The 246,672-nt window shown below is 37.0% G+C and overlaps 2 protein-coding genes and 1 long non-coding RNA gene across 7 annotated transcripts; 1 reads left to right on the top strand and 2 right to left on the bottom strand.

The window, feature by feature from the left end:
* Positions 1-49,057: 49,057 nt before the first annotated feature.
* Positions 49,058-51,508, bottom strand: LOC141282981 (uncharacterized). The gene is made up of 6 exons (XR_012337916.1): positions 51,254-51,508; positions 50,396-50,541; positions 49,976-50,073; positions 49,750-49,835; positions 49,555-49,669; positions 49,058-49,415 (listed from the first exon to the last, which is right to left on the bottom strand). It is a non-coding gene; the product is annotated as an uncharacterized lncRNA (long non-coding RNA).
* A 42,523-nt stretch (positions 51,509-94,031) lies between these two features.
* ptprea (protein tyrosine phosphatase receptor type Ea) lies at positions 94,032-206,170 on the bottom strand. 5 transcript variants are annotated; one of them, XM_065262466.2, is made up of 22 exons: positions 205,970-206,170; positions 165,407-165,670; positions 142,094-142,171; positions 139,934-140,030; positions 139,477-139,550; positions 135,020-135,073; positions 130,142-130,278; positions 111,543-111,633; positions 110,950-111,026; positions 110,721-110,757; positions 110,495-110,592; positions 107,665-107,784; positions 107,415-107,578; positions 104,148-104,283; positions 102,748-102,897; positions 102,537-102,630; positions 100,152-100,228; positions 99,929-100,063; positions 99,718-99,843; positions 99,278-99,429; positions 96,461-96,596; positions 94,032-94,961 (listed from the first exon to the last, which is right to left on the bottom strand). In XM_065262466.2, exons 3-22 carry the CDS (start codon positions 142,164-142,166, stop codon positions 94,887-94,889), a joined length of 2,103 nt encoding a protein of 700 aa, XP_065118538.2. In that variant the 5' UTR covers positions 142,167-142,171; positions 165,407-165,670; positions 205,970-206,170; the 3' UTR covers positions 94,032-94,886. The 5 variants fall into 5 exon arrangements, with proteins under 5 accessions (XP_065118538.2, XP_065118539.2, XP_073671110.1 ...); XM_065262467.2 differs by lacking the exons at positions 165,407-165,670; positions 205,970-206,170 and adding an exon at positions 158,879-158,975; XM_073815009.1 differs by lacking the exons at positions 135,020-135,073; positions 165,407-165,670; positions 205,970-206,170 and adding an exon at positions 158,879-158,975.
* A 1,831-nt stretch (positions 206,171-208,001) lies between these two features.
* Positions 208,002-211,056, top strand: clrn3 (clarin 3). Its single transcript, XM_065262806.2, has 3 exons — positions 208,002-208,454; positions 209,154-209,339; positions 210,473-211,056. The coding sequence occupies exons 1-3, from the start codon at positions 208,220-208,222 to the stop codon at positions 210,742-210,744; spliced, it is 693 nt and encodes a 230-aa protein (XP_065118878.2). The 5' UTR covers positions 208,002-208,219; the 3' UTR covers positions 210,745-211,056.
* The last annotated feature ends 35,616 nt before the right edge of the window (positions 211,057-246,672 follow it).

Here is a 246,672-nt window from a genome sequence, read left to right as displayed (position 1 = left end):
AGAGAGAGACAGTGAAAAGAGGGGTTCCCACTAACATGTTCATCAAAGGCTTTTCTGTTCCCTCTTTTTTATTTGGTGTCAGCACTTCACAGTGAGACTCGTATGGAAATGTGTTTTGCTGCCTGGAAAGCTGTCAGGAAACACACACAACTCAGGAGCACCGAGGTAATTTGACTGGGCTGATGTCTTTTCTGCTTTCTGGACCCCTCATTATACAGAGAGAGAGCAAAATGGCAGCGCTCAGTGTTTTATCTGTCAGCATATCTCAGTAATGCGTTTTCATACCACGTGTATTAGTCGCTAACATCAAAGGTACCCGTGTAAGGGCCGTGGAGAGCGACGCGGGTGCCGGAGAACCAGACATCCTGAAAGGTGACAATTGAATCTCTTTGCTTGCGTGGCGTGTCAACGCGCCGTGAGAATAGACTTCATTTGACTCGCCTGCTCTTGGGTAAATAGCAGCATGAAAAGAAGGCCGTAATGTGACAGTTGCGTGTGATAGTGAGAATCTGAGATGAGGGTTTTTCTTCATAAACAACGCCGCCTTGCAAACACTTCCCAAGCAGACGTCAAATCCAAAGGAGAATTGAAGTTATACAGTAAAACGTGTTTGTAAAAGAAGCTCGATAATGATGTGAATACAAATCATCTCACAGCGACCAATACTGACAGCAAACCTGGAGACGATATTCAGCTCCTTGGATGAAGGCAGATATTTACCTGGGGATAAAAAGTAACAAATGGGTCAATCTTTAAAACAAGAAAAAAAGTTTGAAGATTTTAAACAAGTTTTAATATATTGTAACAGGGCAACAGTGTACACGTGTAACTGTCACGGCTAGGGGCTGGCTACTAAACCTAACGCCACGCCCCTTCTCAACTTCCACCTCGAGGAGGTCCCCAAAGCCAACCCAATGACCAAACAACACGAGAGCAGGTAAGTATTAAAACAAACTTTATTTAAATATTTAAAATAACTGGGGGAATGGGGAAAAGGGCAATTAAAACTAGCGGCCTCTCTGCCTTCCAGGCAGACCACAGCACGGAAAAGTGGCAGAAGGGGGAAGAGAGCAACGGGGGTTCCAGGGGCTGGTGACCAAGATATAGGGGGAGAGGGGACAGGGAACACAGGCTCCTGCCAACTCCGCTAACCGTGGCGCCCTCCTCTTCTCTCCTGGAGGCAAAGGCAAAATAGTGTGAACTTGGGGTGTTATCTCTCCCTCTAACTGCGGTACCTGTGTCACGTTGGCCGATACTTCACTTCTCACTCCACTTTATGTTTCTTTCCACAGGTTTCAACTGGGACGTGGAGGCTCGTGTAACCTGGACTAGGATCGTCCTCACCGGTCGGTTTGCTGGTAGCTCTTGGTAAGTATGGTTCTTTCCCACAGGTCACTCTCCGGACATTCACTCCCGTCTCTTTCCTCCCTTTACAGGCAGCTTGGACACGACAACACAGTTAGTGCAACTTGGATACTTCTCACCTCTCTGCTGCTTCCAGCTCGGGGCGTGTAGGACTGTCCACAGTTTGTTCTACTGACGTTCACTCTCGTTCTCTCTTCCTTTACAGGCAGCTTGGACACAATAACACAGTTAGTGCAACTTGGATGCTTCTCACCTTTCTGCTGTTTACAGCTCGGGGCATGTATGACTGTTCACAGTTCGTTCTGCTGACGTTCACTCTCGTTCTCTCTTCCTTTACAGGCAGCTTGGGCACAATAACACAGTTAGTGCAGCTTGGATACTTCTCACCTCTCTGCTGTTTACAGCTCGGGGCATGTATGACTGTTCACAGTACGTTCTACTGACGTTCACTCTCGTTCTCTCTTCCTTTACAGGCAGCTTGGACACAATAACACAGTTAGTGCAGCTTGGATACTTCTCACCTCTCTGCTGTTTACAGCTCGGGGCATGTATGACTGTTCACAGTACGTTCTACTGACGTTCACTCTCGTTCTCTCTTCCTTTACAGGCAGCTTGGACACAATAACACAGTTAGTGCAACTTGGATGCCTCTCACCTCTCTGCTGTTTACAGCTCGGGGCAGGTATGACTGTTCACAGTTCGTTCTACTGACGTTCACTCTCGTTCTCTCTTCCTTTACAGGCAGCTTGGACACAATAACACAGTTAGTGCAACTTGGATACTTCTCACCTCTCTGCTGTTTACAGCTCGGGGCAGGTATGACTGTTCACAGTTCGTTGTACGGCGTTCTGTTCGACAATATACGAGGGCGGGCTTACGACAGCTGGCCTGCACAGAAAGGCAAACGACGATTGTTTTCCTAGGGGTCGCCGGGGGCAAAACCCTCTCGGCGGATGCACTGATCAGCAGGGGGCGAACCGTCACACCGTCTCACCGGGCCGAGCGCTGCCCTATCCTCAATGCCCGTAGGCCGATCGAATACCGGACAGGGGCGCCCCTTTGTAGAGGCCACGGGGCAGCGGAACTGCTTCGCCTCTCACTCTGCCACAAGATAGAACACACAGATAAAATAGCAATACACAGGTTCGAGGTGGTACTCACACATGCACTGCCAGCTTCCAAGTCTTCACCGCCACACTCTGTAACTGTCGACACACAGACGGGGCGCCTTCCAAAACCCACGCCGTCACTTTACACTTGAATCGCACCCAGCACACAATAATTAAGGTTACTCACAACCGTCAGCCTCTCCGTCTTCTCCTCAGTAGAAGGATGATGCGGGGTACGTCTGACAAGACACACAGCACTAGCACAGCAACCCACAGCAAATACACAGCACCACTTCAACGTGAAAGGTTTTTCAAAATGACATAGCCTCACCCACCACACTACAAGTGTACACACAAAACGTCCGACGTCCTCCACTTCACTAAGGTCGGATGGGGGCGATGGTACTACGGTCGGAGCTTTTGGTTCTGCTGCTACGGCTGCTCAATCCACTTATTCCTGCGGCTCACCCACCACGCTAGATCAGGGGTAGGGCCGCCTTCCTGGAGGCGTTCGATAATACACAGGTTAGTAGTTATGTTTCAGTTAAATCCAGAGCCAATACTCACAGCGGTCCTCTTGGAAAATAGTTTACAAACTGCTTCGTTTCCTTCCTCCTTGGTTACTCCAAGCGTGTCACAATCTCGTGTTTTCTTCCACCCACAGGGCTTCCTCTTACGGTAGCATCCACTGAGAACTACGAGAGAGAAAGAGAGAAAGTGCAACCAACTGCCAACGTGTACCGGACGAGCCCAGCTCCGTACCTCAACTCACACACTAGACACAAACTGTGATTTACACTGGTCTAAAATACTCCTCTGTGTGCTGTAATCCTCCAATCAACCGGCGTTTCTCTTAAACGCCCACAGCTGCACTCTATTTCGCTGATTACAGCCCTCGTGATGCTACCGGATGTCCGGTGTTTCCTCTTCCCGGTCTGGGCGGAAACATCCGGGCGGAACCAAAGTTTCCCGACTTTCGGTTCCGCCCAAAAGATCGTCACCATGTGACATCCTCCCCCGCCAATGCATTCTAGTCCCTAGAATGCCTCGGGGTGGTCCACTCACCGTAGCGGGCAGGGGGGTGGCCTCGGTTCTCCCGTTGGGAGCGTCTCACGGGTGAATCAGGTTCAGCTGGTTCGTGTGCCGGTTCTGGTTGTCCCGGGGGTTCGGCCGGCTCGGGTGCTAACTCTCGCTGCCTCTGGGCGGCCGGGGGTTCAGCTGGCTCAAGTGCCAACTCTTGCCCTCTCGGGGCAGCCGGGGGCAACGCCAACACGGGTCGGCCTGGTACCACAGCCCATCCTCCCATCCAGGGGGCCGCCGGCACCGGCTCCACAGCCCTTTCCTCTGCGGCTTCGGGATAGTTGGGGCAGGGGCGAATCATGTTCCGGTGTACCACCCGCTCAGGGCCGGCCTTTCCTTCCGGCCGGATGGTGTACACCGGCTGTCCCGGTCTCTGCTGCCTGCAAACTACATACGGGATGGTCTCCCAGCGGTCACTTAACTTTCCCTTGCCTTGGCGCCTGTTGTCCCTCGCCAAGACCCTCTCTCCTGGTAGCAGGGGGGCGTCCCGGGCCGTCCGGTCATACAACCGTTTGTTCTTCTCTCCTGTTGTCCGTATTCTCTGCGATACCTGTTCATAGGCAAAGTGTAGCCGCTGGTGATGGCGTCCCACCCACTCGGTCACGCTTACTTCCTCCTGGCCGGCTGCCACTCCTAAGACCAGGTCCGTGGGCATCCGCACATGTCTGCCGAACATCAGGTAAGTAGGGGCATACCCCGTCGTACTATGTACACTATTATTATATGCCTGTAGTAGATTCGGTAAGGCACTCACCCAGTCGCTCTGCTGCCGTTGATCCAGGGTCCCCAGTAACCCCAACAGGGTCTGATTGAACCTCTCGCAGCTGCCGTTTCCCTGGGGGTGGTACGACGTCGTATGGGTCTTAGTACACCCATACAACTGGCACAACTCTCGGATTACCTTTGACTCAAAGTTGGCCCCTTGATCCGAGTGCAAGAACTCCGGGCATCCAAACGTCTGAAAGACGTTCCTCCAGAGGGCCATCGCGGTAGTATTAGCTGTCTGGTCGAGGGTGGGGACTGCCCATGCGTATTTGGTGAATAGGTCGGTGATTACCAAGATGTTTTGGTAGCGGTCTTGCGGCCGGCCCAGAGTCAGGAAGTCCATGGCCATAATGTGGAGGGGGGCTTTAGCCTGGATGGGCACCATCGGCGCTCGAGCCTCTCGCCGAGATTTGAACAGCATACACCTGGGACACGCCTGGATCAAGCTACGAACCGTGGCTTCCAGCCCTGGCCAATAGAAAAATCTGCGCAGCAGTGATATGGTCCTCTCTTGTCCCTGATGCCCCAGCTGATCATGGTAGGCCGAGACTAATGCTGTCGTCTGATCGGCGGGCACCACAATCTGGCGCACCTCCTCGCCCAATTTCGGGTCACCGACCTTTCTGCACAGCACTCCTTCCTGCAGTTCTAGCTTGTCCCACTGCCCCAGCAGTTTTCTCCCCGTCTCCGTTTGGGCTAGTCTTTCTGGCGACGTCGGTCGTCGCCCCTGCTCCACCCACGTCTTCACCTGACTCACATCCTGATCTCGGGCTTGCCTCTCCATCCATCGACGGGGGTCCCACCCCCAGTTCCCAGGGACGGCCTCTTGCTGTCCTCCTGGGGCATCCACAGCCCCTATCATATAATCCTCCCTCGGGCTGTTCTCCTCTCCTCTTCCCCGGCTCCCGGGGTCGTCCATCTCCGGCAGCCTCGAAAGGACATCAGCGTTTGTGTGCTCGCGCCCCGGTCGGTACTGCAAGTGGTAGTCGAAGTTGGCCAGCTGGGCTACCCACCGCTGCTCTACGGCCCCCAACTTCGCCGTCTGCAAATGCACCAGAGGGTTATTATCCGTAATTACCGTCACCTTGGCACCCCAAAGGTAGTCTTTAAACTTTTCACTTAGGGCCCACTTCAAGGCCAGCAACTCCAGTTTAAACGAGCTGTAATTTGCATCGTTTCTCTCCGCTGGGTGGAGGCTTCGGCTCGCATAGGCGATCACCCGCTCCCTTCCTTCGTGTTGTTGGGCCAATACGGCCCCCAGCCCCAGGTTGCTTGCGTCTGTGTACAGAACAAAGGGTTTAGTAAAGTCTGCGTATGCCAAAATAGGTGCCTGTAACAGTTCCTGCTTTAGTTTCTGGAACGCAGCCTCACAAGGGTCGTCCCAGTTGATTGAGGGCGACCCACGTCCCCGGTTTCGCCCTGTACCAACCAACAGCTGGTTAAGAGGTTTAGCAATCTTTGAAAAGCCTTTGATGAATCGTCTGTAATACCCCACAAATCCCAGAAATGATCGTACCTGCCTTACGGTTTTGGGTGCAATCCAGTCTTTCACAACAGAGACCTTCCCGGGGTCCACGGACACCCCTGCGGCACTGACCACGTGACCCAGGAAATGAACTTCCCGCCTCAGCAGATGGCATTTATCAGGTTGCAGCTTTAGCCCGTACCTTTCCATAGCCTGAAAGACCTCTTCGAGGTGCTGAAGGTGGGAATCAAAATCTGGGGAATACACAATCACATCATCCAAATATACTAAAACTGACTTCATCAACTGACCTCCAAGACAGCGCTGCATCAGTCGCTGGAACGTGGCTGGAGCGTTACAAAGCCCGAAGGGCATCCGTTCCCACTCAAATAATCCAAACGGGGTCGTGAAGGCGGTCTTCTCTTGATCTGCCTTGGCCACCTGCACCTGCCAATACCCGCTGGCCAGATCCAGAGTGGAATACCATGCGGACTGCGTGAGGCTGGTAAGGGAGTCTTCGATCCGCGGTAGGGGAAAGGCGTCTTTCTTGGTTACCAGGTTGAGCTTACGGTAATCCACACAGAACCTCCAGGCCCCTGACTTCTTCTGTACAAGCACGATGGGGGCCGCCCACGGGCTACTGCTCTCCCGAACAATGCCCCGCTCCAACAGGCCCTGCAAGAGTGTGCGTACCTCTGTGTATAGGGTAGGTGGAATCGGCCGATATCTCTCTCTGCTCGGCCCGGCGTCCCCAGTCGGGATATGATGTTCCACCACTCTGGTGCACCCATAATCTTCCTCATGACTTGCAAACACATGCTGCCATTTTCGAAGAAGCGCCTGGAGCTTCTGCGTCTGTACTGGTTCCAAATTTTTCCCTCGTAGCGACTCACCCTCAAGATGTTCCGGCACCTCACTCTGGCTGTTGCTCATGGGGGCATCCATCTGTGTCAGGGCCACCTCAATCACGGAGGGGCACACCTGACGGAAACTGACGTCTCTCTCCTCCCTCACCTGATGGGGCGCGACCGCCGTTAGTCGGGCCAGCCGTTGGTGCCGATGTAAGTGGACTGCATAGGGGTGTTCGTTTCGTACTTTCACGGGGACTCTCCCCTGGCGGACCGCCACTAGGCCCCGTGCTACCTCCACTTGAGGGCAGTCTGCATGAGGCTCGACCAATACCCACTCCTCCGGGTCGACTTCTCGAGGGGGCACTCTCGCCCACACAATAGCCTCACTTCTAGGGGGGATAGACAAAGCAAAACGACACATCACTCTTCCTACCTCTTCTCGGTCTCTACGGACCTGGGCCATCTGGACTCGACGACAGTCGGCAACTACACGCTCCCATTTGGGCCTCTCGGCAGGTGGAATCCTGGGGCCAGGCCTAGCCTGAAATAATTCTTCCCAACATTCAGAGAGGACATTCATGCCTAGTAGGGCTCGATGGGCACCCAAACACCTGTCTTCGACAATGATCACACCTTTTTGGGGGACTAACACCCCATGGACTTCCAAGTCCGTTAGTCGGTAACCGACGTAAGGGATCTCCAGGCCATTTGCACCCCGCAACGTCAACCAGGGGGCCTCTGCCCCTTGTGCTCCTTTCTTCCCAAATATTTCTTGTGAAAGGCTTTCTGCAAACAACGTTACCTGAGAGCCCGTATCTACCAGGCATTGTACTGTCTCGCCACACACTTTTACCTCCGCTATTGGGCTATGCCCAATCATCTGGTGCCTGGGATTACTTCTTCTGGGGTCTTCCCGAGGGTTCCCGGCCACACGACCCACTGTGGCCGGCCGATCTAAAAACCCCCTTCCGATGCCCTACGAGGCCCACACTGGCGACTGATATGTCCTGGTTTACCACAGTGATTGCAAATAGGCCGCCCTTGGTCATCCCATTCAAAACGGGGCCGGTTAAAGCGGTCTGGACGTCCGGGCGGCTCTCGGCCTCGCTCCGAGTATGTTCGTTCTCGGGGGGCCGGCCTCGGTTCCTCCCGCGCCCTTCCTTGGCGCAACTCTCCCAGGAGAGCTTTAGACAGCTCCGATATCTGTTCCTGGACGTCTTTCAGCAATTCTGCCTTCAAGGCCTGCTTCCAATCCGCCCGCTCAGGTGGTGTGGGTGCCAGTTCGCTTACCGCTGCGCATACTGGAGCCTCGCTGACTTCGACCTCGTCACCTTCCAAGGCCAATGCCTCTTTCCTAAGGTCTTCGAAGGTGAGCCCGGGGTCCCTCCGAAACTGGACCCGCAGGCTCTGTCTCACGGGGCCCTCCTTCATCCCCAGGAGGAACTGGTCACGTAGCAGGTTCTCCCCGTCTCCCAGCCCATGGTCGCGTCGGGCATGTAATCGGGTAAACTGCTCTCGCAGCCTCAGGGCAAATGCTCTAATGGTTTGTCGGGGGCCTTGCTTAACGTTAAAAAATTGGGACCGAAGGACAGCTACAGGGGTGTGGTCACCATATTGTTCGGTGAGAAACTGGAATACGGTCTGGGCGGTGGCTCTAACTGCTTCAGGGGCGGCTTGCACTTCTCGCCGGGCTTCTCCCTCTAAGGAGTTTAACACAAACTGGAGCCGCTGGGCGGCGCTGAGGCCCTGCAGGTCAGCCAAATATTCTAGTTGGGCCTTCCACTCTGTCAGTCGGACCTCTGACTCCGCTCCTCCATACTTCTGCATCCATGGGCTACCCATGATGATGGACGTGGCACGGGGTGGGGCTGCGGGCCCCGCGTTGTCGGTCATTGGGCGACCCTGGTTACTCAACTCGAGGTGGAATCCTGCCGACTACGCCAAAATCTGTCACGGCTAGGGGCTGGCTACTAAACCTAACGCCACGCCCCTTCTCAACTTCCACCTCGAGGAGGTCCCCAAAGCCAACCCAATGACCAAACAACACGAGAGCAGGTAAGTATTAAAACAAACTTTATTTAAATATTTAAAATAACTGGGGGAATGGGGAAAAGGGCAATTAAAACTAGCGGCCTCTCTGCCTTCCAGGCAGACCACAGCACGGAAAAGTGGCAGAAGGGGGAAGAGAGCAACGGGGGTTCCAGGGGCTGGTGACCAAGATATAGGGGGAGAGGGGACAGGGAACACAGGCTCCTGCCAACTCCGCTAACCGTGGCGCCCTCCTCTTCTCTCCTGGAGGCAAAGGCAAAATAGTGTGAACTTGGGGTGTTATCTCTCCCTCTAACTGCGGTACCTGTGTCACGTTGGCCGATACTTCACTTCTCACTCCACTTTATGTTTCTTTCCACAGGTTTCAACTGGGACGTGGAGGCTCGTGTAACCTGGACTAGGATCGTCCTCACCGGTCGGTTTGCTGGTAGCTCTTGGTAAGTATGGTTCTTTCCCACAGGTCACTCTCCGGACATTCACTCCCGTCTCTTTCCTCCCTTTACAGGCAGCTTGGACACGACAACACAGTTAGTGCAACTTGGATACTTCTCACCTCTCTGCTGCTTCCAGCTCGGGGCGTGTAGGACTGTCCACAGTTTGTTCTACTGACGTTCACTCTCGTTCTCTCTTCCTTTACAGGCAGCTTGGACACAATAACACAGTTAGTGCAACTTGGATGCTTCTCACCTTTCTGCTGTTTACAGCTCGGGGCATGTATGACTGTTCACAGTTCGTTCTGCTGACGTTCACTCTCGTTCTCTCTTCCTTTACAGGCAGCTTGGGCACAATAACACAGTTAGTGCAGCTTGGATACTTCTCACCTCTCTGCTGTTTACAGCTCGGGGCATGTATGACTGTTCACAGTACGTTCTACTGACGTTCACTCTCGTTCTCTCTTCCTTTACAGGCAGCTTGGACACAATAACACAGTTAGTGCAGCTTGGATACTTCTCACCTCTCTGCTGTTTACAGCTCGGGGCATGTATGACTGTTCACAGTACGTTCTACTGACGTTCACTCTCGTTCTCTCTTCCTTTACAGGCAGCTTGGACACAATAACACAGTTAGTGCAACTTGGATGCCTCTCACCTCTCTGCTGTTTACAGCTCGGGGCAGGTATGACTGTTCACAGTTCGTTCTACTGACGTTCACTCTCGTTCTCTCTTCCTTTACAGGCAGCTTGGACACAATAACACAGTTAGTGCAACTTGGATACTTCTCACCTCTCTGCTGTTTACAGCTCGGGGCAGGTATGACTGTTCACAGTTCGTTGTACGGCGTTCTGTTCGACAATATACGAGGGCGGGCTTACGACAGCTGGCCTGCACAGAAAGGCAAACGACGATTGTTTTCCTAGGGGTCGCCGGGGGCAAAACCCTCTCGGCGGATGCACTGATCAGCAGGGGGCGAACCGTCACACCGTCTCACCGGGCCGAGCGCTGCCCTATCCTCAATGCCCGTAGGCCGATCGAATACCGGACAGGGGCGCCCCTTTGTAGAGGCCACGGGGCAGCGGAACTGCTTCGCCTCTCACTCTGCCACAAGATAGAACACACAGATAAAATAGCAATACACAGGTTCGAGGTGGTACTCACACATGCACTGCCAGCTTCCAAGTCTTCACCGCCACACTCTGTAACTGTCGACACACAGACGGGGCGCCTTCCAAAACCCACGCCGTCACTTTACACTTGAATCGCACCCAGCACACAATAATTAAGGTTACTCACAACCGTCAGCCTCTCCGTCTTCTCCTCAGTAGAAGGATGATGCGGGGTACGTCTGACAAGACACACAGCACTAGCACAGCAACCCACAGCAAATACACAGCACCACTTCAACGTGAAAGGTTTTTCAAAATGACATAGCCTCACCCACCACACTACAAGTGTACACACAAAACGTCCGACGTCCTCCACTTCACTAAGGTCGGATGGGGGCGATGGTACTACGGTCGGAGCTTTTGGTTCTGCTGCTACGGCTGCTCAATCCACTTATTCCTGCGGCTCACCCACCACGCTAGATCAGGGGTAGGGCCGCCTTCCTGGAGGCGTTCGATAATACACAGGTTAGTAGTTATGTTTCAGTTAAATCCAGAGCCAATACTCACAGCGGTCCTCTTGGAAAATAGTTTACAAACTGCTTCGTTTCCTTCCTCCTTGGTTACTCCAAGCGTGTCACAATCTCGTGTTTTCTTCCACCCACAGGGCTTCCTCTTACGGTAGCATCCACTGAGAACTACGAGAGAGAAAGAGAGAAAGTGCAACCAACTGCCAACGTGTACCGGACGAGCCCAGCTCCGTACCTCAACTCACACACTAGACACAAACTGTGATTTACACTGGTCTAAAATACTCCTCTGTGTGCTGTAATCCTCCAATCAACCGGCGTTTCTCTTAAACGCCCACAGCTGCACTCTATTTCGCTGATTACAGCCCTCGTGATGCTACCGGATGTCCGGTGTTTCCTCTTCCCGGTCTGGGCGGAAACATCCGGGCGGAACCAAAGTTTCCCGACTTTCGGTTCCGCCCAAAAGATCGTCACCTTGTGACATAACCATACGGCAAACTTTCTTTAATAAAAACATGTTTTATCAAACCCTAAATATCAAAATACTATTTTTTAAATGCATTCAAAAATAGCTTCTAAAAAGATTTCTGAAAAGGTTTTCTTAATCGATGTCTTGATATTTCTAATTCTACATGTACCACTTGTTTCCATCCAAGTTTTGACATAATCATCTGGATTATTTTGGCAATATCCCACTATCCCGTATCTGTTTTGTTAGTTGATCGAAACTCAGTTCAACAATTATGCATTTGGCAGACACTTTTATAAAATTTACAGAATAGTGCAATGTATACTCTTTTTGGTTACTTTTTATTTAAAGGTGTAACTGTTTAAATGTTAATATACCGGCGCTATTTTATGAGAATATGCATGCATTTTTACATAAAGTGTGGAAGCCATGACACACAAAAATGCATTTTCTCCTATGCAATAATAATAACACCAAAACACAACATAAATTAACAAAAGATGCTAATTGTATTAATTTGCTGTAATCCATATCTTTTAAATTCATACGATTGTGAGGTTTCATAAAGATTCAGCCCTTTATTCAGCTATCTAAATCCCAGTTCTCATCAGCGACCATAAACGTCAAATCTCGCATTTGTTATTAATTCAAATATTGAATATTTGCTTTACAGCATGTAATATCAAAGCTCATTGGCTCTTGCATGCCACGTCACAGATGTGCGACATTGCAATCTTTCAGTCGATGTACTTTGGAAATGCCTTGACAGAGAGAAGCTGGATTAATGTTCTCGTGGATTAATAACTTTTATATTTCTCTGTACTTCATATACTCCAAAGAGCACATCATCATTTTAATTACTTTTGGTACTGCTTTTGAGATTTCGCAATAAATACATTATTGTGATTACACTTGTCTGTCTGTTATGCTTTTTATTTCTAACAGTACATGATTTTAATACTGTAAACTGTTTTGGGTTGGTTTAGGGGTAGGACTGCATTAGCGTCTTAAAATATCATTTAAATGCTATATTGTTACTAAAATTTCCTACACATTTCTGTCCACTAAATAATATAAAAAGAATACATTATGAATTTTAAAAAAATTATATTTTATAAAAAGGGTTTGAGTTTAGGGTAAGGTTTGGGGTAGGGTAACATTATCGATAAAATTGTTAAAGGGAAATTAGACAGCAATCTTTATGATATGAAAAATGTGTTAATGTTTTACTTTTTGTAGCTGTAAAAAATAATAATGCTATGATTAAATGTTGCAAATATGTCTACATTGTACCCTTCAGCATCTATTTAAACGTACAAAAAAATATGTTTTGTGTTTTTGAAAGTTATACTATGTACAGTATTAACAATGAGACCAGGGTGAATATACATAGTGAAGACTTACAAATAACAAGATACTACAAGGCCAGGGTTTGATTTAGTTGCATGTAATTATGCATAATTGTTACTGTAGTGATTATATGTAACATTTGTAACAAAGTCACTATAAAATAAAGTGTTAACCTCTTTTTAATCTGTAGGGTTCTGCAATGCAATAACCAATTGAGGTATAGGAACCCCCACAGAATAATAGTTGAAAGTCGTTGCTTCTGTCCAGATGAATATACTGTATGCTTGGCATAATTGGAGTGTGTGTGTCTGCATCCAAAACATTTCCCGCTGTTAAGCATCAGCACACACAGGCATTCCCGCCGCACGCTGGGATCACAACAAAAGCTATTGATCGGCTAAAAGGAAGACATCTCCACAAAAGAGCCTCCTGTTGAGACTTTCCATAGAAGTACAGCACAAAATATACCACCTTTCTTGCTTTATTAAATGCTCCCCAGTAACAGGGCAAACACCAGCATCTGTCTAACGATGTGAAAAATGTCTTTATGAATGAAGGAAAACTTTATACGATTGCAATGATGAAAATACATTCTTTCTCAATAACCTATTTATCATTTATTACCCCTTAAAAACCAACTTTCTATATACTTGTGTACTGTATATCCATGTGAAATATTATAACTGAACCAATCACATGATCACCTCCTGTAATTGTTAATTTGTATCCAAAACTGATTGACATTGGAGATGCTGCATTTCCATGGGAACCGGTGATGGTGCCCCCTGTAGCACACGTATGCACAAACAATCGCTTACGCACACAATAACAAACACACACACACACAGTGCCGTGGGCGAGGACCCATCTGGGTGAGGGTGTTGGGCCCTCCGCATCTGTAGCCGCCCGATGAAGGTGAGAGCGGGGCGACGCAAAGCAAGAGCAAATTAAAGCTCACTGTGGGAAGCTCGTGCCCCTGGCACTTTTCTTATGCAACAGCTGCACCTTCAGCAGCCTTCATCTCACATCCTGACATATACGTCCAGCGGGGCGGGTCCACTCGCCAGAGCCGGGCCGGGAGAGCGCGAGAGCGGGAGGGTGGGGGCCCGGAGTCCCTGCCTTAAGCAAAACAGGTGTATGACATCCTGTTGCTAGTCTGCAGGGGGAACCAGGCTACGAGTCACACGTCCTACTGAGAGAACAGCCGAAAATAACAAAAGAAGGTTAGAGCCAAAGCTGACAGGCTCATTGATAATATTTTAGATAAAGCAGGTCTGAGAGTTGACTACAAATTGCCTCTAATGTCTAATGGTGTGGGCTGTGGGCCACAGTCGAGAACAAAATGGAGTCATTATTTATTATTTCTCCGGGTGGGTGAGGGATCTGGCCCTTGCCAAAAATTTCGGCCCAGCGTGCCAGCTAGCGGCCAGGTCCCCTCTGTGCGGCATGTCTACTACTAAAGGTTTGTGTCAATGTTTCAACCTCTTTTATATATATTTTGGGGTGTCAGATTATACAAAAGGGTCAAATTAACCTTGTAGTTGTTAACAATTTCTTTAAATAAACTGCTAATAAAACTGCACAGAAACATCTTAACATTTCACCCTAATATCAAAGACAAAATGAATAAGATAGATATGCAAAATAGATATAGAGTATGCAAAAAGTCAAGTAAAAATGTTTTATGTTTTTAGTACTAACACCTTTTTAATCAAGTTATTCAGTACACCACATTAAAATGCATATGATTAAGTACACCTTTATTTTGGTATTGCAGAAAAAAATATGGCACTATATATAATATAATATGATAATATAATGCAATTAATTCATGATGATTTAAGTTAAAAAATTCAATGTATTATAATGTCTATCTATCTAGTTTAATCTGAAGCCTACCTTTAAAAAAATTTAACGATGCTTGGCAAAAAATACACGCAACACATGTGCAAAGTTTATCTTTATTAATTTTATTTTTAAATGCAATTTTGTATCTATAAAAGAACCTCATATTTCCTAATATTATACTGTGGGATAAATTTTTGCCAATTTATTATGTCCAATAAATATCTTTGTGTTTTATCCATTTTGTATAATGCAACTCATGGTTTAACGTTACTTGAGGGGAATAAAATAAAAACTTTTTCATTTTCTATAAAAATTTTAAAGTATTACCTGTTACTTGTTGCGTTACCTGTGTATTACCATCTTTTTATTGATTCGGTTTGGTTTACTTTTACATCCAAACTGTGTCACAATTAGGCATGGGTGGGTGTAAGATGTTGGCGGTATGATAAACGTAAGCAAAAATACCACGGTTTCACGGTGTTGCGGTATTGCCGTTGCAACACTAAAATGTGTTATTTTCAAATGCCAGGTAAAAATAAAGCCTTTAAATTATAACATTTAAAAAATATATATATAATATTTTCGTAATGTATATTAAATGTAAACATCAAATCAATCACATGACTTAATGATTTAATTAATTTTGTATAAGCTCATACCTTACAGATGGTATCACAGAACATTTTAGTGGCTTTGAAACCTTGGTATACCTTGAAACCGGCCCATGCCTAGTCACAATACATATATTTTTCTGCAATGCCATACTTAGCATTAAAATAAAAGTTATATGATGCAAACTGTTCAGATCACAGTAAAAGCAGCGATGTTTATGATTAAAGGACGTCTGGCTATGTCTTCAGAGGATGATGGGATGTGTGTGTGTGTGGCAGGATCTAGTTTTTCATCATTAGGCAGATGCCGCCTGCCGCTCAGGTTAGGACACGTCCAGAGCGCATGCTGTCTGAGTCAAATGAGCCAGTTCAAGGCCCACCTGATGCACACATACACACACTCTCAGATCAGAGTCCCAAAGGCCGGACCGCCACACAGGCATGCACCTGGCCCTCCATTAGCACCTAAACTTCACTTATTAGATTAATACCAGAAGTGACGATAACCCCGAACCTTTGGGAACTCAGAAGAACGGCTGCACGGTTTCACCTGAATGCTGACAAAGTCTCACTTTGCCACAGTACACTTACGGTTTGATTTAACCCTCGGCATTTTTGCAAGCAGTATAATTATATTTCAATCATAATTAGTTTATAAGTAGATTAAGTCTGGGATAAACTTTGTACTTTGTAAATGCACTTTTATTTTTAATCTGCCGTGGCATACTTCTGAAATCTCTGTTTCGTATTTATATTTATACTGTAATGAATGTTAGTATGTTTATTATGCAAACCCACTATTAATATAATTTAATATATAATAATAATATATATTTTAATGAATATAAATAGCAAAATAGCTACATTTTCAGACTTTTGGATCTATTCCTCTAAAAGACATCATGCTTAAACATGCTTGTCATCCTCAACACCGTGCATCCTCATTAACTTTCATTTTTAATGTGTTGTCTTCATACTTATGTGCTTGGAGATCATTATACACACCTAATGAAAGTCGAGTCATTTGAATGAGTTGGTTGAAGAAACTCTCACAACATTACAACTCTCGCTTCACTTCTGCGGTCTGCTCCGAATAACTCCCTCCTCGCTAATGTCCTAAACAGAACAGAAGACACATTAACCACTGATAAACACCTCTAGATGAAACATCAGGGGCTTCACTTCAGGGGACCGTATTACCGAGCATATAAAGAGGTCGGCAGAAAGCCGATGTGTCTCCTGTGGAGCAGTCGGAGCTTCGAAAATGCAAACAAGTAAAACAAAAGTCATCCACTTTGAAAACCCAAATCACCTTTTTGGACACGAAAAGCTCTGGAATGCTTAATATCCCGTTGCCTTCGAAGCTGTGGATGTTCACACGAGCGGGTAACCTTTCAACGCGCCGTTTGTTTACTGCAGGGACACGGAGAATGCGGTCGCCGGTTGCTATCAAGTGCCAGAAATGAGCACCAGGCCGAACAGTTTGTATAAGTCAGCCATGAATGATTACAGATTAGCCGGACTGGCGGAGGTTCAGCGGGGACCCCTGATGGAACTCGAAAGCCGTTGGCATGATGGTCCGTCACACTGGAAGAAAACATCATTTGGGCCCGAGTGTGCCCCACTCGAAATAATCACTTTAATCAGCTAAAGTTAATGGCTGTAAATCATACATTAGTTAGCTGAGCAATTGCAGAAAAAGTCTTTGAAGTGCTGATGACGTAATAGCGTAAAAAAAAACATATTTAAAATATTTAGTCAAGTGTAATTTATGTTAGGATAAAGTGAGTAATTTCTAGACTGCTTGCATCAAACTAAAATTGTGTATATATTTTCTTTAACACTTTACAATAAGGTTGCATTTGTTATCATTACACTGTCAGTAATGGCCAAAAAAATGTGCCAAGCTGTCTGTTAGGCTGTACCCGTTAAAAGGCATAATATGTACCATTTAAGTACACATAGGTATACATTAGGTACCAGTATGTACCTTTGAGATACTAATATGCACTCCCAAAATGTTCACAAAAGTCTGAATGTTTTTCCTTAGATCAAAAGTGAATATTTATGAGGCTATCGGTCCCATTTTCTTATTTAAAACTAAATGTTTTAGAGAAAGTGTGCAAATATTTCCTAGGGCCATTTTGCATGCGTAATAGCCACAAATGAACTGATAAATGCACACATATTTGTAACTACATGTAAACAGATCATAGAAATAGTGAATTAGAGACACAAGGTGGCAAATGCATCTCTCCCAAACTTGTTTGTCCTTTTACTCTCTCTCTTTTACACACATCTGCTGTGCAGCATCTCAGAACAGTAGGTGTACAGACAGGGAACGCCGTGCGGTCTCGACTAAATTATCACATTGGTAACTTGTCAGTAAACAGGTAAATTGGAACAGGAACAGGTGTTGGTGTAGGAATGAGCCCTTCGCAATAATCGCCTCGCAGGAAGGCATCCGTCTGCGTGCCCGTGCGATAAAGACCACAGCGTAAAAATATTAAAGATGAAACTCATCAAACAAAACTCACGCGCTCAATGGCACACCGCAGTCCTACACGTGTCCTCTTAAGAGGCACGGGCCGTCAAACAAAAGAGAGATATGACACCATTAAAAGCTCTGAAAACCATCAGACCCACGTGCAGATGAAGAGATAATGACAGGGACTCGTATTAAGTTCTTAATGAACATCTCAAGTACCATCCAGAGGACCGGACACGGCACTGAATGCAAAAAATATAATACAATTTAAACAAAAACAGGTTAAATAAGTGTCTTGGTTAATGTGAGCCATGATACTACCGTACATATGTAAGTGACACGTATTGTAGGAGTTGTGTTGCTCCTATGGGGTTGAAGGTTTAAGATGTCAGTTTTCAAACCCAACAAAAAAGGCATTAAAAATGTATAAAGAAAACATCACGATTAAATCTCCAGAATGGATTTAAACAACATCAAAAGTGTTAAATGGTCTTATCGGTAGCTAGAAGCATAATCAAATATTGAAAATATGAAGATCGGGAAGATCATATGGAGATGTAAATTCTAGTGTTGCCTGCTAAACAGCAATGTATAATAATATTGATTTGACAAAAGCTCAGCATAGGTAATAAGAAACATGCTGTCGTATAAACAAAACAGTGCAATGTGAAGCAAGCGGCCCTATATACTTTAGAAAAAACTTCTTATAAACTCACTTCTTAAAAAAAACTTCCCAATGTTTCTGATAAATATTTAGTTGTGCAAACTGTCTCTCTGTTCATTTTAATCTCCATCATGTTCAGGTAACTCATGGGATCGGGTTTAAAGCACAGGTGCTCGCTCTCTCCACTGTGTGTGTGCGTGCGCGCGTGTGTGTGTGCGTGCACGTGTGTGTGTGTGTGTGCACGTGTGTGTGTGTGTGTGTAAGAAAGAGAGAGAGAGAGAGAGAGACAGAGAGTGTCCAGGTGCATGTTTGTGTTTATGTGTGCGTCCTTTGGCCCATCCATATGGTCACCGGGGGGTGATGAAGCTGTCCAGGTGCACCTTACACACAGAGCCACGGTGATCGGAGGGGGTGACGTCTGTTTGTACAGTACACTCTATGACCTTGTTGTTTTCACAATCATTCATCTGCAGTGTTGTGTTGTGTGTGTTATGTTTCGCAAAAAAAAAATTAACGATGGAGTAAATTTCAGCAGTAGTGGACATACTGTGTAGGATATTTTTATGTACCTGTGTATATGAGGCATGTTCAGGTCACACAGGTCATTTCTAAAAAGAACAATATCTGTACATAGAATATAAAATGTAGCCTGTTATTTTATATATTTAATATTTTTACAGCATTGCATTACAGTACATTAAAACTGTAAATACTGTATTGGACAGATTTCCTTTATATTGCTATTTTACTTTGATATCTTTAATTTATTTGGGTAACACTTTACTTAAAGGGGTGTTCATAATCATGACATGACAGGTGGTCATGAACATGAAGGAGATTTTATGCACCTTTATGACAGTCATTAAGTGTCATTTGTTCAGTCATTTTTAATGCAAAGATGACATTGTTTGAGATGTCTTGCTTATGACAACTTGACATAAACCAATACATCATAACTTGTCATAAATATGTCATAAACATGACATAGCAGAATAATAATCAAACTTAAGAAACTACCCAACTTTATGGGTTAACATATCATTAAACTGTCATTAAAATGTCATTAAGTGTTACTACTATGTCAAATAATTTTAAATACCTTAACAAAATGCAACAGACACGTAAAAATATTATACTTAAATTTATGTATGCGCACAATGCATAAAAAGACAACTAACAGAACTTGTTTTTCCTCACACAGAGGGTTCGGAAATTTTCTGACATAGAAGAAAAAATGAACAAAATATTAAATCAATTTATTTTAATTAACTGTTTTTGTAGCAATATGGACCCAATGCTGCATGAATTAACCCACTATTGTACTTTTTTAAATTTAATTTTAGGCGAATCAGTCTCCGAATGCAATAAAATATAATTTTATCAATTTTAATTATTATTATTAATGATTGATTTTATTTGTTAAACACATGGAGAAAACTTTAAAAAAAAAACATTGTGAACTGAATATTCAGTTATTTATGTTGTTATAAAACTATAGTTGAGGTCAAGAAAGATATTCATGATGCTGTTATAAAACTATTTGACAAAGTATTAAAACTTAAAGACATTTAAATGACAAATTCAATTTCACTGGTAAAAAGTGGTCAGTTATGTTGTCTTGGTTTGTCAAGTTGTCATGACAAGTTATGATGTATTGGTTAATGTCATTAATAAAGACTCTCAAAGATCTCAAATAATGTCATATTTGCATTAAAATGACATAATTGAACAAATGACACTTAATGACAAATTTCATAAACGTGCATAAAATCTTCTTCATTTTCATAGCATGTGCCATATCAGTTTTATAAGGGGTAACATCCCTTAAAGTGTTACTATATATAAATATATATGAAGAGTTTGGTTCCAAAATGAGATATTGCCAAAAATGTATTATTATGTTATCATGTTTTTGTTGTGTTTTACTGTGCTATTTAGCTGTATTTTTTTGTAAAATGAAGACTCAGAACTCGAAAAAAAAGGTGATTTTTGAAAATGAAAAAAAACTTAGTTATCTTGTTTTGAAACCAAACTCTTCATGTCCGTGCGCGCGCGCGTGCGTGTGTGTGTCTATATATATGTATCGACTTATATAGAGAGTTTAATGCCATATTATACTGTAGGTAGCTCATTACAAGATGCTTGGATGCTCAATAACCAGAAATTATTACAATACATTTGTTATTTAAAGACTTCAGGTTATTTTAAACAATATCTCTATCATTTTATAACCGAAGACCTAATAAACTTCATGAAATGTTGCTTTTGCTTTCTATCTTTCTTTAAAATGAAAGGCATCTCGTTTGATATTCTGTAAATCCTGCAATCACAGTTATATTTATTAAATGTTTTTTGAGTCTGGTGCAACCATAGATACAGAGAATGATCAAAGCAAGTTATCCAAAGAAACATGAGACGAAGAGCTCTGCGTTCAGTGACTGGACTTACAAACAAAAGATTGTCAACCAAAGCTTTCCATATAAATAAGAAAATTAACCACCCATATACCTCACCAGTCTGTGACTCAAAGTCGCATGGATTTTTTTGTCATGCCACGGATCTTTATTCTCTCTGAATTCCTGTATATAAAGTCACTTCCTTTAATTGTGCATTAAAATTTCTCTATTCTTCAGGATTTATACAGTCAAGCATGAATATTTGAGTTTATCGTAAGCTCTTCCGCCAAGCCAGACAGAGAAACACGATCCGTTCACACCAGCTTGCTGTCCACAAAACTGTCTGCTTTGGACAGGGGGTTCTGGGTCCATTGGCATCTCTACCTCTCAGAATTGGGGTTCAGAGGTCAATGGCACTCATTGCCCCAGGTCAGGAGCAGGAAGGGGAGGATCTAGAACGCGTAAGAGGTTAACGCTAGTCTAGAAAGGTCACCACCAAGACCCAGACGGCTTTTCCTGGGGAAAAGGTTTTGATGTGAGGGTGTTGACAAGGGTACAGAGGGAGAAAGGTTCGAGGGTGTGGGTAAGAGCTGACACTTATACCTCAGACTCGAGTTTGGTGGATACTCAATATTCCACAGAGGCCTCGTCTACATTTTAGCCCTAAAATGTGCAAAGTCATTTTCCGGTTTAAGGTTGCATATTAACAGCCAGTTTCCAATGTGTGGCAAATATTGTGCTGATAGACATCTGAATGAAAAAAGGGAATAATAAATAATGAAAAGACGGAGAGGTATTTCAACAGGAATGTTTTGATACGTCCAGCTCATGAATTTTTTATCCGAAGCGATTCGCTCACTGGAAGTTTATATCATTGGGGTACGTGTGAGTGTTTTATATGGATACGAGATTGTTGTCCGCACAGGGAAGAGAAGATGCCCCAGATGTTGATATGGATGTTGTTTCTTAAGGTTTAAAGCGAGTGGCTCCCATGGGTTTCCCTCAGGCTAAGAAATAGCTTTTTTTCTACCAGCTCTTCAATTTAGCCAATTCTGACCGATACGGTTTTGAAGAGTAAGACCGCGACTCCATGACCATTTCGACGGACTTACATGGCAGGAAAAATATCACAAAGATTGATTTTTATATCTCTCAGCCGTCTCACGCTAACATCGTTACAAGCGGACGAAAAAGACGAGCGCACTCAAGAGCCAATTAAGGTGTGAAGGATGTTTAGTTGGTACGAAGTTTGAAAATGTGTCGTTTGAGTTTGAAGGCCGCCTGTAATGAGCAGATGTCGAGAGACGCTGAAGCATGAACGGTTCGAGTTTGGCTGTACTGTATGTGAACCTGTCATCTCTCTTCAAGCTCAATGGCCTGATCGCTTCATGATGTGAACTGAAACAGACTCAGTACGAACCGCACCGCCAAAACCAACGAGCTCCGGCAAGCGGTCTGGAGAGAATTATGGGATTTCCTGTAGAAGGCACAAGCGTCCTTAAAAAGCAGATCGAGGTGCTCATGTTAAAAGGGTTAAGGGGGGGTTGATATTACAGGTAATAAGGAGAAAAGTCCACTGACAGAAGTCTGACAGGCCGATGGGAAATTCCCAGCGCTCTTGACTGTTGTAATCAGTGATGTGGAAATACAGGAAGCAGATATATATCACCAGACAGATGCCTAAACCACTTCATTACATACATGCTTTAACATAATCATCTGACCTTTTAACCAGGCAAATTTGCAAAGCAGAACAAGCTTTGTTCATTATGGAAAGTATCAATGTTTTAACTGAACCAATTATATATAAAGATTTTTGAAGAAATAAGTTTAGGGTACTTACTGATTCGTTATTAATATTTTCCACATTTCTGAGTAATATCAAACTTATCAATACTAATACTATGGAATAACTTAAAAATATGAATTATGGACTCGACTCACATTTTTTAATATGTTTTTGTTTAGTAATGTAAAAAACGTTTATGTTGCAACAATTATATTTTTATCCAAATAAATAATATGAAACTTTGAGTGACATATGTACGGAGCTCCTAAGGGGACATGGAGCAAAATTAAATAAAGTTTAGTTTCGCATGCGCACGTGCAACTATCGCGTGAGCACGTGAAACTATCGCGTGCGCACGTAAAACTATCGCGTGCGCACGTAAAACTATCGCGTGCACACGTGAAACTACCGCGTTTAGTTTCGACTGCTCACGTGAAACGATCGTGCGTGCACGTGAAACTATCGCGTGGGTACGTGAAACTTTTGCTTTGACGTTTCACGTGAGTATGCGAAACTAAACTTAAAAAGTTTAACTATAACAGGGGTCTCAAACCTTTTTGTGAGCAAGGGCCACCACAATGGATAAAACTGGAGGGCTACTTTTTGATATAGTCTACTCAAAACTTTTTTGTTTTACTTGTTGACTTTATTTTATTTGTACTTGTTTAAAATGTTAACATACTTAAACCAAGCCAAGCTAATATAAAAAATATGTAATAAATAAATATGACAATTGATACTATTAACTCATTCCCCTCCAGACTTTTTTTTAAAGTTGCCAGCCAGCAACACAAAAGTTTCGCAAAATGCCTTCCAGGAAAATTATCTTCAAAAAAGATATAAACATACAAATATACCAAATAAAAGAACAGACCATTCAAACAAACAAAAACAAACAAGAAAACAAAATGAGAAAAACAACGTTTCATCCTATCTATATTTTTTCCCTGTTTATAAACTCTAAATATAATATAATATAATATAATATTTTATAATATAGTATATTACCAAATCTTTAAAAAATGTAGCAAAAAGCTGAAATAGTTCCATTATTGTAAAGGAATTTACAAAATTGTGAACGATTTTCAAAAAATACAAAAAGTTTAAAATTAGTGCATAATTGTTTGCTTCAGTTTTTTTTTTTTGCCATCTAGTGGATAATCGCGGTATTAAAGATTAACATAAAAACTCACCAGGAACACATTTTTTTCATGCAAACGTTTTCTCTTAATAGACGAGATAAATGGGCACCACGTTGGAGACCCCTGTCCTACAGGTATAAGCATTGAACCCCTATAAAGCACAAAAATATAAATTAGGGGGATCCCCTGGTTTGAATTAAAATTAAAATACCACATGAATTTGAAATTCTCGTGCTGAGCTGCCACAAAGTGATACTGTCCATTATTCGTCCCAATTTCGCAATAAACCAATCCAAATTTTCTGTCTAAAATACATTTATTGTAAGTGTATATAAGACTCTCAAGTGCGCCTTACATTGTTTTCTGGAGGAATTGACAGATTGTTAGGTTTAGGATTAGGTTAGGGTTGAGTTAAGTGTATTTTTTTTTATTAAAACGTTGATCTAGGACCAACAAAAAATGTTGATCCAGGATCACATCTTACTTTGTGATTTTATGACGAGGAGCTTACAGTAGGTAGAGAACCCCCCATAATCTTTGACATAATTCGAACACTGGTCAAGTAATACTGAACTCTTGAATGTTAGTCTATGTACATAATATATGAACTTCAGATACAGTAGTTACTGTATATGTCAGCGTATATAAGAAATTTTATATGTCTTAAAGTTCTTATAGTCAGAACAAAAAAATTCAGCCTGGTCTCACGGGAATTCTTACATGTTTTATGAGTTGGCTAATTTGAATGGAATCGTGCAAAACATACGATTACAACAAATAAAATAATATAAAACTCCCCCCAACCTTGTTCCAATGCCACAGGGGCGAAACCAAATTGTACAAAAACGTACCAATGTGTTCGTATGAAGTAATAAGAATTAGCCACCTCGTAAAATACGTATAAATTGCCACAAGACTGTGTTGCGAAATTACAAATAATTAAAAAACCAGCAGTGTACAACAAAGCAATCGTCCAATAAAATCCTTCATAATCAGTTTCCAGTACATCTCTGCACATCATCTTCTTCATCTTCATCATCGACAGCACATGTGGGGACACAAGCAGCCGGCGTGTGTAGGAGATACGAGACAAACATTTATAACCTCAGCATCTCTCATAGGAACCTTCTTCTATTCTTTGGTTTCTCTCTCTGTGTCTGAATCATAAAGATCTTGCCGGATGATCAGAGTCCCTTCATGAGGTTATAAAGTCTTGATATCCTGAGGGTAAAGCGTTGCCACTGTTGTTGTTGTGGTGGTGGTTGGGGTCGTTTTTTCTGCAGATCTTACTGGCTGCTTATAGAGGCCCATAAAAACGAGTGTGTTCTGCGTTTCATCTCTACGGCTGGCTTACAGGCTGATAGACAGATGAAGAGAGAAAAAAGAGGGAGAACCTCAGGCCACCTTCTCTTTAATGTGGGTCTAAGGGGACGGAGGAGCCATCATATCTCTGATCAGCAAAGGAAACAGATCAAGAGGACATTAGCCCAACCATTGGTCCATAGAGAATATAACACGCTCTACTAAACCGTTTAAAAATCGATTATAAATTGGTAACGTAAAACTGTGTGACTGCTGTTTATTTATTAACATAGGCATTTTACACGTTTTGTGACTCACAGTGCATTCAAGGAATGCATTTGATCAGTATGTGAAGAGTTTAGATGCAAAACCCGCTAACTCCGTCTAGGATGATTTCTTGTTCATTAGCATTTTTATCAGGCTCTTGATGGATTCTGCCTAAAAAAACTGTATTTCTGAATAACCTGAGGGCGTGATTAAGCGAAATTTGACTCAAAATATTTAATAAGCATATAGTACGTGTCGAGAGCATTTGGTTAATATCATTATCTCATTTTTGACGTTTGCCAGCTTTTGCTTTTGAACTCTTCATGTGTTCCCTGGGGATCAAACCCATGACCTTTGCACTGCCAATGCAAAATCTACCAATTGAGCTATAGGAACGCTTAACATATACAATCATTACTATTTATATTGTTCATTAATATTAAACTTGTACGTAAGTCAGTGTCAGTGAATTCTTTCCCAAATGTGGCTCTGTTAAAAGAGGTGTGCTGTTACTTTTCTAAGTCAGCAGACTCCCATGGCTTTGAAATCAAGGAGAGACCACCTCAGTCAAATTTAGGGATCACAATATCACAGAGACTTGAGGTTGGACTTGAGGTTTTGTATCCATCTAAAAACTACCAGGATCTGAAATGAAACATTGCTGATGCCAAAACTGCCACTGGAAATTACATAAATACCTAGATATTAAAACACGAAGGGTAAAAATGTGCATGTCTGGAAAATGTCACTGTTTCATTCAACCTGTTATCAAACTTGATAAATTTCATGGACCATTTAATTTAATCGACAACTCTCTATTTATATTCTCTTTAAGGTAATAATAAAGTATACTTGAATGTATTACATGTTTTGGTTTAATCAATTGTAAATATAATGTCATATATATCATTATACCACGGGTCTGTTGAATGCCGTATTCTGATTGGCTGAGAAATGTTCCATGGGTATGCATTAATTTCTGATAACCACACACCTAACTTGTCGTGCCGCATTGCACCTTGGGTGTTCATTATTTTCTTATAATTCAATGGCCTGTTATTCCTATATTCAATTCCAATTATTCCTTACTTAACTCATTCCCCACCTTTTTTTTTTAAATGTGGCCCACCAGCATTTTTTGTGATTTTCACAAAAGTTTTACAAAATTTTCTTCTATAAATATATAAACATACAATATATTTAAAATTAAAGAACAGACCCTCTGCCTTTAAACAAACAAACAAAATGGGAAAAAATATGTGTAGTTAAAAAAAAAATTTTATAAATTGGGTAAAAGCGCCACCTGGTGGATAATAGTGGAATTATAGATTAGCATAAAAACTTTGTCAGGGAAGCGTCATTGGCAGGGAAATGTTTTCTCTTAATTGACGAGATAACTCATCAATGGCAGGGAAAGAGTTAAAATACATATTAATATTTATTTTTGTGTTATATTAAACTGCATGTTTCAAAATGATATGCAGTATCCGCGTTATTGTGTGGTGTTAGTTTTGAGCGGTTGTTATCTGGGTATAACAAACCTGCAAATTGGCCAATCAGAATCAAGCATTCCAACAGACGTGTAATAAATATACATAAATACCAGAAAGTACATTTGTAGTACATTTTTAGTTATACACTACAAACATACTAATTAAAAGATATTAAGTGCACTTGAAAAAGAAGTATGAAATACTAGTAATAGTTATAAATTGATTTTTAGTTTATTGAAGTAAATTATGTCTCAAAATAGCACAGTTAAGATGTTCCTATAAGTACAATATACATCATCTTTTGTATATTAAGTACAAAATTAGTTCATGAAAATAGTACATTTAAATGTATAAAGTGTGCAAGTAAGTGCACTTTTCATCTGGGATGTTTAAATTATAAATAAATGTCCTTATTTACTTTAATCTATGATGATTTGTTTTTTTTTATGATGGCTTCTTAACATTCTGTTTAGTAAAGATGAAAAACGGCCTATTTGCCAATTTTGGACAAAATTTTAGTCATGTTTATTATTGCACTGAAAAAAATTATTCATTCAATTTACTACATTTTTTAAGGTAAGTGGTTGCAATCAATTTATTTAAAGGTATAGCGGAAGATTTTCGTTTTCCGGGTGGATCACCACTGTTATTGGTCATCCCATATGTCAATCATTCTGATTATATGTTGACGTATAACCGTCGCACGTGCTCGCCTCTACGTTCGCTTTCTGCACATGCGCACTTTCACGTGTATGTGTGTTGTGCTACGGTTTCAACCATTCATTGAAGGTCGCGTTCTCACTCTGTTTTTTTTTCAAAATGTCTGAAGGTCGCAAGAGAAAAAGTGTCTACGAATTGTATGACAAGAAGAGAAAGGACTATAAATAAAGAAACAAGACCAGAATGTTTATGGGAGACTATTTCACACGCTGGCGTGAGCTAAAAGGACAGGTTGGGCTTCCCACGCGAAGTTTCTACTGGAAAGGTACATTTTGTCATGCTATTTGGAGAAATCCATTTAAAATCACTGCTGGTAAAAGTTGATGTAAGCTATGATTTGCGATGTTAGCCCTGGCACAAGTCACGAACCGCACAGACACGGTAAACATGCCGACAGAAACTTGTAAACAGAGCGAAGAGAAGAACTGAGCTCCTGCACGCTCTCTCTCTGTCTCGTACACGCGTTTAACAGGGTTCCCTCTCGGGAGCATTTTTTAAAAAATATCGAGGGGCGGTTCTTTTAAATAATTCGGGAAAATCTTCCGCTATACCTTTAAGCTACATTTAAACAAAAAAAATTGTAAAATAAAATAAAATAAAATAACTAAACGCGGTAGTTTCACGTGAGCATGCGATAGTTTCCGTGAGCATGTGAAACTAAACTTTATTTAATTTTTGCTCCCTGTCCTCTTAGGGGCTCCATATGATTGCAACCACTTAAAAATGAGGTTAAATTGAATGAATATTTTTTCAGTGTGCCCACTGTCCCTGTAAATAAATAAATAAAAAACACACACAAAAGAAGATGGAAATATAAAAAAGTGTAATTTCTCACACTAGGGACCTCAGAGAAAGTCAAAAACTCTTCTTTCTTTATGCTAACACTTGAAAACTCTTTCATCATTTATTTAGAGCACACTCAAAAGGTCAGAAATCCATAGCAGTTTTCTATAATCTTGCACTTCAAATCCGAATTGTAAGTCTCTTTCCAGCTTTGGCGGACAGACAGCTGCTGAAGACCAGAACGCGATGAGGACATCGAAAGCGATTGGGTAAGATCGTTACTAAAACCGCATAACTAATGTGCAGAACATTGAGCATGTGATAAGAAGAACCGAACGTTTGTGCGTTTCAGTCGCCGCCCCCTGTACGCGCTGCTGGCAGTCGCCTGCAGTCGCCGCATGCCAAACTCTGTTAGCACCCAAAGAAATAAATAAACAAATCAAGTCGCCATCCTCAGTAATCCCCTAAATTCAAGCCTATTCATGTTAAATCTGGACAAGAAAAGCTCAAGGCCCGTTTTTGTTTCACCCCCTCTCTTCCTCTTACCACTTCCAGCGTCAGCAGTTGTTGTTTTGCAAACGGGCATCTTATGGCACACGCAGATATGCTGGTACATGAACAGCTTGTCCTGTTAAAGCCTGTTTTGTCTTGCTCCGCTCCTCCTCGTCCTCCAGTTTTATGGCGTGTCAGAGCCAGCTGGCTTGAGCAGAAAGAAGAGGAGAAATAAGCTCCTTATTGCACAGTCGAGGTATGTGCTTAGAGGCTACGAGCGCTAATTGGTCTTCCGCTGAACATAGAAAGGACTCACGAAAAATGTGACCGCGGGCGATATAACCTAATTAGGAAATTTGCCACTGTACGACGGCCAGATCGGGCCCTGCTATTGTTCTAAGAAGATAAACAGGCATATTTTCAGCACCGTACTTTATTTTAACTTCAATTATCTGCTAACGGAAAAAAGGTAGATGAGAAACTCTACTCCTCGTTTTAATGAGTCAACGTTTTTTATGGAGGTGGCAAAGCCTCTCCCCAATTTACCTCTCGGCAGAACTGAGCCAATAAATTCGATAAAGGTCAGTGAAAAATCCTTTAAGACTTTCATTGCAGTTATTATAATTGGCTGATTCAGTATTAGTCGCAAAACCTTTAGGCATTTCAACTTATTTTTCAAGTAGTGTAATTATTTGCAAAAGTATTAAAAGCATGTAGAAAATGATAATGTGTCTGAAAATCTTTCTTATGTAGGCCAAAATAATTAGGAAAAGAATAGAAAATTAATAATAGGAGACACTGTCGAAATAGGAAGTTAACGTGTGTTAATTCTCAAAATTTTCCGAAGTACACAGAGTAAATTTTTTATAAATACGAAAATACTTTTATAAAATCTCGTAGTGCTTTTCACCTTTTACCATTTTATAAACACAGTAAGGAATGATTACAGTTATGTAACCGTCCCATCCCGAATCAGGCTCAACTGGAAACGTATCCATTCCTTTCCACTTTTAGAAAGGTAACACAAAAATGGAAAAGCGAAATCAGTCTTCATTATTCATTTGATCTTGCACTTTAAAAAAAGTAAAAAACTGTGCCTTTTCTGTCACTGGGTGGTACTATGGGATGGGTCTGTTTTGTACCTAATTCAGGTAATAACAGTAATAAAACAATAAATACCTGCAGACAATTCAGTTTTTTTTTTAGCTGCACTGCAAAAAAAAAATGATTTTCAAGAAAAAATTTCTGCATATTTTTGTCATGTTTTAAGGAGCCCCTAAGGGGACATGGAGCAAACAACATGATCTCACAAAGTTCCGTGGGATAGTCACGGAATTTTTTGCTCAAATTTCCGCGGCATTCTCACGGATCTCCGCCACGGACTTTCTTTTCTGTGGCATTCTCACGGATTGGTTACTCAACTGCTTTTTCCTATTTTCAAACCATTGTCGCTTCGGTTTAGGGTTAGATTTGGTGTTTGGGTTAGTATGTCACTTTAACTATTTGTTTATACTACTTTATCTGAGGTAATCTTTTATATTTTCTAAACTTTAATCGATTGTCGCCTGGCGTTCGGGTTAAAGTTGGGTTTGGGTAGGGATGTCATTTTATGTAAATCTAACCCTAAACCGAAGTGACAATGGTAAGAAAATAGGACAAAACAGTTGAGTAACCAATCTGTGAAAATGCCACGGAAAAGAAAGTCCGTGGCAGGGCCGCGGAAATATGCGGAGATCCGTGAGAATGCCACGAAAAAATGAGCAAAAAATTCCGTGACTATGCCACGGAAAATTGTGAGATCAGGTTGGAGCAAAAATTAAATAAAGTTTAGTTTCGCGTCCGCACGTGAAACTGTCTTGTGCTCAAGTGAAACTATTCTAAGCGCACGTGAAACTATCGAGTTTAGTTTCGCGTGCGCATGGGAAATTAAACTTTTCAAATTCTGCATGTGAAGGTTTCGCGTGAGCACATGAAACTAAACATTCGATTTTTTACTCCAATGTCACCTTATGGGGCTCTGTATTGTTTTCAGTAAAAATATCTAAAAATTCTTAAATTAAGATAATTTTTCTTTTTGAGCAAAACGACCTAAGAAAATACATCTAGTTTTATTCCAAAAATATCAAATTTAAAGTGATTTTGTGCATAAAACAAGCAAAAAATCTGCCAATGGGGTAAGAAATGTTTTTTTTTTAATTCAATGTTTAAGAAAAATGTTCAAGATTTTTTATTTTTAACCCCATTAGCAGATTTTTTGCTTGTTTTATGCACAAAATCACTTAAATTTGATATTTTTGGTCTAAAAACTAGACTTATGTTCTTGGGTCGTTTTGCTCATAAAGAAAAACATCTTAATTTAAGAATGTTTTGATATTTTTACTGAAAACAAGAAAGAAAAATACTAAGAACATTTTTTTCTTGAAAATCGTTTTTTTGCAGTGTGGAGCTCAACACAGGGGTCACGAGCGATGATTTGGATCTTGGCTCTGGTCCGGTGTCCTATTTTGGCTGGGATTGCTTCTCTGTTGTCCTATCAGCAGGGCAGCCCTGAACCATCCAACAGACATTTGGACCAGAACCTTTCAAAGAGTTTTATTTAATGTTTACAAAATAAAGCTTTTCCTTTTGCATTTTACAAATCCAAAAAGACAGAAATACATAATCAAAATATGATGGTTAAATGTGCAAATGTACTGTACAAGTAATATCCAATGGCCACCTGCAAATAATCACACACATTACCTGAATGCCTTTGCATGTCAACATGTTAATGAGAGTTTAACATCCTCTATCCCGACCAACAGCTGAAAGCGTCCCTGTGTGCATGCGTGTTCTGATCTATTAGAATCTGGCTGCCTGTTCACCCCATATCCATTATCATTAGTGTATGTGTGTGTGTGTGTGAGCTGTCCTGGCCCGGCCGTTTGGCTGCGGTGCTCTTATGCACAAGGGTCTTCGCTCCAGTGCAGTCGCCGATGAGCAACACCTGCTCCTGGCTCTCTGAGACACCTCTGGGCATCTCATGCAACACTTGTTCTGTCAGAATGCGATGCAGACTGCAGCGCGTGCCAGCCGCTCCGGATTCGGAGGCAGACTTTCACACTTGTCCCCTTCGCACGCACACACACCGTCCATCCTTTCCTTGTCTCCCCCCATCAGCTTTGGTACGGGCGGCCGACACCCTCCCCGTCCCTCGAGATCTCGGGGATCCCAGGGGCCTGCAGCGGAGGGGACAGAAAGTGAAGTGGACGAAGGACAAGGCCTAAAGAATCAGTCAAGCATGGCCAAGAAGACCCTGGCCGCTCAATGTCACTCTCTCTATGATATTCTTCACCGCTTCTGGACCTGCATTATAAATGAGAGGGCTTTTTATTTCCATCACAGACACGCATGTGTTCACAACAGACACAAAATTATTTCCTTTCTTAATGTGACAGCCAAACACATGCTATTCTACAGATAAATACTAAATTGGATAAACAATGGGGATGTTGATTGTATGTCAATCCTGCACAATAGTCACTGCCCTGGTTCATATACTGACGCTTGGGGAAATACTGTGTATGAGCCTAGTGAGACTTCATCTCTGTTGTGAAACTTGTTTTGTATTCGCAAGTGGGAGAAATCTAGGCAGTTTTAGTTTAGCTGGTGATGATGTCAGCGTCATTAATATTACAAGATTATGTAATACTACTGTAACTTTCTACTTCTTAATAATAATAATAATAATAACAATAAAATAATAATAGTAATAATAACAATAATAATGAAAATAATGAAAATTATAACAATAATAATAACAATAGAATAATGATAATAATAATAATAATAATAAAATAATAATACTAATAATAACAAAAATGAAAATTATAATAATAATCACAATAACAATAATAATAACAATATAATAATAGTAGTAGTAGTAGTAGTAATAATAATAATAATAATAATCATAATCATAATAATCATAATAATAATGTTCAACAATTTTTTTCTTCTATAATTGCTGAATAAAGACTTTAAAAAAGGTTAAAATATTAGCTGATAAAGGTTTTACACTGATTTGCGAACAGGTTAGACTGATTCATTTACATGAATTGAAAACTGAAAACAATATTTTACAAAAAAAAACACAATAATTAATATTAATACACTTTAACATATAAATAAAATTATAGTAATACATTAATAATAACAATCCAGACCTCCATGATTACATCACAGACCAAAACAAAAACTGGATGTGTTTAATGGCAGTAATCTGTAGAAAAATATTAGAAAGTGATATATGGGATTTATAGTCTCTCTCTCTCTCTCTCTCTCTCTCTCTCTCTCTCTCTCTCTCTCTCTCTCTCTCTCTCTCTCTCTCTCTCTCTCTCTCTCTCTCTCTCTCTCTCTCTCTCTCTCTCTCTCTCTCTCTCTCTCTCTCTCTCTCTCTCTCCCCCGTCTGAGCCCAACCTTCCAGGCCATTACTGCTCATTGTAGGACAGAAGAGGAATAATTGTATGGCTGAATGACAGACCATCTATCCACGGAGACTCGCGGCTCCTGCAGGAGTGTGGCCCACTAATAGGAACATGCCGAAACTAAAGTTGGATAACACACCTCATTCCTGGCTGGATGTTTTTTGTCATCAATATGAACCAGAGTCTGTAAGGATTTTCCTTATTTTTTCCGGTTCTGTAAGTGCAGCGACCTGATGGATCTCTGGCATCAGATGTGAATGATGTTTGTCTTTCATTTCTATTCCTCAGTTTCTCTCTCTCCGCTTGCTGCTCCGAGTAGTGTCCTGATAGGAGAGAAAGACATCTTTGAAATTGTCCATGGAAATGAGCAGTTTTAGGGGTCACTCATCTGCAGATGAGATAGCTATATTACAACAGTCATGCTGTCAGATTCACATGCTCTACTGTGAATCAGATGAATCAGTGAACTGATATACATGTTTTTACCACATCAGTACTGCTTTGACAGATTCATCCAGGATTTAGATGTTTTAGAAAGGGAGTTCTTAATCCAACAGGGCAGCACAATATATTGAAATTACTGAAATATCGCACACGTGCAGATGGCAATATGCATATCTGAATAGTTTGCAATAACTGAATACTTTTAATACTTCAACACTGCAAAAAATACTCTTGTTGTCAGTACAAACATTTCTTAGTATTTTCTCTTGTTTTCAGGAAAAATATAAAAAAATTGTTAAATTAAGATCCTTTTCTTGATGAGCAAAATGACCCAGGAAAATAAGTCTAGTTTTTAGAACAAAAATATCAAATTTAAGTGATTATGTGCATAAACAAGCAAAAAAAAATCTGCCAATGGGGTAAGCAAATTTTCTTGAATTTTTCTTGAATTTTTTCTTTTACATTTTTTGCTTGATTTATGCACAAAATCACTGAAATTTGATATTGGTCTAAAAACTAGCCTTATTTTCTTGGGTCGTTTTGCTCATCAAGAAAAAGCATCTTAATTTAACAATTTTTTTGATATTTTAACTGAAGACAAAAACACTAAGAATTGTTTTTCTTGAAAATCATTTTTGCAGTCTTAAGTCATTTTGCTCATTAGGAAAATGCATCTTAATTAAAACATTTGTAGATATTTGTATAAAAAAAAAAAAAATTAAGTAAGAAGGTCATTTTTTTGCAGTGCAGATGTTGTGTAAGTTTTAGCAATGAGACTGGCAAAATAATGAGTTCAACGATCAGAAAAAAATGTTAAATGTTTGTCATTTAATTTTTGTTTGAAATATATTTTAATAAGTTCTATTAAATTTGCACTGTCCTACAGTTTAACACAGTTTAAAAAAGCTCAAAAGGCTTTTGTGGATACGTGGGATCTCTTATTCAATGGCAAACCAAACACGGTATCATGATTAACCCTTGTGTGGTGTTCGGGTCTGTGGGACCCGTTTTGAATGTTTACTGAAAGAAAAATAATGCAATTAATTGTTGTTTCAACCTCAGATTCATTGGCCTTGGCTCATTTTCTATGAAGAACATAAAAATAAACAACTTTATAATTAATGTACACTGTACACCCCCCCTACACATTTATATTACATATGTGGTGTTCGGGTCCACTGGACCCGGGGTTAATAAAAGTGTAAAAATTGAATGTGCTATGTAACTTCACTCTGTTTTTCTCCTACCTGGGACTCATGTGAGTGCATGAGTGTGTTTGTATATATGTCTGTACATTATGTGATGGATGCATGTCAGAGTTTTCTCCTTCTGCTTTTGCTGTAATGCCGCAAGGATACAACATGTTATATGCCGTGCATGAACATTTGTCTGTACCTACTGTCCCAAACACTTTACCTTCTGTCTAACAGGAACCATTCTACATTTTACCATTATAAAAAATCCATAGTTTTATTGTAGTAAAAGAGTAGTAATCATGGTTATTTGGTATATTGATTACCATTTGTAAAACCATGGGTTTACCACAAAACCTATGGTGTGTGTACCTGCTATTTATCACGTTGTGGGGACCAAATGTCCCACAAAGATGTGTGAGAGAGAGAGAGAGAGAGAGAGAGAGAGAGAGAGAGAGAGAGAGAGAGAGAGAGAGAGAGAGAGAGAGAGAGAGAGAGAGTGAATAATAGAGAAAGTAAAATATTATCCATGTATTTTCATCATTCTAAGTTGTGGCCAATAGCAACACATTGTCCTGTAATGTGTGTGGACCAGATGGACACAGTATATGTGTATAAAATGCAAGAAATGCATACATAACATAGCTACACATTAAAAATTTGCTTCTTATGTGTTGTGTTGGCTGGCATGAACAGGTTATGTGTTTAGTGTGGATGATGTCTTATGATACGGCATCTGTTCAGTTTGGGGCCTGTGCTGTGTAGACTGACACAAATGTGTACAATTTCAAAAAGTTCAAATAATTAAACATCAACAGTGATGAAAAACTTTGTTTCATTTATACTTATTTAAGATAAATATGATTTTTCCCCCAATATCTGGATCAGAATAGAATTTTCTTCTTTTATTCCATATTACCACAAAAACGAATGGCACTTTAGTTTATAAATAGTCCTCTACCAGTGGTAAATGACCAATATTAACCATAAATTCTGTCTATATTACTTGCAATAAGGCTAAAGTTAACATCTGTAAACAATATTACATAAATTTGTATGAATGCATTGGTTTAATATACTAATAATGCTCTGGGTCCACCAGACCCACAAACATCGTCTAAGTAACAAAAATACGAACACCACACAAGGGTTAAACACGATGCACGATCACGACTAATCTATCACAATTTGTGTCTGCGATATCCAATCCTACACTTTTTAGTCCATCACAATCCAGCCAATCATAGCACAGAATGTACACACTGCAAAAAATGATTTTCAAGAAAAAAAATCTTTGTATTTTTGTCTTGTTTTCAGTAAAAATATCATTTTTTTTTTTTTTAAATTAAGATGCCTTTTCTTGATCAGCAAAACGACCCAAGAAAATAAGTCTAGTTTTTAGACCAAAATAATCAAATTTAAGTGATTTTGTGTATAAAACAAGCAAAAATATCTGCCAATGGGGTAAGCAAAAATCTTTTGTTTTATGCACCAAATCACTTAAATTTGATATTTTTGGTCTATAAACTAGACGTATTTTCTCGGGTCATTTTGATCATCAAGAAAAGCATCTTAATTTAAGAATTTTCTGATATTTTTACTGAAAACAAGACAAAAATAGTAAGACATTATTTTCTTAAATAATTTTTTGCAAGTGCAGGAAATGAGAATAATGAACTCTGCAATAAAATTTTAAATGCAAATCTGCAATACTTAAATAATAAAACCATTTTTACCAAGTGTGTCACTTCTGCAACACTATAGCATCACCAAATCGCAAACACACTCCATCCCAATCCCAAAGTAAACTATTAGCAGTTCAGTACGCAATGCTTTTTTCTGCAGTATTGTCAGTACTACACAATGAACCACGATGAACTGTTAGTAACTGTTGTAATAGAGAGTGTAAAGATAAATAAAAATAACGGTTAGAGACATCGTTTGTACAGTTGCATTTGTCTGTAGTTACAGGAACTTCCACACTTACTGTACAGTCCAAGGATTAATTTATCTGTAAAGACAGCAACAAACACAAACATTTCTCTTCTTCAAAAGACTGGGCTCATGGAGAAGGATGAGGAGGAAAGAGGAGAAATAATAACGCGGTAGCCGCAGGTGGAGAGAGCGCAATCCCGCGGGAATCTCCGCAGTGACAAGCGACGTTGCCGGGAATGGCTGGCTTGCTGGAACTTTTCTCTCTAATAGACACAAATGGGCTCACTTCTCGGCGCTTTTATGAGGCGTTTTATCTTGCATTGGGACGGCCAGGTCCTCCGTGACAGACTCTATTGGAATCTTCGGGAACACTTAGGTTGGTAACAGTAAGAGAAAAATAGTTTTTCATAGTCCCTGGCCAAACCTTCTGACACTGACGGTGTGCAAATTTCCCCCCGCATGACGCTTTCTAACACAGACATGCTCATGTCTGCATTTCTGATCGGATGTGAATGAAGATAAATCTGAACGATGATTCGGTCCAACGGGAGTCTGTATTCAGGACTGGATTTCCACTCCAAAGCCATCCATAGCAACCTGGGACTTTCTTTCAGAAAACTCTCGAAACATTTGAGCATTGTTGTCTATCCTGACGTCCATGTCACCTTTAAGAAGAGCTTGATGTCATATCTGGATTGGTGCATTAGCTTGTGTACAAACTCAGCTCAGAGACCATCGCCCCAAATGTCACATTTGTCAAGTAAAGATCTTTTGATTTATTTCGAGAACTGCTGATTAATGGTGAAGAAAAAATATTTTGCAGGTCCAGGATAGATTTAGGATAGATGATTCCCTACAGCAACTATTAAAGTTTATTTTTGGTCCTTGTGTCACTTTCTATTGGACACTACAGATCTATTTCTAGTAGCATTGCTAATGAAAAGATGAAATCGGACTGAAACCAGACATGGCTTAACTTATCTGGACCACTAAGCAAAAGCTCTAAGGGGCCATACAAGTGCAAGACTTAAAGGGACACTCGACTTTTTTTGAAAATATACTCATTTTCCAACTCCCCTAGAGTCAAACATTTGATTTTTACCGTTTTGGAATCTATTTAGCCAATCTCCGGGTCTGGCGGTACCACTTTTAGCATAGCTTAGCATAATTCATTGAATTTGATTAGACCGTTTAGCATCACGTCTGAAAATAACCAAACAGTTTGGATATTTTTCCTATTTAAAACTTGACTCTTCTTTAGTTTCATCATGTACTACACTACAAAAAAATTATTTTCAAGAAAAAAAATCTTAGTATTTTTTTCTTGTTTTCAGTAAAAATATCTAAAAATTCTTAAATGAAGATGTTTTTTCTTGATGAGCAAAATGACCCAAGAAAATAAGTCTAGTTTTTAGACCAAAAATATAAAATGTAAGTGATTTTGTGCATAAAACAAGCAAAAAAATCTGCCAATGGGGTAAAAAAAATTCTTGAATTTTTCTTGAATTTAGTGTTTAAGAAAAATTGTAAAGATTTTTTTGCTTACCCCATTGGCAGATTTTTTTGCTTGTGTTATGCACAAAATCAATTAAACTTGATATTTTTGGTGTAAGAACTAGACTTTTTTTCTTGCTTATCAAGAATTTTTTGATATTTTTACTGAAAGCAAGACAAAAATACTAATATTTTTTTTCTTGATTTTTTTTTTGCAGTGTAGGACCGACAGAAAAAAGTGGAATGTCTCTTTAAGAAAAAATCTAGAAAAAATGCTGGTGTTTTAATACACATTTTTATAATGACATCTGTGTCAAGTAAAGACACTAAATAAATATTGCATGAAAATCAAGATATGTTATAACAAACATTTTTAAAAACAGCACATACAAAATGTGTGAGCCCCTACCGTCTCTCCAGTCCAGTTTCATTCTAGAAAGAGAAAACAAACCATACTGCTACTGGTTCTTTAACATCAAATCTATCAGCATCAATGCTCGGGCTCAGTGGTTACAGCATTGCATTAGTAACACAAAGCTCATTGGACCGGATCCCAACAAACACACATACTGATAAATAAATGGTTTAATTGAATGCACTGTGTTGAAGTCACTTTGAATAAATGTTTTTCATAGGTGAACGAAAATTTTAATGCACACAGTTAGCTGCACTCAATTCATTGTTTTAGGTTTTTCATGACACGTTTTGTACTGTAACTAAATTACAAGTCTGTGCTTTTGAATTGCAGTGAATTGTGTATGTGTTTTGTGTGTATGGGGGGTTCGGACAGGCCTGTGGTCCTGCTGTCACTGACTCTTAGCCATAAGCAAGGCCAGCCGTCAGCCAAACTAACAGAGGTAAACAATCAGACTTTACCATGTGGAACCACAGTGTTTGTGTGCGTTTGTGTGTGTGTGTAGGCAGGGTGATCTTATTGGATTTTATGGCCTTGTCGCCTTTACTTCAATAAGGGCAGAGCAATTTTTAACCTGGTCACACTCTCACCATCTATTTTAATTGACCTCTCAACACTCTGATATTACTGGACGACCTCCGTAACATCGAGAGCTCAGCCGAATCTCTGCTACATTGCATGGAAACTGATGAAAAAAACTTTCACGTCAATCCGAGAAAATCTTTCATGTCAATCCGACAATAGATGTTTCAGAGATTAGACACAGTAAAAAACTAGATTATCCAGCGGTATCTGCCCAGAACATTACTAATATAATAATACATCAATGATATGCATGTTATAACATTAAATACATTTTGTGGTAAACCTTCCCCAGAATATTATACATTAATATTTTTATGACACGTTTTAACCCTTTACCTTACAATTATCAGTAGTCTTTACTATAATGTAAAAAGCTAAAATGTTCACTGGAGTGTTTAAAAATATATTAAAAATGTATTATTCAGGGCTATCAAAAGATTAATCGCATACAAAATAAAAGTTTGTTTTTGCATAATATATGAATGCATGCACATGCATGTACATTGCAAAAAATTATTTTCAAAAAAAAGTTGCTCAGTATTTTTGTCTTGTTTTAAGTAAAACTATCTAAAAAAATCTTAAATTAAGATACTTTTTCTTGATGAGCAAAACAACCCAAGAAAATAAGTCTAGTTTTTAGACCAACAATATCAAATTTAAGTGATTTTGTGCATAAACAAGCAAAAAAATCTGCCAATGGCGTAAGCAAATTTTTCTTGCATTTTTCTTGAATTTAGTGTTTAAGAAAAATTTTCAAGATTTTTTTTGCTTACCACATTGGCAGATTTTTCATCCATGGTCATATTGAAAGCACTTCACAAAACAAAATCCCTCTGGGCATGTTTGGAGAAATATTAATACATTTTATATGTTTAGTTTAGTTTGTTTTAAGCACAAATTCACTTAAATTTAATATTTTTTGTCCAAAAACTAAACTTATTTTCTTAGGGCATTTTGCTCACCAAGAAAATACATCCTGATTTAAGACTTTTTAGATATTTGTACTGAAAACAAGACAAAAATACTAAGTAAGTAATACTAAGTTTTTAGCAGTGCTTAAATTGATGTTACACTGCAAAAAAAAAAAAAAGATTTTCAAGAAAAAAAATCTTAGCATTTTTATCTCGTTTTCAGTTAAAATATCTAAAAATTCTTAAATTAAGATGCTTTTTTCTTGATGAGCAAAACGACCCAAGAAAATAACTCTAGACCAAGAATTTCCAATTTAAGTGATTTTGTGCATAAAACAAGCAAAAAAATCTGCCAATGGTGTAAGCAAAACAATCTTGAACATTTTGCTTAACCACTAAAGTCAAGAAAAATTCAAGAAAAATGTGCTTACCCCACTGGCTTTGCATGAGGCTGTTATTTTATAGTTTTTTTTTTCTGTAAAGACAAAGACTTGTTAATGTTTAATGTTCATTTAACGTTGAATAAACTGTCCCCCCTACATAACATCAAGTTAAATCTACAGTAAGTTACTGGCAAACAGCAAACATTTTTTACAGAATTTTTTAACAATGTATGATCATCACTTTGTTATTTCAATTCCATAAACCCATCATGTTCATTAAAACTGATGGTTCATGATGTAATAATCAGGATCCAGATGTGTTTATGAATTTCTGAGCAGTGTGACAGACAGACTGCAGAGGTCATGAAGGACTGAGGTCAAGAGCTCTATCAGTCTGAGTGACAAAGACCGCAGACAAGACAGACAGAGACAGAGAGAGAGAGAGAGAGAGAGAGAGAGAGAGAGAGAGAGAAGAGAGAGAGAGAGAGAGAGAGAGAGAAAGAGAGAGAGAGAGAGAGACTATCAGTCAGGCAGCCACTGAAGCATCTCTTCAATCAACCTCCATTTACCAGGCCAGACCAAGTTTTCTGCTCTGCCTCCATCCTCACAGCCTGACAGTACAGCTGCCATTTATCCAGCACCAACAGACCACACACACAGGATCACACACACACACATGATCACACACACGCAGACCAGAAACACACACACACACACAGGATCACACACACGCAAACACACAGTCAAAGACACACACAGACACATATCGTCGCAAACACATACGCTCCAAAAAAAACTTTTTACTTCAACTTAATACCACACGTTCATGATCTCTGTTCTGCACTTCTGTCAGGAAAGTTTTTCCAACTTTCAAAAGTCGCATCAAAGGAAGACTGACAAAAGAATAACAAACACACATAAAGACACCTGAGTTCCACCCCCAGACAATGAATTCACAGTTTTCTCCTTCGTTCTCGGGGAGAAAAGAGAAAAACCGACATCAAATATTCATTCTGAGGGCATAAGAAACTGTAAATTATACATCATTCTTCTGTGTATTTAAAAATACGCCACCTTATGATTAGCATTGATATTTGGGTACAAACGACAAGCGTGTCCCACGCTCACGTGGCGTCTGGTCCTGAGACTTCGTTCTTTTGCGTTCCCCCTCCAGCACGCTGTCAATGGCGCGTCTCATTAATGTTTAAAGCCGAGCCTCTTTTAATTGTCAGGCTCCTGACAGGTTGATGGGAATTATAGTGGAAATTAACTTTCCGCTGTCATGCATAATGTAATTTGGGAGGCCGTTGTTGGTGCGCCTGAAGATTGAGGCGACCCTGGACGTCAGTGTTGAAGATATTATTGCAACTTTATTTTAAGTCCTTGTGAACTGAGGATCTGGGTCGTGAGTGACAGGTAGATCTCAGATGTGTTGTACAAAGACTTTTGGATTACTACAGAGGGATGTGCTTAAAAACATACAACAACATTTTTATAAAGGTCTAATTAGAAACTTGATTTAAGTGGTCTGAAGGAAAAAAAGTGGCAAAAAAGTGAATACGTTTGAGCTAAGTTTAGGTCTGAGGTTTACAGTTGGCTGTGTGTGAGAATGAAAATATAATGCAATGTGTTTGCTAGGTTCAGCTGCTTATGCGGTTGGACAGATGCATGAAATCTCAATCACAAATCAGTTAACTCTTAAAAAGATTTAGAGTATATCATTCAATTATCTTCAAAAATAGCTTCAAGTTCAATATAAACTGTTTAAATGATTGCATAAGTTCAATGTTTAGGGTGTTTAGCAAACCAAAGGTTTAGGAAATATTCATACAAAACTGCCTTGCAAACACTGCATAAAGCCTTGTGCTAACAGTGCAAAGATTTTGGATTCAATCCCAGGGAATGCACATACTGATAAAATGTATATCTTGAATCAGTGTTGTAGTCGAGTCCAACTCAAGTCTAAGTCAAGACCAAAACCAGAGATAGAGTGTCAAGTCTGAATCAAGTCCACATCCAGCTTTATCTTGATTCGGACTCAACATTTGATCTCTCGTTTTTGTCTTGACTCAGATTCGACGTTTGATCTCTGGTCTTGGTCTTGACTCGGACTCGACACTTGATCTCGGGTCTTGACTCTGACCTGACACTTGATCTCTGGTCTTTGTTTTGACTAAGACTCGACACTTGATCTCTGGTCTTGGTCTTGACTCGGACTCGACGCTTGATCTCTGGTCTTGGTCTTGAGTCTGACTCGACACTTGATCTCTGGTCTTGGTCTAGAGTCGGACTCGACACTTGATCCCTGGTCTTGACTCGGACTCGACACTTGATCTCGGGTCTTGACTCTGACCTGACACTTGATCTCTGGTCTTGACTCGGACTCTACACAAGCTCTCTGGTCTTGACTCGGACTCGAAACTTGATCTCTGGTCTTCGTCTGGACTTGGACTCAACACTTGATCTCTGGTCTTTGTCTTGAATCGGACTCGACACTTGATCTCTGGTCTTGGTCTTGACTTGGACTCGACGCTTAATCTCTGGTCTTGGTCTTGACTCGGACTCGACACTTGATCTCTGGTCTTGGTCTTGACTTGGACTCGACACTTGATCTCTGGTCTTCACTCTGACTTGACACTTGATCTGTGGTCTTGACTCTGACTTGACACTTGATCTCTGGTCTTCACTCTGACTTGACACTTGATCTCTGGTCTTGACTCTGACTTGACACTTGATCTCTGGTCTTGGTCTTGACTCGGACTCGACACTTGATCTCTGGTCTTCACTCTGACTTGACACTTGATCTCTGGTCTTGACTCTGACTTGACACTTGATCTCTGGTCTTGGTCTTGACTCGGACTCGACACTTGATCTCTGGTCTTCACTCTGACCTGACACTTGATCTCTGGTCTTCACTCTGACTCTACACAAGCTCTCTGGTCTTGACTCGGACTCGACACTTGATCTCTTGTCTTTGTCTTGACTCGGACTCGACACTTGATCTCTGGTCTTTGTCTTGACTCGGACTCGACACTTGATCTCTGGTCTTTGTCTTGACTCGGACTCAACACTTGATCTCTGTTCTTGGCTCGGATTTCACACTCGATCTTTGTCTTGACTTGGTCCCAACACTTCGTCTCTGGCCTTTGTCTTGACTCAGACTCGACGCTTGATCTCTGCCCTGCAAAAAAATGATTTTCTTACTATTTTTGTCTTATTTTTAGTGCAAATATCTAAAAATTCTTAAATCAAGATGCATTTTCTTGATGAGCAAAATGACTTAAAATAGTCTAGTTTTTAGACAAATCATATAAAATTCAAGTGAATTTGTGCATAAATCAAGCAAAACATTTTGCCAAAGAGGTAAGCATTTTTTATATTTCTCTTGAATTGTTTAAGAACAAAGTTTTTTGCCTACCCCATTTTCTTTAGTACATCTTGTTTTATGCACAAATTCACTTAAATTTCATAGTTTTTGTCTAAAAACTAGACTTATTTTCTTAGGTCAATTTGCTCATCAAGAAAATGCATCTTGATAAAAAAAATAGATATTTGTATTTAAAACAAGACAAAAAAACTAAGTAAGAAAGTCATTTTTTGCAGTGTGATCTAGATCTCTGGTCTTGGTCTTGACTTGGACTCAACACTTGATCACTGGTCTTGGTCTTGACTGAGACTCGACACTTGATCTCTGGGTTTGGTCGTGACTCGGACTCGACACTTGATCTCTGGTCTTGACTTGGACTCGACACTTGATCTCTGGTCTTGACTTAAACTCGACACTTGATCTCTGGTCTTGACTTGGACTCGACACTTGATCTCTGGTCTTCAATTAATCTCGACACTTGATCTCTGGTCTTGACTCGGACTCGACACTTGATCTCTGGTCTTGACTTGGACTCCACACTTGATCTCTGGTCTTTGTCTTGACTTAGACTTGATACTTGATCTCAGGTCTTGGTCTTGGCTCTGCCTCGACACTTGATATCTGGTCTTCACTCAGACTAGACACTTGATCTCTGGTTTTGGTCTTGGACTCGACGCTTGATCTCGGCTACAACACTGCCATGAATGTACTGGAATTTGAATAAAAGCATCTCCAAATGCATTAATGTAAATGTTTTTTAGTTCAAAGAACAAACTAGGTCAATTAAACTATAACGCCTACAAGCACACAAACAAGAAACCAAGGAACTGTTGTGTATAAAACATAAAAAAATCAAAAGCTCCCACATGAAGCCACTCCTGGCCAAAGGTACTAATAGATATTTGGTCAAGGTACAAGGGTTTGGAATACAACCTTAAGACTTAATTTCCCACTGAGGGTCTCTCAGAGTTGGTGTGAAGGCCTTAGAATCGTTACCCTTCGTCGTGTTCATTTTAGCATCAAAGTCGTACCCCACATGCATGCCCGCGGCACGCCATGTCGTCCCTCCCCCCATCGATGCCGTCTGACTCCTCTGCATTCTCTTGTTTATGAATGATTAATAGATGACAGATCTGTTTTAGAGACACATCATGGGCTGAGCTTTCCCGGTGTCACATTTGACATCGATGCCACAGGGAGGAGAATCAACCTCACTCTCTCTTTTTTTTTTTGCCTTTTCTGGGTGACAGTTTAAAGATAAATCATTGAAAGAAATGTCGTTTGCTTCTCAAAACTACATCTCTCATGTCTTCAGACCAACCATGCAAAGTCCTGACAGAGGAACATGCCATGCGAGGTGTGATCGAGATTAAAAAAATCAACGGAAGAGTTGATACCCACAAGCACAAAAAATAACAACATACCTGTACAGGTTAGGGACAACAAACAGTATGTAAGTGTGAAATTTAGCCTGATCTCATGGGAATATACTACTATTTTGAATACACAACTCTTCGTGTGAGTCATACAACAATCTACAATAATTAAAAAACAAAGCCCCGCCCCTGAACTCAACGTCACCTTGCAAAATAGTTACGCATTGCCACAAGTTCGTATTGTTAAAATATGTGTCTCTAACACTACAGGTTATGAAGAAGTGCATGCTGGGATTGTGTAACCCCTGATTTTTTTTCATTTAAACATGTCACAAAGTTGACACCAATTAGTAATGCAAAGTGAAAATTGAGGACAACGACAAAGCAATTAGACACAGTCTCTCTCGAACACCCGAAAGCATCGAAAGAAGCGTTCTGATTGAAGGAGCTACGTAACCATGGCCGCACATGACAGCCTTGATGTGTTCACATACCATAATGACACAGACTTTAACGGCACAGACGGTTCATTAGAAGACAGAGCTTTCTGAACGTCTCCACCAGATCTCCAAAGTTACAGCAGTGAAGGGTGCATCATGTCTCCGAGATGTTTTTTAATCTCTTTGTTTTTTGAAACGAAGTGAATTTGGCAGACCAGGCTATCGGAACATTGCCTCTCTAAGTTGCAGCGAGGCTGTCGGGCCCCCGGGGGCTTCGCCGTGGCGCTGACAGATAATTGCTAATTGTTGGAGGCACAACCTGGCACAATAACGGCATCGCATACGACCCTTCTGATATTCCCGTCTTTCTAGTCGCTAGTTTTGTCGCCGTTGTTATTTGCTTTCTTAAGATAGCAAAAGTATAACAGGGCCCCGTTTTGTGGAAGCCACTTCAAATTTGTCCTCTCAAATGTTATTAAAACACAAGATTTTCAGTGCTGATATATTTTTAACCGTGTTAATGCATTTTTGACTTGTCACTTGCTGACAGCGCAGCCATAGTCTGCAGTGAGCCACCAGGGAAATTTACATGCATTTGAATTTGCACTGCCAGGCCCTGCCATCTCCCCCTGACAGCATATTTAGTCGAGTGATAAGTTAATCTGGATCCAGCTCAGAGGGTGCTGTACTCTTCTGTGAAGAACTCTGTCTGCTCAAACCATTAACTGATCCACAACCAGCCACACTATATAAAACAGCTTTTAAATAGTGCAAACAAACAAAAAAAAGAAGGAATGTGAAGAATTGTGTTGTTGTTGTTTGGGTGAGTCACTGCTCTGTTTTTTTAGACACAGGAGCATCGAACGGGAGTCTGATGGGATGATGTAACACCCTGGAAATGTAACTGAAGTGAGCAAATGGATTATTTAATAAGAATAATCACAAATCAGATCTAATGAAGAGCAAATTTAGACTTTTGCTTAAGTCTATAATTTTTTTATAATCTCATTATTTCATCAATTAGTTAAATCCATAAAGTTTATCAATACCTTTTCCAATGATCGGAAATTGCATTACTATACATGGTTTCATCGGACGCACATAAGTTGTCACGGTTACACGTCTGGGCAGAACTTAACTTCCGGTGTGTGTTTGTTTAATGGTCTGGCAGTGACTAAATTAAACTCTGGAACAAACACCTCAATTAAAATATCAACAGTTTTGGTTTCCTAAAGACGTGGGGGGAGACGACGATAATGGATCACCGTTATGTGAAGGGAGGTTTGTTAACATTATACACATTTTACACAGTAACATTAGCTCAGTGAAGTTTTTGATATGCTTTAGGTATGATTTGAACTAAGGTAATCTACTTTTGCTTGTTATCAGAGATAAACTACTGTAAAAGGACTCTGTTGATATTGATTCTTTGTGGGGGTTTACCGGAAGTTACAAAATGATTTTCAAGAAAAAAAAACTTTGTATTTTTGTGTTGTTTTCAGTAAAAAAATATCTAAAAATTCTTAAATTAAGATGCTTTTTCTTGATGAGCAAAACAGACCAAAAAAATAAGTCTAGTTTTTAGACCAAAATATCAAATTTAAATGATTTGGTGCATAAAACAAGCAAAACAATCTGCCAATTGGGTAAGTATAATTTTTTTCTTGAATTTTTTTGAATTTAGTGTTTAAGAAGATTTTTTTTTTGCTTGCCCCATCGGCAGATTTTTTTCATGCACAAAATCACTTACAATAATCATAAATATGATCCTGTGTTTAGCAAAACAACAACAAAAAAAGAAATTCATACAGATTTGTAACAACATAAGGGTCAGTAAATTGCCTTTTAATTGAAAGCATTCAACCTGTAAACCTATGCTTTAAAAATATATGATTCAATGGATGAGAACATTGTCAACATCCATCCATCACTCATGCCACTTTCACCTCATGTCAGGTAGTAAAATCTGTCCAAAGAAAGATCCGAGTGAAAACACAGACAAAGAAAGAGAGCCAGAATATCAGATGCTAGTTTTTAACAAACAAAAAAGATTTTATATAGAAAAAACAAACAAACAAAGGTAAAGGTTTGGAGGCATGTGTCTGGAGGTGTTGAACCGACTGGTTCCAGAGGGACCCAGTTAACCCGAAAGTAGTCTGCGGTCAAAGGTGAAAACAGCAAAAAGTCACCCCTTGGGTCAACTGGCAACTTTACACAGCAAATGTAAAACAGACCTCACCGATGAGATGCAACCAGAGACGTTACCTGGTCAACATCATCCAGTTAAAGGCAAGGGGAGAAATATCTCTCTTTCTACAGCCGGGCACGCAGACGTGAGGTAAACCAAACACAGACTCACCGTTGTGTTTTTTACTAGTTGTCAGTCGTGTGGAGACCGACGCGATGGCGAGTTCTTCTTCCATAAATGTAGGCGAGATTCAAGATAGACAGCTACCCTCACGAGAGGCGGCATTTCATCTTTCCTGGAGTTAAAGTACAATTTGGTTTGGCTGGCGGTGAGGACGTTGGGTGGGGGATGAGTCTTGCTGGGACCGTTTAACACTTCACTGGCCTGGTGAGAAAGACGAGCGCATGAAAAGAAATCAATTAGAAGTAACAAGCAAGGCCTTAAACCACATCGTGCACACATAACACACAGGCAGTGAAGAGGAACAGCAGAGGAAACGCGTGGATACAGCGACGAGAAACAAATACTGCCACTGTCCATTCACACTCACCATTTCTCTTCGCTGAGCATAATTTTCTCTATTCTCAGCCTTTTTTTACTTTGCGGTGACACTAGTGAATATAGTAAAACCATGCAATTCTCAGCCACATAAAGAAAAGATGTTTGTTATTATATTACTCACATTTCCGTTCCATCAATGGATAACACTTTACTTGAAGGGGTGTTCACACAGCAAAATCACTGGTGTTAAAATAACACCCAGGGTGTCAAATTTAACACTTGAAAAGTGTGTATATGTGTCCACACTACACTGTGTTAATTTAGTCAAAAGTGTAGTGTTAATTTAACAACACTCATTATATGTTAATTTAACACTCAATATTGTTAAATTTTACACTTTGTTCAACACTATTCATTGTTGTTTCCACACTACACTGGTGTTGGCACAGAAATACAGTGTTAAAAATTAACACTCCTAATTTAAGGTCAACACCAGTGTAATGTGAATTCAACAATGTTAAGTGTTAAAATACTGATTAATAGCCACTTTTGTTGCTAATGGGTTGTTTCTATAAAAGACAAATGACAAGAAATATTGCAAAACCTCTTTTTATTAAAGTACATCACATTTAATATTTACATTGATACACACAACACTTTGCATTTAATACTGCTTATTTAAATACCTCAGCTACAATTAGAATACAGAATACAGTATGGAATAATGAAAGTTATTTTATACCACAGCGCAGTGACATGAAAACCACTTATTATAAGGTCTTAAATGAGAGTTTAAAAAAAATTAGCCACCCTACTCAAAACTTGAACATTAAAATACACTGCAATTACCTTACTGGCAGGCAGAAATGCTTATCCTTCACAATACTAAAGATTTTTCCATAACAAAACAGACATTTCAATTCAAAAGACGTTTCATTTTTCTTAAATACGTTCCAACCTGGTATTTAGTTCTGTAGTTGTTTTACTCATGATGTAGTGGAAGGCTGCATCAGTGGTCTTCATCATGGAGGGAATGGGGTTTTGGTCCAGAATGATGCAAAAATTCTGGATGCAACTTCTGTTCCCAACGCAGTGCAGGCAGGGCTGTGCTGATTCATCCACCTCAAAGCATGGATTGATGCTAATCACCTAAGTGTGTTTTAAAAGAGTGTATTTGATGAATGTATTTGATGTGTATTTATGAACTTGTATGCATTTACATGGGGTGAACAATGCAAGCAAACTAACTGCTGAATAAATAACTAGAACAAAATACTAAAAAACTTACACAGCACAATCAGTAGCTTCAGTTGCACATTGACCCTCTCCAGTCTTTCTTCCTTTCACAAATGAAGGCAAGAGGTGAATGAGCCAGGGAAGAGCTGCCACATCACTGTCCCGTCCTAGCAAAACAGAATTTAAACACCATGAGTGTACAGTTAAACTTTAAAACCGTAAAAGTAGCAAACCCATGTACACTTACCATATTTAAACTCCTGTTGACCAGACAGAGGGTCATCCATATTGTTGTATATTGGCTATTTTGCAATACATCACCTCAGCATATTTCTGCAGATTTTCAAAGACAAAAAGAGTCAAGAAAATACCAAAAAGGGTGCAGTTTTAACCGTTATTTGAATCAAAATCATCTCAGTATAATAAATCATGTTAGAGACAGTGTACAGTACAAATGTACTGTGTGTACTCACATAACTAGTTGGTAAGCTCTTATCCTCCAAACTGGGTTAAGGAATAACAGTTCCAGAATTCATGGGTATGCCGTATTCAAATATAGTCTGGTAGGGTCCTATCACAAAAATGACAATAAAGACTCTGAAAACTCAACATTCTTTTTATATTAAAAACAGCACTCAAGACAATATGAATCTTCATTTATACATTTTCAAAATAGTAATCAATTTGATTGCTATTTAATATGACATCAATAGCAAAACGATGTATGAGAAGATAATATATTTTTATTAAAGTTGGCAGCAGGTCATGTGAGTTTCTTTCCAGATTAATAATAATAATAATAATATGTACAAAACTACATATACTAAAAAGATTGGTTAACTGTTCAGTTATGTCAAATAAAATGATTTATATGTATAAATATATAAACTTACCTTCTGTAATGAATTTATATAAGTATTAGCAGTCGTTTCTCATTGGAAGTCATCCATGTCAGGTCTTCTTTAATAAACTGCCCTAAAAACAGCATCTCTTCTGAATGATTTGAAGCACTCAGTGTGAACTTTCACCAAACTAGCATCTATAATGACAGAAAAAAACAAACGTTCACGTTAGCCTTACACGTTTTACACTTTTGTATGTATTTGCCATTTGCATCTGTCTGACATCTAGCGCCACGAAAAGCTTACAACACACAATGCATCCAATCCAGCAATCTGTGCATACAAATGATGATATATTGTGAGGTTTTGGTCAAATTAATTGTTGGTTTGGCGATATTTCCCCTGTTTGCATACATCTAAGAAAAACACATGACGTTGCGGTTGCGGTTTTCTCCGTGTTTTTCAGTAATTTGAATAATTAACCGATATCCGTGCACTCACGTGCATGTAAACGACCTCGTTAACTCACGGTATCTAGCCTATATGATTACCTCATAACGAGCATCATATGGTGAATAAACGAGCTTTCATTTAACTTTATTTCATACCTTCAATTTGTAGTGCATGTCGCGTTTTATCATGGTTCAATTCTTTCGTTCATATCTCCTGTTAATATTATCCTTCTTGGTTTTAAACTTTTAGCTAGCAGTTTAACTTTATACTAAACTAACAAGGGAACAACGTAACACAAGGTAGCTCTGATTAAACTGAACCAAATAACGAACAAAGGGGAAATAAAATGGGAAAAATATCTTATTTAGGTTTTTTGGCATATGGCTGCGTAGAGTCAGACAGAGAAATAACAGTTTAATTTAGCCAAACCATCTGAATATTATGAGACTGATTTACCTGATCTCTTCAGTCCTCCTGTGAAAGAAAATGGCGGTAAAATCCCTGACAGGATATGTTTAGTGGAGGCGTGGCTTGATTTACACCGCTCAGAGTGAAATCTGATAACACCCTTGTTTTACACTGACACTGTCGTGAATATAACACTGGCCTAGCAATGGCAGTGTTATTTTATTACCAGATAGTGTTAAAACAGCATCAACACTGTGTATTTAACACCATCCCTGAAAATTTAACACTGGTGATTTTGCTGTGCATAAGACTGACATGACACCTTCATAATCATGACATGACACGTGTCATAAACATAAACTTTCATGAAGTCTCATTTGTTCAATTATGTTATTTTCAATGCAAAGATGACATTGTTATGACAACTTGACAAGTTATGATGTATTGGTTAATGTCATGACATTACCAAGACAACATAACTAACTACTTTTTACCAGATACAAATTGAATTTGTCATTAAAATGTCATTAAGTGTTAATACTCTGTCAAATAGCTTTATAACAGCGTCATAAATATTTTTCTTGACCTCAACTACAGTGGTACAAATATAATTTGTCATTAAAATGACATTAAGTGTTAATAATCTGTCAAATAGTTTTAGAACAGTGTCATGAATATTCTTTAGTTTATAATGTTTAGGTGTTTGAGAAACAAAATCAATCATCCTATAATAATACTAATTAAAATTTATAAAATTTATTTTTTTTGCATTTGGAGACCTAAAATTAAATGAAAACAGTACACTGAAAAAATAATTCATTTAATTTACCCTTTTTTTTTGTGGTTGCAATAAATTTATTTAAGCTACATTTAAAAAAAAATTTATTCTACTTTATTTTGTTTAAATGTATCTTAAATAATTTGATTGCAACCACTTACCTTAAAAAATTGAGTAAATTGAATGAATTATTTTTTTCAATGTACAATAATGAGTTAAGCCATGCAGAGTTGGGTCCATATTACTGCAAAAACAGTTTAAATTAAATTGATTAAATGTTTTGTTAGTTTTTTCTTCTATGCCAGAAAATTTCAAAACCCTCTGTGTGAGGAAGAACAAGTTCTGTTAGTTGTCAGTTTTTTGTGCACATACATAATGTTAAGTATAATTTTTTGATGTGTCTGTTGCATTTTGTTAAGGTATTTAAAATTATTTGACATAGTAGTAACACTTAATGACATTTAAATAGCAAGTTCAATTTGTACGACTGTAGTTGAGGTCAAGACAAATATTCATGATGCTGTAATAAAACTATTGGACAGAGTATTTAAAACTTAATGGGGTGGTTTCCCGAACAGGGATTATCCTAATCCAATACAAAAAGGCATGTTTGAGCTCCTTTAATTTAAAAATAACTTGTCCTGACCAATTTTAACATATCGGTTGCATTGTTTTGTCTCAAGATAAGATTTTTTTTTAATGTGATTGTGATTTTTAAACGTTAAATGACGTAATATAAATAAAGCCTAGTTCTGGATTAACCTAGTCTCTGTCCAGGAAACCATCCCAATGACATTTAATTTAATGTTAACCCATAAAGCTGGGTAGTTTCTTAAGTTTGATAATTATTCTGCTATGCCATGTTTATGACAGATTTATGACAAGTTATGATGTATTGGTTTATGTCAAGTTGTCATAACAAAGACATCTCAAACAATGTCATCTTTGCATTAAAAATGACATAATTAAACAAATGACACTTGATGAGAGTTGTCATAAGCGTGCATAAAATCTCCTTCATGTTCATAACACTTGTCACATCATGATTATGAAGGTGTCATGTCAGTCTTATGAACACCTCTTCAAGTAAAGTGTTGTGTTACCACCACAAAAGGTCATGGGTTCGAACCCAGGGAACACACATGCTTATAAAAATTGTAAACCTTGTAATGCACTTTAAGTCGCTTTGGATAAAAGTGTCTGCCAAACGCATAAATTTAAATGTAGTATCTAAATTAATATAAAGAGCGCCAATGGTCCGATTCACAATTTTACATTTCCTTTGATCTGTAAGTGTGTATTACATGTGAATGATATGCAATAGGTACAACGCACCAAAGTAAACAATGACGCAAGTTATTGTTTCTAACTTGAAAATCTTTTCTTGGACTACAACAAACACAGAGATTGTAGGCAACAGTTTACTTCCTCTGCCTATTGACACTGACACGATTATCATTCAGTAATTCCACCCGATTCTGTCTCACAGCTTGTATGTTAAGTAGTCTATGTTTTCATATTTAAAGAATTTGCTACTGACTAAACCATAACTCAAACGCAAGTTATGAGAAGTGCAGAGTAGCGCTTGTTGATTGTCGTTTCTATAAACACATTGCAGACATGGTTTTAATGTTTTAGTATCCTTACCTTACCAATCTGTTATGTCCTGCTCACCAATTTACATGTTAGATAATTTAATGTTTGAAAAATAAAAAAAACTGATGATCATACGCTATAGGAAAAACAGGCTTTCCTTAATGTGCCTTTCATCCTGCATTATGCGTTTGGGAAAAACATGATGCAGTAAAACCTAAAGATCAGTTCAAAATATATCTGAATTTAGAGAATTATATATGTCCTTTCTTTTCAGATCTGTCCCGCCACGGGAAAGATGTAGCATAGGACACTGCAAGTATCCTGCAAGTATAACCTTTGCATACAGTGCGTTTAACCGCAGGACATTATATCTGCATCTGCCTCAAATTCTCCCACAGTAATCTGTGTTGTTTGACACGGGTCACTTCCCAGTTCACACCTATGTACTGCATAATCATCTATTAATTAAGGTGGACTCAGAGCCAGCTCTCAGAGGGCCTGTCGCAGGGACCCCTGTCTCTCTCCCAGGGTCTGACAGGTCCCCAGACACTTGTTGAGGACGAGCAAAGGTCTTGAACCAGCTGTCTCGTCGGACACATCAACCCCGATGCGTATAAAGGACACAGTGTCCTCAGGAACAAGAGACACAGATAATACACCTATAATACAGAGAGACTGACATTCACACGGCAAGGTGATAGAAAGCACATTGTGGCAATGGGGAGGCGGAGCTTGCATTGTGATGTCACAGGCAGAAATAAATGTTTCTCAGGAAATATATAATTTGTATTTATTTGTATGCATTTGGCAGACGCTTTTAACCAAAGCAACTTTAAGGTATACTTTAAGGTATATTTTATAAAGTATATCAGAGTGTTTGTTACCTGGGATTTTGTGTCATTACTACATTTTTTTTTACATTTCGGCTTGACCTTTTTTTAAACTATTATTTTAATACTAATGTCTGTGGTCTTTTTGTGCCCAATTCATTACTGTAGTCCAATTGCAACTATATTAAATACAAATCACTGACTATTAACCGCTACATATTTGTACAATAATATGGTCATGCATTGTGCATTTTTTTACTGAAAGTTAACAGATATTAAAATGCATTTTTTTTAAAATAAAAAATACAATTAAAATTGACCTGATTCACTTTAATTTTAAATACACATTCATTGCATTGTGAGCAATTGATCAAAAATAAAACTATTTTATAAAAAATAAGATCCTACCCAAAGTACTTTACTTTCTGGCTAAAATAATCAAGGTCGCACAGGCAATTAAATTGCACGGTTTGAGCAAACTCATGTTCAGGTCGGACTCCTTTCTGGTACAGACCGCCCACTTTTCATCATCCAATCAGCTTCTGAAGAATTTAATCAAGCCCCACCCCTACATTAACCTCACTGAATATTCTGATTCACTGTGAAATACATCAGTGAGGTGAATGTGTTACAATCAATTACAATTCTTGATGAATTCAGTGTGATATATTTTTGCAATGCTCCATTGCAATTACAAACCACTGTGGCTCACGACCTCGGCAGCAACATGAAAAGCCCTTTTGCTCTGAATTCAAGAATAAAAAACAGGACAAAAGAGAAAAAATGAAGGGGGTAGAGAGACAGAAGGAAGCACGAGTCTAGTTCATTTGATGCAGTGATACGGTCTCAAGTGCATCTGTGCCCTAAGGGCTGAGACCGGGGCGAGCGAAGCTGAACCCCAGAGGCTGATCTTGAATCTCCCTTCTGCACCGTCCACAACAGCTGCTGTACCATTAGCCTCTTCTCCTCTGGAGCTCATTACAACTGATCAATACAGGCCACTGCTGCCCATCCTCTAGCCAGCAGAAATTCTCTCTTTCTTCCAAAACATGGCACCTTCACTATCCATCTTTATTTGTCTTTCTCTGCTCGCTCTCTCGCTCTCTCTCTTTCTCTCTGTCAGACAGGTTCTTCTCCAGTTCTTGCTCAATTCTTTAAACAAGCATTTTCTTTGTTCACACTTATTTCTCTTCTTTCTTTCTCAATTTATATATTTACCCACACTCACATTTCACAGATAGATGACAGACAGACTGAGAAAGATTTATTTTAATAACATCTCATTGTTTGCAGTTATTTAGACAGTAACTGTACCCAGACACACACACACTGCACAAAATGACTTTCTTACTTCGTATTTTTGTCTGGTTTTCAGTACAAATATCTAATCATTCTTAAATTAAGATGTATTTTCTTGATGAGTAAGTTTAGTTTTTAGACCAAAAAATATACACTTATATATACTTATATATAGTATAAATATTTACTTATATATTATTATTTAATTATTTACTGAATTTGTGCTTAACACAAGCTAAAAAATCTGCCAATTTAACTTGGAATTAAGGGTTGAAAAAAAGTTACTTTTTTTCTTAAAACTAGACTGATTTTCTTAGGTCATGTTGCTCATAAAAGTTAATCTTAACAAGAAAACAAGACTCAAATATTTTAATTTTGTCATTTTTGCAGTGTAGTGACAGACAGACAGACAGAGAGACAAAGAGATTGAGACAGATTCATTTTAATACCACCTCATTGTTTGTAGTTATTTTGACAGATACCCAGAGACAGACAGACACATAGAGATAGACAGACAGATACACAGAGACAGACAGACAGACTGAGACAGATTTATTTTAATAACACCTCATTGTTTGTAGTTTTTTACACAGATACCCAGAGGCAGACAGACACATAGAGATAGACAGACAGATACACAGAAATAGACAGACAGATACACAGAGACAGACAGACAGAGACAGATTTATTTTAATAACACCTCATTGTTTGTAGTTATTTTAACATATCCAGAGACAGACAGACACATAGAGACAGACAGACAGATAAACAGAGACAGACAGACAGACAGACTGAGACAGACAGACAGATACACAGAAATAGACAGACAGACTAAGACAGATTTATTTTAATAACACCTCATTGTTTGTAGTTATTTAGACAGATACCCAGGAACAGACAGACAGATACACAGAGACATACAGACAAACAGACACACAGAAATAGACAGACAGACACAGAGACAGACAGACACACAGATACACAGAGATAGACAGAAAGACACAGAGACAAGTACAGAGCGACAGACAGAGACAGATTTATTTTATAACACCTCATTATTTGTAGTTATTTAGACAGATAAACAGAGAAAGACAGACAAACAGAGATAAACAGACAGACGTTAGATGTTATAGAGCATTGTAGTTATTTAGACAGATACCCAGAGATAAAAATGTCTTATGTGTACAGTGATAAACCTCAAACAATGCATGTAGAGCAGAATTAGGACTGTACTCACCATGAATTAAAGTACAAAAAAGAGCCATTAACTTTCACACTAGCGATACACAAACTCTCCACTATAAAGCCTTAAGCTACCAAGAGTTGAGCCCAGAGAAAAGCCATTCAAATTTTAAGCAATTAAAATTAATCAAATTATAAAATCACAAAAAGACCTAAAACATTGTAGTGAAGCAACAGCTCTTCAAAGTAAACTAGAATGCTATCTCACTCTGAACAGAGAATACACTGAAAAAATGAGATGTTGCATTTAATTAAAAATATTATGTTATAATATATTTGTTTAAGTAATCTCAACAAACAATAATTTATTTAAAAAGTTTAAGTCAAGAAGTTTAAGTAAACTTAACAAACCTAAGTAGAGTCAACAAACAACAATTGAGTTAATTGAACACGAAAATTTTAATTAATGATGACAAAAATTTTCCATAACACATAATCAATCAATCAATCAATCAGAGTGCAGATGCTCAATACAACCTTTATTTAATTACATTTAACCAAACATATCACAAACATATTTGAAATGCAATGTTACATTTCAAACCGTTTGTTTGTTTGTTTTGTTCTAAAATATATCAGAACAAGTTAATTTTCAGAAAAAGTTGGTCATTTATTACTCATGTACCTATCTAATGGTGCTACACTTCTGCAAGAGGGTACAACAATTCTGCCAGAACAACAATTATCCATAATACACTGCAAAATCCTCAGCCAATGAGATGCAAGTCTGTATTGGTTTTATTAATCTGTTACTTTTATGCAACAATGTTATATAATGTATATATAATATTGGCTGAACAAATAATTTTTGAATAAAACTGACAGGACACACTTTTTATTGAATGAAATAGATTAAATTAAGTTCAAATTGTTAAATAGATTTTTTTAAGTAATCACAACATGAAAGAATTAAGTAAAATTGGCAAAAACATTGAAAGTTCATTTTTGAGTGTTTAAATTAGCAAATATCTGATAACAGTAAAAGATCCTAAACTAAAAATGTCCTAACCATGAACAGACTCAGTGATCATAACCTATAGAGACCAAACCTGGTTACCAATAAAAACGACACACTAAACGACATACAAACAGAAATACATGCACAAACTGAAGAAACCACGAAAACGACTTTAACCAGATTCATCAAGGACTGACAGCTCAAACCTGGCTGCAAGGTCAGGTCCTGTCATGAGAAAAGGACAAGTGGGACAGAACCATGACCGGGAAATAACCAAAATACCACCGACTCATAAATATATTTTATACCCTTTTTTTACGTGTATTTGTTATGACAAGACAGACTCACAGAGACAGACAGACAGACATTTCAACTCTTCTCTTTTCATCGAGTGTAAAATTCACAATTGGTAAAATGAGATGAATGGATGTTCATTGACTTTGAATACATTCACATATTCTCTCTCTCTCTCTCTCTCTCTCTCTCTCTCTCTCTCTCTCTCTCTCTCTCTCTCTCTCTCTCTCTCTCTCTCTCTCTCTCTCTGTCTCTCTCTCTCTCTCTCTCTCTCTCTCTCTCTCTCTCTCTCTCTCTCTCTCTCTTCGTGCATTAGAGGATCTCTAGAGAGAGAGCGAGAGAGGAGGAGGGAGATGAAATTATAAAGATATGCATGATGTGGACAGAATCTTAAATGTCCATTTGTCACTCTGGATAATATAATCAAACTGAGTGATATTTCCTCCTCTTAAAAGCATAATGAGATGGATTTAATACTTAGATATTAAGTATACTGGCCTGTAAATAATGGAACAGCAGTGAATAAAAGCCCTTGTCATTTTTAATAACATGTAAGCAATTCGATCACAAACGCTGATAGATGGTGTCGGCGCAATGCACGCATATGCAGAAGAATATATGGTGATGTAGATCTCTGTTGTTATGTGATCCCTATGGACCGCGAGCTGCAAATCACAGCTGTGTTACTGGAATATATAAAACCTAGATAGAGGGGCGGACAGACAGATTTGTTTATCCCAGTCATCCCATTGTAAAATCCAGTTGTTCAGGGAAAAGCATGTAAATTGACTATCAATAATGGATACATTTTCGAGAGCCCTTCTAAAATCCATCACGCTGACCCACAAGGCAGGAAAGTCAAATGGGTACGATCCCGCAAGTTAAAATGCAAAAGGGAAGCGTTACTGACACCAATGACGAAAGCATCACGTTATAGTAGGGCATCCTTTTAATCTCAGCGAAACAAAACGCAGAGCAAAGCGTTTCTCCATTTATTTGCTTTCAAATTGGAGCTTTGAGGGAATCACGAAAACAAAAAAGAAAGAAAAAGAAATAGGGAGGATTGAAAAAATGACCTGCTGGCGTGCGAGTTTGTTGCTGTAAGGTAAGTCCTGCTTATATTGAAGCAAAGTTCTGAAAATAAGCAAAGAACAGATTTATTGATTTTTGGTAGAGTCTGGGTGTTGAAGAGGGGAAGAATAAAGAACTGCTCTTTGCCCGATATGTCCAAATGACGTCCCGCGGGAGACGCTTAATGGTGGGGGCGGGGAAGGGGGGCAGGTGCCTTGCCTGTCTCTCGGATAGAACTGCCCCGAGGCTAGAGCTAATGGTATTGGCTGAGCCTGCTATAAGAAGCTCACTTCTAATGGCCAACTTTGTGTGTGCCAGAAGACAGACAGATATCGATTGGTCCAAATGCCCTTGAGTTGGCAACATCTGAAATGAAAATCCACCACGCAAGCACAAAGTTTCTGCAAGTTATGTTTCAGGAATGCAATGTGAAAAGAGGGGTTTGTGGAAATGGGGGGGGGGGTAAAAAAAGACAAGGATATATATAATATATGCTGCACCCCTCGTTTTTCTTTCTGCCCCTGTTATTTTTTTTCAAATGTCTGTCTTTTTTGTTTCAGGAAAAAGGAACATTAGCATCCGAGTGGAAAGGGAAAATTTCCACATCTTAAGCGGATGTCGTATTTCACTCTAACACCCTCTAAACGTGGATAAAATCATATTACTGTGCCAATTTTATAAAAAGAAAATATAAAAAAGGTAAAAAATATGATTAAAAATATATTAAGTGCATTTAGATGATTGAGTTCCCTTAAGGGGACCGCCCACCGGCCACGCCGCTCAGCTTTGCATTTTGAAGTAGACGCTATCTGACGAAGCTCGCGCTATTTAGTGTGCACTTCCGGTTTACAATACCTCCGAGTTGTCCTAGACGCGATCTAGGCCGGTGTGCAATCCCCTTTAGATACAAAATGACTCCATGAGCCAATACACTGCAAAAAATGATTTTCAAAAAAAAATTATTAGTATTGTTGTCTTGTTTTCAAAAAAAAATATCTACAAATTCTTAAATTAAGATGCTTTTTATTGATGAGCAAATTTACCCAAGAAAATTTGTCTAGTTTTTAGACCAAAAATATTAAATTTAAGTGATTTTGTGCATAAAACAAGCAAAAATCTGCCAATGGGGTAAGCAAAAAATCTTGAAATTTTTCTTAAACACTTAATTCAAGAAAAATTCAAGAACAATTTGCTTACCCCATTGGGAGATTTTTTGCTTGTTTTATGCACAAAATCACTATCTTAATCACTAAATTTTATATTTTTTGGTCTAAAGACTAGACTTATTTTCTTGGTTCCTTTTGCTCATCAATAAAAAGCATCTTAATTTAAGAATTTTTAGAATCTTTTACTGAGAACAAGACAAAATACTAAGGATTTTTTTTCTTGGAAATCATTTTTTGAAGTGTACGGATAATTTCAATAAATTTTGCTAAATGTCTCTTAATCTAGTAGTTGAACTGAGCTACTTAACCTTAACACACACTTCAAGTAACAACAAAAACAGCAAAAATAATCCTACAAAGGTAACTGCAACTCATCAGTGGCGGCTGGTGACTGGCCTTCCGAGGGGCACGAGTGTTGTGTGTTGCTCGTGTTTTCAAAATATGTGTTTGTTGCGTCATGTGAACCATGTGCATCACATGTTTTGTCAAAATAAGTGCCTGCTGCACACTTGTCGAAACCGTTTATGATAAAAGATTCACATTTACAAGAGACTCACTTAAAAGTAAACTCTGATTACGCATGAGATTATGCGAGCATCTCTTTTATTATAAACCCTTTAGATGCATGTGCAGCAGGACTTATTTTGACAAGACACGTGATGCACATATGATCACTTGACGTGCCGAACACATATTTTGAAATGACGAACACCACACATAATGGACTACATGTTGTGACGAGCTTTGCATCGTCGAAAAAAGAAATCACCAGCCGCCACTGCAACTAAAAGTTACTTATGGTGCAGTGCATGCTGGGAACTTACAAACTCTGAGTCAAAATTTAAATTAAATTGAAATAGCAAAGATATGTGTCAGGCGTATTGTGAAATTTAGGTTAGAGATCTTCTCGGGTCTAAAGACATATACCCGACCTCAAATGACCCAAATCACTTTTTATCCGAACCCCGACGTGCATGGACCCAAATGTAAATGCCACCGACGTTTTAGCCTGCTGCTTCATTTATTTTCATTTGTTATCTGACGACGACACCAGGTTACTGATCAAATGTGCATTTAAAATTGATTGACAACAAAAAATTAAGGTACCCCAGCCACATGATGTCACAATTGCTCTTGACAAACAGTGGAGGGGTTGGAAAAGGACTCAATGCACACATGCAATCAAGTTCGGGTCTTCTCGGATCCGTTCGGCAAAAAACACATCCATTTTAAATTACCCAAGACCAGATGTGCTATTAATATTCCCAGCCCATGTCCAAGGCACACTTGAAACTTTTAGACCCGAACCTGCTCGGGACCTCGGGTTTTCGGATCTAAGCGGACCCATGAAGACCTCTAATTAAGGTAACGCTTTTGATCTATGCATGTCTGCTTTTATGTAAACTCAAAGTGCATTACATTTCTCAGTATGCGTGCCATTTGCTGCATAAATGTTATTGCTGCCTGTGTTTGTCTTTACAAATATACTGTTGAAAGTGTGTTTTTCCTGTCACAACCAATTTACAAGTCTGTCCCTTTAAAGATTTCAATTAAAGTCAAACACCAGCTCTGAACTAATACTGTCATTTATGCAAAGGTAAAAGTGAGTTTCAAACCTCCTCCATGTTTACAAATGCACAAAGTGTATCTAGTTACACTCATCTTATGGCCAGTTTAAACCGGGGTATTTGCCAAAAAACAGCGTAGCTTCTGAATGCAATGGAAAAGTGGATTACAGGGCAGGATTTCACTTTCCATAAATTACACAAACACCACAGGGCCATGCAAAGCTGAACAGCACTAATCAAGGGTCTGGGTTCAAGCAACAACACAGACTCAAAGTCCCAAACCAATCAAATGCATCCAGAGACATGAGCCGCACTGGAAAAAAAATGAAATAAAAACAAGTAAAAGACATAAACACTTACAAAAACATTAGAAATAAATGAGAATTGAATGCAGACGTGTGACAGTATATGGGAAACAATACAGTAGATATATTCATCCAAAGCCACATAAAGACATCCGTCCCTGTGTGAGTTCACAGTAGCTGCAAGAAGGATTCGGTGTCCATTATTGAGTGCCAGTGAAAAGCTATTTCATTTGATGCATGTGGGTATGACTTTGAAACTCATAAGGAAGAAAAATTACACTTTTTTTTTCTTTTCCCCCTTACATTCGGGAATTACTGGGGTGAAAACTTCAGTTTCACTTTGTACGGATGACTATAACTCATAAAGTTACTGTGAAATAATTGCTTTTGTCCTGGAAGAGGTCAGGAGGTAACTGAAAGGGCACTTTACATGATAAGCTGTATCAGACATTTGGACGTATTGTTAAAAATATTTAATTCTTAATTCAAGATTGAAGTATTGACTGTATTTGTCCATCTTACAAAATAAACATACAAACAGGTTTATTTTTTTATTTTCAATTCAATTTAATTTATTTCTATAGCACTTTTCATCTTTTTTATTTTGTTTCAATGCATCTTTACTGTAAATACATATCAGTACAGACAGAGACAAAATAAAAATGATGAAATATGAATAACATGTGAATGAAGAATTCGAACCGCATTTGTTAAAAATGTCACAAAATAATAATAAAAATCAAAGCTAAAGTAAACTCATAAGCATAGTGCCAAGGTTATCTTCATAGGGTCATAAGGGCAAATTCATTTAAAGATCTTATTAAAAGCATTTTGAAATCATATCACCTCTGTTTGACTGGCGCTTGATGAAAGACCCTCTGAAATTCACCGAAATCAAACAGGAGCCGCGTGGGTCTCGTTCAGACTTTAATTGTTTTATTTAGATCTATAGATTTCTAAGCGCAGTGGTTCCGGTCTCAAGAGATCTTTATAATGAAATATTGAGTTCAAAGACTCACAGACCACACAGAGAAGTGTGTGTGCCAATGCTTAAGGCAATCGGAAAGAGGATTCACTACATCAAAGTGATCACAAATCTTCACACTGAAAAACCGGATTAGAGCTGGTCAGATTAGTCCTAACACTAGAAACGAAGTAAATACTGTCACATACACTGACACAATTCACAATCAGCTCAAATCACTTTTTCCAAATCAAATCAAGCGCTCCATTGAGGTGCATGATAAAAGTGTACGTTTGAAGACAATCCTGTTTCCAGTGTGACCATGAACTTGAACGTTTAGTTTAAAAATACAGTAATCAGTCAATCAATCAATCAAAATTCATTTATAGCACTTTTTTACAATGGAACATTGTTTTAAAGCAGCTTTACATCTAAATATAAATAGCAAAACCACAAAAATTTATTATAATTAAATTATAAGTCATTATATTGTAAACAAGCAATAAAGGTGTTTGTTTGGATGCAATGAAAAAGTTTATAATTTATACTGGTTTAAAGAGACTTCTTATTAACTCTTTCCCTGCCATTGACAAGTTATCTCGTCAATTAACGGAAAACATTTGCATTAAAAACGTGTCTCTGAAGAATTTTTATGTTAATCTGCAATACCATGATTATCCACTAGATAGATCCACTTACCCAAATTATGAAAACACTGAAGCCAAAACCTTATTTGCTATTTTTAATTTTTTTAATTGGCCACAACTTTCTCTCTGTTTTAGCTAATTGAATGATTTTCGGTGGCAAATTTTATATTTACATATATTTTAAGAAAATGCTTTAAAATTTCGTACAAACTCAACGATATACCGTGGGCAAATTTACTACCCTTTCGTGTTAGTGGATGAAAACATCCACAAAATTCAACGGCTATAAAAATGTATCAGATGAATATTTTTTCTTTTTTTTTTTTTCATAAATCAGTTAATCAACCTCAGTACTGATCAAAACTACCAAATCTTCACAAAAATTCCATGATTTTAACTCTTTAATTGCCAAGTTCATAAGTGGTGTCACTGATTTTGGGGAAAAAATAAACACAAAATGATTGATTTTCTATATAAAAAGTGATGGTAAACTGGATTTTTGTTTACCTTTTTCAGTCTTGGACATGTCAAAGATTGGTAAAAACATTGGCTTTGAAGCATTTTTAGTTTTTGTGTAGCATCAGTTAAAAAAAAATTTCTTCCTCATTTAATGTTAGTGTCTGTTTTTGCCCCATTTACTTCCATTATAGCCACATTTTTTTGATTGCAGAGCTATGACACCTTTTTATCATGCATTTTTGAATGTTGGTGTTTTTTTCGTTTTGCTAAAAGGGTCAAATTTGTTATTTTTACTGTTGATCACCATGTGGCACTATTAACCCTTTAATAAGTGCGCGGGGCAAAAACTAACATGGGGTTAGTTTACATTGTTGAACGAAAAAAATTTTCCAGTATTGTTTTCACACTGCCAAAAGACGGTCCCCTGCAAATTTATGGAAAGGTATAATGTTTTATTGATAAAAGAGTGTTTTGGTGTCATGTAAGTAAATTTTTTCTTCTTTTTTTCGGTTTCTGAGTTGGGTGTGTAAGATACCAAAACCAATGTTATGTCATATTAATCAGTCTTGTTGACTAAAACATAGCATAGTTTTGAAATATGCATGCAGCTCTAAGCAACTTTTTGGTGGGCTTGAAAATATTTTCACCCAGCGGGGTTAATTGTAACGCTGTGTTACCCCTCAGCACTTACGATATGAAAACCACTACTGTTAGCATAATTCTTGCCGTTCTTTTAAATGGGCTACACAAATATGATTGCTGGCTACCAACAAAATAAATGTGCCAGTCTTATCAAAAATGATTTTTGTTCATATCTTTAATATTGATTGAATAAGGTCACGTCAAAGATTAAAATTTTTATGAAATGAATGGCTAAATCAGACTTTGACTTTCATTATCTTAGAATTTGATTTTGAGACTTTAGTATGGTTTTTACAGATTGGGTCACATATAAAATGTTTTTGTCATAATTGTGCTGCGTTTTCTGACATATTTAGTAATTTGTATCCATAATTAAACTATGGATAGATGAGGGATGAATAATGTAGATACCTGTCTATTATAGACAGATATATAAACAATATCCACTTCAAGTATATAGACAAAACAGTATTGAAATATTTGCCTGCAAACTTAATTTTTAGCAAATGTTACAACTAACCCCCTGCCTGTTACAATTAACCCCACCTATGGGGTAAGTTGTAACGTTTGCACATCTGTCATGTTTGGTGTAATTGTCCAAGAATGGTAAGTAATAGAAACAATCTTCAAATGTTCATTTGTAGCAGAGATGTGTGTGTTGCTTGTGTAAAAGTATAATTAATCAAACTCAATTTTTTTTGAATGATTGAGCCAAAACCAAATATTTTAGGTTGTGTCCTGCTCTCCCCTACCTAAATTAACCTAAAATGTTTGTGTTTCAAACAGAAATGGTGATAAAAGAAGAAAAAAGTTAAAACCATTTCTGTGTTAACTAAACTAAAAAATGTAAAGTTTCCAACATGTAATGTTAAAGAAGGCTATAAACTCTCAATTTCTGCACACAAAAGCAGCAAAAAGAAGATAAAACACTATAATAGAGACGAGAGAGATACAGCCATCATGAAAAAGCAAAGCGAGTATTCTCCTGGTGATTCCCAATAAAATCCTCAAAATGGAAAAACGCTGCAAAACATCACTTAAAGGTAAGCATGTTCAGCATTTACTGGACTCTGATTTGGTTTGCTATAAGATGTAAGAGCGGGCGGAGAGTACCGCCGGGACACAGATTTTCCGCTCAGTCTCATTTGACAACATTTAGCGTTTGAGCAGGACGGTGCGCTGCCCGGTCTCCTGATCAAATATTGGACATCTCTGTTCTCCAGGAGAATAAGCAGGGAAATATGCTCTCACTTTGCCAGACGTGTATATTTTCTGAAGGCTCTCTCTGAAAGTACTCTTAGATGTAGTCGAGTCCGAACAGGAGGGGGCCGAGATGGGAACGGTCCGCATCGCAAGCACCCGGGGAATGCGGCGAGACTCTGAAACAGCATTCAGCACTTTACTGACCTTCGGACCGCCTTTTCTTTTTCTGGTAAACGTCCTTGTTGAGCTAATATTCTTTTTAAGTCGTTTTCAAGCGATTTTCTGGTTCTCTGGGGAGGTGGCCAAGGGATTGGCGAGAACTTTGACCATATTTACATCTTGCGAAAAAGAGCAAACATCTCAGGCCTGGCACATTTCGATGTGAGATGCGAAGTAAATTCAATTTAACAGAACCAAATTCTGGTGTTTTGCTGGACAAGTGGATAGTGGTACTTGGGAAACTGAGCATGAAGAAAAATGCTTCCTAAAGACTGCCACATTAAATCTGTGCAGATATGAAACGTTATGAAATGTGGGATATTTAGGAGTTAAAAGTCTAAAGCACAACTTTTCTTCAGCTGTGATAAACACAGGTCTACGTGGGACTATTAGATTAATAGTGTGAATGTGAGGGGGTACTGCGGTTAAACTTTTGGGAATTGCTGTCTGTTAAAAATAAATGCGGCAGTCAGATAGTGAATATTAAACTTTGATTAAATTAGAGATGCCTCAACAAAGGATGAAAAGAAGTAGCGGGAACGGCTTGGTGAGCCAAGACTTTAAACTATACAACAGCATAACAGAAAGCAGAGTTTAGCTTTTATAATATTTTATAATATTTTATTTGATTAAAGTTAGTCACATGTATGTGAATCGACTATTCTGGCTGCAACAAATTAAGAGCCCACAATTCAACAACATGTACCCAACAAACACCGAAAAGACTTTACGACCACAGCATAACAACATTAAAGGCCTGGTCACCCTGATGACAACTACAATTATAAAGTTTTAAAAATTGTTGACACCATTGTTGAGCCATAGCAATAATGATACAAAGAAACAATATTATTGTGATTTTTTTTCAAGGTGCAGAACAATAAAACTTCAACAGCCAATCAAAATCCATTCAAATTTACAGGTTTTCTCAGTCGCTTTGGAGCATTTCTTAGATCATAAATGAATTTTTCAAAACACTTTGTTCAACCTCCACTCATCAAGTCAGTAAACATAATACACATAAAAGCAAATTCTCATTGTTTTGGAAAAATTGCGTTGATTATGTATAATTGTCTCCTGTTTGCTATTTTTTCAATTGCTTATGTGATTTTCATCAAAATATATTTTACTGGTTTCTATTGAATAGTCCAACACCCCAAAAATTTAGCAATTAGTTAATCGCATAAGTCATGGCATGCAGAATGGTTGACATTTTTGTCATAATCTGTTTTTCTGTTTTATTTCATGTTTTTGACTTTTGTAAATGTGAACTGAATTGATAAATTGCTGAAGGGGAATGAATGTGTAAAGTGTAAGATATTCTGAGTGATTATTTGCTTCATTGAGAGGAAAGATATCTGTTGTGATGTGGATGAGAATCTGCTTGACCATCAGGAACCTTTCTAGCTTTGTTGTTTTGTAAAGCTTGATGGATTAACTTAATAAAATTATGATACCTATTTCCTCACAATTAAATTGATTTATCTGAACATTGTACAAGTCAAATTAAGTTCACTCAACTTATTTTGTTTGCATTTATTTGTGTTGAGCAAACTCACTTTACTTGCTTTTGTTGGACATTTTTTAAAATAAATATTTCTTTATTTTTTACCATAATGAATGGTCTGCTGATAGGAGGCATTAGTGAGTAATGCATTAGTATTTGCACATGATTTTCTCATTGAGTAAAGCTGCATACATGCGAAAATGGTATGAACATGCTTGTACTGAACCTAAGTGAAACACTCACACTGCCAACTATTAATTTAACATTTACTTTCTTCATTTGTCATGAAAGCAAAGCATGCTGGGAAATCAATCCTCTGCATAGTTTCAGTTAGTCAACGAAAATGATTGATGTTGTCCCATCACAAATTAATTAAGTAAATTAAGTAACTCATCTTTTTTAAGTAAACAGAGCAAACAGTTAAGCTTCTTAACTCAGTTGAGTATTTTCGAAATGAAAAGATTAACTCTTTGCCAGTCAGACCCAGCATTTTTTTATGATTTCACAAAAGTTTAATGCCTTCAAGAAAATGTTCTTCTTTAAATTATATAAATATATCAAATGAAAGAACAGAGCCTCTGCTTTCAAACAAAAAAAGCAAAAAGCTGAAATAATTGCATTTTTGTGAAGGACTTTTGTTAGAAATCAGATTCAGAGCAATAATTAAAAAATTTCTTACACTGTAAAAAATCTCTGCTGCCTTAAATTTTTTGTTGAATCAACTCAGATTTACAAGTCATGTCAACTTACTATTATTTATCTTGAAAAGATAGCAGAAACATGGATTGCCGGAAAAAACTCATCATTGGCAGGGAAGCGTTTTCTCTTAATTGACAAATTAATTCGTCAATGGCAGGGAAAGAGGTAAGTTATGTCAAAGAGTTACCCATTTATGTCAGTATTATGCAGTAAAATTGTGTTTGAACAAAAAACTCAAACAAATGTGTACCATTAAACAATACTGCTTAAGCAAAACGAACAACCTTCATTCTTTTCTCTTTTATACAGTAAATGTAAAATATGATTTATTTAATCCCACAATGTGTGTAACTTTCTTACAAAAAGTAAAGGTGTAAATATGAATTCTGTCTAATCCTTTGCAATCAATATTTTACAAATGAACGAGTAACTTCATAATGTTGAAATTAAAAAAGTGCAGCCATTTTCATTTACAATCATCATTATCAAAACTGTAGCCATAAAGTTCACATCAGAGAATACTGACATCTATAATTGTTTACTTTTGTTATATTGACAACATGGCTAAACATTTTGACTGACATGTTTACTGACTGTACTTTTGAGAGATGAATTAAGGTGTACACGCTTTTGCAGGAAATCCATGATGTTGTGCAGTTTGTAAAAAAAATTCTGAGAAATTAATTTTAAGAATGCTCTAAGCGACTGTAAACGTGAAACTGCAGTGTTTGAGCTTAGAATAGACAAAGTTATCATCCATTGGTGTGGACACTAACACAGTTATCCTTAAAGTTACAGTATCTCTAACATTACCACTTATGGCGTTAACAGGTCTAACAACCAGCAAATCACATAGCGATACCTGGGCAACCCCTTGTAGCAGCCTAGCATGTGCTACAAGTTTGGCAACTTTCTTCAGAAAATATACAGATGATCCTCAAACAAGAAATAAACGTGAAGTTCTCAGATTGAAGCAATCGTTCTAGCATTGGTCACACTGTTGTGTGTCTTTAATGGATGTATATCTGAGTGTGTTTACTCCCCAGAGAGCCGACACAGAGCACATCCACTTATCAGGGCTATTACTGAGGACACACAGAGAGTGAGAGAGAGCGTTTAGCTCCTTATCTCTGTCACACTCGTCTTCAATCACCTTCACTGGCTGAAGGTTTAACTCTGAGCATCGCTGCTTAGCTCCTGGCTTTCATCAAGTCTGGATCATCTCTCCTGTTTTTATCCAGGGTCAAGCGGTCCATGTTTGAGTTTCTGTTGAGGTACGATCCTTGACTTGTTCGAGATCTACGACTAGCCTCTTCGTACAACATACAATCTTCCCTCTCTCTTGAAAACAGAGCTGTTAGGATTACGACTGTAATTATTTCTAATCTCTGTCACTCCTGTGATGGGATAATTCTGCATTAGCAGGCCACCTTTAAGAGTAATGTTTTTATTGGCTGTGTCCAGATTTAACCGAGCTGTGTTAGAGTCTTCTCGGGCCACACGACCGGTGTCATTGCATGGTCGTCCTGGTAGTCCTGTATTTGTCAGCTACATCATTGATTATCAATATTTCATTACAGCGCACAGATATTACCCTGACCTCATCTGAACCACACTGAGAGGAAGAAACAGAATGAGTGAGAGAAACAAATACGATTTTCTAACACCCCTTGCTTTTTTGCAATAAAGTGATTCACATTTTTTTTTTCAATAAGAAAAAGAAACAGAGAAGTGAAAACTGTGCAAAGCCAAAATCCTGTTTAACTGCTTAGTTAAGAATATATGGGGTTATTGTTGTGCTCTGTGGATGATATCTGTGGACTTTATTTTTTGTTGACTACTACTTACAAATCATTTTGAGTAGAAAAAAACAAGTCTTTTATTGGAACCCAGTCTTACGACAGTTTGTGACATGGTCATTAAATTTAAATCAACAAATGTCTCTTTTTTCATGTCACGCATTAATTTATTATAAATTCTGTGTAGTTAAACCTCAGACAACTAAGGCTACTAACCAACAGTATAATTCCAGCTAACAGAGAAAAGTTCTAAGAACATTCCCTGAAAGTTTCCAACATTCCCAAAAACGTTCTGCCAACATAAAAAGTGTCCAGTTGTCTTGAAGAATGTTACATTCTACCATTTTCAAACGTAATGACAATGTCATGTTTCAATGTTCACACAATGTTTAAAATAACAAGAGTTTTATATTGACATGTTTTGCTTGTTATGTAAATAATTTTATTACTTTAAAACAGTTATAAAAAATTGTTTCTGAATATTCAGTAAAAAATATTCTTGTAGAAAATATTGTAGAAGAATAACTTATTAGGTTTAGATGTTAATGTTAATTTTAAGTCACATTATGGTGATTAGTGTTTGTTTTAGTTGAACTCTAGACTCTTGCTAGCTTTTGCCTGGTTGCTTTAACTTTGTGTGTATAAAACACATTTGTAATGGTAATAGGAAGTTAGTAGTGCAATTATGTGGTGGTTGATACATAATGGTAAAGATCATCATCTAATTAATTGATTTACTCATAAAAGTTTATTTTCTGTCAATAATGTATATGAGATACAGCACTCTCACAGCAGTTTGTCATTAAAGAAACGTTGTACAAAAATTTATTGCCGCTTATTTGGGACATACCAACATCAAGAATTAGAGTATGGTGACAAAGATAATTGTGAAAAGTTCATTATTTATCTTCACATTACATTACATAACAAATGTGCTTTATACACACAAAGTAAATAAAAAAACTGGGGAAAAATGCGGAAAAACTACCAAGCAAAACGTAAGGTTCAAGAGTCAAACTAAAACAAACACTGACCACCATAATTGCAACTTTAAATGAGACAAATCATTAACATCTAAACCTAATAAGTGAATTGTGTTTTCTACATTTAAACAATGATTTAAAAGCATGTTAATAAACAGGGTTTTGGGTTGTTTTTACAAACTGGATGACGATTATTTTATGTAGTAATCAATAGAGCTTACCTTAAACTTCTTTAACAGCTAACATCAGCAAGAACAACACAGGAAGCACACGGACACTTGTAATCCTCACATCATCTGCTCTTCATCAGCTAACCACAGAAAACATCACATGTCAACCCCTAAAAACCAGTGAGACACTGTCAAAATAATCATAAAAACATGAACAAAAAAGTTCCTGGATTAATTTAAAAAACTGGTTTTTAAAGCTTCACTTTGTGTTCTTGGCACAGGTTCGCGCTGGGGTATTATTTTGATTTAATCACCGTCAGAATGTAGATTAGTTGCTTAGATGATCCTGAATTTTCATAAATATAAAGCAGTTAGAGATCTCCATGTCTACTAACTCTATATGTAAGGCATTTTAAACAGGACTCACATGGGCCGTCCGGGCCCCACCTCTCAACGGGCCCTTTTGACATCTCGAGCAAACAATGATCATGCCAGCCTCTAATTAAAACTTAGAGTCAGTGGTTCGTCCGGCCTTGAAGTCCGAATGACCAAACGTGGACCATCACACCCCCCTCCGTATCAACACGCCTTGGCAACCGGTCGGCGCTGTTACCCAGCCTCGAGCCCGCTGTTCTGAGGGAGCAGACGGGATCGGGGTTGATCAAAAGCGGGCGAGAGGGTGTTTGGAAAGGCGGAGAGCGGCCTGGAAGGGGGCAAGCGTGGGGGATAACAGGCCGGGCGGGAGAGCGGTGACGCCCTGCGGTTCTCGACGGCGGTCGGTCTCTGATGGTCACAGTCAGGGCTGTCGGTAGGGGTGACCGTAACCACGGGTTTCAGATCTAGATCTGCAGCCGCCATCAAAGAACGAGACGAGCCTGCTGAGAGAGGCATCAGTGTGATTATACTGATGAGACAGGAGGAAAGAAACTCAGAGAAGACACACATGGGGAAGAGTGACATGTATTTGTGATTGTGAGCTTTGCATGTCCCGACAGTAACAGTAAAGGAAGTGATGTCACATGTACAGGGATCATGCTTAACATATTCATGAACATAACATATTCTTATTCATCATATCAGAACGTGTTAGATCACCTAAAATTAATGAATAATTGAGAAAATCATTTACTTACCCAAAATCAGCTTTGATATCACCACAATGTTTGCACCATTTTGGAAAAAAAGAAAAAATATGCTTTACTTAGCAGACAAAGATTGTAGTATAAATTCATGTTCATTAAGTAGACAAAGCACAGCTGTAAAACTCCTACACACTCTTATAGTAAACTTGTCCTGTAGACCTAGTTGAGAGCTGCATAAGATAGACAGACAGAAAGACAGACAGCAGCATAGACAGGTAAATAGAATGATAGACAGACAAAGAGCCAGACAAACATGTACAGTAGATAGATAGACAAATAGACAGGCATACATACTGTATTAACAGGTGGATAGACAGAAGGGTAGACAAACAGATAGGTTGACAGATACACAGATATACTGCCAGGTGGAAAGGCAGATATACAGACAGACAGACAGACAGACAGAAAGGAAGACAGATACTGTGGACAGACAGACAGACAGATGATAGATGGACAAACAGATACATGTTGACAGACAGACATTGTAGACAGACAGACAGACAGAAACACAGACATTGTAGATAGATATACAGATACTGTAGACAGACAGACAGACAGACAGACAGACAATATCGAGACATACAGATGATAGATAGTTAGACAGATACTGTAGACAGACAGATAGACAGATACTGTAGGCAGACAGATAGACAGACGGACAATATAGAGACAGACAGATGATAGATAGGCAGACAGACACTGATGAAAGACAGACAATATAGAGACAGACAGACAGACAGACATTGTAGATAGATAGACAGATACTGTAGACAGACAGACGATATAGAGACAGACAGACAGATACTGTAGACACACAGACAGACAGACAGACAATATAGAGACAGACAGATGATAGATAGTTAGACAGATACTGTAGACACACAGACAGACAGACAATATAGAGACAGACAGATGATAGATAGGCAGACAGACAGACACTGATGAAAGACAGACAATATAGAGACAGACAGACAGACATTGCAGACAGACAGACAGAAAATATAGAGACAGACAGATGATAGATAGTTAGACAGATACTGTAGACAGATAGACAGACAGACAGATACTGTAGACAGACAGATAGACAGATACTGTAGGCAGACAGAGAGATAGACAGACCGACAGACACTGATGAAAGACATACAAAATAGAGACATTGTAGATAGACAGACAGACAGACAATATAGAGACAGACAGACATATACTCTAGACAGACAGACATATACTCTAGACAGACAGACAGATGATAGATGGACAGATAGATACATGTAGACAGACAGACAGACAGACAGACATTGTAGATAGATAGACATATACTGTAGACAGACAGACAATATAGAGACAGACAGATGATAGATAGATAGACAGACAGACAGACAGACAGATACTGTAGACACACAGACAAACAGACAGACAGACAGATGATAGACAGACAGACAGACAGACAGACAGACAGACAGACAGACAGACAGACAGCCAGATAGATAGATAGATAGATAGATAGATAGATAGATAGATAGACAGACAGACAGACAGACAGACAGACAGACAGACAGACAGATACTGTAGACACACAGACAAACAGACAGACAGACAGACAGATGATAGATAGATAGACAGACAGATACTGTAGACAGACATTACAGAGAAAGAGAGACAGATGACAGATGATAGATAGATAGATAGATAGATAGATAGATAGATAGATAGATAGATAGATAGATAGATAGATAGATAGATAGATAGATAGATAGATAGATAGATAGACAGACAGACAGACAGACAGACAGACAGACAGACAGATAATGGTAGATAGACAGACAGACCGACAATATAGAGACAGACAGATAATATAGAGACACACATATGATAGATAGATAGATAGATAGATAGATAGATAGATAGATAGATAGATAGATAGATAGATAGATAGATAGATAGATAGATAGATAGATAGATAGATAGATAGATAGATTACTAGTAAAAGTAACTAGAAGTTAAAAGTAACTATTTTGAATAGAAAGTATATTAATAAAATATTAGCAACACAAAAGGTCATGGGTTCAATTGCCAGGTAACAAATTTACTGATGAAATGTATACTTTACCTTGTAATGCACTGTGAAATACTCTGGATAAAAGTGTCTGCCAAATGCATAAATGTATGTTTCTGAGAACATGACAGACTACAGCATTGCCCCCAGAGGTGAGCTCACAGCGGGAGGATGAGGAGGATGATCCAGGGTGATGGTTCCTCTGAGACAGTCAGGATCCAAAGACGCTGCTCAGGCCCCTACAGACTCCAGGTACAGGGCCTTTGGGTTCCCCTCAGAAGCTCTAATGAGTTTAATCGCATTTTTAAGCCATCCACCCCAGACACCCCACTGAAGAGAGGGAAACAAACCCAACACGACCCCACAGAGTTCAGCACTGAAACCCAGCGGGCCACCACCTGAGAGATGAACAATTTGGACATCTTTAGCACATCAGCCGGTTTACTGACTTTGCAGGCTGCTCTACATCTCTTTTGTTTTGTTTTTCAATGGCCTGGTTTTTACTTTGGTTTGTCCCCGTTTACAGAGTGACGACTACAAACGCATTCGTCCGAGACCTCTGCACGACACCTCACCTTTAGTTAGACCCATTTCTGAATCTGAAGTTATATAATTGGCCTTCAAACACAGTTATATAACATAAAATGATACAGATATGCAAAAACCCTCAGGCGTAGATGAGGTGAGGACACAGTTAGGTAGCCAATAAGAACGGCAGTCATGAACAAATCACATTTCCTTTTTACCAAAACGCCCCTGACTCGCACACTTAGCACCGTCTTCATCAAACTAGGCCGGCTTCATCCATATTTCACGTTTACTTGTACTTTCAAGCACTTTCTGCACCGCTTTGATCACTAAAGACAAAAGTCATCCTATCTGTGAAAGCAGTTAGTAAGGTAACCCTCAGAGAGAAACTTAAAAGAAACTGAAAATTAAAGCACACTTTTATAACACGGCTAACATTCTGGAGGATGGAAACTACACACAAAAAATAATGCTGCTGGGTTATTTTCAATCAAAAGGAACAATCCCGACTCATTCAATTTAATCTATGCTGGGTTGTGTCAACCCAAAATGCTGGGTTGGGTCAAACATAAACCTTTTCTAGGTTAATTTTACCCAGCAGCCGGGTCTGTCCACACTGTTGAAAATAATCCACGTCTTCTTTATGATAATACACACTCTTAAAAATGCTGGGTTATTTTCAAAAAGGGGACGAGCCCAGCAGTTAGGTTGAAATAAACTCGGAAAATGTTTATATTTGACCCAACATGGGGTTAAAACCACCCAGTATTTTGGTTTGAAACCAGCACAGGTTAAATTACAACCCAGCGTGCTGGGCTTGTCGCTTTTTAAAACAATGCTGGGTTGAAAATAACCCAGCATTTTTAGAGGATACAGTACAATGTACCCAAAGTGATTTGAACTTTCCAGAAAATGACACTGACTTGTAATAATCTGAATGTGATTCAGGTGATTGTGGTAAATTAGATGCATTTAGCTCAAACGAGTGTTCGGGCAGATATACTTAACTCTTTCCCCGCCATTGACGAGTTATTTCGTCAATTAAGAGAAAAAATTAGCATAAAAAACGTGTTCCTCATTAATTTTTATGTTAATCTGCAATACCGCGATTATCCACTAGATTTACCCAAAAACTGAAGCCAAAACGTTATTTACTAATTTTAAACTCTGTGTATGTTCGTTCTGAATCTAATCTCTAACAAAATTCCTTCACAAAAATGCAATTATTTCAGCTTTTTGCTAAAAAAATATTTTTTAATTTTAATTTTAAAATATAGATATGATTGAAACGTTTTATTCCTTGTTTTGTTTGCTTGTTTGTTTGAAAGCAGAGGATCTGTTCTTTTATTTGATATAGTTGAATGTTTATATATTTTTAGAATAAACTTTTCCTAGAAAGCATTTTGTGAAACTTTTGTGAAAATCACAAAACATGCTGGCGGCCAAATTTTAAAAAAATGGCTGGCGGGGAATGAGTTAATCACATTTACAACACATAGAAAGCAGTTGGCAACTACTTTTTTGTCATTATTTTAAAGTTTTTTTATATATTGTTTTCATAATTATAAGGTTTTATCATTTAAAATGTATCAATGCTGAAAATGGCCCATATTATTTTAATACTTTGTTGTTTAATGCAATGAGTCTACATAATTTTTTTGATGTATAGCATAGACAGATATTATTTGTATTGTAAAACCTAGTTTTAATTGTATATTAGTATAAATATTTAATTAGACCTATTTCTACAGCACTTTTCAGAAAAAGCAGCTTTCAGAAAAAATACACTGTAAAACAAACATGTAGAAACATAAGAAAATTCTGAAAAAGGATGAACAGTGTAGTAAATGCACATAAAAAAAACAAATAAATTAAAAACAAACAGGAATGATGCATTACAAAAATATAGACTAGAACAATAAAATTTTAATTCAAAAATGCACAATCAATAGCTCAGTGGTAGAGCATTGCATTGGAAATGAAAAGGTTCACAGGTATTTTTTCCCTGTAATGCACTGCTTTGGAGATAGCGTCTGCAAAATGTGCTTTTAAATGAATGTTCATACCATGAGTACTTTCTTTGGACTTTCAAAAGCTGCTATACATCAAAAATACAGAAGTGACAAAACACAGTCAAAGATGTTATGAGAAAAATGAGAAAAACTAAGCTACTGATGGGAGAGAGAGAGAGAAAGTGAAATAGAGCGAGGTTTATGGTTTTTGTCTGTGAAGTCAGTGTTTAAGTGAGTACTTGACCTTCTGCCTGTCTGAAAGATCTGGAACATGTTATTGACTCCCATTTCCCTCCTGTCCAGCAGCACTCGAAACCCAGAGACCCACGTTCACCCTGTCACTGCCTCTTCTAATACACACCAACAGGTTTAAGTTTACTCCGGCTGCGTCACATTTCAACAGAGGAAATACTTGTGAGTTTCAAAGTTGTTTTTTCTGAGCTTGAAATGTTAATGAGTGCAGAAAGGACCTCGACTGTCCCGTCACTCTGTCACTGCGTCAAAGTACTATCAGAAATTCATATAAACATATGGAATTTATGTTTTAACACGTGCCAGATTTATTCTTGGCCACTTCCAGGGCAATAATCATTGTGAAGCTGTTCAACAAATCCTGTGTGTTGGCTTTCTGAAAGTGAGAGAGAGAGAGAGAGAGAGAGAGAGAGAGAGAGAGAGAGAGAGAGAGAGAGAGAGAGAGAGAGAGAGAGAGAGAGAGAGAGAGAGAGAGACTATTCACAGCTTAAGATTGCCACCCTGTGGACAAATCTGTTATTGCAATTTAGATTTTTCAAGTTTAAAGTAGATTGCAAGTTTGCTTTTACTTATTGTCAGTTTCTGATGTACACTTATGAAAGAGTTTCATGTAATGCAAAAAAAATCTATAAACGTAGATATACCGTAGCTTTATTTTTTGTAATGTTTCTGTATAATTATTATTATTATTGTGCATGTATTGGTGCTGAAATAAGGTAATATAGAAAGTTTATTTAGTTTAACTCAATCTTTATTTGATGTCATGTGCAAAGACTGATGAACTAATCACAAACCAAAGTAAATTATTAGTCTTTTACGAACAAAAGTTAATTTTGTGTTCAGCAGTTCATCCATCCGATTCTGATAAAATAACAGATCAATTACATGAACAACATCATAACCAGCACAGCGTATCTTTAACTAAAACAACATCTTTTGTTAAGACCGAATTGTTTCACTATTTTTTTCATGCACTTGTTTCCTCTTAATTTCTATTTACATTTTTTTAAATGTGTAAACTGTTGGAAAATAGGACAATAAACTCTTGTAATATCTTTCTATTTTTTCAGTTTGAATGTTTCTTTGTGTGCTCCTCTTGTAGCTAACATTTTCTGACTCTCTCACTTTCAATTGTTTTCTCGCCAGATGTGTGTTTGTGTTTTTCTCCTCCGTGCGGCCCTCGGGAGGACGGCTTGGAGAAGACCGGCGTCTGAAGTCACGTGTTTGCTGGAGCAAAAGCTTGTTTGGATCGAATCTAAAGTGTCTGCGCGTACGAGCCGCGGCAGAAGCGTGTAAAGATCACCTGCCTGCCTTTCTTAAGTTAAAAAGTCCAAAATAAAAGCAACACAGAGCTGTTTAAATTAGCCTTTCCCCCGGCGACCTCAAATCAAATGAAACACAACAGTTGGAGTCCAAACAAGTTAAAAGAACGTCCTTGTGGGTTTTATCCACTAAAGCTATAGTAACAAGAACAACCTTCTCAAAGGCTAAAATGTCCCTGAGGTACAACACTCAATAAAGATTTGGCTACTTAAGAAGGTCGAAACAGCGAGCCATTTAAGGGCTTGACATGGACCCAGCTAGCGAGCCGCTTGCGCCATCACTCATACTGAGCTAATGCAATTCCTCGCCGCTCTGATACGTTTAAGCTAATGCTTGATGCAAATGACACGAGGACAGATATAAATATAAATACATCTTCATCACCTGCGTTCTCGTCCTCTCCGATCCCTGGACACTTTGTTATTCACCTTCACATACAAACACAGAGATCTAACCACAACCTTACATACTGTATGCAGGATCGTCGCTCGGTGGCCAGAAATCATCGATTGTTGATCCAGAGATTGAAAAGACCCGGGCAGACTTTAACTCTGACCTATCACGGTTTTTCTGCTTAAGATGGTAAAGGTGATGTCTGTCAGGTTCTGGTGTTAAAATACTTTCTCCTATCCTAGATTAAAAGGCAAAGACACATTTGTGTAAGCCTTAACTAGGTTATTTCCTATTTCCTTGAAGTGTTACAATGTGGCTTTGCATTGATATAAAAATATTTGTGTGCTATTATCAAAAGTGGCTCAACAAATTATGCGAATTGGGGACACACTTGTAAAAAATAAATATCTGTAGTAGAGAAAACGTAAAAAGGTACAAAAATATATTTTTGCACTTACATTTTTTTGTTTAATCAACTTGGATTTACAAGTGATTTAAACTGTAATTAACTTGTGATGAGTTGCTGTAACTTATAGGGGCGGTTTCCCGAACAGGGCTTACCCTAGTCCCAGACTAAAATGCATGTTTGAGCTGCCTTCATTTAAAAACTTGCACTGACATATCTTTAAAATATATCAATGCCAATGTTTTGTCTTTGGGTGCACACCAGTATTGTTTATTTGTAAGGTCTGTTTGTAAAAACTACTTAAATGTCCTAATGTAACTAGTCCTGGATTAATATAAACCCTGTCTGGGAAACTGCCCCTTAAATAAAGTTGACATAACTAAAGCAAATTTAACTTGATTTACTAAGTTACAGCAACTCATGACATTGTAAATTGTAGTTGATTAAAGTTAAAAATGTAAGTGTAAAATATTTTTCAATGGAAGATTTTTAAGTTGTCTCAATTATTATTATTATTTACCAAAATTTGTTCATTCACGCAATGCTGGTTGACAACACACAGAAAAAAGTTTTTAATGTTTATCTAAACTTAATATTACTGGATAATATACATTGTAAAATGTGAAAAGTTGGGTCAACTTACAAAGTAAATTCAATTGGTAACACATAAAAAATTATGTTATTTACCTAAAGTGAAATTTTAAATTGAACAAACTTACAAATAAAACTATTTTTCTTAAGTTGATCCAACTTTTGACTTTTTACAGTGTATATCTTCAATCTAAGAGAGACCAAAACATTGGTCAAATAACAGTTTTAAAGGATTAGTCAATTTTCTGAAAAAAAATAAATAAATAATAAAAAAAAATAATCCAGATAATTTACTCACCACAGTGTCATCCAAAATGTTGATGTCTGTCTTTGTTCAGTCAAGAAGAAATTATGTTTTTTTTTTATTAGGAAAACGTTCTAGGATTTTTTTTATTTTAATGGACTTAAATGGACCCCAACACTTTTAATGCAGTTTAAAATTGCAGTTTCAAAGGACTCTAAATGATCTCAATCAAAGCATAAGGGTCTTATTTAGTGAAACGATTGTCATTTTTGACAAGAAAATTTAAAAAAATGCACTTTTAAACCACAACTTCTCCTCTTTCTCCGGTCCTGTGACGCGCCAGCGCGACCTCACGCAATACGTCATCACATCAACAGATCACTAATGACGAATGCGAAACTACGCCCCAGTGTTCACAAGTGTGGAGAAAGAGGACCGTTTTCGACGTTGATGTCGAATACAATTAATATTCGAATACAATTAATTACAATTAAGATACTAATTAATGCCTTTATATCATTATTATTATTATTGTTAATGCCTTTATATCATTATTATTATTATTATTATTGTTAATGTCTTTATATTATTATTATTAATATTATTAATGTCTTTATGTCAGTTTATTGTTTAAAATGGTCCGCAAATGTGCGTTTCATATATGTAACACGTGACCTTTCCACGGCATTACAAAATTACATGAGGCCGCTCTGGCGCGTCACAGGACTGGAGATTAGTGAAAAGTTGTGGTTTAAAAGTGCATATTTTAATTTTTCTTGCCAAAAATGACAATCGTTTTGTTAGATAAGACCATTATGCCTCGTTTAAGATCATTTAGAGTCCTTTGAAACTGCAATTTTAAACTGCATTAAAACTGTTAAGTGTTGGGGTCCATTGAAGTCCATTAATGAGAAAAATCCTGAAATGTTTTCCTTAACTCTTTCACCGCCAGCGTTTTTAAAAAAAGTTGCCAGCCAGCGCCAGCGTTTTTCATGATTTTCACCAAAGTTTAATGCCTTCCAGAAAATGTTCTTCTTTAAATATATAAACATACAATATACCAAATGAAAGAACAGACCCTCTGCTTTCAAACAAAAAAAACCGTTTCATCCTACCTTTAGTGGTTCTTTTGCAATCAGCTTTTGAATATGGGTAGGTTTTTGCAAAAACACCATATTTTGAGCAAAAAGCAGAAATAATTCCATTTTTATGACGGACTTTTCATAGAGATCCGATTCAGAGCGATCTTTAAAACAGACACGGACATGCAGCAGCTTGGCATAGGGAAATACTTCCGGTTTTAAAAAGTTGCGGAAGGGCGCCACCTGGTGGATAATAGCGGTATTGCGGAAAGACGGAATATCTCGTCATTGGCGGGGAAGCGTTTTCTCTTAATTGACGAGAAATCTCGTCAATGGCGGGGAAAGAGTTAAAAAAAAAAACAAAAAAAAAAAAAAACATAATTTCTTCTTGACTGAACAAAGAAAGACATTAACATTTTGGATGACATGGTGGTGAGTAAATTATCTGGATTTTTTGTTTTAAGAAAATGTACTAATCCTAAACAGTGACATAGTGACCCATGGTGACAATTATCAAATATTATTAAAACAACTGTAAATACAACAAATAACAACAACAGAACAAATAAACCCAACAAACGCAAAAGTGTAATTATTTTAAAAGATATTAACCACCGAAATAAGCATACCACATTGCATGATGGGAATTTTTCAAACCTTTGCTTAATATAAAACTTGTCTAGTGAATAAAAAATCATTGTTAGAAACATGTATAGGCTAATTTTATTCAGTATACGCAAAACAATAAATTTACTTTGTTACTCTATTTCATTTTGCAGTATCTGTTTGGCTGAACAATGGAAGACAAAACCATTTTGAAAACAATTTGATATGCAGTTTTTCAGACTTGAAGAACATGACTAAGAATTTCATGTCTACATTGAAATATGATTTTTTATTTATTTATAAAACTGGTCCAAGTCCGTTAACTGTCAACTCATAATAATCACATACAGTATCAGTGTGAAGCGTAGAGCGATTGGGTCATTACAGATTCTGACTCTAATTAAAGATGAAACGAGGGAGAAAAAAAAACTCGCCCTTCAATCAACATCTGACAGCCAGCGGTCTCACCCCACATTACCAAAGCCCACCTCAGTCACTTTTGAAGACTGTCAAAATGATTCAGAAGAAGCCAGCGCAACAGACTGAAGCTTGTTCGTCAGTTACAGTGTGTGGACCTCCGGTCTCCTGAGACTTAAACTCCGGCCTGGACTCTCGACTCTGCGGCTTGCAACTTTCTGAAAGCGCAAGTCGAGAGGTGAACTTTCAGAGAGAGAAAGAAAAACTACAGAGCTGATATTAAACACTGTGTGAGCCAGAAAACACTGCAAACGTTTCGATTCACCTGTCAAATTAATAGTGGGTTTGTATTTAGATCTCACACCGATAGCTTACTGAATTGGATGAGAAACGCATGAAAGCTGAGATAAAATCTTGAGGTTTTTATTGGAACGTGTTTCCACTTGAGTAGCTGTTTATCTTAGCTTTCACACTTGGTAAACATTGAGAGGGAAAGTTTCTACTGGTAGTTATTCTATACTTGGTTCTGAAATAAACCTGCCATTCATTTCAACGTGACTGTGAAAACCCATCTGAAGTCATGCTTTTGTGCTTCCTATATAAATCAATCCTATATAATGTAAATATATTAAAGGGGACATGAAAATCTAACCTTTTCCATGTTTAAGTGTTATAATTGGGTCCCCAGTGCTTGTATCCACCTAGAAAATGTGAAAAAGATCATCCCACTAACTTAGTTTTGGTAAACCATTGTCTGCTATTTCCAATTGTGATGTCAGAAGGGGATAATACCGCCCCTTAATCTGCACTATGCAACCCCTCCCAAACAACAACACACTTCTTTGGTGACGTTGATTTCATGTCAGCTCTTAGTTGGTCTGTGCCTGCGCTATTCTGGGTGAAATGCCCATATAAGGACTTCCACTGTACTTCCTGCAATGAAATTGCCCATAAAAGAAATAAAGTAAGTAAATTGTTATCTATGAATCTTTTATGTTAAAAAAAAAAACTTTCCGAAACTCTTACGAACCCTGGTGAAGTGCTTTCGGCAGAAATACATCATACATCCATCCTTTTTTTCACACTGCCTATGTGTAGCATGAGGAATCCAACTCTTAAACAGGTTCAATAAGTCAGAATCCTCAAAATAGCTTTAACCCCCCTTTATTTATCAAAATATAAATAAATACTTGCATTCAAACATTATTTGGAGGACACCCAGTAATACCCCCACAGACCCCCTGTTGAAGACCCATGAGCTACTGTATACATTTTATTAAAATGTGTGCTCCCTGAGGTAGTGATGTAGTATTCGAGACCGATTTCTGCTTTCTCGGACTCGTCTCGGACTCGTTCCTTAAAAGACTCGGTCTCAGACCACAGTGGGAGGATAAGGACTCATAATTTCAGACCGAGACCTCGAGACCAACGCATATTTTGATGTTCATATAAAACCACCCAACACATAACAACAATAATAAAATGCAATGTTGACAGGCATTATTTGAAAATGACATCCCATGGTGCAATGCAAAGATACTGCCATCAGAGCCATTTATTCATCTCTAGAAAAATAGGCAGAAGATGATGCATGTCTGGATTTTTTTTAATGATAGTAAAACCATAGTTAAGACATTAAGACTGCTTCTCTAAACAATTCCCAAGCTTACCCACATGGAAAGAACCTATATGTGGATATATGTGCATATATGAAACCTATATGCAGCTTATATGCACATATATGCTGCATATATACAGCATATATGCGCATATATGAAACATATATGCAGCTAATATGCACATATATGCAGCACATATACAGCATATATGCACATATATAATAATATATATGCACATATATGAAACCTATATGCAGCTACTATGCACATATATGCTGCACATATACAGCATATATGCCCATATATGATAATATATATGCTGCATATATGCAAAATTGAGGTGCATATATGTGCATATACAGGCCATAAATTATGTGAATTATTAAATAAAGTTATGATGTCTGCACATTTAAAACATTTACAAGATCTGTCTAGGACATGTATAACAAAATGTTTTAATTTAACAGCTACTGTTCAGTGTTATTTAACAGTGACAGTAGCGCAGATGGTAAAGCGAGTTGTCTAATGATCGGAAGGTTGGGTGTTTGAATCCCAGCAGTGGTGTGTGGGATTGCATTTTTTTTTGTGATCGGAAGGTTGGAGGTTTGAATCCTGGCTCCTGCAGGTGCAGACTGTCATTGGTTGGACCTTTATTTATGTTTAATTTATTAGCAGCTACAGATTTTAATAATTTTACCAATATATAGGTTAACATATATGTGCATATATGTACATATATGTACATATAATATAGGAAAACGGCCAATTTTATATATGTCACATATATGTAAAACTTATATCAAAACCTATATTGAAACATATATGTTTATATATGTTTTTTCCATGTGGGTAGTCTGTAGGCCTAACTGTTGATTATTAACTGGGGTGATATTAAATCATGAATATGAAAACTGACATGTTTTTATGGTCTTGATCTCGACTCCTAAAGGACTCGGTCTCGACTCAGACTTGCTTCCTCAAAGACTCGGTCTTGACTCGGACTCGACTGTATTTGAAAACCAACGGACTCGGTCTCGACCCTTCAAAGACTCGGTCTTGCTCGGCATAGGCTGTCTCATCCCCATCACAACCCTGAGGATCATATCCATGACCCTTTACATTGCTAATGCAATGAGCAACAGAAAGATGCAGATGTACAGATGTTTATATTACATTTATCAAATATTACATGATAACAGAGTTGCTCCAAAGGTACTCGAAGACCTAAACCTCCATGTAGCCTACTTCATACATCCACTAAACATCACCCCAACATCAATTTACCCAATTGCACATTATTAATTTGCAGATTGGTTTGATATTTATTTTCAAATGCAATTGCTTTCAGTCCAAATGCATTTTGGGGACACTGTACCATTCACATCCTGCAGATTCGAATAGGTTGCGAATGCATATAATATCCGTCTCATAATTTTGCTTTTCAAACGTGTCCCAGCTACTTAATTTTCCTTTGTTTGAAATCTCTACCATAACAGTCACAAATCCGCAGAACAAAGAGGCAATGATCATGCTCTTGTAGTGCCGTCCTCAACTTCAACAGCATTCTTTTTGAAGCCGCCGTAAACGTTTTTGTTTTTATTTTGTTTGTTTTCCTTTGAATGACAAGCTTCGTTTGCTGTTTGTCGACTCTGCATTTGAGGCTGCAGCGCCACGATTACAAGCTTACATCAAAGTTCCTCTCTTCCACGGCATCCCTGCCCTGCCAGATCCCACAGGAGCCGTCTGCGCTGACAGCCGCCGCGCCTTTACAATGCGACACGAGAGAGAGAGAGAAGTGGCTCCTTCAGACCGAGGACTCTACAGGTTTTGCTTCATGGCCTTAAGCACTGAGGTTGTTCTCTTTGTTACGACTGCCATGCAGGAGGAGATAAAGTTGACGAGAAGCTTCCAGGCCGACACGTTAATCTGGTCATCCCCCAATCCTCTCGCTCCCGCGGCCCTGCTTCAAGTCATGTCGCTAAATCCCCCGTATCTCCCTCCTAGCCCCGCGGCGGCTCTTGTGAGCGAACAATGGCCTCTTAGCGGGGCCTTGGACGGGCGCCCAACATTGCCTCGCTGCCTTTTTCTTTTTCGATCTCCCTCAGTCTTCTCTCTTCCCTTTGTGACAGCTATGTCGCCCTTCCTTTGGTTTCGTGGTGCCGCGGCGTCACGTTAAAAAGCGCTAACTCGGTGGGCCCTAATTTGCGTCTCTTGAATGTGTATTTTGGTGGAACAAAGTGGGTCGAGCACACAAGGCGCAGAGCTGCCGCGAAACCCCTAAAAGAAAGAGCAGACGCGCTCTTAAGATTTCTGAAACATACATCCAGTAGCGCGACAACAAGCTCAGATATCGAATTATTCATGCGGCTAAAAACTTGCAAAGCACCTCTTCAATGAGACTCGCAGCGACTGCAGCTCCGCATCACCAGCCAAACACTTGTCTTTTTCTTTATCTCCGAGTAGTAAAAGAGAGGTAAAAGATGACAAACGGGGCATGAGAGGGACAGTCGGGGGAATACGGCACCGCCGGCTCGTGTCATCTCATCTGTCAAAAGCTCTCCTCAAATCTCATTTGAATGCTAATTATTTTGGTCAGTTTATAAACTATAGATCAACCCAATGTCTCCATTTCTCATCTATAGGTCCTGGATCCTGAAATATCGTCCCAAGAGACCGAGAATCACCTTGCTATCTAACACGTCCCCTGATTCGACTTCTTTCATTATACAACACATGACCTCTCAGATATTCCTGCTTCTACTGAAACTCAGGCGTTGGCAGTCATCAGTGAAAAGAAAGCACAAAGCTCATTTTATCTTCCTCAGCTGCTGTTCACCGCTCTGTTTTCTGCTGTCTGCCACTCTTTCTGTGCTTTTCCCCAATGGAACGGCCCGACGTCTTAAGAACTCACAATTCCTTTCATTTTTATTTAGGGTTTTTATTCTCTCTCTCCCTCTCTCTCTCTTTCTCTATCTGGAATGAAAACACAAAAAAACTGTATAAAGCAGTTACAACAGTGCCTGTGTTAAAGACACACAAACACGCAGTAGGGGAGAGTGGGGCACAAAGCAACTCTTTTCGGTTTTGTCTCTATCATTCAAAAAATATTTGAGGTAGACTAATGAGAATTTTACTCAAGTAGCACACACACACATCTTTGCTACAAATGAACACTTAAAGTTTGTTTCTAAAACTTACATTTTTCCATTTTTCGTGGAAAAATGACACAAGTGCAAATGTTACAACTTACTAGCCTGGTTAAAACCAGACCATTCTCAGTAGTAACTCAGTTACGGTCTGGCAAAGCTTCATAGACAAATCATTTCCAAAGGGGTGTCACCAACGGATGTCTCTCAAATGCCTCTGTGTCCAATCGGATAGACCTAAAACCAATCACAGCGATGAAGGAGATGACGTATGCAGAGCTATCAGACTATTGCCGGATCCAGTCGGTAAGACAGCGATAACATCTTTTTTTAGATATGAAGGCTTCGAGTGTTGTTCTTTGCTCGGGTTTTAACGAAAAGGAAAAGTTTAAATCACTTAAAACAGCCGCGATAGCTGATTCGAACGAGTGATGTTCCATGGTGGCATCCATCTTTGTAATGTACAAAATCTGCTTCACCGTCGCTGTGCTGTCGTCATCGTGTAAAGCCTGCCCCAACGTTTCTGATTGGTGCCGCGATTTCTCGGCATTAGAAATGGGCTTGAATGGCCTCTTTGAGAACAGCAGCGGATGTGCAGTCCTTTCACAGAGAAACAGCGGGCGTAGTTGTTTCAACGGCTTAAAATAAATTGTTTTAAACTGCGGTGCTTAAATACGTGTATAAATGTTACGTTTTCGTGACCACGCAAACATGGCGTGGGCGCTTAACCTCGTTAGAGACAATAGTCCAAAATCTCCACCGGTTGACACATTTCTACCGGTTTATCCGGGTTACCCCTACTATAAATGATAAGAAATAAAGTCGAACTAGCTTAAAGGATTTCAACTTCATTTTTAAAATTTATAGCAACTCTTCACTAGTCAAGAAAGTTGAAATTATTAATAAGTTCTAATTTCAAATCGAATACACTTAGAAATTTAACCGCAACAAGGAACTTTTACAGTGTAGGTTCATTGCAAAATGAACACATCATGTAATCACGAAATTATGTACCTATAGTCACGTAAATTTGTGATTCTTTTCCGTGACACTGTCACATTTTTTCCCGTTTTTTTCCGTGACCGTATTACGTATTTCTGTTTACATGTCATTGTAACATATTGGTTACTTAACTGTTTTGTCCCATTTTCAAACCATTGTTGCTTCAGTTTAGGGTTAGATTTGGTGTTTGCGTTAGGAGGCCACTTTAAGTATTGGTTTATACCTTTTTTCTGATTTTTTAAATATTTTCTGATTTTTAAACCTTGTCGACTGGTGTTAGGGTTAGAGTTGGGTTTGGGTATGGATGCCATTTTATGTAAATCTAACCCTAAACCAATGCATGTTTGAGCTGCCTTAATTTAAAAACCTTTTGCATTGACATATATATCAGTGCCATTGTTTTATCTCAAGATTAGTATTGTTATTTTGTAAGGTATGTTTGTAAAATTACTTAAATGTCCTAATATAACTAATCCCTCTCCGGGATGCTACCCCTAAATGTTCTTAAAAAGAAAAAAGAAAAAAAGCAATTGATCATAATTATTGTTGTCATTTACAACCCAACATTAAATCAAAGATCCCTCATTTGACTGAAATGAAAAACTTCATTAGGTTTCTGAATAGCTCCTGTATTGTTATTTGTAATCCGTGACCTTTTGTGCTTCTTCAAGTGCGCTGATAAAAGAAGATGCGATTTTGCATCAGTTGTTTACCATCCTGTTTACAAAAGTATTCCCAATCAACTCCTATTGTTCATCTACTCAAAGGGAGTTATCTTCTCCCGGAAGAAACGTGCAAAGACGGTGTTCATTCAGCGGGATAAAAGTGCAACCTTTCTGCGCTCGCTGCGCTGCAGGCCGCTGAGAGAATAATCGAGGTCTGCAGCCGCGGCCGAAGTCTGGAGAGACGTTCAGCCGGTCTCCAGACGCCGTTATCGCTCTCCGCTGCTGTCGCATGCAGCCGGAGCACAACAAAAAGTCATTCTTTAGTTATTGTGCCCTCTAATTGTTCGCGAGGCTTGAGATAAGTGCACTACGTGATGGAGGATTTCCCACCTCCCTCAATAGCACACACACACACATACTCCATCATTAACAGTGTGTACGAGGGGGGAGCGAGCCCTCGAAAACCACTTGACTTTGTGCCATCTGAATTACTGCCTCCCTTTCTTGTTGTTTTGATGGACAAATCGTGCGCTTTCATCCTTGCATACTTAAAGATGATACCGCAAACTGGCAGTCTGCGCTATTGTTCTAGCCGGCGTTTATTCAACGCTGCGCCGGCTCGCTCGCATTCATCCGAGTCAAAGGAAGGGCCGCTCCCAATTTAAAGGCGTTTATTAAAATTCAGACTAGCCATTACACGGTAGAGCGCCGGGAGAAACGGAGGAAAAAACGAACAAGCTGGTTAATCAAAAGTTAATTGTACAATTTTCATGTAGATGAGCGCGGCATATACATGACTCCCCGCTCTGCGATTATTGAAATAAATAAACGAGAGTTGTAGAAATGTGGTGGGACTCTGAGGCCTGTAAACAATCAGGCCGAGTTTAATTTGTGGTAAACAAAGTGATTATCCACCGGGGGTACGAAAGGAGAGACTAAGGTTAAATGAAATTTGCAAATGTACAGATACAAGGCGTTTTGTGTTGGAGTCGAGCAATTACAGAAGCGGTTTAATGAAGCAGGGTCCGCCATCTGGGGAGCCGTTCTGACTTCAGACGACCTACAACCAGTCACACTTCTGAGAAGTAGGCCTACATTAGAGCGAAAACTTCACAGAGAGAGAGAGAGAGAGAGAGAGAGAGAGAACACAGCCAACATAAACATGTGTGAGCTAGAGAAATGCAAAACTACATACTTCAAGTCAAGTGGTGAGTCTGCCCTATATAATATATATATATATATATACTGTGTTTGACCCCCTTTCGCCCTCAGAACTGCCTTAATTCTACGTGGCATTGATTCAACAAGGTGCTAAAAGCATTCTTTAAAAATGTTGGCCCATATTGATAGAATAGCATCTTGCAGTTGATGGAGATTTGTGGGATGCACATCCAGGGCACGAAGTTCCCGTCCCAAACATCCCAAAGATGCTCTATTGGGTTGAGATCTGGTGACTGTGGGGGCCATTTTAGTACAGTGAACTCATTGTCATGTTCAAGAAACCAATTTGAAATGATTCAAGCTTTATGACATGGTGCATTGTCCTGCTGGAAGTAGCCATCAGAGGATGGGTACATGGTGGTCATAAAGAGATGGACATGGTCAGAAACAATGCTCAGGTAGGCTCAGGATGCCCAATTGGCAGTAAGGGGCCTAAAGTGTGCCAAGAAAACATCGCCCACACCATTACACCACCACCACCAGCCTGCACAGTGGTAACAAGGCATGATGGATCCATGTTCTCATTCTGTTTACTCCAAATTCTGACTTCCAACAGAAATCGAGACTCATCAGACCAGGCAACATTTTTCCAGTCTTCAACTGTCCAATTTTGGTGAGCTCGTGCAAATTGTAGCCTCTTTTTCCTATTTTTAGTGGAGATGAGTGATACCCGGTGGGGTCTTCTGCCGTTGTAGCCCATCCGCCTCAAGGTTGTGCGTGTTGTGGCTTCACAAATGCTTTGCTGCATACCTCGTTGTAACGAGTGGTTATTGCAGTCAAAGTTGCTCTTCTATCAGCTTGAATCAGTCGGCCCATTCTCCTCTGACCTCTAGCATCAACAAGGCATTTTCGGCCACAGGACTGCCACATACTGGATGCTTTCACACCATTCATTAGATAATTGCATTAATGAGAAATTGAACAGGTGTTCCTAATAATCCTTTAGGTGGGTGTATATCGGTGACATTGTTTTGTTTTAAGATGCACACCTGTAGTGTTTTTTGTAAGGTATGTTTGTAAAAACTTCTTAAATTACCTAATATAAATAAGGCCTAGTCCTGGATTAGCCTTAACCCTGTCCGGGAAACCGCCCTTTAAAGTTTAACTATGTGACTCATAATCTAATGATTCAATTGGGAGCACCTAAATTTGTTTCCCACTGAATTAATATAGGATTATAAAATAATTTTATGTAGAAAACAGTAAATCACACATAATAATACTTTAGCTGGGTTTTCAGAGACTTGGTCACAGTTAACTGGACACATTAACTAAAAAGCAACACAACAGTCACAGGTGCATGTTTTTACAGATAATAGTTGATTTGTGTTTTATTTAATTTATCAGTAATTCAATTAAATAATGAATTTTATCATTAGCTTTTATTCTTATTTAAATTTATATTCATTTTTATTATATTCTCTATGTATATATATATATATATATATATATATATATATATATATATATATATATATATATATATATATATATATATATATATATATACATATATATATATATATATATATATATATATATATATAAATGGTTCTCCCAAAGATAGCTGCATAAGTACACACACATCCTGACCCATGCCTATGAATGCACAATGCACCTCATACCCTTGCAAAGTCCATAATTAATTTCATGTATTCAAGGCATAAACTCCAGACTACCTGGTTGTGCAAATTAAAATTCCTTTCATCTTAAGCGGCGGCTTCATTTGTTTTTAAACACAGACGTTTAAGCACAGACTTTGAACCACGGTCCCTTCGGCAGACTTTGGCCCCCAATGCCCACCTCTATTAGGGCCGCGGCTCTCAGCTGGGGTTTGCCAGAAACAAATCCACATTTTCGGTCTAACCTCCTGCAGTTTCTCCTTCTTCAGTATGAAATTAGAAAAGCACTTTGCAGAAAGACATGCTGGGAGACACGAGAGCTGAAGTTTTGTTTATCTTTAATTGAGTTGAGGCAGGAGCTCAGGGGACAATTTAAAGGCTTATGGGTTATTCGCGTTGGTGGGATTTAGTATTTATTAGCCACACATAATCTAAACTCTAAACTCTTATGATGTTATCTTAAAAACAAAGACAGAAATCTGTAAAATAAACAATGTGCATTTACAACCAAACAGTGGTTAAGTTAAACTCACCTGTAATGAAAAATAACATGTTATAAACAAGAAATTGAACTTCCTACAAAGTCTGCATGACGGAGTTTACATCGGTGAGTCCGTCCAGTGACGTTTAGACCGGAAGTCGTCAACACAATTAAACAGCGACACCTGCTGGCGACTTGTTTTTTTCTTAAAGTATGTGGAGAGAACAGAGTAAATAGAGTACATGTGAACAAAAAGCAAATAATGGAAAGAAAAACATTATTATTATTATTATGCAGAAACAAAAGCATTAATACAAAATTATTAGTAATTAATATCAAACCCCATAAAAAAACTGTTGTAGGCTACTTTAGTGTATACTAAACATTTACAGTTCTACTATACAGTTATGAAAAACTTATATAATACTCATAAATACTTAAAGACTAATTGCTAGATACTATAGTGTTGTTAATGTTACTATAGTAAATATTGATGTATACTACAGCATTATACAGTTTATCAATTCACTATTACAAAATTTTATAGTGTATATAAAATAATTAAAATAATAATGCATTTAATTCCTAGGTTCCATTTAAGACACTCAAGGACACCTTACTATAAAATTGTATTTATAATATAATAAAATAAAATATTTTATAGTAACCAGCCAGAAAAAAATACCATAGCTTCAAAATTAAATTGAAAAATAATATCAGCTAAATCCACAATAAACATTCACAAAATCACTTTCAAAAGTGTACAAAAATGTATTATGCAATTTTGTTTTTTGTATTTTTGTTACTAGATGTAGTGTTGTTAACTTTACTATATTAAAGTAGGCCTATTAAATAAATTAAATTAATATATTAACAATAACTACATTTTACTACACTTTACTATAGGAAATACTACAAGAAATCACTAGAATTAGGATGAAAACAAAATAAAATTTCACTGCTATAAACTTATACTTGCAAACTGTTAAAGATTACTATTTTATTTCAAACATGTTAGATATTAAGATAGAAAGATGCCAAGGATCTGCAAAGCAGTCATTCCTGCACATCTCCTCTGTTCTGAACATTTATTTTCTTAACAGTAATTGTTCACGTTGATAATGTCCATAATATAATTTTTTTTAAATATAAATCATTATTAATATATTAATTCTTATATCCTAAATGCATCCCACATGTCCTCTAATAATCCAGCTCTGTAGTTGGGAGAAGACAGCAAGCCAAATAATATGTTTGCAAAATAACAATAGTGTAAATAAATGCAAGCACCACTAACTAGTTTATCATTATCAATACTATCTGGATGTGCAAGTAAACTTGTAAATGTACAGTAGGCCACTGAAGAGACTGCACAGACCCTGCAATGACAGAAATATCCACTAGATGGCAGTACCTCCTGCTTGTGGATCATGAGAACGTTTATAACAAATTGTTATTGATGGGTTGTGGGCAAAGTTTCAGAAAAAATAATCTCCTATTTTATATCTCTCATTGCCACCCTTAGAAAACTGTAAGGTGGTAATACAACAGTGCTCAGATTTGATATACATTAAAGCAACAAGACCTTTCGCAATTGCATAAAAAAACACAAGACAATAAAGTTTTATAACGCATTTGCTCATTTATTGGGAATCATTGGCCCTGTGCAAGGCAACATCAGTCGTGTTTGTGTGTGCTTTAAAAACCTTTGCAGCTTTTCTCAGGATAAATCTCAGGGAGGTCAATGGTCATACACTTTTCCATCTGTCTATTGTGTGCTAAATCATCTTATAAATGTAATATTTTGCTGACATTTGTGCCTTTCTTGAGAACAATTCATTAGCCATATTGTAATAATAATAATAATAATAATCTCACATACAGTAGCCCCTTTGTTGAATGGGAATGTTTGCTGCTTTGTCAACATTATTCACATTTGCTATGGCTGATGAAGACAATGTTAAAGACAGGGATTAAAAACAACGCTTCGACACAATGATATCGTTCATATAATGCGAGGCAATAACTCTGAATAAATAAAATCTCATGAAACATTCACAAAAAATGTCTGATCTCGCAGGTTGTCCTGTCTACAACAGCGCATAAATACATTACAGCTACTGCTTTACAAATTCTACAACGACTAGTTAAAAAAATTAAAATAATTAGTTAAACAAACAAACAAACAAAGACAAACACTATTTTACAATAATAATAGCAGAAATTGGAATGATCTGTCATAATAAAAACAATCCGAGATCAAAATAAACTGTTTAAATGTGTTATAAAGACAATTTACAGTTTTTAAAACTTTAGTAGCCTTAGTATATTATATTACAGATAGATATGGTCTTTTAGTAACATTGAGAAGTGCATAGTAAAATAGAGCAGAATTATCTTCCAATCGCAATGGAAAGTCCTGAACGACTGGCGTGTATAAAAGCATTCAACAACTCAAACGTTTAAGGCAGATTAGATTATTTAAAATTGGCATAGTCTGAGAAAATGTCGACAAAGTCCTGTACCACTCTGTAGCAGAAGTCATACTGCTCCTGAGAAAGAAAAAGAGCAATACAATTACACATTAAATATTTATTTGATAGTAACCAATACCATAGCTTTGTAAAATCATAAAAATTATTTTTAGAATTAAATAAAAAAATAATATCAGCTAAATCCACAATACACAAACATTACCTTCTAAAATCACTTTCAAGTGTTAAAAAGTGTCATTTTGTTTTTTGTATTGTTAAACATGCTCCTGGATAGGGTTGGGTACCGAAAATCAGTGCCAATAGGGAACCGGTTCTAATGTAAACGGTAGTAACCAGACCGAATACGAATGAAAAATTCGGTGCCTGATTTCGGTTCCTGACTTTTCTTTACCGCCACCTGGTGTTCCGATATGAAGATTTCAGATGCAAAAGCCTCTAAAATGCCATCTGAGATTTTCTTCTCAAATTATTATTTTTATCAAGCTTGTATGTTTATGTTCAGTTATTTCACTTTAATGTCAATGAAAATTACATATTAATTGTCTTTAAAGTGAAATTACTGATCCAAAATATATGAGCTTGATCAAAATGCTCATTTTAGAAGAAAATCTTAGATGGCATATATATATATATATATATATATATATATTTTATTATAAAAAAAGTTCCAGTAAATAAAAGTTGTTTTTTTGACAACGTGTGTGCCTTTTTTTTCTAAAGTACCGATATAAGAACCGTTTAAGAACCGGAACCGTAAAAAAAAAAAAAAAAAAATACCGAGTAGGTACTGGTATCGAATAAAACCCAACCGATACCCAACCCTACTCCTGGACCACAAAACCAGTCACAAGGGTCATAATGAAATTCATACATCATCTGCAGGTTGAAGAAATAAGCTTTTCATTGATGTATGGTTTGTAAGGACAGGACAATTTTTTGGAAATAATTGCGTTAAAGTTGTCCAAATGAAGTCATAAACACACATTACTAATGATAAATACATTCCTAATATATTATAAATTTACAAAATATCTTCATGAAACATGATCTTTTCTTAAAGGGGACATTTCACAAGATAAAATAAATCTTTGGTGTCCCCAGAGTACGTATGTAAAGTTTTAGCTCAAAATACCCCACAGATAATTTATTATAAGATGATAAATTTGTCACTTTGTTGATTTTATTTCATATTTTTTCACATGCTTGCAGAGAATGGTTTACCAAAACTAAGTTACTGGGTTGATCTTTTTCACATTTTTTAGATTGATAGAAGCACCAAGGACCCAATTATAGCACTTCAGATTCAGATTTCATGATAGATTTCCCCTCTATGGCAAATTTCCCCTTTAATATCCTAATGATTTCGGGCGTAAAAAATTTATATTTTGATACAAATCTACCTGAGCTACTTATGACTGGTTTTGTGGTCCTGCCACAAATGAAAGTGGTGGTCAATACCAACTGAGCACAGTTTGACTGAAGTAACATTGTAGTATTTTTACTTTAAAACTACGATGATTGATTCTGTAAGAAAAGCCAAGGTTTAGTGAACTGACCACTGTCTGCACCATATGTGGCCGCTGCATTCGTAAACTCTTCACGGTCTGAAACACGTCCAGCAAACCTTCTGCTTTCACACGCTCCAGAATATTACTGAGAGCGATAAATGTACCGGTCCGACCTGCTCCAGCACTGTATAACACAACACACAACATAAACACACATGAGTTAGACATTACATTCCTGCAAGAAAATGATATTAACTTCAATGATATTAATTGATTTTCACAAAAGTTTCACAAAATGCCTTCCAGGAAAATGTTCTTCTATAAATATATAATCATACAAATATATCAAATGAAAGAACAGACAAACAAAACAGAAAACAAACGTTTCATCCTATCTTTATTCGTTCTCTTTTTATAGCCTCTTAAATATGGGTAGGTTTCTTTAAAAATACTAAATTTTGGTAAATATTTTGTAAAGGAATTTTGTTAGAGATCTGGGCCCGGTTCCCCAAAACGTTCTTATCGCTAAGAAGTTCTTAACCTATTCCTTAACCTCTCTCTTAACTCTATGGCACGATTCCCAAAACGTTCGTACGCTAAGTATATCTTCTGTAAGTCACACTTTCGTAAGGTTGGTCTGGACCATTCGTAAGCTCTCTCTTAGCGTTGTTTGAGCGCAAAACGCTATCGCCGCAGTCTTTAGAAATCAGCGCAGCACAGTACAAGTCAAACTATGGTATGCTGACAATGATTTTATGTTATGGACATTTTTAAGACTTATAATAAAATATGTTTGCAATGGATACGGGACTATTTATGCAGTTGACTTTATTTGGTATCAGAACTAATGAATCAAAGACGGCGCCGGTGTTTGTTCCTCATTGAAGTCTGTTCCCTCTATGTTTATAGCGTTTTCATCACGTTACATTTATAATTTATTTAGAAAGATTAAAGATTTCAATTGGTTATACTAAAAAGCAATAATATCATGTATTCTATTATACAATTTATTAAATATTTCATATGTGACAGTTTTATGTCTTTTAACATAGCCTGTCTTTTTCTTTTCTTTTCTTTTTTTCCCTACTGTTTGTTTTAAAACTGTTATGTTTCCAAACATAATAAATATACTGTAAAAATAAATGACTTACAATCAAGAACAGTCAAGATACATTACATAAATGCACACATATACATCTCAGTAGCCATTAAAACTTTCAATGTATATACAGAATAAACGTATAATGTGATAAAAATGCTATAAAAACAATACACTAAAGGGAAACATAGGGGGAACAGACTTCCACACAACACCGGCCACGTAACTGTTTAGTCCATGCCAATATTTTTATTCTTCAACCCTTAAACCTTTTGACATTTTGTCTGACGTGGCTAAATAAAAAAATCGCCTTCTAAGACAACTCATTATGGAGCTGCTAGATCTTCTTAGACCATATTCTCTATCTAACTAGGTTGCTTTTTATTGAAAACATTAATGGTAAGCAATAGCCTACCGCATTAAACAGAAATACTGCAATCAATTCTGATTGTTAAGTACCTTAACAGTCGTATAAAAGTGTATTACATATTTTTTTAAAGTCAAAACCCATGTCAAGAAGCGGCACAAGTGGCACAACGGGATAAGGAGGGTGGATAAAGAGCGAGGGATACCCGGTTCGTCTACCCGTATTACTGACAATTTGATCATTTAATTAATAGTCTATATTTTACGGATAACTTAAACTATGTTAAAATAAATGTGACTGGAATAATTTGAGTAATGTTCCATTTGTATATAACGTGTTGTCTTTCTTAACGCCGTAATGCACTTTCGCGTGAAGTGGAAAATCGATCCCTGAGTGATCGATCACAAATAATTCAGCACCTTCACTTGGGACAGCGCCATTGTACGTCGTTCTTAGAGGCAGCGTGTTAAGAAGCTTCTTAAGAGACACTTCGGGGAACACACTTAGGAACATCAACAACTTTGGTAAGATATATCTTTTTGAGTCTTCTTAGCACGCTAAGAGTGAACGTTATCGGGGAACCGGGCCCAGATTCAGAGCAATTATCAAAACATACACAGAGTTTAAAAGTAATTAAATTAGTTTTTGCTTTTTTATAAAAAATAATCTTTTGCAGTTTTTTATAAATTGGGTAAGACCACCATCTAGTGGATAATTACGAAATTACAGATTACCATAAAAACTCACCAGGAAAGCGTAATTGGCAGGGAAATGTTTTTTTTTCTTAATTGACGAAATAACTTGTTAATGGCATTAAAGAGTAAATTGAGCAGTGTTGTGACCCATAGAGCAAAAAAATAATAATTTCTTTAAAAATATGCTGAATACATTTTGTAGGAAGTAAAGCTTTTGAATTTAAAAATATATTTAGTTTAACCTTCATATATTAACATATATTTCAAAATGTATTTCAGGGTCAACAAATACATTTCAAATTTTACAACCCATACGGCAAAAAATATATTCTTCCTCGCCAAAATATGATAGTTTGTATAAAATATATAACTATGTATAAAATAATTAGTATATTTTTTGCAGTTCAAAATATATTTAATTTTAATCTTTTCAAACCTGTTATGTTTACACGTTTGTAAAATACAAAGGTTTTCTTTCAATGCAACGTGAATATAAATGCTTAAAAATATATTTATTATATATACAAAAAATGGCCAAAATATATATTGGTAAAAACATTTTTGTAAACATATTTCAAAATATATTTTAGTACATATTTCTGGGCCTTTCTTGTATATTTAAAAAAATATATATTTGAAAATATATAATTTTTGCCATGTTTGTGGTATCTTGTGTTTGTATGTGTACAGTATTTGTGTGTTACCTGCAGTGTACGATTATGGGATGGTTGCCCGACTGCTGCTGTTGTTTCTGAACGGATGCGATGATGTCAATCATTCCTTTACCTTCGGCTGGTATCCCGATCTCCGGCCAGGCGTGGAAATGAAAGTGTCGAACTAAACGTGTCTGTTTGTCCTATCAGAAACACACACTAGAATCAGTTATACCATCAACACAAGTCTTCTGATCAAACAATTGTTGAATTTGTTTTGAATCGAATCATTAAAACTGATTCACATGAAGCAATCAAAGTTTTGGACTAAAGCGGCATTTATGTTTTTTAAGGATCTAACAAAGCTCGACTACTGACAGAAAAATGAATGATCAATATAATGGCATTTAAAATGTTACTTATATTGCTCATAAAATCAATAGGATTATATTGTAAATATTTGCTCCACAAACACACACGGATAAACTCACAGGGCCGTATGTAAGCAGCAGATCTTTAAGACTGAATGTGTCGCACAATACGTCTCCTTTCATCTCCACAGTGAAATCACCGTACGTCACCGAATCCTCACTGGGCCAGTACTGAAAACACTTGTCCTGTAACAAACACACATCACATCATAAAAGAGATGACAGGATTTGTTTTTCAAGTGTTGATGTGTTGTGTTGTGCGTTTGTGTACCTGATCTCTCTCCTGTAATTCTGTTAGCATTACGATCGAGTGACACTTCCATTCCCAAACCATCCTCCAAAAATCATCTACCGTGTGTGCCAGAGGACCCTGCGTCGCAATGAAATAGTCCTTCTGTCTGTACCCCTGCAAAAACACACAAACGTGTTTGCATAGCTGTCTACACAAGAACACACCTTAAAATATATACTAGATAGAGTCATTGAATACTTACATCAATGAAAGATGCGTTGATATAATCTGTAAATTCCTGACCTCTTTTCATCGACAAGATGACTCTGTTAAAGTCATCTAAAAACATTTAAAAAGATATTAAATTAATATACTATTGATATATAATACAAGCATGGTGCTTTGGACATTTCTCAGAATTATAAGTAGACAAAAAGTGAGATTTCTAAATAATAATTTTAAAGACAAAGCTAAATTATGTCAACTATTTTTAATATTATAGTACATATTTATTTAGCAGATGCTTTTATCCAAAGTGATCTAGAAATAAGGACGCGTTTAACATTTTACTTTAAAGGAAAACACCACCTATTTTACTATGTTTTTACCTCAACTTACATTAATTAATACATAATTTTTTTTTCAATAAGTGCACTTTTAATCTTTGTACAGCGTTTCTTGAATGTGTTAGCATTTAGCCTAGCCCCATTCATTCCTATGGCTCCAAACAAAAGTTTTATTTTGTGCCACCATACTTACTCGTGTAACTACTCATGTCTTTAAATATGGAAAACATGGAAGTGTTTGGTGGCTTATAAGTTCATCCCTGTTTGGATCCTAAGGAATGAATGGGTTCAGGCTAAATGCTAACACATTCACAAGGCGCTGTACAAAGATAAAAAATGCACGCATTGAAAAAAAAAATAGGTATGTATTAATTCGTCTAAGTTGAGGTAAAAACATAGTAAAATATTGAAAAACGGTGGTGTTTTCCTTTAAGAGCCAACAATAAACAAAGTACACAAAGTTTACAAGTAAAAATAACAAGAAAAATAAAATAAAGATTTATTATTTATGTTTATAAGATAAAGATTCATTTAAGATAAAAGGTTTAATTTCAGTGTCACTAGTACACTGCAAAAAATGATTTTCAAGAAAAACAATCTTAGTATTTTTGTCTTGTTTTCAGTAAAAAATATCAAAACATTCTTAAATTAAGATGCTTTTTATTGATGAGAAAAATAACCCAAAAAAATAAGTCTAGTTTTGTGACCAAACATATGAAATTTAAGTGATTTTGTGCATAAAACAATCAAAAAAATCTGCCAATGGGGTAAGCTAATTTTTCTTGAATTTAGTGTTTAAGAAATTTTTTCACGATTTTTTTGCTTACCCCATTGGTAGATTTTTTTGCTTGTTTTATGCACAAAATTGCTGAAATTTAATATTCTCTTAATATATTCTAAAAACTAGACTTATTTTCTTGGGTTGTTTTGCTCATCAAGAAAAAGCATCTTAAGAATGTTTAGATATTTTTACTGAAAACAAGACAAAAATACTAAGAATCTTTTTCTTGAAAATCATTTTTTTTTGCAGTGTAGCACCAAGTAGACATGCAAATTCAGTATTAAACAATCCAACTTTTTGCTATGTAGTCTCCCAAACTCACAATCCTGACCAGTCAGGCTGAACAAATTGATTTTAAATTTTTTGTTGCTACTAAAAATGACGTAATGTATTGCCCTAAAAAAATTCACGGAAATATCTTTCAATAAACGGTGTCGTCTTATTTTCGAGCTCTAGACGATTGCATGTCAAACATACTGTGCACCTGCAAAAATGCTGTAGGTGGCGCCAAATACACATAAACAAGTTTACCCGGACTGAAGCAACCTGATAAACTACATTTCTTTACAGTAAGGCAGACGTTAGGCAGCAAATTGGTCCCCTTTGACTTACACTGCAAAAAATGACTTTCTTTCTTAATATTATTTTCTTGTTTTCAGTAGAAATCAACATTTTTAGAAATATCTAAAAATTCTTAAATCAAGATGTATTTTCATGAATATGCAAAATGACCTAAGAAAATAAAGTTTCGTTTTTAGACAAAAAATATACAATTTAAGTGAATTTGTGCTTAAAACAAGCAAAATTATTCGCCAATGGGGTGAGAAAATTTTGCTTAAATTAAGTGTTTAAGAAAAAAGAAAACTTATTTTTAGATTTTTTCTCAACCCATTGGGAGATATTTTTGCTTGTTTTAAGCACAAATTATATATTTTTAGTCTAAAAACTAGACTTATTTTCTTAGGTAATTTTGCTCATAAAGAAAAAGCATTTTCATTTAAGAATTTTTAGATATTTATACTGAAAACAAGACAAAAATACTAAGTAAGAAAGTCATTTCTTTTTGCAGTGTATGAAAAGTATTTTCAAATTAAAGCATTTTCTTTATAAAATACAAAAGTTGGTCTTCAAAAAGCATTTTTCCAAAAGGTACACTTTGAAAAGAGGGGTCGTCTTATAATCAGGGACAATTCAGTATTTTCTCTTTAAATTCATATGTTTGGATCGGCACTTTTTACTGTACATCTAAAATTAATGTAGTTTCTTTAAACTTCACATACGCAGAAGATTATAAACTCACATGGAATAATCTGAAGGACTCGGTTTTTCTTCATGTTGGCAGGTAGATTCCCCGTCCTCATGTTTTCTTTCAGGATACGCATGTTCGTAAGTTTCTGAAAAATCACCAAAATAAGCTCGAAGATCATGATGCAGACAATCACTGATCCCCCAAAAAAGTATCAGCCAATATATCCACTAAAAAATAAAAATAAATTCCATGTGTCTCTCACCTTAAACTCCTCCTCCAGGCCCACGCGGTCAAGCGGTGCAAAGGTGTTGTGAAGTTTTTGCAGGTGACCCTCCAGAGACGACACGTCGAGCTCCGTGTCTCCGTACAGAAAATACTCCAGAAGAGCTTGATAGATGAACGAGTACTGTAACTGTTTATACAAAGTATTATAAATTAACACATTTTTTGTATAGTGGTTGACCGATATGTTTTTTTTTTATGGCAGATATAACACAAATGTAATTACGGTAAATGAGTGACAAAAAAAAAATGGTGAAACTGAATAAACTAATTTAACATAATTTATGATGCATACTATTTATGAACAAATGATTTTAAAGTCCCCCTGTGGTAAAAATCAAGTTTTTATTGTTTTATTGTTTATATGTCTATCTAATGTTTCAAAATGTTTTAAAGGTGCTGTGTAGATTTTAGACGCATCTAGCATTGTTTACAAAAAAAGTAACTTATTTCAGTAGTTTTGGATGCACTACTATGCATACACTGCAAAAATGAACGTCTTACTTAGTATTTTTGTCTTGTTTTCTAATATAAATATCAAAAAATTCCTAAATTGAGATACATTTACTTTTTAAGCAAGTGGCTTAAGATATTAAGTTTTGTTTATTGTAATAAATGATGAAAACAAATATTTTTTTTACTTAAAACAAGTCAAAATATCTGACAGTTCAGTAAGAAAAATTAAGTTAAGTTAAGTTTACTGAGTTAAGTTTACTGAATTAAGTTGAAACTGGAATTAAGTTTATTTTTCTTACTACATTGGCAGATATTTTGACTTGTTTTAAGTAAAAAAACCTCTTGATTTTCATAATTTATAAAAAAACAAGACTCATTCATTTTTTGCAGTATATCTCTTCAATGCAAAAAAAATGACTTTCTTACTTAATATTTTTGTCTTGTTTTCAGTAAAAAAATATCTAAAAAGTTTTAAATTAAGATGAGCAAAATGACCTAGGAAAATAAGTCTAGTTTTTAGACAAAAAATAAACTTTGAGTAAAATTGGTGCTTAAAACAAGCAAAAAAATCTGCCAATGGAATAAGAAAAAAATTCTTGAAAAAAAGTTACTTTTTTTCATAAACATTTAATAATTCAAGAGAAAATTTCTAAATTTTTATGAAAACAATACAAAGTAATACTAAGTAAGAAAGTAATTTTTTGCAGTGTTTCAGTGTAAAGTAGGTAGATAAAATGACAATATACAGGTTGGCAAATGATGCAAAGTTACATTTTTGCACTTCAAGAGCCTTCTGTAAAACTAAAAAGAAGTGATATAAAGTAATATTCATTAATAAATATTCATTAAATTCATGTGACCTCAGGGGAGCCACGCCAGGCATCAGTGGAAAGAAATATAACCTGATTAATTTGTTTCACTCACGTCTGTCTGAACAAGCTGTGATCTCTGCTCTCGTATTTTTGACACGAAACCAAACACGTCCACCTTCTGTTCGGTGTTTATCATGTCAATCATCGCATCAATGACGATAAATGTTCCTGTTCTGCCCACACCCGCACTGACACAGAGAGAGAAAGAGATCATATTAATGTTGATCATATCAATGTTATCTCATAACACAATCAAAAACACATTTTTTATTCCTGTCTAATTTTAATCTGAACACTAGAGGGCAGAAGTGCTCCTCAAAAGGGCCACATGTACCCTCAATAGGGTCTTTTATAGGAGCTGAAGTGGTGGTTTATGGCTGACATTGCATTTGGTTGTTTAGGGCACAAGTAAAGGGCAAAATGTGAAGAATATGACACACAGATTAATGGCAAGACCACAGTCGGGTTATTGTTTCAGAGCTACACACGAAACACAGCTATTGACCTACATACATTCATTTTATATTTCTGACCAATCAGCAGTGAGAAGACCCCATCCTTCACCTAATTCAAATCACATGCTAATCACTCTGAATAATGTATATCATTGTCTGATGAAATCAATTATGCATGCATGACAGACACCTTCAGACTGACGCACGGGGGCTGTGGGGTCTCCAAAATAATGAGGCAGAAATTGTGTAAAATTTGTCCTTTGTCTGAAAGCTTAAGTTCAAATATGTAAGTTATTGTTAGTCTGTGCAAAACTGAGAAGTTTCAAAATGTAGATCAGGAAGTTTTTGTTAAACTGAAAATAAAGCTTTCGTATGCCATAAAATTTGAATGTAGATCTGTATTACAGTACATTTATTTATACCTGATGCATTTTAAATCATATATATTAGGCTGTAGTAAGTTTATTTTTATCATTTATCATCTGAAAGGAAGTGTGAGATGAGTATTTAAAACTTGGTTGCGAATGTTGTGTGGTTACCAGGATGTGAACACAAAGGTGGCAAAGATGGCCCATGGCAATATATAGCTGTAAACGTGTTGCTATGTCCTTGCTAGATGTTTCTGGGTGATTGCATGAGTTTACTTATAGATGCAAGTCAAAAAACTCTTCGCTGTGGTATTTTGGTCCAGAGATGTGGCCAAGAAATTCATCTGAATTATTAGACGCTATTAGGACATGTAAAATGTAATATTAATTTAAGGCTTTTGATCTGTTCAAATTAGTATTTGTTATAGACTATGATTATGTGAACAGAATACAGTTGTCAAACCCGTATATGTAACCTTAATACTGTTGCGTTCCCATGCAGTTTGGTTATTTACATGTGTGACAACCACAATCTATAACCAATCTCCCACCCATACGTTTTCGGGTCTCACGTACGCATTTAAGTAAAAGCAGTGCTGTGTGAACAGAAATGCACTGGACAGTGCACGAAGGTTAATGCGATAATATATTTCCTTCATAGACGCCACAAAGCATATTACAATGCAATACAATACAAGTTTATTTGTACAGCACATTTAAAAACAATTTAAAATTGACCAAAGTGCTTTACAATGGTAAAAGACAGGAAACAAAAGTAGATAAAACAATTTAAAATAAAAATATGAAATAAAATAACAGTAAGAATCAAATGATATTAAAAGGCCAATGAGAAAAGGTACGTTTTCAGGGCGGATTTAAAAATAGAAAGAGTTTGGGCAGCTTTTATGTGGGCCGGGAGACTGTTCCATAACTCTGGACCAATGACCGCAAAGGCGCGGTCACCCCTGTTTTTGAGTCTAGTTCTAGGGGGCGGCAGCATTTTGAACTACTGTAGCTGTAATCGTGATATGCAAGTCTGAGAGGCACCAATGTACAAAGAGTTGCAATAATCAAGACGGGATGATATAAATGCATGCATAACAGTTTCAAGATTCTTATCAGACAAAAAGGGTTTAACTTGATAGAAGGCGCAGTTGATAGAAACAACACTTAACCACAGCACCTATTTGCTTATCAAGTTTAAGGCTGTTATCAAGCAAAAATCCCAAATTTCTAACACAACTGGCTTTATGAGGTAACAGAGTGTCAAGTTCAACATCAGGAGAGCTGTGATCATTCGGACCAGACAAAAGACTTGCTCCCATTAAGACATAAGAAATTACTAGCAAGCCAAAGTTTCAGTTCATCTAAACACTCTAATATAGACTTAAAGGCAAGTTTGTCGTCACGCTTTACAGGCAAATAGATTTGTGTGTCATCAGCATATAAATGAAAATATACTCCATGTCTAGATAAAATAGAACCCAAACGTAACATATAGAGATTGAACAGTAGCGGGCCAAGAATAGATCCCTGTGGGACACCAGAGCTTAACTTTTTAACAGAAGAAGAATGGTGCCCAAGGCAGACCGAGAAACTCCTATTAGATAAATAAGAGCGAAACCACTGGACCACATTACATTACGTATGATATCGTGTGTAGCCCAATAAGTAAAATATATAGAGTATTGCTTTGCATTAATATAAAACCTAAAAAGTGGATAATTAATGCATGTATAATAAAAGGGATAGTCCACCCAAAAATAAAAATAGCTGTTAATTTACCTTTTATTTTCCAGTAGAACAATAAAAAAGTAGTGCTGGGCAAACATTAATCGCGATTAATCGCATACAAAATAAAAGTTTTGCATAATATGTGTGTGTACTGTGTGAAATTATTATGTGTATTTAACCACACACACACATACATATATTAATTTCAGAAATGTTTATATATATATATATATACATTTATACATATATACATAATAATTACACACAGCACACACTCATATATTACGCAAAAAAAACACTTTTATTTTGTATACGATTAATCATGATTAATCTATTTTTTTTTAAGATATTCTGCAGAAACCCCATTTGTGATTCATATAATAAAAATAAAGAGATCTTCCACTTTGAGTGCTCAAAAGTAGATATATTGTGAAGCAAATCAAGCGTTTTTTGCAAGATTTTGAAAGTGATCCACAACATTATTAGCTTTAATGTAGATCCTCTGCCACAATTGCTTTATGCTCAAGCTCTATAAGTAGCGCTGATAGGCTGGTTGGCAAACCAACCTCTTAGTGCCACTTATATAGCAAATATAGGTTTTATATTTTTGCAGATTTTACCGTGAAATACAGTATATACCGTTTCTACTCATTTCGAAAAGAAGATTTTTTGTGATACTGCCTTCCCTACTTGAACCTAAACCTGCTGTTTCAGTTAACGTAAGACAAATCTGATTGTCCAAACATTATATTCGTTTCATACCTGCAGTGCACCACGATAGGTCCAACCAATGAGGGATTCACCTGCTTCACCTTCTTCAGGAACTTGAGCATGCCGATGGGAGAGAACGGCACGCCGAAGTCTGGCCAGCTGGTGAAGTGTAGCTGGGTGACCAGACGGGGCGTCTTGGATCCGTCAGCGCCTTGCTGCAATGGACACAGGACGGATGAGAGTCAGGTCACATGGTAGAAACATAATCACATGAACATGTCATTACCACAGTTATACTTACATACTGCACGCAGAATTTGCGTATCGTGTAGTCCACCAGTACAGTGAAGTCCTCCACAGCAACACGGATATTACCGTATGTCCAGCATCCCTGATCGGGCCAATACTGATAACACTTATCCTACAGATACAGAGAGAGTAAATTTAAACTTTCGTTCTTTCTTTATAATACAAAAATTATGTACATAGTATACGTTTATCAAATACTTTTGCTTTAAATATGCTTAATCCCAGCCGCAGGCCAGTCAGAAAATCGGTTGACAGAATCTGTTAAACGCCACATCCCTTTTTAAAAAAAGTCCACTAAGTGCATAGACGAATAATTAGATGTTGGAGTTTTCCGTTTCCTAATTTTTACGTTTTAAATTCTGACTCGCATCATTTCTTCTTGTCCAAAGAAGAGGATTTAAAGTTTTTGTCAAAGCATGCATGCACTAATGACTAAAACATGACTAATGACTAAAATGACTAAATGATTAAAATGACTAAAATGAAATGACTAAAGTGATTTTTCAGGTACTGTTTCAGATTAGTAAAATTTGTATATATAAGCACTTCTTGTATTATTGTCCCACCCATGAAAACCGCTTAAATGTTTCCTAATTCTTGTAAATCGCCTTGGATTAAAGCGTCTGCTAAATGCCTAAATGTAAATGTAAAGTGACATTTGTGAAAATAATGCATTTCAATTGCTGATAAGAGCACAATAAAAAAATGCTTCTTTAAAAGAAAACATGTCAGACGCACTTAGGGTTTTGCATATGTACTTTTCACTTATCAATACTCCTTGAATCATCATATAATGAATTTTTTGCAAAAAAGTGAAAAAAAAAAAACCCTTCAAGATCTGACCATTATAAAATCACAAGGTCAAATCTGTGCTGTAGATAAACACATGATCTTCCAATGTAGCTCTTTTTGAGTAGTAAAGGTGACTTATAAGACATCAAGATGCTAATGTGAGATGTTAATACAGCTTGTTTGTCATTCAGCATTATCCAGCCGATGGCCGATGGCATGAGGATAAATCTCTCGTAATGAGAGTCTGGTAGAGGTGTTAGTGAGACCAGCAGGGGGTGCTCACCCTGTGGTCTGTGTGGGTCCTAATGCCCCAGTATAGTGACGGGGACACTATACTGTCAAAAAAAGCACCGTCCTTCGGATGAGACGTTAAACCGAGGTCCTGACTCTCTGTGGTCATTAAAAATCCCAGGATGTCCTTCGAAAAAGAGTAGGGGTGTGCCCCGGCATCCTGGCCAAACTTGCCCATTGGCCTACTAATCATCCCTCATACTAATTGGCTATATCACCCGGTCTCCTCTCCACTAATAAGCTGGTGTGTGGTGAGCGTTCTGGCGCAATATGGCTGCCGTCGCATCATCCAGGTGGATGCTGCACATTGGTGGTGGTTGAGGAGATTCCCCCATTCATATGTAAAGCGCTTTGAGCACTGGAAAAGCGCTATATAAATGTAACTAATTATTATTATTTATTATTTGCCCACTAATTATGTTAAAGCCAAAGCGCTTTATCAGTCATTATTAAAACCATTGATTTTGAGTCCTATCCAAAGCTGACTTTAATCTTCTCTCTGTCCTGTGTCTTATTGATTTGTCATTGAGCCTCTAAAGACACTCGCAGACGTGATGGAGAGTCGTGTTGGCGCTTTGAGCATGTTACCAGACCAGGAAACATGCTATGGAGAAATGTAGACACTTACGAGACATTACTGCTTATAGAAAGACATTATCGTAAAATCATAGTAAACAGGCTATTGAAATGCTAACATACTATATCAGTGGTCGGCACATATGTTATCAGTAACGGGACAAAAAAAAATTAGCCAGTAGATGGTAGACCACAACATAGTCATTTGCAAATGACTTTATTTATATTTTTATAAATTCCTTTTATCTGTTTATTGGCGCTAATCATCTTTATGTAAATGCATTTATTGGTAGTGATGGGCAATTTCGAAACACTGATTCATGAAGACTCAAAACATTTACAAATCTGTTTCAAATCAATGGGTCGGAGGGTGTTTTTAAACTGGCCAAGTGATGTGATTTTAGGTAATGAGGCTTTATTACTTTTTCATAACTTTTTCGATTTTTTTTTAAAAATCCTATGGTTCACCACTAGGGGGAGTTGATCAAAAATTGAACTAATTCGAACGATATCTTATGGCGCTTTTCCTTTGCGCAGTACGCACGGTTTGATGCGGGTCAGCTCACCTCACTTTGGCTTGGTTAGCTTTTCCATCGAGTTTAGTATCACTTCGGAGTGGGAGGGATTATAGGCTCATAACGACTCATAATGATTTTAGATTGATAAGGACTTCCTACTGACCAAATGCCGTAATACAGGCACAAGCTGTGCATAAAACAAAGAATTGCAGCCTTGCGATTCAGAATCGATTTCAGAAAGGCATTTTTAATGAGGACCGCGATTGAATTGTGATTGAATCGTTACATCCCTAGTCATCTCCGTTTTGGTTCTTGCAGCGCCGTGTAAAGCCGAACACAGCTTTGTGAGTAAACTGTTGTTGTCATGACAGATCTATTTCAGATCCAGCCGCTATAAAAATAATCTAGATATTATTGCTGACAGGCCTGTTGCCGACCCCTGTACTATAAAAATTAGTTTATATGTCACCACTGTTTTATAAAAAAATGAATAATAACCTTTACCCATGTAAAATCACTGTAATGGTAGCTGTTGGCATATAAACAGCAGTGCTGCTTTCATGCGTTTTGTTTATAGGGAACCTGCTGTCTAAGTTATCACTAATTCAAGGAAATACATCCAAAACACAAAAAAGGGACACAAACCTCTTTTCTTTCTTTCAGATTCGTTAGCATGACAATAGTGGCTGATTTCTGTTCCCATATCATCCTCCAGAAATCTGCCACCGTGTCCTGTTTCGGCCCTAAAACAAACAAACCAAAAATTAAATCCCAGAGACACTCAGTCTTATTTCATCTGATTACACCTTCATCCATAATCTCATTCAAGATAAAGCTTAATCATTCAATTTTAAAATGATGATGCGCTCACCTTGTGCTGCGATAAATTTATTTTTATCTTTATAACCCTGAAAAGAAAAAAGCTGTCGATTATGATCGTGTTATAATATTCTCTTTATGAACAAATCTAATTTGATTCTAATACAATTTTTAATTTCATAAACTCAGAAGTTTGGTCATCACCAGGCTTTATATTTAGAATTGTACTTTATAAAAATGAACTAAAACTTAATATGTATTATATAATTTGCAAAACTTACATCAATATATGATGCATTAACATAATCTGAACATGAAACTCCATCGATGGTTGTTAGAATCACTCGGGAATGATCATCTGGATAATGGGAATACAAAAACATGTTCATTTTATATAACAAACACGCAAATCAGACAATTTAACTGGGTTTCAATAACAATGTAAAGCACGAGTAAAAAATATATGTGTGAAAATATATGCAAAAATAACTTCAAAATAGAGAAATGACACTGATGTGGCTCTTAGACAGAAGGAACTGAGAGTGATAAAAGTTGAATTTAGAGTAGTGGAGGCTGGCGCGTGAGGCTGTCCGTAGTACTGTGATGAAACTTTCGGTTTGATATCTAAGTAAAACATATGACCCACACACAACCTACAGGTTTCTCAAGGGCCACTGAGATACCAACCAAAGAGCTAAAGCCAACACTGAGATACAAACTGATATAATGTCAGAGTAGATGCCAATACAGTTAATGCAGCCACATATCAGCCAGGAGAGAACAGCAGTCCATATATATGACCACTTGATATATAAATGTTTTCACCATAAAATCACCAGAAATGCTCATTGCAATCCAATGTGTGTTAACTTACATGGTAAGATGTTTGGATATCTGTTTTTCTCCTTGTTTTCCTCTTTATTTGCCTCTTCACATGTTCCTTGTGTTGAGCCTCCGGGTAATGACTGTCAACAGCACAAAATAAACATCACCAAATCAACATATGATATTGTGCATAGTGTGTTTAATGTGTATAATGTACAGTATATCATGTTTAATGTGTATATAGTGTGTTTAATGTGTATAATGTACAGTATATCATGTTTAATGTGTATATAGTGTGTTTAATGTGTATAATGTATATCATGTTTAATGTGTATATAGCATGTTTAATGTGTATAATGTACAGTATATCATGTTTAATGTGTATATAGTGTGTTTAATGTGTATAATGTATATCATGTTTAATGTGTATATAGTGTGTTTAATGTGTATAATGTATATCATGTTTAATGTGTATAATGTATTTCATGTTTAATGTGTATATAGTGTGTTTAATGTGTATAATGTATATCATGTTTAATGTGTATAATGTATTTCATGTTTAATGTGTATATAGTGTGTTTAATGTGTATAATGTATATCATGTTTAATGTGTATATAGTGTGTTTAATGTGTATAATGTACAGTATATCATGTTTAATGTGTATATAGTGTGTTTAATGTGTATAATGTACAGTATATCATGTTTAATGTGTATATAGTGTGTTTAATGTGTATAATGTATATCATGTTTAATGTGTATATAGCGTGTTTAATGTGTATAATGTATATCATGTTTAATGTGTATATAGTGTGTTTAATGTGTATAATGTATATCATGTTTAATGTGTATAATGTATTTCATGTTTAATGTGTATATAGTGTGTTTAATGTGTATAATGTATATCATGTTTAATGTGTATATAGTGTGTTTAATGTGTATAATGTACAGTATATCATGTTTAATGTGTATATAGTGTGTTTAATGTGTATAATGTACAGTATATCATGTTTAATGTGTATATAGTGTGTTTAATGTGTATAATGTATATCATGTTTAATGTGTATATAGCGTGTTTAATGTGTATAATGTATATCATGTTTAATGTGTATATAGTGTGTTTAATGTGTATAATGTATATCATGTTTAATGTGTATATAGTGTGTTTAATGTGTATAATGTATATCATGTTTAATGTGTATATAGTGTGTTTAATGTGTATAATGTATATCATGTTTAATGTGTATAATGTATTTCATGTTTAATGTGTATATAGTGTGTTTAATGTGTATAATGTATATCATGTTTAATGTGTATATAGTGTGTTTAATGTGTATAATGTACAGTATATCATGTTTAATGTGTATATAGTGTGTTTAATGTGTATAATGTACAGTATATCATGTTTAATGTGTATATAGTGTGTTTAATGTGTATAATGTATATCATGTTTAATGTGTATATAGTGTGTTTAATGTGTATAATGTATATCATGTTTAATGTGTATATAGTGTGTTTAATGTGTATAATGTATATCATGTTTAATGTGTATATAGTGTGTTTAATGTGTATAATGTACAGTATATCATGTTTAATGTGTATATAGTGTGTTTAATGTGTATAATGTATATCATGTTTAATGTGTATATAGTGTGTTTAATGTGTATAATGTACAGTATATCATGTTTAATGTGTATATAGTGTGTTTAATGTGTATAATGTATATCATGTTTAATGTGTATATAGTGTGTTTAATGTGTATAATGTACAGTATATCATGTTTAATGTGTATATAGTGTGTTTAATGTGTATATAGTGTGTTTAATGTGTAAAATGTATATCATGTTAAATGTGTATGCGTTTAATGTGTATCATACATATCATGTAAAATGTGTATACAATGTGTTTAATGTGTATAATGTATATCATGTTTAATGTGTAGTGTGAATTATTAGTGTATATAGTGTGGAATTATTATTAGTATATAGTGTGCTTAATGTGTACAATGCACAGTTTAGTATATTTAATGGGTATGAAGTGTGTTTTGTGTGTATAATGTATAGCACGCTTAATGTGTATATAGTGTATTTAATGTGTATAATGTAGAGTATATTATATTTAATGTGTATGTAGTGCAGGGCACTTTGCAGTTCGGGTGGCCCGCCTAAGCTGGGAAACCCTACACCCTTAGCTAGTTGTCAAAAAAAAATAAAAAATTAGCTGCACAAAAGGCTGTCAAGAGCATCTCTGAGAATAGCGCGGACGCGATTTACACCGCGAGCATGCACGCACGCCACACGGTCGAAATTAGATAAAGAACGTGGTCCGTCATGTCTGGAGGAAAGCCAGTTGATAAAACACGTGTCCGTGAGAACTGTAAGTGGACTTATGTTTTGGGGTTATTTAAGCCTGTTATTGTATTAGTCTATAGTTCTTGCAAATTTATATTAAGTAAGCTGGTGATTTTGTTGTTTGAGCAACCTGCTAGCTAGGTTTCACGTGCCTGTTGATTTGATATAATTGTTGAGTGCTCTTGCTCACATTATTTACATGCTACAGTAGTTACACTCCTTTAAGATAATGTAATTAATAGTGGGAAATAATCAGTTTTTACAATCTTCACGCTATCTATCATCGTTCGCCAGACGTTCTACAACATCTGCTTTAATTTGTGTTTATTAACCCTTTAGTTTTACTTAATCACGCAGCTATTCCTGTTAGAGGTAAAAACATTTAATTCATTAATAATCTGTTCCCTTTCAGTCGGTCACTACGACGTCACGTCATGACCGACGAATTGGGAACTCGCTTAGAGAGACCAATCTGCTTCGTATACTACTAAAACGCCAATGAACTTGGCATTGAGATATTTGCATAATGCTGGCGCCGCCCCGCCAGGTGCCTTTATAAGCAGCAGGTGCAAATAGGGAAATTAGCTTTTTCGCTTCGAAAGCCGGCTTTATCTGCTACTGAGAAGCTACTTTACTCTGTTGGGATTTGATTGCTGAAGTTGGTTGAACTAGCAGTATCAAAGCGGACGCTTCGCTTATTCCACGGCTCTACATCTGTTTATTGTTTTGAGTTTAGTGTGTGCGTTGCCTTCCTGTGCGCTCATCAACTAAGCATCTGAGTGAATTTCCCTAAAAGAGTGATACGAGAGAGCTTTGTGCCTTGTTAAAGGCAGCCACTCTCTCGTATATGCGGAGATCAGCGTCCTTTTCAGGATAGCTTTTCGCCCGTGCGATCTTGGATGCGAGAAGTATAAGGGTTCCAGTGACGGTCACGAGCGCTGTCTTCGTGCTCAGGCATCGAGCACTCCGGGGCTGCGTTCGTGGAGAGTTTCTGTTCTCTCTGTGAGAGCATAACCCTCTTGGATTGCAGAGACGACGGTCGTTTCTACGGGAACGCTGTCCGCGCCTTTGCAGTGCTGACGCCGCCATGGTGCGGCTGTCAAGCGCTCGCAGGGCGCAGCTTCGCGTCACTACGCTGAGTAGGACGGAGGATGCGTCCTCCACCTACCGGCCTTCTCATCCTCAGCCGGTTGAGGCTCCGGTGGAGACTGCAGAGTCGTGTTCTACGATGTCTGCCGAATCCATTGGACCTCCTTCTGGTCCCGTCACTTCTGCAGCATCAGAGGGGTGTCCATTTTTCCTCCGAGGCAGAGTCGTTCCGGAGATGGCGGCCGTGCCCGCGAGCGGCGGAGACGGTAGAGTTGGAAAGGTTAACCCCTCTCCGCCCGAACCGTCCCGCCCACATGATTGGTACTTCGGAGCTGCTCGGGCCTCTCGGTCCTCTCCTCCTGTGCCTTTCTTTCCCGACGGCACGAAGAGCTGACGTGATTTGCGGCCGTCCGGCCGTTCAGCTTCACCCCTCACCTCCCTCACCAACGGAGCCGCTAAGGGCGGGGACCCCTTCAGTGGAGCGGGATGCGTTCCTGGAGGGACCACCCAACCCTTCCCTCCCGTGTTTGTAGACAGTCGTCCGGTTACGGACGCTGCCCATCAGGCATGCCGGAGAGGCGGCTTCGGCCCTGCACACAATAACGTTGCTGCAGGCTCACAAGGATTTACGAGGGAGCCCGCGACCTTCAGTCGTGCGATGTCCACCACAGTGGTTCAAGATCGCCACCTTTGGCTGTGTCTGGCTGACATGACGGACGCAGACGAGAACAACTTGAATGCTCCTGTCTCACAGACCGGCCTCTTCGGCGAGCCAGGGGAGTCGTACAGCTCCGCTGCGCAGACTGAGGCGATCTCCTAGGTCATGCCCCGGCGGAAGAGAGCTGCCCTTGGTCCACCACGCCGGCTCCTCAGTCTGCCTCTCGCCGTCGGCGTCCTGCGGCGACCACCTCCGTTCCCCTCCTCGGACCCCATTTCGGCAGCGCAGGGGAACCGGTCGTCAGCAGCTCGCCCCACCCGCTTAGCCGCTTCCCGTGAAATTCGGAAGTTTAAGTGGCCAGTGAAGGGCGACCCGGATTGGCAGAGGATCACTCTTCAGGAGATGGAGCTCCTTCCCCCGATAGAGGGTCGGGTGGAAAATCCTTGGTTTGCATATGTTCCACCGGCTGTTCGGCCGGTACCCACTTAACCACACATAAGAGTGCATTCCTCTTCCCTCTCTAGGTCTCCGGAGGATCGAGAGAGCCGTGAGCGGGTACACACCAGCTCCCCTACCTCTCCTCTATCGCCAGCGGGTGACCTGAGGAGTCCGAGCTCTCCGCTGAGGAGACCGGACCACCAGCACCCTCATCGGAGTCTGCGCTCTCCGTAGAGGAGACCAGACGACCGTTACCCTCAGCGGGCTCAGGTCAGTGTCACACACACATACTGTAGATGTTTATGCTGTCACAGCAGACGCACCGGCAGTCCCACCTGTCTCGCTTCGCTGCCCCACCGCGGGTACTTCGGTAGTGTCGTTATTTCTCCTCGTACGGTGCCTGGGTGCTTGGCTTCAGTTCCCAGCCCGTTCGTTGGGTTTTACGCACGATCCGCCTCGGTTACGAATCCGGCACACCCCAAAATTCGGGCTTTCGTTTCACTGTAGTGAAAGCGTCCGATGCACATGTACTGCGTGCAAAAATCGATATCCTGTTGGCGAGGGATGTTCGAGCCGGTCCCTCTTACCGAGATGATGATGATAGGGTTTTTCCAGCCTTTATCTCATAGTACCCAAAATACGCGGCGGGTTACGATCGATTTGATTTACGCCCGGCTCTACGAAGGTGTTCTTTTTGGATGATAACGCCGAGGCTCGTATTTCAATATTCAGATCGGTTTGCAGCCTTAGACCTGTAAGACATGTACTTATGTGTCCATCTCCCCTCGCTTTAGACCGTTTTTTCGCTCTGCGTCGTGGGGTGGGCATATTAATACTAAGTACACCATTCGAGGTGTCTCTCTCTCTCTCCGTGTCTCCATGTGTAGTCACGGCATTAAAATGTCAGAGAGAGAGCGTTGTTCGCATTCTGCTTTTTTCTACGTCGACTTATAATAGCCCGTTCTTGGCAGACGTGCGCGAACACAGAGAGTTAATGCTTCGGCATCTCGCTCGTTTAAGTCTTCAGGTCGACTGGGAAAGAGCAACTTTGCCCCGTGCAGAGGATCCTTTTTCTCAGTATGGAAAAAAGACTCGATCGACTAATTGGCGTGTTTAATAAGAGCGCGCAACCAGTCAGTTCTGACTTGCCTCGGTTTAATTCGAGGGAAGTATGCGGTCCCTCTGAAGCAATTTCAGAAGCTCCTGGACATATGACAGCATGCTGCGGCTGTGACGCCGCCCGAGCTGCTTCATATGAGACCGCTTCAGCATTGGCTTACGATCGAGTCTCGAGGAGAGCGTGGCACACCGACATACACCGTGTAAACATTGCACCTGCGTGTCATTTAAATTTTTCCCTGTGGTAGACCCGGCATTTCCGATAGAAGATATGCCCCTGAGGGGTCTCCTGGCATTCTGTATATTGCAATGCCCTCAGCACGGGATGATCAGCCACGTATGACGGGCTTGCAGTCTCAGGGGTGTGCATAGCACCCCAACTGCCGCGAGCGGTGCGCTGTATATCTGGGACTTGTACGCTCCGCTATGGAGATGCGAGGGAAGGATGTATTAGCCGACACCAATAACATTGCGACTGTTGCGTTATTTACCGTTAAGGCGGTTTTGCGCTCTCGTCACCTGTCGCATCTCGCTCGTCATCTCCTCCTTTGGAGTCAGAAGCATCTGAGGTCCCTTCTTGCCATTTACATCCCGGGTTCGCTCAATACAGCGGCAGACGCGCTTCCCGAGCTGCGCCCCCGGCGAATGGCGACTCCACCTCCAGACGGTCCAGCTAATTTGGAAGAAGTTCGGTTGTGCGTAGATAGATCTGTTTGCGTCGCCGGACGATACCCACTGTCGCCTATTTTATTCACTAACCGAGGGCAGCCTCGGCGTGGATGCGTTGGCACACAGCTGGCCGCGGGGGGTGTGTAAATACGCATTCCTTCCAGTGAGCTTTATTGCGCAGACACTGTGCAAAGTCAGGCAGGACGAGGAGAGCCTTTTATTAGTCGCCCCGTACTGGATTGGTTTTCAGAGTTAATGCTCCTCGCGACAGCCCCTCCCTGACGATTTCCCCTGAGGAAAGACTTTCTTTCTCAAGGAAGGGGCACATTATGGCACCCGCGCCCCGACCTGTGGGATTTCCATGTATGGTCGTTGAGCGCGCGCAAGGTTTAGGTGATTTATCGCAAGTGGTATCTAACACCATCGACGCGGTTCGAGCACCGTCCACAAGACGGGCTTACGCGCTTAAAGAAACCTTTTCGTCACCCGGTGCTCTTCGCAACGCGAGGACCCCAGAGAATGCCCATTAACATTGTGCTTTTATATCTTTAACATAGGTTAGATGGTAGGCTGTCCCTCCGCCATTAAAGTTGATATCGCCGCTATTTCTGCTCATCACTCTCTTATCAACGGCAGATCAGTTGGCCAGCATGATTTAATTATTACATTTTAAGAGGCGCTCGCAGGCTAAACCCCTCGCGCCCTCCCTCTTTCCTCCTGAGACCTGTCCATGGTGCTGAAGCCTTCAGGTCTCCCTTTTGAGCCTTTGCAGTTCTACGAGTCTGATGTTTTTATCAATGAAAACTCTGACCCTGATAGCATTGGCCTCCATGAAGAGAGTAGGGGATTTACATGCATTCTCTGTTGACGATTCGTGCTTTTAGTTTGGTTCTGCTGTCTCACTGAGACCCAGACCAGGCTACGTGCCCAAAGTTCCCACCACTCCCTTCAGAGATAAGGTGGTGAGCTTGCAAGCGCTGCCCCCGGAGGACGCAGACCCAACCATGGCTTTGTTGTGCCCCGTACGCGCACTGCAACTCTACGTGGATCGCACGCAAAGCCTCAGGACCTCAGACCAGCTCTTTGTTTGTTATGGTGGCCAGCAGAAAGGGAAAGCTGTCACTAAGCAGAGGATGTCTCATTGGATAGTTGATACTATCGCCCTGACTTATAATCTTCAGGGTATTCCTTGCCCCTTTAATTTGAGAGCGCACTCCACACGGAGTGTTGCCTCATCTTGGGCTTTAGCTCGTGGTTCCTCGCTAACAGACATCTGTAGAGCTGCTGGTTGGGCGACACCTAATACGTTCACTAGATTTTACAGTGTTCGTATCGAGCCTGTATCCTCTCGTGTTCTTTCCTCACCAGGGGGAGCACGGAGAGCAGTCTCGCAGGTCGGCTTGCAGCCTCCAACTGATGCTTCATACAGATGTGGCCTTTAAAAATGCGCGTTTCTGAGAGCAGAATGCCGCGGAGACTTCCGAAATTCTGCGAGATCCCGCAGAAGGGGAGTTCGGTGGGGGACGCAGGAAATATAAAAACCTGTAGAGGGCAGGCGTGTTTCATGTAGGCCATACTGACGACAATGTGTGTGCTCGACTTCATGCTTAGCGTATACTGTATGATATTGAAGTAACATGACACGGATTATCAATGTTTAGGCGATAGACTTTGATGTCATACAAATGCATGCTTTTTGGCAAACATTTTGTTGGCGAAGTTTTCTTTTGCCAGTTACATAAACAGTCACATATTCTTCATAAAAATCCGACTCTAACGCGCATCATTTGTCTTATTTTTTCCGTGTACTTACAGTAGAAGAGACGTGATGTATGATAATCGAGTCTTATAACAAAATAATTCGCGAAGACCTTTGAAGAGACCGAGCGCATTTACGCAATATCATTAACTAGTTTATCTAATTTTACATTTAGTTCATTTTTGCATCTGAACGTTTTAATAGCTTTAACATGGTTGTGTTGCACTTTTCTGCATTACTGAACAGTAGGCTACTTTTTATATTATCATGTTTCCCTTTACATGGTATGAAACACGATAAAAAGTATGCAATGGTGTTTAATACATTTCACTGAGAATTTGTATAATATGTTATACTTTTGTACTAAGGAAATAAAATCATATTGTGAGTGTAAATATTCATAAATTGGAGGAGTTTCTGAGGTGTTTGTCATCGGCAAAATGTGCAGTTTCTTTGTTGCTGATTAAAAACCGTTGGCTATGTGATTGTTTAAAATTGACATTTTTTCTACTTATTATTAATTTATTTTTTGCCTACATTTACTCAAATAATATCAATGTGAAAATATAAGTAATTCATACTTCAAGTTTGGCGTAAAACTTACACATTTTTGATGTCAAATAGAAATAATAATAATTTGAAATATGCAATTATTACAGTTTAAAAAACTTAAATATATTACTCTGACCTTTTTAAATATATTGACTAAAATAATCTGTAAATGTAATACTTATATTATTAAGGCGTATACATCAAATAATATATGTACATTTTACACAAAATATCTGTTCTATTTTAAGTAATTTATTTTCCAACTAAAAAAATCGCATAACTGCATTAAGAGATTTTATTAAGTTACTTTAATCATTTATTTTAGAGATATTTACAAAGCCACTGAATCATTTTTAACACTGTGTACATTATGACCTTACGGTAGACTATTATTAAATGCATATAAATAAAAATATGTAAAACTAAATAAAACATTTATCATACACGGACTGTATGTAAGCATACGTTTTCTTGTTCGGTGCACGTGGGTTTAAATGCCGTTTTTCTAAAGAAGAATTTTAAAACTTTATTGGTGGTAGTTGAGAAGAATTCCTTTTTCCATTTCTAAATCATTTTGAGCGCAATATAAATATATCATATTTTTATTCTTATTATATAAGAATACGCAATTTTTACAACATTTTTAACATATGGAAAATATACGTTAAGCATGTTGTGTGAATTTCCTAATTACAAGCTTTTGATGAAATTTCACCAAAACTAAACGTGCATAAAAACATAAAAAAGTAATTTAAATAAGCGAAAAATCTTTTTTATGAGCTCAAAATGTTGAATATAATGTGCTATTGCTGAAAATTGCCCATCTCTAAAGGAGAATATTCATCTTTAAAGTTGAAGAAACAAAAAAGTACTGACAAGCATTCTCAAATATAGCCTATATATTCTGCAAGCACTCAGTTGAGAAGAATTCCTTTTTCCATTTCTAAATCATTTTGAGCGCAATATAAATGTATCATATTGTTATTCTTATTATATAAGAATACGCAATTTTTACAACATTTTTAACATATAGAAAATATACGTTAAGCGTGTTGTGTGTATTTCCTAATTATAAGCTTTTGATGAAATTGCACCAAAACTAAACGTGCATAAAAACATAAAAAAAATCATTTAAATAAGCGAAAAATCTTTTTTATGAGCTCAAAATGTTGAATATAATGTGCTATTGCTGAAAATTGCCCATCTCTAAAGAAGAATATTCATCTTTAAAGTTAAAGAAACAAAAAAGTACTGATAAGCATTCTCAAACATATATATTCTGCAAGCACTCATTTATCCATAATGATGTAATTTATTTTTTAATAACATATTGTCGCTGTCGGGCAAAGATACTCTCTGGACACCAAGACCATGTCTATGGGTTCAAGAATAACAAAATATTGGCCATTTGAAACTCGAAAGTCATCACTTTATTTTGTCCCATTGTTTTCCATTTTGCGGGTGATAAAACTCCTGTGCACGTCGTTCAAATTCATTGACATTTTGTTCACTTGTAGTTTAGCAAGTAGCCTATGTATAATACAATTTCAATAATGTTTTTACACTGCACATCGTCTGAGGAAATCCGAAGTTGCGTCGAGGGGAACCGACAGCCGCGACATCAGAGATTGTCACGTACCTACAGAAGGGTACCTGCAGCGATATCATTCTGGCTTGGTGGGATGTCAGCCAGCGAGAGTCCTCTGATTCTGACCTTGTTCTTTTACTCCTCAGAGTCTAAAACCAGGAGGGCATATTAAGTAGGCCCTATTCATTGTATTTTCATTTTAACAGAGCAGCTATGGTTGCGCGTTTCACACACCTCTCCAAACCACGTTGTTAACACTATGCTTGTTCGACTTCATGCGGCGCCACAAGAACCGACAGCCGGATGACGTCAGAGTACCGCGAGAATGATTCAAGAAATCATATTTCGCCTCGCTCTCGCGATACTGTGACGTCTTCCGGCTGTCGATTCTCGGGGCGCCGCATGAAGTCGAACAAGCCTATTGACAGCAGCAAAAGCTACGCATGCGCTTTTAACTTGTAAAACTCAAAGGTGTATGGGTAATGTAGTCTCTGCTCTCGGTGGGACGAATTAGGTAGCTTGCATTGTGAAGGGCGCTTTGAAAAGCGGCAGCGCAGCCAAATGATTAAATTAAGCCTCTGATTTAAACAGATGTGCAAATGAGCGTTCGGGTACGCTAGAAGTACGTTCTGGGCGCAGGGAGAGGTGGTGGTACGCAAGAGCTATATTTGGAAGTGGCGGTACTGAGTACTGGCGCCTACCGGCCCACATTAAAGCACTGGCGGTAGCAAAGGTAGACGGCCCTTTGAAAAGCAAAAGAAAGCTGATAAAAATGAGAAACCCACACTGAAATAAATTGGAGTAGGATTTAGGCTACTTAACAAAATCTAAACATTTTTCACTCAGAAAAGGCTAGTAAATATAAACAAAATTATCAGCAGCTTTAACTTTATTACTTTTTTAATTTTAATTCACTCTTTGTTTCAGCGATGTTTATAAATATACTATATTTTTGCATTTTGATTACAAACTGTTCTACACTGAAAAGAAACTAATGTAATCTTCATGATTTAATCACGTAAAACACAAGTCTAAACACAAGCACCACTTTTCTGAATGATGATAATCACAAACATCCCAGAGTTTGTAAACCAATTGTTTGTAAACATATTTAATGCTAACTACTTAAAAATTCAGAAAATATTTTTTACAGTGTATAAATAAAAAGACATGAAGGAAGTTAATTCCAAAATGTAATTAATTGTACATGGTTTAGCTGCTTGTTTTAGCAGCTACCAGTGACACAGAGTCAAGAAATTAAAAACCACCCACCCCTAGGTCTGCCAATTCTTTGCCAACCCCCAATGCTAATCGATCACCTCATCATCAGGGAATCAAAAGAAAACCGGTTTATCCAGTTTTCACCATCGCGTTGGGTTTTAATTTCAACCCTTGCAGTTTCTTTGTTAAAATGCAATTTAAGCAAATAGGCCTAATACATACGCTGTATGTTATTTTAAATGAATGTTTATAACTTATAAAATTAAGTGGATATCAGGTAACTTAATTTGACATATGTTGATATAACCTAGGCTCTTTTTGTTATGAAACATGTTCAATGGTTACAGTGCCTCATGGTGGGGTTGAACCCCTGGTTCAGTTTACCCCATCTGGTTCACTTTGCCCCACAGCCACCGTTTTGGAAAACTGCCTAGCTTAGTAATTCAGGCTAATCTTTAGCTAAATCATTCACATGGTTTTATACATTAGCCTATCACCAATATGTATGGTATAAATATTTAGACCTGGATAAATCTTGACATAACAGCCATTATACCTGGTATGTATACATTTTACTTTGATAGGATAAAAACTGTTTTTTTTTTTTTTTTAAATCATACTTTAATCATAACTCTTTAATTTGTCCTTCTCTTTAACATAGCCAAATATAAATTATGGTTGCTACCTGTATTTGTGGTCACACGGCTACAAATCTGTATGGTTGCCTAGATAAAGGGGGTGGGTCAACTTACCCACTGGCTCACTTTGCCCCACTCTCCCCTACTTGGTATTGAGAAACGGGCATTGTTTATCGAAGCCGGAGCGCGAGCTACAAACTACAGAGCGAGTGCGCGGGTGCACAATGGTGAAAGAGCAACACACGATGTAAATAACTAAACCAGTGCTCGCAGTACAGACACTTTATATTTTAGCGTACTGCGTACCTTCACTTTCTTTTGCGTGCCACCACTTCTCATGTTGCTGGTACTTTGCCTTAAAGAGTCAAAGGGCGTTTCTATGTGGCGCTGCGCAGACAGTTCGGCAACTAAGACATCAAAGTACCGCGAGAGCAAGTCGAAATGTTACAAATGGTCCGACTTTACCTTTGCTCTCGCGGTACTCTGATGTCATACGCCGACCAGTCAGCGCCGCACCATTTAAAGTCGAACACACAAAGCGTCAAGGCAGGGCCGCTGGAAGTCATTTTGAACAGGGGGTACTGTGAATTTTTTTAACCAAAAAACCTATGAGCCTATAGGCCTATTTAAAATACATTTTAAAAATAAATACATTGAGATTTACTACTTTATTGTCATATACACTTCAGGGCACACAGCCAGGGTCTGAAACACAGACATCATCAGTTCTCAGATGAATATGCGCTATTAATCAGAAGCAAAAATACTTATCCCAGGGGGAATTACTTTCGTTACAATTTACATACAACATATAATATTATAACAACATATAATATTAATTAAACTTCACAGTTTTCAATGTCCATGCGGACGAACATATTTTACTTTCGTTTTTAAGTTAAGATCACACGTCGATTAACAGATGTAAAATATTCTCACATTAACATACCTAGTATATTTTTATATAGATCTTTTTTTACTAAATAGTACTATTACTGTCTTTTTTAAACATATAAATAATTCATAATTTGAACAAAAATAATAATGGGTTTAGTTCTGATATTGTATACTTTATAAAGAAAAACATGGTGTATAATTACATTTTTAGAATAGGCTTTATATAAGGTTTGTACTGTAAAAATACTTTATTTGTTACAAACAAAAGATAAAGAATTTACAAACGTGTGGAGAGCCATTTCAGCACTTGGACAGCGAAATGTTTTTTTTAAAAGCATTACTTAAAATGTTTTCTCATCTCACCATATCTACAGGTGCAGAGTCATTATATACAATAAATCCGTTGGGTAGCATTTAAAAAAAAACATTTAAAAGTAGATGCATTTGTTTAAAGCAAAGCATTTATTTACTTAGCTACAGATGAAGCAGCTCTTTGCGCCTTCTAACGTCTCATAATTGGTCATCATTTATGTCCAAGAGACTCAATAATAATCTGTTACATTTTAATCCTTTAATTTTTCATATTAAAAAGCGTTTTTGTGCTGCTGCGCATCCATGTAATAAACAAACCCGCGTTGTCATTCCGTTAATACGCATATTATCAACGCGCTCTTTACTCGAACAGAAAAAACTCGCCTCGCGAATTGCGCCGGTTGTATAATAGAGATTCCAAAGTCTCTCATGAGCTAGAGGACTAATATCCAGGGAGTTCAGTATTTCTGTGTGGGCATGCATCAGGGAAAGGTGTGTGAGTCTTTTCTGGGTCATGGTGCTGCATACCAATGTCTTCAAAAGATGCAAGGCGGAGAAAGTGCGCTCGGATGAGGCCACGGATAGGCACAGTAATGAAATTAAAATCCAAAATACACGTAATAACCTACGTGTGTCAAAAATAATTTCCTAAAATATTCATAAGTAATATATCAATTGTGCAAAATATTTTAACCTAAAAAAAAATATATTTCTCGCCTTCCCGCGACCACGCGTCAAGGTCTGGAGGAAGATGATACCTGCCCGGATCCCACGCACGCATCTGCAGTTATATACATTTTACAAAACCAGTATTCATTAGATTTTAAGAACTTTTTTGCCACTTTTAAAACTGTAAAACTAAATAAAAAAGATATCATATGCCAAATAAGCATGTAAGCATATGTTTTCTTGTTCGCTCCACGCAACACGGGTTTAAACGCCGTTTTTTTTCTAAAGAATAATGTTTACACTTTATTGGTGGTGGTTGAGAATAATTTATATTGCTTGCAGAATAATGTATATTGCATTTTAGCGCAATATAAATGTATCATATTGTTATTCTTAAATTAAAGAATACTAATATATTTTTTACAACATTTTTAACTTTAAAACATACATATAAAGATGCTTTGTACAATAGCTTTGCTTCTGACAACAATTTTCTGTAATAAATCAGTAAATGAATCACAAAATGTGTTGAAAGTGGCGAATAAAATGCTTGTCAATTCAAACAAAGGTGTATAAAACCGCTTTAATTAACAATAACTAAACTGTGCTCTTTTGCATACCTCTACTTTTCTCATGTCTTTCTTTATACCACCTTTATCTTTTTAAAATCTTGCCACTTTTAGAAATTATTTGTTTGCATTTTTTGTATACTGCACACTTTATTTGCATCAACTATACCCATAATAACATTTTCTACGTTTTTCTTTCAATAAGGAAATCTGTTTATTGTTATGAATAACGGCTGAAAGGATTAAAAAAAATCATAACACTGACTGCCTATATGCGCAAGAAAGGTATTATTAAAGTTTTAAATATGTAAAACTAAATAAAGATATCATATGCCCACTGTACAGTATGTAAGCATAGGCCCATGTTTTCTTGTTCGCTCTGCGTGGGTTTAAACGCTATTTTTCTAAAGAATATTTTTTTAACTTTATTGGTGGTGGTTGAGAAGAATTCCTCTTTCCATATGTATAGCATTTTAGCGCAATATACATGTGTCATATTATTGTTCTTAATATATTAAGAACAATAATACTAATATATTTTTACAACATTTTTAACTTTAAAACATGTATTTTTATACCACATGAATCTCTTTAAAATATTAATACTTTTAGAAAAACGGACATAATTATTAATATTATAAACAAACAATGAAACGGTGTCAAAATTCGACAACACAAATAATTAAGATATTCATTGTAAATAGAGTTAAGGGTATTAGGCTCACACTAAATTCTTTGTTGCACTTAGTATAAATGCCCATTGCACGTACAGTCATCTTAATATATGTATGCGCTGTTATGCTGGCAAGAAGGGGTTGACGTCACTTTGCTGTTTTAATAGAAATATTAAATATTCAGCAATGCCCTTATTAACTTCTGGAAACAACCGCAATGACAACGCATATAAAAATGTAGTTTTTTATGCGCCACCTGGTGGATTTTCTGTGAAGCGAAACACATTAAGGGAAAAGGGAAAGTAGCCCCCCCGAAAACACTTGCAGAATTCTGCGTGACTCCGCGAGACGATTTGGCGAATGCCGCGGGAGAAAACGCGCGTTTTTAAAGGCCACATCTGTAACTGTGTCAGTATGGAGGGCCTTCAGAACAAAAATGCGTAATGGTTTGAATTGTTCTTCCTCCGCTGCCTTGGCAGCCTTTGTTGCGGAGCATTGGCTGTCAGCCTTTCACTAGCTGTATCCTCGCGAACCTACGTGTCTGGCTCGGGCTCCACATTGTGTCCCACCGGGTTCCTTTGTGAGTATTTTTCCGTGGGGTTAATCCTACCAGCCCACGTTTCCCTTAGCAGAGCACTGCTTTGCTTACACAGCCACGGCTGTCTTTATTCCTCAACTACGGTTGACTTTCGCCCACCATTAGCCCTTAAGACGGGTGGTGGCTTCCGCAGCGTTCCTATCCCGCTCAGGTAGGGCGCTTCCCAGTCGCTGGCACTTCTGTGGGGTTAAAGGAACATCTAGTGCCCGGCCTTCTGCCTTAAAACCTATCTCCTCCTCCTTAAGTGGAACCGGAGGGCTTTACGCAGACACTGGAAGAGGTCAGCCCCTAGTGGCGTTTTGGTAGGGATTCCCAATTCGTCGGTCACGACGTGACGTCGTAGTGACCGACTGAAAGGGAACGTCTCGGTTACGGATGTAACCCTCGTTCCCTGAAGGAGGGAACGGAGACGTCACGTCCCGTCGCCACAGGGCTGCTCCCTGCTGTTTATCGACCGGTCACTTTCTCCCGGCTTTCTCAGCGAAAAGAAGCTAATTTCCCTATTTGCACCTGCTGCTTATAAAGGCACCTGGCGGGGCGGCGCCAGCATTATGCAAATATCTCAATGCCAAGTTCATTGGCGTTTTAGTAGTATACGAAGCAGATTGGTCTCTCTAAGCGAGTTCCCAATTCGTCGGTCACGACGTGACGTCTCCGTTCCCTCCTTCAGGGAACGAGGGTTACATCCGTAACCGAGACGTTATGTGTTCATTTCCTGTCATAGTTTCTTCAACATTAAGTTTTATGTGAGTGTTTTAAATAAAAATATTTTCATTTTCATCATGATGGGTACACCCCGCCCCTTTGATTACTACGCCTCCGGCTATAATCATTTCGTGCTGTTCTGGTCCGTGTGATGACAGATATAGACACAATTACAGACATAAAAAGCCCAATGCACAAATCTGTTTCTCTGAAGATTATTAAGATAGATGATAGATAGAGGATTCATTTATGCTGGGCAGAGAGTGACAGCGCAGTCTTCTGGCAACAGTGTGTTTTTTTAAATATTTCATTGCTTTCTGTTAAATTGTTCAAAGTTATTACTGTTTAAAACACACTTGGCATCACATTCATGATTTTATGGTAAAATGACACTTTCCCGTCAATCCACGAGCATTTAAACGGGCAAAACGCCCCCCACCGACGGTTATATGACGAACCGTCACATTTGACTCACGTCATAACCGTCATCACCAATTCTGAAACCGGCACACCCCTACACCCATGATAATTACTGGCAATCAACAATTGGCTATAGCCATGAATATTACGTAAGCATGTCCAATGGAACATACTATCAATCCAAGATATGATAACGTACTACAAGAGACAAAAAATGTGTGTTTAATCAGTGAAATGTACAGTACATTGATTGTGTAGTGGGTATAATATATAGTGTGTAGGGTGTGTAGGATATAGTGTGCAAAATGCCTAAATTGTGTAGTGCATATTGTGTTTAATGTGTATAGTGTGTAGTATATAATGTCTAGAGTATAGTGTGTTTAATATGGGTATAATGTACAGTATAGTATATTTAATGTGTATGTGTTTAATGTGTATAGTGTGATTATTGTGTATAATATATAGTGTGTTTAAAGTGTATTGAATATAGAGTGTTCAGTGTGTATTGTATATTCTGTGCATTGTGTGAATAGTATGGCATTTAAACACACTGCAGTGCTGTGGTTCACACACTTGTGTGTTAAAATGACAAAGTAATCTGATTTGATTTAACACTGACGCTATTCTTACAGAACGATGTATTTGAGATAAACTGACCGTGTTTTTCAAATTCCCACCAAACCCGTCCCTGTGTTATTGCTGCACTGTTAGTTAAGCTTTGTTCCTGTATGTAAAACCTATTGTTTAACCTGAATAACTTCTTCCATTCCAACTTAAACAGTTTAAGTGGCTATTTAGATTGTTGAGCTTTAACACATTGTTTCCATGACAGAACATTCACATGCTTCATATAAAGTTTGTTCCTGAATCACAGGCCTGTAAGAGGACCCAATCTAAAAGTGGATGAAGGGGGCTTTCTCAAATGACTCAATGCCCGATGACTCCTTAACGTTTTTAATTCCAGTAATTCTCAATGGGAACTGAACATCAGAGCTGTCAGCAAATGTGGAGGAGTATTTGCCGATTCACATGAATGCGGTCCGAAGGTTTTCTAGCCGTTAATAGCATCGCAATACCGCAGCATCAGCTTCTTTAGCAGCGTTGAACAAAACAACAATTTCTCCACTGACTGTTGCCACTAAATATACAACAAAACCGGCCTAACATGAGATATAATTAGTGATAAGTAACATGCATTAGCAGACTTACAGGTATTACAGGTACTATTTGTGTTTTATTTCAGATTGTAATGTCAAGTGGTGTCATTAAAATAGTGTTTGTGGCCGTCTGGACATCAGACATGGGGCTGAATACATCAATATGGATCCATGCATTGATCAAATGTCTATCTTAAATATCTCAATATTAGATATTTTTATTTGGACACTCTCCACATGTTTATGAAATGCCCATCTACGCATTTCTGCCAAAGCGTGCCTTTTTATTTACAGACAATACTGTCTGTGTATGCATTAGAGATTACAATGCAACAACAAAGCGGTGGTAGGAGTAAAACGACCCACAAATTAATAATAATAATAATAATAATAATAATAATAAATCAATTAAAATAACCCTGAATCAAAATGACTTGACTTAAATTTTTGAGGTAACACAATTGTACTGATATCATAAAATGTCATTGCTAATTTTGGTATGGCACTACCATAGGAATTTTGAATTGCAATTTGTGTACATCACACAACAGACACACAAAAACTTACAGTGTACTCTTCCCGGAAGAGTTTTCCATCATCGGCAGAGCGTATCCGATACTCATCTTCCAAGTTGTCTACAGGGATGGGGAAATATGTTTTGGAGGTGGACGGAGATCTCGGCAGTAAGACCACGGTCTGTTGTTCTGTGGAGGGATACAATAATGTAGAATATGGTTAGATAATAAGATCATTTTTATTTCATGCTTTATACACAAGTATACATTTTTAATTTCCATTTCCACCGAAATGAGATACACCCGAAAACAATTGCATGCTTCAGCTACACTTAACAGACACGAGGGCTGTATTAACTTAAAAACCTAGACTGTTACTCAAGAAGAGCACATTTTCTATTATTGCATTACATCTGGATTTACGCATTCGGCAGACGCTTTTATCCACTTACAGTTTATTCAATTTTATCCATATGTACAGTCTTGTTCAAAATAATAGCAGTACAATGTGACTAACCAGAATAATCAAGGTTTTTAGTATATTTTTTATTGCTACGTGGCAAACAAGTTACCAGTAGGTTCAGTAGATTCTCAGAAAACAAACGAGACCCAGCATTCATGATATGCACGCTCTTAAGGCTGTGCAATTGGGCAATTAGTTGAAAGGGGTGTGTTCAAAAAAATAGCAGTGGCTACCTTTGACTGTACAAACTCAAAACTATTTTGTACAAAAAAAAAAAAAATTCTGGGATTTAGCAATCCTGTGAATCACTAAACTAATATTTAGTTGTATGACATTTGTGTGGCATGGAGTCAACCAACTTGTGGCACCTCTCAGCTGTTATTCCACTCCATGATTCTTTAACAACATTCCACAATTCATTCACATTTCTTGGTTTTGCTTCAGAAACAGCATTTTTGATATCACCCCACAAGTTCTCAATTGGATTAAGGTCTGGAGATTGGGCTGGCCACTCCATAACATTAATTTTGTTGGTTTGGAACCAAGACTTTGCCCGTTTACTAGTGTGTTTTGGGTCATTGTCTTGTTGAAACAACCATTTCAAGGGCATGTCCTCTTCAGCATAGGGCAACATGACCTCTTCAAGTATTTTAACATATGCAAACTGATCCATGATCCAACACCATAGTAGGAGAAACATGCCCATATCATGCTCCATGCTTCACTGTCTTCACTGTGTACTGTGGCTTGAATTCAGAGTTTGGGGGTCGTCTCACAAACTGCCTGTGGCCCTTGGAACCAAAAAGAATAATTTTACTCTCATCAGTCCACAAAATGTTCCTCCATTTCTCTTTAGGCCAGTTGATGTGTTCTTTGGCAAATTGTTACCTCTTCTGCACATGCCTTTTTTTTAACAGAGGGACTTTGCGGGGGATTCTTGAAAATAGATTAGCTTCACACAGACGTCTTCTAACTGTCACAGTACTTACAGGTAACTCCAGACTGTCTTTGATCATCCTGGAGGTGATCATTGGCTGAGCCTTTGCCATTCTGGTTATTCTTCTATCCATTTTGATGGTTGTCTTCCGTTTTCTTCCACGTCTCTCTGGTTTTGCTCTCCATTTTAAGGCATTGGAGATCATTTTAGCTGAACAGCCTATCATTTTTTGCACCTCTTTATAGGTTTTCCCCTCTCCAATCAACTTTTTAATCAAAGTACGCTGTTCTTCTGAACAATGTCTTGAACGACCCATTTTCCTCAGCTTTCAAATGCATGTTCAACAAGTGTTGGCTTCATCCTTAAATAGGGGCCACCTGATTCACACCTGTTTCTTCACAAAATTGATGACCTCAGTGATTGAATGCCACACTGCTATTTTTTTGAACACACCCCTTTCAACTAATTCAACTAATTGCCCAATTGCACAGCCTTAAGAGCGTGCATATCATGAATGCTGGGTCTCATTTGTTTTCTGAGAATCTACTGAACCTACTGGTAACTTTGTTTGCCACGTAGCAATAAAAAAATATACTAAAAACCTTGATTATTCTGGTTAGTCACATTGTACTGCTATTATTTTGAACAAGACTGTATGTTTCTTGGGGATCGAAGTCGAAACCATGACCTTTGCACTGCTAATACTGAGTTATAGAAAAACTAGTCTAAATCATACTGGTTTATGTTAGCTTTCATCGATGGTTTTATTTAGGTGAAGTGTGCGCATAGATTTCCTCTGTATTATCAATCTTTATACCACTGGGCAGTTAAATGCTTTATTCTGATTGGTTGAGAAATGTTCAATGGGTGTTGATTATTTTTCGATAAATGCACTCCTAACCTGTCAAATGTCTTAAAATAACCACCAGAGCAATGTCTTTGGTAACCGTGGTATAAGCAGAATAATTAAATTTGGTCATTTAAAGAGTAACTAAACCCTAAACTAAAATTTTTGTAGTTAATTAAGGATCTGTAAAAATGGGGCTTTATTAGTGCTGTTCATAAAGTGTTTTAATGCTACAATATATGGTGTAAAACTGCTGAGTGCTGCCCTCTTCAGGTTGAACGGTGGCTACTGCAGTTGAATTTTCCTATTGGATGTTGCGGTACCGCGTGACGCAAGCGGTACGACCCTACGTAAGCAGTTTCATGCTCACCATGCCCTTGTTACGATCTCACCCCACACCCTTGGTACAAGCTGGAATAATTGACAACGGATTGTTGAATTATTTGAAAACAATACACAACCAAGGATGGTAATGCAGCGAATAAGAGTTACACCGTGGGTGTGCCTTAATTTTTAATAATGCAAAGGACTGGAGTCAATTATTTCATCTATACAGTCCAAGAAAGGATAAATGAATTTCTCTTGCAGTTATTTTAAGACATTTTACATTTTAGGTGTGCGTTTATCGAGAAATAATCAACACCCTTGACACGTTTCTTAACCAATCAGAATAAAGCATTTAACAGCCCCGTGGTATAAGGAATAATTGATGACGGGCCGTTAAATTATAAGAAAATAATGCACACCCACACTGTAAAAAAAATCTGTAGAAATTGCAGCTGGGTTGGCGGTAATTTACCGTAGATTTAAATTTATGTTATTTACTGGCAACATTTTTTTCAAAGTTGAATGAACATTTAACATTTAAAAGTCTTTGTCTTTACCGAGTAAAACTAAAAAAACAGCATCAAGCAAAACGTTCTGGGAAACAAAATCTGAAGCAAAAAAACTGAAAAAGGTTAATGATGATTTCTGGTTCCCAGAATGCTTTGCATGAGGCTATTATTGTATAGTTTTATTCTTTAAAGATAAAAACTTGTTAATATTTAAAATTTATTTAACTTTGAACAAACTCTTGCCAGTAAATAACATACATTTAAATCTACGGTAAATTACCGGCAACCCAGCTGCAAAAACATTGTAATTTCTACGGATTTTTTTTTTACAGTGTGTGGCACGACGCGAAGTGGATGTGCATTATTTTTGAATAATTCAAAGGACCAGAGTCAATTATTCTGCTTATACCACGGTTACACTGCAAAAAATTACTTTCTTACTTAGTATTTTTGTCTTGTTTTCAGTACAAATATCTAAAAATTCTTAAATTAAGATGTTTTTCTGGATGAGCAAAATGACCCAAGGAAATAAGTCTAGTTTCTAAACCAAAAATATCAAATTTAAGTGATTTTGTGCATAAAACAAGCAAAAAAAATCTGCCAATGGAATAAGCAAATTATTCTTTATTTTTTCTTGAATTTAGGGTTTAAGAAAAATGTCCAAGAGTTTTTTGCTTACCCCAATTGGCAGATGTTTTTGCTTGTTTTATGCACAAAATCACTTAAATTTGATATTTTTGGAATTATTTTCTTGTATCGTTTTGCTCATCAAGAGAAAGCATCCTAATTTAAGAATTTTTAGATGTTTTTACTGAAAACAAATTTTTTTCTTGAAAATAATTTTTTGCCGTGTAGGAACATAAGTGTAGTTTTTAGACAAAAAAATTGTGCTTAAAACTAGCAAATAAATAAATAAATAAATTGCCAATGGAATAAGAAACATTTCCTGAAATAAATTTACATTTTTCATAAACACTTAATTCAATAAATGTTTTCTTATTTCATTGGCAGATTTTTTTTTTTGCTTGTTTATAAGCACAAATTCACGTAAATTAAATTTTTTTTTGTCCAAAAACTAGACTTATTTTCCTAGGTCGTTTTGCTCATCAAGAAAATACATCTTAATTTAAGAACTTTTAGATATTTTTACTGAAAACGAGACAAAAATACTAAGTAAGAAAGTCATTTTTTGCAGTGTACCATAAAAATTGGTCTTATGCCTATTTTTAAGACATTTGACAAGTTAGGTGCGCGGTTTACAGAAAAATATTCAACACCCATGGAACATATCTCAGCCAATCAGAATAAAGCATTCAACAGACCCATGGTATATTTTTAAAAGATAATGCATACCCGCAGTGCATTACCACCTTGGGTGTGCATTAATTTCGTATAATTCAATGACCCGTCGTCAATTATTCCTTACATATCACTTGGTTTTTATAAAGACATACAATGATTTGGTTTCCAAATTTAAACTCATTACATTACAGGCATTACATTTACATCACAGATATGAATAAAAATCGAAGTTTAAATACTAATATATCTACTGTATGCTCAATACTGTGATCACCCAGATAAAAAACGTGATAACATCATCAAACTTTTGAACAGAGGTAGAGTAACCGCATGCATGTGAGAAAAAGATATTTGCACATTTAAGCAGAAAATACACATTCGCTTAATATAGATAATGACAAAGAGGGACCTTCCAGAAATCACCACAGTTAAGCCCTTAAGAATCCAGCAACCACTGGGTTAAAGCTTAGAGAAGATGAGATGTTAGAGACGGCCATGCTAGTGTCCACCGAACCCTGTTTAATACCAGATAACGTAAACCAGACCTTCTGATGGCCGGTCCAGATCATCTTCATCTTTATCCATATCTATATATTCTTCTATACAACACAGACACAGAGAATAGTCACTGGTGAACTGCAAACATTCATTTATGAAAATACGTTTACATGTAATATACTTCAGTCATGCTAACATTGCTACCACAATATTAACGTGCAGTGCTCTGTGGTTGCTTATTAGCCTAAAACAACAACAAACAAATCACGCTAGTTGGTATAACAATCAAGACTTCAGAAATAGCGCAGGTCCGTCTTCCTAAAATAATGGTTATATCAAAACTTTCCTTAAACATGCATGATTCAAGTTGTCCACAGCACAATCTCTGTCAGTCACTGATGCATGCGCCCATCATACGACAGCATTTAAAGCAAACAAAAATGTTTGCAGACTTTATCATCAAAGAAATGCTTTGGTTACCCACATCCTCTACATAGTGTAGCCTTCCTCCTAAACACAAAGCTCACTGACACAAAACTTAACATTTTTTGTATTTAACACCTAAACTTCACTGAAAGATCATTGCATGCATGTTTGTAGCAAATAGTCTCAACCATTAATGGAGAGAATTTAGTTATTGGGTTATTAGGAGAGTGTAAAGATTAAGGTTTAGTGTCTTGCAAAACTTTTAATAGGACACACAATATGTGAAGACTGCACAAGACTAAGTGCCCTATCATACATCCGGCGCAACGCGATGCCAGGAGCGACGATGCTAGTTTCAGCTCGAATCTGCGCCACGTTGTTTAAATGGCGAATGCACTCGTGCCCATCTGTTCGCCATTGGGCATGCTGTTCTAAAAACAAGGTGTGTTTAGGTGCATGCTATTTTGAGGCAACTGAAAGTTTTGTTTTTATTTATTTAGTAACATGTGCCTATAGGTTAGTGCACAACGCGCATACACTCTTCTACAGGGATGCACAGCAGCACACAAACATACCAAATATAAAAAAATGAATGGATTCATGTAAAAGATTATTATTATGAATATAAAAAACGCCTAATAATTATTGCATGTATCAGAATTACCCATTTGAAGTAATGACAAAAGAAATGCAAATTCTGCCATGTAAATAGCAAATCCATCATGGAGAAAACGCAACTTGCTTTTAAAGGGAATAGGAGATGAGACCGGGCTTGGTTTATTGCACGTTACACCCAAAACACAACCATGAGAATAGATACAATCCTTTTGGTCCATGCGCCAACCATTTTTTCCATCATTAAACTAGCAAAAGTGGATTTGGACACGCCCTAAGTGCACCAGCGTCATGTGATTCAGACAATGTGCTTTAATCGTTAAAATAGGGCCCTGCGATTCAAAATCCGTATGGATCTCAATGCTCTTATAGTTGCAACAGTCTCAAATATGTTTTCCTAAAAACAACTTAGACAACTGCTGACATACAGTAAGAGTATTGAGTAAAAGAAAAAAGGTGGTCACACCCCGGACACCCAGCGCCGTTCTAAAAAAAAACGAACACATTGTTTTCTATGAGTATACACACAACGGCGCAGACAGGTGGCGCCTGTCCGTGGCACCCAGCTACGACTCAGGAAGTTGCTCAAATCCCTGCCCCGCCACAGAGCGCCACTCAAATAGTTTAACATTAAATAACATCATATATGTCCCAAATCATTAACGATTAACATTGACTGCTAGAGTACATTTTGCCTTTTGAAGTAGATGCTATCTGACTAAGCTCGCGCTATTTAATGTGCACCTCCGGTGTACGATACCTCCGAGTTGTCCTAGACGTGACACGGCGATTCTCGTCCGGTGTGCAAGACTACGTTCAGATTGATTCACAAAAAAATACCTACCTGCTAAAAAACACAGTTACATTTTTTAATAACACTTTAAATGTGTTAGGACTATACTGCATATATCTCTACGTTGAATTTACGGCTTTCACCATTAATCCATTCTTTTTAAGGAGTTGAGTACATGCTGAGTACAACTTAAAACAGCAGAGATGCCGTTTTGATGAAACAAACTAGACAGTATCTCTCGTTCGTTCGGTCGCTCGCTCGCGGTGCGTGTGGATCAGCTCCTGCATGAAGGCAAGAATGTGCATCCAAATTTCAGAAGTAAGACGACTCAGCCGCAGCGGGCAGGCATAAGATTTATAAAAACACACTTGAGAAGAAATGCGCAGCAACTCAAAAAGACTCGTTTCTAAGACCATAATGCCAATTTCGCGCTTTGTTTTCCGAAGCTCGTGGAGCAGCATACACAGTCATTAACTTATGTGCGATCTACCCGCATTGCCTTTGCGATCGAGTGGATGTATTGGACACCCCTGATTTAATACCACATATGGATGTGTCTCAAATCAGAATAAAAATGAGCATTTCATGTGGTTTGTGCTGTTTACACGGTCATACAAAGACACAAACATGGGTCACATATGAGGGGAAAATCTGATTTTGATGGCAGTGTGAAGGTAGTCTAAGTGTGAAAAGCATAGATGAAATGATCTAGGTCAGTGGTTTTCAAACTGGGGGGGCCGCGAGATGGTGCAAGGAGGGCCCCAGTTTTTATGGCATTTTATAAAATACATTAATTTATCATGAATTCTGTGTAATTAAACCTAAAAAAATAATAAGCCAACTAACCAACAGCAGTACTAGGTATAATTTTATATGTTTTGTTTAATTAAAATATTACATTTTAACTCTTTCACCGCCAATGACGAGATATCTCGTCAATTAAGAGAAAACGCTTCCCCGCCAATGACGAGATTTTCAGTCTTTCCGCAATACCGCTATTATCCACCAGGTTCCGCAACTTTTTAAACCCTGAAGTATTGCCCTATGGCAAGCTGCTGCATGTCCGTGTCTGTTTTAAAGATCGCTCTGAATGGGATCTCTATGAAAAGTCCGTCACAAAAATGGAATTATCTCTGCTTTTTGCTCAAAATGTGGTGTTTTTGCAGAAACCTACCCATATTCAAAAGCTGATTGCAAAAGAACCACTAAAGGTAGGATGAAACGTTTTTTTTTTGTTTGAAAGCAGAGGGTCTGTTCTTTCATTTGGTATATTGTATGTTTATATATTTAAAGAAGAACATTTTCTGGAAGGCATTAAACTTTGGTGAAAATCATGAAAAACGTTGGCGCTGGCTGGCAACTTTTTTAAAAAACGCTGGCGGTGAAAGAGTTAAAACAGTTTTTGTCATAAATTTTCTTTCGAGGAGCCGCAAAAAAATGCACTGTACACAAGGGGGGGCACATGCTGAAAAAGTTTGGGAACCACTGATCTAGGTCTTTAGATCAAATTTGGTGTCTTGGCAAAATTAAGCACAGCTTTTGAGATTTCTACTGAATAAGTTGCACGGTTATATTTGTAGCAATAACCAACAATATATTGTATGGGTCAAAATTATATATTCTTCTTTTATGCCTAAAATTATAAGAATTTTAGATAAAGATCATGTTCCATGAAGATATTTTGTGAATTTCCTACCTTAAATATATAAAAACTTTATTTTTGTGAGTGGATGCTTTTGCTAAGAACTTGATTTTGAACTTTTGCATCCTCAGATTCCAGATTTTAAAATAGTTATATTTTGGACAAATACTGATCTATCCTACCAAACCATATGTCAGTGTAAAGCTTATTTATTCAACTTTTAGATCATGCATAAATCTTAATAAAAAAAGACCCGTATGACTGGTTGTGTGGTCCACGGTCAAATATGGAGTCTTTTTTTCCTAAATCTGAGAAGATACAAAAAAGTCTGAGTTTGTTCACACTTATCTCATTGCTGTCTATGAAAAGCAAATAAGTTGTTAAACAGGAACATCTGATTTACAAAGAACTGACAAGTTCCTCTTTTACGCAGTTTTAGTTTACATATTTATGAGGAAACCTCATCATGGAACCAAGAGAAGGCTATGACATCTGCACTGCCTATTAGACAAAGGTTTAAATATTACACAAAATACCTAGCTGATACAAATAACATTTAGTGATAATATACAGAAATCTTTATCACTTATAAATAATTCTGTGAAATAAACTAAAACAAACTTTGATGTTGGCTATAAAAGTCATACTTTCAAGACTACATTAGACACCACAATATTAATATAAAAACAACAACTTAAATCAATAGTTGTAGCTTTTCACTTAATATAAACAACAGTTGAACACGTTTATTACAAATGACCATAATAACCATCATTTACCCATAATTCACAGCTAGCATAGCCATTTGGAACAATTACAGAACATCTTTAAATAAAATATGAGTCATATTGTGACACGACAAGTGAATGCTCACGTCCTGTCTAAAAATCATGAACAGGAAACTGAATATAACACATTTACGAGTCAAACGTGCCACACACTTCACAACTGAAGGTTCACAGCAACCCGTTACATTTAGTTCACAGCCCAAAACATCCTGACAGCAGGTGAAGATTAGGTTACGCTACCTTGTTCTTCCAGAATCCCATTTGGTATTTTCTTGTCAATGACTGTGATGTCAGCCTTCCTCTGGTTTTTCAACCTAAACAACAAAATCAAATGTATAGATAAAAATAAAGTAAAGTGTAGCTTCATTTCCTAACATCCTACCAACACAGATGCTGAGCTCTCTTAAGTAACTTAATCTCACCAACGAAAACTCGAACTCTTTTTCATCAGTTGTGCCGTTTCTTCACAAACACACGCGACACGACACACTGAGTCTGTACACACAGTACCATGCGATATCTCTCTATATCTGAGGTCAATCTTCTACACGTATATGAATAAATACGTGTGAGCGTGTTTCAGTTCCTGGCCCCCGCCCTCGATCATTAAAGGGGGCGGAGCCTGTAAGCATGACAGACCCACGGTTTCTGAGTGTGTCTGTATTCGTATGCATGTGCGTTTGTGTGCGTGCCGTACCTGAGACAAAACCAGGTCAGCGGGCCCAGAATAAGAAGCAAGACGCAGAGCCCCAGTAGTAAGGACAGGATCTGTGAGGTCGGCAGCCCCTGGTTCGCTGTAAAGGAAAAAGGAGAGGCTGTTAAACCCACAGCGAACAAAAGAACAGGAAACTGGCCCACGAACAGAGCCGGAATGGAGACACTCGAGTGCTCCGGTGCTGGGCTTTAAGTGAGGTATGGCAGCTAGTCAAGCTATGCCATTATGGGTGATTTAATAGAGCACTCTGTGCTGTTTTGACTGCAGGATAAGCATCGGTCATTCATTTAACAGCGGGTTAGACATGAATCACATGCCAAAACCAGCCATCAGCACTTTACTGGAGACCAAATCACAGACTATATAATCCACTGGAGATTTAGCACAAATCCACACTGATGGTTATGAGGCGCTTAAACTCTGAAAAAATGAACACAGGATTCAAAAGTCGCTGATAAAAGCTACAAAAACTCCAGCTGGTTTACGAATTGTGTTTCATGAAAATATTAAGAACCTTGTTTTATTCTGATGCTTTTTATTACAAATGCCATTATAAACCACTAGCTGTTTACCAATAAAATCATTACAGAATTATTTTATGTAGTGTGTTTCGAGCTTCATTCCAGCAGGAATTAATAATGTTGTATTGGTTCCCATCCACCAGATCTCACGACAAATTACCAGTAGAGTTCCAGTGTTCGAATTGAGGGGGGGCCTGGGGGTGCAGGACATCCTATACAGTATGCATTGAGGGGGGCTGGGGGGTCCAGGACCTCCTTTATGCATTGAGAAATCTTTTGGATTTGTTTATTGCAAAATTGGACGAGAATTTTTAATTAAAGTAGTATTTAAATTTGAATAAAAAACAGGGGACCCCCTCATTTATATTTTTGTGCGTTATAGGGGGTCCCCTGTTTTTTATTCAAATTTAAATACTACTTTACTTTAAAATTCTCGTCCAATTTTGCAATAAACAAATCCAAAAGATTTCTGTCTGAAATAAATGCAAACTTCTAAGTGTGCCTTACGCTGTTTTTCTGAGGAGTCAATGTCTCTGCGTGTGGATTATATTTTTATTATTATTTTTAGTTATTATCTTTCGTAATCTTTAGGGTTAGGGGCTTTTTAAAAAACTTCTTCTCAAATGACTATTTCTCATTAATTTGAGGGGTAAAATGATTAGGGTTTGACTTAGGTTAGGTAATTTAGGGTTTCTTTGATTAAAACATTGATCCATGAACAACAAAAAATTTTGATCCAGGATCATATCTTACTTTGTGAAATCACGACGACCCTATAATGGCAGGGGGCTAGGGGACGCCCACAATCTTTGACATAATTCGAACACTTGAATACTCAAACACTTATAGTTTCCATTAACACCAATGCAATTCCCATTATACCCATTAAATCCATTAGAACTTAGTTTCTATTGTTTTATTTAATATAATAAAACATAAGGACCCATATTTATTACATTTATTACAAAATGGTTGAAATTAGATCAATTAGTTCAAAATCAAATTAACTTTTTTGCTATTTATTATTTACCAGAGGCGGACACTACTTAAGTATTTTTACTTTCTACATAGAAGTAAATTCTATATACAATTCTACATAGAATAAACTCAAGAAAATTAAAAGTATGCAATTTTTATGTAATCAGGTATTAAATCAATTTTGATATGCAATATAAAGGAATACACAGTATGAATCTGTGCTTTGGAATGTATTTAAATTTTTTTAGTAAAGTAAAGTAAAAATTTTCCCAATACAAACACTCTGATAAAACACAAACATTTACTTAAAATACTCCAGAAGTGTCTGCCTCTGTTATTTACTACATCCGAAAGAAGCTTCTTGGTTTCTAATTATTGTGGTGGCGTAAACTTGCAACCAAATGTGAATGTAAAACTTACAGGAAATACAAGACCAAATTTGAACAAAACAAAACAAATTCGAAATGTACTTCTGCATTCACATTATCTAGTGCCACCTTGTGTAAAATGTCAGTATTGCAGGCAGACAAGCTATTGATTTTTATAAATCACAAAACAAATGAAAACAAAGCAGACTTGACAGTGAATAAAATGCCAAATATATTCAAGATATACACAAGTATGAAGTTGAAATTGAACTTACCATTGCCATCAGCCTCTGTTGAACTGTTTGTGAGTTGTGTTGCAGATGCTACTAGAAAGAAAACAATGACCATTGTGTCTGAAAGAGAAGAAAAAAGAGATTTATAGATAATAATTCTGTGCAATGTCCTAATCTAAATGTGACACTATATGACAATCTAACCAAAACGTTTAAATGCTCAAAGGGAAAAAAAATGCAATAACTCTATTTCTCCACTAGATGTCACCAAAGCCTACAGAAAGAAAAGATGCCCAAGTTTTTTTTTTATATTCACAGAAACATAGAAAATCATCAAACAACTTTCTCATAGATTTAAAGTCGTGATTCTGTAATTTTGTGTGCACATGGTGTTACACGAACTATTAAGCAGGATAAAAACAATTACAGATGATTTAATCTGCCTGGATTTGGAGGTGTTACAAAACTCATCCGATTAAATCTGTACAAGCATTTTGGGGAAAAGCAGATCACTTTCACTGCTTATTAGCACATCAGCACTTCCTCATAATCTCCAATATGACTGAAAGAGAAATTTAATTTTAAAATGTTCTGTTTCTGTTGCTCACTTGATATTTGCATAACTATAATGTAAAGTCACATTATGTTTCTGAATGGCAGATGTCTTTAGGACAGGGTAAACTGTGAAAATTTATATCATTATTATCCCTGATATTAATGCATTTTGCAAGAAATAAGCCCTTCAACATAACACCCACAAAGGGCCGCTGATATTCTTCATTGAGAAAAAGAAGTAGGTGTTTTTGGCATTTTACACACCCAGCACATTGCACAAATAACACCAGCACAGACAACATGCAATGCAAATTGCTTAACATTTAATACTGAATTCTTAGGACATGCCAAAAGTTATTTATTAATTTTTATTTAAAGTTATTTATTTATTTTCAGCAGTATCCTACAGCATGGCCTGCTCTTCTTTACCTAAACCTTAAACAACTTTAAACATCTTTCAAGTTCTTGCATAAGTTGTGATGTCTCTAAAAATACTTATATTATTTATATTTATTTTAAACTGCATATATTTCAAACAAAAATGTTGGTGTTGATTTTTTTTTAAATGGACATCATTTTTATTTCAGCAATTTTCTTAAGCGTATAATGATGAAATTACACGTCTAGCCAAATCTCAAACATCATCATTCCTCAGGGGCCGTCTGAAACACAAGCACTTTCTGCATTAGCCTCCGTGACAAACAGGCATCATGTGCCGCATTTCTCGTTGGTGTCCCAGAGCTCGCTGGCATCCAGACAGCGACAGGATTCGAGTCGATACTGAATCCCACTGCAATTAATAAAGACCTGAGAGTCGCCTGCAGATGCAGGAAGAGTAATGGGAGGATTTTAATGAGAAGAAATGACCCTCCCTGTTTCCTGCGGTAAGATGCTGATAAACCGAGTCTGGCCAAACCAGAACACAGATGAGCAGGGACATAAATCCTGTAACGCCCATCTGAACACATCATAAACAAACAAACATACAAACAAAACGTATCTTATAGCAGGTGCGTATCAACGGAGGGATTTCTGTATTATTTTATTGTAAGCAACCTGGGGTAAAATTTATTGTTCAAGTCAAGGCCAAAGTAAAAATATGATTCCCCGGAGACTTTACTCTTTGCACACACACATCGCGATCACCGTGTTTGCTAGGAAACAGTGGCAAACTGTTACAGAAAGTGAAGTAAATCAGTGACACAGATAAATCTTGTGGAGCCATATAGCAGCGCAGGCAATGGACTCCCAAATGGGTCTCGCAAATCTGTGCTTTGGACTGTGTATGTGAGTTAATGGATTACGGGTTGCTTCAAGCATCTCCTTTTCCTTAAAGGAACAGGCGACCGCTAAAATTTGTGTCATTATTTAATCTACCTAATGTTGAGAAATGCGATTGTATTTCTCGTGTAAAACACAAAAGATGTTATCGTGTTCTTGTAGACGTGTTTGTAAAGCATTGCATTAGCAGCATAAAGGTTGTGAGTTTGATCCCTTGGGAAAACTCATACTGATAAAAAAATGATATCTTGAATGCATTTTAAAGTCACCATGAAACTGTAAGTAGCGATTGTCTTCTTATGCGTATACTGACATATATCCGAGTAATATATCCGACAGCCCCAATCTCACACAATTTCTGATGACACAGGAAGTTCAGAGAAGTGGTTTCGAGACGGGAAGGAGGTCAAAGTTTTTGATTAAAGATTATTAGAGCACATCATTCTTTTATAATGATTCACACAGCTAAATCATTAATATAAAACCTACAATATCCATTAAAGGTGCCAAAGAATGCATTAAAATAATCTGTTAAATTGTTCTCTGATATCTTTATTAAGTGCAAAAATGATCCAGAGAAAGTTTAACATGTCCATTTACAACCCTAATGGTCTATTATTAAAGGAATAAACCCCAAGAAGCAGTGGGTTACCAGTGCATTTTATAACAGCTAAGGGGCGTTGTTAGGCACGACGCGAAGCACGTTAGAGGGATTTTATAAAATAAAACACAAATAAGTTGTAATTATATTAGTAGAAATATTACTCTTCCGCCAAACAAAGTAGTTCCTCAGAATCAAGTGTGACTGAAACAGAGCGCAGTTCCCAACCAACAGAGATGCAGCAAAGACACAATGAAAATATAATTTAAGACTGTGGTGTTTATTTTATAAATCACCATTCGTCTAATTTATACATTAACAGTTATATTGTGCAACTGTTGAAGTGATGATCAAATATGCTTGGAAGCATGCTAAACTCTTTACCCGTCAGCGTTTTTTTTTTTTTTTTTTAAGTTGCCATCCAGTTTTAGTTTAAGGCCTTGCAGAAAAATTATCTGTAAATAAACATAAAATATCAAATGAAAGAACAGACCATCCGCTTTCAAACAAAAACAAACAAAAAAACTTTCATATACCTTCATTTGTTCTCTTATCACCTCTCAAATTTTTTAGCTAAAAGCAGAGATAATTCCATTTTTGTGAAGAACTTATGTAAGAGATCAGATTCAAAGCCATCAAAACTTACACGCTGTGTTTTCAGTGTTGAGTGAATATGTCAGTGTTTAAGTTGGGTAAGATCGCCATCTAGTGGATAATAGCGGATGTATGAACTTGAGTTATAAACTCCCCAGACAACGTTTTCTCTTTATCGACGAGATGACTCAACAATATTTATTGACAGTTATCTGGATATCGCCATTAATTGTGTAATTGTAGACAAATAAAAAATATGATTAAAGACACTGTTGTTTATTTTCATAAATCAGTTTCACATCAAGCCTCGTGAGAACCATACTTGTAACATCAAAACTAGAACTTAAGCCTAAATGCTACCATATAGCATTAACTAGCATATAGCGCAAACTCGGCAGTCACAACTTTGTCTTTAGCATTGTAACAGCATTTTATTTAAAGCAGAATTGAACCCTAGACATTTTAGCCTGTTATCACAGGTACTTTATGTCAATTTTGCATTTTACGTGAGAGAAAAAAAAGAAATTTGCATGATTTTGATTATTAGATTGATTAGTGTGTTGAAGCAATTTTTGTCTTTGACTCAATTAACCAGAATGCACTGCGCGAAACTGAGTCATTAGGTCCACCCACTAACCGATGCAGCCTTCAGGTTTGTTTGACTTCATGCGGCGCCGCATGAACTGACGGCCGGATTACGTCAAGGTTCCGCGAGAGCGATTTAAAAGCAAACTCCTCCGTATGATTTCGCGAATCGCTCTTGCTGTACTTTATCAGTCATCCGCATGTCGATCCTTGTGGCGCCGCATATAGTTGAACAAGCCTAATAACTTCTTTTACCGCTCAACCTGCTTTTAAATCAACTCAAGTCAACTTGAAGTTAGCCAGCAGACGAACCCAACGAAACAGTAACTCCGCTTTTACCATATCTAAAGTGGAAATCACCAAAACCCTTAATAAAAGATGACTAGAACCTGTGCAGTATGTAGATGTACACGTAAGGAAAACAAATTTAGGCCACCTGGAGTTTTTATTATTTTCCTCAACCATACCCTTAGCTGCCATAGGACTAATGCTGCTTTAACACCAACCACGTTAGAGGCGTGAAGCGCGAGTGATCTCAATGTTAAGTCAATGTGAAGACGCGTTGACGCGCGTCAGAAGGTCCCGCAGCACGGAAGAGGTTTTCGGCGCGGCGCAGAAGAAGCGTTTCCGCCTCTTTCGCACGTGAAGCTCGCGCGAAAGGCGCGAATTGAGCGTTGTGCACGGTACGCGCGGTAAGCGCGAATGGTGCTTTTTGTGCATCTTGTGGTTCACACGAATTTGCGGCTGACGCCCGAGTTGAAAATTTTGAACTTTTGCGGAATTTCGCGCCGCGTTAACCAATCAGGAGCCTGCTTGCTGCTGTGGTGGCAGCCCCGCCCGGAGTCACTCATTCAACCAACGCTTGATATTGTCCATAAGCAGTCACCCGGAGCTATACGACACAAGTTCTTATTTCTATATATAGGAGACAGGAATAAAAAGGACCTCGCTTGGAAGAGTGTCAGTGAGGACATTGGGCAACCTGGTTATTGTAATACACACTTCACTTTTGAGTCACGTGACGTTTATCGACCCGCACCGTTTATTTTCCCCCTATAGTAAGGTTACAAAGTACAAACTGGTAACTCTCTCGATAAATGCACAATCAACATCAGTCATTTTGCAAACAGACAACCGCATAGCACTTGCCCCTCTCACAAGAAGCGAAGTTTGCCTCTGACGTGCGTCAAATGCTTGCTTTTTTCGCGCATCTACTCCGCTCTACACGCGCGAATGCATTCAAATTGTTCAAGCAGCAAACCACGCGCGGTAGACGCGATTTTGACGCCCGAAACGCGGTTGGTGTAAACTCAGCATAACAGATTACTCGAACATTTTAATATGCAGCTAGCACTTTTGTCAGGAAGATTTTGAGTACTGTTTTTAGCCCAGTTTTTCAGTGGACTCAGGTAATGTAAAATGGTAAAAATATCTAAAACATCATTTGGCTTAGTTGTAACTTGTTTTGTGTAACTACACTGTAAAAAATACTTTGCTGCCTTAAATTTTTTTTGTTGAATCAACTCAGCTTAACAAGTCATTCCAACTTACTATTATTTATCTTGACTAGAGATGAGTTGTTATAACTACAGGTGAGTAAATTTAAGTTGACTTTTCTCAACTATATTTTATAAGTTGTGACAACTAATTTCTGTTGACATAACTCGTAAATCTGAGTTGATTTAACAAAAGAATTTAAGGAAGCAAAGTGTACGGTAAACATACTATAAAGTTATTATCATGTTATTATGAACACGAGCAAAGCAAGCTAACGTTAGCTCATCCTGTACAGCTGTCAACAAAAAAAAAATTTCATCTACTGTCAATCATCTCGCCTCAAGACCCGCCCCCATTTAGAACGTTCAGAGTTGTGTAGTCGTGCATTTTTCTTCTGGCATAATTAACTACATATATGTGATGAAATATAGTGTTGGAGCATAATGTTGTTTAGGGTGGACTTCCGCTTTCATTTAATGTCGGGGCTTACATCACGACTGTAACGCCATCGTTGGTGTTATGTTGAGATTGCAAGAAATTAATGCAAAAGGTTTACATAAAAAGAAGAAAACAATCGTGTTTAAGGCTCATGATATGTCATGATTATTCATCTATGCTTAGGTTTACAGAATTTTCCATTAAAATTCTTCCATTTGCACCTTAAAAAAAAAAAAAAAAATGGTGACTTTAACTTTTGGGTAAAATCATCTGCCGAATACACAAAAACATTTAAAAAGTTAGAATGTTTATGTAAATTATGCTTTTAATTTATTTATCTTTTTTTACTTTTCTAATTTTAAGTGTTTTGGTTTTCAGTATGAATGTATAAGAATTATATAAACTAGTATGCATTGACAAAATTCACATTTAAAAGATAAAAGTTTTCAAAACTTACAGTCTCTCTTCTGCCTATAAGGATCTATCATTTTTATGACATTATTCCGCATCTAAGCTCAACAGATTCAAAGCTGTGAGGACAAATCGCTAAATCTGGCTATTTTAAAGGGGGAGGGGCTACTCTTTATGTCCCGCCCTAACTTCCTGTTTCAGCGGAAATTATGTTAATGCGTCGAACAAGGCTGCACATTCAAAGCTAATTTCTACTATATGAGGCGTATAGTATACTGTACAGTGTTTTTATGTCCCTTTATGAACATAATCTCCTGTCTGCATCCGCTCACAAATGTCCCCGCCATCGGTCAGACTCAGAAGTGGTCCGATGTTGTTGTCTTTGCCCCCAGCATGTGGGGCAGTTCTTAAGAGTCATTATTATAATCAGGTCATGGGGTAAAACTGGTAGACAGGGTGTCTTTATAAGAAAGACATTTGGTCTTGGCCTTGGGTGAGGTCTTACCCCTCTCATCAACACGTGTGGCAAATGTCCCCGAATGAATGAGCGTTACAGTAAGAGAGACTATATGTGTTTGTTGGTCTGTGTGTGTCTAGGCTGGTAACCATGAATTAATAACAGTATGTAAGGAGGTTTTTCAGCCCACACGAGTGTCTATAAATGTAGAACCGTTCCTCTGTTAGCACAGGGAGATCATTTCCTTGCAACAACAAAAGTACATGTGTGAAAAGATCTGTATTTCTGAATATAGTGCGTATCTGAAAGTATCGAACTGTACTTGTGAGATCCGTTGTTACAGTTTTCTCTATGTGTGCACACCCCAAAGATAATAATTTATGCTGGTTATGATTTAGAGATAACAAAAGCTTCTAACCACAGAAAAAAAAACATGACCATACAGTAGCATCACTCGTCTCAGTCATCATTACAACCTGCACTTAAACTTGCATTGCGTGCACTTGTAAAGCAAATGGATGCTGGATTATTTAAGATGCTGTATGAGTATTCAGTAAGATGGAGGTGCTGGGATATAAAACATTTCATTTACATTAACAGTTAGTAGATGCTCTTATCCAGACTTGAGTCTTTAGTTTTACAGCAGATGAAGAGAGCTTTAAATTAAGTTAGTCTGCAAATACTACATAGCTTTAGCCAAAACACATTTGTGTCTAAATTTCCTGTTACTCTTTCTCACATACATTGAACTTTGTGACAATTGCTATGTAGTGAGATGCAATAACACTTTAAAAAGACAGGCACAACTTAACAGTGTCTTTATGCTGACAATAAAAAAAACGACATACACTTGATGTAAGGGGAAGTTCCCCATAATATTATACTGAATATTAAGACCATATTTTATTGACAAAACTGTTAAACAAATCTTTATCACTTTCAAAATTTTTCTAATATCTCAAATATAAGTCAAATGTCAAATTCCCTGACTTTCACTGATTAAAAATCTGAATAATGTAGTGTCATGGGAGTTTATAAAAATGTAGCTTAAATGCGTGAAATGAACAAACAGTGCCAATAAACATCTGTTTAAATTGTAGTCTCCGGCACGGACCCGGAAACTGTACTCCTTACGTCACAACTTAAGATTACATTTTAATAAAATTTAAAGCAACAAATAAAAATCTCTGAATTGCATAAAACTACATAAAATAAAATTCCATGATATTCCAGAAATTCCATGACGTGAGGGAACCCTGTATCAATATTTGCTGCCTTAAATACCCATGTAAGGTCTCCATTTAAGTTTTTAATCATTTTTTATGGTAAGGTAAGCATATGGAGAAAATATCATATCACGGCTGGTTTAGGCAAAAATCACGATTTCACGCTTTTATCACGATTCTTTTCACGTTGTTGTTTTTTAATGCCTATTTTTGCCATTACTGAGCCTTAACAGAGCCATACTAAAGCCCCCATTTAAAAATTCAGTCATACAAGGTAACAAATACATGCACGGAAAATGCACGGAGAGTACGCGTACAACAGCGCATGCACAAGAAAATATTGAGACAGGACACTCCACTACAAACAATTACACAAAGTAAATAGACAGCATTTGCACACACACAATCGTCTTTCCTCTTTTATTTTCACTTCTTTCGAGAACAGAAAGCTGTGGAGCATTTTCGACACCATAATGTTTGATTTCTGTTCTTTGTTTTCTCTTGATGTTTGTTCTTAACTTTGTTTGCAATGGTGTACCGGCTACTTTTCTTCACTTATCCTATTTTTTTTTATGTACTGTAAATGTTGCAAATCAGTGATGCCCTGACGGCCTGATAGAGTAAAATTTGAAAAAAAAATCATTTGTTTGCGTATGTGTTGGAGCACGGCCATCCGCACGTAGCCGCGGTCCGTATACTTTGAAAGCTCCGCGGATGCGTGCACGCGTGAGCTGAACGCGGAAAAAAGTATACCTGGCCCTTACCTCACCTTTATAGCGTGCCCCTTATCGCATACTTGAGGCACGAATCACGATACAAAAAAAGTGGATTGTGGAGACATTCACAATCAAATATCTTTATATCGCACACCCCTACAACCATAGTGCTGTTCCTTCCTCATAAATGCACACATGAAAATTAAAAAAAAATCTACGGAGAGCCGTCCCTTTTGCATTTGAGTATTATTGATTCTGGTTTGTGCATTTTTATTCACAGAATTCCTACAAAGTTTTTTGTTTCCCAAAAACACATATCCATCTATAACATTTCCCTCATCTGAAACAGAAAACACGTGCACAAGTAATTTTCTGATTTCTGGACTCCATAAACAGCTGGTTCAATATATTGGTACTAAAATCATATGATAAATTATAATTTAAGTTTTGACTTGAAATGTCACATCCATAACGCTGGGATTGCTCCCAGCGACATGCCATTAAAATGAGATCTAAAACTTAAAGGTGCATTGTGTAACTTTTAGAAGGATGTCTTGACAGAAATGCAATATAATATTAATAACTATATTATTAGTGAAGTATAAAGACCTTACAAAATGAACTGTATTGTTTTTATTACCCTAAAATGAGCCAGTACTGTTCATACACTGCAGGTCCCCTTACATGGAAGTCGCTATTTTGCGCCGCCATGTTTCTACAGTAGCTCTAAACGGACAAACTGTGCTACAGAGCGCATTTCATCACCATGTTATCTCTGACAATCTGTCCCTCCAGAAAAACGTGATTATGAGATCGCATGATTCGATGCATAATCAGCCAAAGTCCGCATATTAATGTGGGGGCCGCATTTTTTAAATACGCTGCACTTTTGACGCATAAATTGCAGATTTCTGCTCGCTAAATATGCGGGGCTTGCATTATTTCATAATCCCCACATTTTCGTAGCAAAAGTCATATATATCTTAGCAGAAAGTTTAAAATTTTTGCATTTACTTCACACATGCGCAGCCATGTCCCCTGTTGTCATGGGAATGTTAGGAAGTGACGTAATAGCGCGACGTGAACATCAATAAAAAGCTGCAGATTTTGCAAGTTCACGCAATTTTGGCAAGTTTGCGCAATTTCATCGCATAAAATTGCATAAATATCCAGCATATTCCATCGCATTTTTTAAAAAAATGTGCTGCAAGATCAAGGATTTTTGCATGCAACAATCACAAAAAAACACGTTTTTTAAGGACTGGACAACGAGATGTTTGTCCTGTGGTGGCTATTATAGCTTCACTATGCGTTTCGAAAGGGTGAGCTAGAGTTAAACATTTGATTCTGACCGTTTTGAAATCCATTCAGCTGATCTCTGTGTCTGGCGATAGCACTTTTAGCATAGCTTAGCACAATCCAATGAATCTGATTAGACCATTAGCATCGCGCTAAAAAATAACCAAAGAGTTTCAATATATTTCCCATCTAAAACTTGGGACTATACTCTCATTCTGGCTTTGCTGCTGTAACATGGCTGCTGTAACATGGCTGCAGGAGGTGCAATGATATTACGCACTGCCTGAAAATAGTCCCCTGCTATTGAAAGTAACCAAGGAGACTATTTTTGGGCAGTGCGTAATATCACTACGCCTGCTGCAACCATGTTACAGCAGCAAAGTCCTTGATTATTACGCCAGAATGAGAGTATAGTTTCTAGCCATATCTACATAGAAAATCACAGCTTATAATTTTCTGTCGGTCTTAGTACACAATGTAACTACAGAAGAGTCAAGTTTTAAATAGGAAAAAATATTGAAACTCTTTGGTGATTTTTTAGGGTGAAACTAATGGTCTAATCAGATTCAATGGATTGTGCTAAGCTATGCTAAAAGTGCTAGCGCCAGACCCATAGACTGTAAAAAAAGATGGACGACGCGAAGTCGCCTCCCACCATTGTAATGAATTGAAGCCAACGGCTTCGGTCGCGGCCATGTTACGTAAAAACGTCAATTTGGAGCCAAGGCATGCGCAGAAGGAATTGCCCTTGGAGCCAGAGGCGGAGCCGCAGTATCAAACTTCCGCCCAAACGCTCGCACGACCAATTCAACCACGCCAATCATAACGACAAGCCCCGTTTCTATAGCATTAAATTACAAGCTAAAATGAAACTTACCACAATAATGAAGACTTGAACATATATCACCTTGATAACAACTACTTGAAAGGACCAAAACCATCTTTCGGAAACTTTTATTTTTTATTTAGAGCAGAGTCCCATTCGTTTCAATGGAGAGGGTGGGGTTTACGACTTGTACTGCAGCCAGCCACCAGGGGGCGATCAAAAAGCCAGGGGCTTCACTTTTCAAGGCTTATGAGGCACAACCGGCCAGACCCAAAGAGATCAACTGAATGGATTTCAAACGGTAAGAATCAAATGTTTAACTCTAGGGGAGGTGGAAAATTTGCATATTTTCAAAAAAAGTGGAATGTCCCTTTAACATCTACACTTCAAGATCAACAATAACCTGCATAACTTCATCATCTGCAAACTTTTACATATTAATGAGTTTATTTAAGCAACTGTTTTGAAAAAAGTCAAAGTGAACTCTACACGCACATTCTCAGAATCATCACCACACAAAGGTGTCCCATCGTCTCTGGTCTGTCTCACTAAACCACAGCCACAAACACAGTAAGACTATTTTAGCCCAGGTCTTTACACATCTAATGCTGCTCTATGTGTAAAGCCTGTGATAAAATGACTTTCACAGCCTATAGTGTGCTTGTAACACGCTGTCTTCAACGATAATCTGAAAGAAGTGAAAGTGACAAGCTTGCAACGCGTACTCAAAATGTGATCTCTGCATTTAACCCATTGCGGTGAGTAGTGAACACGCGCACTGCAAGTCATGACCACACACACACGAAAAAAAGGGGAAGCTATCCCAGCGCCCGGGGAGCAATTAGGGTAAGGTGCCTTGCTCAAGGGCAACACAGTTGAAACCTGCCGGCTGTGAGAACGTGAATAAAGCTTTTGGTTTGTCTATTGTTTTATATTTATTCACTCTCCTCTCCTCATTGTTTTTTACACAGTGACCCATTTAAGAGAAAGAGACCTTGATTCCTCACCCAATCATATTACACAAACCTACAGTAACCACCAATCAAACAGCATTATTTATAAAAAACTCCCTGAGTCTTTGAAATGTAAACGCTGATCACCAAGTTCCTGTAAGAGCACGTTTGCCTCAAGCGCAATGCAGCCTTGCATTAATGCAGGTCTGGCTGAAGGGAAGGTCACATCAGATAAAGGGATGTCAGACAGCCGTCGCATCACCTTCCTCAGGGTTTCCATGGAAACATGACAACTGATGCGGTTTAATGAATGAACACTGCAGCCTTGGGCAATACATAAAAACACACGCACACATATAAAAAGAAAGAAAAATACTCACCACAAAAAAAAAAAACACACCACGTGAGCTGCCTATGTAGCATGTTAGTTGTATTATACATGCGCCCTAAATGGAGACTGTTCAAAAGTTTAAAGTAATTATGTTACACTGTCAGAAAAAAGGTAACAAAACTGTACCTTTTCTGTCGCTGGGGTGGTACCCTGAGGTTCATTTTTGTACCTTTATGGGTATACAACACATTGAAATGTTGTATATTTTGGGGTACAATATTATACCCAAAGGACCTTCTGTATACACGCAAGACACTCTTTTAACAGTAAACTTTGATTATGCATGAAATTATGCGAGTATTTCGCAAACGCGAGCGTCTCTTTAATCATAAACCCTTTAGATGTGTCTGCAGCAGGCACTTATTTTGACAAAACACGTGATGCACACAGGATCTCTCGACACGCAGAACACATATTTTGAAATAAGGAAACACATGACGGGCTACATATATGTTGTGATGAACTTTGCATCAAGCGCCCATGAAAAAAGAAGTCACCGGCTACCACTGACCTTTATAGATCCTTAAGGTATAGTAAAAAGTTATAACATTGCATTATGTTATGTTTACCTGTTAAGGTACAAAACGAAACCTTAGGTTACCATCCCAGCGACAGTGTACCTACTGAAACTAGAGAGTTAGATTAATAAATCTAGGGTAGCAAGCATGCATGTTTTTTTGCCATGGCAATCCAGAAAGAGATTTTTAAAACAATTATGATGATGGACAAGGAGAAATGCAGATTATATTGAAGAATATATGCATTTTTTTTATCTACAACTAAACTTACATTTATGCATTTGGCAACTACTTTTATCCAAAGCAACTTACGGTGCATTTCAAAGTAAAACATTTTATTAGCCATTTCACCAAATCAGTGCCATTTCTGTCCCCAGGACATAATATGCATAAAAATGCAAGAAAACGAACTCTAAAATACATTTTATTATTAAGCAACGTGTCCTGCATGTTAATCTAACAGCAACTTTAAACTATATAATTTAAAACAAAAATTAAAACTACACGTATCACTGAAAATAAACAGCATTTTTTTTTTCATTTATGTATGGGCCCATATCGCATCTTTGCTTTAAATATTTTTAACCATTGAAAAAGTCATAATATTTTAGATAAAATGCAAATATTACTCATGTCCCCTCTGAAAATCTAGTCACATTTTCATTTCACATCCTCGCATAGAATTGTGGGACAGGACAACGAAGGTATCTCAGGAAACAGGAAGTAAACCCATCATTGGATTCGGACATGCCTTGATGCCTTGGAGCTTTCAGACGCAGCCATCATTTCATTGATGTTATCGGTTTATTTTAAATCACTCAAATTGGCTTAGTGTTTTCATGCTATAAGCACATATTTTATGCAGCTGCATTTCATCTATTTGCTAAATCTATGCTAAAAAGTCAGTCCTGTTATTTTAGTCCTGTTACGAAATGCATCCATCCTCTATTAAGAAACCATGTTAAAAAAAATTACTATCTGAGAGAGACCAATACTCTTTTAAAAAGTAAAATATGTTTGTTATTAGATTTAGTGTAAAAAATTAAAAAATGAACTTCAATGTTGACGAGTTACAACATGGGACCAAGGCCCCTGAGGATCAAACTCATGACCCTTTGTGCTGCTAATGCAATGCTTTACCACTGAGCACAATCTAATATAACAATATTTGTGTTAGCTTTCCATTTTTCCATGTTTCCATTTTCACAAGTGCGCACACTGTGAAAATAATTATAGGCAACCGGTTATAAACATATTTTTGTTCATTGCTCATGTTGTTTTTTCCAAAAGCGTATTATTTTCCAATAAAGCATTTTAGTGTTTATGAATGAGACTCACACCTGGCCATGGGGAATAACATGGAAAATGGCACAATATTCAGTGCTTTCGTGTCCACAAAATTAATTTGTTTCCTAAGAAATGCAACTGCTTAAATTTGACATTTAACAAACGTTTTCTTGAAAATCCTTCAAGACGCATGTAAAAAAGTACATGTCGACTTAAGCTCATTCCAAGCTTCACAATTTCTGGGGAATCTTTCATGTCATTGGCCATTTTAATACCTAACCCTAAATATAAGCAGTTGTAAAAGATGTTCACCAACACCAAACACAACTATTTATCTGATTAATGATGATACACATTTTACTGCAGTATGTGACACCAGTATGTTTAAGTGTAAGTGTGTGCTTCCTGTGTTTATAACTGACTAAACACTACTGTTTCCAAGAAAAGTTAACTTAGTCAGATATAAGCCGTTGTAATGATGTATCATATCATGTTTATAATACAACAGAGCTCACTGCTAAGGTCAAAGTCCCAGATCTTAAACAGCCTCTCTTGTTATGTTGAGCTTTTAATCATTAAACCATTACATTAAACACACTATACTGTAAGCTTGCAATTTAAAGAAGGAGTAACAAAAAACAACCCATGATTAAATGACCAAACAATCTTTTCAAGATTTGTAAGCTGTATAACTTCTAGATTTGTGTTGTATTATAAGTATTTATATATTATTGTGTTTACGTCAGTAAAGCTTTACATTCTGATGTGAGATATACACTACCGGTCAAACGTTTTGAAATACTTGAATGAAATGTTTACAATGATCTTAAATATCGTTTGATCTATGCTGTATGGTTAAATGTTTAAAATTACTTTTCTAGACAAAAATATACCTGTGCCGAACAGATTCATTTCTGTTATTAGAAAACTAAAATTGTAATTGTGCCATTTTATCAAGAAGCTTTTTGAAGTATGGATGAACTTTAAAGAATATTTAAGGAGTTTACATTTAATCTGGGCTCTTATTGGCTGTTTTTCTTCACTATTCAGCCTAATTGTGCGTTCACATCGGACACGAAAAATGTGGCAAAAACACGCTATCTGCGCGTAGTTGGACGCTTGAACATTTTGAGTGTACTCACTTCATTCACGCATGAAAGTCATGGATGAAATTCTAGTTATTCAAGACACTCACAAATTAAATTTGCATCATGGGAGGAGCTCATAGAGCTCAAATTGAGGAAAACTTACAAGATTGTTCGACCTCCTCACGCACTTTCTTTCAAACAAGATACTTTTATTTCCTGTTAAGTTAAGATTTTCAACTGATGCAGGTCATGCGGCAATGCTCAATTTGCGTGGAACGCGCAATCCACGCCGCGACATTACCACTTACCGCCTCTTACGCATCTGGTGTGAACGCACCATAAGTCATGTATTTAAAATAAATCGTTTTTAAACTAAATTTTTTTTTTTAAATAACAAAAATGTATCTGGTTGGCACAGGTATAATTTTGTGTACGAAAGTAATGTCAAGCATTTAACCATACACTTTTAGATTAAATTATTTTTAAGATCATTCTAAACATTTCAGTCATTTATTTTTTTTAACTTTTGACCGGTAGTGTACATAGCAATTTGTATGTATTTAAAAAAGTGGCTAATTCGTATTAATTCGCACGACCACATTTGAAAGTTTTTGTACGATTTCCTCTCGCCCCGTGAGGTTAGGGGCAGGGTAACTGTGGGTTCACCCCAGATGCAAGTTCAACGATTTGCGCGAGTAGATTACATACAAAGTCAATGTAAAGACGCGATCAGACGGGTCTTCGCATGGGGCGATGCGAATGATGCGATATGGGCTGAACGTTCAGGGCTCCAGACTGCCACCAAAATTTGAGGGTGTGCCACTGAATTTTACATCCAGTCGCACATGTGCGACACGTACATTTGACCTTTTTTATGATGTGACACTGATTTTTAAAACAGCACATTGTACTCTCTGCATCTATCATCAAAGTATTTATTAGTAATACAGTGTATTACTTAATAGAAATGTAAATATTTGGTTAGCATGTTGATTTATGGTATGTGCCCCTAAATTTTCTGTTTGTGCCCCTAAAATTTTCAGTTGGGGGCCACTGTACTCCTTGTGAAAAAAATTTGTCTGGAGCCCTGACGTTTGCTGAGAAAACACACATTATTTGCCTAAAACGCGTCTTTGCCCAAGTTGAAAATATTAAACTCGAGCGAAAAATTCACATCACACCAAGTTAAATCCCGCGAGTAATCTAGAGCGAGTAACGCAATGCCCCGCGTTTGGTGTGTACATAGCATTAGACTTTCATTTTTGTTGTTTTATATAATAAGATTAACTTGATATGATTTCATACAAAATAGCAAAATTGTAAAATACGTAATTCCTGTGAGATCCGATTCAAATACTGCTTGCAGTATTTTACAGACTACAGCATGTGAGATGAATGTGTTTTAAAGTTTCCAGTAGCTCGTACCGCTTTCTTTAGACGTCTGTATAATTCATCTGTAGAGTCCTGTCTGTTTCATAAAGATTGACTGACGATAAGAAAATTATAACATATATCTGGAGATTCTGTCATCTACACACATTCTGTTCATAGAACTACATTTATCTGTTTAAAACTGAATAAATGTGCATCTAGATCCTAAACCCAGAATTAATCTGCTCATTTCCAGCACAGGATTAATTTATGACCTGCAGTCATGCTTCATGTAGTATTACAGGTTGCAGTGACTATAAAAAGAAGCTTAGCTTGACTTGTGATGTATACCGCGATATCTGTTAACACTCACACACTAACCTGATAGCAGGGACCCCTGTTGATATGCCACCAGCAAGTATATAAACTGCCGAACTAAGTTAATCTTTACCTTTGATTTGCCGTTTAGGTTTTGTTTCAACACAATCATTAAAAAATTAACCATGGTGAGTGTAGTAAAGCTAAGGTTTCCACAAAATAGACATGGTTTTAAAACCATGCTTATAAAAAACATAGTTAAACCATGGTTAAGCATCACTATTACTGGAGATTGATTGTAAGTAGCTTTGGATAAAACCTGCTAAACGTATTAACATCATTATCAATGAAAGAGGACAAGTCTAAACATATTTTTTTTTACCAAACACAGCAGGTACAATCAGATGCTTCTCACCCGTTACATCACAGCACGAGAGCAGAAATCCTCCGAGACAGTTTCCACATGCCCAGTTATTAACCTGCCAGACTATCAGCATGTGTGTGTGTGTGTGAACAGATTGTCAGGACCATACTGTTGATTAGAGTTGCATAAGGCCGTTTCTCGCTCGGATTGGCTTATGAGAAACAACTATAGAAATGTGGGTCATTCAAACACTTTACTAGCCTGGTTAGCCAGACCTACATCAAGATGTAAGGTCTGGCAACTCTTCACACAAACGGCTCAATGCAAGGGGCGGGATATAAGGTTGTCCTTCAAAATGCCTCTGCACGCAATAGGATAGCGCTATGACCAATCAGAGCAACGAAGAACGAAGTTTTCAAGTAGGAACCGTCGCAGCTCTGTCGTCATCATGTTAAGCCCGCCCCACAGACGCTACACACGATGTGATTGGCCTGACCAAATTTTGGTTTTTGGAGCTGTTAAGTGTATTGTGAGTGCCTAGACTAAACCCTGGCAGCAAATATATTTTGCGGCCGCTAGGGTGCGTCTAGATTTCTAGGCTAACACTTTACTACACTGGGTGGTATTGTCCTGAATCACACAAACACACGCTCACAACAAGAGGACACTGATCTAAGCCCTTAAAGTCTCTCTCTCTCTCTCTCTTTGACAATGCAAACACAATGCCAGTCTGATGGATTACAGAAAATAAAGAGGTAAACATGCAATCTCAAACATGCAGATAAACCTGGGACTCTTATCAGCCACAAATGAAAAAAATTGACTACAGATGGGCAAATCCATGCAAATGTTAACATTATTAAGAAAAGCACAGTTTTTACCCATCCTGAATTCTCAGATGTCAATATTTGCTCGTTTATATGGTTGTTACGATACATCGATATTGAACAATACATCGGTTATATTTCTAACGATACGATGCATCGATGCCTCAAATTAAATATTGCCTTAATTTTGACACTCTCCGTGCCCTCATTACTTGACGTAACGTCCATCTGCGCATTTCTGCCAAAATGCTCATTTTCAGCAAATGAATGAACACAGCGAAAGAGACAGAAGACGAGCGTGTGCTTAGCACTGCAGGTGATATTGTCCATGCAAAACACAGTGTCCTCTTTCCTAAACATGTTGATCTTTTGATTTTTTTAAAGAAAAAATCTCTCAAAAGAGACCACTGCAGCACTTGTTAGGCTTAAAGTTTACAACTACCTGAGTGATTGTCACTATTAGGGCTGGGTATTGGCAAGAGCCTCGCGATACGTTACATTTCACGGTACATTGGTCGTGATACAATGTATCATGATACAATACAATACATTGCATGTTGCAATAAATTGCAATACTTTTTCTTTTTTTATAAAAAATTAAAAAAATAGAGCTGCATTTTTAAAACTTTTTTTGGCAAAAATGCTTCCACGCGTAGGCTTTGAAAGCAGCAGGTGTTTTTACATTTTCTGCCATTTTCTCACTCCCGCTTACTGGCCGTATATGACAGACAACTGGACAGCAACAACAGAGATTGAAATATTGATACACTATCGTTGAAAAATGTATCACGATAGTTAGCTGTATCAATATTTTTGCACAGCCTTATTGCACATTTTTGGGACCAAATACTGAAAGACTTTGACTGTTGTCATCATAAGCTTGATTTTATGTGACATTTTGCCCCTCATTATTCATGTTCTTTTTTTAAGAGTATTTTTCATGTATTTCATGTTTTATATTTTGTTTGCGTTTTAAGTTATTAAAAATGTAACTTCTTAACTAAGCTCGTAATGTTAAAATATAGATAAATTAATCGAATCGTAATTACATAAAAAAACATATTGACAAATTTGCATAGCTGGCAGAGAAAATCGATATTGTATTGCATTGTAATGAACTTTCCTATTTGCACCCCTAGGGGTTTAAATACCCATGCAAAGTTTCTGTTAAAGTTTTGAAGCATTTTTTTTATCTATAGTTTACTGTACATTTGAGAATTGAGCATATAAAATAAAATAAAATAAATATTTAATGTTTTTGAAGAGCCATCTGTTCTCTATTTATTGGGTATTATTGCTTCTAGTTTAGAATGATCTCACGGAAAGTTACACTGAAAAAAAAAAAAACGTGCAAAATTTACTTAAAAAAATCCTTGTAACAATTTGCACGAACTTTTTTAAAGTAAAATTTTCTTGTTTTTTAAGTAAAACTTACCTAATAAAATCAAATAAAATGTACTTAATAATGCATGATATTTGAAGTTAGATTTATTTTAATCGTTTAGGTAAAGTCTATTAGTTTTTTTTTTTTTTTTTGAAAATTGAAGCATTGCTGTCGTAAAAATATTAAATAAATCGAATTTACTGTTTGTTATTTTCTTTAACATATTTCTATGGACCTAGTTATTTTTAGTGTTATAAATGGCATTATAACACAAAATTCATGACTGACTACAAGTCAGTCATTGAATAAACTTGATTCTGAACAGAAACGCACACAAACTTCGTTTTTGACATGCATTGTCAGCACTGTGGAGAGAATTACAATATAATGTTCTGAACAGGGTTCATGTAAAGAAACACTGATCACCTGAACGGTGACTTCACAAAAGTATAATTTACAACAAAACAACATCAATAATATAAGAGCTTAAACCTTTATGACATTTTACTAACAAATATTTAAGTAGTTAAAGTTCTTATCAGTTCTTATTCTGTGAAAAAGCTTAAAAAATAAAAAATATTCAGGCCCAATGGATTGAGGGTATTCCTTACAACATGTGCAAATAAATTACTTGAATCTGCTAAAGTTTTTAAATAAAATGTACTTAATTATTTTAGGACTATGTGCAGTGACTATAAAACAGTTAAATAATACAAGAAAATATCAAAAAGTTGTGTCCTTTTTTGTCACATCCATAATGCATGCATGTTTGCAGAACTTCCAATGGGAGATGACTAGACCTGGAAAAGTAGGCGTTGTTTTCTGATGACTAAATAACATGCACCGATGTATTTTTGCACTATATAGCTGCGTGGACACCACCAGCAACTAGCAAAAGTGGAGCGACATGATCGTGTTCATTTCTATGGAAGCTTAGAAACTTCCGATATAACAAGTGATAGTAGCTGTGTCCGAAATAGCTCCCCTAAAACGGTGCACTATTTGAGGGGACAGCCATTTTACGTGGTGTCCGAAATTATAAAGGACTTTACCGAGTGCACTTATTCAATCCCATAATGCACCGCAATAATGAGTGTAAAACTGATGTACACTCAGCAGGTAGCCGCTACCCCTGTGAGGTGCGTGCCAAATTAACTCCTGTGTCTTCCATCGCTTAGTGTCCAAATTCATTCACTCATCCAAGTGGACTATACTACCAAACTAATGTAGGGAAAGGGGAATAAGTGTATAGGGGCAATTTCAAACACAGATGGTAACTATTGGCGACCGAAAATAAGCATGTCCAGCTACGCAATAAAGTTACTAGGACAACAATAACGATTTAATTAAAAAGAGTCGCTGGCGGTGTGCAAGCAGCTTAAGACAATGCAGTAAAGAAGCACATGTGAAAAAAGTACATGGGATATTTTACATAGACTTTAAAGACATGCCTTTGTTATTATAGCTTTGGTTTATTAAAGACACAGTGGGGTGTTTTGGGGCAGGAGACATTGCTCAAATAAGTGAGTAAATTAAATCACAGAATAGCCAATCAGAGTCCAGATCTCACTTTTGGCCTCTCCCTCCTAAGATTGTAATTTGTTTGAAACCATGTCAGTCTCCATTTAGTCTTCAAAAATGCATTGAACAATTTAGGGTAAGATCCCACAGAGAGATCAAAGAGGATGGCGTCACATCATGACATGCTCAGCTGGATCAGATTGCCCACTGTAAGAGATAAATAGTTTGTGTGCATGTGTTTATGAGTGCGCGCTGGCATTTTATTAATGAAACGTGAAATCCATGCAGAAATCCTGGGGAGAGAAACCCCAGCTTTGATCGATCCTAAGGCGAGACGGAGAAGGAAATGAAATGACTTAAATGATGGAGGACAGAAAAGAGAGACAAAAAGACAAAAAGTCTGGCTGGAATAATTGTGAACTACTTTTCAGCTAATTTAAAGCCAGTCTATTTTTAAGCACAACAGAAAAACACGCTATGTTTAGATATAAGACATATATGACTAAAAATTAGACATAGTACTGTAGGAAAGCTTTAGTTAAAGTCGCAGTGCCTTGAAGTCTCAGACCAGCCCAGTCTCATTCATTTGCATATAAATAACACAACTTTTCAAAGTCGTGCAATGGATATACGTTAAAGTCTAATTTTGCATGCATATGTTTTTTTGTTTTTTTTTTACCGTTGTCACTTGGGGTTGGGGTTAGGACAACTTTCTGCTATACTTCAGACATTCTAACCCAAGCCACAAATCTAACTCTATCCCAAAGCGACAATGGTTTAAAAATAGAAAAATAAATGTGAGAAACCAATACACGAAAGATGCATGCTATTTGCAAGCACCTGCTATCCACCGAAAGGAACGGGACGGACTGGCGTTGGCGTATACATTGCACGACTTTGAAAAGTTGTGTTATTTACAGTATACGCAAATTGAAGAAACTGGGTAACAAAGAAAACCTAATTGTGACACCATCTTCAATCAGATAGATGTGCAAATTCATGCACTTTGCATTTAAAATGCACAACCGAGCCATAAACATAAAGAGGGTTTCTAATAGGGTTGCAAAGGGGCAGAAAGTTTCTGGTAAATTTCTGAAAAACTTTCCATGGGAACTTAATCTAGGCAATTTTGGAAATAATATTATAACTTATTTGGAAATTAAGGGAAATGTCTATAAACTATATCATATACAAAAATAAATAAACATTTTTCAAACATAAGCAGATATGCTTGCAAAAAATGACGATTAAAAAAAGGAAAGAAAAAAATTACCCCAAACTTTTAAACAGCAATTATTTATTTTTAAATACATTTTTATTTGCGTTAAAAAAATTTAATTCAAGAAAGAATCTTGATACTTGCGCTCATCAAGCCTGGATTAAGTTTATTAAAAATCCTTTAGAAATTATTATAGTAAGCTTATTGCATGTGACTGAGGAATGTGTGTAGAAAGTCATCTCAAACTGCATTAAATCTTGTTAATTAACGGATTAAATCTCGCATTAAATTTCCGTTAATTCCCATATATTCCCGTAATTCCCATGGAAAGTATCCAGCCTTGAAAGTATGCAACCCTTGTTTCTAATGGCCATGCTTGCGAGTTTGTGAGTTTGTGCTAGTGATGCACGGGTCAATGTATAAACAACTCGCAGCCGACCAACGTTTTCAACTAACCTGCCCGCAACTCGGACGGCAAAAAAATTAAATTTGTACCAGACTCAATTCTTGGCTCGCATTTTTTAAAGTTGTAATTGTTTAAAATAGTTAATTGGAATCTTCATTTCAAATGACCCGACCAATCGCAATCCGAATATCATAAAAAAAAAATTGGATGACTTGTTGGATCAACCCACGCTTCACAAATATATTTTTTGCAGTTAATAAAAAAACTTGTGATTAAGATACACTTTGTTGGTCCTGATGTGAATGATAGAGAAAGTGTGTTTTGTGTGTTTTTAAATAAGCCTTCCTTTATTTGACAGGCTCATGAATCAATCGAATCATGTTTCGCGTTCAATCTAATAATGTCAACAGTCTTGTATGAGGAGGATTACATTAAGGGTTAGAGGTAAATTACCGAAAATATCATTTTTCGTATTATGATGAAAACCAATCTGTGTCTATGTGAGACCCTAACTATTATAGCTTGTATGTGTGTCCACGGCACATGCTGTCCACAATCTGGTGACTGATAGAGGTTATTTTCTTTTATACGTTGCCAATTTTCATGCTGTAATCCAACACACACTTTTCAAGCAACTGGACGCTACACACGCACAGACTTATATTTTCTCTGACAAAAACATTCGCTGCCTCATTTATCCGTGGATGCGCTTACACACAAACCAGTGATATATCTCCATGTATTCGTGTTTGGTTACTGCGCTGATAATGAGAGACGCTGTGCAGGGACAACCGAAAACAAGAAAAAAGCCTTTTAATATTCCTCCAGACGGCGAGAAGATCAGAAAGATTTAACATTTACAAGCACACGCGGCGTATGATCATCAAACTATATGACAAATGCAATGAACATGAAGCAGACAGGTTGGACTTTACACGCTCGCACAGTCTGAACGAAATTGAATCCTATAAACATAAATTACTAAGTCTGTCAGAGAGTTTGTGTGCATGTCGTTTTACATTTGTTCGTACATTTCAGCTTGGCTGTATAACATTTTACATGAGTTATAATGTAATTTAACCATTTCGATTACCACACGAGATCCGGTTAAATGAACCCAGCCATCCTACAGTAGTACACAAGCATGTATACACAGCTTTTACAGTCATTTCCTCTCTTGTTTACTTAGAAAATGTTGTTTGTTTTAACAAGAGGTTCCTACCTTGAGAAGAAGAGATTCAATGTCTGGTTCTGAGGTCCATCGTAGCCGGCGAGCTGCAGATAAAATCCAGCCGTCACATTGCTCCTTTAAGGTCTCAAACCTTCTCTCTATCTCACTTCATCTGTGCGATCTTTTCGAGAAAAAGCAGATGAGCTCTTCTTCGTACTTCTTTCTCACTTTTTTTTTACTTTTCCCACCTTCTGTCTGTGTATCTGTCTGTCGTTATAGACCGGATCTAAGAATGGAGAGATACAGCACTTAAATCTGGGGAGAGAGAGAGAAAAACTCAGGTTAGATGTTTTATTCTGATTATCATTTGTATTTATGAATAATGTAGCACGTTATTAAATTCCTGTTGACATGTTACATATGGCATTTTTTACAATTCTCGTATACTTGTTTCCCTTTCAAATCAGAAATCAAAACATTATTATTTATCAGAGCTGGTTGTTTGGTTCATAATCTTTTTTTTACTATTGAGAAAAACGATAGGCACAAGTACTTTTAGGAGCAATGATGCTGACCAGAAAGTTGTTCAATGCTGTATGAATTTCAACCTTCAGTCTTCCCAGCAAGCAATAGCCAACATTTTACCATTTAGATTAAGTATTGACCTGATATAGTCTGGCTATGAGTAACCCACAATCTAGCCAAAATATACCTGAATTTGTTTAAATGTTGTTTTTGCCAAAATAACTTGTATGATAGTCAATCAAAGCAAAGTCAACAGTGATTACAAGGTGACTGGTTTAATTAATTAAGTTTATTTATTTTGGGGTTATGGTTAAACATCTATTACATTTTCACTGACAGCCCAAATTTTGCCTTGTTTTATCCTCAACATCTTGTCTGTGTTTGGATAGCTATTAAATGTCTTTTAAACTCAAAATTGCTTGCTGCACTGTATAAAATTACTTTCTTACTTAGTATTTTTTGTGTTGTTTTCAGTATCTGAAAACTCTTAAATGGCACATATCATCAAAATCTGACTTTTTTCATGTTTAAGTGCTATCACTGGGTCCCCAGTGCTTCTATCAACCTAAAAAATGTGTAACGACCCAGTAACTAAGTTTTTTGGTAAACCATTCTCTGCAACCTTTGGCTCCCCCTGTGATGTCAGAAGGGGATAATACCGCCCCTTAATCTGCACTATCCAACCACGGCACTGCCATTTAGTGCAGAGATCAGCTCATTTGCATTTTAAAGGACACAATCAAAACGGTACATTTTTTGCTCACACCTACAAAGTGGCAATTTTAACATGTTATAATAAATTATCTATATGGTATTTTGAGCTAAAACTTTACATACGTACTCCGGGGACACCAAAGATTTGTTTTACATCTTAAAAAAGTATTGTGAAATTTCCCTTTTAAATTAAGATGTTTTCTTAATGAGCAAAATGACTTGAGAAAATAGCCAAAAAAAAAAAACAGAAAAAAGCTGAAAAAAGCTGATGAGGATTTCTGTGTTTTTCTGATTTTCTGTTGCCAGTAATTAACATACATTTACAGTTTTTTAGACAAAAAAAACAATAAAATTAAGCTAATTTATGTTTAAGACATGCAAAAAAAAAACATCCAATGGGGTAATATTTTTTACTTTTTTACTTTATTTTTATACTTCTTTAAACACTTAATTCATGAAATTTTCAAGAAAAAAATCTAAGCCCAATTTTTTTAAAAGCACAAATTCACTTCTTTCACTTTCTTGTTTAAAAACTGGACACATTTTCTTAGGTCTTTTTGCTCATCAATAAAATACATCTTAATTTGAAATATTTTAGATATTTATACTAAAACACCACAAAAATACTAAGCAAGAAAATCAATTTTTGCAGTGTGGTTTGAAACACACCAAATCTGATTTATTCTTGTGTAAATAAAACCTTCAACATCAAACTAAATGTACAAACCCATTACGTAATTTGATTTACCCCATGTCCTGGGTTAAGCCAATGCAGGATTTTGTCATTGCATCTACACATTACAGACTAAAGTTTAATTCACAATTTCACAACATGCAAAATGAGTCAAGTTAAAAAAAATCCATTTTCTAAAATTACACAGGAAACCGTTGTCATGCTCCATTTCTATCGCCCCCCACCATTTGCGCTTAATAGTCTGAGTAAAATATATTTAACAGCTCCTGTTGCTTCTCAAACACATCAGCAAAAAGATTCAATTCAAATTCAACCAGCCGTCAGTCCATCACATTCACCTGCCGTTTTAAAATTTAAACAGCTCTCAATATCGCCACACATTGAAACGCCTAAAGCCCAAAAGCAGAGATGCTTTCTGTGTGTAATATAATCCCAGCAACCCCTCAGGGGGACACCATACATGAATTTAAATGAGACAGAGACTGGATGTTGAGGGAACGAAAGAAAGCTTGATAAAGACAAAGAAGATGTGAAGGAAAGAGACCCAAGTGCTTAAGTACAATATATAGTCCTGAGAAAAGATGCAAGTACAGAACCCCCACGCCTGTGAATGCCAAACTGTTGCTATGGTAACCATCCAGTCTAGCAACCAGACTGAGAGGGGGTTACTATGTGGTTTACCATGTTGTCGTCTCCCACATGCATGGAATCGTGGGTAAAGTGGCAACATTTCATTAAAATCTTGTTCCTGTGGCTCAGCATGGGTTAGCAGTGCAAAAGGTTTTGGGCTCGGGGGAACACACATGCTGACAATATTGTAATGTCATGCACTGTGAGTTGCTTTGGATAAAAGCACAGACAAATAAATAAAGAGGTTAAGGGTTTTTTGTTGGAGAGGTTAGGGGTGTATTCAGTTGTGATAGTCGTACGGAACAAAACTGATTTTAGGAAAGTGTTTTTCCATCACAACATAAATCTAAAATGAGCTCACATGAAATAATGTAAGTCTTAACATCAATAATGCACATCTCTGCTATCAATGTATCCCTGGAAAGGAGCAGATCTCCGGTGGTGATGTCCGGCCGGTGAACTCTGAGGCTTTTGAATGAATAAAGATTCATCTCTGATCGCATGCTGGAAGCATGAAGCTCTCTGTGGAGCGAGTAAATCTCAAACTGAGGAAAAACACTCGGGGCGAGGGGTGAAATGATCAATGTTGTTGTCCGGCACAGCCTAGATGTTAAAAGGCGAGCAGTCTGACTCAGGCTTTTAAACAAACATAAACAGTGTGTGTGATTCTGATTCATGAGTCTGATGATTCATATGGTCTGATTCAATAGAGTCTGATTTCAGGTTGAGTAGCATGATACATACTATCTTGTTCATAATATGATGGTTAAAATAATGTTGACAGAACATTTTGCAATTATGCACAAACCCTGTGCACACAATCAGATCTGAGAATCAAATTAAGGAACAAGTAGTAAATGACAAAAGCTGGGTTTCAATCACACTGATTTTATTCACATTTTGAAGTATTGCATAAGAAACGAGTGATGGAAATTGCCAAAATTAATTTGCAAAAACGTTTTTACGCTAGCTTGAGGTGGTTTTTGATTTACGCCCTATTTTAACCACCAGTGACTAGCAGTAGCACAGTGACGTGATTCATTTCAATGAAAGCTTAGCGACTTCCAGCAAAACAAACGAAAGTGATCGTTGGCAAATGGATGGGCGTGTCAATGCAAGAACATTAAGAAAAGTTGAACTTTATGCAAAATGATGAGCGATTTAAAATTAATTTTATTAGGATAAAACAGTGCTCATCCGGCAAGATTTCGTTTGCTGTATCCCTTCTATCCACAACCGAAGGCGTGGCGGGCCGCCACGGTAGAATGTATATAGCGGAAACACTGCGATATTCGGGAGCGACTACCAATGGGAGCAAAGCAGTGGAGTTTGCATCATCCTTTTCTCGTCAGTAACTGGAGTGGACAGGTATTTATTTGTTTATGACAACACCTCATTGAAAAAGACGGGAGACACACAGCAAGAAAGTCGCTGGTGGTCTGAACAAGGCTTTATGCGATAAAGAGTAAATGCGAATAATGGGAGATTGAAACACATTTGCTGAATAAATTCTGACATAGCCAACAATAAACCCATGTGACTGATCGTCTAGCTGTTTCCGCTGACGTTGTTTTTACCATATATGGGGCTCGACTTTGCCCTTGCTGCTAGTGCCTGCATCAAAAAGACAGCATTTTGTCTTCTGTGCACAGCATTTAGTTTGGCAATTACAAATTTATAACTAACTTAATGCAGTCCTGTCTCAATTTTCTAAGCGTGTCTTGTTTTATTTACTGTTGGTTAACTTACTAGGTTACAAATACCACCGTTATTCGCTTGAACAACTTAATGGGAACGCACCTAATTAGCATTCGTTTGTTTATCTTTTTTGAATTTTGAAAAGATTCGCTTCACATTTGGATGGAAACCCTTCTAATGATACTTGGGCTGTAACAATTAATCTTGCAAATGCGCGTTTTCAAAATGAGTGAATTTTAATGAATTACGGTAAAATCCAGGCACATCCAAAACCCAGAGGGCGCTCTCATGCAGAAACTCCATTACAAACACTATTCCAGAAAATTTCTATAAGAATATTTATCTCGCTGTTCATCAAATAGTTTCAGGTATTTTCATGATAATAAAGAATATTTTGAATGATTTTGTTTTACTGTGGGTTCACACCAAAAAACGTTTGAGGCGTCAAATTTGTGTCTACCGCGTCTAGTTTGTCGCTTGAACATTTTGAGTTTACTCGCTTCATTCACGCGAAAATTTGCGTCATGGGAGGGGCTTCTGGGACTTGCTTTCTGTAATGACGTCACTAATAGAGCAAGCTCCTGATTGGTTAATGCGGCGAGTTTTTCCGCCAAAGTTCCATGCACGCAAACTTGACGTGCGAATGAGGCGGAATGGCATCTTTCTTGCCGCGCTAAACTTCTCCAGACCTCCAGATGCGCGTCTTCACATTGACTTAACATTGAAATCACTTGCGCCTCTTGACGCCTCTACCGTGGCTGGTCTGAATGCAGCATAACAAGTGTTGCTTTTTAAATGCACATTATAAACGACTCAGACTCATAATGATTTCAGATTGATAAGAACTTTTAACTGACCAAATCGCCGTAGTACACGCATAAGCTGCACATGAAACACAGAATCGCAGCCTTGTTATTCAGAATCAATTTCAGACATGTATTTTTAATGGGACACTTTATCACTATAGCCCTAAATGATACTGGTTAAAACGTAACTTATTTACAGTAAAAGCCAGAACATTTACTAAAACTGTGGTGATTCACAGAGACAGTACATTGCACATCGAGGCACTATAGATCTTTTCCCTGCTGGGAACGCTCAAAATATCACATCTAATCGTGTGTCGTTTCCTGTCCCAATGAGGCAAATGACGGCCTGAATTCAGTGCCCTGATTTTAAACTGTCACATAAACAAGGGCAACGCTTCAATTATTCATACCAATAGCCTGATTTTCCACTTTAAATATCATGCATATGTCATTACAGAGCAAAAACAAACAGAACAACCGCACAAAAGTGCCGACACAAAAACCAAGATAATAAAAAACCCAGAACAAAACCTTTCTACTCTTCAGCTCAATGTTTTCTTTCCACTTCAGCGTATTTTCTTTCCCTGGTGTGTTTCCCTCGGAGTGGGCATGTGTTTCCTGTCAGTGACATATCAGGTTATAAAAGCATATCTCTGGAGTTCTGCTTGTGTTGATAGGACCGTGTTATGATCATGTATCACAGATAGAGGACAGCCGGACAGACAGAGCCAATATTCAGCTCCGGTCATTCATTTGTGAATATTGTGTGTCAGATAAACAATCTTTGATGACACCGAACAAAGGGCAGGCCGGAGTGAGATGACGAGGTATATCTGATATAAGAATAAATCATGCACGTTTAAAACTTTAAACCTCTACTCTGGTTTGGAATAAATTAAATATTGCATTGGATCTGTGTTGTCAGTAGAGTCAAAATGCATATTATTTTCTGTAGGGTGTGCACAAGGATCAACACATATTGCAACACTGTTTTCTTAAGAGGAAGTATCTATGTATAGATAAATAGATGCACGAAAGATGCAAAATTCATTGTAATTCAGCAGCACGCAAGCAAGAAGATTAACTGCAGTGTTTCTAATAAATATATAAACAAATAATGCAAACATTTATTTCTCATAAATAATGCAAAATGTGTTTGAGAACATGGTGTATGGGGCAGTGCTCCAACATGTGGGGCAGACGCCTTTTTAGCGACCCAAGGCTCGAGGTTCCTTTGCCAGTCCTGTACCCCACTCTCTAATTATTATTAATAATTAATTATTATTAAAATTAATAAATAATGCAAAATACACTTTGAAGTACCAAGACGTTTCATTTTGGACCCTGGATACTTCAGTAACGTTTTGTTTCAGAGGTTGATCTTACAGTAGACTGTTGCAATCGATAAAATTGAGAAAGCTTCTGTGTGTGTTGAGCGCTGCTTTAAAAAAAGCTCAGACTCGCAGACGCATACATCCATAGTTGGTCAATACCCTCAATCCGGTCCAGAGTCCCTGCCCACCCTAAACCTTCAGCTCATTTCCTCTATCTCGCTCTCCAGCGATTCCTCCCTTTCTCTGCCTTCTTTCCCATGCTCTTCCTCTCCGATGTGAGTTGGTCATGCTGCACATAAACAGCCCCAGTGGAAGAAAGAGCTGCATTGTGTCCTCTGCACCTGGGTTGGTGTGGACCACACTGGGTTTTAGACTCTGGGTGCGGTCCAATATCATAGTCAGAGTGTCACGGAAATAAAAGCCACCAGCAAAGGCTGAATCACTTTGATTCAACATCCCACATCTGTTCGGAAAGCCCGGATATCTTCTGATTGATGAAATAGTTCACCTTAAAGGGATAGTTCCCCCAAAAATGAAAATTCTGTCATCTTTTACTCTAATGTTGTTACAAACCTTTCTTTTCAATATCTTTCTTTGTGGTCATCAGCACAAACAAATTTATACAGGTTTATAACAACATGAAAGTGAGTAAATGGTGACAGAATTTTCATTTTGGGTGAACTATCCCTTTAAATTGAATTTGCTTTCTTTAGTAAGTGATTTTATTCTGTTGAACACAGAAGGAGATGTCCCTGTCCAGTAGCAGATTACCATTCATGGTGGACATTAGCTATGGTTTGTCAAACTCCAAAAAGTAGCATCACAAAAGTATGTATGACACCACGTTCAAAGTCTCCTGATATTTAATAATTATTCAAACTTTGTGCATCATGTAGGGATCCACCGAATGTTCGGCAACCGAACTTATTAGGCTGAAAACAGCAAAAAAAATAAATAAATAAATAAAACGCAAAAACATACAGCACTACAAGTTTTGTTTATTACTTAAAGGGACACCGCAGAACTTTTTGGACACTAGGGGGTGCTAGAAATGTGTTTTTCACATCTAGCGCCCCTAGAGGCCACAAGCGCCGCGGCACTGTCGCAAAGGAAAAGACGACAACTCTTTAGGTCACAAATTGTGCCTTCCAGCATATCATATGAATATAATTTCATGGGTTTTATTTTTTCAAACACCAAAAATTTGCGTAGCTCACATTTACAAGCCAGTTGTAACGGTTTACACTTGGTTAAAGTTTATATTAAAAAATTGCTTTAAAGGGGAATCAAACCCGGATCGCCTAAGTCACTCACAGGTCCATGACGCCACCACAGTACCACAAAGTCACGTGATATACACTCTCCGAAACCTCAAGTACGAGTAAAAGCGATACAGACCCCGTCAGGCTATGGTAGATATGTCATTCAACCTATTTTAAGTCAATGTACCATCACAAAAGTCTTGAAAATATATTACGAAGATTGAAAAACTACACAGTGTCACTTTAAAATCAAGACATCCTGAACACCATGCAGCGTATGAGAAACACACGGCGGCGGTGATCCTATGTATTTGTCTGCTGAATGCACAAGCAGGGAGAACGAGAGACTATAGCTTTTCATCTCATGTCATTAATACTATGTATATTTTTATTTGCTTTCAAGATGATGCGCATTTATAGCTTCTCGTCTGCTGTAATTCTTAAAAGTTATACAGAACGACGAAGAGCGTCAGCAGTATGTCATAAAAACTTCCTAGACCCCGTTAAGTCCTACAACAACAAACATGCATATTAAAAGATAAATAAAATGTTTATTAATAATAGGCTTTTTGTAAGACCACTTTGTTGAGCACATTTTCCTCTGTCATCTCCTGTCAATCTTGCTACCATCTCTCTCTCTCTCTCTCTCTCTCCTTTTGCTCATGCTTGACCGTGCACTCAGGCGCGTGTCCGCTGCAATGAATAGGTTATTTGCATTTTGCACAAGATCGGACTAAAATATGTTTAGACGCAACTCATTTCGAATGTAAATTGAACAGTTTTAACAAGTCTATCTATAGCTATCTGATCAGAGAAGTGACCTGGTGTAAGGCCGTTTAATGACTGGTGGAATGTAAAAAAAAAAAGTGTTAAATAATGTCAAAATAAATATAGTAAAAAGGACATTCTGAAAATGTAACTGCTGCAATAGTGAGAAAATTGGCAAAATAATAAGAAAAAAAAGACTTTATCATATTATTTGGCTTCTGCCCAGAATTTTCCTAATGTATTTTCATGTATTCTATATATTTCATAAACCTCTATTGTATAAATGTCTATACTACCTATATTAATGTGTATTTACTTTTGAATCTGCTTTGCTACAATGCAAAATTGTATTGAAATTGTCAATTAAAGTGAACTTGCTAAATGTTATTGGTTCTCAAAAAACTTTTCGTATGGTTTCAGAAAACATATAGCGCACCATGATATGTTTTATCTTTGTTGATTAACTATTCCTTAAACAGTCACAAATGTTTACGTTGCGTACACCCAGCGAGAGGTTCAGATATTGGGTCTCATGCGTACGCACAAATTTGTTTGTAAACTGTGCGACCAGACATTTTAACTTATGATTCCATAAAAACTTTCATACTAAAATGTATATTAAATGTATGCAAAAACGCAAGAACATTTATATATTTGATATATTTAGCTGTAAGTTGTTCTTTCGTTTTTGCATTCATTTAAAATAAATTTTAGAACAAAAGTTTTTGTGGAATCATGATTTATAAGTTAAAATGTCCGTACGCACATTTTAAGAAAAATTTGTGCGTATGCATGCTAAGTGAATGAGACCAATTCTCCCTGCGGCATGATCTCTCTGCACTGCGGCGTGTACCGGGGTGAAAAAGGTAAAAATGCAGCGCCTCATTAATCACCTGCAGTCTGCTCCCTGCCGAGCATGTTTCATATTTTAGGTAAAGCTATAGAGATCACTGGCAAATGGTGAAAGAGCACACCTGTCACCTGTGATTTATTCGGTACACATACAGAGGCACATGGTCACACGACATCAAAATTAACCCTCATTAAACACTGATATGAATAAAATTTGCATTAAGTGAATTAACCCTTTGCTCTTAGTAATTTTACAATGACAGTCTCACCTTCGCTGGCTTTTTTTCTTTATCTGATGCAAAAACATGAGCAAAGCAGATTAAATTGACTTCAACAATTTTTTACACAATGGTGTCTGCTGTTTGTCCCAATATTCATAATTATTTTGTCAAAGAGACAAATGTATAATGCTAATTATGTTTTTTGTGGAAGGAAATAAATATGCTTAGTAAATGTGATAAGTTCCTCTTACTTGTATGCATTCGAGTCCTGCAAGCACGGCAATCTTTCTTGATTGAATCTCAAGGGTCGAGCCAATGAGATTAGAGCATTGTGGTGCGAAATCTCAACACTAGTACTAATCCAGCCTTGTAGATAATCACCTGTCTGTGCATTCAAGTGCGAGTGAGATGAATGCATGTGTGCTTGTGTTTGTTAAACACTTCTGGTGTCTTCTGCTTTGTGTTTGTCACAGACCACAAAACAGGAAACCGCAAAACTGGCCACACGACACAAACGTGTGGTTATCTACCTTCCATCCGCACACCCTATCTGTTCCTTTTCCTAATTTCTATCAGCGTTTATCAGTCAGTCCTGTTCAGTCAGGTCAGAAGTGTTTGCCCAAGGCTTTTGAATCGGCAGCCGCAAACACATAGACAATCACTGGGTTTCTCCCGACGGCTCCAAAAAAACATCTTTTTTTGAGAGAGAGAGAGAGAGAGAGAGAGAGAGAGAGAGAGAGAGAGAGCGAGAGAGAGAGAGAGAGATACCTTCTGTTATCACGTCAGAAAGATTTTTCCTCGAACCACTTCAGATCTTGTTATCAAATCGGATGCTGAGAAATTTGAGGGCACTGGGATAGTCAGCTCAGTCAACCATAAACGGACCATCACATGAATCAAAACTGAAACTGCTTTATATTTGCAAAATATGCATGCATGTTTTAAAGCATAAGCATTATTGGCTGGCTGCTAGGGTGTTTTGTGTGGTTGCTTACTAGATATGAAAGTAAATTTAAACCCACCAAATGCTTTCCGGATATGGTTTGGGTTCCTGCTGTATATGATTAAAGTCTAATGGTTCTCACCTGATGATAAAATGGCTGAAAATGTTTTTTTGCATTGAAAAGTATTGCACTCCAACAAATCTTTGCCTTAGCAAACAACAGCACAAAATATTTTCTTTTAGTTTTTTGTACCCTGGTTTGCCATTAATTCATCTTAAGTAACACACTTAAAATAAATCTCCAGCTCAATCCATTTGTCCGATGTTACAAAAAACTTTGATGTGGAAAGAGAACGTTGGAAATAATTGACATTTATTTTTCACCTTGACTTCACTGTAGGGCAAAAGTGAAGAGGGTGCATTATAAATGTGTCGGGTTTCATTTTGATGAATGATAGTTACTGATTTCTGAGGAATGTAAACCAAGGTGTATGAAAACATGACATGAGAATAGGGCTGGGACAACGCGTCGACGTAATCGATGACGTCGACGCAAAAAATACGTCGACACAAACTATGCGCGTCGATTCGTCAGACCCAAAAAGACGGCGTCGTTGAGTAGTAGCAATGCGAGTGGCTCCAGTCCACGCCGGCTTCACAGCAAGTGTGAGCAGTGCGTAAGCGGCGCATGTTTTTTCAGCGCCCATGTTAACAAGCATGCACCCTGCCGCATGAACAGCGCGAGCTCGCGGCTCTGTAGCAACAGTGCTGCGATCGTTTCTGCGTGGTTCTGCTGCGCTGCTCAAGCTCAATTAAAGTGAAAGTGCTTTGTTTATGGGTTAAATGCTCGTGGATTGACGCGAAAGAGTGTCATTTTACCATAAAATCATGAATGTGATGCCAAGTGTGTTTTAAACAGTCATGACTGAGCAATTTAACAAAAAGCAATGAAATATGTAAAAACACACTGTTGCCAGAAGACTGCGCTTTTATTCACTCTCTGTACAGCAGTAAATGAGTCCTCATCTATCTTAATAAACTTAAGAGAAAGAGATTTAATAATGTATGTGCTTCTTAAGTCTAATTGTGTTTATATCTGTCATTGCATGGACTAAAACAGCACGAAAACAATGTGGATTAAACAAATCAAGTTATAAAAATTACACTGTGACCATCAAAAGGCACATTGAAGAGGTTTTGCTCATAAATGCATGCAAAATAAAGTAATTTGAACTTGAGATTTTTATACTGTTACTAAACTGCACAGTATGCACTGCAAACGCTTTATTAAATGCTACCTCTTGACTAAGAATGCATTATTTTGCACTTGTATAGTCTTTTTTTATTTTGAAATTTCAAGAGCAATCAACATATATTGAAATGTTTACATTCAGATATGTAAATCAACATGTATAAATTGCTATTAGTTAATTAATGGGGAGATAATCGAGAATCGAATCGAATCGAAGTCGAATCGGACTGATAAAATGAATCGTTAGATTAATCGATGCATCGAAAAAAGAATCGCTAGATTAATCGTTTAAAAAATAATCGTTTATCCCAGCCCTACATGAGAACACAGGTGCTGATGAAATAAAATAAAAAAAAAGATACGAGAGAAACAACATCACGAAATAAATAGAAATGTCGGGCAATGTGAATAGATATTTAAATTAATAAAAGTGTCTGCCGCTCAGTTTCAATTTTGAAAATTGTAACCTGTCAACTGTTAAGACAGCAGTCAGGGTTTCCACGTGGTTTGATTTTTCATGACCTTTCTGGTTATTTCTGATTAATAAACATGATATTTTAAAAAAAATTCAGATCCAGACAAATTGTAGGACTAGATGCGAATTAATCACTTTTTAATAATTAATTGAAAAGAAATGACTTGAAAGAGCAACCCGTTCACATGTTGACATCAATGTAACTTGTAAGCAGGTTTCTCTCAACACCTGAGCAATAAACTTTAAACAGAAATATACTGTAAGCAAGTTTAAGATTAATTTTCATAACTTTCTCAGGCCTGGAAAACACACTGTAAAAACTGAAAAGTTGGATTAACTTTAAAAATTACTTTAATTTACTTTAATTTTTCAACGTATATGTTTAAGTGAGAAATACTAGTTACTAAGTAATTAGTTACTGTAATTTAATTACTTTTTCCTTGAAAATGTACTCTTATTTTTCCAGTTATTTAATTACAGTTACTTCTGATGTAATTGAACTAAATACTGTGCATGTACTGTAGATAAATTATATATAATACAATAGAGGAATATACAATAAAAATTTAAAGTCTAACGTTAAATTGCATGTTTTTCATTTATCCTTCTCACTTTAAATACTTTGGTAAGTTAATAGTAACATTGTAGTGTAGTTTTCAATCCTCTCATTAACTGGTTGTTTATTAGCATTAATATTACTGAGATATTGGCTGTTTATTAATACTTTAAAAACACATATTAATGCCTGATTCTGCAAAACCTTATACTACATCCTTAATCCTACCTAATTCCTACCAATACTTAAACTTAATAACTTTACTAAGTATTAATAAGCAGTAATTGGGATTATATTGAGGCAAAAGTAGTTAGTTAATAGTGAGAATTGAACCTTTAAAAGTGCGAGGAGAGTAATTGATGTACTTTTATTTAATCTATTTGCGCTGTTTAAAGCCTATCTTTGTACCATTTACTTAATAAGATTTAGAAAGTAATTAGTAATAAGTCATTAAAAACGTTTTACAATAGAAATTTGTACAGTAATTTTATAACACGATTGAAGATGTAATTAGTAACTAGTAATTAATTTTCTTTTTTGAGTAGCTTACCCAACACTGATAAGCAGCAGGATATGTGAAAATTACTTTAGATCATGAGTTTATCTCTTCTGCATTTCTTTGAAAGCAAGAGCAAATCTGCAGGCTCAACGTTTCAGTCTGATCTTGTTTAGACAGCAATGAAAACCATTCTGAACAGAACGAACACCAGAAACAGGGGAAACTGTGTTGATGTTTAAAATGAATAACATAAGGAGTAAAACAAAAACTAAAATGAAGAGAGTGAATACAGGTGGCTGTCTAACTCATACGGTATAAAATCTAAAACACCATCGGCCACTAAGATTCTTGTGATAAAGATAAAGTGAACCAAGAGTCATTCATGGCCTGACGGACACTTATAGATACAATTGTGATATTAATAAGAGTCATATGCCTTTATTTGTACCATACAGTGCCGTCACACAACACTTAGGCTAAACAAAGATGATCATTCATTAACGTGAGACAAATTTGGACTTGCTGATATGTTGATCATTTAAAGTGATAAAGAGAAGTCCGCACACAGTAATCAAAATAATGTCAAAAACATTTATACTTTGCCAAAATGATCCAATGGCCAAAGACGCAACAATACAGACAAACGTTTCGGGCTCAGCCCATCATCAATGTCCTTTGATGATGGGCTGAGCCCGAAACGTTTGTCTGTATTGTTGCATCTTTGGCCAATGGATCATTTCGGTAAAGTATAAATGTTTTTGACATTATTTTGATTACTGTGTGCGGACTTTTCTTCTCTCCATTGGTTTAATTTTTTGGAGTTACGCACCAGTGTTACCATTTCATTGGACTTGAGGCACGGACGCCATTGCTTCACACGATCATTTAAAGTGGCCATCAAACACTGAACGGAGAACAGCCCTCAACACCCGTGTGTAGACCAAGACCAGAGATCGAGTGTTGAGTCTGAGTCAAGAAGATTAAGTCCACATCCAGCTTTATCTGGACTCAGACTCGACTACAACACTGCTCAACACTACAAGCCAAAACTCCAACCAAAGTGAGTAAAATCCTGTTCTCAGATCAGCAGTGTCAGAGTCATTGTTAAAGCTAACCCAGAGTTAAAAAACGGAAGGAAAGGAAACTCAAAGCATTGTGCCCTGTCAGCGAGCTAGCATTTGTAGTCAAACTGAAGAACATTCGAAATAAGCTGAGAAAAAACTATCACTCCTTTAAACCACCAACCACATGCGAAAACCAGACAGGAACAAACTATGCAGTATCTATACATTGCGGACATACTACATCTGTCATGTTTGCATTGTCCAGTAGGACATACTAACAACAACAAAGGAAATAATTTAGTTAAGTAAAAAATAAGTAGAAGTAGTGCAAAATAAGTACAAGAACGTAGCACAACCACGCACTTAGTAATGCACGTTTGTTCTACAGTGGCACATAACAGAAATGCGAGAAGTGTTGCATTGTTTTGCATATTACTAGTATTCAGAGGTGGAAAGAGTAATAAAATATTGTACTCAAGTAAAAGTAAAGTTACTTTAATAATATTTTACTTAAGTAAAAGTAAAGTTACTGGTCTAAAAATCTACTTAAATAAAAGTAAAAAGTAAGTCATTTTAACTTTACTCAGAGTAAAAGTAACTTTTTTTTAAGTGGGGAGAGGTGGAGGATTCTAGTATAGTTCAAAAACAACAAGGGAATATAAATCTCAAACTAGTTGTTTTTAATTGTAGGAACATCTTTACAATTAAAGTGCAATAAAAAAGTACAAAAAATAAAAAACTTTTTTAAACTAAGAAACATTTATGGAATTGTTTAATGATCTTTACAGGTGGGTTATGCACTTTTGAAGCAAAAATAATATGAGGTCAGAAGCAAATACAATCACTATTGTAAGGTTGTAATTGATGTATTGCTGGTAACATACATTATTTAATTAAACTATACTGTAGAATACTGTACAAAATGCAAGTGAACTTACACTTAGGTACATGCTGGATAGTAAGTTTAAATCCCATGGTTGCACTCCATAAGAGCACACTTTAAGTAGTTTACTCATTTATTTATTTATTTGTTCATTTTTTTATCAAGTCACTTGATTGGTGGACAAAAAAGAAGCAAGGGCAACTCTGTCATGACTAGGGCTGTGACGGTCATTATATAACCGTGAGACCGACGGTTATAGTTGAACACCGTCATTAGAACCCTATAACCGGCAAAACCGTGTTATTAAAATATATATAAAAAAAAGTATCATACAGAATTTTTAAATACTATTTAAAACAATTGTTAACAGTCTGTGTTATACGCCCCACCATGTTCTCACGCAGTGAAAAATACAGAGCGGAGCAGACACTGACAACGTGCTGCCATACAGGACAGACCAGGTTACTTTTCGGTTACTTTTGAGATTAAACATATTAAACAAAGTCTCACCTTTCAAATCATCTCTTCCTTCTAGTTAATTTATAGCATCAAATAAACATGAATGACCATAAGAAGGAATGTTGTTTTAACCGCGGAAAGACGTCAGTACACTCCGCTTTTCAAGTTCAAATTCTCCCATGCTAATCTACTACTCTCCTGAAAGCACATTCACTGCTTGTCTTGCTGTTAATTTTAAATAAACGTAGAGTAAGTAGCTAATCAGTGTCTTGTTTATTCAAACGCCGGTTTACTTCGCAAGTGTGAGAACTGAACAGCGCGTACTGGATGTGGAGAGCGTTTGCCGCGCGTGGCCATTGTCAGCTGCGTTTGCTGCGCATACTGTGCAGTTTGATAACAGTATAAAAATCTCAAGGTCATATTACTTTACTTTACATGCATTTATGAGCAAAACCTCTTCAAGACGCTTTTTAACCCACATTCTGGTCCATGTAATGACAGATATAGACACAATTAAATCTGTTTCTCTGAAGATTATCAAAATAACGTTAGATGAGAGAGGATTCATTTATTCTGGGCAGAGAGTGACAGCGCAGTCTTCTGTTAACAGTGTGTTTTTAAATATTTCATTGCTTTCTGTTAAATTGCTTAAAGTCATTACTGTTTAAAACACACTTGGCATCACATTCATGATTTTATGGTAAAATTACACTTTCGCGTCAATCCACAAACATTTAAACGAGCAAAACGCCCCCCACAGACGGTTATGTTATGAACCGTCACATTTGACTCACGTCATAACCGTCATCACCAATTCTGAAACCGGCACACCCCTAGTCATGACCGCAACCTTCTTAAAAGTGATGGCATTAAAGGAGACATATCATGCTTAATCCACTTTCTTAGCTCGTAAATGCATTTTGTTGTATATTTGTAGTGTTTATAAGTACATAAAAGTTGAAATTAGTCTCTTCAGGTGCTTTGTTGATATCTTTATACTCTTTTTCGGTCATATTTTCCAACCTGTTGTGATTATTATCTATTACGTTTTTTGAACAATTACGTCACATTATTTGCAGCGGAACTGCCAAATAAGGACATCAACTCCAGAGGTGGAAAGTAACGAATTACTCACGTTACTGTAATTGAGTAGTTTTTTTGTGTACTTTTACTTTTTTGATTAGTTTTTTAAATCTGTACTTTTACTTTTACTTAAGTATGTTTTGTTTAAAGTATTGTACTTCGCTACATTTTAAATCATATCCGTTACGGAGTAAAAAAATATTTAAAAAAGCAAGGTGATAAAGACGCGCAACGGATGATTGATGGGCAGGGGAACGCGCAAAAAAAACCATGGAGACGGACGAGACAGGCGCGCGCTAATGCAGACCCGCCTCAGTTCAAATATTATGAAAGAAACCCCTGGTCATATTTAAGCGACCACTCTCCACTGACGCGAAGCGAGTGTTTCATTACTATGAAAGGTAGGATTCATGCTCTGTCTTGAGTACGAAATTGTCGACCGGGTTTTTACCGGTCATTTGCACGACGCATTTTTAATACCATGCGCATTATCTTCCGAGGTCTGGCAGCTTCGCGTCAAATCAAACACAACTTCAGAACGTCCTCGAGAATGCGCAGGTCATTCAACGTGGGAGAGAGAGAGAGAGAGAGAGAGAGAGAGCGAGAGCGAGAGCGAAAGAAGAATAAAGGTCTGACATCAGGTACCCAGGTCAGGGAAACTAGAAGACAATAAATGTGTCAAAAGTATATAGCCATGGCACTCATCTCATTATATGCTCATTTAAACTATATATAGTTTGATAAAATAATGTGTTACCAGCAATACATCAATTACAACCTAGTGATTGTATTTACTAGCTGCTGACCACCTTCAAAAGTGTATAACTCACATTTCCTCACACTTAAACATTTCCATAAAAGTTTTTATTTTATCAACTTTTTGTTATTGCACTTTAATTGTAAAGATGTTCATACAATAAAAAACAACTAGTTTGAGATTTATATTCCCTTGTCGTTTTTGTACTAGAATCCTCCACCTCTCCCCGCTGTAAAGAGTAAAGTTGTAAAAGAGTAAAAAACTTACTTTTTACTTTTATTTAAGTAGATTTTTAGACCAGTAACTTTACTTTTACTTAAGTAAAATATTATTAAAGTAACTTTACTTTTACTTGAGTACAATATTTTATTACTCTTTCCACCTCTGATCGACTCCTAGCCCAACACTTCGAGCAATCCGCCATTTTTTATTTCTCGCTGCGATATTGTAGTCCAAGCTCAAGGATGCAGAAGTTACGAGAGCGTAAGAAATGTACCCATATCTGTGGGTAAAGTCATTTTTGTGTGCCTAAAGCACTTCAAGGATAACTAATTCACCAATCTCCGCCAGTATAAAAAAAGGATTTGCCGATAGACTTCGTCTGATTGAGGGGTCAATTACTTCTATCTTTGGAGACGACGAGCAGAGCACTTCGGTAAGCTGAAAATAACTTTAAAAAAGTAAAGTACACGGTGGTCATGGTTTAGCAGTGCCGTTTCTCAATCCGAAGGCTGCAGCCTGCGGAGATCGCTTTTTGGTCATCAAGCCTGGTTTAATTAAGTTAACTGAGCATTACATTTGCAAGTCATGAGCACATTACAACAACTTACGATTAACTAAGAATAATAGTCAACTTTATAATTGTTAATATTCAAAAAAAATAAGACCGTGTTGATGACATATGCAGCCAAGAAATGCGACCTCCGGAGGCTACAGCCTCACACCATTGCGATACCTCCATATGAAGACGTTGTTCTGCAGGTTCGTCGTCTTCATTTTCATCTCGCTCCGTTTCCGACTCTGTCTCGAACATGTACGGCTGGATGGACAAGTCTTCCGTTGTTGACATTTTGTGAATAACGAGTGAATAAAACGTTTCTGTGCCGCTAGATAATCGTATCTCTGCTATAAAACTACAAAAATGGCCGAACGGGGTGGAGTTTAACCGAGTGTCACCTCTGCAACCTGGAGAGGGGGCAGGGTATGACGTGCATTTGAAAAGACAGCACCAAAATGAGTTGCTCTCAGATGCACATCAGAAAAGGGGTAAAAAGGGGGCATGTGGGGCTATAATAATGAGGAATTCAGACCCAGCATTGCAGTTTCACTTTAAATAGACCTGAAATAGATGATTTATATATTAAAAGGACAGACTTAAAAGCATGATATGTCTGCTTTAATCCCTCCGCGTCATTAAGTCCAGGCGATCTAAATATCACTGCGTGCCAAGGAGTGGGAACAACAAACTCTGGTTTTAACACCCTGCGCACCAAACAACCTCTCTAGTGCAAGGAAATGTCAGAGTTGCACGTATTACAAGTTCAGGTGCTAGAAGGAGTCGGTGCCGCGTGCATTCAGGTCCAAGCAAGAGTCCAAGATGTGCGCATTAAGTCCAGGTGCTTGCGAGAAGAAATCTGCGTGCATTACAAGCTCTCTCTTGCAAAGTAAAGCCCACAAACCCTCTCATGCGAGGAAAAGCATGCAATGCGTATGTTTATGAAAAAGTATAATGATAATAATAACTATCGCCAACTATCGTCATGGAAGCGCGCTATTAGCGATATGTCAGATGACCGTCGATACCCAATACTATCATCAATCGGTACAACCCTAGAACGTGTACGTGTGCATACACATTTCAATAGGTGTGGCACTGTCAATATCAAATAAAGTGCTGAAAATAACCACAGTTTGGTTCTGCTTTTCATCTTTAAAAAAATAAACTCTTTCCGGGCACAGCTGCGTGTGTTTAGCTGCCAGGAATGAGAAGAGAATAAAGAAAAGAAGAGGAGAGCATCAAGCCTTCCAAAACAACAGACAACATATCCTTAACCTTCGACCTGGATGTCAACATACGTGGACAATGGCATCACATTTTTTGTTGTTGTTTGCACCATAATACTTAATTCTGTGTAATTGGAACCTGTTGTACACAAATGTGGACAATTGCAATGCTTCATGATCTAAGAAAAATGTCCGTTATCATATTTATTGGTTCTTCCTAACCCCAAAATAGCTGGAAGAAATCTGAAAAAAAAAAGACAAACCAAAGCTTGGGTCTTAAAGGGTTAAAGTTCAGTAAAACTACCAGAAGATCCATGTCAAGCACAGTTCACCTAAAAATAAAAATAATGCCATTATTAAGTCCCCCTCATGTCATTATTTTTAATGTTGTTTTCATTTTGTTGAGCATATGATCTGTAAGAGTGTACGCAAAGTATTCATGTGCACATATGTCTCTCTCACACATACCCCTGTACACAAATAAACTTTAAAACAACTTAACAAAAAATGTAAAAAACAAATGCAAACAAAAAATTAAATCTGAGGTATAATGTATCAAATGTTTTGGCCCATTTTAGCAAACAACAAGACCGCATTTTTAAAGCTCAAGGGACATGAGTTAGTTAACCCGTAACACTGTTGGTAGTTCTCCATTATATCCTTTGCCCGAAGGCCTGATTGTAAAATGTTAAACTAGATAAATGTTTTTCTCCAGCCGATGAATGTTTTTGTTCTGTTCATATTTCCTTCATCCTGGAAATACACTTCCTCTGTCAGATCCGGTCATAACTTTATCTGATCTTGTTGCTATTCAGTACCTCTGAAACACAACTGCAGCGAAATCCAACCAAGTGTGCAGTCAAGCAGCCCCGCATGCAAATGCAAGCATTCAAATGAAACAAGGTGTAATTGCATTCTTGCAGCTTGTCTGCATGTTTATTATACGCTTGAGATATTTGCTTGCTTTGATTGTGTTTTACATTTCCATTAACTTTAGTATCCCTTCAGAGCTACTGTAGTATACTACGGTACTGAAATCTCCTGCTGGTTGTTGGTTGAGACGTGTTGTACTGGATTATCCCACAAAAGCAATTTACATGTGAGATCAAAAAAGTCTCTCTCTCTACCCTGGCCTTTATCTCAAAAAGGTTTAGGCTTCAGCTGTAAATATATTTTAATGCCATTAAGCTTGACATTACGTTACTGCACTGACAATGTTTTCAGAATAAAAGTTTTTGCGCCTTTTTGTACTCCAAAATTTTAAAAAAAAAAAACTATGTCACAAACAGCACTGAATCATTGTGTATGCAGAATTTAGTGGAAACAATAAACATTTTTGTATATTCTCTGTGAAATGAAGTGTCAGCTGTTTTTGAAAAGAAAAACAGTGTTATGCTCTTTGTGCGGGGGTCAGAAATGGATTAGGGATTCATTTATTCGGGAGCTGGATTATGGAAATCCTAAGTCTGCTCTGACGACAGTCACGAGAAAGTGGCAGAAACAATGAAGGTTTCTGTTGCATTGCACTGACAGCAGCAGTCAAAACAATAGCACTCACATTCCTGACATGGTCAACAAAGATTAGAGGCGGAACACAAGAGATTCCATATATCCATCCATTCCCACCAAATCAGACGGAATTCTGGAAATGATGACATCACGATCAACAATTAGCCAATCAGGGGCTAAGAATGGTAGCGATACAGTTATGTTTTTTAAAAAATCACTAAATGGGTTAAAGAGATACTATGGATGGGACGGTATGACAATTTCATATCATGAATATAGTGACCAATTATCACGGTTATCAATAATATTAAGGTTTTGTTAAAATGAGATGGAAATGTTCAAAAAGAACTAATACACACATTGAAAACATTTGAACAAGTTTTCTTTTTGAAAATCACAATTTAATATTTCATGTCCCTGAAATGATTTCTGTGGTAAAAAAAATAATCTGTCTAATAAGTTTACCGTGAATGAATACAATACATTATCCCTTAAATGCTTTCTTGTGCAAAAAATATGTTGAATGTGCGTCAAACTGATGTGCGTCAAGTTTTCAAAATCACGATAATCAAACACGGTTGTAATGATAATTACATTTTAAACGATAATACTAACCATCAGAACATTTTACCGTAGTTAGTCGTGAAAGCGGTTATCATCTCATCCCTAAGAGATACCATACCATCAACTGTGTGGTTACCATCCTATATTATAATATCTTCAATAGGTGTGTAACCGTACGCAAAAATCACGGTTCGGTGCGTGCCACAGTTCCGTTCCTTTTCGGTACAGTAAGGGGGAAAATGCAAACATTAAACTACGGATTGTTTATTACGATATACTTTTTTTAATAATTTGTTTACACTTTTTTAAAAACTTTTTATTAAAATATAATAAATAAATTATATATATATATATATATATATATATAAAATAAAAAAGAATAATAAATAAAATAGCGTTGCAAAGTTCTCCACTAAATAACATACTTTTTTACATTATTTTATAACAGAAGGTAATTTTTTTCTTAACCTTCTCTTAAACTTTTTCTACTTAAACCTTGCACTAAATTAACAGAATTATGTTATATGTTTGACAGAAGACTTGCGCTGAACGCGGAGACTTCCGCCACTTAATATGTTCTGCCTATGTTACCTATGTTCCGCACACAAAAGATTGCATTTGGTGCACATGTGAACCGTGCCGAAAGCCCTGTACCGAAAATGTCCAATACGAATACACATACCGTTACAACCCTTATCTTTAACAGAATAAATAAACTAATTTTTTGGGGTAAACTATCGCTTTAGGTCATGAGGAAAGGAACACTTATGAAATCATGAAACTGGATGAAATCTTTTTTTAATAAAATAAATTATAACAACGTACAATTCCTATTATTGTAATGTAATGTTATATGATACAACACAATGCAATGTAAAATTAATAAAATTCACTTATTAGTCTGAGGAAAGATAAACACTGGGGAAAATTTACTAAATGGTTTAGGAGGAAACTAATCCAGCAGTAAACGGTAGCTGTAAAACTCTGAAACACACCCACAAATAGGTGTGTGTGTTTGTGTCTCACAAAATCTATCCTTGGGCAAGAAAAGTCAGTCCAATATTATTTCTCTTCATTACAAACCACAAGCCCAGCCTCTTTCTGTGTATTATTTTATCTGCCTGCTTTCATCCTTCTATCATTTAATGATGTGCTGCTGATGGTCTTTTTTTGTAAGCCTGTGTGTGAATAAAATCTAACCAGCTAATTAAAATGTGCCAGATACTCCAAAAATAGGTTTCATTAGGGGTGATTTTTAATTGTGTTATTATCTTACAGCATTCATTTGAAAGGCTTACATAAGACACACTTTAACCAGCACTAACCATTCTGTAGTGAAACACAACACAAACTTAACTCAGAACTGATTTCATAACTTCTTTCATCAGTTATTGCAAGCACGAGAGCTTTTAAACCTGGCGTAACAGCATTTTACTTTCTGCATGTACGTATATTTCCCGAATGTAATAAAACAAACATATAAAGTATGTGCATCCTATCTATAACAACTTTAACTATATTTACAGTCATATTGCTAAGAACAGTTTATATTGAGTCATGTTTAAACAAGTCATGTCCTGTTTGGTTTTGTTATCTTCTGGTGAGATCACAGAAGTCAGCATAGGAAGTGATGCAATTTGGCTCTTTCATTTTTTTCATCCTTCATTAGAGACGCACCTCAATGGCTCTGCTCCAAACCCGGAAGAGCGGTCTTGCTTGTCTGCTTTATTTACATGTATTTGCAATATCATTTATTTACAATGTTATAATACAGTTTTTATAGTGCAAACAGTAATATTTGGTCTAAAGCATTGCTAGTATTGCAAAGTTCATAGATTTTATCCCTAAAAAAAAAACATGCATACTAAAATGTCTCAATGCACTTTAAGTCACTTTGGATAAAAGTATCTGCCAAATGCATGAATATACTGTATGTGTAACAAACTCAGCTAGTTATAAAGCATGGCTGGTTAAAACTAATCAAGTGTTAGCCCTAAAAACTATGCAGCTATAGCTTACAAGCATCTTTTATTGTTATTGTCAAGTCGAGATTAATTAAAAATACACTTGAAGTGGTTTCCCATTATATAATTCAATTAAGCTCTGAATCTATTCAGTGCAAAAGTAAAATGTAATTTAGTCGATTGTGATTCCTACAAAGTCATTTGGGCCGTGATTCCAGTTAAATGAAATGAAAACAAGCTATTAAATTACACGTACCACACACGCAATTACCAAATAAGAAAAAGTTAAACCGTTATCTTCCGTTGATGGGCAGGTGGCGTCTTATCTGCGTTTGTGCCCTTTGGGTCATGCAACAGAAGCAGACTTCAATGTAATTTGATAGTAAGCATGGACCCACCCATTTTGGACCTTTTCCTGCTTTATGTTCCGGATGTAAACAAACACTTAACACACACAGCAAGGATGCCATTGTGTGTGTGTGTATACGAAAGTGCATGTGGTTAAGAGAGGAAGACGCAAAGCTTTCAATGCCTCGGGCGGCCGATCCACTGTCCTGTGCAGACAGAAGTGACAGAAAATCATTTCAGAACCGATGAGCTTCAAAAGGTCACAAGCTGAAGAGCCGCTGTAAATAAATCTAGCTGGAATCTATCTGCTCGCTGCGTGGAGTTCATGAAAACTTAGTGCCAGGGTTTTTTCCCCGTTTCACCTCAGTTAGAGGACCATTATATGTTTTCATGGTTCAATAAACGGTGTTCAATACGCGCTCAGTTTCACTGGTGGTCAGTGATATTGTATTGATTGTTAAATAGATGCTTGAATTTCAAGTGCCGCCAGTGTATTGATTAAACTATCTATATTCCAGCTTAGCCAATGAAAAAGCTACGAATGAGAAACAGAAAGGCAAATTTACATTTATGCATTTGGCAGATGCTTTTATACAAAGTGACAGTATATACAGCTATACATTATCACTATGTGTGTTCCCTGGGAATCAAACCTATGACCTTTGTGGTTCTAGTGCACTGCAATGGTTCACCAATTGAGCTCAGGGACATAACACGATTTAGGGTAAGATTTGGCTGGTTAGCATCACCAACAAGTCCATGCGGGAAGATGCCACAACTAAACCGAAAGGCATCTCTGTCCATTCAGTCTTTCAAAACTAGCAAATCATATTAATCACAAATATTTAATGTCATAGCTCATGAAAGTCACTAGTGGTGAAGAACAGAATTGTTCATTTATCTCAGTTTGGATCAGATCAGTATTTAGGCCTGCTGAATATCTGAATTATAATGCAAATCAAGGGAAAATTAACATGCGACTGGTTTGATTTAGTTGCCCATTAAACTCTCAACAAGTGCACAGGCAGCAGAAACAAAGACAAGGTGAAGACATGCATCATCGAGTCATCCTTTCTGCTAAAGTGTGTAAAAGGGGGCTGGTGAAAATTAGATGAGGATTTTTGTAGGGCTGCATAACGATTAATCGTGATTAATCGTTTGCAGAATAAAAGTTTTTGTTTACCTCATATATGTGTTTGTACTGTGTATAATAATTTTGTATAAATAAATATACACACATGCATGTATAATTTTAATAAAAAAATATTTATAGATTAAATATTTATATATAATATAAATTATATATAAATATAAAAATTTATATACATATGTAAATATGCCTTAAATACCTACATGCAAGTGTATTTATTTATGCATAATTATTATACACAGTACACAGGCATATATGATGTAAACAAAAACTTTTATTCTGCAAACGATTAATCACGATTAATCGTTATGCAGCCCTAGATTTTTGTAAAAGCTGATGTAAGGGGCGGTTCACACTTCACATCTAAAGTCACATAGAATGCGCGATTACTTTTCTCCTTCTTTCCAATGCGGCATTCTGAAAAATTCAAGTATTTTCAATGCACTACAGCGCCGACGTGCCTAGAAAAATATTTGCGTCGTTCTCTATTTGAGAGTGCTTGCCGTGCGTCTAAAATTTACAAATTTTGTGCGCACCAAAAATGCAAAATGCGAACCACCCCTAATGCTGTGTTCAGACGAGCCGCGGTAAAAGCGTCAAGTGCGAGTGATTTCAATGTTAAGTCAATGTAAAGACGCGTTGACGCGCGTCTGGAGGTCTCGCGGTGCGAAAGGGGTGTTTAGCGCAGCGCACTAGACGTGATTCTACCTCATTCGCGCATCTAGTTCGCGAATGCTGCAAATTGAGCGTTGCTGCGGCAAACGCGCCAGTTGAGAAATTTGAACAGCGTGAAAAACGTGCCGTGTTAACCAATCAGGAGCTTGCTCTAGTAGTGACGTGATTACAGAAAGCGAGCCACAGAAGCCCCTCCCATGACGCGAATTTCCGCGTCAATGTCTTGATGACTAGAATTTCACGCGTAAATGAAGCGAGTAAACTCAAAATGTTCAAGCAGCAAACTAGATGCGGTATACGCAAATTTGACGCCTCAAACACGGTTGATGTGAACCCACGGTAACCTGTTCATTTATTTCGCAGCCCTGTTTTTAATAATCAAGTTCAAAATGGATTGAAAGAATGCAATAAATAAATTACAAAATGTGCATATCGAAGTCAAATAATAACTACACTTAAACATTAAAGTGACTTTTTGGTCAAGGTCAGAGGAGACAAAATGACCCAAATGCAAAATCTAGATCATTCTGATTTGAAGGTCTGGTGAAAATGTGGCGTTATATCTAAAGGTCCTGCATGTTTTTATTCTTCTTTATCTTAACCATGATTATTGTTTCGGGTCCATGTTAAGTTGCACTAAATGGATCACTGATCTTGAGAAATTAAATCACTCTAATAGGGTTTCAACATCACTAAAAGCCGCCTGTTTTAATAAAAAGAAACAATGAAAAGTTTCTCAAACCACACATGCAAGATCTAAACTCATTTTTGCAGGTAAAAACATGATGCCATTATGATCTGAAGATCATTTAGGGGAAAGCAATGACTTTCGTAATCATTTTATGTAATCATAATCACATTTTCTCTTGAACTGCCCAACCTTTCAGGCTGCAATCATCTTACATTCAGTTCACTGTTTGATTTGAGGTTTCACTTGTGGTTAGTTTTGAAAAAAAAAAACACAACTTGCAGTCCTATATAGATACTAAACACAAAGCAGTTGTGGTGGGGGATTTTTTGGTCAGTTTTTCCTTCGCAATATAGACAATGAGAATGACTAATATTGACTTATACTCGTGTTTTAAAACCATGTTCTCATTTACTAATTTATAAAACTGTATAACCTTGATATCTTTAATATTGACTGAGTAAGATCATGTCAAAGATTGAAATGAATGAAATCAAACTTTTGTGCTCCTAATCTCACAATTAGATTATGAGACTTTAATCTGGAGTTACACATTATTATAAATGATCAAATATAACTATTTTCTAAGATCCTTCTTAGTTATAATAGTTTTTTTAACATACAATTTGGAATATGGATCAATAAAAATGTATGATATAAATGTTGATAACATATTAGGCTAAATAACTTTCGGTCTCACATAATATGCGTGCTGTTTCTGCTTATCTCATGTTAATCTTGAGTACCTATAAAGTAGTTTTACATCCTTCATATCCAAAGAGTCTTTAGTTTATCAGATTTATAAAAGACAGATACAGATTTTTTCCAAATAAACCCGAGCTCCTGGAGGTGTACTGCCAGCGAAGCGAATCACAAGTAAGCAACACACACAAAACATTATCCCACTATCTCTGGATAACAAAACATACGCACATTTGATGAAGTTTTATTACCGCCTGTGACTCATGATCTGGATGGGATCGCCCAATTTCAATGAAATCCATCTTTAAACAAACACACACGCACAACTCTACTGCAACATTTTTTGTCGGTGGGCAATGATTGCCCTTTTCACCGGCTACTACCACAAGTACATTTTAGATCTATGGGAAACACTGCACTGACATTCAAATAAAGATAAGCAAGCCTTAGTAACTTTGACAAAGTATGGAGATCTCTCCAAAAACTCACACACAAGATGCCTAAATTCTGCTTCTCAGGAGCAAAATCTAAAAAAGAAAGCAACAGCTCCCATTTATTCTCCATTTAATTTCATTGCTATCTAGGAGAAACAATCTGTGATTTTACTTTCCTGTGGGGAGTCGTGTCTAACTTCACGCTTTACCGATCCCACACAAATAAAAGCCACCCTTAAAATTCCTCTTCATCTTTCGAGAATAAAATCTCCAAGCCGTATCTCTGGGTTTCGACACTTTATCCCCATTTGTGGATTTCAGGGGAACAGGATCAAGCTAAAATGAACAGCAACATCCACTTGAATCAGTTCAGCACTGCGCTGAGAAACAATAAGCAAGAACTCCACATGTGTGGGCTCATTTAGTTTGCCATATAGTGGGCTGAAAATTACACCTCATACTGTTTGAAATGACAGTTCTTCACGAGGTCTGCAGGAGACACACCCGATGGTTTCCTTAACCTCGGTTCCAGACCATAAACTGTATAAAACATGCACGTAGGGCCCTATCTTGCACCCAGCGCAATTGACTTTGTCAGTGACGCATGTATCATTCGTATTTTGCACCGGCGCACAGCGGGTTTTTCCCTCCACAGACGCACGTCGGCAAACTAGGGAATGAACTTGCGCTCCCTGGGCGGTTCAGCGCAAAAAAGGAGGCGTGTTCCGGCGCAAACCATCCCCTGATGCTATTTTCCAGTTTCAAAAAACACTTGCGCCACTGACCAAAAAAAACTAGTCTAAAGTCAGTGGCGCGTTGTTCATCATGCTATTTTAAGGGCGCATGCTTGACCATAATGTATAGCGTGCACAACGCGCGCGCACTTTGCTTTTCTAATCTACACAGATGCAACAGTTATTTTTGCAAATCATAAATTGTTACAATAAAAAATATTAACACATGAGATAAGGGAAATCATTGTGGTGAGCATTGTGGTGATAGTTTTTATTTATTGTGTGGCTGCGTTAAAAAATTCTCATGCAAATAACGATTAAAATATTTTCATAAGTTTGTTGTGTGGCTGTATTATGTTTATTTTATGTAAATAATAATTAAAATGTTTTCATAAGAATCCTTAATGTATGTGAACTGGATTTGTACGAGTACTTTGGGGTTGGACTGCTTGCGTTTCTTGGGTCCGATTTCAAAGCCCCCAAACCGCCTTCAACACTTTCAGCGATGAGGGTGGACGCAGCGATGTCCTCTGCTGGCGTCAGGTCATGTGTGGAGGCAGATCCACCTCCCGTTACACGGCGTGCCCGATTTATGCTGGCAAGCTTGGGATTCCCCCGTCTCCTGACATCATTGTAGCGCTTGGCACAACGTCCTGGGGATGCCAGCTGATGAGACAATTGTGGCTATTTCCTCTCACACCTGTTTAACCGACGCTGATATGGGCGGGTTTCTCCTATCCCCATACAAAACAACTTCTCTGCCTTTGACTGCTATAACAAGAACGTCGGTCTCCTCGGCTGTGAACCGCTACTGGCGTGCGCCTGGTAAATCCGTCATAATAATAGCAACCCGCCATGGAACTTGCGCCCTTGCGTTTAAAGGGAATGTTGGATGACGTTCTGATTGGTTTATTTGACGTTACGCCCAAACCACACCTATGAATAATTAACCTCCTTCAGACCAACCCCTTATTGATTTGCGCCTGGCGCAAGAGTTATTTCTCCCGCCGGGAAAATAGCAACAGCGCCCAAGATCCGCCCACAAAGTCACTTGCGCATTGCGCTTCGCACTTGCGTTTCAGATTGTTAAAATAGGGCCCGTAGTGTTCGTGAAGTCACCCATAGGTCTCTGAAGAGCATTTTTGAAGTCCAAAGAGGGCGGAGCTGCCGTTGCCAACTTGGCTTTGCATCACTCGAAGATAACCGAAAATTAGCAAAGAATCTGAAAGTGGGTCGAGAAAGTGAGGTGCCTGGTTGCTGAAAGCACGCCCACCTAGCTTAACGCTAGTGACAGCAGCAAATTATGCAGAACTTTAATGCTTAATATAATTCAAATGAATGAGATGTAATCCCCCTCACAAAATTAGCTATATTTACCAAAAACACTTTTTGTACCAGACTGTAAACATATTTATTTCTGCTGTAAAGTTGGGCATTTTAACATGGGGGTCTATGGAATTGACTCCCTTTTGGAGCCTGTCTCTAGCGGCCAGTCGATGAATTGCAGTTTAAGTCACTTCGGTGTTGGCTTCTTGAGAGAGACTGGACGGTTGCCCCTTGTTCCAGGCATGACAGCTGAGAAGTGTAAAATTTAACAACAAAAATGCTAAAACAGGACACTTAAGCATGTCGACTTTGATGTCAATGCTGACCCTCATCTCCAAATTGCATCTGACTAAAGCATAGCTGCAAGCCCAACATTTTGTCTAGACACAAAAATCTAGACTCAAACCCACCATGATGATGAGTAAGATTGAGTCACAAATAAGTCAAAGATGCTGATCAGTTTACAACCCAGTTAATTTGTTAAACGTTTGTATTTATTATCATTACAAGCTTCATCAGCCATTAAAAAACACACACACATTGGTTGACGACTAACCATCGAGTGGTCACAAAAATGCTATGACCAACAGGTTACAGTAAACCAGAAATGCGAGGGAAAAATCCTGATATAAAAGTCACGTCATTATAATTATCATAGCAAGGGAGGGATTGTGTTTACTGTACATGTGTTTATGTTTAGATCCTCAGATATATCGACTGAAGCAACTGAAGGATTCTGTTACCACTACATGCTACACTTGCAATGTCCAAACAACTTGAAAATTGTGTAAAATATGTGCATTTATACGCCACATTCTCAACATTCTCATCTTTTCTTCAGGATGTCTGCATTATTGAAATTAATTATGGTAATAATCTGATTTTGATTCAATGCCACAACTCAACAAATGGCCATTTCACAAGTTAGCTGTATTTCTTTGCCGAAACCATTATGGTAATGAACAGCACTATAGAAAAGACAAATAGCATCAGGAGCTGCTAATATCAGGCAACCATTTAAATGAGTGGGAGTTTAATGCTAGACCATAAACACAGATTGATTTCATAAGGTCAGAAAAAGCAAGTGAAACCTCCGCCATGCCTCAGACATTAATCATGAATATATTTGTCAATTTCTTTTAAGTTAACAATAAACAATAAGCAATCCATTTATACTTTGCATGTTGAAAGGAAACAGGATACTAAATGAAATCAAAATGTAGGACGAGAAGACGTAATTTGATCGATTAGGAATTGATTGCAAAGTTGACTACATGTTAAATATGTGTTGCTATTTTCAAGTCTTCCGGTCAGTAAAGAGATCCTCAGCTCTTAGCGGATTTGACAAGCGTAAACTCAAACATTTGTTCTTAGAACTGTGAATTATCAGAGTATTGTGAACATGTTCAAGTGAAACACATCACATTAAACCTGCCTTCAGGCAGCTGGAGTGATCTGGAAGTATTAAAAAAAAACATGGCATCTCTCTCTCTCTTTCTCTCTCACTGAACAAACTCAGTAAATGCAGTCAAGGCAAGCACTGTAGTTTTTTAGTGAAGAAGACCATGCTGAGCTTTTTCCTCAATAATCTTCTTGTATTTCCTGAAAGCTACAGCACTTCAAAGGTTCAGTGTTTAACAGTGTGAAAGCAGTTTCGTCATTTTAGAGCTGTGAGGCACAAAAACACCTTGAAGTACAAGCCTACTCTACTCTCATTTAAGTATTTGCAAACCAGAATTTTGTTATGATTTGTTAACCATTAGATCATGGCTAGAAATAACATATAAATATGTGAAAGATTTCCATGTGGCAAGAAAAAATATGTATATTTGTATAGTTTTCTAAATAAGTTGTCATTAAATATGATCTGATCTTCTTGAGTATCGACAAACATAATGTGTCTAAAAATGTTTTGAAACAAATACCATGACGAAAATACAATGTTTTGGTTTGCTAAAGATGCAAAGACACGACGAGCATGGATAACAACTGTGTGGAGAGGTTTGGCAGCCAGGCAAGAATTCAAGGACCTGTAGCTTACATTGTATACATTATTTTACACATTTATATTAGTTCAGTGTAGTAGTTAATACGCGTCAGATATGATTAAGGGTATCACGAAATTAAGTCACAACTTCTAATAAAAAAATGGGATCGTCGATGCTGCCATGCCCCCACGCCACGTCCGGTCGGCTTGCCAAGCGAGGGAAAAAATTCTCAGAGGTGCGTTTAAAAACATCGCTCCAGCAGAACGCGATTTATATTTTAAATACGGGGGATGTAATGCTAAAACTCCTTGAAATGCATATCGTAAACCGGATTACTATAGTGATCTGACTTCGGATAGAGCGCAGCTCTCTCTGCACGTGCGTGAGAGTGAGAGAGGCGCCAAGATGCAGCAGCCAGGTTATATTTTTAAGGGATAGTTTGCCTCAGCTCACATGAAACGCATAAAACCGAACAAATATGTAAGGATTACTACTTTAGTTTATGTTTAGACTTCGGAGAGATGCGAGAGCGCGTGCACGTGAGACAAAGAGAAGCGCAGCTGCTTATGACACACTGGATTTATTTCAGATTTTATTATTTCAGGTATCCTCTCTCTCGCATAAAGTGAAGCCCACAAACCCACATGCAAGTTGTGCAATGTGCATGTTAATGTGAAACTATAATAATAAATAATAGCAAATAATTATTCTAAAAAATATGTAAGAATCAAATCAAATCGTGACCTTAGAATCAAAAATGTAATTGAATCGAGGATTTGGAGAATCGTGACACCCCTAGATATGATGAACAAAGGTAATTTACGTGCCATTTACTTCCCTTGTTATCAGAAATAAACTACTGTAAAATGACTCTGTAGTTATTGATTCTGTGTGGAAATCGAAAGTTGCTTTTACTTTAGCTTATTCTCACACGTGTGTGTGAGTGTGTGTGTATGCGTACGTGCATGTGTGTATAGACAGGGCGGGTGTTAACGTTTGGGGTGAGTACCATAACATCACTCTATTTGAGAAGGGTTACATAAACTTTCTGTTCTGCTACATTACGATTTAAAAACATAACCAGAGAGATGCCGTCATAGTCACTCCACCCTACACACAAATTCTTCAAAATATTTCTCAGACAGCAAAACCGAGGCACTTATGTAAAGCTAACCTTTGCTGTATAACCAATAGACACACACACATAACTAAAGTGCGTTGCTTCTTCGGAGCAGTGATGTCTGATGTTAAAGTTGAACAAACCTCTCTTCTCAAGCTCTCTCGCTCTCAAAAGAAAAGTCAGGATGGTTTCGTTGAGCCTTTCAGAGAAAGCCGTCTTCTCACATACACCTGTTACATTTCTGACCAAAGTGATGTGAGACAGTACAAATGTGTAGAGATGTTGCTACACTAAATCAAATATGACGTTTTACTGCCTATATATTTAATGGTAAAATATTTTGGTCATGACACCCATCCTGACCCTAAAGATTCATGATTGAACTACAGTATAATAAAAACCATATGACCGGTATTGGATTCATGTTGAGGTTCTGCTGAAACATTAAAAGCCCCAAAACCAACTCAAAGTAATCGAGTAAGAGAGATCACAAGAGATGTGCTGGGAAATGCATAATGCTTTTAATATATTTCTGGGCAGTTGGTAATAATATGACATCATCACCTCTCCCCCGACAACTTAAACTCAATCCAGATCTCCTTCCAGACACAAACCGGGAGAATCTCACACATCATTTAATGTCCCACTACAGAAACAATGCTGTTGCTTTACAACTACATGAAAGTAAAACACAAATAATGTCGAGTAAACGGTTTCTCCTAGAGAGCAACAAGAATCACTGGAGAGTAAACGGAGGCAACCTTAAATGCCTTTATGCTTCGCAGATGTTTCTCCTGAGAGACTCCAGTCATTTTTCTGCAATCAAACATCAGAAAACTTAAATATTTCAAAAGCATTTGACCCTTCAGTGAAACATAACCGATATCTCTTACATCTGAATATGTTCTTTTAGAACTGAATTTTTGTGGATCTCTTTATGTTTCTTATTTTTATTTTAAAGAAACTTTATTAGAAACATTTGAAATTTTTGAAGTTCCTGTTATGGTGCGTTCACATCAGATGCAAATGAAGCATTGAGTGTAGTGCTGGGCAAAGATTAATCGCGATTAATCATATACAAAATAAAAGTTTTTTTTTATAATATATGTATGTGTATTGTGTGTAATTATTATGTATATTTAACCACACACACATACATAAATTAATTTCAAAATAATTTCATTTATATATCAATATTTTATTTATATATTATATAGAATATATAAAAATATAATCATGATTACAACAAAGCAAGTGGAGGCAGAAATACGAAACAACAATGACTAAATCATTGTCACTGTAATTGGACACTACATACGACACATCTACGTACTTTTATAGAAACAGTACAAAAAGGATCTAGCTAGGAAGAAAGTGAGTGTAAAGGTCGGACAATCTGGTGAATGACGCAAATTTAACACGCGAATGATGCAAATTTCACCCGTAAATGACCCGTATTGCGCGAATGACGCGAATTTCATGCTGGAATGACGCGAATTTCATGCTGGAATGACGCGAATTTCATGCTGGAATGACGCGAATTTCATGCTGGAATGACGCGAATGGCGCACGAGCGAATGCCGCACGAGCGAATGCCGCACGCGCGAATGACGCACGCGCGAATGACGCACGCGCGAATGCCGCACGCGCGAATGGCACGTGCACATTTTACTTAAAATGTTTACACATCTTTGTATTAGATTAAGCATTTAGGATAGTACACCTCTCAGAAAACTTACAAATAAAGATTGGATTGCATTTTGATCGGTAAACGAGGGCTTAATGTACTTAATTTTTTGATAACTTCAATTTCAACCTAAATCAACATTTATACTTTCTTTTGGCTGTAGCTCAAAATTACACCATGCGCATTCTGACTCGTTTTGCCAGCACGGGTCACAAATGTATAGCTTGAATGTAAAAGTGCAAAAAAATGCAAAAAAACAAGTGACCTGCTGTTAAACTTTCTAATAAAGATATTTAACAGAATGCAAAAGTTGCTTTGAATTAAAATATCTTCCAAATGAATCAATGTGAATGTAAATACAATTGAGTTGAGAAATTCCTCTTTTAGGTCACCTTAGCATTAAAGGCGGACTGCATGATTTTTGAAAAACACTTTGAAAAAGGCAGTCGGGCCGACTACCAAAACACTAATCGTCTACTAACCGACATCGTTGCCTGGGTTGCATATGTGTGGGGCGGGTCTATCAAAAGAAGGTCCAGATTCTATTGGGGTAGAGGCGTGTTTGTTTAGGTGATTTCAAATGTCAAAATTGGCTTTCAGAGATCATGCAACCCGCAACTTCTGAGCAATAAAACACTCCAATGGGATCTTCCTTAAATTATGACAAAGCTTAAGGTACTCATAACACCCATAAGAGTTCAAAAACAACAATCTACCCTACAAAAAAGATTCACCTTGTCACCCACTAACCGTTAAAATCACGGCTGACTCCACAGCTTAGATATTTCAAGAATTCCTGCATGTCCTCAGGTTCAACATCTCTTCTGTGGAACCATACGTGCGCTACTCATCTCTAGACGTGTTGAGGCAGGCTCAGTGAGTGAGATGCGCGTGGGGAAAACGCATGCAGGCGGCAGGTACAGCCATGACACGAACTTGTATTTGTACAGCTGAGAGCAAGAGTCCTGGATGCAACCCACATGCTATGTGCACCTCGAGGCTGTTCACCAGACGCTACCACACCCTGTCAAACACACAGCCCTAAAACTTCTTTCTAACAGCGTCGCAAGAGCGGATGGACACCAGATGTGTTGCTTTATCTAAAGAGGTTGACATAGTGCTTATCTTCACACTGCATCTTAAGGGTGTTTTATCACATATAGTTCATTTTAAAGGGGACATTTCACAAGCCTTTTTTTAAGATGTAAAATAAATCTATGGTGTCCTCAGAGTACATATGTAAAGTTTTAAACTAAAACTTTACATATAGATAATTTATTATAGCATTAATTGCCACTTTGTAGGTGTGAGCATGTGAGGAAAAATGTGCCATTTTTTGGGTGTGTCCTTTTAAATGAAAATTAGTTGATCTCTGCACTAAAAGGCAGTGCTGTGGTTGGATAGTGCAGATAAAGAGGCGGTATTATTATAAGATCCCCTTCTGACATCACCATTTCAATGACCTATTTTTTCACATGCTTGTAGAGAATGGTTTACCAAAACTAAGTTCTTTTTTGGACTGAAGTGATCTCAGACCCTTTCTTGTTCACATAACAACTTAATAAGAACTCAGAACATGTCAAAATCACACACGAAGCAGACCAGGACCTCATTGCTTTCACATGTCAAAAAGAAATTAAACCTTAAAGGACCCAAAAGCGACCCATACTCAGACCACCAACAGGCGTGATCTAAGTACGGTTCGCTTTTGGGTCCTTTTAATAGGGTCTAAGATCACTTGGTTTGCTTACATATACACACTGAACTGCTCTGAGAGCGTTTCGAGGCCTCAAAAGAGCTAGGTGTGAAAACATCCTTACTGTGAATTGAGCAAATCAATTATTTAAAAAAATAATTTGTTCAGTAAGACTTATTCAGTCTTTTCACGTATTCGTCCAATCACTGAAAAGTGCTGTATTGCTATGTTCAACCGAAACGTTTTGGTTGTCTAGGGTTGCAAAATTACGGGAATTTTCAAGGCTGGAAACTTTCTATTGAATTAACAGGAACATATGGAAATTAATGGGAATAAACTAGGGAAATTGCAGAGTTGTCTAAAACAACTTAAATATAGTTAAATTTTTGTTTTAACAATATTTAATGCAATTTCAGTTGTGGCCTTAAGGGCCATTTAGGCCACACCCCTGCATGTACTTGCGTTCTTCTTTAACATGCATAGATAATTTCTTGAATCTTGCACGCAAAATAATATCAAAATGCATGTATTCATGTTAATAACATAAATTTGTTTAAAACTTCTGAAGGGTTTTTATCAAATAAATCCAGGCTCAAGGAGCGTAAGTATCAGGAGGATTCTTGAAAATCTTTATTACCTTGCATGCATGTCTGCTTATAACAAAACAAAATGTTTTTTTATGATATAAATCATATATATTCATGTTTTTGAATAGTCATGCATCATTTCCTCAGTTGCCACTGAGACAGGAGAAATACAGATTTCAATCTTGCACTTCCTTCTTTCAATGATGTAAAAATCCTAATTTTGCATCATTGAAAGAAGGAAGTCCAATATCTTTGTTGTGGGGGTGAGACTACAAACACCCCTTTTCTCGGTCAAATAGGCACCAAATTCTAAATGTATGTTACATTTCGACTACAAATATGACACACTTTCAAGATTTAAGATTCATTGTTTCTACGGGTGAATGTTTCCAATTTGGAATATTTCCCAAATTCCCCAGATAAAGTTCCCATGGAAAGTTTCCCCAAATTACGGAAAACTTTCCGCCCCTTTGCAAACCTACGGTTGCCAAACATTTAGTGCATAGACTATATGGCTGTACTGTGTGAATTGTTGGCTCTTGGTCTTGTATGATCAATTACTTGTGACGATACTCGTAAGTCGTTTTGGATAAGAGTGCCTGCTTGATGACTTAATGGTATTAGAAACTGTCCAAAATGATAACAGCAAATATTAAGCAATGACACATTACAATAACAATCAAACTTTGAACTTCTGTAATGCATTTACTAAGGCTTGAACTAAGTTCATTCTACCATTAATCGATGAATTGAGTAGTCAGGTAAATAAGTCAAACACTGACTCATCTGACTACTTTCTGTATATTTGTTGTTGTGAAATCCCTGATGTTTGTGCTAATTGATCAAAACATTGATTCATAAAACAAGGGTCTTTCTATGGGTCATTCTTTGTGATATGTTTGCACTTTAATCCTTATTAGAGAACATGTTTCCCGTTTCCTCGCCAGGCAACTTAATTTCGTCGCTCACGGAAACAAACAAGCCTCAGTCTCTCTAATGAGGCTCTTTCTTCTTTGTGTGTCCTCACCATTTGCTATGCACAACGTCTATAAAGCAAGATAAGCATCAGATCCCTTCTGACCTTAATAGATCTAACAAGTTCACTATAAACAAACTGTTTCACCTGCTACACTGCAACGTCTTTAGACCAATTAGCCCAAGCTTATGTCTGTTACCCACACACAAAATTAAAAACGCTTCAAAGAGAAAGTGTCAAATGCATTAACATCTCTGAAAATGCACAACATGAAGCTACTCGAATGCAACTTATATCTAACTACAGACGAGTCATTTCATTTTACGACCCACGATTCAGAAAAACCAAAAGCAAGAACTTTCACAGAAAGATAAAAATACCATTAGAAAAATCTTTTATCTTAATCTTAACCTTGAACTTAAAAAGTACACACTACTTTATGACAAATACAGTTAGTTAGCACTAACATACGACTTTTAATATGTGATTCACTGAAAAATTAGAACCACACTTCTAATATAAAGGATTTAGTTAGGTTTTCATCTTATTATAAACGTGTGCATTTCTAACAAGCTGTGGAACAACGCTTCTGTTTGTCTCTAGCTGTAGTTCTGGTTCAAGTTTAATATCTAGCTGTGGTTCTGGTTCTAGTTCAGTCATTAACTTATAGTTCTGTCTCTACCTCTGGGTCTGGTTCTGGTTCTAGTCCTGTCTCTATTCATGATTCTGGAAAAAGTTCAGTCTCTAGTTGTGGTTTTTGTTTTAGTACTAGTTCAATCTCTAGCTGTGGTTCTGGTCTTAGTACATTAACTTTCTGTCTCTATCTTTGGATCTGGTTCTAGTTCTAGTTTTGTTTCTCGATGCATTCTCGTTGTAATTCAGTCTCTAGCTGTGGTTCTGGTTCTAGTTCAGTCATTAAAATGGTTGTAGTTCTGTCTCTACCTCTAGATCTGGTTCTAGTTCTGTCTCTATCTTTGGATCTGGTTCTAGTTCTAGTTCTGTCCTCTATTCATGATTCTGGAAAAAGTTCAGTCTCTAGTTGTGGTTTTTGTTTTAGTACTAGTTCAATCTCTAGCTGTGGTTCTGGTCCTAGTACATTAACTTTCTGTCTCTATCTTTGGATCTGGTTCTAGTTCTAGTTTTGTTTCTAGATGCATTCTGGTTGTAATTCAGTCTCTAGCTGTGGTTCTGGTTCTAGTTCAGTCATTAAAATGGTTAGGGATGCACCGATGCCACTTTTTTGGAATATGAGTACGAGTACGAGTACTTGCATTTCAGTACTTGCCGATACCGATACCGAGTACTTAATAAAAAAACATGATTTAAATTTACAGGTAACAGCTTTAGTCATATAATTTAACAAAAAAACAAAGGACTAGTTTTCCAGTTTGTTGTAAACTCTGCCTCTTTGGACAACACAAGAGGCATTAACCCCTTACACGCCGCTCAAACATAGACATTTCTCAGACCGTGGTATCGATTCCAGGTATCGGGGGACTTTTAACGAGTACGAGTACTTTAGAAAATGTGGTATCGAGGCCGATACCCGATACCAGTATCGGTATCGCTGCATCCCTAAAAATGGTTGTAATTCTGTCTCTACCTCTAGATCTGGTTCTAGTTCTGTCTCTGGTTGTAGTTATTCGTGATTCTAAGATTAAATCAGTCTCTAGTTGTGGTTCTTGTTTTATTACTACTTCAATCTCTAGCTGCGATTCTGGTTCTAGTACAGTCATTAACTTTAGTTCCAGTTCTGTCTCCATCTCTGGATGCAGTTCTAGTTCTATCTCTAGATGTGTTCTGGTTTTACCTCAGTCAGTAAAATGGTTGTAGTTCTGTCTCTTCCTATGATTCTAGATCTATCTCTAACTGTGTTCTGGTTGTAGTTCTCTATTCATGATTCTAGTATTTGCTCAGTCTCTAGTTGTAGTTCTTGTTTTAGCACTAGTTTAATCTCTAGCTGTGGTTCTGTTTCTAGTACAGTCATTAAAAATGGTTGTAGTTCCTTCTCTACCTCTGGATCTGGTTCTAGTTTTGTCGCTATGATCTGCTTATGGTTCAGTCTCTATTCGTGATTCTAGGATTAGTTCAATCTCTAGTTATGGTTCTTTTTGTAGAACTAGTTAAATCACTTCTGGTTCTAGTACAGCCATTTACTGTACATTAAGGGGTGGTTTCCTTGACAGGGATTATCTTAAAACAGGACTAGACCTTAGTTTTATAAGGAAATATAACTAGTTTTAACAAACATGCCTTACTAAAAACATTACTTGTGTGCATTTTGAGGCAAAACAAAGGGCACATGTATTTTTAAATTTGTCAGGGCAAGCTGTTTTCACTTTGGACAACTCTTACATTTATTTTAGTCTAGGACTAGTCTAATCCCTGTCCGGAAAACCGCCCCTAACCGTCCCTATTTCTGAATCTGGTTCTAGTTCTGTCTCTAGATGTGTTCTGGTTGTAGTTCAGTTTAGTTCAGTTAAATCTAGTTCAGTTATGGTTCTAGTACTAATTTAATCTATAGCTATACGGCTCTGATTATAGTTTTGTCACTAATCCCTGCTGTGAAAGATACCCGAGCTCCAGAGCATCGCATGCATGACATTTCTCTCCTCTGCATTTGCAGATCTGCAGAGATGAAGCTGAATATGTGATACCTCACATCACCCAAACAGCCCATCTCCATCTCTGCCTACAGCTCACTCCACTAACCCACATTACAGTTACTTCACATTACCAACATAGGAGATGCTCTCCGTCAAACATCGCGTTTATTATAAACAAAATACATAAAGTCCTATGAAAATAAATCAACAGAAACATTCACGTAAATCCCAATTGTGTTTGCGTAAATACGAGTGTCTCGCGCGCATTGACGCCCCTTCAGTGTACTATAAACAGCGCATTCCTACACATGTGCCTAAATTAGTTTTGACGTTAAAATCCCTCGAGATTCAGTTTGACTGATTTAATAATTTTCTTACCGTAAACACAAGCGCGTGGTTTCCAGCAGTACGGAGGTTTATGGTCCAGTTATGAAGCGGATCGAGGCTGTCTGAAGAGGAAAGAGCTGCGGATTGACTGTGCTGCTCTGTCAGCGGCTCGCCCGGTTCTCCGGGGCTCTCCTCGGGCTGGGAGCCGCCTGGCGATCATTTCTGAGATGATACGAAGGAGCGTATACTACAAACGGCGTGAAAAACAAACGTTACTCGCCTTTTTGTGAGACATGGAGTTCGTACCTCTACGGGGCGCTGAGTGGCCCAAAAGCAGAATCGATCATTGAGTTGCGTTCAAACGTAAAGACGTTTTGTGTCTTTTTGAAAATATTTATAAATAAACAACTTTAATCGTTTACATCTATTATAGAATTTAGGCAATAGATGAATAAAAATTATACCAAGAAATATATATTTGTAAATATATATGAATCTTTAGCATGTAATCACAAACGACTGTGATTGGTACATCCATCGCGAGCGTTGAGAAAAGTAACACGATCCACGGGGACGATGTTAATCGTGTACTGCTTTAAAAATTATCTGTTTACTTTCGTTGTTCAGACATGATAGTGAGTAATGCAAATTATTTTAGCAAATAATAAAAAAATACTTTGAAGAGTTTAAATAAGACAATTTAATCTGTCATAACATATCATCGTAACAGAAATAGCTTCCGGGCTGCTAAGCACCGCCCATTATCAAACTCATGTTTCATGCCCGTTACGGGTTCTATGCGTTTATTTCTTTGAGTTTGTAACATCTGTTTAGCACAGCAGACAGTTTATACGTTTGGTTTGTTTCTAAACGCAATTAAATTGTCATCAGAAAAACAATTAAGACAAAGAACACAAGAAATAAATGAAGGGGAAATCTTTTCCTAATCTAATGTACACAACAACTAAAGAGCAATGAAGATAAATGAAAGACAAGCGCCATCTGTTGTTTAAAGCTATAATGACATCTCGTTTTATCAAAATTATATTTGTTGGCTATAATAATAACAATGGTTTGATGGAGGAATTATTGTGACAACTTACCCCATACCCAGGTTCAACGACGTATATATAATATTAACATATATTATTAATATAAGTGCAGTTTCCCGGACAGGGCTTATCTAGTCCCAAACTAAAATGCATGTTTGAGCTGCCTTAATTTAAAAACATCTTGCACTGACATCTTAACATATATCAGTGTTATTGTTATCTCTCAGGATGTACACAATTATTGTTTTTTGTAAAAAAAAAAAAAATTGTAAAAAATAACCTTAAATGTTGTGAAATAACAAATGCCTGGTTCTTGATTAATCCAACCCTGTCCCATAAAGAAATAAACTTTATTGGAGACTATAATAGGATGTTTCATGAAAGGGATTATTGTGACAACTTACTTAATATATATAAAGTAATAAACTGTATTTAATAACAATGCAAAAGTTTGGGTGTTTCCACACATGTATGATCATATTACCTTTGGTTGTGTGTGTGTGTGATCTTCCTGGTAATCTGCTATCATTAAAGAATGGACTTTGTACACCTTGTAAAGCATAAAAGTTAATCTAAATTTGGCATTCAGGAAATATCCAGTAACATTTATGTAACATTATAACATATTTTTTGATTTATGTTCTTGGCATATCCAATATGTTGACATATCAAATGAGCTACAGTGATTTTCTTTTGTTAATTAAGTCACAAAACTAGTAATTTAAAACAAAACAAAAAAGTATGAATCGTGACCTAAATAAAGCCATTGTTAGTGGAGCCCGAATGTCACAAGACCCAAGACAATGTTCCCAGTTATGGCTCCAGGACAACACCTTGGGTTTCATGTTGATCAAACCTATACGTCACCTTTATGGTGTTTCGATCTCTAGAATAAACACCATGACAACACAGGCAGCTGTACTTTATCACTTTATTGCCATCCAAGATGATAGATTTCATCACAAGCTCATCTCAGATCAGCTGTCCCCACCCAAAACCAAGCCGATGCTGTTGCAGGGATACACCTGATACTGATTTCAGATCAGTGACAAAGTACAGCCTATATCAGCAGTGTTTATTACCCCACCACCCTCAACCCCTGACCCCATCCCGAGCTCTCGATGTTACCACGAGCACCAGCACTCAAATGATCTTATTCTGTGAGCTGAACGAAAAACATTTAAGTGGGGAATATACTGGAAAACTTCTTAAGCAAGGATCTCAGTAACACCTGAAAAACACAGCAACTATGCCATCCACTGAGAAACTAGCGCATTTCTTATCAAGTGCCCTTTTAAGCGCAGCTGGCGTGGCTGTATTGGGCTATGGGATGTCTACAGACTGGGCGACATCCACCCAGGACTGCTCTCCAACTTCTTCAGATTTTTATAATGGGACTTCAAAACTTAGAATCGGTCTTTTCAATGGCTCAGAGGTCAAAATTTCCTGTCCATTTTTTGATACACTTGGACTACCAGTAGAAGGTAAGTTGGCTATTGACTACGTGGAAGATTCATTTAATTAATTTTACATGATAAACCATTTCTTTTCTTTCTTTTTATTGTTAAAAAGAAACTTATTCCACTACAAAGGAACTATAAAACCTACGCTGTAGAAAATGCCGCATTTTTGTCAAATCAACATATATGTTACTTTGACTTAAAAAATTAAATTAAACAATTTCAACTTGTGTTTATAAGTTATATCAACTTATCACTGGTCAAAACTTAAAAGAGTGAGTTGAATTGACTTGCAAAACCAAGTTGTTTTAACTTCATGCTGTTTTTTACAGTATGTGAACATCAAGACAACTGAGTTAATACAAACACTAAAATTACCTAATACGGTTGTATTAAAAATATAAAATATATATCAAGAAATTAATATTTCAGAGTTTTGAAAAAGTTTTTAGCCTCATTTGTTTGTCACTGTATATGATATCAATACATTTACATTAAGAGATGCTTTTATCCAATATACCAAAGTACCAATAAACAGCTATAAATTTGATCAAAAACTCATTGAATACTTTACTATGGTGGACTTTGGAATTGTAAGGCTCGTGCTGAGGATGTATTACTGAAATTTGTCACAGGTTATATCATTTTGTTTACCATCAGGATGTCTCTTGTACTGTATCATAATGTGGGCTTATTCACTTTAACTCTCTTTATGGTTTTCAGTGTTTAACCGCCTGACAAAAATGGGTGGAGCTCCAGTTGTACTACACGTTCTTGTTGTAGCACTTTTGGCTTTTGCTATTTTGGGGTCAGCAGGAAGTATTCTGATCACACTGTACAACAGCTTCAGTAATCCATATGAGACCTATATGGGACCAATAGGACTTTACGCCTGCAGTGGATTCAGTGGTAAGATTTTTACTGTAATTAAGTGCATCGTCTTAAAGTCAAATACGGTATTCCATATGGTAAATAAAATATTTGGCCAAAAATATGTTTTAAATATATGCTAAATATATTTTGTGTTAAGTAATGGTTAAATAATATATTTTTGAATTTAAAAATATATTTCTATAATATAATTTTTATATAATAACATTTATTTCAAAATATATTTCTAATTTTACAACCCATATGGCAAGAAAATATATTTTCCTGGCCAAAATATAACTGTTTTTATAAAATGTATATAGTATAAGTATTTATAAAATATTTAATGATAAATATATGTTATATGCAATTAAAAATATATTTAATTTTTAATATTTTCAAACCTGTTATGTTTACAGGTTTGTAACACCCAAAGTTTTTCTTCCAATGCGATGTGAATATAAATGCCTTAAAATATATTTATTTTAAAAATATTTTTCAAAATATACAAAAAATGGCCAAAAAATATTGGTGATTTTTTGTAAACATATTTTAAAATATATTTATATTTTATATATATTTTTCAAAATATACAAAAAAATGACCAAAAAATAAATTAGTGATTTTTTTGTAAACATATTTTAAAATATATTTCAGTAGCCTACATATACACTTTATAAAAATTACTGGGTTATTTTTGACCCATGTTAGGTAAATATTGGGAAAACATTTGGTTAAAAATAACCCAGCCATTTTAGAGTATTTTTCGGCAATTATTATTTTTATATTTTCAAATATAAATTTTTGTATTATGTATAATTCTATCAGCATTACTGTTTCAGTGAAATTTTTAATGAAAACATTATTTTGAATTTGTGCAAAACCTTATGATCTAGGCCTGTTAAATGTTAGATGTTCCAAAGAACATCTTGTGTGCTTTGATTGAGACAAGAACACCAGATCATTTGCACAAAAAAGTTAACATGTCACAAATTTGCATCTGTTTGAAGCAGTATCAAACTTTTTCATTTTCACTTTTGTTTTTAATATTTCAAAACCTAAACTGTTCTCCTCATTTTAAGGAGACTTTTGGACATCACTTCTAACCCCAACCCTAAATAAGAGATCAGTTTAAAAGAAACTGTGTTCACTTTCTTTCTTCCCTCATCCAGCGTGTGTGGCATTCCTGGCACTGATTCTGTATGTGGTGAACATCTACCCGGTTCAGATGTTTCAGACGCTGGTGTTAGCTGAAAACAACCAAGTGAAGTTGAGGCAAAGTGAGGCAGATCTTCAGATCGGGTTCTTTCTCCTGATACCTTACATTGTCACCAACCTGATGTCTATATTATTGGTGTATCTGTATGTCCACACTGCATACAAACGGCGCAAACAGCAGGAAAAACCAACCGAGGATGCACCCAAAGACATCATGCTGTTCTAACTGTTCTATGCAAAATATCACAATTTCTGATGTTTTTTTACTCGCAGCAATGTCATTTTAAACTGCTTTTTGCTATGACTAATATACAATATTAATAGTATATAAATTAATTGGTATATACAGTGGCCCTAACAAGTGGACACTTAAAAATATGTCATTGAATTTGATCAAAAGTATCACCTGCTTAAACGTTTATTTGGGGAAGGTGTGTATGTGAAATGTCTATATGTGGTAAATAAAAGCAACTTGGGTGGTTTAAGTGTCAAAATACTTTTGAGGCCACTGTATACATTTATATCTTTATCTTTTATTTTACAGTACATGTACTTATACTTATATGGTAAATAAGTTGTACTTACAGACAAATGTGTGGTACTTACTTTTGAGTATCTACATGGTTAAATGGTATTGTTACTGTATTTACCAGTGGTACATAGTTATTATGTAACTCTAGATAAGTACTGGGTAATACTAGATACATACTTATAGTGTAGGTATACTGTAACTAACAAGAAACACTACTGTACTTACACAGCATTTTTTAGAGTGTACAAATGAATGTAAAATATAAGTATTTAGTACTTACAGGTAAGTGTGGGTTAATGACAAGTACTTATAGTGTGCATATATATGCTAACTAATAACAAACACGACTGTACTTAGAAATTGTATGTACATGGTATATTGCACATTCATTTGTATATACAACTGAAAAGTAAGTACCACACATTTGTCTGTAAGTACAACATATTTACCATATATGTACAAGGTAAGTACACATACTGTAAAATAAAATGCTACCTTATCTACATATTATGTGGTAAGAATGGCTGCTTTATTGTACTCGAGAAGGCAACACTGCATTCAGGAATATGTTTTGTAAATGTCTTTACCTGTTTAAAAATCTAGAAATTATGCAAAACTGGATATATATAACAATGTTATTTCTGTTAAGGCTTTAGAGTTTAAGATGTAATACATTTTTCTTGTTGCAGAAATTTGCTACACTAATATCACACTATTTATCTTACAGCATCAAATCTAAATAAGAGAAAAATCTCAAATCATAATCAACAGCTGTTTTTATAATAATAAACTGTTTAATATACATACATACATACATACATACATACATACATACATACATACATACATACATACATACATACATACATACATACATACATACATACATACATACATACATACATACATACATACATACATACATATATATATATACTGCACGTACTTACAAATATTCTGTAAATATTATTGTGACAATAAAAGACAACAAGGATCTAGTGTTATGCTTTTTATGGTAAATTACCAATAAACTTGTCTGCAATACAATAAAGTACAGCAGTAGATTGAAATGAATTGTAGATATTAAGTTAATAATTAACTAATTTTATAAATAATTAAAGGAAACGAGTTAGATCATGGAAAATATGATTAAGTTAAAATATGGCTACATCATTTAAAAACACTGTTGTAATTGACAAAATCACTAAATTGCATTCATATATTGTGATATAGAAGATAGCTTTAACTAAAATGTCAGGATATTTTATGGCAACACATGACGTCACATGGATTACAGGAAGATTGAGTACCTTTTGGACTTTGTGAATATTTTTATTGTCGATATAAGAGATTAAGAAATGCTGGGCTTCTGCCAAAAGGGGGCAGCAAGGGTGTGTTCATAATGATAGCAAAACTTCAGCTCTCTGCTGCCTCCGGTGTGCAAAACGAAGTGAAACTCACATAAGTCTCATAATATCAGAAGGAACTCAACTACAACAGATACACTGTAAGGTCAAACTGGTACCAAAGAGTGCATATTAGGAACTAAAGATAAGTATAGGTACCAAATGTATGCATAGCTATACCTAAATAATACAAATTAGGACATTTGTAAAGAGTACTACTCCATGAGACCTTTTTGTGACCATTTTATTTTAGTGCACAGTATACAAATTTCTAAAACATTCACTTAGACTTCTATCATTTGTGTTCAGTGAATGAGTGAGATCTGGTGGTGCCATCACAGTGAGATTAAAGGTATATGTTTAACCCTTCACACTCCAAGACCTCCAACTTCCATCAACAATGAAATGGTAAGTGGCGGCCGGTGACTTCTTTTTTCGAGGGCCCTCGATGTGAAGTTCGTCACAACATGTATATAGCCCTTCATGTGTGTGGTTCCTTCTTTCAAAATATGTGTTCTGGGCGTCAAGTGAACCTGCGCATCACGAGTCTTGTTAAAATAAGTGCCTGCTGCAGACGCGTCCAAAGGGTTTATGATGAAAGAGATGCTCGTGTTTGTCAGATACGCGCATAATCTCATGCGTAATCAGAGTTTAGTGTTAAAGGATTAGTCAATTTTCTTAAAAAAAATACAGATGATTTACTCACCACCATGTCATCCAAAATGTTGATGTCTTTCTTTGTTCAGTCGAGAATAAATTATGTTTTTTGAGGAAAACATTCCAAGATTTTTTTTCATTTTAAAGGACTCTAAACAATCCCAAACGAGCCATAAGGGTCTTATCTTGACAAGAAAAATAAAAAATATGCACTTTTAAACCACAACTTCTCGTCTATCTCCGGTCCTGAAAAGCTCTAGTGCGACCTCACGTTAATGCGTAGTGACGTAGAAAGGTCACGTGTTACATATATAAAATGCACATTTGTGGACCATTTTAAACAATAAACTGACACAAAAACATTACTTAGTATCATTCGACAAACAATAACGTCGGAACGGTCCTCTTTCTCCAACACTGGGGCGTAGTTTCGCGTTCGTCCTCTGTGACCTCTTGATGTGATGACGTATTGCATGAGGTCGCGCTTTTCAGGACAAGAGAAAGATGAAAAGTTGTGGTTTAAAAGTGCATATTTTTTATTTTTCTTGTCAAAAAATTACAATTGTTTCGCTAGATAAGACCCTTATGTCTTGTTTGGGATCGTTTAGAGTCCTTTGAAACTTCGTTGAAAAAACTGTTTAGTGTTGAGTTAAGTATTAAGTGTTGGGGTCCATTAAAGTCCATTAAAATGAGAAAACTCCTGGAATGTTTTCCTCAAAAAACATAATTTCTTCTCGACTAAACAAAGAAAGACATAAAAATTTTAAATGACAAGGTGGTGAGTAAATAATCTGGATTTAAATGGACTAATCCTTTAAGGGAGTGTCTTGCGTGTTTTTTGTGATTGTAAGCGTGCGTCTCTTTTATCATAAACGGTTTTGACGCGTGTGCAGCAGGCACTTATTTTGACAAAACACGTGATGCACATGGTTCACATGACGCAGCAAACACATATTTTGAAAACGCAAGCAACACACAGGACAGTGCGAACACTTATTTTGAATTTGCGCCCCTCGGATGAGCAATCACGAGTTGTCAGTGAAAATGGCCAAATATTTTCAAAATAAAATCTGATGCCTATTAGGTCAGTGGTTCTCAACGTTATTCCTGAAGGCCCACTGCTCTGCACATTTTGTTTGTTTCCCTTATTTAACACACCTGATTCAAATCATCAGCTCATTAGAAGAGATATCCATGAACTGAGGCTGGCAGATAAGGGAGACATACAAAATGTGCAGAGCAGTGGGCCTCCAGGAACAGAGTTGAGAAACACTGCATTGGGTATCTTCATTGGATAAATCACCTTTTGTATTTTTCTGATTTACAAATCGGCTAAAGCATCTGTTAAATATGCAAAATGCATTTCCAAGAATTCCAACAAGATCGCATCCAAACCGTAAGAAATTCAAGCGGACGCCAAAATCAAAGTCAACCCAGCTCTGAACTCAACCTGATTCGACGTGTATTAATCCAGTCCACGTTTGATGTAAATGACCTAAAGCTTTAAATACAATGCTTCCGGCTGTCACCTCACTCAACAACAGCATCAACAACACGATTCTATTGCCTCATACACCTAATACTAAGGAATTGAGTTAATGCTTGACTTTTCCTATGAGAAATTATTTAAAAAAAAATGAACATGCTTGATAACCTCTATTAATGGTGTAGAATCACAAGGATATTGAATACATCGAGTGTCCTTTTACTCTCTTTGTAGGGATTATGTGGACGTCCACGCGTGACGTTTCTCAAATGCTTCACTTCAGTGGAGATCTCTCTGAGGCGTTTGGTATGCAAACAGACTTTGAATTATATCAAATAGAGGATAATCTCTTTTCCTTTATTCAGTGCCTTTTCTCAGCCTCTCTCTCCAGACTGACTCCTGAGCCCAGGTCACTCAGAGGGTGTGAATGGATTAAGGAAAGACCCTCTGTAGTGGTGAAACACAATTCCCCAAAACCTGTATCACACAGCTCAAAGACACACAAACCTGTGCCTGCAGGGCAAATACACACACGCATATACTCAAACCAACCACTAACAGACAGCTATGTGCTTCTTCATATGTGAAGTATGACACGGAGACGGTGATGTCGGGTTCAGGTGAATGTCATAATCCAACATGCTGAACCTGGACAATGATGAGAGTGAGAATTAATCTGAAAAGGGATTCCTGTTCACACACCAGAGCAGAGACAGGCAGGAACCAACGCTTATCACCGTCATTAATCTTAATTTGTCAGAAAAGGGCAGAGCAAGAAGGGGCGGAGAGAAGGAGGGAGAGCCGAAGAGAGAAGGAGAGAAGGAATAATTACACCCTTGCTGTTCCATTATGGTGTCATTCTTCAGGTAAAATCAGATAAGATCACACCTCCAGCTATTTCTCCACTTAGCCTGCTCGGTTTTCTTAGCATCACACACAGGCTGACAGCTACGGAAGCTTTGCTCCCAAATCTAGCGAGCTGGATTGCATTTTACTTCTAACATATGGGAAGCTGCCTTCCAGCGTGATGAGATACAGATTTGGAGCAGTCTACAAAGACAGCAACTCAATTTTTACAGATAGTGAAGTAGGGCATTAACACGAAGCAAAGAAAACAAGCATGACAATGTATCACACATTAAATCAAATTAGATGTCAATGAGATATTTTTATAAATATCTTACATAGATAATGTGCAAATCTGAATGCATAAAAAACATTTACTTTATGTTGGATAGACCGTGCACTGTAAAAAATTTTTACCTTAAAATTTTTGTTAAATCAACTCAGATTTACAAGTTATGTCAACTTACTATTATTTATCTTGACAAGAGAGGATTTGTTACAACTTAGGGAGCAAAGTATTTTTACAGTGTAGAAAGGTGGGAGATGTTCATATATTCTGGGAATGTCCCAAAATACAAATGTATTGGCAGGGGGTTAAAAGGGAAATTAGTAAAACTTTATAAAAGATTTTTCTGCTGGAGGCATTCCCTACAGATCAGTTTGGTTAATCCCAAACCAACATGATCTCACAAATGTCCGTAATTGTCACGCATTATTTTGCTCAGTTTTGCTTGGCATTGTCACGTATTTCCACCATTTTACATTCCCGTGCCACGCATTTTTTTTCCGTGTCAGTTTCATGTATTGGTTACTCAACTGTTTTTCCTATTTTTAAACAATTGTAACTTTGGTTTGCGGTTAGATTTGGTGTTTGCGTTAGGATGTCACTTTAAGTATTGGTTTATAAAAAAAATTCGTATGCTTTTAAACCATTGTCGCCTGACGTTAGGGTTGGAGCTGGGTTTGGGTAAGGATGTCATTTTATGTAACAGAAAGTTGTTCTAACCCCAAACCCAAGCAACAATTGTTAGAAAATAGGAAAAACCAGTGAATAACTAATACGTGAAACTGACACGGAAAAAAATGTGTGGCACGGGCACATAAAATGCAAATACATGAAAATGACACGCAAAACTGAGCAAAATAATGCGTGATTATTTCACATATTTTGTGAGATCAAGTTGTCCCAAACTGTAAAAAATATGCAGCATGAAGTTAAAACAACTTTGTTTTGCAAGTTATTTCAATCTACTATTTTAAGTTTTAGCTTATTAAAAGTTGACATAACTTAGAAAATCAAGTTGAAATTGATTTAACTTAATTTTGAAGTAACATAATATATATATATATATATATATATATATATTACAGTGCACTTGTTTGTATTACATATACTGTTAATGACTGCCAAGAAAATGTATGACTGTGAACTAGATGAAGACAGACTGAGACAGATATATATGTTTGAGAAAATGACTGCAGACTTGCAATTGAAATCCGACATCTTTTAACAAAAATGGATATAAATCGAAACAAATACTTTGCTTAAAGGGCTTTAACATATAATAATGTTTAACCACACAGACGATATATCAACTTGTGATATACTATCTCACTGATATTATAAAAAAAATTTTTGTTTTAAATGTATTTATTTGTTTTTCTTTCCCTTCTTTTCTCCATATGTATGTTTATTTATTTACTTCTTATTTTGCACGCTTATTCTTTTACTGTTTGTGTTTTAATTTTTTAAGGGGGCTCTGTTTATAAAAAAGTAAAAAAAGTACTTAAAATTTTTTTTTTATCAAAATACAAATGATTTATCCTGAAGTAGTGAAAGCAAACAGTTGATTACATTTTTTTCTTATGTTTTGTTTTGTTTTTGTCCTTATGTCATTATTTTTATGTAATCCTGCATGCCTGTGAAAAGTCTTGTGATTTATTATTACATAAAATGATCCAACATAATGTAAAGATAATATAATCTTAATATCTTTAATATTGAGTGAGTTTGAAAGCAAACTCTGTTGCTCTTTATCTCACAATTTTGTAATGATACTTTAGACTGGTTTTCACCGACAGGCAGTGGCGGCCGAAGACTTCTCTTCCGAATTCCGATAATTAAAAATATTCATTCATTGTGTCATGTGAACCATGTGCATAATGCGTCTTATCAAAATACGTACCTACCTTAGCTAAACTCTGATGATACACATGAGATAAAGCGAGTATCTGGAAAATGCCAGCGTCACTTTTATCATGAACCCCATTGAAGCGTCTGCAGCAGGCTCGTATTTTGACATCACGCGTGATGCACATGGTTCACACTAAACACATATTTTGAAATGGCGAGCCACTCACATGAAGGACTACATACATGTTGTTACGAGCTTTGAATCGTGCGCCCTTGAAAAAGAAGTCACAGGCTCACTAATTTTTGTGCTTATTTGTAACTATTTTGTACATCTGTTTAAAAAGGTGCCTATGTAGTCAGCTCACGAACAAAGTGTTGACATTTCTCACTGTCAGCCAGAAATGAATTAAGTAGCTGGAAGTTAACCTGTCCACCAAATCTCTACCTATCTTCACAGCAGATCTCATCTTAACTTTCCCAGTTCGGTATGATAAAGTGCACAACACATCTGACCCCAGATCAGCATCGTAAGGCACAATAAGTCATGCTCACAGCTTGTCTGGTGCAATCACAGGTTAATCTGTCCTGTTAAAGCCTGTTGTCCCCTTTGGCAGGCCAGCGAGCTGAGAGGACGCCACATTGACAGCTGATGTGATTGATTTAGTATTCTAAGCCACTTTCTCTGTGTGACTGAACATTTGATTGATCAAATCCTCAGAGAGCACAAGACCGGACAAACCAGAGAAGAACTGATATGCAGAGAGGATATATGAATAAGCTGATCTAAACTCTTTAAAAATAAAGATTACTTAAAGGTTTCTTGTTGGGCTTGATGCACAAAAGGCTCATTGTTGAACAAAGTGGTTAAACAATCTTTGACATAAAAGTACAAAGCTGTCAATGGGGCGGTACCCTTTCAAAATGTACCTAAAGGGAGCATATTAGTACCTCAAACTTACAGATTGGTACTTCAAAGATACGTATTAGTAACTTAAAGGCATATATCTGTACCTAAATGGTACGTATTATAAAACTTTTTTAAGGGTTACTGTCCGAGTGATAGTGGACAGACTTTTAAAAGTCGAAATCTTAAAAAAAATTAAGGGGGGGGGGGGGGTGTTACATTTTTAAATGTATCTCTACACAGCCCGGGGGTCTGCTAATGAGAAGCAATAGGTCTACAGTGAATGCTAAACAGTCATAAACCTGTCAAGGGGTTAAAGGGAGTCAATCTTTTAAAAGGATTTCACTTTTGCTTCTTCATACAAGACTTTAACTTTGTGTTTAAAAGACGTCTAATATCCATCCAAACACAGACTAGACGTCTAGGCTAAAGAAGGCATAATTTGGGCTGTCAGTGAAAATTTAATAGATGTCTAGCCCAAAAATAAATGATTAAATAAATACATATTGTGAACCAAACACCTTGTAACCACTACTGGCTTTACATCATAGAATATCAGACATTTCAAATTGTTATTTTGGAAAAAAACGACATGCAACCAAATTTTATTTTGGCTAGAAGTGGGTTATCTCATTAACATGCGTATGGCCATTGGCAAAATCAATATAGTTTATAAAGGTTATAAAAGAAAACCCAACACTTTACATCTAAAGACATTTATTAATTGTACTTAGGATATACAGCGGGGAAATTAAGTATTTGACACATCAGCATTTTTATAAGTAAAGGGATTTTCTAAGTGGGCAATTGACACAACATTTCCACCAGATGTAGCCATCAAGCCATGTATTGAATTTATACAAAGAAATCATAACATTTAAAGGTGCAATTTGTAAGATATTTGCAGTAAAATCTCCAAAAACCACTAGGCCAGTGTTATATATTTTGTCCAGCTGATTACTATCAATATCTGTAATGTTTTCAACTACTTGTAAATCGTGAGAAAATTTCCATTCAAAACATTGACACGGGGCAGTGCAGTCTCTTATCAATGACGTTAATATCCATGTGACCCTTTGTCACCGCCTTTACTGACGTAAACGACATGACAACAGTGGTCGAGCTCGAAAAAATAAAATGGCGGCCAAGGAAGCGGCTGGAGCACAAATTTAGTGAAAATAAACGTATATTTTCACTTTTTAAGCATTTTAATTGCATTTCTAGCGAGAAATTAGTATTGTAGTTTTCAAATATGTGATTAGTTATCACAAGTCCTCACTGCCTTGAGTTTTCGGACCCAGCGAGCCAGTGTTGTGGACAAATGCGGAACTATGCGATAGCGCCTGTCGGGCTACGCGCTTGCTTATGAACTTATGGATATCTCTGTACCGTCTGCCTCTGGTTGTGTCAGCTCCTGTAAGCGTACGGGCCAACCAAACGACCCAAGAAGAGTTTGGAACAAAACGAGGGAGGATCAATTTGTTGTTGCATTATCTGGATGGAGAGAGCTTCACGACAACATTTAACTAGACGGAGATTCTGATCCTGCTTGTGTTTTACGCGATGGGTGAGTTGTTTTGATTCGTAACCCTTCAAAAAACGTATGCTATTATATTGATCACAACATTAGTGTGTAAACTGTAATCAGCGCGTCTTCCCGCGGACGATATGCACATCAAAAGGTATTGTACAGCAATATAAATGGTCATTTTAAGACACTTCACAATACGATTTGTACTGTCAATACATTATGTGAAAAATCATTGTAGATTGTAAGTTGAAAACTTAATTCTGTGCTGTGTTTACCATCGAATTTGGACTAATACTGTAATATATATGACTAACAATTTCGTTTTGAACATCACATATAAACTTACATAATGAAATAAACGATGTCATCATAGCAACATTTATAAGACTTGATTACCTTATCCATCAATTTGATTTCTCGTTCTCGTCTGATTGATGGCCATCAGCGGTTGAGTTAAAGAATACAAATCCCATAATTCCACGCTGCTTCAGAGCGTCGGTAAACAACATCATTGTTTTTGTTTGATCTGGCGCCATCTTGCGGCGCATAATTGCAAATTGTATCTTTAAGTATACAAGTTGAGTCATAAAAAAAGTGAAATGACACAGGGAATAAGTATTGAACACATGAAGAGAACAATGTGCAAAATGGCATAGAAAGCCAGATCATCACATAAAATCTGTCAGTATTGAGAGAGAAACCCTGCCCCCTATCAGTACTAATTGATATCAGCTGCTTTAGTCCTTATTGATGGCCTATAAAAGGCTTCTCATTGCACAGGAAGCACGCAAGAAAGACTTCATGATGGGTAAAAGCAAAGAAGATCTCTCAAGATCTTCGTAATCATTTATTATGACTCAACTTGTATACTTAAATGTTTTGATTTATTTGTATGAATTCAATATTTGGCTTGATGGCTACATCTGGTGGACATTTTGTGTAAATAGCCCACTTAGAAATGCCCTTACTTAGGGTAACCATACGTGCCATTCTTCCCGGATGCGTCCTGGCCAGGATTTCGGGTACGTCTTCCAGAAGTCGTATTTGTCGACTGCATACGTCATAGAGCCTTATTATTATTATTACAGAAAAGCAACCATTACAGTTTAAGGTAAGAATGAAACTACTGGTGTATGTCTTATGTTTTTAACTGAATGGCGTATGCGGTCAACAAATACGAATTCCGGAAGACGCACCGAAATCCTGGCCAGGACGCATCGGGGAAGAATGATATGTATGGTCACCCTACCTTACTGTTAAAAATGCTGATGTGTCAAATACTTATTTTATCTGCTGTAACTTAATATAACTCTGACTGTATTTGGCTGAAAGAAGAAAGTCATACACATAGGTTGCTTAAGCTAATAAAAATGGGCTAACTTTGATGGTACAGTTCTCCAGCATTGTTTTTTATTCTCATAAACTGACAGTGACCCACCAGCCACCATGCATAGTGTGAAAACTGCCCTTATTTCCCTCTCAAAACCCATCGTTCTGTGTGTGAAACAGATCTTTGCTCTTTTAAAGCTGTCACTATGATGGTAACCGAAGCCGTAGGTGATGGCTCTGTGTTCGAGATAAAAGCCGAGGTCGTCGCTGGAGCGAGACGCCGTTTTAAAGATCACAGACCTGCCAGTGAAACTGACACGCTGATTCAGAGCCGGCCCGTCCACAACACGCAACTCTTTTCCCAGATCTCAAACGATGGACACACATATTTGGCTATCTAAGAGCGATATCATGGGGTCCATTTCGAATTCATTTCAACAGTTCAGCCACCAGGCATCTTTTCACACTTTTGACGGCACAGGTGTCAGTTTGATGAAATATTGTTGGTGTACCGAACGCTCCGGTCTGTCATGCCACATCTCCGGACTATAAAATCCATAAAACACATCAGCACTGTTTGACGTCTGAATATGATGTTAGGCTGATGGACTGTGACTGCTCATCTCACAGCAGATGTGAAGAAAGTCCCATGGACAGAAGATGAACAATATGTAATCCATTTTGCCAAAGCATCAGTAGAAGTACACAGGCCAAAAGCTTTAAACCGTTTAAGATTTTAACATTGTAAACTCCCAAACTGCAACAATAGCAATACAAAAAGTGAATGTTGCCTTTCTATGATTCTGAATTGTTGTTCCAAGTGTTGATATTCTGGTCACTCAAGGGTCCAAGCCCCTTAAAGGTTTTGGGATTATATGAGCCGAATATTAAAATCCAAAGTTGGGGGTTTAAAAATCTTTTTTTGAGAAACATTTGGAAACAAAATTGTATGGGGTTAAGAAAATATCTTGTGAAACTGATAACAAGAGATTTTAAATTTAAGTCAAGGGAAGGCTGAAATCTGTCACTGACCTCACGCTTCACGATTGAGACCCAAAGGTTTAAAGGTCTGTGAGGAAAAGGTGATCAGATTTCTTGTACTCGCCTCCAGGTTAGCTCGATCTGGTTTTTGGATGCTGTTGTAATTTGTCTGTGGATAATTGTAGGTTTGTAAAGTGTGTATGACAGAGTAAAGTGGAAGGTGCAAACAAATGAGACAACTGCTGAAAAAAGTTATATATGTATCTGTACATATTTTACGGGTTGACAAATTGTATGAATTTGTGAAAAATGAATCAAACTTAAATCTACGATTATTATAAAAAAACTAAAATGAAACCCCACCCCTTACCCTAACATCACAAGGGGCGAAAGCAAATCATATAAAAACCAACAAATGTGGTTTTATGAATATATAGAAATTAGCCAACTCATAAAATACGTATGAATTCCCGTAAGATTGTGTTGATATATTTGATCAGTAATATTTAAGGTCATGGCAAATATGGGCTCAGTTTGTAACACTGTTGATGTCTCTTCTTAACTCTACTCATGATAAATGTAAAAAAAATAACATTTTAAAATATGTGATGGCATAAGATCTCATTGCTGTGTAGGAGAAACAAATGAGATATTAAAAAGATCTCATCAATTATTTTTCTCTGCAGGGTTTAAAAGCACACAAGAGGCTTTCAACGGAAATTTGTGTAGTCATAAAATATTTGATTAATATTCATGTTATTGTTACGATTTTCCGCTGTTTTTCGTGTCACTCAGCACAAATTTCTATAAATATTTTTTGTGTCTGTGGCACGACTTGACGATCACGTCATTTTATATTTCATTTTCTCATAGTTTTTTCCTATTTTTTACCATTGTTTCTTGGGGATTTGTCGCAACTCTAACCCCAACTTCAAGCAAGAATAGTTTTCAACCAATGCATAAAATTACATCCTAACGCAAACCCCGAATCTAAACCCAAGCGACAATGATTTAAAAATACGAAAAAAACAATGAGAAATAAAATATAAAATGACACGATAAAGAAAGTTGTGCCACAGACACAAAAAACTATTTATAGAAATTCATGCTGAGAGACACGAAAAAGACATTCATGCTCAAGTGACATGAAAAACGTGTCAATAACACGATTAAATGAATCAAATATTTTGTGACTATAACACGACTTGCCGTGAGATAGGGGACAGTGTTTTAAAACTTTTCTTTGACCATGAGATCAAATCTGTGGTATCTTATTCATTTTCCTCTAACTAACCCAGCACGTCTAATTTAACTAGACTCGATATAGTCCGACTATGAGTAATCCACTTCAAGCCCCCCCCCCCAGAATTTGGTTTTTTTTTTTTGACCAAATATATTGCAAGATGTATGATATTTTATAATGTAAGCAAAGTTAACAGTGATTACAATGTGTTTGCTTTAATTAATTGATTTGATCTACTTTTTTGGTTAGATGTTTATTATTTTTTTACTAACAGGCCAAATTTTATCTTGTTTTAGCCTAGACCTCTGGGCTGTGTTTGGACACCTATTAGACCTTTTTTATAATGCATAATTGCTTGCTTTAATCTCACACACATTTTATTTCCAGAAAACAACTTAATAACTGAAACATTTTGATATGAACTCTGTAGGACTACAACTAAAACATTTCTTTTTCTTTTTCAGAAATATCTGAAGCTGTGCCAACAGTGCCAAGTATGCAATGAAAAGAGAAAGATTTAAGTTAATTAAAAACTTTAAAAATATGTGACAATTGAATGAAACATCTCCATTACATATCCAAAGACAACTTATAAGCAATAAAATATTCCTGTGTATATCATTGTATTCATGTTTCAGGAAAGTCTGTCAAATGTCTGAGTGATCACTGGATAGTTTGTTTAAGTGTGAAGCAATTAACCTCGAGACCCTGGCAACACAACGCCAAAAGCAAAATTCACAGAAAGTTTGAATCCTGTGTGCATACACACCAGCAGAAAAAAGCAACAAAAGACACATGTTGAGAGTTTAAGAAGAACTTAAGCCAGATGGTAAAAAGGACAAACTGAAAATGAGATCTCCCGAGATTCTTTCTCATCATTTGCGTCGATCTATCACCTGCTGATCGGTGTCAACACTGAGAGGAAGAAGTGATCAGAGAGGCTGCCAAAGACAGACAGAGAGCAGATCATCTTGCCACCGCCATTGTAAGCGTCCATTCACCGTGCACTTAGCGCCCGGACCGCAGTCAACAGGTGGGCGTGTCGACTCGGCCCCGGGGCCACTCTCAGCCCTTTCTTTTGTCATCTCTCTCACCTTCTATCTGTCTCTCAGCCCCACACTCAGATATTCGCCCGGAGCACAGTGACTTCCTGAACATTCCTCCTCACATGACTGCGCCCGGTAAAAGACACAAATGAGAGGAGAGAGGAAAGAGGGGGTCCGAATGGACTCTCAGCTCATCTGAGTATCAGTGTCTTCAGATCTGACCTCCATCTCAAAGGGCATCAGTTAATCTTCAGGAAAACAGTGCTAACAGTCAGACGTCGTTTTTAAATATAATGAGGCTAGTTGTCACACTTTTTTATTTACACTTAGGTGTTTGAAAGCGACATGCAAAACCACTGCTTCAGAAAACACACATCTGTTTAATTGGACTTGATTGAAACTCTGCACTCTTCAATAATGATGGGTTATTTTCAATCCAGCGTTGGGTCAAGAAGTGACGAACACAACCCAACCCCTACTGTTTTGTTTCGATCTAAAATGCTAGGTTGTTTTAACCCATTTTGTTTTTGATCAAATTGAGTTAATTTAACCCAACATCTGGGTATGCCCCAATGCTGGGTTGACAATAATCCAACATTTGGTTTCACAAACAGGGTTTGGATTAAATCGGGAGCAGGCATATGTTAAATTAGGACATTCAAGTAGCTTTTATAAATGTGTCTTAAGGGGATAGCACACCGGCCGCGCATCTCAGCGCCGCGTTGCGTCGCGCCTAGGAGAACTCGGAGGTATTGTAAATTGGAAGTGCACATTTAATAGCGCGAGCTTCGTCAGATAGCGTCTACTTCAAAATGCAAAATATACGTTAGCAGCCAATGTTAATCGTTAATGATTTGGGACAAATATGATGTTAATTAATGTTAAACTATGTGAGTGGCGCTGTGTGGCGCGACAGGAATTTGAGCGGGCGCCACCTGGCGGCGCCGGTGTGCGTATACTCATAGAAAAGAATGTGTTCCGTTGATTTAGAACGGCGCATAAAAAAACATCTGCAAGGGCTGAAAGAGTGTAAGCCTTAGCCAAGTTAGAAAAAGTTATGCAAAAGTAACATATTACTTTACATGAAAAGTAACTAAGTAAAGCATTTAGTTACTTTTTTGGGGAGTAATTTAATATTGTAATGCTTTACTTTTAAAAGTAACTTTCCCCAACACTGCTTGTATAATCTTAAAGTGACAACTTGCCCCGATTCTTCTTAATTTTTACTTTCATTACTTTCCTACCCAGTCTCACAAGGTTTCGTGATATAGTCAAGTATTTTTTTGATTCTTTTTTTGTGATATTATCATGAATTTCCGCGTTTTTTCGTGATCGTATAACGAATTCCTGTTTTTTGTGTGATTATCACATATTGGTTACTCAACTGTTTTGTCCTATTGTCTTACCATTGTCGCTTCCATTTAGGGTTCGATTTGGTGCTTGCATTAGAATGTCACTTTATATATTGGTTTATACTATTTTTTCAGATTTATTTTTTATATGTCGTCTGGCGTTAGGGTTAGAGTTGGGTTTGGGTACGGATGTCATTTTATGTAAATCTAACCCTAAACTGAAGCGACAATGGTAAGACAATAGGACAAAACAGTTGAGTAACCAAAACGTGACAATCACACGAAAACAGGAATTCGTTATAAGATCACGAAAAAATGGGGAAATTCGTGATAATATCACGAAAAAAAGAATAAAAAAATGCGTGACTATATAACGAAATTTCGTGAGATAAGACTGTTCATACCTTTCACAAAAGCTTGCATTTATATTCATCAAATAGTCTGATTTGATCAAACTTTTAACCTTAAGTATTACACTTTGCATTTAACTTAGCCTAAAGCAATATTTTAGTTTTTTGTAAATTTTATAATTTTTAATACATTTAAGCAGGGGCATCAGTTTGTGTTGAAAAATGGTAGGGATAAAGGATCAGATGAAAAAACATTACAGCAGGACTGGATAAAATATTGAATAGCGGTGCATCTTCAATGTCACAAACCCGACTCAACAGTGTGGCTGTTTGTCATGTTCACAGATAGAGAATGTATAACTTGGACAAGATGAAACTGTGTCAAGAATTTGTTCAAGTTACTGATTTTGTAAGTTACCTTTTTTTGGACAATGTACATTGTTTTAAACTGCATTGCATGTTTTATTTGGTTCAAATACACCTTTAACATTTCTTGGTTCGCTTGATTTTTCAGAACATTTAACCAAATGCTTTCAAAAAGTGGTGGGGACAAAATCAGCCATTTCAAAAACTGGTGGGGACATGTCCCCAGTGTCCCCAGTGTAAATGACATCTATGCATTTAAGACAGAGGTTTTCTATATAGACATGTCATACTGTACTGTATTTGCATTGAATTGTGTTATGATTTATAGTACAACCTGCACAGTGACTTTGTAATAAATCTGGGATGCAGCCAATAGATTGAATGCATGCTAACTATTATGACATTTTATGCATTTGCAAGACAATTGTTTTAAACATTTATTCAGGTTGAACATTTTATAAGCACACTCTCAGAACAAGAAGGTACAAAAGTTGTCATTAGGGCAGTACCTTTTAAAAAAGTACACATTGGTAACTTAAAGATACATACTGGTTCTTCAAATATCTGTACCAAAATGGTTCATGTTAGGCCTTTTAAAAAGTTACCATCCCTGAAGAAGTACCATTTTGTACCTTTGTGTGATCTCTGGAATGACCTCTGCATTGCTAACACAATGAGAAACTCAAAAGGAAAGTTGCTAAGTTGCTCTAATGTAACAGTTTATATACACAGAGTTAAAGCTTGAAGACTATAATAAATAAAACTAACACTATGTTCTGATATTTCTTTAAATCTTGGTAAAGTCGATGATTGTTTACAGAAATAAATCAATAAAAACAACTGTATGAGACCCTTGAAGCTTCAGAAACTTCTGCATAAGACAGACGATGCATCTTTAACATGCATTTGTCATAGAGATGTGGGTATAGACTGTGACCGGCATGCATCGGGCAGCTCTGTCAGGTCCTGCCGTCTCAAGACAAACTCATTGCAGCCATTCTGCACTGTCAGCTTGATCTATGAATGCTGTAATCTGAGGAGTGATGGAGGAATAGAGAGACATTCCAGACCCTCACGGGCCCTCAGAGATCTATAGGGGCCACTGGTGAACGCCGAAAATATGCCAATCATCCCAACTGAGATTAATCATGTGAAACAACTTCATCCCATCACCTTTACTTTGAAGAGGATTTTAATGATGTGGTTTCATTTTGCATTTCTAGGCTTTGCTTCTTCTAAATGTTTTAATTCCCTCTGGATTTTATTTACCACAAAAAATGTTTTAATAATAATTTAACACACACTCTAAGAAATGATGGATTGTTTAAGTTATGGACCTAACAGATGGGTTTATTTTACCTGAAAAAGTTCAAAAGATCAAATTGAAAATGCCCAAATTTTGCTTCATTTACATTTGAATGGAAGATGCTCTGAATTAATACTGATAATTGAAGAGCGGAGATAGTAAGAAGAAAGGGATCTAAAGTTTAAGACATTAAAGAATGTTATGCCTGAGGATGTAAACCCCCTCACTTCATTCATGTTTATCTGTCTCTGAATCACAAGTGTTTATTAGGCTACTGTTGTTTAATCATATTGGTAAAATATATATTTTTTAATATCAAACATATGCCCACGTATTAAACTTCACGGCTGTACATGTTTGCCTACATAAGTGACTTTTTCTATGCAGTACAGTGCAAAAATCTTAGACCAGCATGCCACCATTAGATTTGTTGTTTTTGCAATAGTATAATTATTTCTCTGTCTCTTTGTTAAAATACAACCAGAAAATATTAGAAATTGTATATGCAAATATATAAGTACTTTTTGTATTTAGCGTGAGATCTCCTAACGCTTGAATAGCAGCAGAAACCTGCTCCTCAAAAGAGTTCAGCATGTGTTTATGGCCAAGAGAGATCAACAATAAATACTGACTTTTTTTTAAAGTTGCAGAGTTTTATATTCTTAAATGCATAAATCATTTCAACTTAATGTTTTACATGTTTTACTGCACTTTAACTTGCCAAACTAAGTAACATAAGTAGCAATCCATCACTAGTCACAATATAACATAGTAAGTTGAAAGTAATTGTAAAGACTATTTGATTAAACAACAAAGTGCAGATTCTTATCATGTGGCTGCCGTGGCATTAAACTCTCAACAGAGGTCGCTGTTGAGCTCAGTGTGGCTTCATAAAGGTACAGTACAGTGTGTGATACAGCATGACTGTTACAGTAGACCTGCAGAAATTCAAAACACTATAAAACCAGAGAGCTATGGGAACTATCATCTCTCACAGTCTACAGGTGATTTATCATAGCAGGTCAAACTAACCAAAACACAACTCAATTTTGTATTCACCTATTGCAAAGTTTGAAAATTTACATTTTACTAGATTTTTTGAAGAAAATGTCAATCTAAGGCAAATATATTAAACAAGACATTAATAAGAAAATGGGGATGCAGAAATTAAAAAATCCATAATACATTTCTGTGAATGTAAATATTGGGGGAAAGATATTAATGTGAAAAGATTTTTTAAATGTTTGTTTGTTTAGCTTTCTGAGTGTCAGGCACAAATGAGTTTAGTGAGTGACTCCAAACGTTATTTCTTCTACCTGTTAATCTCTTTGGATTGACAGGACTACTTCATGCTGAAATGGCTCTTATGCATAGCTGAGAGCCAACCGCAAAGAACTCAACCTGAGCTGTCAATCCAAGTCGAACTCATCAGAGTTGAGCTTTTAAATCTAAGAGCTTTTACTCTGGCTCCAGGAATCAACCATTCTGCAAGAAATGGATGACATCTGTAATCTGTACCCCATCCTTCCCAAGCAGCCATCAAACAGACTCTACGCATAAGAAAATAAAGAATCTTTCCCAAACCATTTGTGGTCTCACCAAGAATCATTTAGTAAAATTTTAATTTAAATATTTTTTACTTTTTTATAGTCTAAAACCTTTACACTTTCCTTTCCAAACTAACCTTTCCATTACAAAGAACCGTCTAGAACTTTTGGTGCCCAAACCGTTTCCAAAATTTTTTAAATGCTGCTTGTGTTATTTTAAAGTTGCCATGATTCTCCTAATTTATAATTTTTTATTATTTAAAAAATAAATAAGCAAACATTATCCTGTTTCTTTTTTTAGTCTTTACACCATTCCAGCATCTATGGCTATATTCATGGCAAGAATTGATTCATTCATACACAATTTAATCCAGACACAGGTTGGGAGAGGAACAATTTGGCATCTCCAACTTGCATGTTTTTGGCATGTGCAGAAGGAAACCGGAGTAAACCCACGCTGACTCATGCAAACTACACACAGAAAGGCCACCTGACCTATCCGGGGCTAGAACCAGGGACCTTCTTGCTGAAAGGCAACAGTGCTGAGCCATATGTTTATGCATAACTAATGCAGTTTTATTTTCAAAGGTAACTTTTGTAAAAAAAATAATTTTAATTTATTTTTACATTTCCTTTTGCCTGTGTGCCACTGCCTCGACCTCTCCATTATTAGCCTATAGTCCCAGAGTTTGTTGAATTTTGAGATGCATGCTATACACCTTTAAGTATGCATGTATTAAAAAAATATTCACTTTAAATCCTTGCATTTAATTTCAATGCATTTAACATATCATGTACAAATAAACCCAAACAATTATACAAATCTGTGTCAATGACGTTTATCACTTTAATTTTTAAGAATGTCCTGGAGTGCAAATTCATAACCAAATTTATTTGAGAATTTAAAACAAATAAAATTCTTAACACAAATATTATAATTATTTTGCACTTTGTTTTCTTCGCTCTTTGTTAATAAAGCAAAAGTGAGTGGGATGCACATGCACCAAATACTAAAACATTCCTCAATGAACAAATTTCAATTAAAAGTTTCTTTGCAGCCTTATTTTTTATTTTATTTTTTTAAGTTTAATTGACTAGAGGTGAGTTAAGATAGGCCTATATAGGTGAGATAACTTTTATAATCAGTTTTATATGTTGTAATCTCTAGTCAAGAGAAAGAAAACTTGTTGAAATCCAATTGAAATTCAAGTCGATAAAAATAATAATAATAATTCATAATGATATTTTTCCATTGAAGAAATTATACAAAAAAGTAGCTGTGTTTTTAACCTATTTTTATTTAAATTTATGCATATAGCAGATGCTTTTTAAACCAAAGTGACTTCCAGCGCATTCAGTCTAGAAATGATGTTCATCGTCAGTGTGGTCTCTGAAGATCGAACGAACCCATGACCTTTGTGCTGCAATGCTTTACCAGTTGAGCTACATGAACACTATTCTTGCCATACATAGAAAACAAGAACTAAAAATGCAAAGTTTGACATAAATCCTACTTGAGAGATGTATTACATAAAAGTCTTGTATGCAGCAGTTGTAAATAAAGCACCTTTGTTTTAGCTATTAGCCTACTGAATTCCTAAACATGAGATTCCTGTCAGTCAGGATTCACACATTTCTCAGTGTTTGTTTCTTCATCTCAAGCTTCAGATTTCTCTGGTCTTACTCAAACAGTACGTTTGTATAAGTGGCCATTCTCTTGGATTTAGCTTATCGATGGCTTTGTCCTTTAAATGTTCAGTTATTTGATCTTGTCTTATTGTGCGGAGGTGTCAAGGTAAATGAGGTATTGTCTTGTTGATCAAGTTCCTTACCTCTTAAACTCTGTGTTACGCGTATGGGCAGGAGTGAACTTGGCAAAGTGTCAGAATAAAACAGAAAAGATTTGCGCTATAATCATAACCTCAGTACAATCACAGCTTTATTTTAGGGGTTTCCTCCCACCTTTGAAGAAAAAAACACTAACACCTTTCATGGTGAGAAAAACATTTCTGTTTGCATGAATGACCTGATGTTACTGAGATGATCACAATCTCAGATTTTTCAGGAAGATGCTTACAATTCATAAATACAGTAAAATGTTTTAATACCAAATTGTAAAGTCTTTTGCTTAAACCTCCTGCTTTCTAGATTTCTCTTTTGATGTTTCGCAATCAAAATGTAAACATAAACTTAGACATTTCTAATCAACTTTTCCATTAATTTTCTGACCAATGGCCACATTTATTTCACAGTTATCTTACTGCATGTCCATACAGTATTTGTCTCTGTTTTGAATCTTATACAAGGAAACACAAAAACAACGGCATCGAAATAGCGCAGACTGTGAAGTCCACTCACGTGTGCTCGCTGCGTCTGGGTCCAAAGTTGACATGAAACACCAATGGACCAGTCTGTTCTGCATCTCCGTGAGATGAGATAACTTTCCATTCCAGCAGGTTACAGTAGTTGGGAAAAGGGAAACCGGAAGAGCTAGTGACTGCAAAATTTGCTTCACCACAGACAAATTTGTGAAATACCTGTAATGTTTTTATGAACCATAACATTTATGTATTGGAATGAAAAATGAGATGAGATTTTTGTGCATTCATGTCGTTTGCTTGATTCGTCACTTCTGTTTTTCTTCTCACGCAATATGCCAAACGGCCAATCGGAATGACCCGTCTCCCAGATGAGCGCCACCACCGATTCGACATGCTGAATCGGTCCAAAAAAATGTGACTTCTTTGCCGAGAAGGCACGAATGCAAAACCCATGAAAACATTGTCATGTGTGTGGATCTTCATGTCAAAATATGTGTTCTGTGCGTCATGTGAACCTATGTGCATCGCGCCTCATGTCAAAATACTGCCTGCTACAGATGCTTTGTAAGGGTTTATAATAAAAAAGAGGGTTCTAGTCCAACCCAGTATCATGGCAAGTTGTGTTATAGTAACGAAAATTTTGATTAATTTATTCATGTTTGATGACACGAATTTCCGCTGTTTTTCGTGTCTCTGGAGATGAATGTCTTTTTCGTCCTTCCCAGCACAAATTTTTTATCAATGGCTGTTTGTGTTTGTGGCACGACTTTCTTTATTGCGTCATTTTATATTTTGTTTTCTCATCGTTGTTTTCTAGTCGCTTGGGGTTTGGGTTAGAATTACTTTCTGCGACTTACTGTACTAACCCAAACCCCAACTCTAACCCCAACTCCAGGCGTGAATCATTTTAAAAGCAGACGAAAAATATGTAGAAATGAATGCATAAAATTACATCCTAACGCAAACCCCGAATCTAACCCTAACCCCAGCAGACAATGATTTAAAAATAGGAAAGAACGATGAGAAAACCAAATATAAAATGACACGATAAAGAAAGTCGTGCCACAGACACGAACAGCCATTGATAGAAATTCATGCTGGGAAGGACAAAAAAGACATTAGTATCCAGAGACACGAAAACAAACGAAATTCATGTCATCAAACACGAATAAATTAATAAAAAAATTTATTACTATGACACAACTTGCCTTGAAACTGTGTTGATTAATCATGAACCAGCCTGATCTCACGAGAATTCGTACCTATTTTATGAGTTGGTTCATTCATATGAATTCAAACGAAGTTAATCGTGCAAAAACTTACGAATCCTTAACCCCGCCCCTAACCCCACAGCTAACCCCAACGTCACAGAGGTCAAGGCCATACCAAAATTACAAATGTGGTCGTATGAATTAATACAAATTTGCTAACTTGTAAAATATGTACAAATTCTCATGAGGTAGCGTTGCATGAACCCTTTCAATGTGTATGCAGCAGGCACGTATTTTGACATGACACGCGACGATGCATATGACTCACTGAACACATATTTTGACATGACGAGCCACACACATGGCACCCTAAAAACATATTTTGCTTTTTTCTATGGAGGCACCGAGAGTTTTTTACTTTTTACATAAAAGTACATTTTCATGTATTAATATTTTATTTTACATACATTCCAAAGCATATTATCATAATTTTTACTCTACTACATTTCATAATTTCAAGTTTTTGGTTTATATTTAATATTTAAGTACATTAAACATCTTGTTTTTTTTTTCTTTTACTTAAGTAAAAAGTCCCGTTTTACTTTTACTCAAGAAAGTAAAAGTACACAATTTTATGTAATTAGGTAATAAATCAATTTTAATATGCAATATAAAAGGAATACACAGTATGATTCTATGCTCAAAAAGGTAGTGAACATTTTAAGTAAAGTAAATTTTTTCCCAAGGCAAACACTCTGATAAAGCACAGTTGCTTGGAAAATTTACTCAAAGTACTCAAGTAGTGTCCACCTCTGGACGCACATTACACCACCGGGCATGCCTTACATTAGCCAACAGTGCAGAACACACGGAATAAATGAAGTCAGACGAAGCTCAAAACCTGCCCGACCGCTGACCATTGGCTTGGAGTGTGTCTAGCTTTAAAAAAACATCTGAAAAAAGTTGGTTATTTAAAGAAATGTAGATGAGAGTAATGAAAGAAATTTTAGATGTATGCATTAAGCAGATGTTTTTATCCAAAGTGATTAAAAAGTGAGGAAAAGAACAAAGCGGTTCGTCTTAGGAAGGCAATAATATGAGAAGTTACTTTCAGCTTACAAATCTTCTTCCTTTTGAGCAAATATTCACATAAAGAAGTTAAGTTATTCTTAATAAACTTAAAAATGTCATTAAACTCAGCTGGCAAATATTTCACCTTCTTAGCCCTTTAAATTGTCCTTTATAAGTGTATGAAGGCACTGACTTGACAGAAAAAAGCGTTACAGATAAAAGCTGCAGTTTCATTAGGTGTAATTGCTCTGTTTATTAAAGGTGACTGGCGTTCAGCGCTGGGGTCAGCAGTATGTGATGGAGATGATTGCTGTGTTGTGTTAGGGAATATAACTACAGTGCCTATGCAGTCCTCTAACGCTGACCTGATAAAAGAGTTAAAGAAATTAAGTCATTATTATGTCAGACCTCCTACTATTATGACTCATTAAAAGTGCTCAACCCCCGAATCAGACCCCATTATATTTATTGAAACTTTGATGATGTTGCGTTGGCTGAAATGCTTCATACCGTGCACGCTTGTCCTTGCGCCAGCTGTTTATAATATCATCCATGTCAATCGAGCAAAGCGCTTCGGTCTTAAAGCCATACGAAAGATATTGGATGCTGTTAATGCAATTTTAACACTTGAATCTTATTTTGGATGTTTTTATGACACTTCAGCAGTCGATTTTGGGAGAATTTGCTTATACATAATGCTGGGTTATTGGGTTGAATATGGACATTTTTTATGTTAATTTTAACCAATGGTTAGGTTTATCCATATTTTAGCTTACGGATTCCCAAACTGAGGTTTACGAGGAAATTGGAGGGGGTTCGTGAATTGATAAAAAACAATTCATTAATTACAATTAAGTCATAAAATGTAGATCAATCATTTAAAAATATAAATATTAACAAAAAAGATATATTTTATTTGTTTAATCTGAATGGCATGTGACTATTACACAACACTACAATATATCAGAAAACTGATCTCATACCAAATAAACAGATACGCTTTACATATCAATAAAAAAAATTACCACATGAAGGTCCATGAACAGGTAATAATAACAAAATACTACTTATAAAAATTTTAAACAGATAAAAAATAAATGATTTTGAAGTTAAACATGCAAATGTTCTATTACATACATTTAAAATCTCAGGAGGTAAACTTCTTCAAGTGAATCATTTAGGTCAGGGGGTTCGGCTGACAAAAAGTTTGAAAACCTCAAACAGTGCAATCAGCTTTCTGAACAAGTTTAAAAAATATCTGCATTTTTTTCTGGTTTTAAACTTCATATAAATGGTTTTATTGCTAGCATCCATCTCTCCTTCCCGTTTAGGCTAACTGAAGCGCTTTAATGAGTCAATGAAGCAGTCTAATCTTTGTATACTTTCCTCAGATACAATGACAACATGAAGCTAATGTACCTTTTGATGGTGTTAGATAAAGCTAATGTGGCTAAACAGCTGTGTATTGCACACTCCAGAATGAGTATGTTAATTACAGTCACACTTCTGCACTGTTGACATGTATACAATTGACCTTCTCCAACCCAACAGAGACCACCAGACACCGAGTCTGTGAACAAAATAACCAAATTCATGCATATAGCGTAACTAGACTTTTAAAGTTTCTGTAGATCGAAAATTCATAGATTCACTTTAGGAAAATTATTTTTCAAGTTTCAAGTTTATTTGTCATATTTGACTCAGTCTGTAAAAACAGCTCAAATAAGTTTTTGTGATTTACTGTTTTTTGCAACATGATCTCATGGAAAGTCGTGTTATAGTCACAAAATAATTTTTTCATGTCTGTGGCACAACTTTCTTTTTCATGTCATTTTATGTATTGTTTTCTCATTTTTTTCTATTTTTGAATCATTGTCGCTTGGGGTTAGATTTGGGGTTTGGGTTAGGATGTACTTTTATGTACTGGTTTCTACATGTTTTTCTCACCTGGAGTTGGGGGTTAAAATGCCTAAAAATGTAACAGAAAGTGATTCTAACCCCAAGCGATAATGGTAAGAAAATAGGAAAAAAAATGAGAAAACAATATATAAAATGATATAAAAAAAGTCGAGCCACAAACACGAAAAACTATTTATAGAAATTTGTGTGATGACATGAAAAAGACATGAAAACAGGTGAAAGGTTAATTTTGTGCCATAGACACGAATACATAATTTTTCATGACTATAACAAGACTTTCTGTGAGATCAGTCATATAATCACATATAATGTAAAGAACATTGTTAAAATCAACAAGTGAAATCAAATTTTGCTGCTCCAAATCTCACATTATAAAACTTTAACCTGGATTTCATAGACAGGAAAGACAAAATAAAGAGCAAATAGGATTATGACTAAACAGTCATTTAAAATAATTTACAGTGGTACAGTATATGTACAAATATATTAGGATGTGCGGTATGCAATGTTCTCATAGTAAATGGAAATTGTGCATGAAGTATCTTATATGAAGTATAAGGTTGTGTGCTAAAGAGTGCTCAGTGCAATAGTTTGGATATTAAAAATAACTTATAATTTTGGGCAATAAGTGATCAAATTATGAATTCTTCTGTAATTTCTATCTGTTATTTAACTTTTAATTTAGTTCATCATATTATTTTAGCACTGTAAATGTATCAAATGAACATATATTTTTATGTCACTTTAACTTAGAAAAGTAGTTTAAACATTTTAAAAGTTAAAAAACTTGGTGGGTTTAATTGACTTGAATAATTAAGTTGTTTAAACTTCATCCTACTTTCTTTTGTACAGTGATACAGGTGTGTCTTAAACATGATGTCATGGAAAGTCATGTTATATTCAAGCAAATCTTGATACATTTTTTATGTTCATGTCTCAAAATTCAGCTTTTTTTCGAGCCTTGAGCACGAATATCTTTTTCGTGACACTCGCACAAATTTATATAAATAGATTGTTGTGTCCATGTCACAATTTTGTGTTATTTTATGTATTGTTTTCAAATTTTTTCCCCTATTTTTAAATCATTGTCACTTGGGGTTAGATTTGGGGTTTGGGTTAGGATGTATTTTTATGAATTGGTTTCTACATGTTTTCCTCTATTGTCACCTGGAGTTGAGGTTAGAGTTCAGGTTTGGGTTAGGAAAAATGTTACAGAAAGTGATTCTAACCCCAACCCCAAGTGACAATGGTAAGAAAAACCATGAGAAAACACTACATAATAATGACAGGAAAAAAGAAAGTCGTGCAACGCACACAGAAAACTATTTAGAAATTTGTGCGAGTGTCACGGAAAAGAAATTTGTGCTCAACGCAAATAAAAAAGCTGCATTTCGTGCCACGGACATCAATAAATTGATCAAATTTAGTGTGAATAGCCTACAACACGACTGTGTTGGTTCACTCTGGTTTAAATAGTGTTCCTGTAGTTCACTCGATAGACCATTGTAACCATTGCAAAGGTCATGGGTTCGATCCCAAGGAACACACAAATACCGATAAAAATGTATAGCTTGAATGCACGTTTTGAAATAAAAGTATACCAAAATGCATAAATTGAATGCATAAATGCTTCTTATAGGTAGTGACTCTAAATTGATGTATTAAATATGAGCAAAAATATGCTCTCATTAAAATAGCAAAAACATATCCCACTTATAAAACAAAATTAAATTTACTAAATACAGTAAAAACTCCCCGCAGCATCCCAAGACATGTTGATTCCAATTCCCTCAATCATTCTGAATCAAATCTACATTCAAATAAGGGGCACAAGACCCCCGGCGATCTGTAACCTCCAAACAAGCCCAAGCCTGAAGCCCTGAGCCTTTTACCTTCAGAGTCTCCGAGCTGGTAGACGTGCCCTGACCCACCTCCCTGTCGGAGACGCACGGGACAGTGGACCTGCTGGGAAGACACAGACAGACAGAGAGACTCTGTCCTCCCCCCCGCACATCATTGATGTGTAACTGCAGGCAGCTAACTGCATTAACATAGTGATCAGATAGTGAGACTTTTCATTGAGTTGCATCAGGGGCGAAGAGGCCTGGATAATGACGGGGTAATAATTACTCCATTTAGTGAGGGAGGGGCAGAAAGACTGCTTAAGAAAACAGATCGATTCAGTCAACAACTCTAAAATCAGCAGAAGGCTCGACACTCAATTCTCAATTGGTGATAAAGGATCACATTACTATTACATTTTAGTGCATTTGGTCGATGATTTGTAGACATCACGAACAATCCAATGATGTTTATTAAAGACCTACAGACGGTGTAAGAAATGGCCAGATTCCCCGAATGTATAACATTAAATTCTGTCTATCTTTTCAGGGCCAGCAATCACACTGTAAAAAAATCTTTGCTGCCTTAAATTTTTTGTTGAATAACTCAGTTTTACAAGTCATTTCAACTTACTATTATTTATATTGACTGGAGATGAGTTGTTATAACTACAGGTAAGTTGTTATAACTTAAGTTGTAGCAACTCATCTCTTGTCAAGATAAATAATAGAAAATTGGCATGACTTGTAAATCTGCGTTGATTTAACAAAAAATTTAAGGCAGCAAAGTTTTTTTTAAAGTGCAATAGCTGTCATTTCGGCGTCTAAGTTAACTACAGACCCGATATAGTCTGGCTATGAGTAACCCACTTCTAGCCAAAATAAAGTTGGATTTGGTTACATGTGGTTTTGGCAAAAATAACTTTTGAGATGTATGATATATCATTGCAAAGTGTAAAACCTAACAGTTAATTTAACTCAAACCATTTAAGGAAACCGGTTGCCTTAAACCATTTAAGTTTTAAAACACATACATTTGAGTACTGTGAACTTGAGTCATGTGCAATTTTTCACTCTTTTTTAAGTAGTGTGAACTTAAATATTAGTTCATAACTGCATATGAATCAATTTGTTTAAGTTTACAGTACTCAAATGTATGTGTTTTAAAACTTAAATGGTTTAAGGCAACCGGTTGCCTTAAATTGTTTGAGTTGAGTAAACTTTTAGGTTTTAAAGTGTGTAAGTAAAAGTTAGATTAACTTAAAAAATTATTTCAATTGGTAAACATTTTTGTTTAAGTTTTTTTCAAAGTAAATGTTTTCACTTTAAGTTCAATATTTTAGGTATTACCCACTGAAGTATTTTTTTTTTTTCATCTTAAATTTGCACATAAGTAAAATAAGTTGAAAAAATGTCAGATTTTAGACTTTACCAATTGAAGTAATTTTGTTCAAACTTTTACTTTTTACAGTGCATTTTGTTTCATTCATTTATTTATTTTATTTCATTTATTTTTAGGCTATGGTTAGACGTTTATCACATTTTTTACACACAGCCTAAATTTTAGACGTCTGTGCTGTGTTTGGATGGCTATTGGACTTCTTTTAAACACAAAATTTCTTGCTGGGAGCTTTATTAAGACTTTATCGAGGTTCTTTTAAAAATATTAACTTTCTGATGATGGATTTCACTTTTCCTGTCATTTCTGTCAGGTAGCTCACAGCGGGGACGAGCTGACAGAAGAGACTGAAGCATGTCGTCACTGAACCGCAGGATAAATGTTTGGCTAGGCTTAACCTGCTGAGAGGCAGCAGGGGTTAAAACAACTACAAGACCTTTTAAAAGATCTCAACCACGTCAGCTTCAAAGGGTGCGAGCTCAATGCCACTAAACCACACAGAAATGCTTTACTGCTAATGATGGTCCCAAAACTTAAAGAGATTCCCACAAGCTTGCTTCGGATATGAACGCTGCTTCAAAAGGCATCTGTAGCAAATGCAATCCCATAATGCATTGTGATGGGCTCACTAGATTAATAACTACATTTTAGATCACAGTTAACAAGCGTGAGAGCATTACAAATTATAAATAATTCAATGCCAATATAATAGAAAGAACTGAAAGTTTAAACTGATAATAAATTACGTATTTTAGTGTGTATTTTTATGCTCTGTTTTGTTTATGTGTTAGTAAGAATGTTTTAGGAGCCTATGTAGGCAGTAAGGCACATAGATTTCACTTTATAATCTGACAAAGCAATCAAATAAAAATAAATAATCATTCAACAGTTTAAAGGAAAGTTAAACCTTATCTTGCATTTTCACTGGTCTTTAAATGTTTAACAGAAGCAAGTGTGTCTTTGATAAGGACTTGTAAACTATTGTAGCTGTACAGTATAGCTGCAAATCCAGATGTTTCTTTAGTTTGGATTGAGTCATCTGTTTAACGTTTTACAGGGAGTCGTGTTATGGAAATTTAACACCAGTTATCTTCTGTAGGGCAACAGCTGAGAATGTTGTGTCTAAACCTCTCCAGGGTCTCCTCTCTGTCATCATGACTAAACCCTCACAACCAACCCTTCCAAGTCTCCCGGTCAGTCAGTAGCTGACTATTAAAAACAGGCTCCTCGTGTGAGGGCATGTAAGGCGGTTGATTTGTAAGATGCATTTTACAAATTCACACTATGACATCATCTGTCTCTCACTCATGCCTCACTCAAGCGGCTATTATGATGTCATCAGAATGGAATGTGATCATAGGACGACAAAAAAATTGAGATTCCGGTCCGATAATAATGGTGCATTGGTGGTCCTACACACACCAGTGAGGTGGTCTGACAGACAGACAAACACGAACACATTTGTTTGGCAACATTATGCTCTTAAAAATTATGCCATAGAACAGTGGTTCTCAAACATTTTCGGTGTGTGGCCCCCCTGTGTATGGTGCATCCCTTTGTGGCCCCCCCAAACAAAATGTATGACATAAAACATACCGTAACTTACAATTTGAATTATACAAAACAAATTAAACAATGTAGTGGTGGTGGTTAGTAGCCTTATTTTTCTGAAGTTTAATTACACAGAATTTATGATAAATTAGTGTTTTTTATAAAAATTGGGGCCCCCCTTTGCACCATCTCCCCAAGTTTAAGGACCTGCTGCCATAGAAGAACCTTTTTTGTCTAAATGGTTTAAAGCATCTTTATCATCTAAAAAATAACGTTCTGTTTCCACAATTGGTGATAAAACATTATTCCACTCAAAAAAAAATATTTTTGCACCTAAAATGAAACAAGTTAATACAACACATTGTTTTTTATTTTTTTTTTGTCTCAACCTATTTTTATAATGTTCAATCTGCTTAAATTTTAAAAAATTACATGAACTCAATAATTTTATATTGGGACCACATTAATGATTTTTGTTGCTATTACTTACTGGGCCGTGAATCTGTATTTCTCAGCATGCTTTGCATGCAACTGCCTTTGGAGAGTCATTTTTTAAATTAAGTGCATTTTTAGGTAAAGATAAAGACTTTATAATGTTTAATGTTGGTTTATCTTATTGATTTAGAAGATTTTGTGTTATATTTTTACGAATTGTTTGGTTACCATTGTACAGAAGAGTGGCGCTTGTGGGTAGTTGTGGATGTGACATACGTACTTATTTTAAAAAGCACTAACTGTGTTAATGACTGTTTGAAGATCAGTCTCTTCACATGTTCATCCAATGTGTCTTTAGCATGCTAACGTGTGCTTATGCTAATTAGTATTATATAGAAACTGACAATTGGTTTAACTAGACTTTTTTGCTTGAATGAACTTGTTTTGTTTTTGTTGAACAGACCAGAAATAATTGCGTGGAAAAGTTTTCCTTAACTGAATTTAGTTTATTGAACAAGATATTTTATGACCAATAAAAATATATTTATTATGTTGGGGCAACAAAAGATTATTTGTTTAAATTAACTTATTGTATTCTTGTTGTACAAGCCTAATCTAATTTCGTGGAAAAGTTTTCCTTAATTCAATTATGTTGATTGAACAAACAATTTTTTTGAGTGCAGATTTAAAAAATGCCAGCCTAGTCTCACAAAATTTCGTTATATAGTCACGTTTTTTTTTCATAATTTTTTTGTGATATTGTCCTGAGTTTCCACGTTTTTCGTGATCGTATAACAAATTCCTCTTTTTGTGTGATTATCGCGTGGTTACTCAACTGTTTTGTCAAATTTCCTTACCATTGTTGCTTCGGACCGGTTTAGGGTTAAATTGACATAAAATGACATCCCTACCCAAACCCAACTCTTACCCTAACGCCACGCGACATACAAAAAAATAAATCAGAAAAAATAGTATAAACCAATATATAAAAAGACATTCTAATGCAAGCACCAAATCTAACCCATAAACCGAAGCGACAATGGTTTAGAAATAGGAAAAAGCAGTTGAGTATAGCATATTAAAAAACTTTTGTCCAGTAGGCTAAACCGTCTTTCTGTAGTGAAAATGATGGTTTTGAGAACATCAAAGTGAAAAAAAAAATACAAACAAAAATCAAATTTATTATAAACAACAATACAGTTTTTAATATTACAATTACAATAATATGCTATAAATATTGACTCCAAAAACTGTTTGAATGGAAAGTCCGAGACCCTAAAATTTATCAAAATCTGAGACCACTTGATCAGTGTGAAACCATAAAGAATTGGGATCTTTTTACACTTCACTACAAACAAACATGTCTGAGGTCAAACCAAGTGACTTCAATCACAATCAAATTTTATTGTTTCATTTTTAAGTAAGTGAATCCTTTGACAATGAGTCCAATCATAGCACAGAAGGGTCTTCAGTGAATATGAGTGTTATGATAAAGACCACCTTATCACAGTAATTCATTTGAAAGAGACGGGCTCACTCGAGTCATTTCAGGGAGAGCTCTTTCTTCTTTTCTTTAGATTGATAGCAAATTCCTCTGAAGTTCAGCCCAGCCTTGAAGTGCGTACTGGATTAGGGCAGAACACAAAGGGTGTGGTATGTTGGGGCAAATCTGAAAGGGTATCACTTAGACCCCTCAGCAATGGATCAACTAAAGCTTACACAGGCCAAGCAGGGGACACAACACGCAGTGATTGTTTTATGGAATTAAGGGAAGGTGTGTGTGTGCGTGTCTATGTGTGTCAAGAAAAGTGAAAAAAACATGATGTTTATGCATGTGTATGGGTTTAGCAATACTTTATGTATCTCTAAAACTGACATTTTCACTAGTAAAAAATAGCTTAATCAAGCAAATCGTATGTGTGTCTATGCAAATGTAGCATAATCTGAAACGACCCCGATCTGGACAGATATGACTACGTGATAACCAATAGCCAGAACGATTTAGGCTACAAACCACATTAATATGTCCATATATACATTTTAGATAAAATGTTAAATGCATTTGCGATTCTCACAAAATCCAGATTTAGACGATGTCCAGCATCAGATTTTATAAAAAGCCCTTAAAGCCAATTTTTTGCACATATAAGATTAAGGTCATAATTAATCATAATTTTTTGAGGATTTAAAAATACTTCCTATAGAATTATTTAAATTTTTTAGATTATCATTATAAAAAATGATCATTACCGCAACATGATATTACATTAAATATATGCATTTACAAACTCATGTTTCGGTAATGAGAACTTAAACGTTGTGTAGGTACTATGACAAACAAAATTTTCAACTTTTACCTAAAGAGAGAAAAAAAAAAAACTGCTTACCTGGTAGCCATCTTGAGTGTCACAGTCAATTATGTCCCCTACAACAATTAAAAAAAAAAGTGTTAATTCCTTGAGGGCTTAAACAATAATTGAAAATTGTTGCGGATGATGAGAAAATTGGTCTTGGACACATTTATATTCCTTATTATTTTCTCTAAATTTACGAACACTGTAAAAAAAATTCCGTAGAAATTACAATGTTGGGTTGCCGGTAATTTACCGTAGATTTAAATTTATGTTATTTACTGACAAGAGTTTGTTCAAAGTTAAATAAATTTTAAATATTAACAAGTCTTTAGAATAAAACTATACAATAACAGCCTCATGCAAAGCATTCTGGGAACAAGAAATCATCATCAACCTTTTTCTGTTTTTTGCTTCAGATTTTCCCAAAATGTTTTGCTTGATGCTGTGTGTTTTTATTTTTACTCTTTAAAGACAAAGACTTGTAGATGTTAAATGTTCATTTAACTTTAAACAAAATGTTGCCAGTAAACAACATAAATTTAAATCTACGGTAAGTTACCGGCAACTCAGCTGCAATTTCTACGGATTTTTTTTACAGTGAATGATAACCAAATACCACATTTTTCTTTACCTTTAATTTTTATAGTATAACATGCACTGAAGCTTTTTATTTTTTAGATTTTTTAATTATAAATATTTCCTTGTCAAAGAACCCAAATCCAGTCATGGACACATTGCGGTAATGAAAATTTTCCCCTTAAATGTTGAAAAAAACGTTGGTTTGTATGATGTCATTTGAAATCATGTGCAGAATTTTATTCTAACTTATAATTTGGAGTAATATTCAGCACTCGAATTAAGGGGGGTAGATCCTGGACCCCCATAATGCATTAGGGACCATCTATAAGAGCTAAAAAATATGTAAATATGTGGGGTAAATGTAAAGTTTAATTTTAGGCTATGTTGTGTCTCTTAAAAAATGTGAACGCACACATCCAAAGAGCGCTAAGCAAGTAATCGTTTTATACTTGAAAGTCGCTCCAGCGAAGCTTAATTTTAAAAACGAGATAACTTAAACTTTTAAAATTGAGGCGTTGGGAAGAGAAAGCCTTACGAAATTGTCCATCAAAATTGTTCGATGCTAAATCCACTTTTTAAAGTTTTATTGCACAGGTGAAACCTGTGTGATGCACATCCATATTTCCCAGTGGCTGAAATCTGTTTAAATCATTTTGCATGTGGAGTGATGACAGTTCAGTGTCCTGACTCTATATAAACACATCAATGTGGAGCCTGCTGAGCCCATCTCATGCCATTATCAGCCCATACATTATCTCTTTTATGGGCCCGGTAAGGAGTCTGATGAAACCATACCAGAGTCATGCCAGTAGATGAGCATTATCCTCAGATATCAAATTTATGCTTCATCTTTTCACAGAGCTGCAAGGAGCCGTCAGTTCTCAGCCGCTGTAGGTTCAAGAACCTGTGAGCTGTCAGCGTATTGTGCCCTTCAATATTTAACTTCCTCAAGAGATCTGCTCGGGATATAAGATATTAGACCTCTAATTCCTGCTGACTGGTACAAGCAGATGTTTAACGTCAGGTGCAATAGAGACAGAATAATAGCCTGAAATATCATGTTCTCCGGGTTAAACAGAGCATGCAGCGCATGACAGAGACGGTTTTATATTGAGTACCAGTTTGATGATAAAGCTCGGACACGCTGCCCAGGATTCAGACACAACATTTATGAGTCTGACAATGACGAACAGACCGTAGGATGACTGAAGCATCGCTGCTGTAAGATATGGGCCTATCTTGGCACACTGTCAGAAATAAAGGTACAAAAGCTGTCACTGAGACTTTACTCTTAAAAAGGTCCTATACCGTTTAGGTACAGATATGTGCTTTGAAGTACCAATACCTTAGAGGTGCCAATTTGCATCCTTTAAGTAGAAAGATGTACTTTTTCCCGTCCCTTTTGTACTTTATTTCTAAGATAATTATGTTCAGTAAGTTCTTACTGTCATGAAATCTCAAAACCCAACACTGATTTGGTTACTTATGAAGCCTAATATGTCATGTTAATCACATGATTTTTCTTCAAAAGTTAGTCATAAGTTTAGAAACACCTCACCGGATTCATAACTCTTATTATTTAAAAACCTTTGATATGTTTTTATAGCTTTATACTTTATTTATTTTGTATCTTGTAAGCTGTACAGTACATTGGTCAATATGTGTTGTGTTAAAATAAACTGACATTGACATTATGCTTAACACTAAATTGGTTTTTAAATGTAAATAAAATAAATAAGTTGAAGCATAAATTTGCCCGGTAACACGTTACAATAAGGTTTTATTTGTGAATATAAGTAAATGCATCAGCCAACATGAACTAAAAAATGAACAGTACAGTTTTTCATTATTTATTAATCTTATTGCAAAGTGTTAGCATTTAACTGTGTAAATGCATTAAAATTGCATTTACTTTTGTAAAAAGATGGAGATTATTTAAAAGGAAAATCATCTCTGTTGAAAGAAAGCAGAATTAAAGGGTGGCTATTATAAGAAACTAAAATATTATAGATATTATAAACTAAATTATTAAAAAATAAAATAATTTATAAAATATAGCAAAATATTAAGACTGTTCCCTCACTGACACAAACCCTGTTTTTATTTGTGTGATTTACTTAATGTGAAAAAAAAATATTATTTATATCTTTCTGAATTTAACAAAAAGAGTAAACTCATCAAAACTCTAAGAATAACACAAATGTAACTAGGGTAGTTTCCCAGATAGGGTTTAGATTAATCCAGGGGTCGGTTGCATAAACATAGCCGGTAGGATCTAGACCAACCAACTTGCAATTAGTTAGTGCTAATCAGTCTTACTTTTGGATTAAAATTAGATCAGTCTACATTTTAATGTAGCAGAATTTAAAAAATAAAAAAAATTGATGACTAACTTGTAAGACTAGTCTAAACAGTCTATGCAACCGGCCACAGGACAAGGCCTTACTTATATTAGG

This window comes from Paramisgurnus dabryanus, chromosome 1 (genome assembly GCF_030506205.2).
Source record: "Paramisgurnus dabryanus chromosome 1, PD_genome_1.1, whole genome shotgun sequence".
NCBI lineage: Eukaryota > Metazoa > Chordata > Actinopteri > Cypriniformes > Cobitidae > Paramisgurnus > Paramisgurnus dabryanus.
The sequence above is the reverse complement of the archived record's forward strand: the minus strand, read 5'-3'. Positions and strand labels throughout refer to the sequence as shown.

Coding starts and splice junctions, on each gene's coding strand:
- ptprea (XM_065262467.2), bottom strand. CDS start 158,960: ATGCTGATAGTCTGGCAGGTTAATAACTGGGCATGTGGAAACTGTCTC. Junction 130,279..135,019: donor TCTGGACCGGCCATCAGAAG/GTCTGGTTTACG, acceptor ATCCCTCCACAG/AACAACAGACCGTGGTCTTA. Junction 110,758..110,949: donor TTAATGCATCATATATTGAT/GTAAGTTTTGCA, acceptor TTTTCTTTTCAG/GGTTATAAAGATAAAAATAA.
- clrn3 (XM_065262806.2), top strand. CDS start 208,220: ATGCCATCCACTGAGAAACTAGCGCATTTCTTATCAAGTGCCCTTTTA. Junction 208,455..209,153: donor ACTTGGACTACCAGTAGAAG/GTAAGTTGGCTA, acceptor TATGGTTTTCAG/TGTTTAACCGCCTGACAAAA. Junction 209,340..210,472: donor CGCCTGCAGTGGATTCAGTG/GTAAGATTTTTA, acceptor TCCCTCATCCAG/CGTGTGTGGCATTCCTGGCA.